Source organism: Arthrobotrys flagrans, assembly GCF_004000055.1.
Source record: "Arthrobotrys flagrans strain CBS H-5679 chromosome Unknown unitig_0, whole genome shotgun sequence".
Lineage (NCBI taxonomy): Eukaryota > Fungi > Ascomycota > Orbiliomycetes > Orbiliales > Orbiliaceae > Arthrobotrys > Arthrobotrys flagrans.
The window spans coordinates 6,916,330-7,147,868 of record NW_027137550.1 but is presented as its reverse complement, the minus strand read 5'-3'; the positions used below and the strand labels follow the sequence as shown (position 1 = coordinate 7,147,868).

General features: G+C 46.5%; 60 protein-coding genes and 1 further gene across 64 annotated transcripts; 25 read left to right on the top strand and 36 right to left on the bottom strand.

Annotated features, from left to right (window-relative positions):
* Positions 1-4,710: 4,710 nt before the first annotated feature.
* On the top strand, positions 4,711-5,328 carry DFL_005106 (uncharacterized protein; the record flags this gene model as incomplete). Its single annotated transcript, XM_067634316.1, has 1 exon — positions 4,711-5,328. The coding sequence occupies one exon, from the start codon at positions 4,711-4,713 to the stop codon at positions 5,326-5,328; it is 618 nt and encodes a 205-aa protein (XP_067492396.1).
* Positions 5,329-9,321: 3,993 nt separating this feature from the next.
* Positions 9,322-13,072, bottom strand: DFL_005105 (uncharacterized protein; the record flags this gene model as incomplete). The annotated part of the gene is made up of 8 exons (XM_067634315.1): positions 9,322-9,714; positions 9,794-9,971; positions 10,027-10,189; positions 10,248-10,434; positions 10,503-10,898; positions 10,977-12,166; positions 12,223-12,849; positions 12,904-13,072. 8 exons carry the CDS (start codon positions 13,070-13,072, stop codon positions 9,322-9,324), a joined length of 3,303 nt encoding a protein of 1,100 aa, XP_067492395.1.
* A 3,970-nt stretch (positions 13,073-17,042) lies between these two features.
* DFL_005104 (uncharacterized protein) lies at positions 17,043-20,143 on the top strand (the record flags this gene model as incomplete). Of its 2 annotated transcripts, XM_067634314.1 has the most annotated exons (4): positions 17,043-17,178; positions 17,360-17,393; positions 17,521-17,883; positions 19,582-20,143. In XM_067634314.1, the coding sequence occupies 4 exons, from the start codon at positions 17,043-17,045 to the stop codon at positions 20,141-20,143; spliced, it is 1,095 nt and encodes a 364-aa protein (XP_067492394.1). The 2 variants fall into 2 exon arrangements, with proteins under 2 accessions (XP_067492394.1, XP_067492393.1); XM_067634313.1 differs by lacking the exon at positions 17,360-17,393 and having other exon boundaries at positions 17,676-17,883.
* A 1,108-nt stretch (positions 20,144-21,251) lies between these two features.
* DFL_005103 (uncharacterized protein) lies at positions 21,252-23,651 on the bottom strand (the record flags this gene model as incomplete). Its single annotated transcript, XM_067634312.1, has 4 exons — positions 21,252-23,065; positions 23,134-23,220; positions 23,313-23,408; positions 23,579-23,651. The coding sequence occupies 4 exons, from the start codon at positions 23,649-23,651 to the stop codon at positions 21,252-21,254; spliced, it is 2,070 nt and encodes a 689-aa protein (XP_067492392.1).
* Positions 23,652-24,739: 1,088 nt separating this feature from the next.
* Positions 24,740-25,315, bottom strand: DFL_005102 (uncharacterized protein; the record flags this gene model as incomplete). The annotated part of the gene is made up of 4 exons (XM_067634311.1): positions 24,740-24,794; positions 24,916-25,002; positions 25,137-25,195; positions 25,280-25,315. The coding sequence occupies 4 exons, from the start codon at positions 25,313-25,315 to the stop codon at positions 24,740-24,742; spliced, it is 237 nt and encodes a 78-aa protein (XP_067492391.1).
* A 311-nt stretch (positions 25,316-25,626) lies between these two features.
* On the top strand, positions 25,627-29,215 carry DFL_005101 (uncharacterized protein; the record flags this gene model as incomplete). The annotated part of the gene is made up of 2 exons (XM_067634310.1): positions 25,627-27,082; positions 27,159-29,215. The coding sequence occupies 2 exons, from the start codon at positions 25,627-25,629 to the stop codon at positions 29,213-29,215; spliced, it is 3,513 nt and encodes a 1,170-aa protein (XP_067492390.1).
* A 727-nt stretch (positions 29,216-29,942) lies between these two features.
* DFL_005100 (uncharacterized protein) lies at positions 29,943-31,566 on the bottom strand (the record flags this gene model as incomplete). Its single annotated transcript, XM_067634309.1, has 6 exons — positions 29,943-30,117; positions 30,194-30,867; positions 30,929-31,023; positions 31,107-31,141; positions 31,319-31,386; positions 31,498-31,566. The coding sequence occupies 6 exons, from the start codon at positions 31,564-31,566 to the stop codon at positions 29,943-29,945; spliced, it is 1,116 nt and encodes a 371-aa protein (XP_067492389.1).
* Positions 31,567-32,686: 1,120 nt separating this feature from the next.
* On the top strand, positions 32,687-33,835 carry DFL_005099 (uncharacterized protein; the record flags this gene model as incomplete). Its single annotated transcript, XM_067634306.1, has 1 exon — positions 32,687-33,835. One exon carries the CDS (start codon positions 32,687-32,689, stop codon positions 33,833-33,835), a length of 1,149 nt encoding a protein of 382 aa, XP_067492388.1.
* A 1,288-nt stretch (positions 33,836-35,123) lies between these two features.
* Positions 35,124-36,650, bottom strand: DFL_005098 (uncharacterized protein; the record flags this gene model as incomplete). The annotated part of the gene is made up of 2 exons (XM_067634305.1): positions 35,124-35,129; positions 35,196-36,650. 2 exons carry the CDS (start codon positions 36,648-36,650, stop codon positions 35,124-35,126), a joined length of 1,461 nt encoding a protein of 486 aa, XP_067492387.1.
* A 9,611-nt stretch (positions 36,651-46,261) lies between these two features.
* Positions 46,262-48,399, bottom strand: DFL_005097 (uncharacterized protein; the record flags this gene model as incomplete). Its single annotated transcript, XM_067634304.1, has 4 exons — positions 46,262-46,353; positions 46,419-47,354; positions 47,405-47,738; positions 47,899-48,399. The coding sequence occupies 4 exons, from the start codon at positions 48,397-48,399 to the stop codon at positions 46,262-46,264; spliced, it is 1,863 nt and encodes a 620-aa protein (XP_067492386.1).
* Positions 48,400-52,644: 4,245 nt separating this feature from the next.
* DFL_005096 (uncharacterized protein) lies at positions 52,645-53,706 on the bottom strand (the record flags this gene model as incomplete). Its single annotated transcript, XM_067634303.1, has 3 exons — positions 52,645-53,462; positions 53,518-53,530; positions 53,701-53,706. The coding sequence occupies 3 exons, from the start codon at positions 53,704-53,706 to the stop codon at positions 52,645-52,647; spliced, it is 837 nt and encodes a 278-aa protein (XP_067492385.1).
* A 1,737-nt stretch (positions 53,707-55,443) lies between these two features.
* Positions 55,444-56,462, bottom strand: DFL_005095 (uncharacterized protein; the record flags this gene model as incomplete). 2 transcript variants are annotated; one of them, XM_067634301.1, is made up of 6 exons in its annotated part: positions 55,444-55,866; positions 55,951-56,016; positions 56,077-56,133; positions 56,205-56,246; positions 56,321-56,353; positions 56,409-56,462. In XM_067634301.1, 6 exons carry the CDS (start codon positions 56,460-56,462, stop codon positions 55,444-55,446), a joined length of 675 nt encoding a protein of 224 aa, XP_067492383.1. The 2 variants fall into 2 exon arrangements, with proteins under 2 accessions (XP_067492383.1, XP_067492384.1); XM_067634302.1 differs by lacking the exons at positions 55,444-55,866; positions 55,951-56,016 and having other exon boundaries at positions 56,053-56,133.
* Positions 56,463-58,296: 1,834 nt separating this feature from the next.
* Positions 58,297-59,560, top strand: DFL_005094 (uncharacterized protein; the record flags this gene model as incomplete). Its single annotated transcript, XM_067634300.1, has 3 exons — positions 58,297-58,311; positions 58,421-58,543; positions 58,631-59,560. 3 exons carry the CDS (start codon positions 58,297-58,299, stop codon positions 59,558-59,560), a joined length of 1,068 nt encoding a protein of 355 aa, XP_067492382.1.
* Positions 59,561-60,036: 476 nt separating this feature from the next.
* DFL_005093 (uncharacterized protein) lies at positions 60,037-61,518 on the top strand (the record flags this gene model as incomplete). Its single annotated transcript, XM_067634299.1, has 2 exons — positions 60,037-60,043; positions 60,749-61,518. The coding sequence occupies 2 exons, from the start codon at positions 60,037-60,039 to the stop codon at positions 61,516-61,518; spliced, it is 777 nt and encodes a 258-aa protein (XP_067492381.1).
* Positions 61,519-61,530: 12 nt separating this feature from the next.
* Positions 61,531-63,244, top strand: DFL_005092 (uncharacterized protein; the record flags this gene model as incomplete). The annotated part of the gene is made up of 4 exons (XM_067634298.1): positions 61,531-61,751; positions 61,827-62,549; positions 62,607-62,703; positions 62,771-63,244. The coding sequence occupies 4 exons, from the start codon at positions 61,531-61,533 to the stop codon at positions 63,242-63,244; spliced, it is 1,515 nt and encodes a 504-aa protein (XP_067492380.1).
* A 1,654-nt stretch (positions 63,245-64,898) lies between these two features.
* Positions 64,899-66,667, bottom strand: DFL_005091 (Glycoside hydrolase superfamily; the record flags this gene model as incomplete). Its single annotated transcript, XM_067634297.1, has 5 exons — positions 64,899-65,037; positions 65,095-65,692; positions 65,756-66,417; positions 66,517-66,569; positions 66,665-66,667. 5 exons carry the CDS (start codon positions 66,665-66,667, stop codon positions 64,899-64,901), a joined length of 1,455 nt encoding a protein of 484 aa, XP_067492379.1.
* A 5,793-nt stretch (positions 66,668-72,460) lies between these two features.
* Positions 72,461-74,416, top strand: DFL_005090 (uncharacterized protein; the record flags this gene model as incomplete). Its single annotated transcript, XM_067634296.1, has 5 exons — positions 72,461-72,563; positions 72,627-72,713; positions 72,774-72,930; positions 72,986-74,206; positions 74,278-74,416. 5 exons carry the CDS (start codon positions 72,461-72,463, stop codon positions 74,414-74,416), a joined length of 1,707 nt encoding a protein of 568 aa, XP_067492378.1.
* A 3,702-nt stretch (positions 74,417-78,118) lies between these two features.
* Positions 78,119-79,817, bottom strand: DFL_005089 (uncharacterized protein; the record flags this gene model as incomplete). Its single annotated transcript, XM_067634294.1, has 4 exons — positions 78,119-78,158; positions 78,267-79,075; positions 79,633-79,734; positions 79,800-79,817. 4 exons carry the CDS (start codon positions 79,815-79,817, stop codon positions 78,119-78,121), a joined length of 969 nt encoding a protein of 322 aa, XP_067492377.1.
* Positions 79,818-80,959: 1,142 nt separating this feature from the next.
* On the bottom strand, positions 80,960-81,685 carry DFL_005088 (uncharacterized protein; the record flags this gene model as incomplete). Its single annotated transcript, XM_067634293.1, has 3 exons — positions 80,960-81,402; positions 81,461-81,496; positions 81,574-81,685. 3 exons carry the CDS (start codon positions 81,683-81,685, stop codon positions 80,960-80,962), a joined length of 591 nt encoding a protein of 196 aa, XP_067492376.1.
* A 501-nt stretch (positions 81,686-82,186) lies between these two features.
* DFL_005087 (uncharacterized protein) lies at positions 82,187-84,390 on the bottom strand (the record flags this gene model as incomplete). The annotated part of the gene is made up of 3 exons (XM_067634292.1): positions 82,187-82,892; positions 82,952-83,986; positions 84,086-84,390. The coding sequence occupies 3 exons, from the start codon at positions 84,388-84,390 to the stop codon at positions 82,187-82,189; spliced, it is 2,046 nt and encodes a 681-aa protein (XP_067492375.1).
* A 1,098-nt stretch (positions 84,391-85,488) lies between these two features.
* Positions 85,489-86,634, bottom strand: DFL_005086 (uncharacterized protein; the record flags this gene model as incomplete). The annotated part of the gene is made up of 2 exons (XM_067634291.1): positions 85,489-86,476; positions 86,534-86,634. 2 exons carry the CDS (start codon positions 86,632-86,634, stop codon positions 85,489-85,491), a joined length of 1,089 nt encoding a protein of 362 aa, XP_067492374.1.
* Positions 86,635-88,250: 1,616 nt separating this feature from the next.
* On the top strand, positions 88,251-90,955 carry DFL_005085 (uncharacterized protein; the record flags this gene model as incomplete). Its single annotated transcript, XM_067634290.1, has 4 exons — positions 88,251-88,415; positions 88,558-89,281; positions 89,335-89,648; positions 89,708-90,955. The coding sequence occupies 4 exons, from the start codon at positions 88,251-88,253 to the stop codon at positions 90,953-90,955; spliced, it is 2,451 nt and encodes an 816-aa protein (XP_067492373.1).
* Positions 90,956-91,826: 871 nt separating this feature from the next.
* Positions 91,827-95,022, top strand: DFL_005084 (uncharacterized protein; the record flags this gene model as incomplete). The annotated part of the gene is made up of 2 exons (XM_067634289.1): positions 91,827-92,522; positions 92,587-95,022. The coding sequence occupies 2 exons, from the start codon at positions 91,827-91,829 to the stop codon at positions 95,020-95,022; spliced, it is 3,132 nt and encodes a 1,043-aa protein (XP_067492372.1).
* Positions 95,023-95,730: 708 nt separating this feature from the next.
* DFL_005083 (uncharacterized protein) lies at positions 95,731-97,898 on the bottom strand (the record flags this gene model as incomplete). The annotated part of the gene is made up of 4 exons (XM_067634288.1): positions 95,731-96,387; positions 96,457-97,108; positions 97,334-97,535; positions 97,640-97,898. 4 exons carry the CDS (start codon positions 97,896-97,898, stop codon positions 95,731-95,733), a joined length of 1,770 nt encoding a protein of 589 aa, XP_067492371.1.
* Positions 97,899-102,925: 5,027 nt separating this feature from the next.
* Positions 102,926-103,994, top strand: DFL_005082 (uncharacterized protein; the record flags this gene model as incomplete). The annotated part of the gene is made up of 2 exons (XM_067634287.1): positions 102,926-103,700; positions 103,762-103,994. The coding sequence occupies 2 exons, from the start codon at positions 102,926-102,928 to the stop codon at positions 103,992-103,994; spliced, it is 1,008 nt and encodes a 335-aa protein (XP_067492370.1).
* Positions 103,995-105,967: 1,973 nt separating this feature from the next.
* Positions 105,968-107,391, bottom strand: DFL_005081 (uncharacterized protein; the record flags this gene model as incomplete). Its single annotated transcript, XM_067634286.1, has 7 exons — positions 105,968-106,046; positions 106,102-106,186; positions 106,239-106,465; positions 106,538-106,580; positions 106,631-106,724; positions 106,787-107,077; positions 107,161-107,391. 7 exons carry the CDS (start codon positions 107,389-107,391, stop codon positions 105,968-105,970), a joined length of 1,050 nt encoding a protein of 349 aa, XP_067492369.1.
* Positions 107,392-109,093: 1,702 nt separating this feature from the next.
* On the bottom strand, positions 109,094-111,145 carry DFL_005080 (uncharacterized protein; the record flags this gene model as incomplete). Its single annotated transcript, XM_067634285.1, has 1 exon — positions 109,094-111,145. One exon carries the CDS (start codon positions 111,143-111,145, stop codon positions 109,094-109,096), a length of 2,052 nt encoding a protein of 683 aa, XP_067492368.1.
* A 2,593-nt stretch (positions 111,146-113,738) lies between these two features.
* Positions 113,739-117,915, bottom strand: DFL_005079 (uncharacterized protein; the record flags this gene model as incomplete). Its single annotated transcript, XM_067634283.1, has 7 exons — positions 113,739-115,459; positions 115,534-116,880; positions 116,935-117,022; positions 117,101-117,291; positions 117,358-117,385; positions 117,452-117,520; positions 117,595-117,915. The coding sequence occupies 7 exons, from the start codon at positions 117,913-117,915 to the stop codon at positions 113,739-113,741; spliced, it is 3,765 nt and encodes a 1,254-aa protein (XP_067492367.1).
* Positions 117,916-118,955: 1,040 nt separating this feature from the next.
* Positions 118,956-120,595, bottom strand: DFL_005078 (uncharacterized protein; the record flags this gene model as incomplete). Of its 2 annotated transcripts, XM_067634282.1 has the most annotated exons (3): positions 118,956-119,894; positions 119,952-120,013; positions 120,082-120,595. In XM_067634282.1, 3 exons carry the CDS (start codon positions 120,593-120,595, stop codon positions 118,956-118,958), a joined length of 1,515 nt encoding a protein of 504 aa, XP_067492366.1. The 2 variants fall into 2 exon arrangements, with proteins under 2 accessions (XP_067492366.1, XP_067492365.1); XM_067634281.1 differs by lacking the exons at positions 119,952-120,013; positions 120,082-120,595 and having other exon boundaries at positions 118,956-119,777.
* A 2,820-nt stretch (positions 120,596-123,415) lies between these two features.
* DFL_005077 (uncharacterized protein) lies at positions 123,416-125,440 on the top strand (the record flags this gene model as incomplete). The annotated part of the gene is made up of 1 exon (XM_067634280.1): positions 123,416-125,440. One exon carries the CDS (start codon positions 123,416-123,418, stop codon positions 125,438-125,440), a length of 2,025 nt encoding a protein of 674 aa, XP_067492364.1.
* Positions 125,441-130,160: 4,720 nt separating this feature from the next.
* Positions 130,161-132,725, bottom strand: DFL_005076 (uncharacterized protein; the record flags this gene model as incomplete). The annotated part of the gene is made up of 7 exons (XM_067634279.1): positions 130,161-131,294; positions 131,356-131,412; positions 131,475-131,605; positions 131,662-132,124; positions 132,186-132,479; positions 132,551-132,560; positions 132,625-132,725. The coding sequence occupies 7 exons, from the start codon at positions 132,723-132,725 to the stop codon at positions 130,161-130,163; spliced, it is 2,190 nt and encodes a 729-aa protein (XP_067492363.1).
* A 685-nt stretch (positions 132,726-133,410) lies between these two features.
* DFL_005075 (uncharacterized protein) lies at positions 133,411-134,032 on the top strand (the record flags this gene model as incomplete). The annotated part of the gene is made up of 2 exons (XM_067634278.1): positions 133,411-133,491; positions 133,577-134,032. The coding sequence occupies 2 exons, from the start codon at positions 133,411-133,413 to the stop codon at positions 134,030-134,032; spliced, it is 537 nt and encodes a 178-aa protein (XP_067492362.1).
* Positions 134,033-135,019: 987 nt separating this feature from the next.
* Positions 135,020-137,096, top strand: DFL_005074 (uncharacterized protein; the record flags this gene model as incomplete). The annotated part of the gene is made up of 11 exons (XM_067634277.1): positions 135,020-135,245; positions 135,348-135,530; positions 135,595-135,639; positions 135,701-135,719; positions 135,777-135,842; positions 135,912-136,091; positions 136,151-136,170; positions 136,235-136,273; positions 136,331-136,622; positions 136,692-136,866; positions 136,941-137,096. The coding sequence occupies 11 exons, from the start codon at positions 135,020-135,022 to the stop codon at positions 137,094-137,096; spliced, it is 1,401 nt and encodes a 466-aa protein (XP_067492361.1).
* A 193-nt stretch (positions 137,097-137,289) lies between these two features.
* On the bottom strand, positions 137,290-139,304 carry DFL_005073 (uncharacterized protein; the record flags this gene model as incomplete). Its single annotated transcript, XM_067634276.1, has 4 exons — positions 137,290-137,556; positions 137,629-138,357; positions 138,436-139,102; positions 139,273-139,304. 4 exons carry the CDS (start codon positions 139,302-139,304, stop codon positions 137,290-137,292), a joined length of 1,695 nt encoding a protein of 564 aa, XP_067492360.1.
* Positions 139,305-140,090: 786 nt separating this feature from the next.
* On the bottom strand, positions 140,091-143,671 carry DFL_005072 (uncharacterized protein; the record flags this gene model as incomplete). Its single annotated transcript, XM_067634275.1, has 5 exons — positions 140,091-141,791; positions 141,853-143,239; positions 143,297-143,411; positions 143,481-143,599; positions 143,661-143,671. 5 exons carry the CDS (start codon positions 143,669-143,671, stop codon positions 140,091-140,093), a joined length of 3,333 nt encoding a protein of 1,110 aa, XP_067492359.1.
* Positions 143,672-145,955: 2,284 nt separating this feature from the next.
* Positions 145,956-146,980, bottom strand: DFL_005071 (uncharacterized protein; the record flags this gene model as incomplete). The annotated part of the gene is made up of 6 exons (XM_067634274.1): positions 145,956-146,017; positions 146,104-146,130; positions 146,268-146,390; positions 146,467-146,686; positions 146,763-146,905; positions 146,959-146,980. 6 exons carry the CDS (start codon positions 146,978-146,980, stop codon positions 145,956-145,958), a joined length of 597 nt encoding a protein of 198 aa, XP_067492358.1.
* Positions 146,981-147,803: 823 nt separating this feature from the next.
* Positions 147,804-148,864, top strand: DFL_005070 (uncharacterized protein; the record flags this gene model as incomplete). The annotated part of the gene is made up of 3 exons (XM_067634273.1): positions 147,804-148,382; positions 148,466-148,626; positions 148,690-148,864. 3 exons carry the CDS (start codon positions 147,804-147,806, stop codon positions 148,862-148,864), a joined length of 915 nt encoding a protein of 304 aa, XP_067492357.1.
* A 578-nt stretch (positions 148,865-149,442) lies between these two features.
* DFL_005069 lies at positions 149,443-150,480 on the bottom strand.
* Positions 150,481-151,795: 1,315 nt separating this feature from the next.
* On the top strand, positions 151,796-154,452 carry DFL_005068 (uncharacterized protein; the record flags this gene model as incomplete). Its single annotated transcript, XM_067634271.1, has 5 exons — positions 151,796-152,796; positions 152,856-153,255; positions 153,312-153,818; positions 153,876-154,328; positions 154,384-154,452. 5 exons carry the CDS (start codon positions 151,796-151,798, stop codon positions 154,450-154,452), a joined length of 2,430 nt encoding a protein of 809 aa, XP_067492356.1.
* A 1,298-nt stretch (positions 154,453-155,750) lies between these two features.
* On the bottom strand, positions 155,751-157,104 carry DFL_005067 (uncharacterized protein; the record flags this gene model as incomplete). Its single annotated transcript, XM_067634270.1, has 3 exons — positions 155,751-155,993; positions 156,058-156,846; positions 156,916-157,104. 3 exons carry the CDS (start codon positions 157,102-157,104, stop codon positions 155,751-155,753), a joined length of 1,221 nt encoding a protein of 406 aa, XP_067492355.1.
* Positions 157,105-157,871: 767 nt separating this feature from the next.
* DFL_005066 (uncharacterized protein) lies at positions 157,872-161,475 on the bottom strand (the record flags this gene model as incomplete). Its single annotated transcript, XM_067634269.1, has 2 exons — positions 157,872-160,449; positions 160,526-161,475. 2 exons carry the CDS (start codon positions 161,473-161,475, stop codon positions 157,872-157,874), a joined length of 3,528 nt encoding a protein of 1,175 aa, XP_067492354.1.
* Positions 161,476-162,186: 711 nt separating this feature from the next.
* On the bottom strand, positions 162,187-163,034 carry DFL_005065 (uncharacterized protein; the record flags this gene model as incomplete). Its single annotated transcript, XM_067634268.1, has 3 exons — positions 162,187-162,531; positions 162,608-162,777; positions 162,869-163,034. 3 exons carry the CDS (start codon positions 163,032-163,034, stop codon positions 162,187-162,189), a joined length of 681 nt encoding a protein of 226 aa, XP_067492353.1.
* A 1,283-nt stretch (positions 163,035-164,317) lies between these two features.
* On the top strand, positions 164,318-165,217 carry DFL_005064 (uncharacterized protein; the record flags this gene model as incomplete). Its single annotated transcript, XM_067634267.1, has 1 exon — positions 164,318-165,217. One exon carries the CDS (start codon positions 164,318-164,320, stop codon positions 165,215-165,217), a length of 900 nt encoding a protein of 299 aa, XP_067492352.1.
* A 436-nt stretch (positions 165,218-165,653) lies between these two features.
* Positions 165,654-167,637, bottom strand: DFL_005063 (uncharacterized protein; the record flags this gene model as incomplete). The annotated part of the gene is made up of 5 exons (XM_067634266.1): positions 165,654-166,976; positions 167,047-167,128; positions 167,197-167,276; positions 167,369-167,400; positions 167,550-167,637. 5 exons carry the CDS (start codon positions 167,635-167,637, stop codon positions 165,654-165,656), a joined length of 1,605 nt encoding a protein of 534 aa, XP_067492351.1.
* A 1,053-nt stretch (positions 167,638-168,690) lies between these two features.
* DFL_005062 (uncharacterized protein) lies at positions 168,691-170,657 on the bottom strand (the record flags this gene model as incomplete). Its single annotated transcript, XM_067634265.1, has 3 exons — positions 168,691-169,239; positions 169,301-170,478; positions 170,552-170,657. The coding sequence occupies 3 exons, from the start codon at positions 170,655-170,657 to the stop codon at positions 168,691-168,693; spliced, it is 1,833 nt and encodes a 610-aa protein (XP_067492350.1).
* A 461-nt stretch (positions 170,658-171,118) lies between these two features.
* Positions 171,119-171,379, top strand: DFL_005061 (uncharacterized protein; the record flags this gene model as incomplete). Its single annotated transcript, XM_067634264.1, has 1 exon — positions 171,119-171,379. One exon carries the CDS (start codon positions 171,119-171,121, stop codon positions 171,377-171,379), a length of 261 nt encoding a protein of 86 aa, XP_067492349.1.
* Positions 171,380-171,430: 51 nt separating this feature from the next.
* On the bottom strand, positions 171,431-173,608 carry DFL_005060 (uncharacterized protein; the record flags this gene model as incomplete). Of its 2 annotated transcripts, XM_067634263.1 has the most annotated exons (2): positions 171,431-173,037; positions 173,125-173,608. In XM_067634263.1, 2 exons carry the CDS (start codon positions 173,606-173,608, stop codon positions 171,431-171,433), a joined length of 2,091 nt encoding a protein of 696 aa, XP_067492348.1. The 2 variants fall into 2 exon arrangements, with proteins under 2 accessions (XP_067492348.1, XP_067492347.1); XM_067634262.1 differs by lacking the exon at positions 173,125-173,608 and having other exon boundaries at positions 171,431-173,035.
* A 2,503-nt stretch (positions 173,609-176,111) lies between these two features.
* DFL_005059 (uncharacterized protein) lies at positions 176,112-176,592 on the top strand (the record flags this gene model as incomplete). Its single annotated transcript, XM_067634260.1, has 2 exons — positions 176,112-176,404; positions 176,466-176,592. The coding sequence occupies 2 exons, from the start codon at positions 176,112-176,114 to the stop codon at positions 176,590-176,592; spliced, it is 420 nt and encodes a 139-aa protein (XP_067492346.1).
* Positions 176,593-179,342: 2,750 nt separating this feature from the next.
* Positions 179,343-182,663, top strand: DFL_005058 (uncharacterized protein; the record flags this gene model as incomplete). The annotated part of the gene is made up of 8 exons (XM_067634259.1): positions 179,343-179,436; positions 179,752-179,800; positions 180,587-180,631; positions 180,682-180,745; positions 180,999-181,094; positions 181,163-181,239; positions 181,305-182,485; positions 182,557-182,663. The coding sequence occupies 8 exons, from the start codon at positions 179,343-179,345 to the stop codon at positions 182,661-182,663; spliced, it is 1,713 nt and encodes a 570-aa protein (XP_067492345.1).
* A 2,884-nt stretch (positions 182,664-185,547) lies between these two features.
* DFL_005057 (uncharacterized protein) lies at positions 185,548-186,637 on the top strand (the record flags this gene model as incomplete). The annotated part of the gene is made up of 4 exons (XM_067634258.1): positions 185,548-185,646; positions 185,712-185,784; positions 185,852-186,375; positions 186,434-186,637. 4 exons carry the CDS (start codon positions 185,548-185,550, stop codon positions 186,635-186,637), a joined length of 900 nt encoding a protein of 299 aa, XP_067492344.1.
* Positions 186,638-187,373: 736 nt separating this feature from the next.
* DFL_005056 (uncharacterized protein) lies at positions 187,374-188,789 on the bottom strand (the record flags this gene model as incomplete). The annotated part of the gene is made up of 1 exon (XM_067634257.1): positions 187,374-188,789. One exon carries the CDS (start codon positions 188,787-188,789, stop codon positions 187,374-187,376), a length of 1,416 nt encoding a protein of 471 aa, XP_067492343.1.
* Positions 188,790-189,808: 1,019 nt separating this feature from the next.
* DFL_005055 (uncharacterized protein) lies at positions 189,809-192,211 on the top strand (the record flags this gene model as incomplete). The annotated part of the gene is made up of 1 exon (XM_067634256.1): positions 189,809-192,211. One exon carries the CDS (start codon positions 189,809-189,811, stop codon positions 192,209-192,211), a length of 2,403 nt encoding a protein of 800 aa, XP_067492342.1.
* Positions 192,212-192,638: 427 nt separating this feature from the next.
* DFL_005054 (uncharacterized protein) lies at positions 192,639-194,042 on the bottom strand (the record flags this gene model as incomplete). The annotated part of the gene is made up of 1 exon (XM_067634255.1): positions 192,639-194,042. The coding sequence occupies one exon, from the start codon at positions 194,040-194,042 to the stop codon at positions 192,639-192,641; it is 1,404 nt and encodes a 467-aa protein (XP_067492341.1).
* Positions 194,043-194,581: 539 nt separating this feature from the next.
* On the top strand, positions 194,582-195,795 carry DFL_005053 (uncharacterized protein; the record flags this gene model as incomplete). The annotated part of the gene is made up of 2 exons (XM_067634254.1): positions 194,582-195,632; positions 195,704-195,795. 2 exons carry the CDS (start codon positions 194,582-194,584, stop codon positions 195,793-195,795), a joined length of 1,143 nt encoding a protein of 380 aa, XP_067492340.1.
* Positions 195,796-196,527: 732 nt separating this feature from the next.
* Positions 196,528-200,482, bottom strand: DFL_005052 (DNA-directed RNA polymerase II subunit RPB2; the record flags this gene model as incomplete). The annotated part of the gene is made up of 4 exons (XM_067634253.1): positions 196,528-196,690; positions 196,755-196,823; positions 196,882-198,041; positions 198,098-200,482. 4 exons carry the CDS (start codon positions 200,480-200,482, stop codon positions 196,528-196,530), a joined length of 3,777 nt encoding a protein of 1,258 aa, XP_067492339.1.
* A 1,105-nt stretch (positions 200,483-201,587) lies between these two features.
* On the bottom strand, positions 201,588-202,484 carry DFL_005051 (uncharacterized protein; the record flags this gene model as incomplete). The annotated part of the gene is made up of 7 exons (XM_067634252.1): positions 201,588-201,652; positions 201,749-201,818; positions 201,916-201,942; positions 202,061-202,095; positions 202,181-202,214; positions 202,309-202,331; positions 202,448-202,484. The coding sequence occupies 7 exons, from the start codon at positions 202,482-202,484 to the stop codon at positions 201,588-201,590; spliced, it is 291 nt and encodes a 96-aa protein (XP_067492338.1).
* A 601-nt stretch (positions 202,485-203,085) lies between these two features.
* DFL_005050 (uncharacterized protein) lies at positions 203,086-206,052 on the top strand (the record flags this gene model as incomplete). Its single annotated transcript, XM_067634251.1, has 4 exons — positions 203,086-203,117; positions 203,208-204,243; positions 204,512-205,250; positions 205,445-206,052. The coding sequence occupies 4 exons, from the start codon at positions 203,086-203,088 to the stop codon at positions 206,050-206,052; spliced, it is 2,415 nt and encodes an 804-aa protein (XP_067492337.1).
* A 757-nt stretch (positions 206,053-206,809) lies between these two features.
* On the bottom strand, positions 206,810-209,871 carry DFL_005049 (uncharacterized protein; the record flags this gene model as incomplete). The annotated part of the gene is made up of 6 exons (XM_067634249.1): positions 206,810-207,945; positions 207,996-208,257; positions 208,316-208,534; positions 208,588-208,791; positions 208,846-209,106; positions 209,164-209,871. The coding sequence occupies 6 exons, from the start codon at positions 209,869-209,871 to the stop codon at positions 206,810-206,812; spliced, it is 2,790 nt and encodes a 929-aa protein (XP_067492336.1).
* A 1,749-nt stretch (positions 209,872-211,620) lies between these two features.
* On the top strand, positions 211,621-214,711 carry DFL_005048 (uncharacterized protein; the record flags this gene model as incomplete). The annotated part of the gene is made up of 11 exons (XM_067634248.1): positions 211,621-211,797; positions 211,922-211,994; positions 212,070-212,410; positions 212,505-212,522; positions 213,098-213,194; positions 213,445-213,606; positions 213,950-214,114; positions 214,190-214,308; positions 214,366-214,456; positions 214,525-214,642; positions 214,702-214,711. 11 exons carry the CDS (start codon positions 211,621-211,623, stop codon positions 214,709-214,711), a joined length of 1,371 nt encoding a protein of 456 aa, XP_067492335.1.
* Positions 214,712-216,149: 1,438 nt separating this feature from the next.
* DFL_005047 (uncharacterized protein) lies at positions 216,150-217,968 on the bottom strand (the record flags this gene model as incomplete). The annotated part of the gene is made up of 4 exons (XM_067634247.1): positions 216,150-216,162; positions 216,250-216,468; positions 216,520-217,528; positions 217,731-217,968. 4 exons carry the CDS (start codon positions 217,966-217,968, stop codon positions 216,150-216,152), a joined length of 1,479 nt encoding a protein of 492 aa, XP_067492334.1.
* Positions 217,969-225,755: 7,787 nt separating this feature from the next.
* On the bottom strand, positions 225,756-229,416 carry DFL_005046 (uncharacterized protein; the record flags this gene model as incomplete). The annotated part of the gene is made up of 2 exons (XM_067634246.1): positions 225,756-229,134; positions 229,223-229,416. The coding sequence occupies 2 exons, from the start codon at positions 229,414-229,416 to the stop codon at positions 225,756-225,758; spliced, it is 3,573 nt and encodes a 1,190-aa protein (XP_067492333.1).
* Between the last annotated feature and the right edge of the window lie 2,123 nt (positions 229,417-231,539).

Genomic DNA, 231,539 nt, shown 5'->3' with positions numbered 1-231,539 from the left:
TTATCAGCCATAAATTGATGGATTAATTACATGTACATACAACAGACCAGACATCGATATTGTTGAATACTGTTAAACGAAGTATGGCATTGTTTCTGATTCCAACAAGCAAGAACTAGAACATTACCGGTTTCTGTCAAACTTGGTCGACCTGGCCAGCTCCTCTTCCTTTTCCTTCCCACCCTTTCTTGAGCTCGCCAGGAAATCGGACCGGTTGTTTCTTTCTCGCGCGCTTTTTGGCTCGTGCCGTGTTACCCTCTGGAAGTGCCCGGTGTTCCTCAGCACACAACTAGTTCTAGCCAAATCCATGCATAGTGCCAGACCCCGACCCAGACTGTCGGGAATGTTGCTTGTTAGCTCTTTGGGGGCTTGCAAAGGGAGGATCCTCCCGTCAGAAAAGGTCCCGGTGAGATCTTGCCAGTACAGACCCAATCGCGCGGGACCCAACCGGAGACAGAGGATCTTTTCACTTCGTACCTGGTGACTGTTCGTTGACGATGATGGCTGTTCTTCGCCCGAAATCTAACTTGCGGAGAGCCCTTAAAGGTATTAATATGATCTAGTCGGGACCTTAAATACCAACACGAAGCATATTAGCTGCTGTGGATCTTAGACGAAATCTGGCTGGTCACATGGTCATACGAAATGTGAACTGCCCATCCGATCCACGTTTCGTACGAAAAAAATCTCGCCAGCCAACTTTTCAGAGTACCAGTTTCAGGAACAGATACGTAATCATGAAAACTTGCGAGATGCAAGTATCTAGACCTCTCCGTCGATTTCTGTAGATTTAACCTTGGTAGCAATTGAAACATTTCAGGGCAATTGAAGCCATGGCAGGGCGAAGAACTCGTCGGTGATCACAGCTAAATCCAGCTAGTTAATATCGAGCTGTCCAATAGTACCCAAATGTCGGCCAATAGGTTGGGTTAGGCCGTATGGATGAACTTCACTAGTAGAGGTACAAACTTTAGGCAGCCATATTCACATCGGCCTTCTGTTGATCGGTCTGTGCTGAATCCAGCTGCTTGGGTACGCTTCTGTCGATTTCGAGACAGCTATTCCTCCACGCCAACTCTATAACTTATCCTGAAGAGGCTCGATCATTTATTGTGGAGATTAATTAGTCGATTCCTGTCTGGAGAACTTGTTCCGGCTAAACCTCAATGCCCATAGGATTGGGTTCAGTCCAAGAAAACCCATGCTAGTTGGTGCGATACGATGCGGTATTTTTCCTGCACTAGTCCGGGAGTATTCTGGGCTACCCTGGGGGTTCTTCCTGGGCCCAGCCACCAGTAAGAGAGTTCAACACTAATCCGGGCGCAGAATCTGCGCGTCGGTTCAATTGGTTACCGCCATGCTGGGTGGTCTGTCCCATCACAAAGGCACCCGAGCCGTGAGCATCTCGCCTAAACCAAAGCATTGGATTTGGAGCAAGATACCAATTGCGGAGATCTCGAGCGAGGAGTATTGGGTAGGTATCACCACAGCTGCAGTATTGTGGCAAAGATTATAATGGCGGCTCGAGTTCGACGAGTCCGGAGTGGCGGTTCAAAATATTATCCCAACCCACGTAATCGAAATCAGCCCCCCAATATCACTTTCTTGAAAACAATAAGAAATTCTAGTCAGGACATCTCGATAATTTCTCCTTTCAGGCTTACAAACATATAAACCTTTAAAGGGGGTATTATCAACTCAAGGTGTCAAATAACGGAATCCTAGATCTCTCTCACAGTCGAGGGAAGGGAATAGGGTCCGTCTCATAAGAGCATATATTCACAGAAGGCTCTGTAACCGTATTGCATCTGGTCAGTTTTCTGACATGTCATATTCAAACAACATGCTACAGACCATGATACTGACGACAGCATGACCCGACGCATCGACCGTCTCCACTTCTATGCATTTATTTCTGGCTCCAAGCCGGCTAAGCCGGCGTTTCGCATATGATATGATAAAAGCTAGGGGGTTTTTTTTTTCCCCTGATGCTAGGAGCCATCACTTCAGCCGTCGCATCACCACCAGTGAACCACAGGGCTGGTGTGCATCCCGTGCACGGGGTCTCCACATGGCTCCAACTAGTCGCTTTCTTTTTCCATGCTTCGAGCAATTAAAGTTTTTGGCCTAGACCACTTAGAATGTACCCGAACCTGATTCTTGGGTATGAAATGCTGCAGCTGACTTACAGCACCCCGGTTTCTAACTTTTTCCTTCTGGTTCTCCTGCCTCTTTTCGATGTCGAACGAGCTCTTGGGAAAAAAAAAAAAAAAAAAAAAAGGGCCGCTCGGTTCTTATCCACGTTCCCAGATTTCTGGCTTGCCTCGCATTGGGATAAGCCGACACCATTATCCGGACATTCCCCCAATTTTTTTCTGAAGTCTCGACAGAATCAAAATTGAAAAACAAAATAAATCGAAATACCACTTGACTTAGGAATTACCAGCAGCTTACTCCCATCTACGAAGGCAAAGCGGGATTCCAGGGCGAAAGACTTGGCCTCCGGCAGTCTTCCGCATCAATGGAAGTCCAAAATACCACCAATTAGGGAGCAAGGTGCAGATGAGGGGTATGTCAGCTCAATGCCCATCGAGCATGAAACGGTCAACCTCGCGTAGACGATGTTCTTTCCTGGCTGAGGGAATAAACTACCTGCAGATTATAGTTGCGTCTGATGTCAGTCAGATTTTCTCTAAGAGAAAGAGAAAAGAACGCCGTGAGAGCTGATTGTTCATCGACGACGCCTCATGTCCGAACGGGTTCTCATCAGCCTTCCCCGCCGACAAGGGCATCGTACCCTTGATAGGGTCGAGCAAAGTTCCCGTTTCATTCCAGTTGAACGGGTTTGGTAAAATCACGCCAGGCGCGGAGACGAAACTGAACTCTATTCCACCCTGATGTATTGGCGTCTCCACAGAAGAAAAAGACAGCGTCTCATCACCGGCTTCTAATCTCGTCCCTCCCCCTCGCCGTTCCAAGAATGCGAACGAGGTTGGAAATATTGTTTGTCAAAGGTGTGCGTGACTACCAGAGCACGCATTCCAAACATCCAGTAAAGGTTTCCAACGAACTGGTCAGGGAGACGAGATCTTGGGTAACCCTTGGAGAGAACCCGAGCTCATGGCCGTTGGGGCGGAATACGAGGCTGTTGGCATGTGCGTGCAAGCTGGTTTCAAAAGCGCTGCAATGCACCCTTCCTTAAATTACCACAACGCCGATCGAGGGAGCAACACAATTAGCTGTATAACAAGCCATCCCCACCAAGAGGTCTACTCGCATGATCCCAAAACCTTGGTTCCCTCGTGTGATTTCGGTCTAGTCGAGTCCGGTATTATTACGACTTGCGCCGTTAACTGGTGTCCGGCCTCAACAAACTTGCGGCATAGGCCATTCCTCGGATCAGAAGGCTTCAACTCGCACCGAATTCATGCATCTGCTGGCAGTCTGTCACATTTCGACTCCTCTGATGCCGGGGGTATCCAAAGTCTTGACAAGGGTACATGCCTGTAGTTTTAAAATGACAATCAAAAAATCCCTTCTGCGCGGCATTACTCACAATCGTATCGATGTTATGTCCGTCGTATGGGAGCTTTCGAATCAAGTCTGGGTGCGGATATTTTCCCTGGAGCCTGAATCTGCACCATACTTTATGCGTCCTTCCTCACCAAATACATCCGTCTCAGGATATGTCGGGATGCTCCACCTTTCTGCAAGTACTATACCACAAGCACTAAGTACTGACTTACTAATTATATTCGTTCTTTTCGTCATGGACTGGAGCGGATATTTACTTGTCACATACCGATCCTGGGGCATTTCTTGCGGTGTTAGGCCACGAGTAGTCCGTCGGGCGAACCGTAACCACGGGACCCGAAGATCTGGGTAGTGTGTCTGGAGAGGTATTTCTTCATGCACGATGCTTCACACTCAAGCCAAGCTTCGCCGGTTGGTTGATATCATCTTTCAACGATGTTACCGAAAATGATTATCTTGTCCTATAAAGACGACTACCCCGTCATCATTCGTTTGCTTTATCTGGGAATTCTAACCCCTTTGAAGACCTAGAAGGAAAGAGCCGGGTTTGAAAGTCTGCAAGCTGATGCAAGGTGAGGAGAGAACATCCATCTTGGAGCTTCCTTTTCGCTAATCAGAGCTGGGGATTGCAAATATAGTGGGCCATTTGACAATCCATGAAGGGATCAAAGCTCCACGATAATGTTATCATGTCAATAATATGCTACGTATCAATTGACCGGGGTTCTTCACGTCTACCTTGGGGGTCCATTTGCTAATAGAGATATTTCCATTCAGTCGGGACCAAGTCCCAGTTGTTTGGAAATGTGCAAGTTACCCAGCAGTTGCATTAACAGCGGATGTTGTGTAATTGTCAATTCTTCAAGGGCCCCTTTCTCGATGGCATCGATCTCGCAGGATCTCAGCAACTTGCCCAATAGTTATTTGGGGGGTAGGTATTCTTAATATAATAAAGCCATTGGACACCTCTCAAGGTAAGGTGGCAGCACCTTCCTCTAGCACGCATATCTGCATTCTATGATTTCTATTGTTCCTATTATTTGACTGAATGCATGCAATTTGACCCTCAAATTTGCGAAGCATTGATGTATTGATATATACATCCTGAATTTATTTTTATATTGTCAAAGCAGACCCATTGCATCTTCAAGGAATATCCCTTTTATAATAGTTATCATGTCATCCTCCCGGTCACCATCCTCGATCCATAGCTTTATTAACCAAGCTTTGGGTGTCTCTGGAACCACAACCTCAGACAATTCAATATCGAAGTCCCTTGATGCTAGGACAAACCCTTCTCCCCGATCACCGCAAACCACCTCTGCTGACTTCTCCGCTGTTGCCTCACCGAACGAAACCCGTTCCGGCTCCGTTCGCATATCGCAACATCCACTTGGAAACATTACCGAAGCCGCTTCAACCGAGACATCCGCCGGTATAGCTCCACAGCATCTGCAATTCAACACATTCTCACACCAGACTCCCTTGGATAATTCCCAACATCTCCACCAAGGCGGTGGTGAGAATTGGAGCGCCTTGCTTTTCTCGCACGCATTTTCCACGGCGGATACACCCGTCCGGGACGGTTACGAAGCTCTTGTTTCATCAATGCCCATTGCGTTATTCATTCCACCCCGGCATATCCCAGAACTATGGATTTTCCCAGCTCCACAATCGTCTGATCCTAATTCTAATTTGCGGACGGATCCATACACTCTGCAGCGTTATCTTGCAGAATCTTACACCGAAGATCCATATCCGTTCCGGTGCAGATTACAGCTCAGAGGGCCGTAGTTCTGTGAAATCTCGTCAAAAGAACAAATCTGAACGGTTTTTCCGAATCATATTTCTTTCATGCATGTGCTCTCATTATTATTTCCGTTCTTGTTCGAGGCTTCAAAGGCAGAGTGGCCGTGTTTTTAATTGCTTTATAACGTATTACCAACCCGTATTATGGCTTTACTATATATAGATGAGGGTTTCATTCCGACGGAGTCACGCGAGATTTCCAACGTCTTTTTTCTCGAACGATCGGTCAAAGTATTTTCCTTGACGAATCATGGGTTTAATCCGCTCCAAAAGATGCGGATGCATTAATCCGAGCCGATACGCAACAAGCAGATTCCCCACATTTATGAGGCATCTCTTGTTTTTTTTAAATTGCTTCGGACAGAGTTCACGGAGGTGGCCTGACTAAAATTTCCCTTTACACGTTGATTCGGCACATTTTTCTTGTTTAAGAGTTTCAGGCTAGTGGAGAAGCAAATTTTGTGCCGCACTTTTGAGCCATTGATGTCATGTCAGGTGTAGAACTTTCCTCCACGATCGATTACAAGGATTAGGGCTCGAAGCACGAGATAGGAAATGTGATAACTCGAAACAGGATACTTTATGTTATTGGGCAGAGACTACAGAAAAATCTTTTATATACATTGGACGTTCGAGTCAGCGCATATATCCTCCTTAGGATGTATATTTCTATAGTTTTTTCTATATTAAGGCTATTAGGCAAGTTAGTGATAGCAAACGTGATAATGCAACGTTGAAATTGCTCAGACCTCTAATGTTTTTTTCACACGCGGATAGGACCTGCCTATGATTTTGACTTTTTGTCTTCTGACCTAATTAACCACTGCTACCTGTTCCCCAACTTCTCCTGCAGGCCGTTCCGTAGCCGGGACCTCAACGGGATAGCCGGCGGCCGTTTCCTTCGACGTCAGTTGCCTAGAATCCACAGCTGTCTCCCTTAATACTGGGTCTTTAAAAAATTAAATAGATTTTTTTAAGCCTTTAACAAAATCTGTTAAATATTTTTACCCGTGAGCCGGTTCTTTGGGCGTGGGTTGTTCGATAGGTGTCTCCTCCACTGCGGGATAACCCGCCACCTGCGCCTCTGTAGCAGTAGTAGACTGTGCCGCTGCTGGCTGTTCTACCGACATAACTGGAATCTCTGGTGCCGTATGCATTCTTTCGGTTCTTGTCTCTAGCTCATCATCCACAGGAATATAGATAACCTTTTGGATTTCAGCCCCAGCGACTGGCAGGACACTCTCTGTCGACGACGACCCCCACCTCACCCGGCCTCATTCTTCTTCTCCAGGGCAGCACCTCTATCCCGACCCTTCACTGCTTCTAGAACCAGCACGGCCAAAAGAACTCCAAGGACATAGACTCCTAATAGGATCAAAAACCTGCCGCGCGTTCCAACACTGTAGCGTAGACCGCAGCCCCGATCTAGAAATGTGGATTCTTGAATTGATATTTACTGCCAGGCTGGACTGCATAGTAACCCAGTATGAAAGCTGAGAACAATCACATGTCAGATCATGCACATATGTTACTAATGCCACCATACCCCTATATTAAGAGGTAACTATTAACTTGCTATTACGGGTTTCAGACTTAAGTACTTACTCAAAATCATGAAGATTACTGTCCCTATCTGTATCGCAAAATGGAGACGAAACCATATCCATCTCCTTCCAGTTCTCGCGGTTTTGAAAAATCTAGCGATAATAATTGCGACGGGAGCGCAGAAGAGCCATGCTATAGCTACAAATGCGGAATGTATGAGAACCAGTTTCCGTCTTTGGGGACTAAGATGTATCTTGATCCCTGCATCGAGGCCTTTGTCATCGTCACGGATTACCTCACCAAAATCTGGTTCCGCAGATGCCAGTACTGTTGAAGCGAAAACAAGAATACTGGCTACGTAAGCCGTAGCCCTCATGCTCATACCGATTCTGGATCCCATTGTCAACTTCCTGACCTGGCCTCTGACGATCCCTCAAGTCTTTTGGGGAAATTGTGGGTTCTGGGGAAAACTTTAGAATCCATGGCGTAGAGTGATATCAGCCCACAGCATAGTATCAAAGTAAATGTTACACCTGAATACCATTTCTATACCCATGATCGCTCATATCACCTCTAATTCCATCACCTCGTGGTCCTGAACACAATCCCATCTCCCAAAATCCAACAAAGTCAAACCCCATTTACAACACAAAACTGCTCTTCTCGCGAAACTTAAAAGGGGAGAGAGTTCGAGGGTTTAAACGACAGCTATAAGTATTAATACCTCCCCGCAAGGTGGCGAGAATTGGCGAGAAAAAAAGAAGGTTAAGGGAGTTCCCGTTTTCGTGCAACCTGCAGAACGCCGAAGCCGCTCCATGGGCTTGAGGCACACCCAATTATTTTGCGTTGCCACTGAACCCAATATAATTTTTGAAAATTTCCGGTTTGTAGAGGCTTTACTGCAGGATTACTTCACAATTACTCTTTTGATAGATTTTGCGTAAAGTGGTCCATGCTGTCAGAATAATACAATCAAAGGACAAAAATACTTTATTGTGCATGTAAGTTATCAATTCGTTGGTCGAATACGAGGTACTTCGTGCAGCCTGGGGAAAATTCCTTTGTTCGATGGCAATTCCTTCGAAAAGCCCTGCCCGTTCGTGAGCTGTTTCGTCCTGCATCCGGGGTATTCCGGACAGTGTGCAGTGGCAACTTGCAGGTGATATACGTATGTCTTGCTCCCATGGGTTAAAAGAAAAGGTATCGAGTACAAAAACCAACGATGCATGAAGTCCATCCAGAAGCAGCCGAAACTACCGCTGCACGATGCACCAAGATTCCCCCCCCCATAATTTGCATATCTCGGGTCAGCATCTCTGGTCTTTTTTTTCCCTTTCGCAGTTTCTTGCAGAATGCGTGAACTGGATCTGCGGGATTAAACACTTAGTTGTCGAAGAAAAAAATTACCGGCGTCTTTTCTTTTTTGATTTTCTCCCCCACAGCCGAAATGGCTATTTTCTGTTGATGCGGGTGACGTCTCATCCTATTTGTGCTGACGTCCGTCATGTATGTACCTAGTACCTCATACTTCGAAACAGGATAATCGAGCCCTTTTTTCTCTTTGGTGACCACATTCCTTTCGGGGACATGCAGTGCAATGATCAGTGGACCCGGCCTCCTGGTTCGTGGGAAGGGTTCCCATAGGAGGGACCATCTTGAATGCATGCAGAGGGACGGAAGGGTTTTAGTCTAGGGGGATTTATGCAAAGGGACACAGGATGCACCGAAGAATACGAGAATTCTGCAAGAAATGAAGGGGTGCTTTAGCAAGTTATATGTACAAAAAAGTGGTTCAAAAAGAATTTTTTCTTTGACATAAGTGATGCCCCCAGGAACTTCGAACGAAACCGGAGATTGCATGAACCAATACATGCAAACTAGGGAGAAAGTCGAAAGGGAAATGCGAGAAACAGCGCATGCTTTGATGCGTACCAATTGGCTGGGATATACAAGTCGGTAAGAAGTACGGCACTATGCATGCAGCAGGTGTATTCCACTTTGTTAGCCTTTCTGGTTAAAGTTACCTAAACGAAGCCTAGTGCAAACACTCGTATCTTCAGAATCGAGAGACAAAAGGAAAAGGAATAATTCTGGGGCAGGAAGAATAATATCTACAGAAGAGAATGGAAGAAGACTAAAAAGAGGTACATACGATCGATGGGGTATAATGCAGATATGAAAGAGGACCAAACTCAACCTGTGTCTAAATAAAAGAGACTTGGCGGGTAAATGTGAAAGGTACAACCAAAAATGCGAGTCCGAAGGAACGATAAGAAGTATTTTATAAATATAAGAAGATGGGGGGACGTCAAGCCTTCAACTCGCCTACTGCGAGTGGCTGCATATAGCTGAGTGCTTGCCCCACACTTCTTCTGAGACATGCTAGCGAAATGCTTTGGTGAGCAAGAGCACGAAAGAGATCCGCGAGGTTGTCTAGTCTTCATGTAAAATTTCCTGAACGACCTTGAGAAATTTGTTGCAAATACCCCAAAGTTTCATGCGCTGAAGCAACGATTCGACAAGCCTGAGCACTTCTCTAGCCCCTTCAATCGAATGCAGGTCGCCGATGTGCTCAAGCCTTGCCTTTCCACCATGTTTAATCCAGTAGTTTATCAAATCATTGTTGGAAGAACATAAGCTATCCAATTTGACAGCATCATCTGGAGGAGCAGCAGAGTGCTCTTCAGTAACTGAGGAAAGGTAATGCGTGGTAGGAAAATATTTTGCGAAAGCGTGTAGGTACACTCCGGCGATGAAGACCCTAAGGCAATCGGAGCTGGTATGAAGATTGTACCGTCGGCCAGCTGCGAGAATTTGACCGGCATGCTAGAATATACCTCATGTCATTAGTTTCGGATGGACCAGGTACGCGGGATCCGGAAAGTGTGCAGGGTTCCCCACTTACCCAAGCGAGTTCTCGTGCATTGACCATGTCTGACGTGAAGATATTCTTTATTCGGTTGATCCGCTCCATCCTCTCCACAAATTTCCCGGTGGAGGAATGTTTGGCTAAGCTGATGGCCAAATCAACAACGTCTCTTGTGGCATAAAGATGTGCGTAGTGAATGACAATTGCGGTTATACTACTGGTCAGGTTAGCGTTGGGCTTCCGAAATGGGGAGGACGAGGGATACGGACCTCGAGTCGACGTATTTGGTATCATCATTTGGAGTCGAGTTCAAGAGGATCATAGATGCCTTTAGGAGGTCATCTTTGGCCGGCTTCAAACCCACTAAGAGGACGGGAAGCTGTACTATGCGTCCGAGAGGGCTTGTCTCTAGCTCCCTGATGTCCCAAATCACTGGAAAAGAAGTCAGACGAGAATGATACGATAGCCATGGGTTATCCAAGTTACTTACTGCGACTGATACCTTGCGCGCAGAGTCTTCGACCCCAAGCCGACAGGCTGAGCTGGTCTTGATGGCCGTTCAAGATATCCCGCAAAACAAAGTAAAACGGCATCCCACGTGGAGGGATTGATTTGTGCCTTGGATAGAGTGCCGCCCATGTTTGGCTATCAGAGGCTTCCCAGAGAACTTCTTCACACTGTGCAAAGACATGTTAGCACCAAGCAGGTATCGTTAAAAAAAGGTATAGTGGTGGCGTAAACTTACAGGCAGCGGTAAACAAAGGTCTGTCAGGGCAATGTTTCCTCTTCGATTTGTGAGAACACTAATTGCACAGTCGCATTCGAAGATACACCAAGCAAGTCGCTTTTTGAATTCTTCCTCTCTCCAGTCTAGCCAGTGTTGTTGGACCTTTTCTGGATCACCTATGTCCGTAGATGGAAGAAATGGGTCTTCAGTCGTCGGCTTGGGGCGAGGACGTGGCGACCTGCCGCCAGGTGTGGTGAAGAGGCCAAGGTTACGGCAAGCATTGATCATGTATGATCGAGTGGCATCGGCCATCTCGAACAGTCGTTTGTTCCCGGCTCCCAGAGCGTAGACACTTTGGAGACAAAATGCCATGAGGTAAAAAGCTGATTGCTTATAGTCCTCGTTGTACTCACCCTAATATAGTAGAGATTAATATTAGCACATCTAACAGAAGTGAAGTGAAAATGTATTTGAAGATCTAGCAATACATACCAACCAATTCAGAGCCTTATAGCAAAGGGCATTAAGATTATCTGCAAACTCAATAGCATGCTCCGACGTATGATACCTCGCACCAATGGTGGCAATTGTGATCAAAAGGAAATTTGGACATGAATCGGTCGTGAAGGTAGGAATGTGAAGCATTGGCAATACACCATGGAAGTGTTTGAGGTAGAGCTGGACAAACTCGTTCAACACCTCATTGCTGGGAAATTTCTCGTCCCTGAGATCTACGTTATTATGCGGCAGCCTCTCGTAAGGCGCCTTTAATATCGTGAGCATATCCTTTCTGACTTGATCCGAAACTATGGTTTCCTTAAGCGATTGTCGGTCTCTACCATGGTTGTGTTGGAGCCCAGACTGTCTATGGAATCCCTGTTGTGGAGCCTGTAGTAGCTCTCGGAGAGGTGGTAATATAATTCTGGGTTCTCGGTGACTCGATGTCTGCCAATCCCATGGTAACGAATCCTCAGCAAGGTATGGGGTTCCTGGGCTAACATGAGGGAGCCTGATCTCTTTTTGGTAGTGGGGCCCTTCTATACCACCAGGGCTCTGATCTTGTGGAGAATGCTGACTAGATGAAGCCCCCCAGCTTGAAGAAGGAAACGAAGTATTGAGGGAGGGGCTTTTAGAGAGCGTCAGGACAGAAGGGTTCAGGTAAGCATGTGGTGCCTTTTCAGGCCTGCCGAACGGAGATTCCTCAGGGATCGAGTGCAAGGAGAAGTCTTCCCGCAGAAAATCGAATTCAAATATACTGGGGTCGAAGAACCAATTCTCAGCCGGATCCTCCAATTTCTGGAATAATTGCAGGCTACTAAGTATCGCAGGTTCCCTTGGACCATATCGACTTGATGAACTACTTCCGAGACTCTTCTTCATGGAGTCAAAGTAACTAAATGAATCGTATGGCCGACCGCCCGGCAGCATTCCGTTAAGGGCATCCGCTGCCATGTACTCATCTTGCGACAAGCCTGGCCAGCCAGAGCTCTTTCGTGACTCTCTTTCAACATAACCTCTAGGTAGTTGGGCATGAGGGAAAGAAGTGAATGATGGTGATGATGAGAGAGAGGTGTTGCTACTGCTTCCACGACCAGAACCGAAATAATGGCCATAATTTACTGGCGGGGGCGGTCCACCAAACCCGGGAAGATTTGGATTATAATGAGGATACGTCGAGCCTGCTGTTCTTATAGTAAGCAAAGGAAGTTTCAAATGAAAAATCGGGGCTATTACTAACCATTCATGGGCTCTTGTTTCGAGAAGATGGTAGCAGCCGAGCCTAAAGAAGAAGACCTACCGCTAGAAGTTCCAATTCCAGAATCTATCGACTTCATACTTCGATGGTCCATTTGAAAAGCTGAAGGTTGGCCTTCGTCGATAGTCCTTCGTCGCTTCAGTGACGGTTCTCTGGTTTCGGCTTCTCCAATTTTGAGTGGCTGAGGGGCAGAATCCATCAAATCACTAGTCTCCATTGTCTCCATCAAGTCCATGGCATTCGTGTCATCGTCGTCGTCATCCACATCATCGTCATCTTCGTCGTTGATATCTGCCTCGGTAGGGTCATTTAGAGACTCCCTACGAATGACGATCAAGTCCGAGTCCGCATCGAAGACACATTCATGGCCTCTCCTGGCACATGCATCACACGGTGCCACAACTGTCCGACCTTTAGATGCACCACTCGAACACTTAATCTTAAACCCAGCACATCTTATACAACTCCTTCGTCTTGATTTCTTCACTTCAATCTTCTTTGTCTGGTGAACAGCCTTGATATGTCGACTCAAGACATCTTTTCGGGTAAATCCCTTTGTACACAGGGTACAAATATATGTCTTCGCCTCAGATGGTGGCAAATGGGTGGCTAGATGCCGGTCAAGATGCTCTGCCCTAGAAAACCCTCGTCCGCACGACTGACAGATATGAGACTGCTGTTTGATGGTCGGGGTCGGCGGGGCAGAATTAGACGTGCTATTGCTTGACAATGACCCTTTCCTCTCGGGCGATGGTATCACGGCTGGAGGATCTGAACTCTGCCGTGTCGGAGTCGCCGGCACAGCTGACAAGGGATCCTTTCGAGTAGGCATAATACCGAAGTTTGCGTTGACCGTGTGTTGGGCATGAGCGGACCTTTTTTATGACCAGCCTGCGTCTATCAGATTGTCGAATAATTCTGTCTTTGATGATGATGTTGGATATATCCCTCCAAGCGCAACCGAGTCCTTCGATGTGGAACTACTGTACAGCTGCCGTCTATAGAATTTGTATGGTCTCCTCCAAGAGAACTAGAGTCGCGTGTATTTAGAGAGGTGGGTCCCTGGACTAGCACTGGTGTTCTTGATGGATGTTATATCAAGCCGTCAAGTCAAGACGGGGCGATAGAACCCGCTAAACCAACTCGAAACGTCGTCCTTTGCCTTCCTTCCTGTCTGAAATATTAAATGTCTTTCCTTTGCCCAGTTCGTCTGTCCGATCTAGTTAATGTTGTGGATGCTTTCAACCAACGACTTGGGCGACAACCAACGACGTCAGCTTACATATAAAATCAAAGGATCGATTCTTGCAACTAACGTTCGAACTTGTCGAGTTAAAAACTCAGTCAGAGGTTCTATTGGAACGAGCGATCCATTCTGATTGTTCACCCAAGATCAAAGACAGGGAAAGGAAATATCAACAAAAGAAAGAAGGGAAACGCCTAACAGAAATAGGGAGGATCGAAGGCTAAGCAAAAATCCCAGTAGTCAAAGGTCGAAAAATGAGAGATCCAAAAAGAGGTATAAAGGAAGATCGTGAGAAGAGGCTTTTTGTCGCAGATAGGCTGTGTCTGGTCCTTTTTAATGGATCTGGCTTGCAGCAAGCAATATTATTACATAGCGCCAGCGCCAATTTCCAGTAACTAGACTTCTGTGGAGAGAGGCCCTCGAGGTTGCGCTACGCTTCAGGTTTTGCTTGTAAGTAACTAACGCACCGCTGCAGCACTATAATAATACTGACTTGACTACCAGTGCTTGTTCTAGGTAGTTTTGGTGCTTGCTTGCCTGCGTAGGTATGCAAGTCACTTGGCCCACGACGGAGTACCTGGTTCCTTGGATCAAAAGACTGACCGATGAACCAAGAAAAAAAACGAGGTGCTAGACTCCACTCCCTCTTTTGTCTAACTTATGCTCCACAATCTGGAGACCGGGGCAAGTTAATATGGAAGTGGAGTTACGGCTCTTTTCTTTTCTTTTCTTTTGTTTTCCCCTCAGAAAATGGCGCTCCTTCTGTGGCACGGATCGGCGAAATCTCGATGTGTTCGAGGGGCTCTTTAAATTCTGCCTATCGAAGATACCATTTAAGGTCCTAGAAGGAAAAATAAGAATAGAAAAAAATAAAAAATAAAATAAAAATAAAAAATAAACCAGGTACTAGTCCAAGCAGGCTGTCTTCCCTGAGGGTTCGTCGGAACAAAGTTGATAATAGGCCTATCGTTGTATACTTGTCCTGGCCTGTGCGCTTTGTAGACGTTTATTATTGTTATTCGTTTTTTTATCACCTCAGCGGAATGTTCTTTTAAATCTGCTCGTTGGTGGACCAGGAGCCCTAGCTGATATGATCCCAAGATGTGCAGGCCGGTGGATATATGTATGAATATCTTTACTGTTAGCGATGGGTTTGGATTTGTCAATCTCGCCGGGCCGGATCTGTTGGCCGCGATTCGAACCCCGAATGAAACGTCGACCAGATCCAGAGGTGGTTGTTGATGATGATAATGGTGAAGTTGCGCAACAGGAATTGTCTTGATGATGTGGTGATAGTTCAAACGACCGTTTTTTTTTTTACCCCTTCCCCATAAAACCGTTTCTTCTTTCCCGTCCGGCTGGCTGTGGCTAGGGCATTCAGCTGCTTCTGCTGCTCATTGATTCATGTGTATGCTAATTCTGGGTGATCGGGGTCCGCTGCATGTTAGATTCCATGCAGGTCAAGCATAACTAACTCGTAGCCTGGCGAGCTAACATGGAAAGGACGTATTCCGGCTTTCCTTGCTCTCGTCAAAATGGACGTTTCGTTTCCCATCCTCGAGTTCGGCTTCATCTTGGCGGTTGCGACCATTTAATCTCGATTCTTTAAGAGGCACCGGAACGCGAAAGCAATTGCGCCGCACGTGAACCTGGTAAGCTCCTGATGCAATGGATCTTTAATCTGACTTGTTAAAATAGCGTGCTCTCATCGTCGTCGTCATTTAAAATTTCGGTACACAATATTTAGAGTAAAAACCACTGGTTCACAGGCAATCAAGTGGATAGGCTCGTGCTTCTCTTGTGGAGCTCCACCAATGGTATGATGGGCCTATCGATATCGATGAGATATCATCAAGAAAAAGCGGCCTAAAATCGGGGTTTAATGTCAACATGCCTGTACTACGGCATGTTTGGTATATATGGATGCATCTGTTAATTTACAGCAGTGCACGGGGTATCACTGTCGCACACATATTCCGTACCTGCGCAGAGGCTTCGGAACTGCATGTCGACAGCTACGTTTTGGCTAGCCTGAGTGTTTGCCCGAATGGTTGATGAAGGCCAGCTGAATGATTAATGATTTTTAGATTAACAGGGACTCGCTTTTAAAATACGCATAGTCGGACCGGTCAACTGATATAGCCTATATTGGACGCTAGACGCGACCTGGCCATGGCGGGGTGGGGACAAGCCAAAACACTGTACAATCGTACCCATATTGCTGGCTACCAGAACCCTGGTACACCCTCGGAGGGTCCTTTTTGGCTGAACTGCTCAACCAAAGCTCGTTTCTCATATTGGTGCTGGTGCTATAGGCCAATATAGAACGACCGTTTGTAAAATGCTACTCGCAGCAATATACATACGTACGCAAGCTGTGTTTCACAGAAAGATTGTATTTCAATATACGATCCTGGGATCCTTCGAATTTCCCTTTTTTTTTCTCCAAGTTAGAGCGTTTCCATTCGGCAGGACCACTGCTTGTGAGGAATCGGAAAACGACGGTGGGAGAAAAACCAAGGAAAACTTACCGAACCGAGAAATGCGGAGGTAGCGAATGGGGTTATCCACATCTAGTGCGAAACCTACGGCCTTGGAGAGTGGTCTGATACAAATTTCCTTGAAGGTTGACCAGGTGCAGCCAACCGACTAGTCTAAACGGAGCCCAAGCATGCCAAAGTGGAGCTGAAGCTCTTTGCCCCCGAGGAGCCGAATTCCGCCCAGCGGTTCAAAAGAGAGGGAGGTCCGCAGAGACTTCGGATGAATAGAAGAATCGCATTAACAATTGACATCCTCACCGAACTCGAATCTCCAATACGAGGAGGCGTATTATTCGGACCCAACAATAACCATCGCTCGAGGTTAACTCATGAACAGGGTCTACTCTGGTTGTATGCTTCCCAGACGCCGCTGTCAGTACGGACATGGAATACATGATATATGGGATATTGACAGGTGCTGAATATAGCAATGCAGCAGCTTTGGGGGAACCTTATGCCTTAACTTAAGACTTGCCAGCGATTCGAGTATCGTCTGGAGTTAACGCCCGCTTCTCCGCCGAAAACACCCATCATGATTATGCAATACCCTAAGCTCTGAGGAAATCCAATCCAACTTACTACTTGCTACTCATGGCCACGGTACCGTCGACTGAGGATCAAGCAGCCGCCTGTCTGTTTGTTAGTTTTTTGTTAGTTGTATGGGTAAAACAGCTTCGGAGCACCACAGCATTGTTCCGAAGCCCCAAACCCCCAAATCCAACATCGAGCGTGGATTGGCAGGCTGTTTGCTTTTTCAACCCCACCCACCCCAAACCAAATTAACCCAACCTCACCTCTCCAAACGCTGCCAGTCCATCGACAGCGACACTGCACTGCCAGGCTGAGGTCATCCACCATACAATTTAACGTTACGAGGAACATTCCCGTGTTCGATATTATCGCTATAGTAGACGAACAATACGAGGGAGGCGGCGCAATCTCGTCATCCTGCGCCTGCGAGCTAGGTTTCGCTATTCTCGAATCAGTCAATACACCCAGAGCAGATATACCGGACCATGGCTACCACAGATGCAATCTCACTATCGCCTAAGATCAAAAGGCATAAACAATACACCCTCGTGATCCCTCTAGATCTTCAACGAGACCGCGTTCTGCTAGGCTATAAGCTCCGAGGCTTCGGGCAGGGAAAGTGTACGTTTCAGATCCCCGAACGTATTCAATATCAATCAATCGTCAAGTGCAATTCCAGCCCTTCCGACTTCCCCTAGGCTAGACCTTCTCAGATAATATCCTTAATATCCCTATATCCCTATATATCATACCCGATATATGTCTTGAACATGACGTTGATCTTATCACTAACCATCTATAGCGAACTTCGTTTCCCTTCCCTTACTCCTCGTTTTGTGATTCTGGGTCAATTATCTCCAATGGACAAAAGGAACAGCGTCAAATATTCTCCGACGGGACCCTTGGCCCATCTAATAGACTCATGCATACTTATTTTTATGCCATCACATGAGTGATCTGTAGTTCGACCCGTTTGGCAAAGACTTGGTGGAGCATTCCAAGGCCGGCAACATGCCGTCAGCCTCCGGGGCAAGCTATCTACGAAAACCACACAATCACTATAACGAGGAGAAAAGGAGAAGGGAAACGTCCGGTTTGCCTTTCTTCCTTGGATATAGACAATGGCTATGGCGGAAAAGTTGAGCCTAATGAAACCGTTATCGCTGCAGCGGTTCGTGAACTTCACGAAGAGTCAGGTCTTCTCGTCGAAGAACCCGCCATGATTCAACGTGGTGTACTCTTGCTGGAGACTGTGGCGGACGACATTTCACCAATACTTGAGATACATGTTTTTACAGTCGAAACATGGGAGGGGACTGAAATAGCGTACGTATTTCCCCTTGTATTTTCTCCCCATACGCACTACCATTCCTTTGCTTCTATCAGGAACGAGCTTTTTCTATTCCGTATACCCATCATCGTCATCTGATGCATCTGAGATTACTTCCTGTTATCTCGCTACTTATTGCAAGATAATACATGGGATGTTGCAGCTTGATGTATCCCTCTTCAGGATAATGATACCTTTTTTATCAAAAGCCCGGGTTAGCCTTGATAAAACATGACTAGTCTCAATTCCCGTCAATGTTAAATAGTTGTTTCACGCAAACCCTCCAACCTCCTCGAAGATCTAGCTTTCGGTATCAAAGATACCGGACTGGAACCAAGTGGGGACCGACATGTTCGCTGAGCCAAATTGTCTCGCTACCCGAGTTATAACCCTTGCAGGAGCAAGTCCGTGATGGCGGTTTTACGTCCATCTTTGCATCCATCCAGCGCCGTCGTCGGATGCAACGTGAATTTGAACCTAGCGCCTGAACGATAGTTGTGGATCTTGCTTCTCTTATCCTTTTTACCACATGGACAACGCAGTTATATTCAACCGTCCGTATCAGTTTCAAGGCGAACGCCTTCTTCGTACCCACCGCCATGTCGACTGCATGAGGACCCTGCTTGTCTAAATAAAATTTTAGACTATGGTAATTCTCATCCCGTGAACTATATCTAGCTCAATCTGACGCAGGAGAAGACGAAGAAGCTAGAAGCGAGAAGGAAGCATCATCGTCATACACACCCCTCTACATAGTCTTACAAGCTCAGCATTGACTATGCTCTTGGTCTGACGGAGTTTTCGGTATCTTCCATTACCCCCAGCCACCCCTCCACACCCCTCCACCACAGCGTCGGCTTTACTACCTTGATTGCTTTAAGCCTCAACCTCGTCGCTTGCTCTTTTTACCCTTCTTACCCGATGTGACACATGCTTCCCCGGCCTTCTCGTTTCAGCGTCGAATAGATTAAAAATGCCTCGTGGGAGCTCACATGACTGGTGATTCTTTCGAGGATAGTGTCTACGGATATACGCATATCCCTCGTATACACTTCACATTACTCCCATCCCCTGGCATATATACCCCTTCCACTGCTTATGCAGATTGCCTAATATCATCTACGATTCCACCATCGTCGTTATGGTCCGTGTCGTGGCTTGAGGCTAGAAGCGAAGATTTCGATGATGCCTGGAAAGCTTTCTTAAGTCCATCTGCTTCATTTGATTTTTTGACATTGAAGAGCTCCTTCCATTTTATGATCTACCTTGGGGATCGTATTTCCACCTAGATTCGTTATTTTCTTACCCAGCTTCGCCCTTCGCCGAAGTTCCTTCCATTCGGTATTTCTTTAGATGTGATATGATATGATATGATATGATATGATATGATACGATACGATACGCACATACACATACGCATCTTCTTCCCTGCTAATTTTTTATTTTTTTTTTTTTTTCCTTTCTTTTTCTCTTTTACAATGGCTTACATTTCAACACCTGGACACCATCTTCCCCGCCCCGTCTCCTCCCCTTGCAGTGACATACCTGCCTCGTCAAAAAAAAAAGGAAACGGGAGGAAAGAGGAAAGAGCTAACCTGGCCAGCTAAAAGCTCATCTATATCGTCCACCATTCTATATACCACATTGTACAAATTAAACAATTGATTACTAACTCCCCTTCTCTCACCCTCCAGAACTGAAGAAATGACCCCCCACTGGTTCTCACTTTCAAAATCGCTAGCTACCCCCACGCCATCAACTTCATCGTCCGGATCTATTCCTCCTTCGTTCCTATCTACTACTTCATCGTCGTCCGCGGCAACAGCAACAGCAGTAGGAGTAGCTAAAGATCCTTCAACCGACGGAGCACATGACCTCCCTTCCATCCCATATTTCCAAATGTGGGAGGAGTCACGAGTCTGGATGCCCCGGCTGTTACGACATGTTTCTTCAAACGAAAGAGAAGGGTCCTTAGTGGACGAAGAAGAAAGAGGCTTTCTATCGTCATTGTCATCGGAGGGTTCTGCTCCGACTGCTGCGGTTGCGACTGCAACTGCTGTGGAACCTCACGATGAGAATGGGAAGAAGGAGTATTTTATCCACCACGTGCAATTTGTCGGAGGAACGGATATGGATGCTATTCATGGCGGTGAGTATAGCGTTTGGCATGGGATGGGTCCTAGACGACTGGACTGGGTTGATGAACTACCTGTTGGAGAGTGGGAAGGGAAAAGGAGTTTTAAAACGTACCCTTAAGGCGGCGTTATAACCACGCATGGCTATGGATAGGTGAAAGATTTTCGGCCTTTCCCCTTCTCCCCTTCTCTTTTTTTCTGCACATCCACATACCGTTGGTAGGTATATGATGGTCATCGTAGCACTATAGAATTATTTAGATAGAAACCAGAATGAAATAAATTACAGTGAAACACTCCCTTTTGCGTTATACCCTAAACCCAACTCTATATCTCACATCTGGAATCGTAAATACAAAGTACTTATATAGGCTAGTTCGACATTTCATTATGGTTTTAGTCTTATGGCAAATGATTGCGGTAAGGCGGACACACGGGCGTAATCTGGCTGTAATCAAGTAATCAACCATACGGCTATCTAGAATTCCATCCGATTCAAATCCTAATATCGAATAACATAGCCATGTTGAACCAAGTAAATATGAGATAGGCCGCCTGGGATCCGAGGCTATGGATAGCCCACAAAATATACCACAAGCTTTGCAAGCTGCCCAGAAATATAGGGATCGTAGATATGGGCTTCCTGCATCTGGATATCGGCGGCCATACGAACAGTGAATTCGTGCATGAATCTACAAGTCAAGACATTCTATATACTTGGGTATTTCTACCAAAACGTCTATTCTATTCCAACCAGGACTATCTTATCACAATTAATCATCATCATCAAATATCTATCATCTCTTTCATTCTGTTTCCACTCCCCCGGTCTATTCACATAACGTCTCCCCTCGCAAACTATTTTCTATAGCAAGCTGCCGCCTCCCAAAAAAGAATACCGTTCAAACTTCCCCCTCCATTCCTAACAACTTATAAACCCCCCTCATAAAAACCATATCAATCTATCATGAAAAACTAATGCTTCAGTTTACCCCCACCGCCTCTGGTATATCATTCCTCCCCATGGTAAAAGAAAAAAAGAGATATATGGGTGTTTAAAAAAGGGGAAAGAACGCCAGCATATAAAAAATGCAACAACCAACGCTAAAGAGAGAGATAACTTGATGCATCGCCCAGCATCACCACCACCAACCCGTCGATTCAAAAAAAAGAGGTCATAAAAGCCTAGCCACACGAAGGGACATCATCATAAGGGAAAAGATCAGAGATCAACTAATCTCCATCCCCTCCCCATCATCACCTTCCCCTGTACCCTCCCCTCCAAACCCATACCCCCCTCCCGAGCTACCCCCAACCTCCAATTCCTCTCCTCCCAAGATCCTTCCTTCGACATCAATCTCCTCAAACAACTCCAACATCGCCTTCTTACTCAACTTCCTAAACCCGTCACTCCTCACCACCCTTCCCCAATGCATCATACAATACCTCGCCGCTTTACTCCTCAACAGATTCTCCCCAGCAACACCCGCACGTTCCCATATCCCCGCTGCAGTATCAACGTCCAACTCCTTATTAATCCGTCCGAGACATAACGCGCGTAAACGGGGGATATTGTAAATATTACTGATAACAAGCAACCCTCCTACGGTTGCTAGACTCGAGCAGAAAGGGGATGGCGCGATACTGTCCGTGTAGAGGTAATATAAGAATGCTTTGACGACGCTGTAGGGTTCTGGGATGTGAAGTCTTCCTGTGTGGAACTCGGCCATTTTGGCGGCGTAGAGACGTTGGAAATGAGACCAGCGGCTGAGGAGGATTAGTTTGTGGACGTGGATGGCTGGAGAGATTGAAGGGTCGGTTGGAGTGCTGGTGGAATTGAGGCTATTGGCTGAAGATGACGGGGATTGGTGGTTTACGAGGCCGACGGTGGTGATGCCGGTCATGGCCATACCACCTTGAGTTGATAGAGATGTTGAAGAGGGCGAGGAACCTCGTGGGTGAGGGACCATAGCCCAAAGTGCTTCTTCATCGTCACCACAGTAGTTGTCGTTTAAAGCCGTGACGATAAAGTCTCCTGTCGCGGCATCGTCGAACATCGTTGCTAGATCGAAACCCATCGTACCGGGTCCACCTATTTCTCCCTCCTTGCGCTCAGGCGTGACACCGTATCGGCGAAGGTCGATGGGGAGTATGTCGCTAAGATACTCTGGCTCTTGACCTTCTTCTTCGAGTGGGCATCCGATGAGGTATGCAGTTGTGGAGTCGTGGGAGACAGCGAGGTAGTGCCAACGGTAGTTGGTGTTCACAAATACATCTTCACCGTCGGCGAGATGCTTCCAGACCAGGCTGTCGAGGTCTAGAGCGGATAAAGACGTTTCGTGGTCTCGAATAGTATTCGCAGCCGTGACAAAGTCCAGGAGGGTGTCGTTGCAGAAGTGATGGAAGTGGTTTCCTGCGGCTTCTATGGGTACGTCTGTGCCTCTAACGAAGCGAACAGCATTGACAGAACCTGGAGCGAATGGGTTGGAGGTTTGACGCATAGGCGATGGGAAGCGGTTTTGAGAGTTGGATGGAGCGGTAAGATGATTCGGTAGGTGACGTTCTTTACGTCCGTGACGGTGGTCGGTGCCGAAGCTCGTTTGAGAGAGCTGAGGTGCCAGGCCGTTCGTTGACTTCCATGTCGGGTGTTCAGAGAAGTCCAGCCAACAGAGCTCGCCCGTACGGTCCATCTCTTGAGTCAGGCCTCCGAAGACGTATAGACGGTTCTTATATACCCAGCTAGTGTGGTCGAAACGGCCGACGAACCTCCAAGCTCGGCTCCAGGTCATAGTGTTAAGGTCGAGATATACCAAATCATCGAGGACATCGGAACCGTTCGTTCCGCCTATAACGTAAAGTTTATCATCGTGTAAGCAGACGGAATGGCGAGAACGGCCTCGAGGGGTTGGGCCTGATATCTGGGGTTGGGACCAGGTTGAGGTTGTGATGTCGAAGAGGTAGACGTCGGCGAGGTAGACTCTGTTCTCGTTCTCACCACCGAAGACGATTAACTTGTTATCGCGCCAGTAGGTAGTCGTATGCCCTATATCAAAAAAGCATGTCAGAGGGAGGAAATATGAGGATGAGAAGGGTCTGTAGAGGGGTATGTACCCATGCGTACGGAGGGGATCTCGCCATAGTTGTCGACCAAGGTCCACGTGAAGGTGGATAGATCGAGTCGCAGGACATGGTTATAGACTGCACTATCCCATTAGCTCTTGAACCGATATCAAACGAAAGTGAAGCTGAAGCTGGAGTGGAGATGGTAGAGATGATGAATATAAGAATACCTTCGTCTGTGAACTGGTCGAATCCACCGAATGCGATGATTGTGTTGTCGGGACATCCAGTGACTGAAGCATTGACCAAACAGGCCGGGCGTCCTCCTGGTCAGATATAAATATATCGATCTCGGGTCAGTGCCACCACATTAAAATATATAATTGGAAAGACAGGATCTAAAGATCGTCTAATATAATATAATGTACTTAGGCATATAGTATATTATATTATATTATAGTCAAGTATGTTGAGAGAGAAGAAAGGGCATACGTACCTTTTGTTCGGAAGGCCTTGGGCTTGTATGGTCCCAGCGGGAAGTCCCCTGGAGCTGCCTGGGCCCCAAACATCGCCATTACTTTTTTTTTTTATTCCTCCTTCTCCTTCAACGGTAGTGGAGTGGTGGCAGCAACAGTGGCGGTGAGAGTCACAGCGACAATAGCAGAGGTGGTGGTAGTGGATAGGCGGTCCCCCTCCAAGGCAGGCAGGCAGAGACACAGGTTTCGAGCTTGTCGCTTCTTCGGAGAGTTCAAGAGAGCAAGAAAGAGCGTGGTATAGCAGCTTTCAGAGTGATTGTTCTTGTTCGGACTTTGTCGGGGATTTCTCTTTCTGATCTTTCTGCTTTCTGTCTGGGAAGCTTGAATGGAAGAACGAGCTCGCTGATTGGCTGGTGGCGAGTGTTTTTCCCGTTTGGGCCTGTTTTTCTGGTTGAAAGCCAAGAGATCGGCGACTTACAATACTAGCTGCTGCTGGTCCTTGTCTCGTATTTGCCTGGTATACACGGGGGCTATATATTATATATTACAAGAAAGTTGAAGTTGAAGATGAGGTTGGGATGCATCGATGGTGGCGGGGGAAGAACGGAGGAAGGGAGAAAGAAGGATGTTGACGAAGAAAGAAACAAATCTAGAACAGAAAGAAAGAAAAAAATAGGTTCGCGTCTGGCCAATGAAGTGAGACTGAGACACCTTGATGCCTGAATAGTAGACCTGTAGCTGTATACAAGAGACACGATATTATATACATCACGCTACACTCAGGATACATGAATACCTAATAGTATATACACGCGCCCAGTATAGCTATATAGTAGGTACCAAGGTACTTCCCAAGTAGGTAGCCACAGGAGACGTTTCAAGTTATTGGTTTGAGGATTGGACGAGTAGCGAGAAAAAGTCGATTTCATTGTTAACGCCGTGTCTATAACAATTCAGAACTGATAGATGGATCGATGGAGAAAGTATGCTTGCTCCGAACGAATAACAGTAATATATAAAAAATAGTAGCCGTTAATGCCATGCAAATAGAGTATTGTTTGTTGTACAGCTGTATCCTTTTAATACCAGCAGGCCAATATGTCTCCTATCAACATTGAAGACGGATTCTTCGTAGAGGGTTCTTCGTGAAGTATATTATTCGTAGAGAGATTATCCGTAGGCTAGTTCTGACCGCTCCTAGCTTGGAATCGTAGAGCTCGCTCCGTTGGGTTATACCTATCACCATCATCTATTAGCCATTCAATCCTTCCCACCTAAGCCTTAACTGCCCTACTACCACTACCTCTGCTACTAGAGTAGGATAGAGTGGAGATGGGTATAGATAGGGTATTCTAACCTCAGCAGCTTCTCGATCAGGTCGACATGTGTCATGATCATTCTTCGGCAGCAGTATCGCTTGCACCCAAGCTGGTCCATAGCATCACTACAACCTCCTCACCACCCACTATTAGCCTTCCATCTTTATCCCCTCATTTCCCCCACAACCTCAGCACTCCTCGGGTAATATCGCATAGATGGATATACGTGTCCGGGTGGGTTATAGGGGTGGGGACGAACCCTTCGTTGACGCCCTCCTCGAGCAGGCGCATGTACGGTTCCCACAGGTCACCGACAACCTAGTTCATTCGCGAACACTCTTCGTCAGCCAAAAACCATCACTTCCGAACCACAAAAGCAGAAAAAGATGACAAAAGACATACCTTTCCACAGCTGAAGCAACGAACGGGAATAATCATCGTGGCTGTCGGGTTTGGTGTTGATTATGAAGATGATGTCGGGTTGAGGAGAGGTGCGATGAGGATTCGTATTGTTAAGGGCGTCGCAGAAAAAGCTGTTTTAAGCCGCCAAAGCTAAAAAAATAAAAAATAAAAAATAAAAAAATATTAGTTTTGGCGAGCAAACGAAGAAAAAAAAAGATTATCCAACAACCACTTCTTTTTAAAACATCTTCTTTTCAACATCATCGACGGTTCTCGACAACCTCGAATTACTACCATCTTATATACCGCCTTGCTACCCATCGCCCTATACCAGGGTCGCAGTAGCAATGGCTGATTCAGCAAGATCCCAAAAGCATGGCTCGAAGCCTGTACCGTCATCCAAATCCGACTCTCAGTCTAAATCCAAGAAGTCTTCCTCGAGCGCAAAGCCTGCCATCCGTGCCAAAGACGCTGAAACGCCGTCCCTTCCAAAATCTTCAAAGTCTAAATCGAAGAAGAACGACAGTACTGCTGAAAATGCAGACGTAGAATCCATAATTCCCACCAGGGATGCGAAGAACAAGAATACCGCTGTCGCAGCTCCTGCGACACCATCGAAGGAACGGAAGGACAAGCGATTCGTCGACTTGACACCTGATGCGAAGCAGGCTAAGCGTCGCGAAGAACGGCAGAGAAAGAAGAAGGCCTTGGAAAGCACCAATGCCGTCGCTCTCACCGTCTCAGAGCCTGTCGACGATGAAAATGCTGTCCTTCCTGCCATCGATAAGGAGACTACCACCATCACTGCTACCTCTCTATCAAACCCCTTAAAACCAACAGAGAAACCATCTCTCCGTCTCAAACGGGAAAAGAAGGAATCCCTGAAAGCTAGAGAATGGAAAGTCTCCCAGCCAATCGGTGGCCGCTACAGCACAAACAACCTCGTCTTCTCCCCAGACGAGAAATATATACTCCTAGCCCAAGGCCCATCCCTCAAGATATTCTCCACGAAAACTTCTCTCTTATACCGAACTCTCCAGCACCTTCGCCCTCCACCGACTCAATTCCCTTATGCGCCTGACGGGAACTACTCCTCAATCGCAAATTACACCCTCGACCCCGCCAACCCTTCCCAAGTCTACACAATCCTCTTCAACGGTGACCTCCTCCTCTGGGACTACACCGAAGGTACAATCGAAGGGTACTGGAAAACAGACCTCTACCAAGGTCAATACCTCGCCTGGTGTGGCCTTCGCGTCCTTCCGTCTACCCCGGACCCAAAGGAAACAACCCTGTGGACATACCATGAACACTCACTTCGTGACTTCTCGCGGAAAACAGCTCGTGAAATCAGAGCCTTAACTATCCCCACCCCCTCTGTAACAGAGGAACCAGTGGTGATACCTTCTCGTCTGATACTAAGCATCGATGAAGCTCGTCCCCGTCACCTTGTCATCCTCGACTCAAACACCTTTACCGTTGACTCGGGCGACTGCTTCTACATCGGAAACCGTCAACGTACCACTACCACAACTGAAGTTACACCAGACACCGCAACCAATGCTCCAGAATGGCGAATCAGAAAAATCTCCACCCCGGGGAAAATCCTGAGCATCGATGCCATCACCCGCCACAAGAAATCCGGAGCAGGTACGATCCAGGGTGATGTCGCAGTAGGCCATAACACCGGTCAAATTTTCGTCTACCACGATATCATCAACTCGGCTTCGTCTACTAAGGTCGTAAAGTCCAAACTACACTGGCATAGAACCGGCGTTGGTTGCATCAAATACTCCAGAGATGGTAAAACCACCAACGTTTTATATTCATACTACGTTATATCAAATTTCACATTTTGCTAATACTTTTGAAAAAACAGGCACTTACTTGATATCCGGGGGCCGTGAAACCGTCCTCGTTCTCTGGCAACTCTCCACCTCCTCCCGCCAAACCCTTCCAAACTTAGGCGCCGAAATCAAAAACATTATCCTCTCCCCAACCGGCTCAACCTACGCCCTAATCCTCGCCGACAACAGCATCCTCACCATTTCAACCACGGAACTCAAACCCACCGCCTCAATAAGCGGCATCCAATCCCGCGTCTTCCTTCGCGAGGAATACCGCAAAATCTACGATAAAGGTGGAAAAATCACAAAGAAGCAACGGAAAGTTGAAACAGATGTGACAGCTAGCTGGAGGATTCCGGTATTGAAACATCCATGGAATGATATGCAGATTTTGTTGGCGGCGCCGGCGAGTCAGAAGGGGGAAAGCTCGTATCCTTATTTGCAGACTTTTGATTTAGCCCAGGATAGAGGGGTTGCGCGACAAGCTATCACAAGGACGTTGGTGTCCATGAAGAATGTGAATCCGGAGGGTGGGAAGGTTAAAGAACCTAATGTACGATTCTTGGCTATCTCTGGGGATGGAGAGTGGTTGGCTAGCGTGGACGAGTGGGCGGCTCCCGCGAGAGACTTTGTGGATCCTGGAGCACCGCAGCCAGGGTTTACAGATCGAGTTGCTAAGGAGGTTGTTTTGAGGTTTTGGAGATGGAGTGGTGTTTCTTCTACCTCTTCTTCCTCGGCAGCAACAGGGAGCGCAAGTGGGAAGGGAAGCTGGGAGTTGGTCAGTATGATCGAAAGTCCGCATGGAGTGTTGGATAACGGAAGTGCGGGGGATGTAGCCGACCTCACCAGCTCGCCTAAAGGCGCCATGTTCGCCTCCGTTGGAGGAGACGGGACGGTCAAAATCTGGGGGAAGAGAACACGAACCCGAGCTAGTGTCAAAGTCGAGAAAGATGATATGGTAGTATGGAACTGCAGGAGGAACCTGGAGTTATTCAAAAGCTCACCAAATGTTATTCAAGACGGAAGAATAGCATACTCTGGCGATGGCAGCGTGGTTGCGGTGTCTTATGCTGACGCGGACGATGGAGTTGTTACTATCATCGATCCCGTGGAAGGGACTGTTAAACAAGAGATTGGAAGTTTACAAACGGGAAGAATATTCGCTGTTACTTTTGTCGGAAGGTATTTGGTCATTGGTGGGGCGGAGAGAGTGGTTATTTGGAATCTCGTCAGCGGGGTTGCGGAATGGAGCAGTGAATTGAAACCATTGGTCGGGAAGGGAGTCCAGCTACGAAGCGATAACTTTGTACCAAACATCCATTTGGCTGGGTGTGAGGCACAGGGTACCTTTGCTATCTCGGTGAATTATCCATTGTTTGGTGAAGGGGAGAAGAAAGGTCGGGGACTTGGGGATCTGACGAAGGCAGGAAATACGGCTAGTATGGTTAGTGTCTTTGAGGTTGAAGGGTTTGGAGTCGTGAGTAGGAAGAGGGCTGTTAATGGGGTGTTGGCCCTAGAGGCTGCGAGTAATGGGAAGGGTGGGCAAGGGTATTTCTGGTTGGATGGCGCAGCGAATGTGTACTTCTTGAGTAGTGGTGGGGTTGTTAGTGGAGGTGCCGGAGCTGGAGCCGGTGGAGCTGCCAATAACGGATATCTTGAGGATATTGACGGAGTTGGTGGGCTTGCCAATGCCTTCTTGGAGAAGGCAGTGATTGAAGAGGAAGATGTTGAAGGGGAAGAAGGTGGGGACGGGGATGAGAAAGTGGTCAGAAGCCACATGCTGGCCAAGTTATTCCCTGCGCCTGCATACGCTAGTGCCGCGGTTGGGGATGTCTTTGGACGGTTTATGGAGATCGTGGGGCAGAAGGCTTTGGATGTTCCGAAGTCTTCTGCTAATGCGCAAACAGCGGTGGGAGGGGAGGCGGAGGTTAGGTTGATTGAAGATAATGAGGAAGGAGACGATGGAAGTGATGACGAATTTGAAGATGCACATGATGGAGATGTGGATGTCTCCATGCAAGATGTTTCGAAAGATGTCTATGCTGATTTACCGGCTAGAGACTTTGATGTCATCATTGATGAGGTTTGAAATTAAAACCCATCTGGCAAGGTAACAAAGCTTAAGGCGGGGAAAGGTACAATCAGGGTACAGTTATATATCTCTACATATCTGACTTGTTCTTCTTCTTCGGGCGTTTTTTTGTCGAGTTTTTGATATACTGCTTAACCGCATCTCCAAAAGTCTTTTTGACGCAAAAGCTTGGTTAGCTAGATTAGAGTAGTGTAGGATAGATCTATCAGACGGGAGAGTGTACTATTATTACCTTTTAGTTTATATTCAACTGTTCTTCTGAAGCAACTTCGAAGACTTCAAACTACATATATTATGGTAGAATGATGTTCATGTCTGTGCAGTATATTAAAGATTATATTTTACTAGCCATATCTCATAAAATCATCATCAGCAATAAAAAGGGCATATATCGCTAACTTCAAGCACAAACAAAAAAGAAATCTATCGCTACTGGCTATATCTTCGTGCTTCCCCCGCAGAAAAATCCAACAAAAACACCCCTTCCTTTAGCAAAAACAGTGTTTCGAAGGCAAAAGAAGAAAGAGGAAAGAAAGAAAGAAAGAAAGAGAGAGAGAGAGAGAGAGAGAGAGAGAGAGAGAGAGAGAGAGAGAGAGAGAGAGAGAGAGAGAGAGAGAGAGAGAGAGAGAGAGAGAGAGAGAGAGAGAACTAGCTCGAGCGAGGCTGGATGAGCTTAGTTTCGTTGATTAGCTCCTGTTTATGCCCCGCAGCGCCGATATAATCATCATCCGCAGCAGCTCTTTTTATTATTCCTTCCGGGATCCATCCTAAACACCTCCTCCCAATCCCTCAACCCTCCTAACCGCCCACTAGCCACCCCGCCCTTCTTTTTCCTCATACTATTCCCTAGCAAACTCGTCGAGGGACCTGATATCGACCAGTCCCCACCGTCTCCATACCTAATCCCCACCCGAAATAATTAGCCTCTCGAGCCTCGAAAATATATTTTCTATAAAATAGATATATAAAACTTACGAAACCCCACTATTCGGATCATCGGGATCTACCTCCCCCAGCTCAATCCTCGTCAAAATCACCCTCGCCAATCTTTCGAACACTTCGTCCACATTCTCTCCATTCAACGCGGAAGTCTCCATCGCCACCGGAATCCCAACCGTAGCCGCCCATCTACTCGCCTCATCATACGTAACCTCCCGGGCTACATCCGTCTCCCCGGTGTTACTATGCACCGTACTCCTTTTGGAATTCGTAGAATGAAAATCCCGCCAGGGGTTACTGCCGGGATCATTCCCGTTGATAGTAATATCCGACGAAAACGAAGCAGATGAAGAATCTACATATGAAGATCTGGTAGAAGCCCCGGAAGTCGGTGTGTCGAATCCATTGGTGTTATTATTATTCCGTCGGTTTGTGATATTAGTGGGGAGGGGGGATGTTCCCGTCGTAAACCCGGATTGTGTCGGTGTACCAGGTGGGGAATTCGAGGGGGTGGAGAGGTCGGACTTGTTGCCTACTAGGAGGACTGTGAGATTTTCGGAAGCTAGGGCGCGAGCATCACTGAGGAAGGTGGGGAGGGAGGTGAAGGTGTGACGTCGGGTTATGTCGTAGATTAGGAGAGCGCCGGCGGCGCCACGGTAATAGCTTCGCGTTACGGAACGGAAACGTTCTTGGCCGGCGGTGTCCCAGAGCTAGAGGATTGCACATAGGTGGTTAGTGAGGGGTGTGCGCGGGGGGGTATGGAGGGGCTACCTGGAGCTTTATACGTTTCCGCCGACTGCCGGTTCCGACTTTTATAATCTTGGAGGAGAATTCAACGCCGATTGTTTGGGAGGAGAGGATTTTCCCTGTAAATAGCGACGAATTTTGTGAGTATATATTATCCTAGCGGTGTAATGTCGCAATGAGCGTGCGTTAAAGGAATACCAACATTCGCCTCGAACGAATCGATGTAACAAACATGATCTATAATTCCCGGCCGATTGGATTCGTTAGCTGGAACTTTCCTATCAAACAAAAAAACGTCATATCTGGCGCCTAGCTAGCCAACAGCGCTGAACCAGCATTATCATAATACCAACTGGAGATCTAAATTTGTTTGAGAGGAAAAGAGAGAAAAACAAATAAATAAAAATAACGTACTTTCCACACCCGCTGGGTCCGAGGAGTATAATCTTTGCTAGATAATCGTACATCGTGCCTAATTCTTGCTGTATCACCAAACCGTCAGCCGTCTTTAGCACCTGGGCGATATAACTACTGAAGCTACTCGGTATGGCGGCAGTTCTCGGGGTGAGGCTTTTGGGGAGGGTCGCACGTACTGGATCGTGCTCCGATAACGAATGTGATGATGATGTGGATGCGCCGGATGGCGCCCGTGCCCGTGGCATTGTGGTCGTGGTATTCGAGGGCGTGGTAATTAATGAGGGCCGGAGTTGTGAGTTTGTAGTCTCGAAATCTCTGGGGGAAGTTTGATACGTCGGTATTGGTATACGTTGGTATAGCTTTAGGTACTAGCTAAGTGTGTGCCTGTAGCAACCCCGCGCGATGAGATGTGAAGCGATGGGAAAATGCGATGCGGACGAGGGGAACGGCCTCTTGCGACAAATAAAATGAGGAATAAAAGATGATTCGATGAGATATGCTGAGAAGTGGAATTTCGTCTGATGTTTCTGACCAGTCCCTCAGAACTGTAACTCAGAAGTCACTGACACGCCTGGCCGGCATGCGCTGGCATTAATAAGGTTACTGGGAACGAAAAAACGACAACCGTCGGTGGATACTTGTCTTTTTCGCACGAAAAGAAAAAGGCTGCAGCAGGTTTTTCTTCTTCCAGTCCGAGACCCTTTTTTTGGAGGGAGGAAAATGCGCAGACGACCAGAAATGCCGCCCAGGACTTTTGTTTGTTAGCTATTATGTAGGTGGGAAGCTGTTTAAAGAGCGCGGGATGCAGCTGCCGAATGAGGGCTGTGGCCGGGATGAGCTCGAAGAAATGGTGCGATGCAAGGCAGAGCGAGGAATGGGGACCTGGGATTGGATTGGACCCACCGACAATCCATTCACCCATGGCCGACCATGCGCATGCACTTGTAGAGCTCTTTGTATAAAAAAAAGTATTGAAGCCGAAGAGGTATCGCGAGATATCTTTAATTACCTAAGTACTTATAAAAGGGTATATATATTAAATCAAGCCGTATAGGTATTTATATTTAGAAGGTTAGGTAGAAGAGATAATAGATGGTGAAGAACATGACCGTGGACAGACAACACAAGCCGAGTCAGACCGACGTTGGAATATGCTCTTCAATATCAACCGGGTCTCTGTGCAACCCAAAGCTATTATACAAAATATATAAATGGCCGTTGCTGTCTCACCATTCACCTACCAACCAACCAACCATCATCAATAACAAACCAAATAAACAACGTGGCATCGCAATCCCCCCAGCAGCCGTCTATCTCCTCCCCCCTTCTCCCTCTCTAAAGTACCTCCCTGACCAACCCGTTCGGATGGTACCTCCTACCTACGAAGTCCATCGCCAATCGCTCAAGCGACCTCGCGACGTCTACGAGGTTGCTATAGTATCACCATCGTCATCACCCCGTGCTAATCCGCCAATCGAGATCATCGATCTGACATCCGAGGACACTCGTCCTCCTCCTCTGTTTCCTGCGTTTAAACGCCAAAAACTGGCTTTTCCTGCTCCGCGCCCACCAATTCCTCCTTCTACCACTTCTTCTGCTCGTGATAGATTCTGGGGAAGAGACAGGGATCCTCCACTTCTTGAAAACTCCGAGGAAGAAAAAGTGGACATCGACCTGACCGGGATCGCAACCACCATCAGCAGTGGCAGCGACAGCACCTGGTCCCGATCTCCCTCCTCCTCTAGCGGCTCTGCTTGCTCCAGCATGTCAACTACTACCGCTTTCCTTCCACTACCTCAAGTCCTCCTACCCCCCAAGGGTCCCAAACCTCTGGGTACAAACTGGGAAGCCCTAGGGCCCATCGATGAATTCCCTGAAGATCCTCTTGCCGTCTCCTACGAACCACCATCTCCATGTACCTTCCCAGACGGTCCATCATCAGATATTATATCCGCGAACCCCGAAGTGGCATTTTTATTCCACATCAAATCCGTCGGTGCGGAGAGGTTCTTTGCAAAACCTGTTACATCGGCCGATTCGATGTATTTCCTTCCGTCGACTCTCACTACCAGTTTTTTTATATCTTTGAAAATGGATATGGCAGGATTGAGTAGATTGCAAAGGGATATGACGCTGGCGAGGAAGATCGGGTTCTTACCGTATAGAACCCATGCGATTGCTGTTAATGCGATCAAGAATTACTCGAGACTGAAGCGGCGATGTGATAATCCTGAGCAGATGGATGGAGTTGGCGATAAGAGAAAAAGAGACAAGGGTGTCGAGAAGGATGAGGACAAAGACGGGAACCCGCTGCATTTAGAACCAGATTGGTACCCCGGAGAAACCCACTTCAAACAAATGGCAGAGGAGTGGCTAGATTCCCACCCAAATATCAGAGGTGTCAAAGGTATTCCAGGTTTTGCAAATCCCGACAAATGGAACACCCGGAAATGCAAAGCTTTAAGAAAAATCAACTGGGAGAAATGGGAGGCCGATATATTAAAACTAAGATGAGGTAGAGTGCCCAATGACCTATCATGTCTTGTGCCTTGAGCCGGCTATTCTGTTCTGTTTTGTTCTTTTTTTAATTTTTTCTTCCTTTCTGCTTTGTCAGGTTAGCATTCTATTCAATCACATAGGAGGGGGGTTCGTCTATATGTAACCTCGATACTCGCCCGAAACGATATCAGCAAAACCTCTATCAACAATCATAACCAACCATAGAACTCGAAAAAAGAACAAAAATCATCATATCAACATGAACATCGAATGACAGGAGCACGATTCGATTCACACACACACACACACACACACACACACACACACTTTTTTTTTTCATGAACCAAACCCCCCTTGAGGAAAAAAGAACAAAAGTATATCGTTCGATTCGGGCTTTCCAAAAAATGTATAGAATACTCTGAACACTGAAGACAAAAAAATGCAAGTTAACCCCTCCCAAGGATAGAAGAAGAAGAAGAAAAAGATTTTGATTTTGAGAGTCCAGAAGTAGAAAATCTAACTGTTGTAAAAACAGCAAGTTGTAAGTATGCACAAGAAACCCCGCACTTCCAAATGTATATATAAAAACAAGAAATTTCCCTCCCAAAAAGTTTTTGATGCAAGTGAGAAAAAAAAGATGGACAAGAAAAAGAGATAGAATGATCAAAAAAAGGAAGCGCTGGCGGTCTCGAGCGCTAGTAAAGGGGGTGGCTGCAAAAGGGTGACCGAGGCATCTCGTCGATGTCGTTCAGAATCGATCCCGCGCAAATTTCAGATAAGAAATAGTAAGACAGATAACTCCAAGGATAAAACATCATCCGTGAGTCCAGACAGATGTCAAAAAAAAAAAAAAAGAGTCCAAAAAGCGTATTGATAACAGTCTGTTTGTGCAAATTGTGATATGATCGATCTCGGGGTTTATTCGACGAGATATAAAAAGAAAGAGAGAGAAAAAAAATATAACGCCGGGTTTCCCATAGCTATAGTAATATAGATGATGAACTTTCAAAAACACCTGCACCCAATGATAACGTATATTCCCTGTAATCCAGTAAAAATGATGAAAACAATGCTATAATAAAAGATAAAAAAGATAAAACCTTAGGCTTTGTGCAATCGATATTTGCGTTAATTCGTAGAGGTCATGGGGTTGGTCGTAAAGTTTCGGCCGTGCGTGAAAGAGTGATGAGGGATCGAAGCGAGAGTGCGGCGACGGTATAAGTGAATGTAGAGAAATCGAAATTGTAAGATCTCGAGGAGCGGTGATATAGGGGTGATGTTCGATATCGGATGGGTCCAGGATTTAAAGCTGGTAAGACGCACAATCGGTCATTGGCATACGCTCTTAAGTATTCTTTGTAAAGAGTCTGCGAACCTTTCGACCCATCCTCACGAATCCGATCTGAACCCACATGACAAACCCCTGCCACTGGTTCTTGAATCCTCGTGGAGAAGCACCTCCGCCAACATGACCTCTCTTTTCACTTCTAGATCTCCGTCCTTCCTCAGCCGCGCGCATGGGAATGTTTCGTAGACTTGTTGCCGCAGTCTTATTCGCTCCAGTGTATGGAATTCCAATTGTCTTTTCGTTTGTCGTTCCTAGATCTGGAGTCGAGTGTCTGGTTGCGAACCATCTCGATGATTTCCCTTGTGGGTTCGAGCCGACTGTTCCATCGTTCGACGGTCTCCTCGATTCTTCTTTGCTAATCGAGCGCCTCCGGCTCTCCTCCTTGCTGATGGATTTCCTGGCCTTCTTCTCCTCTCTCTCCTCCTTCTTTCTCTCCTGTTCTTCAAACTTTTCTCTAGCCTTCTTCATACTCTCTACATATTCCTCGCTTGAATTCCTGCCGCCAACAATCTTTCGTTTTCGGTCAATTGACTCTTTCCGTCTGTCGAAGGAGTCATTTCTCTTTCTCGCATCAAGCGAATCGACAGTCTGCGTCCTCCCCAGCGGTGTAACTGGTGATATTGGCGCACTCTCTGAGATCGGAATCCTCGGCGGCAGCGCCAATGGCAACCCCGTCGAGCTGGTGACAATCCTCAATTGTCCAATCTGCCCACCTCCAACAACCCTCTTCCTCCCAAATCTCTGCTCACTGTAATTGTCCTCATCGTCATCGTCGTCCCCGCTTTCCGAATCTCCACCTAAAGAGTTCGGATAGGACTGCGTCGGTGTCGGCGCATACCGTCTTCCAATGTAATTCGGTGAATTGGCGTTCGACCCTGCCGAGTTTCCCGAAATGGTACGTTTATGCTGTTGTCGATGTGTGGGTACGAAACTCGACAGATCAGTTGCTGAATTCCTACCCCCAATATACGGCGACGAAGACGAATAATAACCACCACCAGATCCACCGTCCGATTTTCCCAAATCCAATTTGCCACTGCCACCCCCCGAACTCGAAACTTTCTTAAGTAACGACAAAGGTTTTATAATTCCCTTTTTATGATGCGAAGGATCTAGCGGGAAGAATTCCTCTTGCGTAGGCGAAGGAACAGATATAGATGTTTCTTTCGATATCGACCGTTTGTGCAGTTTTCCATGTAAATGTTGGGTTTGCTCTTTTTCGTAAGAAGATCTAGGACGGGCTGGCCCGGTCGCACCAGGTCCGCCTGTGGTGGATGAAGAATATGACGAATAACTCGCCATCCCCGCGCCGCCTCCACCACTACTTATCGTCCGATATGACGATGAGTGTTTTTGAAGTGTTGATGTGCGGGGAACTATACTGTGGGAGGATGACGAGGCTGTTGACGTTGAGAATGTGGAGTGGTGACGGTATGTGGTATAAGGATGCGAAGGGGGCGAGTACTGGACGGCTGTAGCCATGTGGTAGGGGCCTTGTCATGTGTGAATACTATATGACTTCTAAAAGAGAGGGGGAAAAGGATGCAGGAAGGGATAACTATGAAAAGACTTTTGAAGCCTTAGATATTATCTTCCCCTTCGACCTTTTTGGTCTTCCCTTTTTTTTTTTTTTCCCTCTCTCTTCAACCTTGAAGTATGAAGTATTAGTATTATCTCCCCGTAGCCCGAAGGGAAGGATGGATGTCCTCTTTCAAGGCTAACGTTGTTTTCGGTGGGGCGAGGCTGGCTGGGCAACACAGGCGTTGGATGTTGAACCGCAGCAGCTGGCTGGGACTTGCGACTTTGGTCCCCAAAATAGCCCTGCGGTCCTTTTTGCCCCCCTTTTGGTTAAGAGACCTGGAATGGTATGTACCGAAGCACGGTTACTGTTACGTTCCCAACCCGCGATCACCGAAGCAGAGCGGTCTTATTTAGAGGTTGTCGGTTGGATGTAATGCAATGGTCGTAGTTGAAAAAAAGACCTAACCCTTTTAGCTGCATACGAATGCGATCAGTTACAGTCCCGCTGCTTTCTTCTTTTACACAGACATAGTATATGCATAAAACACTGCAAGATGTCGGCGACAGGGCGTTAAAGGGAACCTTGGTAAAGGGAAATGGGGAAAGTAAATCGTCGATGAAACGGACGGATAGGACGTTTTATCATCCCGTACGGAGTACGCCCTAAACGATCGAAATGAAACATGCGTACATTGTACGTTTATTCAACAATAGAATTAAACTGACCCCCCAAAAAAAGCCTGCAATACTGGCTGGCCTGGTATAGGGATGTACGTTTATTTTATGTTTGTGTCTGCAAACGTCGAAACGGGAAGGATGGAGCAGATGAGATGCGGGAAAGAACAAAACAAAAAAAGGATGCAGATGACGCCGGATATGTCATCTGATTAGACCAGGCAACCTGAGCAGGCGCTAGGGGACCCAGATAGACGGGCCTCGTCCTTTTTTTCGTCAGTGGAGATACACAATCATATGGGCTATGTGTGTTCTTTGCTCTTTTCCACTCTACTGATTGTGATAAAGGCGAAAGGCGGGATGGTCAAATCAGGTTGGGTTTCATAAAGGTGCCTTCCCCCCTCATTCCGAAGACAGAAAAGGGAACAGGCGAGACCAGATGATTTAAAAGCGGGGCGGTTTGAGGGTTAAAAGAGGGGGAAAAAACGACACTATGACGAATGTCGAATGGGTAAAACGAAACGAAGTGAAGTCAAGCGAGGGGTGGAAAAAGCCTCCAGAGGAATGCTAGGAATGAAGTTTTTTCTTCTCAAGAACAGACGAAGTGCAAGGGTTTTTGTACAGCATCGAAGAGTATGTCCTTTTGAAGAAGTAAATATTGACGGAAGCAGACTCTCCGTTCAATATTGTTGACATGTAGGAATGTTTGCATATAACTCAGGAACCAACTTTTTGGTGGATGCAGGAAACAATAATAGTAACAAGGTGTGATCTATTAAAGATTTGGGGTACTAACCTGATCTTTTGATTTGATTCGACGAGCTGACTCGATTTGCTGCTTTTGTGTAAAATCGCACAAATATGTTGATAGGTACCGAAGACACCGATCAAACGTCTAGCCAATGATAGCTTAGATCTCACCCCAGTTTAATGGTATTCCAAATCCGTGTTAGATCCGGGGACGTCGTCGAAGCTACGGGTAGCCGTCTACAGAGTACCTTTCGACTAGGATCTTGCTGGAAGAGGGAATATATGCTTAATAGCGGATATATTATTGAAACCCTCGCGATTCCCAAAACTGAATAACCGGATATCTGGGAATATTGCCAAAAGGGATTTTTAAATTTTTGGGGAGGGTGTAGTGGAAGCTCGAACCGATTGGGGTTTCCTTAAATAAATTTCTTGAAATATTTTACTTTTTGAAAACAAATTAGAAATTTCGTGTCGTTTTGCTGCTGTTGTTGGATTTACCGCTGACTTCCGGGCGGTTGTTATTGTCTGTCGGCCTCCTAAAAATCTTGGTTTTCGATGTTGGGAAAGATTGAAGTATAGCTGAGGCTCAGTAGGCGCCCGCGAACAAGAAAAAATAAACAGTTGGAACCCAGATCCTGCACGTTGAACCCTGATAGATTTGTCGTCTTTTATCGCTAATCGTAACGAGGTTCTATCGTTTTTACTGTTCAAGTAACCGCCGACTGAAGTGAAATAATAAACGTTGTCGAGTGATTTTGAAGTGACAATTCAAAATGCGGTCAAAGGGATGTTATTGAGTTTGAAAGAAAGAAAGCAAGAGAGAATAGGTATTAGATATCGGAGATGCCGTAGCCGTAGAAATGGAAGAAAATTGGCGCAAAAGGTGTGAGTGCGGGGTGGAACTAGGCTTCACAAATCGAACGGCGACCGATATGGTCCCACGCCTTTGGGGGCGTTATTTCAAGGCAGAAGTGAAAACAGGAAAACAAACAGCACCCGCTACACAAAAAAAAAAAAAAAACCAAATCCCACAAATATCGAGGATCTGGTAGATAATCGGATTCGGTTTAGAGAAGATACGGGCCTTGCGGGATTGTTTGGCCTTTTGTGTGCAGCTGTCCCGTCCGTAGCAAGAAAGTCGTCGTCAATTGTTGCGTCTTCCTTCAGACCAGCCCTGTCGTAACAGCCGAGCGAACACAAACCTTGGTGAGATATTATCGATGGCCCAGCAGCGGATTGTTTGTATTAAAAAGTCTGTATGTATGAAACACGCAAGCAGCAAGCAAACGGGAGGTTGCGCTTGGTGGGGATATATTCAAATTCAATGAAAAAGAGGAATTAATATAGAAGGGAAAACCAATTGAATCTGAATGATTATAAAAGAGTCCCGTGCAGCCTTCTCTATTTCTGATGTTTCGGTTTCTGCTTCCCCTGAATGCACAGCAAAAGGTTAGAGTTTGTCGGGATTTTCAGGAACCAAAAAATATCAAGATCAAAGAAGAGAAAAGAGACGTTCAAATCGGTAGGAAGTCCATGAACGGGAACGGGCGGAAGAAGGGTGAAGATGCAATGAAGAGAGCTCGAAAAATAGGGAGGAGCAGAAAGCCTTGAAAGAAGCTATAGAATCCAATCACTCTCTCAAGCTCTCAGATAGGAAAGAGTTCTGGCTTGGGGAAGCTCAAGAAGCTCTTTATGGGATTCGATCAACAAGAGCTTCCGAATTTCCATCCAAACCCTGCATAAGCTTAAGTGATCGAGTTTCTCTTCTGGAGCCGCTAAGAGGCCTACCGATCTCTCTTTTAGTCCCGTCGCACTGACATTTTTTAAATCCCACACCACCCAATTCACACACAAATATCTCTTTCACCCACATATCCGTAGCTAATGTGCAAGGCAGCTGCAGTCTGCATGCACGAAATAGATGTGAAGAGACAAACGCTAAGAAAGGGCTAGGAACGGTGGATCTGATCTGATACCTTGAGAACAGGCAGAGTAGATTTTCGTAAGAGTGGGGAGCTGTCTAAGACTACACAGCAGAGAGCTTCGATGCCCAGCCAGCCCGTTAGCACAACTTCTACCCAATCAGAGCTTTCCATCACCTTCATGTCTAGTATACCTGAGTGGAAAAATTCTTGTAGATGCATGAGTTGAGAGGTTCTCGGCCTCGAGCTGCCAGAATCGGCATCCCGGTCAGGGTTTTTCTTCTGCCAGCCAGCCAGCAGAGACGGTCCGACGCACATAGTGCAGACGTAAGATGTCTACTGCAGCTTCACATCGACTCAGAGAAAAAGACTCTCCGGATCCATGGAAAATCTTGCCACTATCACAAATCCATACGCATCGCCGTGCTGTTCATCTATAACCCCAACCTGGAGCCTGGATACGATTTCCAACATGATCTTAAGTTCAAACAGACCCCAGACGAGCAACTGGGGTATTATGCCTCATGGGACCAAAGTATTACTTCAATACGGAGGCAATAAGGAATCTTCGGACGAAAGCGCCCCCGTTCCGTCTAGTTAGAGCTAAACGTCTATAGACGAAGCCAAGCATATCTCCAGCTTTCCCCATTTTCGCAGCTGCCATTGCTCTCTTAGCGAATAGAAGCCTAAGCTCGATCCGAAGAGCTATCCACGATGCCGCATAAGTGGATCTCCACCAAAATGCATCCCTTGTTACCCCCGACTCGTTGACTTGTGCATTCGATGCATTCAGGGGAGCAAGGGAAATCTGACCTGCCATCTCTCCTATTGAAGCTCAAAGGCACAAGTTAGCCGACAGCTAGCATAGCTCCCTAGCTCTTAGTTCGGATAGGTTCAATAAATTCTCACTAACAGAGCCAATAGGAGCATCGCCTCAAAAGTTCTCCACAGCTATAGAAGAAAAATCACGCGATGAGATGAGGAACGAGGCCGAATTGACCAGAGGATGAACAGAGAAAAGAAAGCGAGAAGTGGACCCTCATGATCCCCGACTTGTACACGTAGAACCCCTTATTTTCGTGAACTTCAGATACAATTTTCGTTCGCATTCGCTCACCTCAAAAATCGGCCTCTAGCATCTTTCACACCAGCGATGCCTAGTCGCATCGTCAATCTTTTTCTGTGGCTATGTTTTAGAGACCGTGATCCGGCCCGCGGCATTGCTGAATTGGATTATCAGTCAGGCAAGTTCTACCGGGCCCTGCGTTAGGGTGCAAGTAAAAAGACAGAATATGCAGGGGTACGAAAAGCCCACCCAGGCCAGGAAAGGTTGTACCAACAATCGGGTTGAACAAGTCGCGATTGAGGTGCTGTTGACGACCGACTGGCTGCGCCTCTTTTTCTCGTCGAACGTTACCAACATCACAGCCTCTCGCGACAGACAAAGGATTATGAGTCGACGTCGTCTGTTACACATGTGGCAGGGATGTAACAGATTAAATGTGCATATGGTAATGAGCGATTGACTTCAATGATAATGATCGGCGACATGGACCCGAAGCTCGAATTCCAACACTCACGGTATAAGCTTATTCGCTTTTTGCGATCGCGAATCGATCTCTAACTTCATGTGAGACTCTCGCATATGCAGTTTATATTATGAGGCTTAAAGGCCGAAGTTTATAATAACAGTAATAGATTAACTGAGGGTTTGCAGGGAAGGCGAACAATTAATAGATTAGAGATTGGGCTGCGCAGCTACCTTATAGCCTCGAGTCGCAATTTGGCTTGCCCCATGTCGCGATCCATATGATAGCAAATTTATGGTCTGACGGGTTATAGCGCGATGAGAAACTTCAGCCCGAGGGCGCAGTAGAGACTTAGATAGGTGCTAAGTCTTAGTAGGTATACGGAGTATCATATCTACAGGTCGAAAATCTCAGCGAGTTCAACACATCAATATTATCGCCTCCCAGTATAACGTTAATTCGGATGACATGCAGTTCGCCCCCCAACTCTCGCTAATTGCGCCCAATATCTTGTAATGAAATTCCAAAAAATCTACAAGGAACTATAGCATCTTAAACCCGAGCTACTCGGGATAACATGCAAAAATGGAGAACGGAGGGTTCCAACGGGATTATGTCGGTAGACCCGTCGGCTTCGGGACCGGACTTGTAACCGATAGTATATGGAGTAGCATCAGTATCAGATCATCTCGCCGGACGCCGAGTACTGCATCGCAGTGTCAAGGATCTTTTCCTGCATGCAAATGCATTTCGATGTTTGTGGCAACGGATAGACAGGACAATCAAGCCTGGGTCCTGAATAGGAATCAAGAGACGAATCTAGCTCCGCGCAGATACAAACTAAATTTCGCTAAACGTTATAGTAGCATCTTAAGAACGTTCGAGGTCCGTACATATGCTTGCTTACATGTTATCTGTGATAGCATCCACCTACGTTCATATGCTAGCTGCGTGGTTTCTCTCGACCGTCGAGGCACCGTTTAGATATCTAGATGCCGTGGTATTCGAACGCTTTAAACGTTTGTGGCAATCTTTACGTAAGCATACTGGTGCCAGCTGGCTGACAGATGCAATTGACTTGAACAATGCTTCAACTACCTTGACTAAGGGTTTGAATCAACGAGATTATTGATCAGTAGATGTCGGCAGTTGCAATTGAGCAAGGCATGCCAGCAGCCTTTCGAGTTGAGTATTCGAGTTTGCCCGAGCCTTACTGGAGCTCGCAACTTCAAGTGGAGTTTTGTAAAATCGATGCATGCTAAGATGTCAAATGGTCTTAATGCTACAGCTAATTTAGCGAGGAGAATGCCGATTCGCATGAAGCCTGTCAAAAGCTTGTAGATATCGTCATTCAGAATATTATCCAAAATTTTGAGAAGATATTTGATTATTCATATCCATAAAAAAATTTGTCAGAAACATTCAAGTTCCGTCTAGTCCATATCTATGATTGGGGACGTGTTATAATCATCTCTGTCTAACGTAGCTACTTCTCATAACCTTGTACTTGTGCACATCAGTTAGTCTCGAGGCGGCTCCACCGACTAATACGAGGTCCCTTTTGTTACCATCGTCGATGAAGCTTGTGACAGCTTTATATGCTGCTATTAGCGCTTGTTTCCATTGTTTTGAATTGAGATTCGACATGGCGCTTCGGTCTTTAAGTAGCAGATTTGAAAGACGAGTGGATTGATATACTAGAATATATCCGAATCTTGAGTGAGGAATTAATTGAGAGTGATTTCGATGTTGGAGGACCAATAATTATTTCTGAGCTCGAAAGGTGTCGTATATCAAACTCAAGCTGCCTACATACTACATTGCTATCTATATATAACTAAATAGCTCGTATCTACGGTATCATGATCATCCGACGAATGGATCTTCGCCCCCGCGTGTCCAAGGCAGCTTGGATAGCAGGAGATCTGTCAAGAAAGTTAATCTTGGAGCTTTGTCATGCGTATATATAGTTGTCAAGAAACTTTATTCCATTGTACAAGCATCAAGAAACTCTAGCTTGTCATATGTACAATACTTCGGGGAACTTGGGAAGTCTTGATATAAATTGGTCAAAAATTTACTGAAGCCCCGGTACGCAATATTAATTGTTGAAAACTTTGCCTTGATGTACAGACTTTGGCCGATCAATTAACAATCTACGACAGGATCAATTATCTAATTTTGTGTATCTGTAGGTAGGCTAATATAGGACCAGTTCACAAATTTAGGTTCCTGAAGCCTATAATTAAAGTAATCTCATCGTGTTTGAAATTTTAATTTTTAATTATTATTTATTTCTTTGTTTATATGCTTTTTTTTTTTTTTTTTTCCTAAAAAAGAGAAAGCTGTGGAAACAAATTGAACGATTATCTCTGAGCATGATCTCGACTCTATGCCTGCCATTAAATAAGGAAAAGCTAGATATGTTCCCTAGCATACACAGCAAAGGACAATAACACCGTTACATGCATAAAGTTTTCATCCTTTGCTGAAGATGAACTCGCCGTTAGGGCCCCGCTCAACAATAGTACGAGGTTTTCGCTTGTAATCCCTTATGAGCTCTTCCATAACGTGACTCTGAGGCCCTAGGAGAGGAAGAATGATATCACGTTGGGTAGGTTTGTCAAAGTAAAGATATCGAATGAAGTTCTATAATTGGTATATGGGACGGCTGATTTTCGATTTGTAGTTCTTGCAACGATATGCCTCTTGATTGAGTAGAGCTTTACACAACGCTGGGATGGATGGTATGAAGACTTGCGCATCTCCAAAAGAGAACTTCGATACTGTTGAGCAGCCATGGGACCGGAGTTTCTCCGGGGAGAGCTCTTCGGTTTCAGGAGTCCGAGTGAATCTTTCGTCGAAGACGTGTGGATTGAGAACGGTAATTCCCTCCACTTGTGTTAGCTCGGCATCATCAATCTTGAGCATATAAACGCTTTCGCTCCATAGATTTACGGAATCTGGGTCCTAATTGTGGGAAGTTTTGCTAAGGAAGCGGCACGGAATTCTGTACATATTCATCTCTGAGACGGGCACCGGGATCTTGGTCGACCTTCTCGAATAATTCCGAGACTTGAATATCAGCTAAAATGGAACCAAATTGCGAATCTTTGATTAGGAGGTATATATCCGAGGGTGGGACGCGTACACCCATATATCGAACCGCGCTGACCTCTGTGAGGACAATTGGGTGATTGTGGTTCCGTAGGATCGCAACAAGGCGATCGAGAGAGTCGGTGTCATGGTCTGATCTTGGGGAATTGCGGTTCTCCATCTCGTGTCGATGGTTGCAATTGGGATTGGGTCGATGAGTTCAGGTTTAATACTATATATTTATATATTTATCGAGTCGTTGGGGATTGGATCAACCTCGAAATTTCCCTTTTGGACAGGGCAAGAGCCGGAACCCATATTGGAAGTGAGTCGTTTTGAGACTATGGAAATGACTATTTTGCACCAACACAATCTGGTTATGAGATTGGTACCGTGAAAATAGAAAGACTCTTCAAGTTCAACCCCATATTTATATTTAAACTATCATGATTAAAAGCGCATCAATGGCCGACTGCAAGGAGGGGTCACTGTCTACACTGAGAATTTTAAACTGGCATTTCACAAGAAATACTAGCTTTGAAGTTTTAGTGGAAAATAGAAATTTAATATAAGAAATAACATACCCTTTAGGAAAATAAGTATTTTGAGCCTGAGGTACTAAAATGTGTTGTTTTTTTTAAATGGGATTCTGTTTGCGAAAAAATAGAAGTGTGTTGTTTTAGCTATGTAAAATAGGCCTCATGGGGGAATAGCCTCAATCCTGCGTCGTACTACGAGACAAATCGAGCTACATCAACCACCACCTCGAGTTCTCAATCATTGTATTATTTCCTGGATTTGTGATGGAGTTATTAATTCCATTGCAAGACCAAGTACAGTCTCATCACCAGGAAGGTGTCTACTAACCCGCCTATCATTAGCCTGCACATCTATAAGTAATTCACTTCCTGCCTACCAGCTTGCCTACCTTCCTACCTAGGGGCCTACCTATCTCAACTACCAGCTGCCTGCCTGCCTGTGGACCTTCAGCCCGTAAGCCACCTGCAGGAAGGGTAGGGTAGGCCCATAGGTAGGCCCATAGGTAGGCCGGTAGATAGGAAGGCAGGCTGGTAGATAGAATTTCAAGAGACTGCCGTCCCAGGAAGCAAATGCTTTAGCGAGACTTCTAGGCGACTCAATCATGGGGTAGTTTCCATCCATCCCGCCGTCAGCTGGGACGCATTTTTTTTCCTGATGTGAAAATTTATACTTTTAGAAAAATATTATATACTTAAATATTTACATATATAAATATATACACGTAAGAAGTTCGTCCCGACTTGCAGTTGGGCATAAAATTGTGTAAATACCCAGGTAGATACCCTGTAGTTTAAATTATATCATTAACTATATGATCTTACGCAAATTTATGGGAGTGCATGTCCACGGGATATAACAAAAACAGACAACTTAAGAAAAGTGCATTGAGGCCACTATAAATCTATATGTGCAAACCAATAGAAAGAAATCGAAAGCTCTAAAAACCAGATTAAATGATTGAAATACGAAGAACTAGATTAGATGTTAATATTACTACCCGCCTTGTCGCTTCAGTGTTGTTTGTGTGACACCAAACTTTCTTAACTGCCGGATCACCTTAAGGCGATGCCGCAAGAGTTAGGGCCGCTTCCACATCAGCCCTTCGGAAAGCAGTTCCTAAGCCTGTACAAATACCTCGCAAAACCAGTTCTATTCGATATTTGTTAGTTATTTCGTTCTTTCTCGGCTACTTCACGGCGGATTATAGTGCTTACCTCGAAGCAAGATGTCGACTTTGACCTCCTTGCTGTAGGAAAGGTCTTGATATTGGCGCGTCGGCCCACTCCGATAACCACCCTCCATAGCCACGTCCTCACCTTGTGATGGGAGAATCACCGGTGGAAGGTTGTATGGTTGACCACTTTCAGATGGCCCGCCATGGTATGGGTCTTGCAGCTGCCATCTCGATTCGCTGCGGCTGACGAGAATTGGGGAGGTGGGAGATGCGGATGTCGTGGTTAATCGGATGCCTCGGAGCGCAAGGGCCGCTTCTACCTCATCTGGATCCAACAGGCCTTCATCCTCGAGTCTCACAACCAGAGGAATAATCTCATCAACCTTGTCACCGAGCCCACGGTTGGCGAGTGCAATCTTTAGAAGCTCTGGGGTTTTCGTGGCACGATCTTGCTCTCTCGGGCCAACGCGAATCTCCCGAATGTTTCCGTTGAAATTCCGTTCAACCCGATAATGCAACCCGGATCCTCCAAGATGGACAATCGGGAATTTGGCTAGCTGATACGGTTCTTTGTCTCTTCCACTGAGCAGGAGTCTCAGACTCTCGAGGGTCTCATCCTTTGATGCAAAAAGCAGACAATAGTTTGCTGGTAGATTCTCGTGGGTAACATCTGAGTTACCATTGACGAGGCGATAGTACCTCCATTCTAATGCGAGTCTACGCAAACGTTGAGCAAATGTTCGTTCTTCGTGAGGGGGTAATATCAAGCTTGTGTGTGGTGATGGCGATTGAACTCGGCTTGGAATACTGGCTCGGATTCTTGCAAGATTGAATGTGTCTCCTGGTGTATTTGGTGGGATATTTCCACTTCCCTGGCTCTCTCGACTACCGGTGGACCGCGAACGAGAAGGATCCCCCTTGCGGACCGTGCCAGCCGGTCCTGAGAAGAAGCTCTCTTCTGTCCCTCCCATGCCCTCTATCAGCATCGGACTGAGAATCTGGCTCCGTAGGTGTCTGGCAATTTACCTTCAGCGTCTGCCCCCCCTCTTGGTTTCCCGCCTTCCTTGGGGTTTTCTTCAGGATCATGGTCGCCACCATCCTCGCCTCCTCCTGCCGATGTTCCAATCTCTTTCGAGAGAGCCAGGATCTTTTCAGTTGTGGTGCGTAAGGTTTGGCCAAACTGTGGATGAGCTTCGACCAGCTTGTGTTCAATGGCAGAATCGTGGATCTCGAAGAAGTGGTTTAGCATGGTCTCGATAGTAGACTCCAGATCCTCAACTCTGGTTTTCAATGATGCAATAGTGGTTTCTTTTCGTTGACGGTAAGCCCGCTGCGCGAGTCGGATTTGAGTTCGTCGTCTCTATGGTAGTACAAAGAAATAAGGTTAGCTAACAGGCTTTTTAACGAACGGGTGCAGATTCAAGATGCAGGTGGCACGGCCATTGATAAGCTATGGCTAGCTTCTTTTTTTTCTAAAAGAAAAAAGGGGTGTGCAGCGGGGCGGGACGACGGTGCCTCACCTCAGCAGCAGTCTCATCCCGGTTGTCAAGTCGAGGGCGGCCGCGGTGCTTCTTCTCGATCTCCTCCTGGTTGAACTGGTCAATCTTTTCTTGGTCGACATCCATTGCTGCAAAGTCGCCTTCAAAGCCGCCTCTTCTTGAACCTGAAGATCTTTTTCTACCTCTTACTATGGCAGATGAAGGACCATGAGAACGAGAGAAGTTTCCGGAGTGAGGGTAGTTATCTAGATCTCCTTGGTGGTACACGTCGGTGATGTCTTGAGGGGCAACCCCATGTCCGAACTCCGCATCTTGCATACGGGCAAGATTGCTGAAGTACTCCGCAGATTGGTGTGCAGGCGATGCAGGCGCTGAGAGCCATGGCATATTAGATCGGTCAGACATGCCTACGCCCGTGCCTAGGTATTCGTACTGATGGCTGGGTGACGGGACGGAGTAAGCCTCAAACCCTGAATGGTAGTTGAAGAGTTGTGTGTCTGGGTGCGGTTCTGCGGTCAGCATGCCCAGATATGCATTATCGAGCAATTGTGGACCGGTCGTAGTTAAAGCACGAGTGGTCTCGGACGAAAAATTTACTGCGTGCACATGCTCTCCCCAACTTTGAACCAAGGGATCAACAGTGAAGTTATCATGTTCATTGATATTTGATTCACGCCTCCGCGACAGCTGACTGAATCTTGCATGATGGTGGTCCATGTCTGTCATGGAAGGCGTCGATGCACGCTGCCCACGACGAAAGCGGTCACCAGGTATCTCTGCCATATTTTCCTTTTGTTTTTTTCGCTTCCTTGCTTCGCTGTGGGTAGCTTAGAAGACTCGCCTGACACAGCAAAGTGATGCTCAACTAATTCGTTCGTTTGTGCCGTGGGTCAAGGCAGAATTCTAAGAAGCCTTATGTAAGACCAGTCAATAGGACTGAGTAACGATAGTAATCAAATAAAACTAAAAGGTATAGCGGCCGGAACGAAAGTGTGTGTTAACTTGTCGTTTATGTAAAATGATATGCGATATTAGGATAGAAACTAGTCTGTCTGTCCCTAACCCCACGATTGATTCGATAGTGTAATAATGCTTGATCAATATCTTGATTGCTTTGCTGGGTCCTGCTCGAGCGTACGTATGGATGATTGATATATGCCAATATATTATATTCTTGATTCGCATGAAAGGGAAGATGTTGAAGCGGTTTGGCCGAACATGGTAGAAATCTTATATGATTCTTGTTAAACTCGGACATGCCCTTCGACGGGTACGTATATGCGGTACATGCGGCGACCCTCTGGCCTCTAACTTGCCAATTCTACGCTATGCTATATTACAAAGGTTTACTGATACATAGCATGACGATCTTTTTTAGGGTCCTTTCCTTCAGAAAAAAAAAAAAAAAAAAAATCGAAACCCTGATAACCGGTCTTGCGCCGCCGCGCAGGAACGGTTTTCGAACGGACAGGGGCGTCCAAGCTGGTCTGGTAGTGGTTTTCGACCGCTTACCACAACGAACTTAATGCTAGGCGGGCGTTGACAAAGCCCTGTTATATGGATTATGATATCAAAAAATAAGCTGTCGAACAATAAGGGTGTGTCCTGCATGCACACTGCACACAAGATGCAACTTTGCTTCTTTTCCCCAGCAGCACCCTCGGTGATAACATCTGATCAAGAAGAGGAGGTCGTCAAGTACCTATCTGGCATAACGTCTTGCTTGCTGTACTGCCTGCTTGCCTGAACTCGAACTCCGGGTAGTACACCAAGTGTACCGATTTCTTATTCATTTTCTTACTTGAGCATGCATGCCCACAGACCCTTCGATCGGATTCCTGGCCAATCCACGGAAATGTCTGGCTTTCACCGGGCGAGAACACTTATTCCATAAGACATTTTAGTTTTTAATGGCATTGTATGAATGGCATTGACTTGAAATTGCAAATTCGTGATTAATTAATTCCCACTAGTTAGTAGGCAAAAGTGCCAATACTACCTAGTGAACATCTCTTAATTGTTTGGTTCGGAATACGAGATCCACTATCAAATCAAACCGGAAAACGCTCCTCATTGTCTTTAGCCAGGGTTACATACACTCACTGACCGACATCTCCAAGTCGCAATATGTTTACATGTGGGGCGGGGGCCTGGTGTAAGACGGAAGGGTGATTGCTAGTTCAACAACACCATCCCGAACAGCAATCCCGTCTCTCTTGTCATGTCGTAACGATATTCTCATGTCGCTTTGAGCTCCAGAGTTTTATTCGCGATACATATTGGAGAGTGCCACAATTTGGGTGATAATTTTAGAAGCAATGGGCTCGTTTGATGGGGGATGCGGAGCTTAGCTAGCTTAGCTTCAGAGAAGGGAGGGGCATGCAATTTAGGCCGGGCATTTCGGCTCTGCCCTGCCCAGCGGTCGTTACATCAGTTTTGTCCAACCAAACCCAGCCCGCCGTTTAATAATCCCTGTCTATCTCACCATTTTCAGATCCAGGGGAGCTGGTCAACTGGAATTGCGAACGAGAGTTCCCTCGAGAAGAGATCCGAACTGCAACCGAAGTCACGATATAGTTTTTGAAGTAGGTATATACTTTTACAATAGTATATTGACCACTTTAATGTCATTACCTGTGTCTTTAATTAACATGATTGGGTGCTGAGCCTTCTTGCGGGCTCGAGATGCATCGATAAGCCGCGTACACTGCTGCCTCTAGTAGTTGGAGGAAGGTGATTTTGATTTTGACATTCGAGCCGCTTCGTCCCATGGAGCTCTGTCGATAACTGGGCAACGGCCGGGACACTACGGACGGAATTTTGATATCTCCGTCGCCTCATTCATGTCCGAGTCGTGCTTCTAGAAACAATACCCCAGGGCCGCAGGCAGCCGTCGGCATTACTAAACTCCACAAATAATTCTATAAATTCCTGAAAGTCGGCTTCGGCACAAGCGAATGATGTCGCGATTAAAACCTGGAAATATTTATGTTCGCGCGTGGGCATAAGTACATAATTTCAAACTAGAAATCCTTTGGAGATAAGTATTAAACGGATTCCTCTAGATTACAACAGTTTCATCTCGATCATTCGAGGGACGCTAAAATTTCAGCATGTCAGCAAATGCCTAATCCTTAGTGTGCTTAGAATGTTGGTGTAATGCAACTAACTTTCCGGTTATCGAACTCTATCCCGCTTAGAAAGAGGATCGGGTCAAGCTAACGAGCTAGTCAGCTCTAGATCTGGCCTATGTTTTTATGGCTAGCTTCGAGCCGTCATTCAGACCCTGGCTACACTTGGCGATACCGGATCTCCAATATCGGAAACAGGGTTTAACGGGTTGGGGTTGCTGCGGCTTCGTACTGGCAGAAATTGAGGCTACTTTTCTCTACCTCGAGATGCTGACTTTTCCGAATTATAATTTCCTATAAAACTCCAGGCTACCAGTCCCAATATAGCTTGGCGACGCCTTCTTTGCTAATTTTTCCGTTGACATAAGATCCCGCATTCCAGAGCCCGACTCGACTCGAGCTAGTTCACTGGATAATTGGATACGAGCTTCGAATTATTGCTTCGCCAGCTTATCTGATGAACTAGTTGCCAGAAGAGAGTTCACCTCCTATTGGCGGATCCGAGATCAACGAGCATGGTGTTCAGCTGCAATAGATGGCGCATCGTCGACGAGAAGAGCCCGTCACGAGCCGTGTCTGGGGGAGTTCCCTTCGAGGAATGGTGGCATGCTCTTGCTTACTAGGCTTGGACGTCCATTATTGTATCAACGACGCAAACATGCAGAAACAAGCACTTCAGCTACTCGAACCTTAGTTGAAACTCAGTTACACAGCTTCGTCCGGTCCAGATAGATGGGAGGCCTTGTCAGATCTCGGTAGGACGTATGTAAGACCTCCTTAAAACAATGCACCGTCCACATGGCCCTCAAGCCCCTAGGACAATACATATATCAGTTTGACCATCGTCACTGGTCGCTTGTTCTTAGCTCTGCCTCCCCCACATAATTTCGATGTCGGCGGTGCTAACATAAGCTGGGTTCAAGCCTCAACACCAAAAGGGTTCGTTCTTTCGGGAACTAGCTTAACCGAAGGCTTGGACACCTGGATGCATAAGATTTATCCGTAGCATGTATACCTGTTCCGAAATTGGGAGCTGCAGAGGAGGAGCTTTGGAAAAAGTAGCTGCGAGATATTCTGCAGCAGCTCCATACTACCTGACCTAAGTAAGTACCCGGCATATGCAGAGCGACAACGCATACGAACATCGAAGAACTCCAGAACTCTCCAAACCACTGCAATGAGCTCCGGTCGATGCAATGCCGAGATTATACTTATCAATTGAGGTAGGTTTGCTTTGGATTTGATATGCCTAGAATGCACAATTGGTATTTCGACATACGCCAGCTTTTCTCGTATAAAATTATATTATCTATCTACCTGACCGCGTCCCTACATAGTCGATATATTCCCGCCAGAATATGTTGCTATCCGTCCTTCCTAAAATTCCCTCGTATTCGTCCCCACTTGCCCTGCAACGTCGACAGCGCAATCAATATAGGTATGTAGCTGCGCATTTACGGAACTCTCCCAAACGCTAGCTGGCATAAATGGCAAAATGCAAAATACAATCACATCTTCATGGTTTTGACATTGGTGATAATAATATTATGGGTCCAGAACCCCCAAACAAGGGTTTCAACACCGCCTCTATTCTGTTTCCTAACATATGCTCCATATACTATTCTGCAGACCCTTATCATTGACACGTGCTTGCCTTTCGCTTCCGTCCGCCTACCAGAGGTTTCAAACTATTACCAACGATTAGTGAGCTCTTCGAGATCCATGATTCGAGTTCAGGTGAGATGTCTCGAGGGCCGACCACAACCGATTCGTCTCCATCTTCCAAATTAAAGATATCATTTCCATCCTCCGACATATCCTGCGGGCCGGTCTCACACTCTGCAGTGTTTCCTTCAAGGCCTTCCAAAATTTCCGAACCAAAACTCGCCTCCAGATCTTGCAGATGGATTTCTGGAATACTATCGTCCGAAATATTCATGCCCCGAAAAACGTCGCTGATGTCAGATGTAATCTTCTGGAGCTCCCTCTTGATATCAATGGGATATGTTGAACGAAGGTAGTCCGGCCGACTAATCGATGGCTCCTGGGACCGTATAGATCCTTCGCCATCCGCCAAGTATCTCTCGAGAGTATAACTTGACATTTCGGTAGATATTGTTCCTCCAACTTCCTCGTCATCCTCTTCTCCTGTTGCCATTTCTGCGTCTTCTAAAGGATCGTTTCCAATATCACAGAATTCCTTTGTTATATGCTCTAAAAACTCCGACGGCGGTTTAAGAGGTGAAACGACTAATTCTTGATCTTCAGGCTCTCGAGGGGATATCCATATTCCAAACCATGGGGGTGGAGACGTCTCAGGCCTTGAAGCAATGTCGTTTGTTCGCATTGACGTTATTATATTGCCACTGTTCCGACTATGCAGTGTTTTCATGGACTCCTCTGATGTTATTTTGATCAAAGGGATCTGATACCCTGGGGCGAAAAGTTGATCATCTTCGAGAACATCAGATGAAGATAGCAATGGGTTCAAATTTAGACCAGTTCGTACCCTTTTGAGAGGCCTAGAGTGGGTCGGCGATATTGGATCACAAGGTTTAGATGTCTGGCTTTGGTTTGATCTGGCTACTTGCCAGGAAAAAGATTGTCTGCAAGATGCAGGATAAAGATAAGAATAAGGCCTGCCGACTGCCGACCATGGGTACCATGAGGCTGATGGAATAGCGATATCTACGCTCATTTTTCTTGGTATGAATAGCTAGGGTTGGGGGTGAAATGGTATGATGTTTCTTATGGTTCCTCGTCGTGTTGAGTTCCTAAAGTTATAATTTAGGAAGAGAGCACTCAGTCGCGAGACTATGATGAAGCTATATATATCACCAGATAATCTCCTGGTGGAGTACGGAGGGGTTGGCGTCCAATCTTTCAGACTCGCGTTTTCTGCGTTTGTGCAGATCTGTGCATTCGCGGAGGCAACACCCACAGCTACGAGCGTCTACCGAGTCAGAACACTAATTTGAATCCTCAGCCTTAAGCGCAAGCGTGCCTGATCAGGGTATTTCATCCCATGACAAAATTAGGCCTCGAGAATACCGACTAGTGATCAATGTAGCTCTAAAAATTCACCGCAATGCTGCAAACGCAGGCATACTATCTTCGAAGATATATCGGTGCAAAATCGTAGGATTTTCCAACTCACCTCAGTACGTGTATCTATCTACGCCTGAAGGCTGGGATTATGGCTTGGTCTGGCTACTCTAGCCGCTAAGTTAGGTGATTATGCATGTGTCTAAGGCCGCTTACTTTCCTAGCCTCAAAGTTTCTATCGCTACGTTAATTGCATTAATGTACATACTTCATAATATGAAACAAGGTTATAGGTTGGGTGTCGGGTTTCACAGATAACATATCCCAGACCATGCGTTGGCCCAAATTCCATCTTTTTGTGCGGGAGTATGATCAAATTCGAAATTATTGGCCAAAAATAGGTGATAATTTCCCTAATGCCACGGGCCTGCTAGATTCTCGGAAAGCATCGCGTAGGATACGTAATATGAGGCTGGCGTAGTATAGAGTATTGGGAAAGGATAGGTATGCTGATATGAACCATGCCATCTGGACGATATTGCGAAGCTGCGTTTTGATCTCATCTGACCACTTGGCTAGCATTATCTATTATACATCGCAAATACTGCAAATGCTGTCTGGCCTCAAAGAAGAATGACGTATATCCGGATATATCCTTCAAATTAGACTTGCAAAACAATTCATTCCCACACGTGCACGTATTCCTCTGGCGTAACCATTAAATTTCGTATATTTTATATTTGCTAGTCATTGTCTGTTCAAATACAGGTTAAGGTCGCAAGGCAGTTATTAAACTGTAATAATAGCTAGCTATAGCTATAGGAAGGGTCGATTGGGTCTTACATATTACATTTGACGCAAGGCTGCTTAAGATCTTGGATAGACCGTGTGTTATCTGAAGCAAGTCTAATGATCAACATGGCGATCACCCTAAACGGAGTCACAGAGCGCCGAGAATACTTCGTGTAATTGGAACACCATTTACAACGGGAACAACACGCAGGAGCGCTGTTGACCTTTCACATAGCCTGTATTCAGTATATCACCAAAAAAGACAGTTGGGAAAGCCTTGCTTGATTGTGATTACGATAAAGGAGGTAGTAGTACTGATTCGGATTTTAGAAGACAGGAAGTATGGTGTCCACCCTGAAGTATGCATAATTGAAGACAGATGCTCCCTAAGATTAGTCGTTGTGCAGTCTAGCTCGATTGACTTGGTGTAGCCTCGTTATCGTTGTAGATCTGCCCAGTGACGTATTCTAACCTGCATAACTGTTTCGGTAGCATGATGAGATGGAAATAGGATTTGAAAAAAAGACGAAAGTAAAAAATAAAAAATAAAAACAGTAAGGGTGTTGTAATAGTAGTGTGTGGTAGGTAGGCGTTGCATCTAGATTGGGATGCACTTGGGGATGTCACGTTCCTGAGTCAAGTAAACATACCAGCCCTCAGAAAGACCACTGTAAGTAGCCAAACCTTCGAACTGGCAGTTGAGTGCATCGGTGCATCCAGGCCAAGCACCACCACAGCGAGCCCAACCAAGAAGGTTCAAAAGGAATACGTTGACAACCAACGATGCGCGGTAGCCAACCTCTCCATTAGGAACACGGAAATCCGGTGGAGAGGTTCCACCTCGACAAAGCTTGATAGCGGCACCACCAGTGCAGGCACAGTTTTGACAACTCTGGTTTGGGTCAACGTGACAGTTGCCGGGGACCTTCTTCAAACGGTCAGCGACGTAGATGAAAGCGTTGAGCCAGTAGACAAGTGGGTTTGGACCAGTTCGCTTGGAGCAAGTGTAGGCCCATTCATCCTAGAAGGAAAAATGTTAGCCTTGGGAACTATTTATGCATTTCATCACTCTGTAGAAAGGGAATCATGGTTGGTATTCACTTACGCGTTTATCAAGGGTAGGGGCACCAGCATGTTCAATGAGACCATTGAGAATGATGTCACGTTGGTCCTAGATGTATTCATTAGCCTGTGAGATGCTAATCAATCAAGTGAGTGTGAGAGTACTTACAACTGGAGGCTCGATGAGGGTACCATTGCCATCAAATACGAGCCCAAAATCTTCGGCCTATAGAGATGAATAATTTAGTATCCATCCATTGAGGTTACCCCCACACGTAGCCGATCGAAGCGGCTTACAATTTGTTGCAATGATTTCGCTTCGAAATCAGCGGGGAGATTCTGTCATTGCAATGGATGATGTGAGTTTCCCGAAAGATCCAGACGCTAAATAGCTAGAGGGAGTAGTCACTTACGAGATCGCCATTGAGGGCGGGGAGAGGAAAGGCCTGTGGTTTCTTGTTAGCGATAGCGATTGTGTTAAGAAAAGTCGTGAACATTTACCTTCGTAACGAAGACGAAGAAAACAGTAGTGAGGATGATAGCGATACACTTCATCTTGAATTGATAGGGAATGGTTATTAGGTGATCGGAGGAGGTGCTGAAGGTTGATGGGTAGATTTTTTGTTGCTAAACGGTTTGGGAGTAAGTTTAGCAGTATGTGATTGAAGATGGTTGTGAGGGTGGGGAAGGAAGAAAAGAAAGCGGAGATGGAAGTCGGTGTAGATTAAATACTGAGAGATCTCAAGTATGTGGACTTCATAGATTGCACACGGCAATATCTCTACACTCGGCCATATGCACAAGGCTCTGACCAAAAAACTTCACCAGACGAGTAGATTCTAATCCTATGGTAGACCAATACTATGGCTAGATTATTCCTTCTTTCGGTATTAATATATCGCAACTTCAATATATGTTATGATGGTCCGCTAACATGCGATACTCTCGGATCTCCAGTAACACTTCCTAGCTCGATCGACAAATACGACACTCCTGCACCCGTACCCGACCTGTAGCTTTTGTCCTTCGGTGGACCAAACGCCAGAACAAGGCGCCTATTGCCGTTATGCGTGGGTATCTAGCTCCCGGGGACTGGCATGCCCCGTTATTTTTAATACATAAGGATTGGGGCAACGGAGGCTGGAAAATAGTTTTGAATTTTCGATATCGACGAGGCGTTACAACTTTGTATTTTACCCGAGATTCCAAAGACTACTCGAATGGTCGACACATGGTATCCCATTGACATAGGAAATAGACCCCAGCGAGGGGTACATCAATATCAGACACATAACGAGCGGGGGGGACATATATCTAAAATACTGCTATCTAAAAACCTAGGTACCTTCGAGTGGTTAATACTGTATCTACTTTTAGACTATAAGTTTTCTGGCTATATTGGCCTCGACAAGTTGAACATAAGGATTAATTTATTCTATATTCTCGGTTATATCAACAGAAGAAAGATTGATAGATCTGTGCTATCAGAATCGCAATTCCAGCTAGCGGCCGAAGAAAGGCAGGTATACTTTTTGTAAGTGGGCGGCCGGAGGTTGAAATGTGGGTACATGGTGGCACATATCTCTGGTTAGCTTAAGCATCTGGGACAAATTTTGCAATAACTAACATTTTGTTACATATAGAGCTTTAAGTGACCGTACTGAGCCTGTTATAAAGCTAGTCTGGCTCTGTACAAAGCCTGGTTCTTAAGAATTAATAACCTGCAGAGCCCCAACAGTTTTCTAGTCACTGCAGAGCAAAATCCAACAGAGTTTTGAGTTGTAGTCATGACGTCATGACGAAGTGGAACAGCAGATTCAGCACTCCCGACTTTAATGAAAGCTCTATCTTCTGGCAATATGATAACAGGCCTTCGTATCAAACAAAACCATCAGAATAAGCCAGAGCATAGCACGTGACCTGGTGCAAAAATAGAAGTAGATTTCCGTTTTGGGGCTAGTTTCGAGACCGGTTAAACTCCGGCTAAACTACCACGCGGACTTCTGGCTGTCGAGGGCTAGAACCGAAGTAGACGCATATTACCGATAACCTTCTCTACAAAATTATGGTTAACCAAACCATTGGTACCGAATGGTACCATGACCAGGTGGAGGAGTTCTCTAGCTGCTTCCACGACCGGAGAAGGCGCGAATATATTACCCGTTGAGTCTAAGATTCTTATCGTCCTTGTAGGAAATTGGCCGTGATTCGTGGATTTGGCTTCCACGGAAGGCGATCGCGGTTGAAAGTTTTTTGCAGATGAAATGGAAGGATAAATACTGCCTTTCCCCTCCTCGTTTTTCTTGAAATTTATTTTTGAGACCCATCCTGCATTCCCTTAATCCTCCTCTATACTACGTACGAAGTACAACAGACATTTGCTGCCAAAATGGGTGGACCACAGGTACGTAGACGTATAGACGGATGGAACCGGGTCTACCACTAGCCCCGCTATAACACATCAAAGGTTAATTGGGTAATAGATACACTAATAACTCCGCATTTTGCTTCAGAATCTCTCATTTGTCCTTGCGAAGCCGTTGGACGTTAAATTCGAGGACCGACCAATCCCAGACCTCAAAGACCCACGCGAGGTTCTCGTCCGAGTTCGCGTAACTGGAATTTGTGGTAGCGATGTATGATACAACGGCCCAGTTTTTTTAAGCCCCCCGAACTACTGCAACGGGAAAAATGTCTAACTAATAGTCGATTTGTACGGATAGGTTCATTACTGGCAACATGGTCGAATCGGAGATTTCATCCTCAAAGCTCCCATGGTTCTGGGTCACGAGTCTGCTGGAGAGATTGTCAAAGTGGGGTCCGCAGTGACAGACCTTCAGCCTGGTGACAGAGTCTGCATGGAACCCGGTGTACCATGCAGACATTGCCCCGAGTGCAAGTTTGGCAAATACAACCTGTGCCACGATATGCGCTTTGCTGCCACTCCTCCCTATGATGGCACCTTGGCGAAATACTATGTCCTTCCTCAGGATTTCTGCTATAAGCTGCCAGAAAACGTCAGCTTAGAAGAGGGCGCTTTGATGGAACCATTGAGTGTTGGTGTTCATGTCGTCAAGCAAGCCCAGGTCAAGCCTGGGAACAGCGTTGTCGTCTTCGGTGCCGGCCCGGTCGGTTTGCTCTGCTGTTCGGTTGCAAAGGCGTTCGGAGCAACCAAGGTTGTTGCCGTTGACATTGTCCCGAGCCGCCTTGAATTCGCAAAGAAGTATGCTGCTACTGGTACGTTTCAGCCGACAAGAGAAGGGACACCAATTTCCAACGCTGCCCGGATCATCAAAGAGAACGAGTTGGGCGTCGGGGCAGATGTAGTCATCGATGCCTCCGGTGCAGAGCCTTCGATCCAGACATCTATCCATGTCGCCCGGAATGGAGGAACTTTTGTCCAGGCTGGCATGGGCCGTCCCGACATCACGTTCCCGATAACGGCTCTCTGTGTCAAGGAGTTGACAGTCAAGGGTAGTTTTAGATACGGTGCCGGGGATTACAAGCTAGCTGTCGAGCTCCTGGCCCATGGGAGGTTGAGTGTGAAGGAATTGATCACCGGGGAAGTCAAATTCGAGGATGCCGAAAAGGCCTTCGAGGACGTTAAGAACGGCAAGGGCATCAAGACCCTGATCCGTGGGCCAGAGGACTAAAACCATTTCACATATAACAAATTCACCTGGTTTTTTTTGCTTTCAGCCTGTTCACAAAATATCTCTCAAACAACTTTTTTAAATTAATATTACTTCCCTAATTGAAGTTCAATTGGAATATCAAAAGTTTAGTTCCCCGGGAGCGGGCCGAAAAAAAAGCTGGGGTCTGCAGGTCACGATGCCCTTCTTGCTTATCAATTGGTTGAAAAAGTCTCGATCTTATTCCCTGCTATCTGCTCATCCAACGACTTCCAAGACCCATGCAGTTCCCTCTTCTGTCATGCTCTGTTCCAACGGAATCTGGCTGTGCATATGTTAATTTTGCAGCTGATGAGTTGTCACAGCGTCACCTTACCCAAGAAGGAATTTTTGCCTGCAATGCCCGCACTTTACGCACAAATAATCTGATGGCCTTCGAAACAGCAAGCGCACAACCAGAGTTGAACCACGTATGTAATAGCCACTTGCCCCAAACTATGGAAGGTGAGTTTTGGCGGTAGTGGATAAACAGGGAAAATTTGGGGACCTTGGTGTTTTGGAATGCTAGCATGCTCCGTTTTAATGCAAAGTCAGTGAAGAATTACTCTCCGCACTGTATTGCCAACTCACTCCAAAGGATACCTGCGGTTACCATTGCTCAGGGAAGCGATTTGCACCAATTATTCCTGAATGGCAAGTGATTTGAAGCTATTGGACCCATAACAGGGTCATTCGTTGGCCCACGTTTCGATTTCTAGCTTTTATCCTAGTGAGTTCCTCTGCGGCCTAAGCAAATGCGGTTACACTTGGAATTGTCTTCCGTAATACTGTTGGCTGGAGTCTTTTTCTTTTCTGTTAAGTAGTGGAGCCCATATCCTCTCCATCTCAGCCCAATATCCTTTTGAGTAAAATTAAGAACTGTACAAGTCATCTCTGATATCATTTATATATTCAGAGGGCATCTTTCGTCTTACACAAAATCGAATTCCTCTTCTCTTCTCGTGTTCTCTTAAATTCGACAACCAATTGTGGTTTTAATCAGCTGCCCAGTTTCATCTCAGGAATTCAAAATTTTCCATCCACTTGTCCGCAGACAGACAATTAGTGGCCTCCACAAATATACCACAAAATCAACACACCGTATCTACAGATATATTTCTGGAGCCTTCACAGCATTTTAAGCCGTGAGGGATTCCTTTGATTAAATAGTCAAAATTCAGTCGATAAAAGGTATCCAGACTGTCTCCGTCTCGCAAGAGACTTCCCACCACTCCCTCCAGGCCGTAGCATTCAGGCAACCGTTTAAACTCGAGACCGTATTTACTTATACCCAACCGAATATCAAGTTCTCCGTTAAACCGGAATTAAACGCTCCACCGTCACCCGAAGAAAACCCAACAGACGTTTTTTCGTTCACTGAGCCAGGATCCAGATTTGCTGTCCCTCCACCGGCTCCACCGGCCACTACAGAATCTTTCTCGGACCTTCGATACATAGACGATTTCCCTAGTGATTGGCAGGAAGAGCTCCCTACCGGCTACATTCAACGAGCAGGAAAGCTTGAACCCACACACGTCAAGGCTGCTCCCGACGCAACTAAAAAGTCAGTCAAGGCTATCGGTGGCTGGGAGGTCCTTACAAGTTTCGAACCGGAGACAGATATCCAAAGCTTCCTTGTTCCAGACGAAGAGGAGGAGCAAAGTGGAAAAGGAGATATTACTGCATTCGAAGTCAAAGACAATATTGCCACAAGAAAGGAGTGGAAGCCTATTACTAAATTCGAAGACGAGCTTGACATAAGCGAGTTTGTTCAGGAGGAACCGGATACACAAGAGCCTAGCGAGTCCAAACCCGAAGGAACCGAAGAAGCCAAACCGGCACCTAAGAAAGAAAGGCCTTTATTGACATATCCAAAGATTGAAGCTCTCCTTCCACCAAAGGACAGCCTCATCGTCTATACTCGCCAGGCCCTTGCCTAAATAAGATAAAAAATGGACCCAGTCACAGAACTACACCACCTCAGGTACACGGGGAAGACAGATGGGAGGAGGCATTTGGCCAAGTTCGAAAGACTAGTCGCTGAGGCCTACCCTGGTGCCAAAGATTCAGACAGGTGGCACTTGTTCATTAAGACAATTCAGCCGGATAACAAGCAACCAATTGCCATTGATAGCCCCGGAGGCTGGTTGATTGGTTTTAGCAAGACTGATGCGTAAGTCACAGAATCCCTCGTGCTTTATATATATCACACTCAAACCAAGCTCTAACATGGCATATATGTGATTAGATGGAAGTCTGGTCGTTTAACCTACCAACACCTAAAGGCTGCCTTCTTGGACAGATGGGCTGGCCGAGGTCGTCGGGATACCGACTCTCCGACCGAGAGGCGAATGATCGAAGGTCCCTCATCTCCTGAAAGTGAAGCTTCTTATCACAGTGGCCCCACGAAAACCACAATTGAAATCGATCATAGCAACAAACAAAAGAATCAAATTGTCGTTAGCTTCCCCGACCGAAAACGAAGAAAGTCGTTTGGCGGTGGCAACCTTTCGCGACCACGCCACCCAGGTGGATATCCCAATGACTCCATGGAATCGCCATACTCTTCGGATTATTACACCCGCTCCCCAAGCCCCAGTGATATCGACGGTCCTCCCCCTCCACCACCACAGCCTAAGCAATTGCAGCCTAAGGAAGTTGTTGTTGTTGTCAATGAAGAGAGGGCGCTCGCCAGAGTAGAACCCCCAACAGCACCAGCAGCCGCCGCGGCACCAGCTGCACCTCTCCGGTCTAGGCTATTGGAGGGTAGAGTTTGTGCTATAACTGGCGCTTCCAAGGGTATTGGAAGAGCAATTGCAATGGGCTTCGCACGAGAAGGTGCCCATATCGTTGCCCACTACTGGGGATCGTCAGCAGACTCTACAAACGACGAAATTGTCAGCCTTGCCGTTGATATTAGAGCGGCAGGGCAGGGCTGTACACTCATTTTTGGTGATATTAGTGACCCAAAGTAAGTAGCTTTAGCAGAACTCGTCTTTGAAGTACGCAAAACTAACATTCATTCTAGGACGAGCGAAATGATCGTTAAGAAGGCCGTTGATGCGTATGGTCGCCTTGATATCTTAGTTACTTGCGCTGGAATGGCCGGTTTAGACCCTATGGACGTAAGTGTTCTTGGTAGAATCCGTCGGTCAATTCGAAGCCCTATTAACATTTTCCCTTTCCTTTTAGATGACACCCGAAGACTTCTCACGTTTCTCAGCTGTTAACTACGAAGGGACATACCATCTCCTTCGTCTTGCGGCCAACCAAATGGCGTCCCAGAATGTTGATTTGAAACCTGAGGATCCTCGTCCTGACTACTCTGTCATCTGCGTTTCTTCTTCTAACCCCTCGGAAATCGGCAACCACAATACACCTGCGAAGGCTGGAATGGCTGCCCTCGCCCATTCTTCTGCTTTATCGCTAGGAAGCAGAGGAATCCGATGCAACACTATCCTCGCAGCAAACATTGAAAGATCACCGGAGCAACTAGAGGGTACTGCCGAAGAAAGAAGAAAGATTCTCGAGAGAATGATTCCTCTAAGGAGAGTAGGCAGACCTGAAGATATTGTTGGGCCAGCAGTGTTTTTGGCCAGTGCGATGTCACGGTACCTCACTGGAACAACGGTGACCGTGGACGGTGGATTTGCTGGTTCTTTCTGATTTATATATTGCAACTGATACACCACATTCTTTTTATATCTATACGGGGGTCTTTTACGTTTATCCTTTCAGTTCCGCATCGAGATTTACCTCACATAGCATTTTGCAGTTTTTCAGCGCTGGGTGGATAATTTATGCTCTGTTTCTTTCTTTCTTTTCATATTGCCTTTCTTTTGGGGTACTCATTCTTTCATATATTACCAGCATCTCGTTCAAGCATTCATCATGAAGTTATACGTTAGATTTGATATCGATATGCATTTACGCGGCTCTCACTCGAGCAACTAGCATCTGGGATACCTATCATGGATACACACCAAATACAAACCTTCTAATTCCCAAAATATCTTGTAAAAATGAAAATACAATATAAGAAAAGGAAATAAAAAACGGTAAAATTTCTTCAAGTACTAGCTGAGACAGGATACTAGATGGCTACTAGAGCCGGTACACAGTAATACTTGTTGGGTCCTCATGATACTTGCCAGCTGGTAATTAGGCGCTAAGGCGATAAATCCTAGTTGATGTCACTCCTAGGCCCGTTTAAACACCAGAAGTTCGGGTTTCGACGTTAAAATATTCTAACTCGATTAAGTGAGTAAGACATCTTGGCCTTGGTATCATAACTTTCAACGCTGCGGGGAGAATCACAAAACGGTAATATTGCCTTGATGCATATAGTTATAGAGTTGGTTGGATGTATATACTTAAATACGTATACACAATGTGGCTCTCAATTATTTGTAGGATATCCTTCACGAGAACAGGTATTTTCTTAGATCGTATGAAGTCTAAACTGAATGGATTATTGTTGGGATATCGATCTTATGTGTTATATACGGCATGCTCTCCCTATGGCACATGGTGGAGTTCAAGGCCGGCGGTCGATTGCCCTGCTTCTGGGTGGTTACATGTACTCATGGTATGGGTAACCTAGTGTGACTCTTGCTGAAGAGGATTTGAGAATCCGATATACTTGATAGTTGGCTCTCTAATACTCCCATACCTGGAGCTCAAAGTTTGTGTAACGACGCTAGTAAAATAAAACAGGTCCGGTAAGTCAATGTTGTAGGCTCTGAAGTTCTAACATAATTAGAGTCTGCTATCGACCTAACATTGTGGAGTGAACCAAGGTCTACTAAGCTATGTCTGTCTTAGCCATGGGCTGAGCCTAGAACCACTGAAGTTAACAGAGGAATTTCTTAGTCTGGTGTGATTCTTGAGAATTTCTAGTGCATTGCCATATAAAGCATCTATTGGTTACAAATTTTGACCCCTGGGATGGCCTATTAACATATACAACATACTTCCTACTTAGTCTGGTGATGGGGCTGTAGCTATCCATTTCATGACTAGACCAAATTAATTTTAAGCCAATTCCCCAGGTTAGCCACACTCCACGACCTTGCAGATAAACTAGTGCTATTATCGATGAAACCACAGTCACTTTCCAGCTATATGAGCGAACGGTATTGCATCATATCTCTTCAGTTGAATGCCAAAGGAAGTAGTTCTATTCCGCGAACTACTTATATCAATATTGCGGGATGCTAACTTAATTCGAAATATATACATCTATAAGTGATCATAACAATGGCATTAGAATGCCACAAGCAGATAAGTATCCGCAGCTTTAAAGATCAGCATTAAAATCTTAAGCAGTCTTGATCAATGATGTGAAAAGGTCGCCGATAACGCGAGCACTCTTCTTTGGGTGTCTCTTCTGACCGCCGTCATAGTCGACATAGGTGACACCGAAGCGGGTGACGTAGCCCTCAGCCCATTCGAAGTTACTAGTTAAATACTGTTAGTATATGATTAGGATCTGTAGCGGCGAGACTGAAACTTACTCCATCAAGGACCAGGCGGTGTAGATGCGGACATTGACGCCATCTTCAACAACGGCGTCCTTCATAGCGTTGATGTAACCTCGGAAGTATTCGCATCGGAAATCATCCTCGAGAATCTCTGGGAATGGAGGCTCGGCCTCGCCATCGCCCCTCTTAGCTTCGGAAGTACCGTTTTCGGTGACGTAGATCTTAGGGAAGTTGTATCGCTTGCTCAACCAAACGAGCAACTTTCGGAAACCAATTGGGCTGGGTCTCAACCAGACACTCTGGGTCTCTGGTCCAATGTTTTCTCCGGCTTTGCTGTAGAAACCGGTCTCGAGGTTTCCGAGGAAGTCAGCTGGCTCAGGTTCACCCTCCTTGTGCTTGATGTAGTTGGCGGTGTAGTGGTTCATTCCGTAGAAGTCGTTGGAGCCCTTGATGAGTTCAACTTCTTCTGGGGTGAATTCCGGGAGACGGTCTCCAAGTTGCTTCCTCATCGACTCAGGGTAGTGGCCGAAGTAGACTGGGTCAGCAAACCAGGAGATAGCGAACTCAATCTTGCGGTCGCAAGCCTCAACATCAGCCGGGTCTTCTGGGTCCCATGGCTCGGCCCAGTCACCTATGGTACCGAAAATCTTAGATTATATTGAATAATAGAAGGGTACAATTCTAAATATCTTACCGTTCAATGTGATACCGATCTCACCACCATTCTTGGGCTTGAACTCGTCACGGTAGACCTTGACGGCCTTACCGTGGGCAACGAGCAAGCTGTGGCCAACGATCCAGCACTCAGTAGAAGAGTCACCCTCTGGGGAGACGTCACGGTTGCTAGTCCTTCCAGGGGCGTGAAGGCCGACATTGTAACCGAGGACAGCGCTGCACCATGGCTCGTTGAAGGTGATCCAGTGCTTAACAGTTGGGAGCGCCTCGAACATGACTCTAGCGTATCTCTCAAAGTCCAAGCTGAATTCTTCCTTGTTGAGGAGACCGCCATACTTCTTGTCAAGGTTATCCGGAAGATCCCAATGGTAGAGGGTGACCATAGGGGCGATTCCGGCTTCCTGGAGTTTCTGGACGAACTTCTGGTAGTGGGCAATACCCGCTTCATTCACAGGGTCGTCTCGGCCACCAAGTGGGATGACACGGGGCCAGGAGATAGAGAAACGGTACACCTTGGCACCAAGGTTCTTTAGAAGGGTGATATCTTGATCGACATTGTTGTAAGAGTCGCAAGCGACATCTCCGGTCTTTCCGTCAGCGACCTTCCCTGGAGTCTTTGAGAAGGTATCCCAAATGGATGGACCACGGCCATCCTGATCGAAACCACCTTCGATCTGGTAGCTATAGTCAAAATATGTTAGAAAGAATTCATATATCGTTCAAGTTATATGATATGGGAACATAAGATGGGATGGGGTAAGGGGTGTGCGGGGTACATACGCGGCAGTCGCAAACCCCCAAAGGAAATCGGATGGCAAAGACATTCTGGACCTCTAGTATTTGGTAATATGTTAATATGGAGATGTGGTTTTCTCGTCGGACAAAGTTAATTGTTCACGAAGGCAATGATGAAAGGGAATATACGGACCATCTTGAACATCGAGCAGAACCTCCGAGCTTTAAATACGAGATTATTGCGTTCGGCCGCTTCGTCGCGTCGATTCCGAGAGATCGAGCCCTGGCGTTTCTCTAGTCGCTCGGATTTACTTGATGCGCCATATAGCCGTATATCCACTCTGCGACAAGGTCGTAGCTTGTAGACTGTATATCTCTACATCGCATTTTCTGAGTTTTGGAGCTCGCCAGCTGGACCAACCATGCCGTTTTAGTGCCGCCATCGAGCTATCTTTCCGTTATATTGATCCGGGAAGTCTGGGGTAGCAGGCAGGTTATATGGTTACTAGCTAAGACCACAAGCAAAACCCCACGTTTCCCACCAAAGCTTCCATAGTAGGGTGATGACGTGAAGTCTTTCGGAACATCTCTGGAATAACTTTCACAACACAAACCCTCGGAATAACCCTGGAAAAACTCATTGAGACTCGTATCATAATTGTTTCTTAGAAGGAGACGCTTGCGTTTCGTGATAATGGCCAATGCGTCAACTAGAACGAGCGTGTGCCATCGAGGTTCGAATTGAAGCTAAATTCAGTGGAGTTTTTGTCACGAGATTTTGGAAATATATGATATATGATAACACTCTCAGTGGTCAGTTACCGTGACCACAAGGATGATTCGTCTGACATTAATCATGCCGGGTTTGCCTTAAGCGTATATGGAAAGATCTCATACACAGTAGTTTTTTTATATAGCTGCAAGATGTCCGTTTTAGCGGGGTTGGAAACTCATCTACGGCTATTCGTCCCGTCTTCCGTTTCCGAGGCTGCTGCCAAACTTTTAACGCATCAGATGATGATGGGTAAATACAACATTGCATAAATAGAATTCATTTTCTCCGCACTAGCTTGGTTAAAGTATCGGCTTCTCGCCATAGTCTCGTCATTATCGATATGGAATGTATAAGCCTACGTAGGCGATGTTCTTTCCATACTGTCGCTACCAAAACTCAGATTTTGTCAATATACAACGCCCAGATCTTCTCAGCCGCTCGGCAATCTCCTGGGTCTATCCGGTTTCCGAATCTTTAGCAAACGCCCCGCATATCGAGTATGTGGCATGGTCATTTGATTGAAAACCCATATCAATGTTTTGTTCGAAATTATAATTTAACTGGTATATCCTGAATTCAGCTAAAGCTTGAGGTTGAAGTTCTTCCGAAGCCCTTATAGACATCATCCAATTCAATTTGCAACATTTTCAACTCGAGGATATGTGTTGCTAGCGAGCGACCAGCCTCGTCACCAGACTGTGGATCAATCTCTCAACATTTTAGAAGTCTGACAATCTCACCCAAGAGAGTTTTCTCTTGGTCCTTATTACAAAGTGGTCGTCAACAAGCCGGGTATACATTACCATCAAGATTTAATTGATGGTTAGATCCTTACTAACGCAGGGCTAACCAAACCTCAATCCCATGTTCAATCCGAACAATATTAAGAAAGTATATAGTTATACGTAGTATAAAATGTTAGTCTCGAAAGATGGAAGTCAAACCAAAGCTTTAGAAGCAGACAAGAATATGAACACCTATAGAATACTTCTCGTCACTCTCTAATGAGAAGTATCATTGTTGGTTCTTGCTATATAGATAACTGCAAACATTTCTATCTTCACGCAGTCTCGTAATGAGCTTCACACAGACACTTCCTGAGTACACTTGAAACGGGTTTCGGCGGTACTCAGTATTATTGCTAAACCGCCACAACCGTGATACCAGTCATCCCATTTGTGAAATCTTACATTACGATATCTCGAGTTTATCGGGTTATCCTAAGCACCCTCATAGTCTCCTGGTCAGCCGAGTGTGGGATGTGTTTCACTACACCACCTCAGTACGACGTGTTCAGTTAGAGTTATGCGCCGAACACTTATGGTCCACAAGTGAAGTATTCACTTGGAAACGAAATTGTCAAAGGCTACTGTGGTTGTGCAACTTATTATTATTACTATTACTTTCTCTCTATATATTCTCAACCACTAGATTTGAATCCCCAAGCCGAATACTCGGATATGCTACTAGCAATATCCTTTGAGAATTGTTTATCACAGAGATATTTTGTCTTTGGATCTTGGGATTGGCAGATTGATCAACATAGGTTTCCCCTGATAGAGGCCCAGCAGGGTCAAGGCTGTAAAACAGTTGCTATAAGACGAATAAGGCTCAGGTGGCTTTCTTACATAGTAGACATAGTAAACCAAAGCTGCGGGAACGCTAATAAACAGAAAAGTAGCCTATCGTCATCTCTGTAAGAAATACGAGACTTGTCATTTAAAGTAGCAATTTATCCATATTAAGCGAGAAAGGTAAACGGGACAGTGTCTAACATAAAATCGTTCGTGATAGGTCAGTTAAATGTGTGAACGGTCACAGTAAATTCTGCTAATGAATGCACGGCCTCAACAAATGTGCTAACGAGTTAGCTATGGACGTTTTAGTCTAAAATCCCGCGGGAAGGGGCACGGGAGATCGTTTGCTGATGCAGGTACGGTACCAAGTGTTCACAAATGTGATATGGTGACGCAGGGTCCCAGAAGTCTACGATTGCCGTAGAAGTTACCCATAGTAACAGTATGTTGCTCAGCCCCTATTCTAAAATCACTTACCCTCATTATACTTAAACCAGAGTTCGTACCTAAATTTACACCTCTGGAGTAGTTATTTGGGAATACGAATTTAGCCTACCAGGCTGATATGGTAACATGTAGTTGTGTCGAGACATAGCCATCTGGCTGTAATTTCGTGGATGGCGCTTTGAGGTCAATGCAATTGCTATTTAGCAACAAAAGCCATGAGGATCGACGACCGGCTTGGAAACGAGAACACCAAGAAATCGCTAATGATAAGTTGACGATTTTAGCCAGATAAGTCCTATTGCTATAAAATAACGTGTTTGCCATGCTCTCTGCAGGGTGAACCCTCAAGCCTCATGTCAACTAGATCACGGTATTCAGAAAAGCGTGTTATAATAGTGTGTTGAGCTATTTATTTGCTGCATTTGAATATTCCCTGCTACTTTTTTCTAAAAGCGTTAAGCCTCTCCGCGTTTCCCCGCATGACACTTTTGAGGCTAACTCGGGCGCCCGTATGAGACTCGCACAAGGCTCGAGTCTTTGCAGTACACAGTACAAACAGACCACCGGAATTCAGAAATGGGGTAGCATGAATGCGACTCAGTTCATGTGAGCTCAGCTAACTGTGGATCAAAAACGGAGACATTCTCGAACATTCAAACTATGTCAAAGCAGATATTAGCGACTATCGTTGACGAGGAAGCGCCGTGATTGGGTAATTTTAAAATTCGATACGTCTGACGAAAGTAATTTTATATCTCGAAAGCTTATTCCGTTGAAGGATCATATGACACTTTAAACCGAACACACAATAATTGGAAGCAAATTTCACCCGTAAGGGTGCACGGATATAAAATTTGCTGCAAGAGCGCCGCTTGGGCCGCCACATTCCCGTATTTTATATATCGACCACAAAAGAAAATTGATCTGCGTCATCCAGCTGTGTTTGAAGCTTTCAATTTGGGAGTTCTTGATGTACGCAGTCGCTGAAACGTTTACGGATCTGCTTTCTCATAGTTAAATCTTATCATTGCGCACTCCTGCAGAGAATCGATAAAGATGATGTAGCTTGGCGGGAACGGGAAACCTTCCAGATATCTGCAGATACCTCAGCGTCATGAACTTGTGTCTGAGAGTCTTCTGAATTACGAGGTTGGGAGTTCGTATTTTCTAATGGGTGAAACCTGCCGTGTTAGTGCAGTTTTATATGTGGATACGACAATTGCAAGTCGTCCTCAGCGCTCACACTCAGCCAGTGCACGCTGCGTTGCAACATCACCTTCTTTCCAAGTTTACTTCATAGCCAAAACCACGGAAAAACTATCCTCCTGCACCAAGGAATACGAGTCTTTCGGTCATGGCGCAGGTTGTCAGTGGGAATGCACTGCAGACGGCCAATAAAACGTCGTCGCCATTCTAGCGCAACCCATTCGGGATGACTGATATTGCCAAGATGGAGGTGCATTGTGTCGGAGCTGAATGGCCGCCCCGGCTAAAATCAAGACGGCTCACGAGAGCATCGGCTGCAGGTTCACTCCAATCAAAAGAACGCCACTGCTAAGAGAAATCAGGACAAAAAGAGATCCAGATTAATTTTGATTACCATGACCATTGTGCTGCTATGTCTCGGAAGTTTCGCGAAACCGTTGTGTGAGGTTTTGATGTGATTTTTAGTTTGTGAGGCGCTATATATATCATTGAAAATGTGCAGATATGTGTACTATACGAGTGTCATTTGGCCAAAACTTGTACTGGAAGTTTTAAATTTTGAGAAACGAAGTGGGGATGCCTTCGAACCGTCAGCCTTTTCACTCTATCGAATTTGTAAAAATCTGAAGTAGTGGCCGTTGAGTCGACGCTAGTTCTGCTAAACCATTCCAAGCGATATCGGTCACGTTTCTTCGATGTCAGCCAATAGAGACATAGAGCTCAATAGCTTGTCCTGCGGGATGTCGACTCTGAGCGCCGATAAAGTGGGCTGCTATGGTTTGTCTGCGGGAAGAACACCCGCATGCATACTGTGTAGATTCTAGAAGACCCGGCAAAATCTTTCCCCCACCATTGAGAGTGGCTTCCAAAGGCCACTCTCTAGCTTGTAAACTTCGACTTTGGGTCTTGCCCCTCCCTAGTAGTCCCAAGGCTTTTTCTGACAATTTGCCCCTCAGTCAAGTTGTGGACGCCTGCTCTAATGATGGTCATCCATGTCGATGCTTGCTGATGGGCTCGTATACCTTTGCCTCGCCCAGTTTAAAATCACGCTTTTTTCGGTTAAATAGACACATCTGACAAAGAGAAAGTTCAAGGTCGAGGATGGACAGGGTCTATCAGAATTCTTGGGTTTCTTCCACGCATTTCCCCATATTTTCTTTCCTGAACCTGGTGTGGGTCATACCCCGGCCCATCACATCGGGGCTCTCTGGCGGAGAAGCAAAGGAAAAAGGAAGACTTTTCTTCTTTTCGTTATCAAAGGCGACAATGATGCTGCCCTCTCAGGTTCTTCCGGTTGAATTCAAGAGACCCAGTCTCTGGCCACCTGCAACAAGCTTGTCGACGCACGCTATACCCTTTCCATATCCCTGCGCAAATCACCTACGCCTCATGGTCACACTGTCAGAGCGTTTCTCCACAGTCTCTTTTCTACACAGCGTTTTCTGGGGCCGCATATCCATAAGCAAGAACATGCTTTCTGGAGATGGGGACTCCGTTCAAGGGTGTGTGTTTTGTCTAATTCGCACACTAAAAGAAACAGGCTGGGGACCTGGTCAAGCGTAGACTCTTGTCTTGCGAATGTTCCAGTGCATGCAAAAATGCAAATCGTATAAGAAACTCGCCTTCTCCCCTGTACCGACATACTTTTTAAAAAAATTGGCGACCATCACTCTCTTTTCCATACCTATTTCAGGTACTTCCAGAAACGTGAACATACACCAATCCATTGGTGGGACAAGCGAGCAAGATACCGATAAACATCTATCGATATCTGGTATCCCGAGTTAAAGCTTTGAAATACTAAGCAGGCTAGCTTGGTGTAGTCATCGGCGGGGAAGCGCAGGTAACATACTTTATAGTGGAGGAGAAGCCGAATCCATCCGACCTTGAAATCGAACATATCAATATCTGAATGTCAAACTTCAATTCGAAACCAGCAAACGAATTTGATTTCGGTTTCGAGGATAGTAGACGACAATCAGCAATGGGTCGACAAGAAGAATCTCAAGTCTACTACCAGGAGCGGGAATCATGGGGGAGCAACAGCAATCAGGACCATAATTCTGATAGGTGGAGACGGACGTATGGTAAGTATCGAACACCCTACGGGTACCTTCCACTCGTATATACTGATCATAGAACCGAAGTAGTGTCGAACGAGACTACAACCGTGAATGAACAATTTGAATATGCACCCTCGCAACATGAAGGTCAAGTCACAACAGTAGCCAATATTGGTATGATCTTACGCCTGACCATTCCTTCTTTTGTATCATAAAAGCTAATAATAATTTTAGGCTTGGCCGATGCTTTACTGGCCACCAAACCTTCGCCATGGACTTCGTCTATGTTGAAGCTATACTCATTTCTGTTGGTGGCGTTCTTAAACTCATGCATCAACGGTTACGACGGATCTTTAATGAGTGGTATCAACGTTATGCCCTATTACCAAAAGTAAGATTATAATCTTCAAGTCTAATAATAACGACTCTGGCTAACCCCATCCTAGATACTTCGGCATGGAAAAGGAAGGCGTACAGACAGGCTTAGTCTTCTCCATCTATACCATTGGTAACATCGTTGGTTCCTTCTTCGCTGGACCATTCACAGATTGGTGGGGCCGAAGATGGGGAATGTTCATTGGTGCCTCCATCATCATTCTCGGTACTTGTGTCCAAGCTCCAGCCACTACAAAGGCCATGTTTATTGGTGGCAGATTCGTCCTTGGTTTTGGTGTCGCGATTACAGCCACTGCGGGTCCCTCATATGTGGCAGAGATGGCTCACCCAGCCTGGAGAGGTACACTTACGGGCCTTTACAATACCTTTTGGTTTGTCGGTGGTATCCCTGCCACTTGGACTTTGTATGGAACGAATAAGATCCAAAGCGACCTATCCTGGAGACTTCCCATCTGGCTTCAAGCGGTTGCCTCAGGCCTTGTAGTCCTTGGCGCCCTCTTCTGCCCGGAAACCCCTCGCTGGTTGATTTCTAACGACCGCCACGAAGAAGCCATCCAAGTCCTCACAAAGTACCACGGAAATGGTGACCGCAACTCTCCAATCGTTCTCCTTGAGTACCGAGAGATGATGGAAGAAATCTTTACCGAAGGTTCCGACAAGCGTTGGTGGGATTACTCGGAGTTGGTCAATACCAGGCCGGCGCTTTGGAGAATGTCTTGCGTTATCGGAATGGCCATGTTCTCGCAGCTCTCTGGTAACGGCCCGGTGTCATACTTCATGCCAATCCTGCTCGACAATCTGGGAATCGAGGATGTCAAGACACAACTTATGTACAACGCCGTTCTCAACGTTCTATCCTTCTTCGTGGCTACGATTGGTGCTCGCTTCACTGACGGTCTTGGTCGAAGACCTGTTCTTTTAATCGGAACGTCCCTTTTCGTTTTCATCTGGACTATGATCACCGTACTCACTGGTCTTTACGGTTCAGAAGGAGAACAGAACGAGGCAGGTGGTCGAGCAGCCATTGCTTTCATCTATCTCTTCGGTATCACATACTCATTCGCCTACACCCCACTTCAAGCATTGTATCCCGTCGAGTGTTTGTCATACGAAACTCGAGCAAAGGGTATGGGTATCTACAACTTGGCAGTCAACATTGCAGGTGTTATCAATACTTTCGTCATCCCGGTTGCTTTCAAAGAAATTGGGTGGAAGCTTTACTTCCTTTACGTTGCTTGGGATTTCTTTGAAGTTATTTGCATCTACTTTATGTAAGTTTTCCTTGCCTCACTTCTCAAGATCTCGTCAATGGAGAAAAGAAGACTAACCAGACATCGCATAGTTTCGTCGAAACCAAAGACCGCACTCTCGAAGAAATCAGCGAAATATTCGACGCTCCCTATCCAAAGCAAAAGTCTCTGCAAAAGCACATCATCGTCATCACCGACAGAGGTATCCTGGACAAGGGATACGATCAGTGATTTTGATTTTTATCCTGCCTTGCGTCCTTTCGTGTGCATAATTTTGCCTAAGCATTTCTCGTTCTTTGGTGGGAAAAGTCTTTACACCCCTCTTCGAACTTGCATCTATACATCGTTCGTTCTGTGCAGGACACCGACGACATTTACCTAATACAAACCGCTCGACCCTTACTACCAATAATACTAACATCGTTCTCGCTACATACCAGCAAAGCGTCGGATGCAATACTTTACGCTCGTTACGCTTTTCATAACCTCAATACCCATTCATGTACAAAGTTTAACCACTAACCCCTTCGATTCCCTTAATGGCGTCAAATCTGGATCTGGAACGAATTTCCCTAGCTTTTCCTTTTGGCGTTTATTATTATTCTTTTCTTGTTTGAAAATACCACTATCATGTCGTTTATTTGTTTATTTGAGTATCTTACTCGCAATTTTAGAGGACCATTTTTCTGGAATCAATTGCCTTCGAACAGACTATATCTACCATCCAACTAACTTGCTTTTCAAAAATTTCGAAGATGCATATTCACACTCGCTCCGAAGGTTCGTCTTTTTTCTTATTTCGTCTTGCTAGTGGAAGCCCCATGCATAGCAGACAGGAAATGTACATGTACTATAACCTACTTACCGATCAATACAAATATATCTGATACCTCCAAATTCTACGAATTCATAATATAAATTTAAATTGTAAAATTCATATATCCAGGTTATCTCCACAAATAGAACACTAGAATTGCAATCACAACCGGTTAAGGCTAAAATTAAAATCCTAATTACAATTAAAGCTTCTGGGAATTTTGAAGCGTAAAACTTATAGATCATCTAAAACCGAATATACGATCGAACCTTGGCTCACATCTTGACCTAAAGATCACAAATAACAAAACCAGTTTGTTCAACTTGCTAGCTCGAATAACCTACCCTCGGTAACGCACCCACCGAAGGCGAGATCTCAAATTCCCGGATGATTTGCGCCGTAACGCAGCAGACAACAGAAGGCCAGTGCGCCTTTACCCATTGGCCACAGGATCCAACCAACTACCTTTAGCAAATCACGACGGAAGGGACATAGATGCAGACCTTCACGCCATCTGACAGGCTCTCAAACAGTACTGACACACTTTACATGGACAAGGGCGGCGGATATGGCGAACCAACCCAGCTATCTCACAAAAAAAAAAAAACCGTAATCCCCAGAAGTGGACCCTAGGGATCACGACCCTGAAGGAACCCCTTCCCTTGACCATGATCTGACACATACGTAGTAACTAGGTATAACACCACGAGCTCTCTGAGCCTCACGAAACAAGATACTCTTTCTCATTATTTCGGCTCTTCGAGTTTTCCTAGTAGGTCGGCCAGCCATTTCCCTCTCAAATACATTGGCAATACTCACCCTCCTTCGCTATCCCACCTCGTTTACTAAAACAAGCTGGTTTACACGAAAAGGGACACGCATTCACGTTTAACAAAGTTTGGATTTTAACCTAACCTTGCTCACACATCATCAACCATGCGCATTCTAGTATGCATATTTCAACGAAAGGACCCCATGTCAGGTACTTAGTATCCACATTGTGAACTTGTACCTGACTAGGCCGGGGTAACCGTCGTCCTGCCACTTTACTTGTCAACGCATTTTTTGACGTTGTAGGGGTTTCCGGTTAAGTCCAATATAATCAGCTGGTCCAGCTTTTCGCGCGAACAAGTAAAAAGATCGTTTCAGAATCTGTATGTTTGGAGAGTTGGTATAAAATAATTGGAATATTTGTTCAAGTCTTGTGATTTCTTTAGTTTGCGATTCTGGTTAGTTTGCTATATCGTATGATTCGAGATCGATATTATGAGCATCATGAGATTCCGGTTGTATAAAAGTCTTTAAGAATTGTGTTGGCGGTCCAGGTCTGGCTCACGAGACAAAGAAGAATATACAAAATCCAATGAGATACTACTAACGGATTATAGTAAAACTGCGACCGCAAGGGCAGAGAAACTACTGCCACATGTCAAAAACATACTCTTTTTCTTTTTTTCTTTTTCTTTTCATTGGGCTCCAATCGATCAATTCATCCCATCGTCCTGAAGCCCCATGTCGACATACTTACATGGACATGCTCCCAAGCTAGCCCTGCTCAAAAGCAAGGCTCGACTTTACCCGATAACCACACTACGGGAAACCACATCCCGACCAACTTAGCTTGTAAGCTTGCTCCTCCACTACCCACACACACGCGTTCGTCCCGATGTCCCCAAATTGCACTCCCAAAATAAACCCACAGTTTCAATTCAAGGGGAAAGACGATTCTGATAGATTGGAAAGAAAAATGGACCAAAAGTTCTATTTTGCGCAGATTTACGTATGAACACACAGACGTCCGCCACAATATGGGAAATATGAGGCAGTGGCCACGGTCCGGCCGCCGATCGACGTAATAATTCACATATGTGTCTGTGGCATTTAAATCGGCGGATCCATCTAGGTGATGTTGGACGTTTGGATTTAGTGTGTATCGTAATATATCGAAAATTTATTTCTTTTCTTTTCATCCCAAAAATGCATTGACTGGTTCGCCTCTCGAATCGCGAATAGATTAACGAACTCGATGCTAGTTCAATGGGGTCAGCGGAGGTAGTTGGTCCGTGTTCAGAAAGGGCTTGGCTGGTCCCATACTGGCCTACTTTGTATAGTGCTGCTATTTCGAGGCCTGCTTGAACCCCCCAATCACTTTTTTCTTTCTTTTTTTTGATTTATTCCATAAAGTTGTACATTAATCGATAGTATCCAGGCTAGATTCAAACTAACGACCTCAAGGCGGAACAATCTGATATCGATTTGATCAACTAATCAATACGGACTAGTCGACTGCGACATATTCGCACACATTAATATTAATTACTCTGTCCACAGCCGCATTTAATATAATACGAAAGACCACCGCAATCACAAATATTAAGTTTGTATTTTTTGGTATCCTTCCTGAAGCCGAGGAGACCACGCTCCTCGGACCAAAAGCAACGGCCATATAACAGCCGATAACTACTTTCGTAAACGGTAAACTTCGCAGTATAAACATCTGATCCTGACACACCCATGAATGGAAAAAAAGCCACTGTCTTGGAACATAAAACACTGGCCTCTGGCAAAGAAGGATTGTGGTCCCGAAGTTGACCTAACAGGCCTCTAAAGTTAATCTCTGTGGAGGCACATCTATCATGATAGGCCTGACAGAAAAAAGGCGGCCATAAAATAGCCGGTTATAGTAGGTGCGAGATAATGAGCTAAGGGTCGAAAGGTGTGAGGAATAGGAAGAAAAACAGATGCATGGAGAGAACGGAAAAAAACACCTTGGAAAACAGATGATAGTGAGATGGTTTTGGTATTACACCCGGATTTTGTAACCTGAACGCCGTTAGCTTGCAAAAAGGATACTGAGGAAAGTAGTAATATTCTGGAAAGTCATGGGGAAGGAAAGAGGATTAGCATGATGTCCGGAAAGAAAGATATTATGTCAACTGATCAATGTCGCACTCCGGTGGGTGAAAAGACCAATAGACCGTAGGCAAAGTGGGGCTGGAAGCAAAAGGCAAGGTGAGGCTCATGCGGTTTGAATGTGGCTGTTATAGACGTTTCATTTCTTCTAGCCGGAAAAGCGAGATGAGGTCAAGCTAAGAACAAAGTGTGATCCTAGTGGATTACCACTCATATTCTCCAGTAGCTCTGCTGAAGACATATCTATGTGATTAAAAAACTCAGGTTAGCTATTTGTGCGACCCTTCACATGATATCTCGCTCCATGGAAAACGACTTCTAGGAATTGCAGGGAAGGGGCAATGAACATACTCTTTCCCATTTACAGTCAAGACGCCATGTCGGAGCCAACACTTCCATTTATTCTTGGTACGTTGGACCTTTTCGTACATGCACAGCATGATCTGGGAGATACCTTCACCATCGTCATCATCATCAACAGGTTCCTCATCCGTATCATCAAGGTCAGAGTTGATAGCATCTTCATCCATGTCAGGACCGTCAGTCTGGGGCAGCCTAGGCGCGACTGAAGCTCTTGATGGACCGGCAATAACATCAGGAATTGGCGACAAGGTGAAGTTCGCATCAGCAGTTTGAAGAGAGGTAGCTCCTTTCACCTTCTTCTTTTTCTTAAGAGGGCGGACTTGGAGGACATCTGTTTGGATGTTGAACTGCCTTAAAGCTTCCGCAATTGCATCCTCGTAAGTACGAATTTGTTCTCCCTCCAAGACAATTTGTCGAATCTGCCCATCAGCTTCTTGCCTAGTAGGTCCGTCATCAGGTCCGTCGGTTTGACCATTGAGATGGTGCTGCTGCTGAGGTGGTGTAGGCAACATAAGCCCAGGAAATGACGAACGTTGCTGGGAATTTCCTCCAAATTTCTGAGCAACCATCTCACGAGCACGCGCCGCAGCGAGACTTGGGTCGCTAAGAGCTTGACCTAGTGGGGCTGGAGGTGGTGGTGGTGGCAATTCGGCCTCTGGCTCGGGCTTTATGCGAGTACCATCAGAGGCGAGGTCACCGCCAGCGTCGACCTCTTGTTTGGCAGGTGGCTCAGGGACAGGCTCCGGGTCCCAAGGGAACGTAGCTACCCTGAATCCAGACAGCTTTTCTTGCCAGACCTATTTACGGGAAGCAATATCATTAGTCAGCTTGCTTCTAATCAAGGATACTCAGCAGAGGCTGATAGGTTCTGTTGGAGAAGCGAGTGTTGGGCTGTGTTGGGGTTGGTTTGAGCGAATAAGAGACGCGTCCAAAGCCCCATGAGATATAAAAGGCTGCTCAGCTGCTTGGGAACCTGGCATGATCTTGCCCCAGTCTGGCCCAAGGAAAAATATGACCTAGCTTAAAAGCCCGGATTCCGCACTAAAGGAGTCCTGGAGGGATTTTGCCCCAGCAGCACTTCTTTTTCCACCAGCACTGTTGTAGCGAAAGAACATTTTGGAGTAAAGGGATAGGAAGCTAGAAGGAAATCGCGACGCCCGAGCAGGATTTCAAAGCCCGATTCTCCATCGATGCGACAAAGTATAACCAGAAAGGCTCATAGCCTTTCGGTATCTCCATACCTGGGACGACTCCAACCTCTCCGTTGAGAGAGACTCGTTGAACCCAGGGCAAGCCAGCAGGGAATCTGGAAATCTCGGTCGGGGAAAACTAATAAAAGGAAATGCACTCATACCTTTTTCAACTCCTCCAGAACGGAGGGATCAATGCCGCTGTCTTGGACATCTGTGATAGAGCTGTCGATAACCTGCTGGATGACCTTCTCGTATACCTTACCCTGTTCCACGTCGGTTCGGTCAGCCACCACCCAAACAACAACGAATAAGCGTTATTGAAACTTACAACAGTGATGTTAGTCATTTTGACGGGTCAGGAAGACTTGCGCGATGGTTCTTAGAATGGGAGAATGGATTGGAAGGATGAAATAGGTGGGTTCCTGTCGCTTTGGGATGACAGCAGACAAAGAGTGAATGTGAATATGTGGGTTTCGGTGGTGAAGAAGAAGAGATGATGGCTTGCTTATATTCGATAGATTGATGGAAAGAGAAAGGAAGTAGCAACTTCACAGCAGCGACAATACTATGTAATATCTCTTAACAAGAAATTCTTCAAATTTGCTGACGAGCGCAGTTGCAACTTCCAGCTGTTTTCCGTTATGAAGCTAGGATGATAGCTTCTCTCTCTATCTCTCTGTCTCCCTCGGCTCTGGGTTATGTAATCCGTTCTTTTTAGTGAACGTCACAACAAAGTCAATTATGTATTTGGTTTGTTTTATTGCTAGCAATAAATTTCAATTGCTTCTCACGAAGCTTGGTCCTTTCAAGCGTAGACGATTTCTGGCCGGGAACTAGTGGTTTCCTTTGCTCAGCGCGGAGGCCGTCGGCGGCTTGCTTTGTATGGCGGGAGCGAAGAGAACGAGGCGAGGCGGCGATGGGTATTTATAGGTAGGAGAGTGATGGTGGAAGGATCAGGTCGCAAACAGCACGGCGGAGAGGGAGAAAGATCCCTAGTCACGTGCTGAGCCACTTCTGACTAAGCCACGCGCTCAAAAACACCACATCCACAACATAGGACCCAATCACAATCTTATAAAATGGAAGGAGCCAGACAGGATCTATGGAGAGCTCTATTGACATGCATTAGATACGACTATCTTACCCCTTTCCCGTAATTGGTAGAGTACTGCGTCGTGTAACATCAATCATAGCAGGCTATGTGGAGTAGAGTCAGCGCGGCTCAAACGGAAGCCAGGATCGTGAGCTCTCTGCTCATGCTCAGGTACTTCGTACCTAGTATACTTCGTATCGCGACGACGCTGCGTGCCTAAAATGTTCACCAAAAGAAGAGGTACACTTAACACCATATCAATCATATGTCTTACCAACCTCTTCTCCCACTTCCACTCCCTCATTTGCACCAACTTAACCCAAAGCTCCGCGTAACTAGCTAAACATACAAATATCATGCCCTGGTTTCGTGTCGCTAGCCAGCACGAAGTTCGCTCATGCCCCCATAGCTACTGTAAACCTCACGAAGTTCACGTTCGTAAAATCCCCATCCTCCAGGAGTATTATATCACACCACCCCCACTTATCCGCTAGTGTTCGTGGGATATTATCAAACTTCTCCTCCCCGTGGAGCCACGTAGTCTTATTAAGATAATCCTCAACATCAGTCGTCGTCACCACATTCCGAAACCTAACCATTGCGTACCACCAACTCCTCAGATACCACGACAAAACTTCATCAGCCCATAGCGCTTTCTTCGTCGGGTAGCTTTTCCGAGTCGCCATGCCCCTCAATGTAAAATTCTTCAAATAGTCTGTTATAAACGTGTTAAGCACGGTATATTCGTAAACCGATAGTAGCTCCGCCATTCTTTGCGACGTTAGTAGATATTGCCATAAATCTTCCTCGGGGCCATGGCGACGTAAATGCTTCTCAACTAATTTAAAATGTTAAACCCAGTATCCCCATGGCGTACGTTTACGTCGACCACCTACTGCAGCCTTCTATAGTTGATTTGGTGATTTGGTGCCCTGAACTCTTGTTAGTCTATATATTCAGTCTGTTTAGAGTATTTAAATAGATCTATGATCCGTCTTTTCCCACTCACGCGAGAGTTCGCTGAAGAAATCGTGAGTCGCAAGGATAGGCTGACTGTTACGCTCTGTAATGAGATGTTCGAGGTTTACTGGTGTACAGACGAGCATGTAGTTCATGGCCATCTTTGAGCGAGAATTTATTCCCATATCGCGGAAAGATATATTTATTGCTAGGGCTGGTGTACCATCTAATCAAACGTTTCTATGGAAAAGACACTTGTTGCCATGCATCGTTATTGAAAGGTTTCTGGGGAGGACAGTGCACTGCAATCGATGGTACTCGACTTGGTATCTGCACGATATATCGGTTCAGCAAACCGTGAATGTATCGACCACCGCGTGCAGCGAGCACAAAATACCAATAGGATACGAAATTACCTAGTAATTGTCAATGGGAAGACTTTCAGGTTCATGAGCTCATCGTCGATCTATGTTCTAATTTACATAGTCTCGAATAATACGTATCTTATCGTATCCGCTTCAAGAGCCTAGATTCTAAGTTACCTCGTAATATCCTCCCATCTAAATATAATGCAGAATCAAATGCGCCGAAACTATGCCTCCCTCTATCCGGTAGCAGCTAGTAGTATGGATCAAAAAACCGAAATCCGGAATATCAAAAACTCAAAGCCTCGCACCACCCTCCCTCGATTCCGCCCTAGCCTCTTCACTCTTCCTTTTTGTTTCCGCAACTATTTCCTCAACTTTCTTTAACCCTTCAACTTTTTTCAAACCCTCATCTCCCAGCTCCAAATCCACCAACTCCCACCCCTTAACCACCCCATCTCCAAAAATCTCCCCGTCTCGTCCCTCCTCCCCATACCCAGCAACATTCTTCCCACTCTCCCTCAAAAACTCCGTCAAAGCCCTAACATTCAAATCCAACACAGCCTCCGAATCGTCCACACCCAACAAGTATTTTGTACTCTTAGGGAACAATATCCCAAAGTCACTTTGTGACATATGTGCTGACTGGACCACGTAATAAAATCTCCTCTCTGGTTGTCCTGGAATCGATAGCTGTGATTTTCTGCTCTGTGTTCTTTTAAGGGATAGGGCTTCTGCATCTTCTTCCAGCTCCGATATAGCCGTTTTTGTTGATTCTCCTTCGTTTAGTTTATCTTCATCGCCCTGGCGGAAACCTGTGGGTAACTGAGGTGTGACGTCTAGACCGGAAGTCCTGCGTAGTTTATGAACCTGCGGTAGAACTTCGTCCTTCGTAGCTTCGATTTTCGCAGGAATGGCAATGGTAGGAGCTTGGCCTTCTTCCTCCCGAGCTTCTTTAAACCATTCACTTTCAAAGGCCCCGCCTTTACGGTTCATAACGTGTCTATGCCCAATATGTTAATTACGTCCTTGAGTAGACCAATCGGCAGCGTGAATACTTACCTGAATCCCCTCAAATTCTCCTTCCACTTGAAAAACTGCTGACTAAAGATACCAATCGTAGGCCCTGGGATAGGTAGTTTCCACATAACCCTCGTCCTATCTCCCAACAGCGGCAAACACCAAGTATCCAATAGAACCGTTCCAGGTGCCTTTGATGATTTCCCGATCGTTCCGTCTGGATGGAAATGTCGGAGTAAATATTCAGAAGGAACGTATAGCGGTTCCTTTAGATCGCCATTCTGTTTGAATAACGGAGCGTACCAACAACTCTTCACAAATTGGGTTGTCGTTGCGGCGCCAAATGAATGCCCAGTCCAAGTTATGCTTCCAGGAGAAGCAATATCTAATCTTCCCTCAAACATCTTTAGTAGACGTGAGATATCACTAGCTTTATTAGCACTAGTGAGATATAGATCTTCATCGATATTATCATCTCTCCATCCCTTTTCGAGCTCTTGGACAACAGCGCAGAGAGCCCCAAGTTCCCATAAGCGAGTTTCAAGTTGTTTATTCCTGGCCGCAGCTGTGAGCGGTGAAATTTCATGCGCTTGGGAGATGTAATCTATCCTTCGACGAGTGACACCCTTTCCTTTGGATGTATGGGTTTTATCCTTCTTATTTTTCTCGTCCTTACTCTCACTACTGCCATCCGTTTGCTTCTTTTCCTTTTCATCCTGTGGGCTGTTCAAGGCAGACCCTTCTTCACAATCCGATCCACTAGAACTCGGTGTTTGCGGTATGCCGTCGACCTCAATTTTGGGGTTTTCATTTTTGGTGTTTTTCTGAACTTCGGCCAGACCAGATTTCCTTTTCGGTTCTCGAATGAATGTGGCAGGTGCACTTCCATCTCTATGTTCAGGGCAGAATACGACGCAGCCGTGAGCAGCGAGGGAGGCTGTGATGTAAGAGTACGTATTTCTTGTACCACCCAATCCGTGGGAGAAGATTACGACAGGAAACTTTGAAGGGAATCCTAGAAGGCTGTGGTTCGAGTAGGCAGGGATTTTAATATAGTAGAGGTGACGGGGTATGTAGCTAAAAAGCATTTGTTAATGTCATTAAACAAAATGAAGACATATTCATCCATATTCATGAACAGAATACGTCAGAAATATTCAATAGAGACAAACTTACGAAAGAACATTTGCCAAAAACTCACTGGCACCCGCAAACCTAGCATACGCAGCTACATACTCCTTCCTTGGTGACGGGACCCAATTAGCGCCCTGGATACCGGAAGCTTCACCTTTCAATGCAGCTGGATAAAAGATTCGGAATTGAATTGTCGGAATGTCGGAGTGGCTTGGACATGGCGGAGATAGTCCTTCGTCGACGAACTGCGAAACAGGTATTTCGAGATCGATAGTGCCGACTTCGTAGGGACCTTTGTAAGAAGGGAAATAGGGAACTGGGCTGAGACGAGAGAGAAGAGAGGCCATTTTTGTTAATAATCAATGTTGTAAATTCAATAATATGTAGACAGACCGAGGTCTGAGGGAGGAGATCGATTGCTTGTGGAGAGAACGGTTTAAATTGGTTAATTAGTTGTGAGAGATGTATAATATCAAGTGAGATAATAAACTATGTCCACCCGCAGCCCGAATCCAAGCATTAATTTCCGCACTTAGGTCTGGAATTCCAGTAATCCGAAGTCAACACCGAAATCGAGGAAGCTCCTCAAAATACAACAGAGCACAGATCGATTAAATGAGCAATATCAGACCAAGTTCCATTCCAGAAAGCTTCAAGAGAATCTAGAAAGAAAAGAAGGACAAGGAGAGGAAAGAAATCCAGCCTCTTTAAATCCAGTCGGGAGCAAATTTATTTCTGCGCCAGCCAGAGCTCACAAGGCCAGTCCAAGAAAAAAAATTTAAAAATTTTGAACAAGAAGTATCCACATGGCACTGCCATCATACAAAATCTACGAATCCACAAACAGCATTCTTCCCGGATTCACGCATCCGCCAGCCAGATCTGGTAAGTGCGCATATGCGCCCAACTTTTTTCCAGCGATTCCACTGGATTCCACAAGTCGGAGCTTCAAAGTCTCCGACTCAGGGACATGTATCGTATGCATGATGATGACGGTATTTATCTGTAACCCACTTTACGTTATATTGTGAGCCAAAACGATGAGCCGAGGTTCATTTAATCAAGCTAGACTGCTAGGTATCAAAGCTTGAAATAGGCCCACTAGCTTGCATGGATGTGAACGATACGAATCGGAAACGTAATTCGCCCGCCATCCCCAGTTTTATAGCATATTCAGTCACACGAGCTTATCCCGCCCTTAGAGCCTGTAGTTTCCCGGGCCGACTTTGTGCGAGCATACACGGCTGCGAAGTTCTAGAGCCGTCCAAAATCTCCCATGTAGCTTCCTTACTCACGGGTTCATATGTTTCCGAAATAATAATAATTATAATAATAATAGTAATAATAATAACATACGCGTCACACAATCCTAGCATCCGATTGTCTAGACCTCTAGATATCAAGGGTTCTATAGATACCTAGGTAGGAAGCAAAATGCTTAAACCCTACAGGATAACGATATCGTCTCCTAATTCCCCATCTCCTCTCTCCCCGATTGAGGCTTCCACCTCCTTCTTTTCATTTTCCCAAACAGCCGTCAACCACACCGCGAGTCTGTCATAGAGCTCAAATGTAATCTTGCTGAGCTTAACATTCACCTTTGAATCCATTCTCTCCACGCTTTGATGCGTAAAACCATGCCTGACATCCTTAACCTCATCAAATACCATATTCTTCTTAACTTTCCCGAACTTTTCATAGAATCTCTTAGAATCAATGTTCAACATGTCGTATTCGCATCCTACCAAATAGATATTCTCCGGCAAGTCCTCGGCTTTGGCGAATAACGGACTTAAGCTTGGATTTTCTCGGTCGGTGCCCAGGGGAACGTAGCCAAAACTAAAGAAATCCCCCATCTTGCGGAGGACATCTGGTGGCGCATTTTTGGGACGAAGTGCGAGCTTCTCTTGAGTAGTCACGGTAAAATCAAGTACCGGATAGACTGGGACAATCGTTTGGATCTTGTTCTTAAGCTCTGGTTGGATTGACACCGCTGTTGAAAGGTTCCCACCAGCACTGAAGCCACCAATAGCGACTTTAGAAGGATCGTAGATATGGGATATCCGCTCATCTTTTAGTACCTCAACGACAAGTACTGTAAGGTCACGGACTTGAACCGGCCAGCGACTGTATGGTGTTTTACGGTATGCTAGAGCAATAACGATACAGGACGCGGCGTCGGAGATGTAGCGGTTGAATTCAGAGTCTAGGACTGGATGTCCAACATTGAACCCGCCACCGTGGATAGTAAAAAACAGAGGATATCGTTTCGAAGAGGAAGTCGGAATCGTAGAAGAAGATGTAGAAGTTGGATAAGACTTCGGAAGGTAGACTTCGACGGTGGACGGAACCCAGTAGGAGGGAAGCTTGTGTTGAGGGATGGTCAATGTGAAACTTGGAGGGTCTTTGTAATAACCGACGCGATAGAGACGACTAGAAACTATCAGGTTAGCTATTGATATCGCAGGGTGAAAAAAGGTGATGATGTACCGGACGAAGAGGTAGAAGCGGACGAAGTTGTTCATCCACAGGAGGCTGAGGAAGAATCGGACCCGCTTCAGCAGTGGCGGGGGTGGGAACACGGTCGGCATCTCGATCCGGTTCGAATTCTAATTAATCCCCGAAGAATTTTAGATTTGAGGACTCGGAATATCGATATTAGACGACAATGTAGAGTCGATGAGAGAGGTATGAAGCTTGAAGCTGTGATATCGATATGAAAAGGTGCCGGGGAATTCGGGCCCAGCGTCCCAGATCACAACGTGCTACATTGGGTCAGCTTATCGTGGGTTTGCTTTGAAAAAACGTCTGGGCCGAGGCATCGGTATTTGTTTGCATAACAGCGAAAACCGCTCAACCGGGAACATTATGAAGTATGAAGGATGAAGTTTCCGTAGATTTAGAATGCTCTGGTTATAAAATAGGTTTCTAGATGGTGTTTTTGAACAGGACTGCATGTAGACTGATGGTCGGCTATAAAATACCACAATGCCAACTCTTTTCATGAGACTACACTAAGCTTAAGCCTGAATACTGCTTGGGTACCAATCTAGGCTTTTTTTTTTGAGTAATGAAGTAAAGGCTACATTGGCAGACATGGTATAGGGGCAAGTGTCAACATTCAGGCCACTCTTTGTCCAGCGGGGCAATTCTGCTCGTCTTGAGATCTATAGATAGAATCTCAAAGGTCATAATATTCGTAAGTTCATTACTAGATCCCGTTCTAGAATCACAATCAAATGCCTGCCTGAATGATATGGGATCTATTGGATGAAATTTTAGTTTGCCCTTGAGACTAAGATATTGGTAGTCCAATAGGCTCGTTCTGGCAATATAAATAAATAAATTTTTATACGCCGTAACGCCCTAGCTGGAGCCTCAACGTCAACACTTGCGTCACTATTGGAGTTAGTTGATTCGAATTCCGAGACTTTTACCAACAGATGCTCTATTATAGGCCTTCAGATTTAGAATTTTTAACTACCTAGGTAAATAAGTTAGCACTCTAAGCTTTCATATTCAACTTTGTGGCCTCTAGCCGGGTTGCAGAAGTCCTCGTGTCGGAATTCTTGGAATTCGGTTTACGACGAATCGGGGCCGGGGGATAGCTTTGAAAGTGACCCACGAAAAATAGGCCCTCTAGATATCAGACATATCTAGCTTCTAAAAGTCAAATACCTTTGCCAAGCCTTACCAAGCCTGTTCTATCGAAATGACCCTAACATTGTTACCCACGTGATCTGGATCCTTTTGGGATGTAACTGGATCCTGACTAAGCTTTTAAACTCGTACGTCCGCCTTTCTCTGTTTCTTCAGCTGCGCCTTTGCATTCTAACTTGCATCCAAACATTATATTACAACGTGCAGTTGAACAAACAAAAAGTGCAAAATATCTCCCTTTACCTTTGATTGTGGACTTCGTGATTTTGGTCTAGTTCTTGATAATCTTCGCCGTGAACGGATTTTTTGACTCTATACTTTATTGGAATTCGTATTCGCAATATTGATATCTGAGTGCTGTGTCGTGCTGTACTCCCATCAACGTCACCTAAAGTCCTACGCCTAGATCAATCCACAATCACTCAATTCCAACCAAAACACTCCAACTTCTTCCCTTTTAACCTACATAAATCGCCTTCTTTGTCCACTCAATATCCTATATTCTTCTTCCCTTTCCGTCCTAACCCTCCACATCACCAGAGAAACCATGGGTAAAGGCAAGGAAATCGATACAGCCAGCGGCGGTGCCACTGGTACCTTCGAAGACCCCCACAAACTCACCTTCAGCATTAAAGACCTCCCTGCGAACTCCGTAGTTCTCTACCCTGACCAAGCGCAGATCTCTCGTGAGATTGAAAATGTCCAATTGAAAGTAAGTATTTCTTCCAACCTCTTCTAAGGTATTCCGTTTAACCTCCCTCCTTTTGTTGAAGTTCGTGAAATATGTTGGTATTTTCTGGAAACCAAAAATTAGAGAAGAGAAGCTGACATGTATAATCTGTGAAAAAAAACAGCCTGGTGTCAACGAGGTCACGATTAAGGATCTGACCGGATATTGTCAAGAACACTCGATCAAAGTCGAGGGTAAAGGTGATGCCATCATTACCGATATGGTCGTTGAGACAGCCTGGTTTTCTAGACCCCCTGGGCAAGGTCTCTTCGGCCAGCGTTTCCAGGCCCGTCTTCCAGATGACTCTTCAGAATCAGAAGATTCGGAATCCGAGTCCGAGTCTGACCTTGACCCGGAGGAAGACCCTGCCTTTGCTGAAATCCGACAGATCGATAAAGACATCAAGGAAATTCGTGCTGCTGGTCAAGATGCCGCTGAAGAGTTGAGGAATGCTGAAGTCCAACTTGGAGCATTGGAGAAATATGGTAACACGATTACAGCTGAAGTAGCTGCTCCGGAGACCATGACCCAGTTCTTAGACGCGTACCAAGAATCACGCAAGATCTTGTACAAGCAGCATAAAACTGCCCAAGCTACGCTTGAGAAGCTCGAGAAGGCTTTGATTGCTAAACAGAAGGAGAGAGCTAAGAAGTTGAAGGGGCCAACAGCTGCTAAACTTAAAGCTGGGAGGGATAAGGCCAAGGCTAACGCGAAGAAGAGTGAGGAGAAGCGAGAGAAAAGAGAACAGAAGGAGGCAGAGAAGCGTCTTCGCCCTGGGAATAGTTATCGCGTCAAGGTTATGGTCGAGACCAACTCAAAAACTGAAGCTAGCCTCACCCTCAAATACCGTAAGTACATACACCATTCTCCTCATGCGTCAATATATCGCTAACTGTCGCAGTCGTCTATAACGCTAAGTGGTACCCACGCTACGACTTGCGTCTCGACAGTATCTCCAACACTGGGCAACTTGTCTACCGTTCTCATTTCGAGAACAAGACATATGAGGCCTGGCGAGATGCAAAGATCACTTTCTCATCCTCCGCTCAGACATTCGGTGGTTTGAGAGAAGTCGTCCCTGTCATGACACCTTGGACACTGTCACTTCAGAAAGGATTCGCTCGCTTTTCTGCGGATTCTGATAACACTGCCGGACTATATTCTATCAAAGAGCAACAGGCCCTTGCTAAGAGAGGTGTTTTCTTTGGTAACAACGTAAGTGAAACATTGAATCATTCATTTCCGAATAAAACGGGTACTAACCCACCAACTAGAAGCAACAACAACAGCAATTGCAACAACAGGCAAATATTGTTCAGGCCCAGGCCCAAATTGTCCAACAGCAGCAAATGAATCAACAGCCGGCGGCAAAAGCAGGTGGCCTGTTTGGACAGCCGTTGAACAACAAGGGATTCGGCGCCTTCGGGCAAAATCAAGCCCCCACTGGCGGTGGGTTGTTCGGTGCTTCAAACAACAATAACATTCCAGCAGCATCCACTCTGGGCGACCTCCCTGCTCAAGGCACCACTAACCCTTTCGGTGGATTTGGTGCAGTTCAACAAGTAGCACCTGGCTTCGGGCAGGCTGCGGGTGGCTTTGGGCAACCAGCACAATCGAGCTTTAGCTTACCTCATGCAACTGGAAATTCATTGTTCGGTGGCGGCGGCGCAGCTCCTCCACCTCCACCTACGGATGCACCTCCAAGCGGACCAGTGAATGAAAAGCCTGAGGAAAATACAGATGATGGCGATGACGGCGCTTCCACTCTTGCACCATCCCGTACCTCGATGCTTATCGCTGAATCTAGCAGCTATGAGTCCTACGGAATGACCACCACATATGACATCTCTGGCCTCAAGACCATCAAATCCAGTCCTCTCGTTCGTCGCCAGGTCATCAGCACTATCGATCTGCCATCTGTCACTTTTACCTCTGTCGCAGTTGCCAAACTTCGTTCTGCCGCCTTCCTTAAGGCTCGCTTCAAGAACACTTCCAAGCACACCTTCCTCCGTGGTGTCGCAGGGCTCACTGTCGATGGCACCTTTTTGGGACAAACCACCATTCCACATTGTCCTCCTGACGATGTCATCAGTCTCTCGCTGGGTGTAGACACCGGAGTTCATGTCTCCTATGCCAAACCTACACTCGTTTCTTCATCCCAGGGGTTCATTTCTAAAGAGAACGTCACATTGTACAAACGCTCAATCTTCATCCACAATGCGAAGTCACAACAATTGACCCTCACGGTCCTCGATCAGATCCCAATCTCCGAAGATGAGCGCCTCAGGGTTAATGTTGTTAACCCCAAGGGTCTTCGTGATAGTGGAGACCCCGTTAGAACCGGCGCTCCCGGCAGTGCTAATCTGGATAGCAAATGGGGCACTGCCTCTGCTGTTATGAAAACTGCTGGGAATGGAGAGATCACGTATACTGTTAAGTTGGAGAAAGGAAGAAGCTGCAAGTTGCCATTGGAGTATGAGGTCAAGTTGCCTGCCGGTGAAAAGATCGTTGGGCTAACTTAGATCCGAATACACACTATCCAATTGCAATCCGTTACGACTTTTTCTCATCAATAATTCGAATTCTGTTTTTTTTTAAAAAATGCTAAGGGGTTTTTTTTATCTGGAGGAATCAAAAATGTATATTAGTTCTGCCAACCGCAAGCAATAAGAACCTTCAACCAATCTATTTCCCCGTAGAATCTCGTAGTCCCCTTGCATCTTCAGATTAACCTCTTACATCGAGGTATGATATCATAACGCTATGACATAGACAGTGTTGTTTTTGTGGTTGCCAAGCGGCGGCCAAAAGCGATGTTTATGTACGCATCTCCTATTCAGGCAATTCTGACCTCGTTCGCCCAATCGCCATTCGACAGCCTCGACTTTCGAATCCTCCGGCCAGTGGGCTTCTTCGGTCTTTTCCATTGGTTCGCGGTCATTGTAGTCATGGTCGCCTTCGCTTCATTTATCTGTTCATCGACATAAATTTCTCTCCACGCGGCGGGGAAGTCGCAAAAACTTCTTTTCTGGTCGCGAGCCCGGTTAATCGTTTCTATATCAGGGATCCATCGACGTTATATTCGCTGATTATATCATAACCATGGCATTTATACTGCTGCTATTCTTGTAGACATTCGACACGCTCTTCTTCATCTATAATTACTCTTTTTTAGTTTTTCTCTCGATCGCACATATATTTAATACCTCTTTCATAGAAAAACATAATCTCCAGCATACACTGCACTTCTCACTAATAATACTCCACCGCATATAAACAAATTCTTCTTTTATTGACTCCTCTGTCCGCTCAAAACCCACCCTCATCACTGCCCGGGGCCGGCCAGACAGCAGAGACACTCAGAGTCGCCCGCTAAAAAGAATAATGAATTAAATGTCTTCCGCGTACCGCCACGAATACCTCGAACCACCCCACGCCCGCCGTCCATTTTTCCACACAGACGTCGACTCCTCGTCGAACACCGCGCTCTCTACCACTGCTGTAGGCCTCTCACCCGAGGGTACAGTCTACAACGCTTCATCCGACCAGCTTCTCGGCCAGGGAGGAAATAGACTTCCACCTCCCCAACGGGCGGTTGAAATCCCACCTGGTGAGATCGATTTAGTCCCGCCGCTGAGGACGGGCGCGAATTCTGTTACGCCTCAAAGTGAACGTTCTATCGGTGGTGGCGTTACCGGGGGTGGTTTGGGGACCGTTGGATCAACGAATCAAGCAGCAGCGACAGGTGGTGAAGTTGGAGGTGAAAAAAGAGAATCAGAAGCGCTAGGACACGACGAGAAGGCTAGTTTATTTACAAGATTTACACGGCGCCGGAGGAATCTTGTGCTGGTAGCGATTTTAATCATGTTGCTTATTGGGCTGATATTGGGATTGGCCATTGGTTTGACGAAGGGTCAATCGAAGGGAGGAAATAATGAGATCGTAGTAAGGAGTCGGCCGTATTATCCGTCGCCGAGAGGAGGATGGGTGTCATCCTGGCAGGATGCCTACGAAGAGGCCGCGAAGTTGGTGAGGGATATGGAAGTCCCTGAGAAAGTCAATTTGACAACAGGAGTGGGGTGGAGCATGGTATGCTATTCTTTTAAGACGTGGCATTTGATCAACAGTCGCATACTGATAACTTCCGAAATAGGGTCCTTGTGTAGGTAACACCGGGTCGACAAAACGTATCGGCAGTCTTTGCCTCCAAGATGGGCCGGCCGGTATCCGTTTCGCAGACGACATCACCGCCTTCCCAGCCGGCGTCACTGTTGCAGCTACCTGGTCGAAATATCACATGTACGCCCGTGGCAAAGCACTCGGCGCCGAAGCCCGCGCAAAGGGCGTCAATGTGATATTAGGACCCTGCATAGGACCTCTCGGACGATTCCCCGTCGGCGGCAGAAACTGGGAAGGTTTTGGTTCCGATCCTTATCTACAAGGTATCGCAGCAGGTATTACGATCGATGCGATACAAAGCGAAGGCGTCATCGCGACCGCAAAACATTACATTGGAAACGAACAGGAGAGATTTCGACAAGTCCCCGAAGCACACGGACAGGGATGGCCGAATGTTACCGAAGCGCTCAGTTCAAATATCGGAGACAGGACGCTGCACGAGCTATACCTCTGGCCATTTGCAGAGGCGGTCCATGCAGGCGTCGGTGCGATCATGTGTTCTTACAACCAAGTTAATAATTCCTACGCCTGCCAAAACAGCTACTTGCTCAATGGCGTATTGAAGGACGAACTTGGGTTTCAAGGATTTGTAATGAGCGATTGGTTAGCACATCACAGTGGAGTCGCAAGCGCTTTGGCAGGTATGGACATGAGCATGCCTGGCGATGCCAAATCCTTTTTGGACGGTGAAACATACTGGGGCAGCTTCCTTACTGAGTCGGTGGTCAATAAAACGCTTCCGATTGAGCGACTAGACGACATGGCATTGAGAATTGTGGCGACATGGATTAAGATGGGCCAGCACAAAGATTTCCCCGAGGTCTCTTTCTCCAGCTGGACAAAGCTACGTGATGGATTTGTTTACCAAGGAACATTTTCGGGGCCTGTGGACGTCGTCAATGACTTTGTGGACGTCCGGCAGAACCACTCGGTTATCACACAAGAGATTGCAGCTGAAGGGATTGTTCTTTTGAAGAACTTCAACAACTCCGCGCTCCCGTTGAATGATGAGAAGCTTCCTAGGGCAATTATGATTTTTGGATCAGACGCTGGACCAAGCCCGAACGGACCGAATGGGTGTATCGATCGTGGGTGCAATCAAGGAACCCTAGGACAAGGCTGGGGTTCCGGATCGGTTGACTACGGCTACCAGATTACACCGCTTGAAGCCATTCAGGCACGCTTATTAGGCCGACGAGGGAAGAAGCCATTGGTTGAATACTCACTCGACGATCGAGACCTCGGCCGAGCCTCAAGACTTGCGGAGACCCCTGGGGCCAAGTGCTTTGTCTTCGTGTCCTCAGACTCTGGAGAAGCATACATTTCCTCAGAAGGGCACTTGGGCGACCGAAACGATCTCAACCTCTGGCACGGCGGCGACGATTTAATCAAAGCTGTCGCCGCAAAATGCAACGACACGGTCGTCGTAATCCACAGCGTCGGCGCCGTCGTCATGGAAGAGTGGATCGATAACCCAAATGTCACAGCAGTTTTAATGGCTCACCTCCCTGCCTCCGAATCCGGCTCATCACTCGTCAATGTCCTGTGGGGCGACGTCCCACCATCCGGTCATCTGCCTTACACCATCGGCAAATCCCTCGCAGACTATGGCCCCTATGGTGATATCCTCCGCGAACCAAACGGCCCTATTCCACAAGACAATTTCGCAGATGGACTCGACATCGACTACCGCTACTTCGACGCAAATGGTATCGAACCACGTTTTGAATTCGGCTTCGGACTCAGCTACACCGAATTCGAATACGGCAACCTCACAGTTCAAAAAGTTTACCAAGGAAATATATCATCAGAACTCCCTCCCCCGCCGGACAGAATCCCCGTTCCAAGAATGGATACCGAAGTCCCCACCCCTCAAGAAGTTACATTCCCAGAAGGGTTTAATCAACTACGAAACTATCATTACCCATGGTTAACCCGTAGCCAAGCCTCATCCGTCGAAGCCCTGTTAAGATCCGGGAACGAAACCGAATACCCATACCCAGAAGGATGGAACGCAGAACCACGTCCCAACCCACCACCGGGCGGCGGAGGCGAAGGCGGCCACCCAGCTCTCTACGATGTCCTATTCCACGTCGACATCGACGTCAAGAATATCGGGAAGAAGCCAGGGAAGACAGTACCCCAACTTTACGTTACATTCCCAGACGGAGTAGGGGTATACACACCCATTAGACAGCTCAGAGGGTTTGAGAAAGTAGGTGTTGGCCCAGGTGAGAGTCTGACGGTTGGGTTTGATATTAGAAGAAAGGATCTGAGTGTGTGGGATGAAGTTGGCGGGAAGGGATGGTATATACCTCCTGTCAAGGGAAGAGCTGTCGGAGAAGGGTATACTATTTGGGTGGGACAGAGTAGCAGAAGAGGAGGAATCGAGGGGAAGACAACGGAGTAAGCAATCGATTGTCGATGGGGGTTTCTTGTAGATACCTTTTTCTTGTTCTTTTCTTTCCGTGGATGGATTTCACAGCGTCCAGGCCCTCCTTTTCTTATAACGATTACTTGTGAAGAATACGCTCTATGTTTTTTTTTTTTCTTTGGTACTTTTAACTTTGGGTATACGGCTTTGTGGATATTGGCTAGTATTAGGGTATTTTCATGTAATGATTAATGGTATTAATAGTCAGGGAACTCAAGATTTACCACATATGCACACACTAAACCAAACCACCATGAACGAACAAGGCGATGGTTACTGAATTTACGCTGACTTGGTACAAATGGACGTTTTAATCAGAAATGATCGTTGCTAAAGAAGTTATGTATGTACATGTGCGCCGGCAGAGGGGGTAGAAGTCTGAGTAGTCGGTAAAAGGAACGCCAACGGCACCATAACGACTCGGAGTGTAACGAAATCACTCCCTCTCATAACGATACAAAAGAGCATCAAAAGAAAAACAGATATGAAGTCCTTAACGCCATGAAAACAGAAAAAAAGATCCCTTGCGGTAGAATGTAATCGGATGCAAGCTATGCAGGATGGGGTATCGTGGCATTCATAAAAAGCGTGATGGAAAGGATGACGATTTTCAGAAAGGAAAAAGGTTGTAAACGGTGTAGACAAACAGAAGGTAGTACTTCGGGTATGGAACGAAGCAGCAACTCAGCCGAGTTTTGGTCGCTTTTGACTGTCGCCGGGGCCTCGAGGTTCTGGTTCTTCCTCTGGACCAGAAGTACCTATAACAGAAGTCCCTGGGTTGCGAGCCGTCGTGTTTCCATGTCTAGTAATAGGAGGACGGAGGTTCTCGCCGTTGAGAAGGGTGAACCCACACGACAGGGCACGATCGTTCATAACGCCTTCGATTCTGACAACAGAATCGACGGTCAGATGGGTGCTGTCGATGAGTTGCATTATTCTTGGGTCGTAGTATCGGCTTAGAACCACAAGCGTATTGACAACGCCTTCCATCGTTTTGCCCTCGGCATTGGCGCAGGCAACCCATTTCCCATAATCGTTCCCTGCCTTTTCCAGATAAATTGGGATCTGGAAGGGGGCCGGTTCGACGGGACGAGGAGGACAGGTGGAGAGGAAATCACCCCAAAAGTAGAGGGTGATGAACTTTCCAGAATTCTCCTCTTCGCCTTCGGTGTGACTTACACAGAGAGCAAGCGAACGGACGACCATAAGGCCATAAGAGGCTGGGTCCCAGACAGAGAGGCCTGGTGGTGGTGGGTTCTTCTTTTGGATGCGAATGACATCCCCAAGCCAAACTTTCTCTGGGCCAAAGAAAACACCCTCTAGCTGATAGGTGAGCTTCCCCTGTTATTTCAAGTTTAGTATGATGATAACAATCAAACCAATTAACCAAGAAGAATGAGAGCTACTTACCGGTTGGGGCACTGGTGGAATGTTTTTGTGAGCCACTTGGAACACCGATTTGGTGGCGTTTGAGGCAGCTCTCAACGACACCCGGTCGATGACAATCCCGCGAAAATCATCTTGGACCGGGGTCTTGACCCATGGAAGGACATACCTTAAGTTATAGTCCTTGACGTAGTTATCGCTGCCACATTTCTGGATACGATAATGGGTACCCTCGGGCTCATCATCCGTAAAGGCTTTGGCATAGTCGTCAATGGTCATGGGTTTAGACGACCCCAAGACAAGAGCTGTCGAAGAACCAACGACGTAGCCAACGATCCACCTCCCTCCGGCACCGAAGGTGCCTTCGGGATCGGAGGGATCCGAAAGCTTGAGGAGCTCATCGAGCTCTGCAGACCCGGTAGGTTTTCGAGGGGGCTCGAAAACCCAAACCAATTCTCCTCGACGGAACCTCCAGGCCCCGTCATTGAGATCTTGGTTCCTCTCGGAGAGGGCGTATTGAGAGTTGGCCATGACGGCTATCAATCTCTTCTTCGACATAGTTTGTTCAGGACGCGATGTCGTCGATTGGGAGAATCGTCTGGTCTTCTTCATGCAGTGTTGGCAGGTGCACGCGTAGAGGATGTCGTGTGGGAGTTTGATGTTTTTTGGGAGACCACTGGGAAGACGAGATGGAGGTGTTAGTCATAAAAATGATTTTGTGTACAGATTATTATGTCGTGCATGGATACCGGGTGGGCTGGTTGGATCCATAAAACTGCCAGACACACCCGGTCTCCAACCGAGCGCTGAGCATGTGAGGCCGCCAGAGTGTATATAAAAACTAGAACACCAAAATGATGCTATATCCATACTAGTCTCGTACCCAGACGTCAATCCATACCTTAGAGAACCCTCGTTCTGACGGATAAGCCCAACCACATGCGGGAAGAACTCTCGTGGTGAACGATATCTAGACCCGGACTGGTGGCCGTAGAGATACGAATCCTGGCGTTCAATGACAAGATTTCCCTTGTCGTTAACCGTGCCCTTCTGAGATGTGAAGATAGCATATCCAGAGGGGAGATCTCGTAGCATCCAGTCCTCTGAAAATTAAACCTCAAGTTAATTAATTGACCCATTACAATCGATGCATCTCGAGTATCACTACTGGCATCGACGCGACGTCATATATATATTATGTGCATACCAGTTCCCTTGAACCCAAATTCCTCAGCAATTAAATCACCAAGCTTGGCTCGATAGACGTTGACAGCAGCCGTGTCATCTCGGATATACCATTCTATCTTTTCGCCAGGCTTGAGAGACTTCTGTGGATCTCGAATGTTTGTTGGGAAGCCATCAGAAAAGGTCTCCAGGGACGGTAGGTTGAGCGAAAGGACGCGACAAGTCTTCCCACCAACCAAGGCAATGGTTTCGTCGCCACCAAAAATTGGTGCTTGGTCCATTGTCGTTGCGAAAATTTTCGAGCTGTCGACGTAGGGGACTGACAGTGTGCGTAATCGCGTCGGATGCTGCGTAGTGCGTAATGCGTAATCGGACGTGGGATTCGATGTGTGTAACGTCGACGTCGACGGGGATGTCGATACAGTTGTTACACGAACCAAACCACCAAAACACGTGCACACGCACCAACACACCAACACAACCTTCCTAAGCCTCTATAGATAGAGGGTACAGGATTCGATTCAGAAGTTACGTAACGTCTACCAGAAGTATTTCGAAATACGGTATAACCAGGTGTGCCGACTTTATCCCTTACTGCCCCTTAATGATCATATCATGACTACCCTTTTCTCTTTTTTTTTTTTCATTGTGAACCCATATGTTGCTTCCATAGTACTATGTAAACTCAAAATTTAAACTACGTACTAATAATGAAGATAAGTTTCGAAACTGACTGCTGTGCAATACCATACCACAGGCTAAAAGTAATGAAACAAAGCATACAAGAAGAAAATAAGGTCCGGGGTGCTCAAATCAATAAATTTCCATACTTAACAAGTATCAAGGATATCTATCAACACCTGATAGTGAGGGCCCATCTGCCGAGAACCGATGTCGTATCCTGTGGGCAAGGACTCAAGTCTCAAGGACTAAGTGGACGGTTGGATCGCAACGTCATTATCCAAATCCCTTTTATGACCAAATAAATATAATTAAGACTCCCAAAAACTTCCCTATCTCCGTTTCTAATGCCCCTGTAGGAAATACTTCGACATGCTCTGTCGATACTATATCCTAACAATGCATTTTTGGGATACAACATGAAGATATCATATGTTAGGCATGCCATGATTGAATCCTACGATATAATATTTAAAACACCTTGTGGCTGCATATTGGCCATACATACCCTCGTGATAGCATGAGACCATACCAAAAGATTCCCAAAGATGAATTCTCATTAATCGTAGGATGTTTAATTAATCAGGTCGTATGATATTGAAACATGGTCTCGGAAATATTCCAGTCAGAGTATCCGCACAGACGTAAAATAGATAGATGGATAGTAAGAAGTGAGTCAAATTTCGTGAGCTCTTTGGCCTTAAATGTTGCTCATCGTCTGGGACTCGAGTACTCTCGAATTATGCCGGAAACAAATATACCCGGCTAGGCGGATTTCCTACCGCTCGATGAAGTTCTACATGGGGTCGGATGCTCTAGACTCGCATATTTCTACAAGATGGTGAAGAGTTTGCCGAATTATTGGTAACTAGTGACGTCTCAGTATCGATCTAATGGCCCAAGCGAAGTCAGGCGATAGATAAAAATTCTACTTCCAACCCAAACTTGGTTCCAAGGCCTTGTCGATAGGGGCTCTTACGCAGCGGATTGGCTAATCTTTGGTATTCCTAGCTTCGCCGAAGCAAAGTTTTGTCGTTTCAGCCGGTTATTGTTTCTATACTCCTACACATTGAACTCCTACATTGTTCGACTTGGGCGTCCGGGCGTGCATATACTCCTAATGAGACTCTTCGTTACGTGATACTCTATTCACTTGTAGGGCAAAGCCTCTGATCGAAAGCAAACCGAATATGATAGCATGTCAATCATGATATCGAACACAATCCGTCCAGAGATATACCAAAATAAATTATTTGGTCCTGACAAAGAATAGTCCCAGGACGTCCTGGAAAAGTGTTCCAGGCCAGGACTTCGTAAAGGCAAATATCATATATTTCGTAGAAGCTAGAAGGGAACAATAATGCATTCAAATATTCAGGTGAAGTTGCAATCTGTATGGCAATTCACACTCGATAAATATTAGCCTGAAAGAGTTCCGACCACAATCGCTGACATGGGAGCTTGTCTGGACCCGACAGTTTGGTATACAAATCGAATCGAGATGCCCCCGTTTATCCCGCCCTTGAGATATCCCACAGCACCAAGCCTGCGGATAGCGATGATAAAACACCAGTTAATATATCATAAACTCCGAGAAACCAAGCCACCTATCACATCACCTGCATATGCATAACCGATAGCGAAACGAGGGAACTTAGGCCACTTTGGGCCCTTTAATGAGATTGATCCTGCAATTCTTCATTAATGATTCCAGGCCCGTCTCTATGTCTAGCATCGTATAATCATATGCCGGACTACCACAGAAATGTAGGCACTCTGATAAAACCCAACAGTTCGAATATTTGCCCGAGCGCCCGCTAGCCAATCGTTCCAAACGTTCAGTGTGGCGTTTTGTCTACCATGTCTTAGACCTTCCCTCGCTTCGGTTACATAGCCTATCACCATAGCCATGACCATATGCAATATGTGATCATGCATTGTTCGTCTCCCAGGAATACAGAGAGCCATGTGCTAGCTCAGGCCATGGTGTCTACAGACTACGCCGATTGAGATTTAGTTGAGTCAGGATGAGTTTACCTCGGTTCATCATGTGCTATCCCCCCCAGTGTTACTTGGGATGGAATGGATGGTTTCGATCGATTACTTGATGTCTTTAGAGCATACGAATATGATATGACAAATCTTGGCAAAGGAATTTATTTACATAGTGTGCAAATTAGAGGCTCTGTCTCTCGGCCAATCAATCTTCGTATATTGGAGGAAGGCCTGGTGAGACAGTTATAGAAACACTCTTGACTAGCAGAAAAGTCGAAAAAAAAAAAAAAAAAGTTGGAAGAGTGTTAATATCGGCGAAACACTCTTGTTTGAAAAAAGTTGTGGGGGCAATTGGTACTTCGTTGGATTTTAGGCGTTGTGGGAGGTTGAGGATCTTCCTCTCCTTCCCGAGCACAGCGCTTATGAAGCTTCGAAGCTCAAACCCCCCCAATATTGCAATTTAAACGCACAGCTACACAGATAAAGCAAGAAGCTTCAAATCCGGACAGGCTAAAAGTTTCCTTCGCAATTGAGACGTTTCGGATATAATACTTCTACAAGACATCGACGAGATTGGTTCATTGGTTTCTGTGTCCTCGATGAACGAATGGGCGTGATTCCTTGGCAATTGCGTAGATGATGTTTCAGCAGAAACATTAGTTGCAACCATGACCGGAACATTGTTCGATCGCGTACAGATGTTGTGAATCGTGGTATCGGAGAAATTCATACAAGGCTGATGGCTTGCTAGCTTACCAAAGGCTTTAGCATTCCAGCTGGTTCTTTACCTGGGCAATTACGTAGTGGGTTGGTTTTTCCGAGGTTGATTGGGTTTTCTGACGACGCTAACTTTAAAGGTCTGGATTTGTATAACATTTTGCAAACTGAAAGCTGAAATGTAGTAAGAAGTATCTGTCTCTAACATCGATGTATCGACGAGCTCCCCCTACCAGTCTCTGTCACGAAAACGTCAAGAAATGAATATCGAATCCAACTAAAAGAGGAAGTGTAAGCTTTTCTTTGCGGGAACAGAAAGAGGGCTGATGAAAGGTTGTGAAAAGGTTTTTCGGATGCAGCTTCGCTGCATATGAAGAAAAGGCCGGTTCAAGCTTCTCATTGGCCCGCACCGCTGCGTATCTTCATTCCTTCTAGGATAGAGGGGTTCGATGAAGCTGCATGCCCCGGAAAAAGAAAAGGCTTGCGGACTTTCTAGCCAGGATGTAGATGTTTTTCTTATTCTTTCTTTATTCAATAAAGAACAACGACGACAAAGACGTGATGTCCAAGATGCTGGTTGTTTGATAAAAAGTAGCCCAGCCATCGACTTTTTAATCGCGCGTTCGTAACATGGATCCGTTTATTTTTGGCAGGAAGCGAATCCGTCGCCTGAGGACCAATGCATGGGCTTTGGATTCGCAGTCAAGGTCAACCGATTCGTTCCCAGACTTCCACCCCGAAAGGAACATCTGTCACAATTCAGGGACGGGGATTTTGAACGGCTAACAAGAAGGGACCAGATATTTCAAGGACAGGCTGTGAGTGGTCCGTGAGGGGCGTGAGGGTGGCCAAGGAGTAAGTGGCGGGACACAATTACATTGAGATCTATGTTCTATAGAGGTTCCATGAGGGGTACATGGAGCTGTGCCTGTGCATATTTGGCACATGGGAAGCCATTGCATCGAACATCTGGCGAATTGGCCGACAATTGGCTGTGTGGACACCACGACACCATCTCGTCTGCGACAAGGGCAGCTAATCCTGGAGAGCTAATGTAAGTATGTGTTGTCAGACCAGATTGTGGGGTTCTTTTCAGTTTCTTTCGTCTGGTCTTCTCTCTTCTCATCTCTTGAGATGATATTATGTGGTAATGTAATATTGTGATATTGCTTGATGAGCAGAGGTGGTTGAGGGGGTTAGAGCTGGGTCCAATGACATCCAGTGACCTCTTCCAACCCTGCTTCAGGATATCTATCTACAGCTAGATCCGGCGAAAGCTATTCACTGTTGGCTCCGGACCTGATTTTATTTGTTTTGATTCCTGTCCCGTTCTATAGCAATCACGTTACATGAACATGGAAGTACGAGGAACCATGCCCTCGGGCTTCGAACCCGTTTAGCAAAAGAGTAAAAGCAAAGTACCGAATGGCCCGCAGAGTAGTTAGTGACGGCGGGGGCTGGTGATGCATCTAGGTCATATCCGGTTGGCAAGCAGGAAGCACCTCAGACTCGCATGCATGCCTTCAAGCTCGAGTTCATTCATTCAGTCTTTCCCATTGCCCGTTTTGATACTGCGATGAGAAACACCAGGTTCTATTTCCGGACAAGCCGATCCCTACATCATGCTGCAGCATAATCTTTAAAAGCAGCGTGACATCTTTCTTCTTTCTCTTTTTCTACACCATGCGTTCGTTGCCATTTGAGCATTTTCAATACAATCTCCTAACAAAATTATTTTTCCTTGTTGCATAATTGCTCGTCAACACAAATTATATCAACTGACCGCCCTCGTTATCACTCCAGCACACCTCAGGTTTTCAATTCCTTAGTATCATACTCTCGTTCTATCAAATTGTATAACCAACAATATAATAAACATATACAGATATATTGTTGAAGAGAAAAGAAGAAGAAAATGTCTACAGCCACTGTTCTCAACCATCAAATCGGCCACCGGAAACAAAGTTCTGCTCAGGCGAATTCGATTTCGAATCTTCCCGTCGAGACTATTCTTGATATCCTGGCCAATGCCACTTCTTTTCACGCACTCCGGACTTTACTCCAGGTTTCGTCCCATAGCGGTAAAGCCATGCAGGTGTTCATGCTCAACAAGGACTATATCTACACTTCAATTGCCAAACGCCAATTCACCCCACTTGAGGATGCTCTTGCCGCAGCGTCTATGGCATCTTTAGCTGCCCCCACCAATGAACTGGACGAATTGGATGATCCAACGGCTCCGTTGACACTTTTATCTGACCGGGAAGGGAATAACAAATCTCTTCGTGTTCGAGACAAGGGTCCAGAAGGCCTAGAGGAACGAATCCAAAAGCTTCTTGTCAACGATATGGTTGCCGCAGAACTCGAAACACTCTTTGAACAACGTCTTCATGGATCTGGATACAAACTCTCAGCCACAGAAAGGGCTACATTCCGACAATCACTCTACCGAATTTGGGCCTTTACCGCTGGGGTTCCTCGTTTTGCTACTCGTTGTGTGTTTGATCCTGAAGAGGTCAAGCAACAATACTGGGAGGTTAGGTTCTTGTCGAGATATTCTGCTAGAGATGTCTGCGAGATCGGAAAGGTTTATTCTTTCCTTGTGGGATTGGTGATTGAAATCTGTCGACGGTGCCGCCACCAAGAATTCTTCGAACCTGGTAATGACAACGACGAAGAATACCTCTCTGGTTAGCTGAGCAATTTTTACACCCTTTCCCTCCGAGAATAGTGCTAACTATCTTCCCATAGATGTTATTGGATATCATATCTCTAAAGGCCCCGACGCAGTCTTGGAGTTCTTCAAGCTAGCCTCCTCTGAAGCAAATCCTGCCAAAGTATCCCGCAGACTAGCCTGGGGTGCCGTTGGCTACCAACGATTCCTCATTGGTGACCTCGAATACGTCTGGTACAACAAATATGGCGGCCTTAATTTCCGCCAAAAGAGCTTCCGTCAGAGCTCCAGGGACGCCATTTGTTCCTAAAAGTCCTAGGTACATACCCGGATACTCGTATCATCAACGTACACACTACTGTCGTCACCACCAGGGCGAAAATCCTCCCGGGCCCCCAGACCCTGTATATCCTTACGATTTGAAGGCTTTTTTTGCATACAACCCTACCTGTTTACGAATGTTTATTTTTTCGTTCATAGCGATTTAATTTTCGCTTTTTACCCTAGCGAGTTATGTCTTTTGTTCTATCGTTTCTGGTGCTTCAACATCCTTCCTTTCTCAGCCATCTATCTTGCGACATCTAGCGAGCGTGCAAATGATCCTTCCTGTTTGCTTTTCCAAAAGTTTATTACTCACGATTTTCCTTTAAAGATTTTCTGAATACCGCTTCATGTTGTGGAACCTGTCTACCTGCGGATATTTTAGAAGAACCCTCAAGGGAAACTAATGATTTAGAGACGGAAAACTCAAACCAATACCCTGAAAGAAAAATTTTCCCTTTGACTAGTCCTACTCCTGTGTTTAGCACCTCCAGGTTCGTTCTGCCAATTAGCAAATATCCCGAGCATTCTCTGAGCGAGTTCCTACATTTTTGTTTCTGTTCTCATTATGACGACCTCAAGTACGAGTTTCTTTCGTTTCCTTTCCCTATGATTTCGAATATCTGTAACTGCCCCTGTGCACTAACGACTCAAGCTTACCTACCTGTATTCTATACGAGCTTACGATGCAAATGTGTCTATGAAAACATGAAATATTCAGACCAGAACACTCTCTAGATTTTTCAACATCGTAACGGCGACATATATTTTTACAAATCGCAAACACGGGTGACCACGTGTATATATAACGGAGCACTATCCCCCCATCACTCGCAAATATTATACAACAAACATTCCGATATCAAAAAGTTTAGGAAAACCAAACTACAAAAAGCATCGAGCCTGAAATCACTAACACTGATAACCTCCCACTAACTAATCCAAGAAGAGAGAAAAACTTTCAAGCCATATGCCAAGGCATAGTACAATTCATCTGCGGTCACAGAGTAGTCAGACAGGAGCCCCAGGTCGTGCCGACCGTGACCTCCACCAACACTTCTTCGACTGAGGGTAACGGAAGCCCAACTATACCCCAAGGGCGGCGAGGGTGTTCTTGCGTAAATCAATGTCCTTGTGACTATGTTAGTTGGCAAAGTAATGCATACCATCCCTGTGGAAGGGATAAGCGCCAGAAGTATTACTCCGACTCAGACGAAGATTAGAATACTAGTTCTAATGTAGTCTCTTCTTCATTCATAATCATGAATACACATGATTCACTCAGATATAGTTAGGCAATTATTCGAGACTGACTCTGATGGAGTTAATTCGTATCGTTGAGGAATTCAAAAGTGTTGATTCGGTATATAATTGCAGTTATAATGGCTACCTAGGTCTTTAAGTATATAGGCCTCATGCGAATCAACATTGTATTCTGACATAAGGGGGTTGTCCGAGACTATATTGGATTATGTTCTGTGGCATCTATAGATCTAGTTATACCAATATTGGTTCCTCTATAATGCGTCGAGGTATATTGATCAGTACTGTGAATGGAAAACATCATATGATCATCCTAAATTATATAACCGGATCAAGAAGAAAATTTTGATTTAGACACATCCCTAGAACAAAAATCATAGTATTCCTAAATAGAAACCACAGACCCTTTGGTTAAATATTATATAGATATTAATATATATATTGCTCGAAAGTACAAGTAATCCAGGGTATTGTGGCACTCAAAAACAGCTTCCTGTAGCAAACCCCAAAAGTATAGACCTGATAGACATGGCTATAAAACAAATACAATATAGAAGAACATAAGGATATGGGAGAGGACTAGGAATCTTCTAACTATGCTCAAAAATAATAACCCTCCAATAGAGCCCAAGCCCAGACCGTACTTACACACAATACTCCATTTATTTTTCTTTTGGCACAGTGGGAACCTGCACAACATCAACCGGTCCTGGGCCCTCCGGTATCAATTTCGGTTTGGCAGATCATAAGCACCATCAAGCTCCACAAAGTGTCGACCCTGCGGTAATTTAGCCAGCGGCGTTGTAACATGCGGCGAATGTAATTCTGACAACCTTCTATCAAATCCGCCGGGAGGCGGTGGAAGTGGACCGTTGTCATATGCAGGGTCAAGGTACAAGCGGTTAATCCCACTATCTCCTTCGGCGTATGAAAAAGAAGGCGAATATAATGGCAGCGAGTACAATATTACCGGCTGAGGCACCAGCAGCTATAGCAGTCGTGTTCTTTTTAGAGCCTGAGCCGTCATTGTCATTGGAAATGTCGGATGTTGGAGCACCGGTTCCTGTGGGCACGGAAGTACCAGTCCCGGTAGCCCCAGGGCCTACAGTTGTACTAGTGGGAGCAACATAGCCATGAGTATAAGCTTGTGCAAATACTTCTGCAAGGGCAGGGTCGTCCCAGCTGTCCGGTTGTCGTCTATATAAATTACGTTAGATATTTCCCTATTGATTTGAAGAATCCTAGGAAGGAAGGAAGAATAGAGCTTACCTTTTGCCCACAGCAGTTCTGACAATCTGAGGTTTTTCGTAACCTTGTGCACTTGCATCGAAATAAGTCCAACCTAGGTTCGTGATGCCATACCAGGCGAACGGATAATCTGCGTTTTCTGTGCCAAAGCCATAGGTACTGACGACCATGAAATAACGGTCGTTTGGGCATGAACAAGAAACGTTGTCTGATATTTGTTTGTCAGTTAAAAATCGTTGCCAAACAGGGATTGAATGGAATATCACATACAGGCTCCATGAGTGGTTCGCCGGTAAATCCAAAATGATACTGAACCCATTGGAAAGTTGGTACTGTAAGGGCCCACGCATCGTCAAGTTTAAGTAGATCGTCAGAGACTGTCCGATGGCCACCGTGTAATATTATTTCATAGGAATCCGCAGCCTCCGTATACGAAGGAGAAACAGCACAGAAGAACTTTCGGTCGATAGGAAGGCCTTGGACGTCATCGGCTTGTGTTGCAATTTGGTAATACCATTTGGAGGAAAGAATATCATAGACCCAGATATTTTCCATTGGCATCTATTTTACCGGTGTCAAAACACATTCCGTTAGTAAAATGTTCTTATAAGGTCCTAATGTATTCGATATCAAAAAGAGCATACCGATCGTATCCTCCTGCTAGAATCCACCACTTCTCCGCCAATCGACACCAATACACCTTTCTTTCCAATCGGATACCACGACATTTGCGACTCAACTAACGCTGGCATATCACCCGTATCTTCCACAGATATTTCTCCATTGTTCATGTTCAACTTCGCAAGTTGCTTCAAATATTTTCCATACCCCCAAGTAGTACCTGAACCCATCAAGGGACTGTGCCGCTGCCCCATGGTGTGTTTAAATATCCTCCTTCTATTATGTCATTGGTCTTGGCCCTAATCATGAATTCGTCGAATTCCGCACCCTGAGTATTGTACTCGTATAACGGATCTTCTGGGTCGACGTCTTCACTGGTTCTTCCCCCAACTGTACAAATTGTGATCTGCTACCTCGGGGATCCGCCTATTTGTAATTGAATAATGCGCCTCCAGAGGAAGTACCTGCACTTGCAGGTTTTTCAATAGGTTTTAAACGGCCGCTGTCCTAGAGTTGGTCAAGTCTGTTGTTTGATGTGTTCCCCCTGTGATGATGGTTTGGCTGAGATCGAGACTATATAGATAGGGATCTATTTATACCAATTATTGATTGAAATTTGAAGCGTTTATGAACAGGAGAAAACATAAAACAGAAATTCACATCATAGTGTGACATACTTGGTCCGTAAGATCTGTCTATCGTAGAATTGGAAAAATTCGCAAGTCTAACGGGGAGAACTTCGCCGCCGCCTATCCACAGAGTTGTGTCTATTATACAGATGCTCGTCTGAGGGTTAATTTTGCTTTCCTACGATTCTCGCTTTCTGGTAGAAACATATCGATTATCGAAAATTTATAGGTACCAATGTATGTGGTCTGGTGGTTTCGAATGAACTTGAGTCCGAAATAGTCCTAGGGCCCAGCCATATTTATTCGCATGTCGAATGACGTCTGTTCAGGAATTCTGCAACAGTGAAACGAATTCGCTTCCCGAAAAAAACTTCAAGAAACGTCTGAACCTGTCCGCGTTCAATCGCGCTGGAGTTATTGATTACTGATCGTGCCGCAAGCCGATCGTGGGGCTCTGAGAAGCCAAGGTCGCGGTTACATTATGGGAATTAAGAAATAGGGCGGAATGTCCCTTAAATAACAGAGGACAACGAACATGGGATTTTCGCTCTGTTTTCCTAGTTTAGCAGGCCCAGATTCCTCACAGTGCGCCATCTGGTTAGAAATAGAGAGTCTGGGGACCTTGCAGCGGCAGTTGAAGAGGTGAGATTCGACAGACTTAGAGCCGACCAGAATTAGTCAAGTGCGGCCAAAGAGTACGGGACCCTGACATAATTCAGCTAGTCTAGATTAGATCTCAGCTCGCTGATATGTCGAGTGGATGTAAGAGATATCGGTATTCAAAACCGCAATGTATCGCTGAATGCCGCATTCGCGTTTGACCAACCATTCGCCATATCTAGCCAGCTGCAAATATGTTGCGCAGAACCTCAAATCTGACAGACACTTTACGTTCGTCGATGTCGAACGAGAAGCTACTTATCAGCCTCACAGCAATACTTATATAAACTATGACTAATTTACGGTGACAAATATGCAAATAGGTAAGAATATCTCATTTGAATAACGTATCATGCATGCTTAGTCCTAATTTCATCCTTTTGAACAAGTGTGGGCCAGCTCCAAACTTCTGACTATATACAATAATGGGTATCTGCAGGCATGACTTCTCCAACATTAAAGCTAGCCTCCCGACCCTTTCTTCAAACGTAAATTCCAGAATAATTCCAATGGTAACTCAAATCATATCATGAATGCGCCAGACCAATGCGAATACACCTTAACAAAAGTAAAAGAAGGGACTCCGTCACTCCATCCAATGGAACCAAAAAAAAAAAAAGGAAATGAAATGAAATGAAAAGAGGGGAAAGTTAGAGAAGAGTCGGTGCTAGCTCTCCGCATCTACCGGCCCCAGTTTCTGGTAATCGCACAAGCAATCTCCCATACCACGTTTCGTGGTCACACCATTAAGAGAAATCACATCTAGTGTTTCTTTATCCCTACAGACTATCTGCTTTCCGCCCCCAAACTTTTCCTCCGTGATATAGACATTTCCAGGCCACTCCCCACGATAGACATTCCTCGCGGAATCACCTTTTTTCCATCGAAATTCTGTGTTATTGACAAACATCTTTGCTGTCAACACGCTATTCGGAAACTCGCATGTGGTTTCTCGGCCGTCAATAATGACACTGCTTGTTCGTGTGTAGTTCAATGAGAACTGGTAGAATGAGGTGTTCGTATTTGGGAACCGCATTAGATATAAATGCTCTGATGGGAATACATAGGCGAACGGGTCCCCGCCGCTAGAAATAAAAAGCGGGCTTTCGTTGTCTATTTCCGTTTCATTGGTCGTGTTTCTTCTCGATATGAAGAAACTCCAAACCGCTTTACCTGTCGAAGGTGGAGTTTCGTAAGGAGCGCAGCGCCATAGATCGGTTTCTTGTCCATCTACTGTCGGTGCGCATCCTGTAGTTTCGTTCATAAGTGTCGTTGTATATGCCCAGGTACCAAGAAAGCCTCCAGGAGGTGGCATCTCCGTCGAATTTCTCGCGGCCCACCATCCGTTGCGGTATTTTCGTTGACCGATTTCCCTCCCAATCACGATTCCGACAATCGTACCAACTACGATTGCCAATCCTGCCAGCCCAATAATGATCCAGAAGCAGTATCCCTTCCGTCTTCTCCACCATGGCTTCGAAGGGTCCTTATCTGTCGGATCAAACAATCCTACTTTCTCGCTCCACGATTTTGTCTGTCCATCTGGCGTTAGAGTCGGTGTTAATGTTGGTGACAGTACGACCTCTCTTGTTGTAACATATCCTGGAGGCGAGTTTTCCGCTCCGTGCGGAGGAGGAGGCCCGTGAAAATAATGAGGCGCTCGTGGCTTAGGTTGTGTGTTCCGTAACATCTCGATAACATGAGGAGGAATTGGTAACGGAGGTACGCTGCCCTCTCCAGGAACCACTGTTTTCATATCCGCATTCGAAAAGCGCACCTGTCTTTGTATAGGACTTATTGGAGTAAACATCGCAAAACTAGATGCAGTTTGATTCGATTCCTGTCTTGTCCTTATAACTGGGGGAAGTTGAGAAGCCCTTGAGGCGGCTGAAGTTGAATTTATTGTCTGATCAGATTCCTGCCGTGTTCTAAGTTCGAGATTTAAGTCCTGGCCCTTCAAAGGAATCTTTGGAGGTGGAAATGGAGGAGGGGGTGCTAGGCTGTCTCGAAAGTTTTCAGTACCAACAAGCGGGGTGCCATACGGGTCTTTAGAACCAAGAGCCCCGATGCTTGATTGTGTGTGTATTGAATCGGATCGCTCAGTATGACCCTGTTGGCTATTATGGCTGCCGGCGGTTAATGTCCTCGATTTGCCTGTCTCATTGCCTTCGGTGAGGTCGTCGTGGTACCCAAGGTCCGGGATTGATTGATCAGATATTATGGACATTCTAGCATCATGCGGCATAGGTACTCCCAGCCCCGAAGGGTATGGGGAGGACCCTGGCGTTTCATAAACTTGGGGCACAGGGAGTCCATAAGTTGAGGGTGGGCCATATGTCGAAGATATGGAAGGTCCATAAACAGATGGTACAGAAGGCCCATAAGATTCTGTAGAAGGGACAGGTAGCCCTCCAGATGTTGGAAATGAAGTTGGTGGCGGTGGACTTTGCAAGCTTGGGTCTTGGCCTGGCAAATTGGCTCTGGTTGGACTTATAACTGTTGGATATTGTAGACCCACCCGAATTGAATCGTCGGCGATACCAGCAGTAAATAGCGAATTGGTCGGTGATAGATCGTGAGCATCATGGCGTGGATAGTATTCGTCGCCACTGACATTTTCTATATCGCTAACGAGCGATAGTCGGCCTCGGGTGTTCCTTGCCAGTTGATATCGGGGTGTCGAAGGCCCCTCGCCAGCGCTGATATCTTTACTCGCCATCCCGGTTGCAGCTTGGCTTAGCGTGTACTGCACAGCACAAAATCACGAGCGCAGGCGGAATATGGCCATCGATATGAACATTCAACCAGAATGAATGATGGAAAATAAGAAATCAAAAATCCGTGCCGCAAAAAAAACCTGGAGTGAAATAAAAAGGTCACATCGTGAATGTTGGTGGTGCAGAACAAGTGTCCTCTTAAGTATGTCGAAGCAGATACACCACAGACGTGCAAGCTTGCTCCCAACATTGGCTTGCTTCCAAACTACCTACTCCGCTCTACTGCACACGCCATTTTTTCACTCCGAAGGATTCGGAGGCAACACCTTGGGGACTTTGTGATAGGGGACTAGCTGAAGACCCATATTTTTCCCTTCTTGGACAGACGCAATTCCAGGTCGAGAAGGATGCATGCGAGCTGGAGCGGAGGCCGAGAGCTAGGGCCAAAGGTTCATGTTCAGGTTGCCATGCATGGCTTTCGCATCTTTCGTTAAGTGAAAATCATAAGCCGTTTTGTTGGCGGTTTGCCGCCCCGAAGGCTGTAAATTGTTTTCCAGGGTTGGATCACTTGAAGATTTTATCCTAGCACTCTCTTCATCGAGGCTGGTATTAAAGATCTTGCTTTTCTCAGCCTGGAGATTCCCAGAGCCCGCGGGATAGATTCTGGACCTAAGTTGCGATCTTGTCGGAAATTAATTTTAGACTTTAACTTGACAAGCGAGCGAAAGCTTTGATGGTATCTTTCTGGACCAATTCGAAACTCTGACCTGGGTTTAGATTCGTAACATGGATTTTAGCTGCGTTAGTTACACCGCGACAAAATGAATTAACTGTGCTTCAAAAGCCGAAAGAAAGGAAGAAGGAATCCTAAAACCTTGAGGCATACGTACCTTTCGGCCATAGATGGAGCCTCACAGGCGAGCTTGTACATGTCGAAACCAGATTCCTGTTAACTAATTCAATCGGGTCGAGGTGGTTCTTTGCGGCTAGGTTTACCTTTGATGTAATTCCTGCAGCACAACTTCAAAAAACACCACCATGGACTATGTCCCATCGTTTGCCCATGCGCATGTTTGCACGCGCAGGTAGGTCTTGACCTACATCTTACTTACACACCTGAAGCCGAGTATTGCTTTTGAAGCTGTTAGACCTGAGGGGAAAACTTGGTTAGCAGTGGCGTCGTCCGTTGGCTGCACGCTGTGGGGCGTTGTGATGAGGTTGGAAACCGGTTCCGAAATAGTTGTTCTTGTCGTCTACTTTGGGCATCGGATGCATGGCAAAAGAAATGCAAAGGTACCATCGACAACATTTTTTCCCGTTCAATTGGAGTGTCCTATCGCATGATACGATAACAAGATTGCTATTCCGCATTGCATCGAGGAGGGGGCCGATAAGAATGAATTGGAAGGTAATAGAGTGGGCCGTGGCTAGACCTTGATGCAATGCAGAAGCAAAGAGACCGAAGTAACCGCCCGAGATCACAGGTTAAGATAATGGAATCTGAATTCGCTAGAAAGCCAAGGCACTGAAATACATGTCTTGCTTTTTTCTTGGTGAGCAGGTTCCTGGGCGCCAACTATCAAAGTTATAAACTTACAATATGCATGTTTCTTCATGAATAAACGGAGAATAACCTCACTATTACGAATACTCTTCCAATTTTAACCGCAAGTAATATAAAGCGCACATATTGGAAATTAGAGTCAAATCAAAATGCGGCAGCTTCGATTCGCATCAGACGGATATTTTGAGCTCATTGTGGGTGGAAAGACGGCTAGGAATAAGCATTCCCACATTGTTAGTGCCGTCGGCGCTGCTCATTGCCGAAGCACAATTTCTTTGGCAGCTAAACTCGAAGTTTGGGTCGATTCCATTTTTCGAGGATGGCCTGCACGCCCTCTACGCCTGCATGATGGGGAGACATGTCGACATGTTTGTAATGCCAAAGCCCAAAAGCTTAAGGTCCCGTGGACTCACCTTAAACCTGCATTAGGATCTACAGACGAGTGTCTACAAGCAGAATACGACGCCGATTAGCGTGGAAGGCATTTAGATCTAGATCTGGTCTGGGGGATTGTGAAATTTAGGTTTGAGTGGAGCCATGGAGTACCAAGTACGGTAAGTAGGCAGTTAGTGGCTCTAGGCGAACCAGTTAATGCAGTTACATGCTGGTTGACTCTGGTCGTTAAAGCTTCAGCAACTCAAACATGTCTTGTCTTGCACATGATGATTCGATCGGATTGGAATTCGAGCGCTGCGGCGACGGGATATGGGAGCTAACGTGAAGGTTATAACCATAGTCTCAAATGAGACCTTATCCAAAGTTCATTGCAGTATATATCCAATTGGCCACAAAACAACCCGATTAAAACCCATAACCTCTATACAGTTAGGAAATTAGTAGTATGTTCATGCGGATGCTCGCTCCGTGAATAATAATTTAAAAAAATAAAAAATAAAATAAAATAAAATAAAGTAAAATCAAAAACAAAACTCATGACATAAGCCTCCAAGGTCATTATTCATGTCGTCACCAACTGCCGCACCGCTGTAGATTAAGCGCTGGGTGGCAGATGGCTTGAGCCGTGTTATCTCTTACTCCCGCTGTTCATATCCTCCAAAGACCCCACTTTCACGTCTTCTCTCTCTTCTTCGCCTCTCTCTGCTCCCGTCACCCTCCTCTCGCGATTCGTCACGAGACGGCCGATGATGTCGTCGTGACTTCTCTTTCTTTGGCGCATCGCCACTTTCCACTGCGTCTTCAAAGTTAACCTCCTTAACAGGTCGCTTCCTTTCCTTCTTTCGCGGGCTGGGTGTTGGAGTTTCGTCCCAATCTCGCTCTCGCCGGTGGCGTCGTCGATGTGCTTTCGCGTCACCCACGCCGCCAGTGTCAATACCCAACCCGCTGACGTCCTGTAGCTCAGGCATTGCAGACTCTCTCCTGTGAGGGGATCGTGAAGGTTTGCGGCCATCTGACCCTGAACCATCTGACGGCATGTCGAAGTGCAAAGGACTCGGACTAGATCTATGCTTTCGGTTTCTTGAACTCTTCTCGCCAGGGACTTTTAAGCCACCCTCTTCGCCTTCGGCTTGAACTCCGTTCTCCTCTGCGGGTGGGCCGTCTATAAAGTCGGTAGGATCGACTTGGACGGGAAGGGTCATAGAGCGCTGTCTTCTACGTTTCCTCTCATCATCATCGTGTGAGTGGTGTCTTCGCCTTTCGCTCTGCGTATGGTCAGCGCGATCACCTGTCCTCCGCCGTTCGACCGGTCGTGGGGTCTCCTCAACTGGCTCACGACCTAGGAGCTTGTCTCTCTTGGACATGATTCTACCAAGAAACCCGCCGCGGCTTGGCGGAGGTTCTTCAGTTCGTCTCTTCTCGGTAGGTTCTCTATCCGTATGCCGCCTTGTCCTATTTCTTCGCGCAAATTCTCCATTCGTGTCTGGAGGTTCCATACCGAGAACTTTGCTAGCCTTCGATTTTGGTTCTCGCAGCTCATGTTCCGGGTGACGTGGTTGAAAGTGCCCACTACCCTCCTCGGGTATAGGTGAAGGTTCACCCCCTTCTCTTCTACTCCTGTGGCCTTCGCGCTTTCGAGAACTCCTCCGCCTTGACGGTTTCCTATCTGACTCTCCCTCCGCTTCGGCCTCGATTGGGGTAGCTGGTTCTGGAGGGGCGGCAGGTGGAGCCTCCGGACTGTCTGGCGGGTCAATTGGGGCTGGTGCCTCTGGCGCAAGTGGTTCTGGTTCGGTTTCTACTACTGGTACGGGGGGGACCTCTTCATCCTTGGGAGGGGCGTCCTCATCTGACTTCGACCTCTCCCGCCTACGTGAGCTTCTATGTCGGGGAGGCGAAGCTTGTAGGTCATGATCTCCTTCATGCCGATGTCTATGCCTTCTATGCCTCTCTTCGTTAGGTGCTGCCCTTGAAGACCTTACCCTCTCTGCAGACCCATTGGCCTTATATCCTGAAGGGTCGGCAGGTGCGTTGCCGCCTCCAAAACCGAGGTAGTTGAATCCCGAAGAGAACATCGCGCTTAAACGAGATTTGGTGCCGTCTTTCTGTTTCTCCTCGGGTGGTGCGCGCTCTGCTTCATCACGATGCCGATGGTGGTGGTGTCGCTCTCGCTCTGCGAACTCGTTTTGGCTGTTCCGAGGGTCGCCACTTCGGTGCTTCCTTCTCGTCGAGTCCCTGCCGGCATAATCGTCGACCGGCGCTGGAGGGGTTGGCGCTGGGGGTGGTTCCCGATCAATACTGCGCTCGTCGTGATGTCGCCTTGACCGACGATTTTCTCGTTTTTCGGGGCTTCGGGAACCTGTGTATTACATATCATATTAGTATGTATGAACGCGCGATAATTTATTTTTGTGAAAACTTGGAGTTGTATACCTCTGTCCTCCCTTTCTCGAGGCGTTCTACTGTCCCGATCCCGTTTCCTTCGATGTGATCTCCCGCCGTCTTGTGAACCCAAGATGGGAGTTTGAACGTCAGCAGCAACCGCCGCCCCCGCCGCCGTAACTACTTGTGGTACAGGTTCTGCAGGCTCTGCAGGGGCCTCCTCTGGTGCCTTTTCTACTACAACCTCAGGAACCTTTCCCTCTTCCTCCACAACTGCCCCCTCTTCAGGCTTCTTCTCCGTAAAAATCGATCCTGTCGCATCTCCAGGCATGACTCCAACACCGGCTATAGGTTTTGACGATCCATGACCCGTATCGTGTCCATGGTGGTTTTTACTCTCTTTTATACCATCCATACTCAGACTGCCACGCAATTCGTCTTTCTCATCCTCACTCTTGAGCGTCCACCAATCACGCACAATGGCAAACATTGCAGATTGACCCCGGTGGTTGCGCTCGTCTCGGCAAACCGGGTGGTGGAAAACCCCTATAATGTAGTTGATCAAGGGTTCCATATCCATATCAGGCTCGTCCCATGCTCTCATAACCAATGGGACCACAAACTTAACAATCTCAACTGCTATTCTACCGGCCGGTTCACTTAGTACATTCGCTGCGTTATCTTTGCTAATAACCGTATGTACTGGGTCCGAGCAGTATGGATCTGAAAATACCTCTCCCTCTTTTTCCGAAGCTATTGCGATTAATTCGTTCGCTGACTCAGCTAGTTCTATCCTCGCTTGCTGAAGAACAGGGAGGATATAAGGAGCAATCAGAGTAAATGTAACGACACAAAGCGATTGTTGAATCTTCTCATACGTGGCAGCGTGACTCGGAACTTCTTCCATACCGTAGACAATCTCTCGGACTACTCGGTCGTGCATTTCTAGAAAAGGGTATATTTGGTCATAGAGGTCCTTTGCGTCCAGATCCACGGCTTCCCCATCGTCAGCTCGTGTTTGGACCTGTTTCTGCTTCTCTTTGCTTTGCTCTTCGAGGAGGTCGAGATTCGCAATCGATTGGTCGTTAAGAAGCCCTCTGGGAAGAGATTCGAACAAGTCTCGCAGAACCTTTATTTCGCCGCCGTGTGTACTATCGGTTTCAAGAGCGGATGTTATTTGCTGCTCTAGAAGTTGTAACTCCGAAGGGTTTAGATTCATCGGATCGCCGCCAACGACGCTTGAAAGGAAGTGAACTGTTCCGAAAGATCCAGTGACAAGTGGGAATACTTGCTCCCCCTTGACTTCTACTTCGGTCGCAGTTCCGACATGAGGAAACACCCCTCTCTCGCCCAGCTCTCGGATGCATAGTTCGATGTAGTTGGAGTGCGCAGGGAAATCTACCTCGGATTATCAGCAATAGTTGTCGCATCATGGAACAGAGGTAAACTAACCTTCAAGCGCATGTAAGGCAGCACCTAGATGTCGGAGTGCATCATCGAAGTCTTTGATATTCTTCTTCCGAGCATGCTGTCGTCCCAACTACATCGTAGGTATGTCTGTTAGCATATCACCCTCTACCTAGGCAAATATGCTGCATCTGTTGCTGCGACGCCGTACCTTTATGCACCTCCCCAATGCCTTTCTCACGTACCCCGCCGTAGTAGTAACACCGAGCCGTTCATTGGCGATATATCCTTTCATGCCTGTTCTGTCATCTGGGAATAGTTCGAGGTCCTCATCCACAACCCCTCGCAGCCTACTATCATACTTCTTTGCATCGATATTGTTCGCATAATGTTTCGGGTTATCTAAAGGGGTGTGATGTTAGGTGCATGGCGTCTATAGAAGCGGTAGAGGGCGGAGTGCGATTATACCGAGATGCTCCTCAGGCCGATAAACACTCTAAGTGAACCGAATTAGTATTCCGATGAGACTTTGCCATCTTGCAGATCAGGATATATGACATACCAATCTACTATCCGAAACCTCAAATTCTCCAGTCCCATAGCCAAATGTCATAAAAGCAAAAAGCGCCACCTAGGTCACCCCAATTAGCCCCACAAGATCCTCACGTCGATATGAATAACTCCATCATTATGTAATCCACATACCAGCGTCCTTAACACGTTCGGCCCAACGACTTTTAGAAAAGCAACATCCATAATCTGCGAATAATCCCGTAGCCAGTTGCCAAAATACACTCTTTTAACATCCATTCTCGTAAAGGCCGTCCCACCGGCCGTCCTGGCCAGCATAAGTCCCAGCAACGCATTCTCGATATCCCCATGTCGCCACTTGCAGTCATCGGAAGATGTCGTTCCAGCTCCAAAGGCGCTTGCGCCAGTCGTAAATACGAAGAAAAGGAATATCATCAAGAGGTAAGATACGCCGCCGTACGGCGACGGGAGCGTGCGTCCAAAGGTCGAAGCCATTCTTTCGAATCCTCCCACCAGGCAAGTGGCCAGTCGAAAGGAGGGAAGCGGTTGACGGGTCTTCGAGTTTTCGCTAAACTAATGACAAAAGAAATTCAAATCTCCAAATGAAACGGAAATACTACTAGAACGCTCAAAAACTGGAATGGAAGCTCGGTCGAATGAGGGGCGTCATTGCTGATGGAGAAGGAAAGAAGAAGAAGGGATGTCTCAGGCCGTCATGGCAGTCGACGGCAAAAGAGGAAGTGGAGCCGATTCAGAGAACCTGAAGATATTCGCAGTTCGAAGGGTCCACCCTTCGGTGAGATCGCAACTGACATGTATTTTCTCACAAAAGTAAAGCGCTGGTGTACCTCAAACACCGCAACTTAACAGGAGACAAGCAGCAAGTAGATGCCTTCTTCCCCCAAACAGGGTTACCGGCAGAGATGAGGCGAGGCTGGGCCTGCTAACTCGTCAGACTGTCTGGCGCAGACCAGAAATTGGCTGATTACGAATGCAAGGGCCTGCCAAAAGAAGGGGGTTGGTGATTGGCTGAAGCAAGACGACGCAACAGCAAACGATGGAAACTTTGTCAGCTGAACTATAAATATAATATCTCGAAGCCGCCGTCGCAGTAGGCGTTAAAGTTCGCGTTCTGGTGATGCATATGACATTTCTATGGTATATGTCGATAGAGGGGTATTTGTGAAGAGAAGAGGAGAAGAGGGGAGGGGAGGGTGAAGAGATGATGGAGAGATGGAGATAGGTGTTTTATATCTGAGGTTGCAGTGCAATGAATGTATACATCACAGTGCTAATGAAGTCCTGAGAAAGTTATGAAGTATGTACTGGCCATTGATTAGATCTAGCTATCTGATCGGATAAGCCTTGGCAGGCCTGATGTTCAGAATACATGGCGTCGTGATAGAACTGTGTTGGCTAGTGTAGATGCCAACGCAATATCTGCAACAAGGCCTCAGACTCGCAGCTCGTCATTCCATTTCCATCATGATATCACCATCATCACCATCACTAAGTACCTCCAAGATGCATACCACCTACAAATGGAATCCACCGGCCTGTAGAACTGAAAAGACGCCTTTGGGATCATACATCTTACGAATATCTCGAAGTCGCCGATAGTTTGCCTGGCCATAGCTCCGGAACGGGTCCTGGTCTGGCGCTGCAGCGTTGAGGTAGACGAAGTCGACATGCTTGTTCTCGGCCAAAGCAAACCTCTTCATTCGTTCGACCGAAGTCTTCACAGCTGCAGCGCGGGATGCAAATTCGGTTTGGTTGATCCAGGAATATGTTAACAGAACCAACATCAAGGGTCCCCCCCGTCCGTCCAAGCCCAATGCGTTTCCACCCGTCTTTTGACTCGCAGCAAGCATGCTAGCTGCGTACGGTTCGTATGCGAAGGTAAATGCTCCGGGCTGTAGACCACTACCCCTGTCTTCTCTGAACTTTCGTACCTCCTCTTGGAAAATTCCCGCAATCTTTCTGTTAACCACTGCAGACCGTTCGTATGTAAGAGACCTCCAAGTATGGCTGAAAACACCTAGAGGAAGACCTTCCCTGCCATTTGGAACGAGCTCCGAGTACGATTTTGTAGAAACTGTGTTTGCAATGATCCCAGGTATGTCTAAGAAAGGTCGGAAGACAGCTGGAAACCCAGTAGACGGTTTACCGTAATAGAGAACGACCTCAACAAACTGGCCAACCCCAAGATCGCCAGCGTCCATAACGTTGACGAAGAAAGAAGCCTTTGGATTGGATTCTAGGCGGCGATGAACAATGTCGACTTGTCCGAGTACCGATGGCAAGCTAGAGTACTGATAGGTAATTGTTCCCCCAGTGACCTTGGATAACGGATACATTTTCATATCAAAAGCTGTGACAATGCCAAACCGGTTACTCCCTCCCTTGAGAGCCCAGAAAAGGTCGGGGTTCGATGTAGTGTTTGCGTTTCGAATTTGACCATCAGCGGTCACAACCTAGTTTCCGACGATTGGTTAGCTTGGTTCTGTACGTCATAGATGAGGACCAATTACCTGGAAGTTAACAACAGTATCACAGGAAAAGCCATGCTCTGGACCTTGGAAGCTTATCCCACCTTTATCAGAGCAAATCAGCAACAATATCCTCAAAGTCAGCAACTACCATAGATTTTTTGGTTCTTACCTCCCAAGACCAGTCCTCCGACTCCGACAGTGCCTATTCTACCCCCGAGTATCACCTTTCTAACTTTATCGGTTTCGCGGTAAACTTCAGTCCAGGTATTCCCAGGTCCAATTCTAGCAGTTTTACCACGAACATCCAACGTTTTCAATTTACTAGTGACGAGTAAAACAGCGCCATTCTTGCCGTTGCTGCCAGGAACTGGAAGATGTCCACCACCGCGAACAGAGAAGCTACAGTTCGCCTCGTTGAATATACGAACCGCATATGCGACATGCTCCGCTGTTTCGGGCGAGAAAACACAAGCCGGCTGAACGACATTGGCCGCGCTGAAGTAATTGTGGGTCTCGTTGTTGTAAACGGGGGAGTTTGAGAAACTTACTACGCCCGTGGAAATTCCTTTCAAGGCTAAGCAACAAATGTCTGCTCGGGGAAAGCCTGGAGCGCCCGCGAGGCCTAAGCCGTTACCCAGGATAGACCCGGATGCGGCCAACCCATGTGTGAGAGCGGTTTGCATGGTGGGACTGATAGATAGAAAGCAATGGAGGAGTAAAGGGAACGAGGAAGATAGAGAGGACCGAGTTCAGAGTAAATAGGAAGAGGAGGAATGTCAGGAGAATAATGATGAGGAGAAAGAGGTTGATGATGAAGGTGACAGGAGAGCAAAGAGGTGTAGATCGCAAGAGGAAGGGAAAGATTTTGTGAAGAGAGAAAGAAGTGTAAAAAGAAATGGGGAGGTGCTTTAAACTCCAAAGGTCAGTCTCGTCACCATTCCGGCTCCCTAACTGAAAAAGATGGGGCATATCTTCCCACCATAGATTTCCGGTTCTCTGGGAAGGCCAAATGGGCCACCTCTCAACTATTAGGGCCAGCAGAGCCGAAAGACACGAGTGTGCATGTCTGTTTTATTCAAATTGCCTTCTTTAAGGCCGGCGTATTGATCGCTAACACGCTTGTCGGTATGTCCTAATTCCTTACGTCTATGCGGTGTGATGCATGGCTCGGATTACGTGCAACGGGGAATCACAAAAGGACTGTGTACCTCCTGCTGTGTCTAAAATTTTACACGACGCAAAATGAGCAGCCTCGAGTCCAGGCGTCTTGGGCCATGATTTACACAATCTTGTGAGATTGGTATTCCGATGTATCTCACAACAGTAGCTCTCAATACCAACTCCAATATCGAAATATCAAATTACAACAAAGTGTCTCACGAACCCAAGGCATGATATCGGCTACCCTGGATCCGAATAAGCCTCATTGAATGGTAGGAAATAGGGCCCTGTGAACATGGTACATAGTTAAGCCTCGCACGTCGCCTTTAATCCCACGTGGTGCAACTAGAGCAAAGGGTAATAGATTATCATGCCAGACTTCGAGCTCACTGCGTGCTCTATCTAGTTCTAACTATCCCAAGGCTTGTTACATTTTTATCTCGTTAAACCAAAACCTCTCCTAGGCGGCATTGAATTAAATTGAGAATAAGACAAGCTTTAGCGAAAGTACTTCTACCTCCTCAACTGTGTAGAGGAGTCTGGCGACGAGATAACTTTTACCAACCCTGCTTTCTAGAATTATAGAGCTATGAGGTTCGTTATACTGTGTAAAAGATCGAAATATATTAATAACCAAGGGTTAGCGACGTAATTTGCAATTACTCCTCTAACCAAACACTACGTTTGTACGCCCGCTAGTATGCCTGCATATCACAATTTGCTCTCTTCACGAATTCGGAAGCCATGGTGGTATTGATTTCTAGTACTAATTCTTGTAACCTATAAATAGTCTGATTATCGATTTTAAAATTAGCATACCCATGAGCCTTTTTGAAGTGTGCTGGTCTCCAGAATTCTAGAAACCAAATCGTAAATTTGACAGAACCGGGTAGCTGATCCTGAATGCTCGTCATATGAATACTCTTCTGCCCTGTTATTCCTTGGGTCCCTTGTTTGTAGCCTGGTATCTAACCACCAGATAGTAGCACCCGCATATGTACTCAATAGTGCTTTCGTAATACAGCTTGGACAAACTTTGTCATCCCAAGCCTGCAGCCATATTTACAACTAGATGTCCTTAGAATTTGAAATCCTCATCCGACATCTTGCTCATAACCAACCGAAGACCAACCAACAAGCTATAAAAATCTTCCGCGCTTTAGGATTCGTTACACGAGGGCATTGTGTACAAATTTGTTTCCTATTTAGGAATGATGCTCGATGTGGATCTGTCGTGTAACCATGAGGATGCCACAAATGTTGTAGTTTTGGCGGTGCAACACAGACGCTGAATACCCCTGCTGTGTGCCTAGCCTATAGCTATTAGCGCAGGACGCATGCAGCACACCCCTCTCAGTTCCCTTATCCTGAATAGATGGAAGCTATCAATCTCAAAGCTTGGGCCCCCTTAACTCGCTATATGATATCCCGCCCTAGTGTTTTGCTCTGAATCCGACTACAAATACTATGATATGCTTGTGCATTGTGAGTCTGTTGGCACTATGGAACGCAGCACGCATACGCTGAGTGTTATAACTGGGTCTAGGGAGTCTGCGGACCTGGCTTTAAATTAAATGCTTATCAGTGTAGCTATATTACATGATTCTATTATTAGGTGTATTTCTTTCAGCTGCTCCAAGTAAGGTAGTACTACCAGAGCTCACCGCATGTGCCGCATATCTGGAGTATGTTGGATTTAACAAAGCAAATTTTGGGACAAGCCACAACTACAGTCCAAGTTGAAAGCGAACAATGATGGACTAACTAGATCTCAAGCCGTCGGATTTCTTGATGAGTTTTTTACCGTCGATGCTTCATCAGATAAAGTGAAGTACTGGCTTGCCCATAGTTTCAATATATTTTATCTTTAGATGTACGAGACGTGCTACTCCATCGAGTGTAATGCTATCCTAATTTTCCACCGGAGAGCCGAATAGCGATGTTTCAGGGTTCTTCAATTATTCATTTATGAATCCAATGCGGATGATGGGACCTCTAGCGCGCTACCTTCACCCAAACAAAGAAACAGCATGTTTATTCTCTGGTTCGAAACATATTAAAGTTAAAACACTTCGAGACCAACCAATATTTTTAAAGTCAGACGAGTAGGTGTTTATGCGCATGTGCAAAGGTTCTGCTTGGAAAGGACTATGATATTATAATTTCACTACTGGTCAGACCATCTGCGCTCAGTTCGATCGTTCTAGAAATACAATCGATATCTATGCTCAGACCCATCCTAACTTCCCTAAGTTGAACTTCTATCGATACCGCAATTCTTTCTTATAGCTGGATAATCGGATACAAATTACAGTATATATATCCCGCCGCCTCGGTGCAGCATGCAGGGCTCAAGACGCCATCGAGATGGTTCCTTTGAGGGTAACCCCTCATTAAGCTATTTTGACATCTTTAACCTTCCAGAACACGAAGGCCGCCCACCCAAAGAAAATGTCAGAAAACTCTACCCTATACTTTACCGACACTTGCTGAAGGAGCTCGAAAGGGCGCATGCTGCAGAGGATGTGGGAAAGGTTGCAAAATTTACGCAAGAAATTGGATTTTTGGACGAAGCACGCGACTTCTTTATTCAGAAAGACCCAGGAGATGTCTTATTCAACCGATGGCTAGAGAGGAGAACAGCACAGGGTCGACGCCGATCCGGTTCTAGAAGGTCCCCTCATACTTCAGGCGGCCAAAGGCTGAGGCCTTCTCCAAGCATTGGGAAGCTTCGCGTTTCGGATGCTCTAACTTCGGATAGTGAAGTATTTCGAGGTGCGTCCAAAAGGAAGGGCAAGGCGAAGGTGAAGGCGAAGGTCAATTTCAAACTCCCTACAAACCTAGAAGTCTTCAACAGGAACGACGAGGTCTTGGATTCTCCTAGCGAACGAAGAGGAGTTAAAAAACCTGGTACACAATATCAGTACTCAATTCCAAGGGACCAATACACCGGAAAAATTGAAGCAAAGACCTGGAAGGAACTTGGAGAATCACCCCCTCCACAGGAAATCCAAGATGCATATGCCCGATACCCTCCACTTCCGTTGGATGAACTTAAGTTTGAACCTTTAGCAATAGACGAACCAGCTCTATCGCTGCCACCACGGCTGTTTGACGGTACCACGAACCATGGCCAACACACGGAAACAGAACTCGGAAATACAGAAGAACATCTATTTAATGAGTATACGGCTTCGCATCAGGACATACAAATGGGCAGGAATCTTAGACGTCGGCTTGATGCCTGGAGAGACCTCAGAGCACTAGGGGATTTGACAGGACAGCAAATACTGCAACAGATGAAGGAGGAAGAACACAACGCCAATCGTAGGATAGGCTTCGACGCCCAAGCTGAAGCTGTAAACAATGCCCCTCGAGTACCATGGCAGGAAACAGCGCGCCAACGAGCATTAGAGGCACAGGAAAGCTATAAAGAACAGCGACATGCACTATTCGAGGTCGGGAGTGAAGCTGAGGTAGCGAATCAGCTTCACAGGCTTGATTTCGAAACTCCCGGATGGATGAAGAGCGCTAGTACCGATCCTTCTTATTGGGCTCCTGGAATTATGAATCCAGAATACACGGAAGCGAAGCTTTTGGAAGCCGAAGCAAATTTTAACTGGGGAGGACTTAATGTTGACTGGCCCGCACCACCAACGGGTGAACAAATTGCTAGGAGCAACCGGCAACTTAAAGAAATAGAAGACCGTTACGAAGAGAAATTAAGAAACGGAGAGCCAGTAGAAGGGAAAGAAGAAGAAGAGACGAGGGAATTGACGAAAGAAGAACTACGAGCACGAGTCAAAGAAACAGAGCCAAGTACTTGGTGGAGAGGTTACCAGAGATTCTGGCTTTCGAAGCTTTTGTTTGGGGAACATGAAAGTTTAGTCGATGGACGAGAGATAGCAACAGCCCCAAAGAGATATCGGTTCAAACCGAGCGTCTACAGACTCAACGACAACCTAGAACTTAAGCATGTTTGCAGTCCAGGGGAATCGTACTTTGAGCATCTTTACTTCTCCAATGACACCTTTATTTGGCCGGAATCCCTCCCGAAGCCTCCGGGTAGGTCCGCGCGAGACCGATGGATAATGGAGTTACAAGAAACAGATGCCTTACGGTATCGTGATGGCCTCCCGCAACTTGACCCAATCCCAGGCGTCACGCCGACAGATCTACCGTACGACCCTGACCTCCTTAACCCGCCCTCGATTCCACCTCCTAGTGCTGAGACGGACTCGGTAGCATTAGTACCACCACAAACAAGGGGAAGGAATAAAAAGCCTAAATTTGAAGACTTTCTACGGGCCAGGCAGGAACAAGGGAAACAAGGAAAGCAGCCAAGTGGAAGTGGAAGTGGAAATTAAGGAGAGGAGGGGTAGGGGAAACAATGTGATAATGGACTCTGAACGTAACAAGAGCGTTCGCAAGGACTAGTTTTGACAAATTCATACTTGACAAGAAGTTTCGTTGTGGTGTGTTATTCTTCGTATACGGAGACCAGTACTTTGATGCCATAGTGTGCTAGTTTCGAAATATCGATAATATAAAAGATTCGGCGGACATGTGTCCGCGCGGGAAGCAGGTTAGGAAGCTAGCAGGTGTATAATATGACGAGTCCGGAAGAATAGCCCTTCGTTTTCATGGACATCTAGATTCATTTCAAATGACGCCAATCTTTCCAAATCGTGTACTAGAATGTGCATATGCAGTTCCTCAAATTGGGAAGATGCGGGTGGAATATGTCACCACAGTTGTGTCTTGAAAATTACCGGTCTAGTAGTTTGTGCTTCAATCGAGACCCATGATCATTAATTATCGACGGACTAATCTTCACCCTTGGGATACATGTGCTTACCCGTCGGCTCTATAACCGCGATATGGATTACCCCAGCTTTCTATATGTAATATCTGCTAGACGATATCAATACTATCCAATGGCTTCTGTTAAACACAAGTCGAATAGGATACAACCCTGTTACTTTAAGACAGCCAATGTTTTGCGTACCCCTCATTTCTTCGAAAAAGATTTATATGTGCTATCAAGTCGGCGTGGACCAATGAATCAATTGGTTTTTCTCAAAATAACTGTCTTGCCGGCCTAACACGCCTGCAAGCTATAACTAGGGAATCTACTCTCAGGGCGTCTAAATGTATTTTACGTTACACAAAAGTACCTTTCGGACAAATATCCCATATCTGGAAAAGCTAGAGCTTGGCTCGGACGAAAGTTTACCCTCAAGACGTGATTACTATTGGGCGGGCTAAGACTAAATTTGCTTTCTGGCACCTGTCGTACTTACCTGGTGTATCGGTCTAGCAACTTTTCCTTCCGGTAAAATACTTTTAGTACAGAAGGCCGTGTCACGCATGCCAGTCGTATGGGGAAAGTGGCTTTTGCGGTGACATAGAATCAATTCCCTAAGCAGTATTCAAATGCCACAAATCAACCTGAAATGTCATTATTATATCAATAGTTGAAGTTTGCTCGGCAGACAAGCTTAAAGTGCCAAGGTAGGATAGCTAGCCGAACTTAAGAACCTCCGCACGACTCGAAATTCGAAACCGTCCATACATGCCATTCCGGTTTCAACCTTCCATTGGGCAGGATATACTAATATCTAGCGATATAAGATTTGATATTCCGTATGCGTCGGTTAGCGTCGCTGAACCCTGTGAATAGCCAACATGTACAAGGATAAAAGGTCCGGCCGGCATGGCCTCGCGAGGTGAAGAGCATTTAGAATACATTAACAAGTTATGGTCGCAATTCAAGCTAACTACCTAGTTAATTCTGCCGGTAGACGGACGAAGGTGATGGCCGCCTTTAGGCCTAACTAGGTCAATAGAGCGAACGGGACCTACTCGCCGTTATTACACAATCCTAGCAGATCACGAGCTAATCTATGCGGTCTCGAAATTAATCGATACCATATCATACCATACTCGAATGCAAAACAGCGAAAGACTGGTTCCGTGAAAAAAATGAAAATTATGGGCCCTTGGGGAACCTTCTTTGTTTAAGACCCCCCAAAAATGCAACATCAAACACTTCTCACCTGAGTTTTGAAAGAAGTCAGAGCTAACCCACCAACATCTATCACCTTTCAACATCACCGTGACATTCTGCGGCATTTTACTTTCCAAAAATACCCCTTGCGATAATATCTACAAAGCTCTAGCGTCCTCGGAAAGTCCACTCGCATCTCAAATCGACACTAAAATATTTGCTTGAATTGCTTTTTGCAACGTTGCACAGGTCACCCAGATCGGATCTTCCCATCCTTCCTTTGGACTTGCCCCCCAGGCTATTCATAGTTTCAGCGATCAAGATACCCCCCTAATACCCAACATTGACCACAAAGTTGAGAGAAGAAAGAGAAAAAAATGAGACAATCCTCGCTAAATCTCACGGCGATTGGTGATCCAACCGTCTAGCTTCGAACCGTGCCCTTCGCTTATACCTCGCTGGCGAAGGGGGCTAGGTTATAGCCGAGGGGAGGGCCGATATAACCTAACTAGGCTTTGTATACTTGTACAATGTAGCTTTAATCTGTAGTAGGCTATGAAACCAAGTAAGGGAGATGCATGGCGTGCGCATAACACACTCGAGCTCATCGTAGAGATAAAGATATATAGCCACGGTACTGGTACCTAACAAAACCTTTCCCTTGTGATCTTTTGAATTTCTCGATTTTATCACCCCTCCACACAAATAGCAATTGCTCATGACCTCGGCCACTTCAAAGAGAGACCTCAGGAATTAGTTCTCTTGAGGCTCTAGACCCCCAATTATTAGTCACACCTATTCTTGCTAGAGGCAGGCTTTCATGGAAGCGAATGTCTTTAAGCCCGATAAGACGACTATATTTTTTATTTCCTTGAGTCGAGGCATACGGATGATCTTTATCCAATCTTGGGGTACTACGGTATCTACTTTCTCACTCGTTCTGTAGATCCATTTTATGGCCTTCTTTATCTTCTGGTTCCCTTCTAGCTCTATAGAGTTTCATAGTTTCTGCCTTGGAGACCTTGGACAACTAAAGGTATCTAAAACTTCGACCATATATGCGATATTCAATTAGCGTTTACGAAATGAATGTCCTGCAATATACTGTAAGTAATTGGTCCCATTGATAGTAGCATGCTTGCTCTAATAAACTTATTAATTATATCGCACTTGCAATAGATCTGCTACATTACCTTCTTCATCATTTCTTTCGCTGCGACTGCCACTCGCGCATACACTCGAAAGAAGATTAATCGTGGCATTCACGCCGAAGATGTGAGTTAAATCATGTTTATATACACTACGTTTCAATTCAAAGATCGATTAACAAACATCCCACTTTAGTGGCTTGCTATAGTAGCCTGTTCTATCCTTCTCATCCAAATGATTCTTTCCTGCCTCTTCACTCCACGGTACACACTTCTCGTTGACACCCCGCCAGCGCAACTATTGGCCAACTTTAGCACCGTTGCAGGTCTACACACATATCTTAAACGAACTCTCGAATACCAAATCGGTAGCCATGTTGGATTCTTAACCTCACTTTGGCTGGTCAAGTTCTCGTTCTTATTCTTCTATAAACGATTAGCTGAGGGGAGAGCATGGAGTAAACTCTGGATTTTCACCTTCGTATTTTGCGCATTGAGTTATATTGGGAATGTGGTTGGGTATTTTTTCGTTTGCATTCCCTTGAATAGTTACTTTGATAGTAAGATATTGCCCGTACCCTTGCATTTTGGTTATTCTGTGAATTTAATATTGATGTGGCGATACCAATAGCAACATGCGCGAGCCAAACCGGTCGAAGTAACGTCTCCCTCTACGGCGCTACTGCCACGGATATCATCAGCGATTTTTTAAGTAAGTTTCCTCGATTTTAATTTCTAATTCTTATACCAACACTCACGCCTTCTCTGCTATACAGTAATGGCTATTCCTCTCCGTCTAATCCGCCGTCTACACGTGTCAGATCTTCAAAAAATCGGCCTAGCCTGCCTCTTCTGTCTTGGTTTTGTTGTGGTAATCTTCTCCCTGGCCCGCACAATTCGAATCAATGCTGGTGGATCAGGTGCATATCCACAGTCTGATCCACGGTGGGTCGCACTATGGAGTATCGCAGAAGAAGCCACAGCGATCGTAGTTTGCTGTTTGCCCGCTATCAGAAAACTCTTTAACGTGCAGAAAGAAAGAAGGGCTGGAACTTCAGCAGCTGCCGGGTCGGGCAGTCATGGAACAAGGACGGGTGTGGAAACAATTTCAGGCGGTAGAAATATAGGGAAGAGATGGTCGTTGAGGAGATGGTCTTTAAAGTATGGATTAAAGTCTATGGAGTTGTCGGTGAATAGAACGAGAACCGATAGTATGGTCGAGTTGGAATCCGGGGTTTCAACTGTGCCTTCATCACCAGCTTGGCCATTATCACCTCGGAAGCCGGAAAGCTTGTTGACGAAAGCGCGAAGTGGGAGCTTTGACGGGCAAGGAAGGTTGGGGGTTATTCCCAGCCCGCCTGGTTCTTGGAGGGGACAGCCTTAGTCGTCTTTACCTGGCTGGTTTGGGGTTAACGTATTAGGATATGTGAACATGTAGCCAGGTGGAACTTGAGATCATGTCTAGACCTTAATCGCTTGTGCGATCCCGGTAGGAATGTAAGTAGCAAGGCTATGACTTCGATTCTTCTTTACCTAGTTTTAGTTAGCCAGGGATTTCAAGTAGATACCATCCTCTCGTCTTAAAACACAAAAGCCACTATGGATCCGGTGCAATCTATGGACCAATCGATGTTGCTGATTGATGGATTGGAATCATCTTCATAACCATCAAGTAAGATACACGATCCAAAATGCGCTTATCTCATGCCCTGATGTTGGGTAAATATACAATGAGGGTATTAAAGAAACGAAAAACTCAGCCATAGCCGCAGTGAGCATATACCCAAGCTGCAAGTTATCAAGGAGTCAGAAAGGGAAAACAACCCCCCCGAAAAGCCTTCTCCAAGATACGAAATAAAACGCCGCCAGGTTCAACTCCCAAAGTGCATGTATGTACACACAGACAAAAAATATATATATTCATTAGTACTATGCCAATAACCGACTCCAGTCCTCTGGCGTCATATTTTGTTCACTCATACTCATCAACTCTGCGAAGAAGGCCTCAGAGAACGGATCTACCAAGTGCCCGAACTCCAGCTCTGGATTATAGTTTTCTGGGTTGTAGAAGTCGTAATCCATAACCGAATTCATATTCTGTCCCACCGTTGACGGTTGGCAAGAGGAGAGATTGTGCGTAGTAGCTTTATATGTTGTATCGCCTAGATAGCTATAGCCATTCATCGAGTTCGGCGCAGATTGAGGGGGGGGCATTGTATTCAAATTTTCGGGAGAAGCGCTAAATCCGGTATTATCAAATGTAGTATCCATTTGCATGGTGGCATCTGTTGGGAATAGTGAACCCGTCAGATTTGAAGTAGAATTCGGAGATTTCTGAGTAGTTGGAGATGTTGGTTTTGGAGTAACAGTCGAAGGATCAAGGAACGCTTGGAGCTTCCTCATTGCTTCGCTGTTCTTCATATGTAAGCTGTTAATAGGTCCGTTCACATCATCCCGGTCGACACATCGTAAGCTAGCCTTGAGAGTATCGAATGCCTCCTTTGCTTCAAGTGCTCTGGCCGATTCTTTACCTTTGTGTGCCCTTGAGTAACTAGCGAGTGCTACAGCACAAGTCAAAAGAATCATGGAGATAGTCCCGCAAGTCAATTGCTTAAGGGCATCCTGGCCCTCGTAACATAAGCGGGTAACCGTTAGAGCAGATGCAAACACCTCCTCTTGCGCCTGTAAGCGAATAGTAGCATCTTGATGATGGAGGAAGCTCCTGAATAACATCATCTTCGCGCTTTGGAACTTGAGGGCGAGATACAAAGCTGGCGCATGCGCAACAGGGTCCGCAAGGTCTGCGGGAAGTTCTTTGGCGAGATTATTGAGTTCCTCGTTTAATTTGGAGCCAATGTGTTCTGGGGGAGGGCGGAAGGGATTTCTACTTGTCGCAGCGTAGAATGAAGGGAGATCCTTCTGAGCAGGTTTCTGAAGCTTTGATGTGATTTTGCCGGTTATTTCAGCTAACCTGATCTTTGCCTTCCAGAAATCAGGTTGCCACCGAGGAGGTTGTACGCTCTTCGGTTTGTAAGTGAAAGTAGGCCAGGGGGTATTGCAATCCTAGAGAATATCCGTTAGGAGAATTCCAACCAAAAGTCAATCCCATAGAGCCTTTACGTACTTTGTCCCTGATAGCCAGGGGGCGGCCAGTCGCCAAGGAATACCACCGATCATAACACTATTGGCAAAATTACATTAGCGTTAAGCCTACAGGGTCTGTGGTTATCAGCATAAACTTACATAAACTTCCCACCATATCATTCTCGCCCTATCTATCCCATTCTCATCAAGATTTTGAAAGATAGTAGAATTAGAAACATGGAGCCCTAGAGCTTGCGCAACTCGAGCAGCGGCACCCGAACAAAGATAACCTACAAACGATTGTTAGCCATTTGACAATAGCGTTCGACAGAGGTAATTCACTAACCTTCATCCAATCTTCCCGTTGTTGTCAAAAACGAAACTTCCATCAGGATCGTATCCAGAGTCTCAAGCGACAGCTGCGACCACAACAATCTTAAAGTTGGTTTGACAATAAGATATGCTGAAAAGGCCTTGAAGCTGTCCGGATACATTCCAGACAAAAGCGCCAAATATAATCCCAATGTCAAGGCCGTGGCTGGAACGGTCGGCGCCTCGCTACCCACTTGTGATGAGTAGATTTGATTGAAGGTCTCCATGAGTTCATCGAGGTATGTATAGCGCTTTCGCAAAAATGTCGCTCGAACAAATAATGCCAAATACTGAAGGGCATCTTCTTTAGGAAAGAATTTGACCGGGGGTAGCTCATCCTTTAGGAGGCTAGGCAGGTAGCTCATATGTTGTGGTTGCCACGTAATTTCCCAGACTCCAAATCCGCCGCCACTTGGTCTCGTTTTGGGTGGACAAGGCTGCATAATATTATTGTTTAGTAATATTTTCTTACTACCAAAGGGCCTAAGACTGGCGCACCTTGTCCCTGTTCTCAGACGAAATTGTCGAAGGTGTCGCAGGCTCACTCCGCGAGCTCGAGGAAACGGGTGTATCGGGACTCAAGGCTGGGGTAGTGCTAGATATCGACACCCCATTGCTTCCGTTGGTTGCTTGTTTCGTCAATAGTGTCTCGAGGTGTGCGATCCTGTCTTTAAGGGCCTGAAGGTCGGACGATTCCACCGTAGAACTTGAAGGATATGCGATATCATCCTCAGCAGAAGTACAGTCGACTCCATATCGGACGCAATTCTGGCAGGGTCGAGTTCTATCGCACTATTCATATGAAATGGTCAGAAGGGCGAACGGAGATATGATATACGAAGGATAGATCTATAGGAATTTACTTTAATTTTTCTTGAACCCCCACGGCGGTCAGCATAAATGCTAAATCTACAGAATATGGACTGCAAGGCCGTACCTTGAATGGCATGACATGCACGCAGGAACTTTGATGCGACTAGTCGTCGACTTCTTCTTCGTAATCCCACCAGACTGTGTCCGCTCGCGTTCAATCGCCATGATTCGCTCGACCGTGGAGAAAGACGGGATATGACTACTAGTATCGCTATTGACCGATGACTCCAGAAACAAAAAATAAATAAAATAAAATAAAAAAAAAAGCTAGCAATCGTAGGAAAAGGTGCAATTGTTCAGGAGCTAGGAGACAATAAATTATTCCAAGGAAAGGATTAATCGTTTTCCTCGCGACTGAGCAGCTGAATTACAGTCGGCTAAGCTATGCTGACATAATAATAATCAATTCAATGTCGAAATGGGGTTTGTAGGAGTCGGGGGCTTATTCTCTCCGCTGCGCTCCCAGTTCGAATCAGTTTTCCATCTTGGAAAAGAATCGATGCCCGGGATGACCGGGGATGTGGAGTTAACAGGATGTATTACTAATGCGAGCTGACGAACTAATACCAGTTGTTGAACCCAGATCCTGTGCCTCGGCTCACGGTCGTGCTGAGGACATCTGCAACACAAACGGTCATTAAAATCATTTCGAGGCGGACATCCACCCATCCTTTGGGTCTTGTAGTGTACCTACTGCTTGCGGATGTATACGATGCGCTTATGTACATCAGCTTGAGGTCATATATATATAAATCTGCCCTTTGAAATAGTCATTCTCATGATACCGTGTAGAACGCTGTCCGCGGCGTCCGCTGACCCCTCGTCTAAGCACCGCGTTGGGGAATATAAAATGGGCCGTCCCATTCTCCCGTTCTTGCAGCCGTTGAGCCCAACACAAAATATCCAACAAAACTCACTTGTTCCAAGGAAAGTAAGAGTTCAAAGCCGGCCCGCCTCAAAATTGCGAAACCCCAGCCACAGGTGTATAAATCCGTAGTTAATAGACCATATAATAGAGTATAATAGAAAGAAGCAGCTATAACCACATGGCTAGCCTCCTCAAGACCATCAGGCCACTTCGGCTACGACCCCGCATCTCGGCTCTCCCCACATCCCCCACACTACGGAGGCCGACTGCTCCGCTCTCTCTTATTCACATGCTCAAGCCGACGGTTCAAATCCCTCAGAGAGCATTCAGCACGCAGAAGCCGAGCCCCAGCCCGAATCCGAATCCGAATCCGAATCCGAATCCGAATCACGGCCAAGAAGTTAGTCATGAGATGCCAAAGATAAACTGGAAGGACCTTGGAGCTTCGCGAACGGTTAAAATCGTCGTCATCGTTGCGTTAAGCATAGTCGGTACGATGGAAACCATATTTTATATCAAGTTATTCATGAGGAGATTCTTCCCGGACGAGGAGAAATCCGTAGACGGGGGCGAGCCGGTCGTAGAGGACGTAAAGAGTACATGAGACGGATACTCTATAAACCCCCTACCTCCCTTTTGTTAATCTCACAGCTAGATAGATCCCCTCTTTTTCATTCTCACTTTCTTATTAGTTTGCGTATTACTAGGTTCTCCTCATCACTGTAGACTTGCTCTCAAAAAAATTCAATATAAATTTTTTGATGCATTTTAAAGTGGATCACCATAATTCTTCTGAAGATCCTATTGATCCTTTGTAAATTGCTAGCTAGCGTCGCCCCTTGCAATGCTAGAAAAGGCTAACCGAACGCCTCCGAACCAATGCACCATCATGTTAGGCCCACAACGGGATTATAAACCACCGAGATCTTCGTGCGGCGGAACGGATCAGTGAGAACGTGGTGTATTGTCGTTTCATGAATTCACGGGGATCCAGCAGTCTCGTAGGGATCTAGCACCCCAGATTGCACAGTTTGGTTACAAACTGCTACCTACATGGTTAGCACCCCAAGCTCCAAGCTGCACGCAGTCCACAGGAGCGACTTGCTTTAGGCTAAAATTGCTACCAGTTCACTCGATCCGCCAACCGGCAACCGCATAGCGCGTAACCACAGCTGCACATTAACATCCGACCATGAAAAACTAAACAAAAAGACACGGATAAATATTCTCCTTTTTTGCAAACTAAAATACCTTACTTAGCCAATGCATTACGGTTGGCTCGGAATATCTCCTTGCATGCATTCGGCAGGACTGGTACCGAGCGTCCCAAGATACCCACATTTCGAACATGGATAAGCTACAAATATCAAAAAGAAGCTCCAGTAATTTCTAGCAGAATACCCCACTAGAAGGGTAAGCTCGAGCCAATTGATCGAAACAAATATTTGTAAACTAGCCACGGGCTTCTAATATAAGCCTACCGTCTTTTTTGCTTTCAAGATTCTGAAGCTTCAGCTTTTTCATCCCGTTCCGCTGAAGCCACCCGTATACAACACGCAAAATCCAACAATCCTCTTCCACGGCTGCAACCATGCGTTCAACGCTGCTCTCCCCCCTCCTCGCCCTCCTCCTCTCAACCCCCTTCACAATCTCCCTCCGACTAGAATCGACAACCGAAGGCCGCCTCCCGGCCATGGGCTTCAATTCCTGGAACTGCTTCAACGAACACATCAACGAAGAAAAGTTTCTAACCGCAGCGCAACAACTCGTCGACTTAGGATTAAAAGACCTAGGCTATACGTATGTCAACATCGATGGTAAGACCCCTAAAATACATAATACATATTTCCAGTCATGCAATAGTTCTCAATAAGGAAAAGTAAGTTAATTTTTGTGATTTTATTGGCCCAAAACTATAGACGGATGGTCGGACAAAGAACTCTGGCGAGACCCGGAGACAAAACGGATTATTGTCGACACTAAGAAATTTCCAGACGGAATCTCGGGGTTGGCGGATAAAGTCCACGGATTGGGATTAAAATTGGGTATATACTCCGATAGGGGCACGAAAACATGTGCCAGTTACCCCGGAAGTATGGATTGTAAGTATTTGAAATTGTATCAACTGCGAATCGAAAATCTAGAATCGTTTCTAATATGATGAAGACGAAGAAATCGATGCAAAGACATTTGCAGATTGGGGGGTCGATTGTAAGTCCCAAGTTACCATTTGAATGGCGGATAATACATATCTAATGGTTTTCCCGCAAAGATTTAAAATACGACAATTGGTATGCCACCCGTGACTGATGCAAATCAATATCACAACCTCTAACCTCGCGAACAAGCTTCATCCCCGACGAAGAAGAAGACGAATACCCCTGGGCCCCAGAGTGGTGGAATACTAGCCATGAGTATATACACCACATCCACCTTTAAGATAACAACCAAAAAATCAATCCATACTAACATTCCCACAACAGCGGCAACAAAATCCACGCCCCAGAATCCTATGACTTCTCAACCTCCCGTTCCGCCCAACGCTACCGTACCATGCGTGACGCCCTTAAAAAGCAAGACAGAATAATACAATTCGGAATGTGCAATTGGGGCCACGCTCACGTTGAAAAGTGGGGGAATGAGACGGCGCAGAGTTGGAGGATGTGAGTAGACCGTCATCAAATATATAGATTGAAGGGCGTATGAGCTAATGAATAAACAGTTGGGGTGATATACTACCCCGTAAGTAATAGGTTAGGCCGAGGATGAGATCTGTTTCCCTAACCGATTACCCATAAAACCATAGAATGGACCGGCCACAAAGACCACATAGCCTGGGGCGTCAGTAAGTCACCCCCGACCGCAAACTACCCATTAACCACCCAAATTAACACCAACCCAGTGCCGATCTTAAACCACGCCCTCTTCCACCTCTCCCAAACCGACTTCTGGGGCCACGCAGACATGGATATGCTAGAAGTCGGCAACGGCCTCACACCCGCCGAGGACCGCTCCCATTTTGCTCTCTGGGCAATCCTAAAATCTCCATTATTAATCGGTACCCCACTCGACAAAATATCGCCGGAGACACTGGTAGTATTTAAAAATAAAGAGTTGATTGCGTTTAATCAGGATGAAAGTTTTGGGGGACCGGCTTGGCCGTATAAGTGGGGGGTCAATGCGGATTGGACTTGGTAAATTTCCAGAAGAATTACTGTTACATAACATACTCGGTGATATATGCTGACCCAACTAATACGTAGGAACCAAACCCATCCGGCAGAATACTACTCCGGAAACTCCACCGCAGGTCTACACGTCTTCATGCTCAACACTCTCGAAAAAACCGTTACAAAAACTGCGGTATTCGACGAAGTTCCCGGTTTAGACTCCACAAAGAAATACATCGTCCACGACATGTGGAGCGGTGAAGATATCGTAAGCCTCGTTTCCCCATGCAGGAGAGAGAAAGTGATATGGATGTCCCTGCTAAGCTATATTTATACGCATAGGGTATATATGAAAAGGAATTCTCAATCCCAGTAGAAAGCCACGATATCGCCGCACTACGGTTCAACGAGGTCTCCGAAGGCGCCGAGGAAGCGTTGAAGGTACAGGGTAAGGGCGAGAGAACACACCCTGCCGGAAGAGCAACCGACGAACTTTGAGCTACACAAGCCATGACTAACCGTATATAAAGGCTCGAGGGAAGAAAAACTCCAACGACCATTATAAGCAGTTTAAAAAAGTTTATACTTCTAGTGTCCGAAGTCTTCAAATACACAAGAGTATCGTAAGTTCCAACTGCAAAAAAAAAAAAAAGCCATCTCCTACCGGGTAGCAGATATACGCGTGAACCACTTAATCAACTTCCAAAAGCTCGTACTTCTCTCCCTTCTTCTCTAGCAAAGCCTCAACCCTCTCCATGACACCAAGAACCTTCTCTTCGTCCAACCTTTTACCAACAATCTGCACACCAACTGGCAATCCAGCCATCTTCTCCGCATCGTAGTGAACGTATGCCCCCCTGGCAATCTTGTTCAACTTCTTAATATTAAATGTAGCCGGCAACGCATCCTTAGCCGCATCGACCTTTGTAACCGGTAGAACACCAGCAGAGTAGTCCAGCTATCCCACCATTAGGCCATTAGCTAAAGACCACCCATCTGGAAGCTTAAAGATCAAAGAAAGCCCACTCACCAAATTAAACAAAAATGTATAACCGCAGCTCGAAACCGCAGTAGCCATCCCATCCTCCGGTACCGCCGGCGTAGCATTCGGCACCGTCAACAGCACATCAATCCCCAAGTCATTCAGCATCTTGTGCCACCTATACCTATAATCCTCCCGATGGCTAACAAGCTTCCACTGTTCCACCGTAGTCTGCTCCCTCCAATGTGTGTCCACAAGTCCGGCCCACAACTCATCACCTTGGATATACCTAACCCACCAGACATAAAATTTCTTAAACAACCAAGGCATCTTAAACCACGTCGACATATTCGCTACCCCGGCATCGTTGTATTCAAAGTAAGAAGTAAAGAAGGACTCGTAGGTCTTCCCTCCATCGTTGTTGAGCAGAATACTCGCCAACTTGAGTCCCTCGTACGGGCTAGGGACATCCTTAGGATCCAACTCAACGACTTCCTCGCCGGATTCTCGGAGCACATCCACAACGCTATCGAGCGCTCGTGCACAAGCAGGTGCCGGAGTCACAACACCATCGTCACGAAGAACGGCATACTTGAGCTTTCCAGATCGACCAGCTTCGAATTCCTCTTCGCGCCAGGGGATAGGATGCGTATGATGATCGTAATTCCAAGGCTTCATGGCCAAATAACTGCGCCAGAAGTAAATCAAATCCTCATTCGTACGGGCCATAGGAGAATATACCGCCAAGACGCCCTCTTGGCCTGCCATGCTTGTATTCTAAAACGCCCCGAGAGAACACCTCGTTAGCCTCTCAACCATGTCTAACAGTATAACCAACCGGGTAGTGATACTAACATTCATACTCTTCATGAATCTCCCCGTCGCCGCTCTGACCGTATAAACACCAGCCCAATGCGCCGGTACTCTCACACTCCCCGCGACATCAGTACCAATACCAATCCTACTCCCTCCATACGCCAAAAGCGCACTTTCGCCACCCGTACTACCACCAGGGCTATAAGCCTTATTATGCGGATTCGACGTCCGTCCAAAGACGTCATTCGTGCTCTCGAAACTTAGCAAAGTAATAGGAACATTAGTCTTAACATACGGCACACAACCCGCGTCCTTTAGTAATCGCGTAAGAGGAGAGTCTATCTTGGCCGGCTTATTAACCAATGAGGAGTAGCCGATGCAGTAGTCGAAACCCTTGATGCCGACCGTATCCTTGACGGAAATGGGGACTCCGGCGAGAGGACCGGTGAATTCTTTGCCTTCGACGTATTCTTCCATTTCTTTAATCATGACTTCGGTAAGACAGTTTGTAGCCTCGTGGGCTAGAATTGACTTCTTGCCATAGGCTCTGAGGACGTCGATGGGGGCCCATTCTTTACTACGGATGTTGGAGGCAAGCGTGCCGATTGGTGTGGAGAGGATGGAACGGTCTTGGGTGGTAAGAGGGGTGGAGTAGTAGGCCGGTAAGGAAGCAATCCGATTTGCACGGTCTTGCTGCTTGATTTTGCTATAATTGTTATCGGATGAGGGGTGTTAGCACAAGTGTGTTGGACTGTGTGGTATCTCGAAAGCTAGCAAGCCTCGCCCAGGTCCGCAGACATGGGTCCGGATAGCTAACGAGACCGTACAAGGGTCATGGGCAACCTGAGAGAACCAAAAGAGCCAGATGTGACGTACCAATTCTTTCGATGCTGGAGATACGAAAACATCTTGCAAACGATTCGATGGACCGGTGTCGTGTGCGCGAAACCTGTTCGATTGTCAATTGGAAGGAAGAAGCTCAAAGTTTGAGCTCAAGTTAAGTTTAGCGGCGAGGTGTTCGCTATTTAAAGGACCCCACACCCATGACACCCAGAAAGAGAGGAAGTGGGAGGATGCCGACGGCTATCGTCGACTGGCGCTTAGAACCGAATCCGAATCAAGTATCGTTAGGCCCCACATATTAAGTAAAACGTGGAGAACAACAGAGTCTAATTTAATATGTATTATCGGGTTCCTCCTGATTAGTTGGAGCTCGAGCGTGTATATATGTACAGTATACCTGGAAATCATGTATCGAGAAATAAAAAGAAATATGCCAGCATCCGGTAATCATGTATTCATACAGTTTCAGAAGCGGATTCGGAAAAAGAAAAGAAGGGAGGCTATTAAGAAGTAATAGAAAGCACAGGCAGCGCAATGCATGCTTTTGTGAAAACAGGCCAACTAGGAATCCTTGGAAAGACGTAGAGCGAATACAATGTGCTACCGACTGAAAAAAAAAAAAAAGAGACAGTAAAAAGGATCATCAAGTCGACGCCAAAATGCAAAAAGAACAGGCTTCGGTTCCGAAAGATAAAGACGGCAGTGGGAAAAAAAAAAAAAAAGGAAATATGTATGTCGAAAAGGATTCCCGTATTAAAACCAATGTAATCCAAAAAGGAAGTTATAAAACGTCGTATACGCGTCGCTTTCGGTCTCCCCTCGGCTCCTATCTTTGTTGGTTGCTATATTCTTCAAAACGTCCCTTTCCTCTCGTGCTCATCCACAACTTCTGCTCGGCTTTCTGTCCCGAACACCCTCTCATTCGTGCTCGTCATGCTCACTTTATACCGATTTACAGTCCCTAAACTTGCTGGCCGACTGCTGCTGGCATCGACATCGGCCGCGATCATAACAGGTGTTATAAGCATAGAACTACTAGTCGAGTAATTGCTATTCCCATCCTCTAGGTTCGCATTCTCGGATGCTTCTCCTCCCAAGGCCGACGGACCCATACTTGCCCTCGTGAACGGCAATCGGTGAGTAGAGGTTGTAGATCTATTTTCGTGTAGGGGTGGATCGTATAGTTGTGAATGGGCTCGTTCCGGTGTTTGTGGCAGAGAATGGTACATAGATGTAGGGACCAAATACGCGGATTTTCTCTTAGACGACTTCCTGGGCACTCGGGGCTTCACACTTTTTGCGCTCTTTCTGCTATTCACCCTCGACTGCACTGCAAATGAATCTCCCGTCTGAATTTCCGGCAACTGAGGTGGCAAAGGTGATAGCTGTGATGTGGGCCTTGGCGTTCCAACCCCATCGTCGTCTTCCGAGAAATCAGAGTCTGTGACATCTTCTTCACTAGAAGAGGTATCGTCAACCCCCCTAGACTGCATCCCACCATCTCTCGCCGGCTCTTGAGACATTGACTGCCGCGCTTTTCCAGCCGCAGTTCCAACTCCAACTTCCTCATCCCCATCATCACCCTCTATTGCCGACCTCATCGGCGGCGGCGCTCTTGCGGACCGCACCACTTGGAATCCCTTCTCCTTATTCTTCCCCTTCGTCCATCTCGAAAATTTATTCAGCCATCCGGTAGCGCTCGCTACCGTACTTGTCGGATCTGCCGGCCCAGTCCTCAACCTTCTCGATGGCTGTGCCGAAAGTGCAGGTCCTCTAACCCCATAATAAAAGTCCGACTCTCGCTGCGAGTAATCCTGCATCTTTCCTGATCCCATCGAATCCGTATGTTGCGGTGCGGGAACGGTCATAAGTGCTGGATTCGAGTAACCGAACCTAGTGTTTTCATCCATATCGCTCAATTGAATGTTCGAATATCCGTCAGGTGCCTCTCGCGCCGTATAGTCCGTAGGTCCGTTATACTTAAAGCTCGACGGGCCAGCAGCATCCCAATCCCCACCAGCACCCATAGAACCGGATGTACTATGATTCCGCGGTTTGTTCTTCCGAGGTTGTCGGTAGTAGGGCCCCTCATTCGGCCGTCCGTTGGAGTCTAAATTCGCAAGCGCATTTCCAAGTCCAGATTGCTGAGGCAGACGTGGGGAACTACCATTCACGCTCTGCATCGCCGATTGGGAATTGACGTTATCGAAGTAAGATTGGCCGCTGAGGTGCCGCGGTGTCGCTGGCCCAAAGCTTGTGCTTCCGCTGTTGGTATGGTGGTGACCTCTCCCCTGAGAAGATGTCTCTTGAATCGGACTTGCGTATTCCGTACTAGGGGTCTGCGCAAAAGCCGCTTGTTGGACCGGAACGTTAGCTTGGCCGAGCAGGACGGCAGAACTACCGGAGATCGACCCTCCATGGCGAGATCCTGTCATCAAGCTCGCTTTCCTCTCCTCGTTCACATTCGAACCACCACCCGGGTAACCTATCAGTTCGGGACTATGCCCACCGGGGCGATTCGACCGCCTCGCGAGCTGTCTTGAGCCGAAGACCTAACCCAAAACCATTAGCACCAGTCCGGACAACTGCAGCGACACTTATATATATGAATACCTTTGACAATCCACCTCTCTGGGCACCATCTCTCCCTTCTCCGGCCCCGGCGATTCTCGCCGCAACTTCTGCCAAAGTTTGCAGCGCATTCATGAAGAATCCGAAGACTAAAACCACCCCATGCAAGATCAAAATCACATAACCAATCCACCCCCTCACGGCATCGTCAACCTCAAGGCTCGGTACGAAAGCAACTTGGAACAGTACTGAGATAAGCCGGATGACGCTAAAGCAGCTGTGGTAGATGTTCATCGAAGTCTTCGACGAGTAAGGTCGGAAGGCGTTAAGGGTTAGTATCTGAACAATCTCGCAACTAGCGAGCAATGTCAACTGTGCGATCCCGGATGGTTGAAGGAATCCGAAAGATGCCCCTCGAACAAGGCTGATCCCCAAATAGACGATACAAAACAAGGTTGCCGCTTCATCGTAAGTATTGTAAAGCGGTCCGTAGAAGAGTAAAGTTGGAAGGTCGTCGTAGAGCGGAGACCTGGGTTTATAAGTACTGATCCTTCTCACGAGGAAAATAGCCGCCACAACCACCGCAGCAAACACAATCCCAGATACAATATCCACAGACAAAGGACTGCTTCCTGCTAAAATAAGCTGGTAGGCGCTGAGGGATAATATAGGCAGCAGGAGGTAGTTGTAGACCACCCTAACCAAAAGTCCTCCGAGAAAAGGAATATTCTTAGCTCGTAAGTCACCACTCTCGTGCAGCTTGATCCGCTTCATGACCCATCTGGCGACGGCAATGGCCACCACGATTAGGACAGTAGCTCCGATAATTCCGGAAAAGATGACCATAAACCCAGCCCATGCATCCGACGGATCACCCTGCCCGACAAGCTGTGTAAGCCGACCCAGGCCATGCTTGTGGTTCGTAAAATATATATTATCAACCGGATTCTGCGTCGCCTCCTGGCTCACCAACGAAAAATTGAACATCAAAATCGACCACGCTGCATTCGCCACCACAGGTTGATAGAATCCCGGGTAGTTTAGCGACAGTGCCCCGGTAAGAACCACAAACTGTAGGTACTGTAAACAATCCGCAAACCCAGGTGTAACCAGTCGCAGCATGTCCAAATCCCTACGATAATTGCTGCTCCATTGGAAGACGTCTTTTGTTCCATTCCAGGGGTTGAATATCGCGGCGACTATCGTGGCGATTCCGGTCATAACAACAATACCGAGAGGGATGAAGGTCAAGAGGTTGGAAATGGCACTGCCGAGCCTCGGAGTGATGGTCGCCTGGATGCACCCAATATCGATCCTTTCATTGTCGGCTGGAATAATACGATAAGTGTTTATGAGAGAGCTGAAGGCATATGAGCTGGAGAGGTTGCGGGTCGTAACGAAACCGGGAAGTTGTTGGAAATCGGAACCGCTATGATAAAGGATTTATTAGCATCGAATATTAAACGCTCGGCGACGGGAGGCCTACGCATCGGGTTTAGGAAAGACATCGCAGGTTGTTCCCTCGGCAAGTGATTTGCAGAAGGCGACATTGTCGACCAGAGGGGTATACGAGAGGACATTGATCTTTTGTCGTAGCGTCGCTGTATCCAACAGTTAGCGGCTTTGATAACGAAGATGGCGAAATGAAAAATGGACATTAATTAGCATACTCAGAGCATTCTGCCTCTCGTCAAAATTCCTAATAACCTGACCCGGCCCTGTATGGTTTCCGTGAACCTCAATCGTCAATGGATACCCATCTTCCTCGTCTCCAAACTTCGCATCAACGCTAAAGGGTCGAAAGTGTGTAGCGCCCGGGGGGAACTTCGTAGACAATCCTGGAAAGGAACCTGGACGGCATTTGAAATGCCCGCCAAACCAACAAATAACAGGAAATAGACTGTTATGAGCCCCATGGGTATAAAATTCGAGATGTCGATCCGCCGTCGCTTCATTTTAGATATGTGTATGTGGCAAAGGGTTGTCCGAGAGATTTAGGACGATTAATGGCCAACAAAGCTAGGTGAATGAATGGCGTTAGAAAAAAAAAGAAAAAGAAAAAAAAAAGTCGAAAATAATTTAAAGAAACAAGACGGGATCGATCAATCAAGCAGCGACAGCTATCATTTTGGAAGGGAGGTTATGAAGTTCGTCTCATTGCTCGATATCGATTCCGCCACTATCGATTGGGTATCGGGTGGGACAAAAGTCGAGATGGGTGTGTTTCGTTCTGGAAGAGTGTCGAACAAACAGGTTCCCAGGGTGGTCTGCGAACGACCGCCTCGTCTGACGTAGAAGTTAGGGTCCAAAAAAACCCCCCCCGATATATTCGGGACTCGGATGGTTATAGATGAAAGAATACGATGAACGGAGAGATTGGGAGGTTTGAAAGCAATCTATCGAAGAAAGCAACCGAGCGGGTTAGCGATAGGTTGTTGATGGCATTCGCTCGTGTTTCGACAGGACTGGCTGGGCATAGTCATTAATATTACTAGCGACGAGAGAGAGCTGGCGAAAGAAGCGCACGAAATTGGCAAGACAGAAATAAATGGCAGCGACAGAGAAAACCTCGAGAGACCAGGATGCCGGAGAGAGTGGGTATACGTATGGATGCGTATGAAGCGTATTATTAGAAATCAATCCCCTTTGCACATTGCTCGTCAGACTGCCAATCGGCAATTGGCAAAAGGATTGAAAGTGCAAATGGCAACGATTGAAAGTGCAACCGCTGTGCGGCTGGTATGTATGTAACCGTGCAGGAACACCCGTCGCTAAGCAATTCGCATCCTCTCTCTCTTTTCCTCTGTGTGTGTCTCTCAAGGTCGAACCCTCTCTCAACCAAGAGCGACCGAAAGAGGGAATTGTTCGATGGTGATGGCGGGCGTGGTGGGGGCCTCTTCACACCGCAGCCGAAACGTTCGAATTCGAAACCTGGCTGGTGGAATCGAAGACTTTTGGAGTCTACCCCGTACTGTATACGTATTCGAATGGGCCACGAGAAGCATCAAGATGCGATATATCCAGGGAAGCGATTGATGGCGATGTATGATGGTGGTGGTGTGATGATGCAGGTGGTGAATGATGATGATGGTGGATTTGCTTACCTTTCTGAACAACAATGACCAGGCCAAGATGCAGGCCAATTTGGGTAAGCGAGCCTGTTCAAGATCTTTTTTCCAGTGCTGCCGAGTCCCGATCCGATCGACAGTTTGAATCTGACGACAAAAAGTTACAGAATGAAGATGAAAAATTACAAACCCTCGTCTCCTGGAAAAATCAAAATTACAATTAACATCCTCATGGATTCTATAAGATAAAAAAAAAATGAAGACTTCAGAATAAAAAAGAAATAAAAAAATTAGAGGGAAAAAGGAGACGAACAAAAGCGTAGAGTCGGGGTTGCAATCGCGCGGTGTTTTTGCATGGCCTGCAGGAGGGCACTAAGGGAGCCCACCGCGAAAGTGGCTATGCCCGTCGCTATCAGGAACATATACCCCAGTTTCAAATTTCAGCCCGTTTTTCTCAAGACCTCTCCCCACCGTTCTTTCCAAAGAGCCGCGCGGATGCGGTCCCAAATCAATTCATCAATATAGGTAATTACTTGACCGTCGCTATCGCGACGACGCGATAGTTCTAGTATAATTGTTCGTTCAGAGAAAATTTGAAGAAATACCCAAACGGATTTGCAGGACGAGGGACGGTATTATCGTTACAGCTGGACAACTGGTCACAATACCCATGTCCACACGACAGAGACATGGAAGCTGCACGTTTCGCTTGTTATAAATAGAACCCTCACCAAGCAGAAGGAGGATGAGAAGGAAAGGGAAAAAAAATAAAAAATAAAATTCGAAATCGAACCACCGGCGTTATCACAGGACTCTCTGCATTCTAATATTTCTATTTCTTCCTCGATGGTATTCCTCTAAGGTTGGACAGATCTAGCCTGTCTGGGAGAGATTTCCAGTTCCGTTACACTGGGATTGGCAGATATTTGGATTGCAATCTTGATACTCGGCTCTTAGTTCTCTCGAAACATGTTTGTAAACATATCCGCAAGTGCATTCGGGGAGGTTGCATTTGGTCGGGTGAGCCACCCCGTCGACTAGCCGTAAGTCTATATATAAACTTATTTCCTGTTAACCTCACAGTTTTACACACCAAAGGTCTTCCGGTGTAAAAGACCGGGTATGTTCCCAGAAATATGCTTAGAGAAGAAGGGTTAGTTCCTTTGCATACGAAATGCATGTCTTGGTGCTTCCAGCTCTTCGTATTTATCTAGGTTCAACTTACAGGCCTTAATTCCGTTCCCTTCGAGTCCTAAGATTCATTATCCACCACCCCCAGTTTACAAGCAACCTTTTTGACCTGTTCGAAATCCCTATTCGAATCTAGCCAAACGGCTCCCAACAAAGCCTCTATAGCCGAAGCCGAAGTTACCCTGCCTATCTGCCCACCTTGTAGATGCAGATACGCCTGCTCTGGGGCTACAAGAATTTCGCTCGTTATCCCTAACCGATCCGCGCATTCTTGTAATCTTCGATTGGTTGCATGTTTTTTAAGCAGGAGATCTGCGATCTCTAAGGTCATGATGTTAGCGATGGTAAGAATTTATCAAAAGAACGTTAAACCCTGTATTCGCAGCTAGTATACTACCCCTGCTCTGTTGGGTCCGATACCACCGATCAAGCTGTACCAGTCCCAGAACTGCATTTCCCAGCAAAGCTAATCGTTTGTGACCATCTGCTTTGCCGGAGACGATTCGCGCGTGGCCTGTAGACTCGAGGGCCTCTACTGCTAGGGTATTGGACCTGAAGATATATCCGATGGCACTCTGGATTTTTTCCATGTTGACAATTTTTGCCATTTTTGTTGTCTTGAATCAGAAATAACCAATAGGACCAGCATGGTTAGTTATGGCGAACCAGATTGCATATTTCAGAGCTGCTCACCAGATTATTCGACGTGGGCTGTCCGTATCTATCCAGGGAGTTGACAGCTTGGTAAGTGTGGTTTCGAACGTTTCCAAAGCGGGGCCAGAGTTCATATACGCAAGAATTCAGGCACTCTTTGACAATCGTTGCAAGAAACAGGGCTGGTATATTTCGACATTTGAATTGTGGCATTGGCTGTACAGCAACAACTGACCCTTGGTCAACAGTGTCGACATGACCGTGTACCACATGGGTATCGATACGTATCCGAACCACAACCGCCAAAGCACTTCATAAGGTAACAAAGCCCGAAAAAAAGACAATTACGCCTCCGCCATCCTCTTTCGTTTTTTCTTTATACCTCCTATCCACAAATGCTATATCCTCTAGAATCCCAAATAAACCGAGCCTCCCAACTGATCACGTAGGGGCACCGGCAGGATGATGTTGAACTCGCTTGTAGTTCTCAGTTTTGTAAACGTCAATTGGAACTTCTCCGCGGATGCAGCCGCATGCCAGTTAAACTTAGGCCTCACCGCATCGAGAATGTCACACTAAATTTTGTTTCGTGAAAGTTTGTGTGTTAAAGTCGAGGTAAATTTTATAAACAGGTATGGAGAATATCTAATTCGCATACATGCTCGCTAGATTTCCCCGCATTCTTTCGCTAGATGTTATAAACAACTAGACTACTTCTTGCTCGTACCCGCATGTTCCAGCTACACCTAGGAATTCAGGATCCATAGTCGGCCGGTGATATCGATATCGCCATCCTATTTTGTGTTACATCTCATCGTAGGATTCTCATAATACTATAGGATTCTCATAAGACTAAAATATTATTCGAATGATCTTTGGGATCCGGCAATATGAAAATGCATATAAGAAGGCCAAACTTCATCCTTCTATCATCTTTCTTCTCAGCAGCGCCTCCGGCACACTCATCCTCACCGGTCCCTTGCTAACTGCATTCGTTCTTTTAAAATCGGATTCTCGAATCCCGTCGCTCTTTACTATCTTACATTCCTTACCCAGAGTATACCTACCGCTCGAACAAAAATGAAATTCACACTCCTTACCTCCGGCGTCATCGCCCTCACAACTTTTGTCCCCTTCATCTCCGCCCACGCCTTCATCTACTGGGCCGCCGGTGACGCCGACCCGGACGTCCACGGCTGGGCCCTCGGCTACCGTACCACCACCCCCACAAACGGAGGAGGTCAACTCCCCTTCCAAAGAGACGTAGCCGTCTTCTCCAACCCCGCCGTTCCCTGCAAAAAGGGTAAATGGCGTAAAACCTGCGAATCACGTGAATACCTCCCCACCGGGTGCGGTCTCAGTCTGTTCTACATCAACAGATACCACGAATCTTATAATCCGAATTCAGATAAACCGTACAAACATTCCGGAGGGAAGAAGAACGGTTGGTATTATATGACCAAATATGTATCAAAAAAACCGTTCATTCCTATTGCTGCCGAGGTGCAGAAGCTGGTGGACAAAAACGCACTCCCCCAGGTCAGCAAGGGTGGGTATTTGATTATGAAAATTCATCAGATCAATGAAGATGGTGCGGGACCTTATAAATGCTTCATCGACTTTGACGGTAAAGCAGATGGATGGAGCGCAGATTTGACGGTACGTTTATAAACTTCCGCCATCGTACTTTTCATAACTGCGTTAGCAGCCGCTAATCAAAAAATAAATAAATTTGAAAATAGGTTGAATGGCAAGTCAAATATACAGGCAAGCATTCGACCAACAAGGATGGGTCCCTCAAGGACCAACAACTTCGAGTTAAGCTCCCAGATAACATGAACTGCCGCGGATCATATGGCGGTAAACATAATATTTGCATCATCAGATGTCAAAATAGTGCCCCGTATGCATCATCGTCATATCCTTTACGCTTTTCTTCAGTTATATACTAACCTTGGTGTTTCAGAAACGGTCCCTTCGGCGGCTGTGTCCCTATCCAACAGGTTCAACCTCCAGCAAAGCCCCCACAAGAGCCTCCGCGCCAAGAGGCACCAGAGGCACCACCATACAAGAACGAAAAGGACGCCGATGACTACGACAGCGCTGACAACGTTCCGGAGAGCTTTGACTATAGCCATTAGAGCTCCTTTTAGTCATGTATGGTAATAACAGAAGTGTAAATCTTCTGAGAACAAGATGTGTTGACCTTGTTGTATTTTGTCAACTCTACAATCAAATACACTTCCGTTTGGATAAATTTACCACAACCTAAAATTTTTGTTAAATTTATAATTAATTGTTCGTCTCGTTTATGTTGAGTAACTAAAAATCTTAATTGAACAGATTCTTTAAGTTTATGGTTTTTATCTTTTACAATTCTCGAATAACTATCAATGAAGCTTTGAATTCGAAAGATTTACTCGGATCATGTGAAATTATTTTAAGACAAGATTCTTGCAAAAAAAAAAAAAAAAAAGAAACCTTCTTGTCGGGGTCCCATATAAATCGAAGCTCACGCAAATGCAACAAGGTCAACACTACTACTACCACTCTAACAGTATTGATTCCGATCACATCGATATCGTAGGAAGAACTCCAAACTTGACGAGGTATTCCTTTATCACGATGATATCTGCTTTCAAATAAGCAAAGTTTTGCCTTATTGATTCCTTCCGCTCTCGTCCTCATTATTTGTATAGCACTATCTAGTCGCTCCTAATTATATACATCCGGGACCCCTTTTGACCCGACGCTCGGATCTAGATCCCGATACCGTAAAACGGGATGTCGAATATAGACTGGCATTCATCTTTTCCCTTTCTTTATTGGCATCCTCTACGCCATCTCTCTTTTCACCACTAATAGCTTGACCATCACCATAGCTCCTCTTCCCCAAATCCCCTCCAATCCCAGGGAACCAATCCAATTGGTTTCTTCCAAGCCCCTCATCCGGCCCCTCGGCCCGATAAGGTTCCTTCGTTCCAGACACCAACCACCCCTCTCCGGAAAACGCAGCTCCACCATCTACGCTACCTCGATGTTCATGGACCATAGACCCGAGATCCACTGGATTCTTCTTTATGGGTTTATATTGACATCCTACCATTTCCGGTGGCATGTAATGTTCGCCTAGGATACCGAGGACGGATCCTGATGTCAATGAAGGTTCGTCCTTTTTGTATACGATTATTTCACATACGCATCCTATATAATTTCAATAATTTATTTATAATCCAAAGCGAAGAAATGAAGAGGAAAAGGGAAAAAACTAACCAAACAAATACATACAACTATTGGCCTTCTCCTGATCCTCACACCCCGTCGTCTCCGGCGACGTCCCCGGCGGCCTTAACAACGGATTCCCATCTTCATCTTTAAACACATCCAACCGCGAACACTCACACTGTTGGCAATGACTGGTGAATTCGTTGATGAAGTTTACAGCTTGGTTCCGCGATCCTGATTCCAAAACGTCATGGAGGACTCTATAGTCACCCGGACGGATCGGGCCGATGTTTTGGGGGTAGGATTGCTGGCGCCAGCGGGTGATGACGGAGTCGGGGGTGAGGCAACTGACGGCTGTACTTTCGGCCCACCAGCCGTTTGGAGGTGCGCGCTTTAGAAGGTTTCGCATGGCCTCGTCCAGGTTTGGTACGGTTAATTCCGGGGCGGCTTCGAGAGGAGGAGTTGATATTGGGGAACTGAGAGTTAGTTGGATAGTGGAGAGCTGGAAAAGAAAGAAGATATATCTTAGCATAGCGATATTGGCTACGTATACTATCCAATTAGGAAGGCAGCCGTGCAACTATGGGTCTCAAATGATATGGCTAGAAAGTCACACAATTGGAAATAGGTTTTTTAGGAATTCATCGACGGAAGGCACTCGCCAATGGGATTATTGGGGGTTGGATGCTTTATATTACCGAGTCGGTCCAATTCTTTGCCTCGGTGCTCATTCTAGTTCCGTAGACGTCTAGGTTGAGAACTAACAGTGCTAAGCGGGGCGGTATATTCCTCCAACTATCTTAAAAATGCGCATTGCGCAGCTAGCCAGTGACATTTCCGGTTCAGTTGTTTGAATCCAAGCCCCCGTATCTCGCTTTTCTTATTCGAGCGCGGGGGACCACCAACCGTGTGGCAAAGTAGTACGTACGGTTTCCTAATGGATTCACCGAAGGAAATAGATGATCTATCCCCTAGGAATCCTTTCTGCAATTTCTTAAGCATTTGAAGGATCTACGTTCGACCGTTAGGGTTTTGAAACTGCGGTGTTATATCTCAGTTATATTTTCATTCAGGAATCCAATACATGCTTTGCAAATTTGCGTACATGTATAAGCGGTGCCAACGTTTAATGCTGAAGAGAGTTGGTCTGGATCCTACTTCGTGCGAGATGATATCGTTTAGAATACCGAGGGTATTGAATTCGAGATAGGTTGTGTATAACCAACGTTGGAATTAGTAATACAAATGGCGACACATCGCACAGCATATGCCAGAATCTTCAGGAGGGCATCTCATTGGCCCGAGTTTCGGTTCCATTCAGACTAGCATCGAGCATCGAGTCGGTAGTATGATATCTTTTAGACCTTGAATGTCGAACGCCGCCCGAGTATTTGTGTTGTGTGTGGTATGATTCCTCCAGCCACCGCCATCCACATGTAGCCTTATCAGAAGTGAACTCGATGATGCTTAATAATCATAACATGATCATGATAAATACTTACTCCCTGAGTAGGAATTAATGTAAACATCAAAATGACAGCCGGGTCGAGTGTTTCAATTCGGGTTAGTTTGAATCCCTGTGGATTATTTGGTGTTTGTCCGCGTGAGCAGATTCAATTGTCTGTAATCGATAGCTGGGAAGGAACTCCCTGCAGCCGATACCCACAGCACTTGGTGCTGCCCGGCCAGACCAAAGATAGCATGGGTGTGGGCATGGCATGGCATGGTTGACCCTCTTTTTTAGATTCTCGTCTTCAGTGATCTTCTCCAATCAATCTTCAATCGATTTAGTCGTATCGGTAGTAATATTAATCGTAGAATATTAATGCGAAGGCCATCTGCCTGAGATGGCTACGACCGAGGCCCTAGCAGTTCAGCAGCAGCAGCTCCCACAGATCCAAGACCTCACCCTGGCGGGGCCCTCATCGGCCTCCTCACCTTCACCTTCTCCCTCCAAACCAACCACCATCACGACTTCCACAACCTCCACGGTCTTGCCCAAACCGGAAATATCTGCCCCTTCGAGCAGCGGGCCTGCAAATGGTCCGACCCCGCCGTCATCTCCGTCGCAGTGCGGTGCTTCCACTCAAGCTATCATGTCGTCGCCGCTGTTGAGTGGCTCTGCAGACCACCAGGCTGGTACGGCTGCTGCCACTCCTTCGAATTCCACTCCACCTCCGCCACCACTGCCAATCCACCAGCAACCTACTCCACCAAGTACCCTGCCCGAGGATGCTGCCTTCCCCCAGGCTGCCGGCGACGCTGTCATGGATGATTCATCGTCACCAATATCTCCGAACCCTGTCAGGGAACCTTACGTTGTAGAATCTGAACATCGGCCGTCTGGCGAGACATCCGTTTCCCCTGTCTCTCCAAGATCGGAAACCTCTTCATCGATATTAGACGACGGAGTCCCCACATTGGACGCGAACGAGGCTGCTTTCATGCTCGAAGCCGACCGGATGGATATCTCTAACCAGGAGACTCGGCAGACTGTCGACTCGACGGTCCCTACGCCGGTTCATCTACAACGGCGACCTTCACAGATCCCTCGCTTTCCCTCGAATTCCAGCAACCAGTCCATCCATTCGGACCTCCCTAACCTGCAAATCCCTCAGCATTCTCCACCGGTTCCTTTCCAACCTCACCAAACCGGTTCACGCTGCTCGTTCCCATATGCAACCACATTGCCTGCCGACCCTCGTCGAACATCGTCAAGGGACGTCCAACAATCACAACAGGCTCCTTTATCGCCCGAAGTCCCACCTTGGCAGCCGGACTCGCAAGTCACCAGCTGCCCTATCTGCAGAACAGGTTTCTCGTTCTTCTATAGGAAGCACCATTGCCGGTAATGAGCTTTCCGTAATCTCAATTTCTAAAGATTGTTACTAACTCCCTCGCTTCTAGTAAATGCGGCCGTGTCGTCTGCGCACCTTGCTCACCCCATCGAATCGTGATCCCAAGATCATACGTCGTCTACCCCCCACACTCCATAGAAGCAGAACTCGCCCAGACGTATATTGATGCCAACGGCAATCGAAGATACCCAGATGGCGAAGAAGGTGTCGAGGTCCGGATGTGTAATGAATGTCTGGCCGGTGAGAACTCTTCTGCCGAGAGAATGGGACTGAATAGAAGACAGTCGATTCAATCGCCCCCTGGTGGTGCGGGAAGGTTTTGGCAGGATGCTGGCCTATCGGCTGGTGGAAATGGGAACAACTATGTTTCGCCAGAGGGTGTGGGTTTTGGAGGAAGTCCTAGCACTCCTCGCCGTAGAACGGTCTCTAGTGCCAGTCCATTCATACAAGTAAGCCTTCACTCAAGTCGAATGAGAATACGAGAACCGCACTGACGATATCGTAGAGTCATGGAGCTGTTCCAACAGTCACAGGCGGCTTCCCTGGCGCCTTATATCACCACCAGGGCCTACAACAAGCACATTCGCTTGGTTCGAGAAGTCATCCCCACGGCTTCTTCCCGGGACAGCATCATCCACCATATCATTCACATCCGGTCCATCAGCCACCGCCCCTCCAGCATCCCACTCCTTCGTACCCCCACCAGGGACATCAAACATTCACATTCACACCCGCTCAATTCTACCCATCACCCCAACCCTCAACCCACCACCACCACCACCATCACCACCACCAGAGATCCATATCATCATCTCATGCGTACACCCAGTATTCGCCTGTCAACCAACCTATCAGAGGGCTCCTAGATACTTCGCAACAGCCCACGCCGGCTTTTAGCATGCCCGACCATAGACAGAACCTACCCATTGCCAGCCAGTTCATGTCAAGCAGCTCGAGAGAACAGCAGACGCATTCTGCACCACCCCAACCGCAGCCGAGGTTGAAAGAGACGGTATGCAAAACACTTCTTATTATGTAAATCCTCACGTCACTAACAGATATGAAACAGGATTACTGTCCAATATGCATGGCCGTCCTCCCGCCACCCAACCCTGTAACACAGGACGAAAGCGCTCGAGAGGCTCATATCCAACAATGCATTGAAAATGCAGTTGGGGGCCCCGACGTTTCCCGTCGAAGGTCAACTTCAGACACCCCATCTAACCCCGACAGCCTCGCAAATACCACAATGTCCTCGCAACCTGCTCAACCTCGCTCCACGCCGCCTTCCCAAGATCAAACCCAAACCCCTGGCCACGAACGAAGCAGAAGAAACACAGCCTCAAACCGTGCCGGCGGTAGCGGTAGGATGGTAGTTTATACGGCTACTGAGAAGGATACTTTTGCCATGGGGAATGATGCCGAGGCGGACGGACAGAAGGCTGAGTGTGTCATTTGCTTCGAGGAATTCGAAGCTGGCGATTCTATTGCACGGTTGGAGTGCTTTTGTCGCTATCATAAGGTATCATTAACCCGTCCGTTCTTTATTTCTGATCCATATACTAACAATGGTATAGAAATGCATCACGGACTGGTTTAACCGTCGAATGGACGGGCAGTGCCCAGTGCATGCCATGAATGAATAGTAGCTGGTACTATGTCTCCGAGGAATTTCCCAAGGGGTGGTGGTGGGTTTTCTCGAATACCCCACCTCCGCTTCCCGAATATTCAAGTTTTTTAAACCCGAGCCTTTCTCTCCCCTTCATCACAAGCACATGGAAACTAGCAAACAATCTTCTCTCTTTCTTCGCGTCTTGGAATTTGTCATAGTTTTATTAGCGGAGTCCCTTTTTCTCTTTGCCTTGTTACACACACACAATCACACGTGCACGTGCACACCCTATAACCTTTCCCCCTTTGTTCTCGATCTTTTTTAGCCTCGAACTCTAGGTCTCTTTTTTTTTGTTGCCTTTACAAGGTCGGGGGTTATTATGTATGCTGCTTATAGCGAATTCATGGAAACCGGAAACTTTCATCCTATACCTATACCTCGCTGTTTTCTTTCTTTTGTTTACTGGAGTCTAACTCTTTCTCGATATTCGGTTTTATCCTCAAGGTGTTTTTCCTTTACTATTATTATTGGTTCTTTGGTGTTTCCTTTCCATCAATCTTCGAAGGTTTTTTTTCTTTCTTCTTATTATTACCTAGATACTCTAGTTAGATGGCGACCTTTATATGTATTTGACTTTTAATTTTCGGGAAGATTTGAACAAGAATAAGATTAAGAGCGGTAATATACAATAGAGGATGTGCAAATAAGTATGCATGTACAAGCCATAATACTACCAGCCTAGAATACCCAAATGTATCATAACCTGTGAATCTTTCAGGTCGGCGGTCCTTTGAGGCTTGTTGGCTTTCATGAAGAGTTCGATGGTTAAATCGTCCCTTGCAGATTTAGTGGCATCTTTACTTCAAACCTGCTACAATATATAAGGCAGCGAGACGAGCCGTAAAGATTCCAGTGGGTTATTCTTGCCTTTTTTTTTAAATATATATATATTACAATCTAGAGGATATTACTCCGCAAGATTGATGATGTATATCTGAAATCTCACACCCAATGTAGGGGTTGATACTCACTGTTCACGGTTGTTACTGGATGAGTAAAAGATTGGGATGGATACAGTTATAAAAGGCTTATGAGCGCCTAGTGAAAGATATGGAACGAATGAAAGTATCCGGAATCCCCTTGATAGAAGAGGGATCTAGCATCTGCCCGGAACGGCCTCTAGAATCTCAGGAATGTTCAATTAACTTATACCAAGTCCTCCCGTACCGTATTAACACAAAGGCTCATGACTTTCCGGCATCCTATCGAGGTTCCATCGGTCACTTATGCTGACGATAACCCCACCCGGATGACGAAGGATATATTAAATACTTAATACTTCCCATTAAGCACAACCTGCTCACCCTTCGCCAACTTTTCAAACGCCTGCAAAAGATCATTCTTCAGATCCTCCCAGTTTTCAACACCAATGCTCAGCCGTAACAGGGTTGTAGGACAGCTTGGATCGCTCATGGCCCGCCATTCGATTAGTGATTCTACGCCACCCAATGATGTTGCGTGTGCGAATATCTCGAGATGGGATGGTAGCGTCTTTGCGAAAAGTTCAGATTTCATCTGTTAGAAGAAGTTAGCACCGCACCATAGATTGGCCTGGCGAAAAGGAAGGAGAAGGGTATACCTCGATTCCAAAAACCGGTCCAAACCCTCCCTTCATCTGCTTCCTAACCCACTCCTCCTTCTGCAAACTAGCATGCTTAACATTTGCCACCACCTTCTCAATAACACTCCCCTCCTTCCCAACCTCCTCGCTCAACCAACTCACCAACTTCGTCGCATTCTCACTCTGTCTCAAAACCCTCAACTCCAGCGTCCTAGCACTCCTGGTCCCCAACCAAGCCTCAAGATTTCCCATAACCCCTCCCAAATACAATCTCTCCTCCCATAACTTCCACCTAGTCTTAACATCCTTCGTAACCAACACACCCGCCAAAAGATCCGAATGTCCGCCAATATATTTCGACGCAGAGTGCATAACTATATCCGCACCGAACTCAAAGGGATCTTGTAACGGTGGCGGTGCAAATGTCGAGTCTACGATTAATATAGCACCACGGCTGTGCGCTCTATCCGCGTAGTACTTGATATCGAATGCAGTCCCCAACGGGTTCAGCGGTGTTTCGAGGTGAACTACATCACCCGGTTGAAGATCTTCGACGGGACAGTCGAGTGGGATTTGCTTCATCCCCGTCAACCGGCTGTGGATGTCTGCGACGCCATGACAGCCGTGGTAGAACAGGCTGCCGGAGAGTTGGCGAGGGTTTAGGTGGACCAATGCCGCGTGGAAGGCGGCGACACCGGAGGAGTAGACTAACGCGTAGCCGTTTAGGTAGGATGAAAGAACAGCCTCGAGACGTGCGGTGGAGGGTGAGGAGATACGGGAGTAGACATGGGAATCCAGATCTTCGAGCTAAGCCATTCAGACGATTTCGTTAGTTGGAGAATACAGCTATGAATGGAAGTTTCAAGACGAACATACAGGCAAATCTTTGACGGCAATTAGTTTCGAAGGGTCCCGAGGGTAGCGGAAAGTAGTAGAAACGTGAATCGGAGGCGCAACGTCGTTCACATCGTTCAGGAATTCGTCGGCGTGGACGAGGTTTGTGTCCGCGGTATACTTGGAGGGATTGCCGGTCACGGCGGACGGTTGAAGGATGAACTTGCTCATTTTACTTTACATATGGAAATTGGCAACGCACAAAATACCACAAGCTTCCAAGGATATAGTAGTCCAGTGCAGGAGGGACTTCAATTGATGATGGTGGATGAATCTCGAAATTAATCGATTTGAAGATACCTGCGTTCCTTTATATACCTCTCCGACGAAACCTTGTTCACCTATCAAAGTTAGAATCCCATTCGTTATACCGTCCTACTGATTGCGATATCAAATACTATCAAACATTTCGAACAAGCGGCAATTAGGTAATCGACCTTTTTTTTTAGTTTACCCTGATCCTTCATTATAAAATACAATGCTGTAAGGACTTAGTAAACTTTGAGTCTCCGCGCGAGAAACTCGCCTACTTGGAGCTCTCATTAGACGTACTCGATTGGATACCTAGCTCCGGCCTAGCCGGCGGGGACCTTTTTTTTTTTTTGTTCTCAAAGCAGGAAACTTTCGGGAAGAAATCGGTGCCCAATCCAGTGTGCCCGGTTAATATTACCCAATGGACTATGCCCGACAGTCGGGCCTAACTCTGCGCATTCGAATGACACCATATACAGGGTATGCTGCATGGTTGGGTAATGGTGCGGGGGACCAGAAGCAATCGGTAACATAGTGCTCTGTACTTAGTATACTAGTACCCCGGCTTCAAGCTTCATATCAGTATCCATACACGTCTATCCAAAATACTTACAAGGAATATTGTATCTACAAAGAATCTATGTACATATCATACACACCGCCTTATATATAATATCACTTTATAATTACTTCTGGTCCCACCTAACCCCCTCCCCGATCCTCTCAAAAAACTCCTTCTGAACGTCACCCATAGTCCTCACGAAATCCGAATACTCCAATGCCACAATCTGTGCATTGTTCGAATCGGTAGACCAATGCCATGGTGAAAGCTTCGCCTTCACAACGTCTCCATACTTCACCGCCCTCCCGATATTACCCGGCATGTAGACTCTAGCTCCGGAAATTCCCAATCCCTTGATTTCCCCGGAAGCAGGGTTTGGATGTTTTGCAACGCTGATGATCTCAACATCAACTTCTTTCGGTAATCTCGGGTCTTCAGACCCCCACAGCTGCTTGAGTAATCTGATACCCCAGAGTCTCACCGCTGCATTATCCGCGCTCTTAAATATCTGCTCCCTGTGCCTAATATCCTTGCAGAAATTCATCATCTCCTCCTCCGTAAACATAGGCTTCCTTAGCTCTTCTTTGTCGTCCCCTTTGTAATCTTCATGCTCCGCCAACAGCTGTCGCTGGATGATATGATGGCTCACAAAGTCTGCGAATCGTCGCAGAGGGCTGGTGACTTTGATATACCCATCCAACCCTAACGCCGTGTGTCTCTCCATGTGAGGTGTCATTTTTGACCCTCCAGCCGGGAAATAAAGCTTCCAGAAGTCAAGGGGTACAATCCCATCTTCGCCCTTTGCTTTCTTTAGAAGTTCAAACCACTTTTTCTCCTCTGCTTCGCTCGGCCATGTAAATGCATGCTGTCGGTACATCTGCATCATCCCTCTTTGATTACTCCACTCCGCCGCTGCCTCTCCAGCCACCGTCATAGCTTCTCGGACTGCACTCGCAGACGAAAACGTCTCCTTCGACCTCGATAATTCCGAAAATGTCAGCGTGATAGTAGGTTCGTAGACGTCCAAGACCGGTTTCTTGAGAAGGCCTGGGTGAATTGCGTTTCCATGTTCGTTATCGACTCTGACATCGATGTTGGCTTGCTTCGAAACCTCCATGCACCCTTTTCGTACCCGGCGTTGGAGTAATTCCCATCCTAGCTTGTGAAAGTTCTTCAAGATCTCCAGGTCCTTGTCGTTAACATCTGGTTCCGGCTCTTCTTTCTTCTCGGTTTGCGGCCTGTTCGATAAAACCACAGTCTCCGCGGCCTTCGCTCCGACCACCTTGTCAACATATGCATACGATACTCTCTTCACATTCCTCACGGTTGAGGCTCGAATCCGTGTATCCTTATGCTCTCCAGTCTCGCTATGAACCCGTATGCTAAACGTTATTGCCGGTCGGTTCGGTGCCAGCCCAAGTTTCTCAACCGAAAGCCTCAACGGAACCATCGAGTAATTTCTCGCCGGGCCGTAAAATGTCTGCATTCTCCTCGCCGCAATCTTTGAAATCCAATGGTCCATCGGAAGGAACGCTGTCGGATTGGCAACGTGGACGTGTAACCACACATCTTCCGAGCCTTCGATCTCCTCCAGCGAGACACCGTCATCGATATCTTTCGTTTCTGCGTCGTCGATGCAGTACACCGGCATTTCCCCCCAGTCATGTCGTATGCCCTCCATCATATCCTTCAGCCCTAATTTCTCCACCGAGCCCTCCTCTTTCTCAATGGTATCGTACAACTTCCCATCATTCTCGGCCTCCGCGCTAGCCCGGTGACCCGGTAATCCCAACTCCCGCTCTCTCAGTACCGAATCCTCCCAGGGCGAACAAACCCCCACCTCTCCTAGGAACTCAAACAGTCGCTGTTCATCCAGTAACCTTCCGTTGTCGTATCTATTCAACAACCCTAGGATGTGCGGATACAACGATTTTAGCGTCACACTCTGCCCACGCCTATACACCAACGCCTCCTCGAACGCTCTCAAAAGCTCCATCTCCTCGTCGGTCCACTCGACTCCAAGTTCCTCGTCCATCTCATCAACACCCTTCCCCTCCCTCCTCGTCTGCCTGCTAAAGTCAATGATCTTCCTCGCCTTCACCACAAACCCATGAACCATCTTCCCACCTTCCGAGTTTTTATCAGCAATACTCTCTCTAATTATCTTCTCGATTTTCTTCGCTCTTTCCACTCTTTCCAAACTCTTGATCTCCCACGTCGTCTCCTCCTCCCACCCTTCGTTCACCGAAAACAGGTCTCGTCGCGCGAGTAACGCTAGGTGTGCAGCGTATCTATCTTCGTTAGAGGGATCCGGCGCTCCAAGCATTTTCATCGCAACTTGGTCTGTGGTCACGGTTTTTATTTTTCCTTTCTCACTACCACTACTCACCAATTCGGCATGCAACTTATCCATCCTCGCATTGAAGGTTGGGTATCGAACATGCACTTTTGCCTTAAATTCACGTACGAGTTTCGTAATACTTTGTACGATGGTTGGTTCCAGTCTTCCTTTTGATCGGATGGATTCTAGAAGGGCGTCGACTTGTTCAACCGGAATGAAATCAGGAAGTGTGAACCGGGCCATGTCTACGGCAGACCGCAGGATAGAACCCTGTGGGGTGAGCAGGAAGGAATCACGGGAGTAGTTTCCTGTCTTGTTCTTGAGAAAGACGGCCAAGATGGGGACTGATGATTCTAGGTATCTATTTACCACCAACATATTAGTAGTGTAAAGAGAATGACGAATGTGTATATATATATTTGGAGGGGGTTACGAACCTGACTTCCACCAAACTACCCGGGGTTAATTCCACGGCTCTTGATGCGTAAGTCTCGGGGTCCAAATCATAAGCATCATCATACCCCGTTTCAGAACTTGCATTCGTAGTTGCGGCTTCATCTCCCGGTTCTACCTGCCATGATGCATTTTCCATGAGTTTTTCAAGGATCACATCAACATTTGTCCCTCTCTTGAAGGCAACTTCATGATCATTCTCTCTTCTACGCCATTCGTCGTGAAGCCTTTGGCGCATGGTTTCGTTTGAAACTTGATTTTCATAAACAAGTTTTTTAGGGTTAGGTTTGGGCCCGTCAGAAGTAAAGTGTTCTCGTGCGGGCTTGAGTTTATTTTTAGTGAAAGGAGATCCTTGGTTTTCGTATACAATCTGTCGAGGACCCCCAGACGGTGTCCTTCTCGGATTAGAATTCTCCGATTCATTCTGCCTTCTTGGTTGGTCCAACATATCGGCAGCACCGTCCACAGTTTCCGCAAATTCATCAAGCTTGGAATCGTAAAGCCGCGGATCTTTCGGAGGGGGTCGATTTTCATACAATCCCGGAATTTTATCAAACTTCCCAAACTCAACCTTCGTCCGTCTGATAACCTCCATATGAAATTTTGGAATTTGTACATCGTTGTCACGGTAGCAGTTGTATACACTAGGCATGTACCGCTGCTCGTCTTCGGTGATTGTCAAGGTGTCGCCGGGGTGTAATTTCTCAATCCTCTCGACGAGAGCCAAAACCGCTAGTTCATCTTGTTCTTGTTTGTATTTTCTCATTTTTTCATATTTGATCCTGGAAGCACTGCTGCGGCTCAGTGGAAGGGTAGTCGTAAGAGTTCGACGAGGGATGGCGGGGAGGATGAGACGGTTATGGCGGGGTAGTTGGCGGGGACGGTATGTCCTTAGGGTGGCGATGAAAGTACATCGCGGGCATTGGAGCGACATCAATGGCCGCTGATCGAGGGAGTGTCCCTAATTCGGTGTATCGGTTTTGATGTTTCTATGAAGAAATGATTGTATTATCGATATACGAGCTTCGAACAATGTAACGGCGACAGGATTGAATCGAAATATCGAAATGAGGTTGGTAGTGATGCTAAACTTCTATAGGAAGAGCATGTCTGTATTACGCAGGCCAGATGCTCTTTATATTAAATTCTAGATGCCGCTTTATGAATATTCTGTTGAGATGTGAGCTGTTGATGATGTCAAAATGGGATGTCTAGTCTGTGGTTGGTTTGAATTTTTTTTTTGGCAGTCGAAGTTTTGCGACCTCCCAAAAAAAAAAAAAGTTTTGGCGTCGGAGCTCGGAAGGAGCTTTGAATACCGATGCCCACTAACAAAGAGAAAAAGCACCATATGACTCCAGTATACTATATTCAATCGCAATGATAGAAATGTAATATTTAGAAGAGAGATTCAACTGTTTATTATATTTTTGGCCTTCTTTTTTTGCTTTATACCCATAGAACTAGATTGACTAGTTCTAGGGCGAGAGATATCTCTATAGCATCTAGAATGACAGGATGTATAGTATACCTAAGTACCGAAGTACATATTTACACAAGATTGCTCCAACATACGCGAGATATCCCCTTGTCTGCCCGGTAAATGCGTGTGATATATACGCATACGCACGTCCCGGCGTAGAGGTATCTAGACCTCCTCAGCGGCCTTCTGAGCATCACCAGGCGCAGTTCCATCTTCCATCAGCTCGCCACACTCAACGATCACAAACTTTCCATCCAAGATTTTTCCGTCTTGTCGCTTTCCTTTCTTAGCAATTCTAAGAACGACCTCCAAGCTGTCCGAATCGGCAACTTCTCCGAAGACAGTATGCTTGCCGTCGAGGTATCCGAGTGGGACGGTGGTGATGAAGAACTGGGAACCGTTGGTGTTCTTGCCGGCGTTGGCCATGGAGAGGAGACCGGGGCGGTAGTGCTTGTGGTGGAAGTTCTCATCGTCAAATCGGTCGCCGTAGATGGATCTTCCACCGGTACCCTATCAATTCGTAGTGTATCAGCCCACCAATTTCAAATGCCGTAATAATCGGGTCATTGTTTTTAAAAGAATATACATTGCCCTTGGTGAAATCACCACCCTGAATCATAAAGTTATCGATAATACGATGGAAGTGAGAATTCTTATATCCGAAGCCCTTCTCGCCAGTGCAGAGAGCCCTGAAGTTCTCAGAGGTCTTAGGAGTCTCGTCGTAGAGGTTGAACTTTATACGGCCCCACTTCTCGGCTGTCACGGATACCCAAGTCAGTATCTACCACTCCATTATCACCCAGTAGCATCCCCTTGGTACGAGGAGAGAAAGACGGCGACTACTCACGATCGTTAGCCGGTCTGGTAGGCTGCCATTCGACATCGAAATAAACCTTGGAGTGGACCATGCTGTTCGCTGAGACACTGAAGTAGCGCACAGTTCGGAGTGCAGATGGTTTTGTGGCGGTGGATAGTAAGGAGGAGATGGTGGATGTGGGGAAGCGGGGTGGCATTGTTGCAGTTAACTGACTGGTGGTCTAATCCTGCTTGCTTGCTATTTATGACGAGGTTGAACCTGAACTACAGCAGAGGGCGGGTGTCTGTGAGGTTGCTTTTTTTGTCAGCCCTGCACAATCAAATCAATTCATGAAAGAAAGGACGGGCTAACTAGAAGGGTACCTGCAGCGACTGGCAAATATATGTCGGGATGCGGCCTTCGGTATCAATTGTTAACAGTTAACGATCGAGAGTGTCTTCGGAGGACGGAGGTTGGAGGTTTTTCTCTCTTCAAGTTGGCCGCTTTAAAGAAGGGAAAAAAATTTGACGTTTAAACATTTTCGTCGAAGCGCTGTTTCGCGAAAATTCCACACGCCGACAGAACCCCTGTCGACTCGTACTATTACTCGATTAACCATGATCACGATCGGATTATACCATCCTCTACGGTTTAATGTATCCCAATTAATTAAATTTAGCATTTTATTGGCGGTTTGTTATACCTTTTTTTCTGGTGGTTGAGTGCAAACAAATCCGAACTGCGACGACCACCAGGAACAAAACTTCGGCTGCAATTGGCGGTGTCCGGAAAACCATCCGGCTTCAATATCCGGGGTAAACTTTAGGTACCGATAGCTTATATTAATTGAGAAGTCTAAAATATATTAATAACCATCTGAGACGAAGCTTCAATTTTACCCATTTTCCTAACCAGACCTGGTGAATTTATTAGTAAGTATAGTATAGCACTCCATCACTTAACTTATACCTATCTCTCATACGTAACATATGTACATAACGTTAACGTCCAACTCTAGGAAGGCTAGTGTATGCTTAGGTACCTAACAGCCATAACTAGGCTCCTACGTTAGTATACGCCAGAGTATTCCAAGCAAGGGTTACATGTTAAAAATGCAACAAACTACTTCGACCGGTGTGCGTCTAGCCTCGAGGCTATCCAAGTTCGCCACCAACATGTAGACGTATAAGCCTCATAAAACTAACATCGGTTGAAACATGAAGCAGACTTTGGGACCATGTTTCCCCTGAAACTAGTCTTCCCCTCTTACGTTTTGGGATGAATCGATGGCACAGTCTTCCGTTATAAGTCTATATATCATGCCCGTACCTCAGGGAAAAAAGACTCCCTTCATACCTTTCATACCCTTTCCAATTCATCGGCGGGTATAACCCTTCTATACGTACCAAGGCGATATGGATTCTCGGAATATATGATATTACACCTACATTCTGGCTTACAGTATCGCCCATTATTGACCTCTTTGATCAACCCTCGAAAATGCATATGTTAAATTTCATCAATTCTCTGATCCTCTTCCTCCCCTCCCTTGCACCCACAGCGGCTCTCCCGGCCAGCGGTCCCGACCCTCCGGTCCAATCCCGCCCTCCGAGCGGAACCGTCGACCACCTCAACGCCTACTGCCAAATGAGTCTCTGGCAGCACGGACCCGGCCAAGGCGCATCCTGGACCGGCTGGCCGCTCTCCTTCTCTAGCGACCCCAAAGCCGGCTTCAACGTCGACGCAAACCTCAACAATCAATGCGTGAACCTCTTCGAACTCAACCCTTCCGGCCTCGCCGGCGAATTATCATCCTACATAGTCACTGGATGGTGTGAATGCGAATTCTTCGCTCGGGTAGAATGTCTCGAAGGTCTGTTCACGGCTTATAACCGCCGTGACAATTCTCTTTGGGATAGGAAGGGTGTCGATAATAGGATTCAGAGTTATAGATGTTGGTATACTCAACATGAACAAGACTTTAATTGGTGCACTATTACTTGGCAGGGTGTGGAACCGAATAGTTTTAAAATGATAAATGGTCGCAAGCAAGTCGTTTGGGATAAAGGCCCCCGTTGGCAGGATGTTATAGATAGGGGGAGAATAGGAGTATGCAGGAGTATTCCTGATAGAGAGGCGGAGGAGTGGCAAGCCATATCATCGGTTGTCATAAACGGTTGTACTTGTAACTTTTATAGCGACGAGGGTTGCCAGGGTGATGGATTAGGGTCCTTTGGAAATGCTGGAAACACCATCGTCAAGGATTCCTTTAGTCCCCTGTTTTTTGAAAAGGGTATTCGGTCGTATATGTGTTTTTATCCCGTTGGGCTTTCGGAGACACCTAGGACTGATTATGATATAGCAGGACATCCTGGGATGCCACCCGAGGTGAATTTCTAAAGATGGGTTTTCTATCTAGTATTTCCACGTCAGCCGGGGCCGAGCCTATTGTTTACGAGGTATTGGTGGAAAGGGGTATCTCTTCGTCGGATCTAATATAGCATCTGTCAAATGCTGTACATAGTAGGAATTGTTGTTTTTGTTGCATATCTCTCTGGCCTTTGGCGGAATCGGTTATGAGATCTTGAACTGTCGTATGCCTCAAATTATAAACATAGAAAATTTAAACGTTAAAACTAAAAACTAAATATTCTTTTTATCGTAAGGGAAAAGGCCAGCGTACGCTCTGCTCGTACGGGCAGCATAAAGAAAGAAAAAAGAAAAGAAAAAAGTCATATAAAGAAAAGACGTCGCAGGTGATAACCACAAAACCAAAGGGTCAACATATAAATACATTGTGAAGCGAATAGAACGAAGGGCAGCAAATCCCTCGCTTCTAGCCTAGCAAATCAAAGGCGCTCGAGGAGCTGTTATTGCCTGCAGGCTTGTTGGTATTGTTGGTGGAAGTTCCTGTGGTTCCCCAGATCCCGGCAGAAGCCTTCTCCTTCTGCATAGCGGCCATGCTGGTCTGGGGAGCGGTAGGCGTAACAGGCTTCTTGATACCAGCGCCCAAGCTTGCGGTGTTCCAAATGTTTCCAAAGGCGTCACCACCAGCTTTCTTGGGTCCGCCGGCAGCAGAGTTTGGTGTTGTGGTGCCAGTATTGGTTCTTCCTAGACCGCTGCTTAACGTTGGGGACATGGGAGTGGAGCTAGTAGATGGGACTGATGTAAAGTAGTTGGGCTGGGCGGGCTGGTATCCAGCAGGTTGCAATGGTTGCATTGGTTTCGCGATTGAGCTGGACGTCTGTGAGCCGATCGATGGCGCTGGAGATGCTGTCTTGAATCCAACAAGGTCTTGCATGCCCTGGTTCTGAGAAGCGGAAACCGGTTTTGGAGATACAAACGTGGCAGTGCTCGTCGCTGGGAGAGAGGCCAGTGCAGGAATTGGCGTAATAGTTCGGTTGGCAGTATTCGAAGGAGGTGGAGAAATTGGCGCGGCGGAAATAAAGTCGTCGAATTCATCCTCATCATTACCCGTTTTGAAACCACCAAAATCGTCGTCCATGGCTGATTTCGACGCGCCGCCGGCTTTTGAGGTAGCTGCGGGTGCCGGTGCGTCTCCGAAGAGCAAGTCCACGGCAGGTTCCTTCTTTGGCGGAGCAGCTTTGGGAGGTTCCGGTCGCGAAGGTTTCTTGGGAGGTGGAGACGCAGGTGTAATTGCCCCTTCGTCGAATTCGTTGTATTCCTCGTATTGATTCCCTCGCCTTGAAGTATCCGCGTAGGAAGATGATGCACCTCCGCTGAAGCCACCACCATCGCCATAAACTCCGCCGGAATAACCGCCGTACTCCAAGTCTTCCGACCCGAATCCACCATATCGGTTTCCGCCTCCGCCACCGCTACCACCGCTAAATCCACCACCGCTCCCGCCGTAGCCGCTGCTCCCCACGCCCCCGAAGCTCCCCATACCACCCTCCATACCCTGGAACTTGCCTCTACTCGACTTCGACTTCTTCCGTTCGGCGCGAATCTTTTCGACATCGGCGAGTAGCTCAGCTAACTCCTTGGCTCGATTCCGTACGTTCAAACCTTGATCCTTGCCATTCTGGTCTATGAAGTGGAATTGTTTAAGCATCTTGACGGTCGATATGTGCTGTCGGGCATCGTCGACCACCCGTTCGGAGCCGTTTTTGACAAGGAATTCTAATAATTGGAGAGCCTATATTTAGATATCCGATTAGCTGACCATCCTCCCCGGTAGTTTCTAGCTTTTCTACAGCAATCTTTACCTTATAGATCTGTCTCCATTCTTCCGCTGCCTTTTCGGTGAATCGCTTGTAAATCATAGGCATGATCTCGTTCAACTGTTGGCTGTGCTGTCGTTAGCAAAAACTCGGAGCGTGGAATACGGTGTTATATCGGATGATCGACGGACGTACTAATTGAAGGTACCGGCGGCAATTTCATTCATAAGGGTAGATGAAGCTCCCCATGGTTCGTTGTTAGTGGCTTCTCGGACCTATTCCATCCAACGACGTATTTAGTCAGTATCCTCAATAGAAAAAAAAAAAAATACTCCTTATCAAACCGAGGTCTCGAGTATTGACATACCTTAGCCTCCATCTCGGTGAAGTTCATCACCACTAAAATCGTAAAAACAAGCCATCAGTCCCAAAATTTCTCCTAGCATACCCCGTCGAGTGTATCGTGAAATCCGAGCGGTGGGTGCGAAGGCAGGAAGTGGTGGGTGTGTGCGTGTGTATGTTTTGGCAATTGTGGCATATCCCCTTACCATTCTGGGCTTTGCGAACGGCGGCCTTGACATCGTAGAGTGTCAGATTGGTGACCTGGTTCTTCAGGTCGTCAAGCGTGAAATTCATAGTTGTCGAATTACAGCGACCTGAGCAGCTATCGGAGGGCGATTAATGTGGTGATTGTGATCGTGATAGCGGTAAAGGTGGTGATGTTGGTGGCTGGCGGTGGATCTGGACAGGTTGGTGAGAGCAGGAGGTCTGGCTGGTCCGGGCTCAGAACTGGAGCTTCTCAAAATGTCTCCCGATTTGGCCGCCGACAAACACACCCCCAACCCAACACATTCTTGTCCATCCTTATAGAGCTTATATAACTCGATACTGTGCAGTTTTCATCATGGCGGTTATAATACACCTGACCTCGGGGGTGGCCCGCAGATTGCAGAGGGGTGAGTATATAATATAAGGTATGTGAGGCATTGTGTATTCGCTGGGATAATTTACGTGAAGTTACAGCCAAAAGTACGATATCATGAGAATATACCGTTGGGCCCAGTCCTTGAACGAGCTCGACGACAAGGTCGCAAAAGCCGAGTCAGCGGGTGCCAATTAAATTGGATATCACGATTGTGGACGCATTGTTAAGAAGCAAGCATAGAACAAAGCTGTTTCTCCCAGATAATGTTCAGCCGATTAATATAAGATTATTCAGGCATTCTAGAGTTGACTAGGTACGGAAAACTCGAAATCGAAATCGAAATCGAAACCAAGACCATCCGAATATATTACACCATCGATATATCATCTATCTGATATAAGTACATCATCATGGCGTTCATTTTACCCGAAGCCCTTCTCCAGATCCCGGGACTGTTAGATTACGCAACTTTCGGCTCGTCAACGGATACTTCTGTCAAATTGCAACAGACATTAATTGGGAAGATGTATACTTTTTCTGAGCCTCGATCGAGAATATCATCCACCTACTTAGCTTGATTCGTATCGTTCTGCCTTTACACGCTATTCGGCTATCGTCTAGTTCGAACATATGCTTTGCAGTCTTTCCGGCCATAGAATTTAAAGGAAATATTATCAATTTGGAGTAACATAGACTCGGATAATTTACATAGGTAGGGCATACTTACTCAGGGCCCGTACGACTACTCAATCAAAACATATACTCTAAAGCCTGGCCTCAGCCTGGAGGCCATGTCCAAATACTAATCTACAATCCACCTCTGCCTTCTCCTTCCATCCAAACCGTCTCTGGAACACGGGCGGTGCACTTGTAGCCCCCACAACCTGGAACCCCTCACGTCCAATCCCTTCAAGAATCCAGCGTAGCGCCACTTCAATCGCAAGTGCATCACCATCTCTGTCAGCATCCACCACAAGGAATGCACCCATGACTACAAATGCAATTCCGAAGCTCAGATCTCTACATTTTGATAGAGCCTCCTCAGCTGATGCCTTTTCAGCGAACTGCTTGATATCGTTCCAAGTGGCCTTCAATACCGCTCTACCCTCTTTAAGTGAATTGTGACCTTGTCCGTCGAAGACGCGGCTCAACCAGCCACTTAAAGCAGCCAAACTATCTCCCTTGGTGAACGCACGGATAATGTCCACCGAAAGCACGTTTGTAGTCCCCTCCCAGATAGGCAGGACATTAGCGTCTCTATAAAGTCTGGCAATATTAAGCTCTTGCTCGTTCTCGAGGTACCCAACACCACCCTGTAGGCAAATATTAGTTCTTAGGCCTTCGATAATCAATTTGTAAACATGGCAGTCTTACCAAACATTCCATGCATTCCGCCAAAGAGGAAACGGTAGCCTTCGCCGTTACCATCTTCACCAACGGTGTCAATACTCTCAACATCAAGGCCACTTCCTTCCCATCCTTTGGCATCCATGCAGCTCTCTTCTCCGGCATTCCTTGCTCGTCAAACCCAAGCAACGCAACCGTAAAGTAAGTCAGTTGCATATTCGCCCTAAATTGCACTTCCATCTTCGCCAGTCCGCTCAGGTGGAGAGGATTCTTCCACAGTTCCTTGTTCTGCGTCTTTCTAACCTTCGCGAATGCTTTCACAATCGCCAGCCCTCGACGCCAGAAGCTCACCGAGGAAACGGCGTTGTGAACTCGAGTAATATTCAACATTGTCGAGATATATTTTACACCCTTCCCTTCTTCACCCACCAGGTAGCCCTTCATATCCTTTAGTTCGAGCTCAGCAGTGGGCAGGGCGCGGGTGCCGAGTTTGTCCTTAAGTCTAACGATCCGGACGCCGTTCCACGATCCATCTGCATGCTTAAGAGGAGCAAAGAAGCAAGATAGCCCGGCTGAAGTTGGAGTGCGAGCGAGAAGAATGCTCATTTGAGAATCGGTGGCGGATGAGAACCACTTATGGCCCGAGATAAGGTATGTTCCATCCGACTGCTGGAAAGCGGTAGTCTCACTGTTACGAACGTCAGAACCGCCAGCTCGCTCCGTCATCCATTGTCCGGATGTCCAGCATTTCGTCGGGTCACGAGTTGTAAGATTATTGTATGCATCCTGAAAGACAGATCGTTTGGTCGCAGGGAGCGCTGCATTGTTTAACTGGAGTTCAAGAACTCTAGCTGCCGCATCCGTCATAGCCAGAGGGCAGGTGTAGATAGCGCTAGAAGGGCAGTATATATAATACTTTGTGAACTGGACAATACGCTTATATGGTCCGTATTTGTCTTCGTAAGCTGTTTGGATGATACCCTCTCGGGCGGCCATTTTGCCTAGTTCCTTCCATCCTGCGGCGGTGTGCAGAACGCCCTTCGGTTTGCCAAAAGTGGCAAGTTCCTCTACATATGGCTTATTCTTCTCAGCGTCGTCAATCCAGCGGAAGACCTCTGGTTCTACGGTCTTCGCGCCGATATCTCTGAAAAGAGCGACTGGGGAGTCGGCTCCAGAAACCTGCGATAATTCAACGGGCAGATAGGCTAAAAAAATTTTATAGATTTAAAATTAGAATTTAATAGTTTTCAAATTAAAATTTTCAATAGATAAAATTACCTTGAATCAACCTTTGAAGATATAAATCCGCATCATACTGATTCCCCAAGCGAGGTTGCTCCTGGAAAAATCCTTCGGTCGCAGAGTTGGGTGTGAGACGAGACATCGTGGTTTAATTAATTCCTGTCAGATCCAATATCAAGATATCCGGGGTATCGTCACAGCGCCTCCAGCGTCAGGCCTCTCAAAGTGATGTCGAGAAAAGCCATCCATAGCGGAAAATCCGGGGTAGAAGTACAACTTGGGGATAACAAGCCGAGGCATTTCGGTGTTGGCCGTCCGCTGTTGTAGACGCGTGCTTGTGACGGAATGGGCAGCTGGGCCGTGGGGAATGAAACCAAGCGAGCTGCTTCTTCTCCGCTCTTTCTTTTGACGGCATGCACGACATCACGCCACAGAATTAGGAAGTAAGTTTTAAGCCCCAGAAAGCCTAGTATGAAGTCGGGGTATCTAATCCTCCGTACGCGGCAATGCCGCATTTTGGGTATTTCCTTCAAGCAGATTCAACATAATTCTTTCGAGACTTCCTGAATAAGGCTTATATTATACTCGAGAGGCAGTATCAAAATGGCCAACACGTTTACAGTCCTCTACTTCGCATCTGCGCATACATATACCGGCAAATCCGAAGATGCCGTTCCAGGTCCAATGACTGTTTCGAAGCTCTTCCCCTACCTTGAAGAAAAGTACCCGGGCTTTAGAAAAAAGGTCCTCAGTAGCTGTGCTCTGTCCGTCAACCTGGATTATGTGGATTTGGCCGAAGATGCGGAGAAGGAAATTCAAAATGGAGACGAAGTCGGAATCATTCCGCCTGTCAGCTCGGGGTAGAATGGAACTGACGATGTTTGCGGGAATGCCTCTTTATGACAATAATAAGGCTCATGTATGGCTACGATCGATTTCAACCCACGGCCATACACGATGGCTTGGTCTATAAGCACAATCTTCGGGAGCTTTCCGCCTTCGCCGTATCTTCTTTTGGACTTTTTCAGGTTTTGAAGATTCGCCTTTATTTTCATTCTGTTCAGACTCGGATTCATCTTCGACTTCTTTTTCGGCTTCCTTATCGACCTGGTTTTTCATATCAAGTTGCTCTCTCCTTTCTTCTTCGCGGTTTTGAACTGGAATATATTCACCGTCTTCGTCCCTTTTCTCCTTCCTGGCCTGTTTATTCAGGTGGGATGAAGCAGTTTGCAACTGCTCCCACTTTGGTTCTTTCGGCTTCGAAGGTTTGGACGGGGTTGCCTCTTCATTTTGCCATTCGTTCCTGCTAGAAGCTGGCTCGACATCCTTCTTATTACCGTTCTTAAGGATTGGTTTCGGCTCAAAAACGGGTTTCGGTTTGACGAGGTGGGATACCGATATCTCCTCCTTCGATTGGCCGTCGCCATTTCCTACTACCTCTTCATCTTTCATCTGCTGGAGATCCTGTTTCTCTATTCTGTTATTTTCGCGCACACCATGTTGTTTATACGTAGGATCTGAATTCATTCTCCTTCTTCTCCTCTTTATCGTCTTCCCTGGCAGCGCTGTCGGCACGTGGGGATGTGACGGGCTTTCGGTTTCCCATTCCTCTGGTTCTTCCCCCTCACCTGGCTGATACTCTCCGTCATCGTCCTTAAATTTTACCTTGATTTTCGGTTTAGGCTTCCGGGGAAGCGGGCAAGGTGTGTCGTCTAGAGGATCTCTTGGGCTTGGTGGGAACATCACGACCCTTGGCGAATGGTATGGATTTTCGGTGCGCGGCTTGGGCGTCGGCTTCGGTCTCGGTCTCACTGGTACTCGGACCGGTGGAGGAGTATACCTGGGCCCTGAATCGTACTCGGGCACCCGTATCTTCACCGGTTCCTTCCTCTGCGCCATAACTAGCGGCCGCTTCGGTAGCATCCTCGGTCTTCGGGGAGCCACTGGTTTCGGTGGCGGGGCGGTCGACCTAAACCTCAACTTCAGGTTATTCATATCAATTGTACGCGGCTCCGCATATCGAAATCTTCGATATTCTGGGTCGTAATATGGAACCCTGAAATACCCTTCCGAGAATTTCCCTAAGAGAGTTCCCGTTTTGCTTACAAACTGGGAGGCAGGAGGGGGCGGGCTATCGAGCTCTTCGGCTCGAACAAATTTGCGGACATGCTGGAGCCAAGGTGGCTTCCTACCGCACGAGAAAGGATTCTCAACTGCTTCTTTAGTCCTACGGGGTGTCGAGGACTCGGAAGGTCGATTTCCGTATCCATACATTCTATCCCGTTCGAGAATTTCATGAGAATCCTCGCGTATTTCGTCTTCTTCGCCCTCCTCAGGCGGCGGCCGCCACGGCTTCGCGACATACTCGTACCGCTGTAATCGAGGATTGTACTGCTTCACCCAACATGATCTTGTTTCCGGCTCCGAAGGATCCGGCCTAACCTCCCAACATGGCTTTGGAGGTGGTTCTTCCTTTACCGGTGATTTAACAGGAGGTGGTTCCGCGGGGGGTACCTCCATGCCTGCGCGTACAGCAACCCCGTTACAAATTGTTTCGCAAAATGATCGTGGGAATCTGCCGGGAAGCCTCCAGGTTATGGTGCACATACATGCTCCGCATTCGATCCATTCATTAGACACAGCGCAGTGTCCACAGTCGACATCACCGTATTCCTTCTTCAAGAAGTTTTTCCTCTCGATCTCCGCCTTCTCTTTTGATTCATTAGCTTCCAGCTTTTTCGATAGCTGTTGTCGCCGTCTTATCGACTTTGGAATAAAACGATCATACCATTTCTCTGGCGGTGTCGTTGACCCGTATCTCCAAATAGGAGTCTCTTCCTTTTCTATCGGCTCATCAGGCTCGTCATCCTTGGGTTGGGTTTCCTCGACACGCTCGATCTGTTCTGTGGAACCTAGAATTATTCGCTTTGCCGACTCCGGAATGATTAGACTGTACCAACTTGAGGGGGCCTCTGGCGGAGTCGTCGATCCATATCGCCATCCCGGTAATCTTGTGGTATCTTGGTCAGCTTGACCGTGAGGTGCTTGCCAGGTCGACGGTTCCACATGAAAATTATATGATGGTGCGAACATTTTAGTAGGGAAGCTTAAGGACCCTCCAAGGCTTATGATACTGAAGATTGCGTTATATTAGGCTCCTAGATAACGGCAAGGCGATAAGCAGGCGGGGTCAGCTGGTTATCTCAAAGATAGAGGAGCAATTAGATCATCATGATTGTTTGCAGCCTAACTAGCAGATCTGATATTTATTGTCCCGCTTCGTCGCTCTCGAACGGATTATTTGACAGCTCTACGACAAAATTGCAGTTAATCTCATACCAAATATTACCAGGAAGCCTTGTGCGAATTGTGGCGAACGAAAATAATCGTTCGATCGGGAAATTGGTTTACAAACATTAACCTTGCAAGCTTGTCAAGTCGGTGAAGCTGCAAGCTTCGGACGTAAAATTATGTTTTGACATCGTGTCCTTGATCTTGCGGATGTTTATTTAAAAATATGAAAGGTCACTTGACCACTCGCCTCAGCAGAGGTTCTCGATCTTTTTTGAATGATGTCTTTCCTACAGAAGTACTATAAGGAAAAGTTTCAGGAAATTACATAACTAGCTAGCTCATTTGGTCCCACCGCCTCCAGCCGCAATCAGAAATCATGAGCATGCAGATGGCGGCAGGGGAAACGTATACCACGCGCACGGCAAGCGGGTGACATTGGAGTACATGCTACATCGGAATTCCCACCGTCGGTGCGGTCGAAGTTTCTTGTTTTTCTGTCCTTTTGCTTTGTCTTTGCGAGCCTTTGCCGTCGACTCCGACGGCCGAAACATGGAGAGGTTGTCCGTCAAACATTGGATTGGACGCCGTCTCCACCTATTATGCATTCCAATGCTACTCTACTACGTACCCATCTACATGTTACGAAACTTCGAAACCAAAATTGCGAACTATCTCGACTCTACTGTCTAAATCCGTCTGTCGACACTGTAATATAAAGGAGAGGTCTACGAATTCGAAAGGGAACCAGCATGCGTCATGTCATCTAAACTGTGTCGATCGAATGCAGCCCCCCAGAACAGGCAGTCAGTTAACTTATAGCCCGTACCTGCATTCCTACCTAACCGTCTATGTCCAAGGTAAGTGCTATGTAGTTTAGCCTCAGGGGACGCTCGGTCTCGGAGGGAAGAGCCAGATTTCGCTAACCAGTCTCGTCACCAAGTCTTTGGTGTCGCTAATCCCAGTCCCCTCGCCTTTTAGTCCCACCATTCCAGGTTCCAACAATCATGCATTCGGAAAAACAGTTTATGGCTTAATGATGGCACCTATATGTAGCAACAGTCACAGTCTACTACCGTATCTAACTAATCTTCCATGGCAAAAGCCAGGGATTACCCATGAGGCCAGTGCACAAAAACAAGGAAAACAAGGCAGCGATGGTATGGGGCAATGACCATATACTCAATGAATCTAATACGCAAGATGCAAACAACTTGACAGGGTTCTAGACAAAAGCTCCGTTATCGAGCGACGAAGTTCAGCTACACTGGCGTGATGATTCCTCTCGGAGTATCTTGGCCATTCGGGCCTTTTCCAAACTTCCCCTTGCACCAAAACAAAACTCCACAGTTGTCGACGAGAGCGGGCCCATATGAGCTCATTGATCCATTGCATCGATTGGTCCTGCATAGACCCTGCAGCAGATTCTGCAGCGAATATTTGAAGATTACATACTCCTAGAGCGCAACCTGCAACCCAAAGTTAAAATGTTAAAAGAGGAAATGCTATTTTCATCGCAGTTTTAACTTCTCTGCGCGCCCGTGGAGATTACATTTTCCAAATTTCAAACCCACAGTAAAAAAAAAAAAAAAAAGACTATCCCGTGTAGAGGAACGACGACAGAAGGGGGAGAAAGAGGAAAAAAAAAAAAAGCTAACAATAGTGGACCCAATCGGTCCCAAATCCAGCGGCATAGCCCTCTTTCTCCCCGTTAACATTTCAAACTATACCCCAATCCTCCCTAGCCCCAGCGGCCGATCTTGCAATGAGGCGTTCGAGCCCGGGGCAGCAGACCGTCAAGTTGCGGACGCTTTATGCGCCCATGTCTTTGATGGTTTAATTATCGATTACTCCATACCACAATCGATTTTTAATAGTTTTACCACGAGGAAGCCCGGGGTGGGGTGAGAGAGCAAAAAAAAATTACAAAAGGAACGAGAAATAACGCCCTTCTTGAAATAATTTATCTTCTCGAGAGTAGTATGAATTTATTAAGAAAGGATCTTTAAGAAAAGACCCGTTGAAGAGATATCCAGTATCAAGGCCTTGACTGCGCTTTGTGCAACAACACTCGTTTTCGATATCACAACGTTCCCGTCCCACCGTTCATTACAATTCCATTTTCATTTCTTCCTTCTTCTTCTTTCTCTATAAATACTTGCTTGCTTAATAATAATTCTCTCGTTCTTGTTCATAAATATAAAAGGCTTCCATTGTTAGCTCTCCGGAAAATCTAAAAATGCAAATCTACCCAAACCCTTTCGGAAACTCTCCCCACTCCCTCAAAATCAAAAAGACGACCACAATGACAATGACGACCTCTTCTTCAAACTCGTCTACAAACCAACTTCCTCCTTCTCTCCCCAGGCTCAGTATCGAGTCACTTCATCTTGATTTGGAGCAAGCTGCCTCCCGTACCCGCGCAAACTCTATGCGTGCTCCACGGACGGCTACATCGACTACGTCGACAGAAGCACCGCCTGCTCTACCTCCACCGGCGTATATTAGTCATAACTTATACGAGAAGGGGAGTGGAGAATACATGCTTCCTCCGCATGCGCAGGTCCACGATGTTGAGAGTATTTATGAAGTCCGACAGTAAGTTGTATATCCATTGTAGTTAGTTTACATGATAAATAACTAACATAATGGTGTCTAGAGTCTCGATTCTTGACCGCTTCCAAGCAAGCCACCAGCTACGTATGCTATTCATTCTGCTGCTATCGTTTATAATCATCGGTGGCATTGCAGCGGGTGTTTTAGTATTATTGGTGAAGAAGGCTTGAATAAACCTACAAAGGATCGATTCGGCAGGTTTGGTTATTCAACCAGATCCACGTAATGACGAAATGATACATACGAAATTCATGGAGGATTTCCTTAATACTCTCTCACCTTCTCCCACCTCTTTGGAATCAGGATGTACTCGAGCTCGATCATCCCCACTCCACGAGAATCAAACAGGTGAATCAAGAGGAGAAGGGAACAAAAGTCTATCTATTTCCACGGTGATAAGACAAGATACTCTTTTCCCTTTCTGCTCCTGCCTTCCTGTCATCTTTTCTTTCTTTGCCTCGGGTTTCACGGGAAATTACGGCTCGCCATTCCGTACCACCACGCACACCAATAAGGATGTGGAAATGCCGTTAACCAGAGGGCTGATCTGTAGTTGAGGCAGCAGTGCGGGAACTCGGCAGATCCCTTAATTCCCTTTTGGGTTCGCTTCGAGGATGGTTACACAAGAGAAGAGTAATTAGACCGGAGGCGGGGTGGTACAAAGCGGATAATCAATGGGACGGCTTGGGGGAACAATACACAAGGAATACAAGCCATTTGGGTAATATACTAGCAGTTGATTGATTGATTGATTAATGGAAAAAACGGACCTACAATCTCTATTTCCTTTTGTTGAAGTATTTTCTTGCAAAACTGGGAGCATACGGGCGTTTTTGAATGGATTTGGAGTTAGTAGTCTTTCTTTCTTTCTTTCGTTTAATTTCACATCGATATCAGCAGGGTAATGCTGCTTATCTCCTATGTGATACTGTACATACCACCCAGTAAATTTACCTCACTGGCCGTGTTTTTCTTTGTTATTGTGAGTATTTTGCATTGGAAATGAGCAAGCGGTTTGGACAAAAAGTTATGGATTTTTACGGACATTTAGTATCGGCCTATAGGCATAATCATAATTATAATCTCACAGGATCCACAGCACGAGAATCTCCTAAGGATAATTACTTGATAGCATAGCCTAAGAGTTAACTACAGGCAGACAACTTGATTAATGATATTGATCGGAAAATATAGAGTGGAGGGTGGTCGAAAAGGTCTGCGATGGAGAGGTAAACACCCCTGTTCGCCTAGAAGCGTTCGAGAATTATTTGATCGTGGTAGTTAGTTTCAAGACAGGCTTGAGATTGTGCTTTCTCGAATTCCATAGATACCGATCGATGTTTCCGATGTGCAAATTACCGTAGATCACCCGGATACTTTTTAACAATTGATGCAATCTTTCATATTAGCATCATTTTTATTACAGACAATAAGACATAGGGTCCCTCTTTTTCTAATTTCTCTTCTACAAACTCTCGACAATTAATATTTAGCAGACAAACTACCTCCAACTCTTCTCTTAACTGCATAGTTTTCGTGATATTATTAATAACGTAATAACGTTCATGGACAAGTAGTAATTCTCGTGTGATCTCAAGCTCACTAGCACCCTTGTGTTGAGAACGTTGGAAACATTACAATCCAATCACGTGACATATGTTTCTGAGCCTCGGCTTAGCTTCGCAGCTCGTAGCCAGTAGGGATGGCAGTCTTTCGTGTCAAAGCTGTCGAAGATGATAGGATGAGGCGAAGTCCTCAGGATTTAACTTTTGGAGCAAAATTTCCACAGTACTATGTATATGCAGCAAAAGCCTTCAAGGGTTAACGTATAGAGCGGGAATATGATTTAATCACGCATTTGACCCTGGATGCCACGGACGGAGCCATACACAATACACAAGGGGTCAGTCACTTGATATCGGAATCCTAAGTCAATTCCTAGGCCGGGTCCTGGTTTAGCTGAGGTGAGTACGGGAAGCCAGGCCAGGTACAGCGTCTGTAGAAATGAGAAGAGAAAAAAAAAGGAACAAAAATTTGCGCAGTAAATATAGAAACTTTCGAAACCCCTCCCCTCCTTCGGAGTTATTAAAAAGTCGCGTCGAGAATTTTTTTTTTCTCGACGATAGATAGATATCTCAACAGATATTATGATGAGTCTGAAGGGGTGAGGGGGTGGCGGATAGAGAGAAAAAATTTTTAAAAAGAGACGAGAGGTATTTATCTTGTAGACCTTGCATAATACATAGATGCCATTAGAATATTTTTGCCCCCTGCCGTAGAAGAAATAATACATGAACAGGCCAATTTGGTGGAGCGGTCCGAACATGTGTATCGTCGAGGCTTGTTCGTCGGTATGCTTGGCGTCGTTGTTATACATACATGCTTCCTGCCATGCACTCTGACTAGCATATGTCCATGTATGGCTGTAAGTATTTCAAGTGCAGGTAGAGAGGGGGCGTGTGTATACGTATATATATATATATATATATATAGTAAAGACGCACTATAGAAGTGACTGTGATAGTTACTCGAACACGAATGCACAGAACTAACTAGACGTTTCCGCACATTGCAGCAGCAGCTACTTAAGCTAGTACTTACATCAATTGCAACTAGCTCTGTCAAGCGGGGCTTCCTGCAGCTCGAGAACTATTTTATCTTTCAATTAAAGAAGGTGAAAAAAATCGGAAATGATCGAGGATTTTTAAATCAGGTGTGCTACTTGGTTATAGCTTAGCTGTCTAATGTGTGTGATAAGAGGGGGAGCCAAGGGATTCGTTCGACTCCAGTGAGAGAGGTTTTAGCTGCGCCTAGCTGAGGTAAGCTAGCTCGGTTTCTAGAGTTGGTGATTCGGAACAATCAAGGGCAGGCAGAGGTGATGTGATGACATACCAGTTACTTATGTAGAATCGAATCCACAATGCTGTTGAGGAGAAAAGAACGCGTTCAAGACCCTCTCTTGCATGTTTTCGCCCCTCCCCTGCCATTGATGTGCTGGTTGGTGTCGCAGGCAGGTAGACTTTGAAGGTTCGGACTTGGGTTATAAAAAGAGGATTGAGCCCCCCCTTCGTAGTCTTTGAGGCCTTTCTTTCTCCGTCGCAAGTTCCAGTCCTGTTTCCCGTCATCTAGCTAGCCGTTAAGCTATAGGTTGAGCGAGAGAGGTTCCTCGAGATCTTTCTCATTTTTATCAAGAAACAAAAAGGCATTCCCGGTCAATTGCCTTCCTCTTTTTGTCCTCTTGAGATCCAGCCTTTCAGATCCTTCTAGATCCTTTTCTATCAGCAGAAATCTGTTCTCCTAGAGTTCTCAGTTTCTCCGTCTGTTGGCAGTTGACAATTGCGTAGCTGTTGGGAAGCCGCTCGGTCTCGTCCTATCCAGGTAAGGTTTGGCCCCACTTTGATTTCGTCCGAGCTAGCTTTAATTTACGAAGCTCGACACGATCCCTTTTCTTTTCCTCTCTTTCTTTTTGCCTTCTGAACTCCCCTTCCCTCGTCACTTTTTTGAATCGTCGGTCGGTGGCAATATGTAATCGCGTTACCTAGAAAGAGCAGATTTTCTCTTTTTTTTTTTTTTTCCCTGGCAGTCTTCCGTTGGAGGGGTATTATTATACTCGATGCAATGGAAGAACATCGGAAGGATGGTCGGCGTGTGGCTTGTAATACGTACATGTACATACAGTACAGTACAGTACATGACATGAGCAAGTCTTTATCGATAGCTGTTTGATTTGATGGACGGTGCAGCAGCTGTGCATTGCATGGCCATCCGCCATGACATAATTGGCTCTCCGAATTGCCATTGATATCCTCAAGCACGACTACCGCTACCACTACTGTCGGATATTATATTAATAGCATCGAAAGAGAAAAAAAAAAACTCTTTTCAGATTCGATTGAATGGGGAGATTGGTCTGATTACACACATACCGTTCATATATCCCTCAGTTGACAGTTAACTGCCTGTACGGTGGATGTTGATGTGAAGTGGCCCTGGTCAGGTTGGCCTATTTGTCTCTCTCCTACGTAATTGCCAGCCTCAAAAACCACCCGCATCGACCTTCTTCCTTCCTTTCTCTCTCTCCCCTTCTCTCTCGCAATTCACTTCACTTCACGCACTTCACCAGTTCTCTGAAATATACTAACCACGAGAATTACATTTTCACAGACAAGACCTCGTCGTTAATCTTACTGTACCGATTACTATTTACCGGTTCCACGTTTCAATTACTTCAAAATGTCGAAACTCTCTTTCGCCGGCAGCTCCTTCTTGAACCCTGAGGGCTTCCCGACGTCTAGAAGACATCCAAAGTCCCAGAGTGCTTTCGTGAGTTCCCAATTACCCACCTTTCCTCCTGCATGATAGAATACCGTACGATACGATCCAATACACTGCAATTGAAATACAATACAACGTACAATACAGTCTACTCTCGATGCCAGAGTCGCCTAGGCAGAGAAGACGGTCGTTGAAGGTCTGAACCTCGGCAGGATTGCTAGCTGCGGGTCTACGAAATTCATCAACAGATGTGTACAGAACCAATGAATAATTATACTGACAGTTCCGTCCTTGCTGATAGGCTTTCGACAATACATCGACATCGGTAGCCGCCAGCCAGATGCGAAATGCCTTGAACAGACTGGCTGACACCGTCAAGGACCCCCAGGCTAAGAAGGTACGGTCACCATGTTCCACACTATAAAGGGTCCACCGCAGCAACTGACACAATGGACGGAATTACAGAAGTTCGAGACGGAAATGGACAACTTCTTCGCCCTCTTCCGCCGATACCTCCAAGACAAAGCCAAGGGTGCTACGCTGTACGTTACCCCTCAATCACCCCGCTATCGGCTGTAACATGCATGTTGGCTAATCGAACGAACAGGGATTGGGACCTTATCGCCCCTCCAAACCCCAAGCAGGTCGTCGACTACAATACCCTCCCGGAGTCTAACAACACCGACCTTCTGAACAAACTCGCCGTCCTCAAGCTCAACGGTGGTCTCGGTACCTCTATGGGTTGTGTCGGCCCCAAGTCCGTCATTGAAGTCCGTGATGGCATGTCCTTCCTCGATCTTTCCGTCCGACAGATCGAATACCTCAACCACACCCACAAGGTCAATGTCCCATTCGTTCTCATGAACTCCTTCAACACCAACGATGATACCCAGAGCATCATCAAGAAGTACGAAGGCCACAACATTGATATCCTTACCTTCAACCAATCCCGCTTCCCACGTATCCACAAGGACTCTTCCCTACCCGTCCCCAAGGAGTTCGACTCCTCGATCGAGAACTGGTACCCACCCGGCCACGGTGACGTCTTCGAGTCTCTTAATAACTCCGGCATCCTGGACCAGCTCATCGATTCCGGCGTTGAATGGCTGTTCTTGAGCAACGTCGACAACTTGGGCGCCGTCGTTGACCTGAACATCCTCCAGCACTTGAACGATACCGGAGCCGAGTACATCATGGAACTTACAGACAAGACTAAGGCCGACGTTAAGGGTGGTACCATCATCGACTACGAGGGTACCGTCCGTCTGCTCGAAATCGCACAGGTTCCAAAGGAACACGAGCAGGACTTCAAGTCCATCAAGAAGTTCAAGTACTTCAACACCAACAACATCTGGTTGAGCCTTAAGGCCATCAAGCGCGTCGTCGAGAACAACGAGCTCGAGCTTGAGATCATCCCTAACCACAAGACCGTCTCGGTCGGAAAGGGTGAATCCGACCTGTCGGTCGTTCAGCTGGAAACTGCCGTCGGCGCTGCCATCAGACACTTCAAGGGTTCGCACGGTGTTAACGTCCCACGTCGCCGTTTCTTGCCCGTCAAGACTTGTTCCGATTTGATGCTCGTCAAGTCGGACTTGTACTCTCTCAAGCATGGTCAGTTGACAATCGACGCCTCGAGGTTCGGACCGGCACCGTTGATCAAACTCGGAACACACTTCAAGAAGGTCTCGGACTTCCAGAAGAGAATCCCGAGCATTCCCAGGATGCTGGAGCTAGACCACTTGACAATTATTGGAGCCGTCAACCTGGGTAGGAAGGTTACTTTGAAAGGTTCGTATTCACACTCGTTTTCCTTTATATATATATTTTAGGACGTATTTGCTAATGATTATCGTGTCTAGGAACTGTCATCATCGTGGCGAGCGAAGGTAGCACCATCGATATCCCACCAGGAAGTATCCTTGAAAACGTCGTCGTCCAAGGATCCCTTCGGTTGCTCGAGCACTAAAAGCGTAGCACACTTACTATCATTATTCTTTGATATGCTTTCCTTTTCCTTTTTATTATTCTTTGTAAAACTTGAATGTGAAGAAGCGACTTTTTGGGGTGGGATCATGTTTGTTTTTTGGCAGCAGAGCGGAGGGAAAAAAGAACGGACTCGCTGGCTTTAGTCTACTAAAAAAGAGTTTGTGTCGTGGTTTTTGTCGGTTAAGAGCTTGTGAGCAAGTGCGGTTGGTTCTTTCTATTGCTTTGGGGCTTGAAGGGTAGCTGCCAGAGCTTGCTTAATGGGAACTCCGAGCTAGCTGAGTTACCAAGCTGTCCAATTGGAAAATAAAATAACGATTTGTAATGAAGAAATGGAAACAGGGCATACGCGTTCGTTTATCAAAGTATCTACTCGTTCTATAGCCAACAGATAAGCAGAAGAAGATGGTGTTTTAGATGCGTTTCGAAATTTTCGAATGCTGTCATGGGCCTAGCTAGCGGTGAACTCCTCGTCTTCGACCTCTAGTGTCTACGGGTCGGTAGACGGGTTCGCTAGCTGGGCTTTAGGTACTTGGGGCTACTGCGGGTTCCAACGGTCGAGCAGAGCGGTCTAGCTTGTTTCATCCGATTTTGTGGTTCCAGCGAATTAGAATCGCTAAAACCGTGCACGTGACGCGTTGAACATTCTTTGTCGATGATTGCCTCGGAAAATTCATTCTTCTTAGGCTCATAGATCTAGAAAGAGAACTCATCAGAGTCTTCCTGTATGCATTCCTGTCTATGGATCTACAGGATGCAGAAGAAAAAATTCCCTGTCAAGAAGAGAGAGAGGAATACAGGGAGAAACAAAGACCGACGTGGTTCAGGGCGCTCCACCGTTCATGCACTCTATTTCTATCAACTTGTATCACGTTCCAATCACCAGGATGGTAGGAAGGCATCCTATTCGTCGCCTCTTAATCTCTGCCGGTTGAATTTACACAAAAGCCAGTGAAATCCCCAACCCCGGGAAACACGCCCGTCAGTGCTAGTGGTAAAAGTCATATTTGCATGTTGGCATCTCATTGATTTTTCTCTGTCGTCCCCAAGGATGCATCTGTCTCGCCAGGCGACATGCACAAATTAATATTACGCATGGTTCTATTTTTTGACCTCTACTCGCCCTGTTTAAATCTGGACCCTTTATTTTAGCAATAGACCGGGTGCATGGGACTGGGCCAAGGGAGGGTGCTTAAGCGAACATGCACGGCGGCTGTTGGTACAGCACGAGAGATTGATTCTGAACCCGTCGTTTGCATCGTAATGCGACTCGCGGGGCGAAGGCACCGACTACGGTCCCCAACCATACTGATTTTTTAAATTTTCGCGGGCGATCCGCATCGCATCGCATGGTTCTCGGGATTATTCATCATCTGCGCGCCGATTCCTTAGTCAACGGGTGGGGGCATAAACCGACTCGTCTTTGCTGCGCTGGCACGGCCGTCATGTCCAAAAGAACAGTATAGTCGCGAATTGGCTACCGTAACCCAATAACTCGTATACGCGTATCTTCAACAGAATATTTTGAAACGCTGCAAGTTTAAAGATCTGGAGAGTGCGAAGGAAACAGCCCCAAGATCTCGATCACGAACATATCGCACGACATATGCATCTTGGCGATTGTGCTCATGTTTTCTTATTTTTTCCCATGCACCGGGGCATGACTGACAGCAAGCCATGGGTGAGTTTTCCCATGGCCTATAGCCTGTGATGAACACATAGCTCCAGTTACCGATATTAAAAAGTGTTCTGGTTGGCGATATTAAGAAGAAAAGAGAGCTAAATATACCACACCCCACTCAGAGCTCTAATCCACTCGCTCACTGATCGCGATCGGAGCTCTAATTCCCAGTGATAAACGTTAAACGCGAGCAGAGGAGAGAAAAAAAGAAAGAAAGAAAGAAAAGCTTTGTTTTTGCCAGGCGGGTGATGAAGTTGGCGGGACTCGAGTTAATCATGGGTATACGCATTTTTACATTTTGCAGATGCTACGCATGAATTATTGCCACGAGGCGATAGATGGATACCATAGGATCCGGACTATATGAGTCTGTATGCACGCTTTCACGTATATAGAGGAGGGTGCACATCCGATCCATCGAGGTACTTTCCTTTCATTCTCAGAAGCATTCGTTTTATATGCCTTTCGTTGCATTTTCCTTTTGTTTCAATTCTACCTTTCTTTCGTTTTTTGAGGTTTTCGTGGGCGATACCAGCCAAGGGCTTCGGAGGCACAACACAGACGGTACTTCCCGCCGCGGCCTTTAAAGATTAGGATATCGGGCTTGAGGATCAGAGATACCTTGGGCTACTTTATTCGACACTGGATCCCCTTTCCCTAATTTTTTTCTTAATTTTTCTCTCTATATTTTTATATCAACTTCATTCGCTTCGATAATATCGCCAGTTGAACTGGAACCTCGGTGTGGTATTTCGCAACCAAAAATTGTGTTGTCGACGTCTCAAACTTCATCATCCTCACCGCGAGCTTAAGATAATTTGATTTAGCCAATCAAGAAGAAGAAAAGAGAGAAAAGAATCCTCAAGCTTATAGAAGCTTCAATAGTGCTCTATTGGAGGAATCTTTATCACCGAAGAAATAAAGTCGTAGAAAAAGGGCTGGGCCGAAGCAGGATTCCTATACCAGCACTATTCCTAACATTCTCTGCCTCATTCCTAGCCATCGGCCTCACTACTTTTTTTTTTTTTAATTTTTACATGTGTGGGTTGTTGAAGAACGTTCTGATATAAATCTACTCTCGATATCTTCCACTTCCACCTACCTTTCTTTCTTCATCACATTAGCTCCCATCAAGCATCCAAAGGCTTCTCCATTTCACCTACCGACTTGGCCTCGATCCGTGACAATGGACTCGTCCCTGAAGGTTTCGCGCCTTCTGGGGTTTCACTACCTCTTACTCATCCTTGCTATTCTTACTGGCGCCGGCGTCGATGGACACTCGTGGGTACGTTTGCAACCTCTCCTGCATCGGAGTCGAACATCAAACTGACTTGTCTACCTACCTCTCAGGTTGACGAACTTACTTGTGCAAGCGGTCCGTTCTTTACGAACAGTCCTGCAAAAGGATATATTCGCAATTACGGTATGTCTCAATCCCTTCCCCCCAATCTAATCTTCGGACACCATGCTAACTTTTTTATCTCCTAAAGTCGGCCGCCAATCTACCCAAATCGACGAACTTACGACATACCGTATCCTAGACCTGTCTTCGAACCAACCTGTCTGCCCTCCCGGCAGCACCTCTCCCGGCCAAAGCAGCGAATTCCCAAAGCTCAAAGCCACCCCGGGCGATCTCATCAAAGCATCGTACCTCGAAAACGGTCACATTTGGCAAACCCTCGCTGGCATCAACGGTCCGGATGCAAAACCCGGCACGATCTATTGGTATGGGACTCAGACCCCAAAATCGGACCGTGACATCGCCAGCGTTCTCGAATGGACCCTCGATGGAAAAGGTGGCGATGGCGAAGGGTTCCTGTTAGCGGATACACCTTTCGACGATCGTGTTTGCATCGAAACCGGTCATGAAGATGCAGAGGCGGGACGTGTCGCTGGGGCTTGTAGCAGTTACTTTCGACTTCCCGAGACCGCTGAGGTCGGTAAAGACTTTACCGTCTACTGGCTTTGGGATTACACCGAGCATTTCGGACCACCAAAGCCTGGCTTCATTGAGGTTTGTCATCTGCAATCCACCGCACCAAAATGGAGTCCCATACTGACTATTTCTGCAGTGGTACTCATCTTGCATGGACATCACCGTCGTCTCCAAGGCGGAAGCGCTCAAAGAAGCTAAGAACGCTCGTCGTGATACCCAACCCCTTCCCGCAGACTCCGCTCCGATGGAGGGTCTCAACCGCCACCTCCGTCGCCGCCAGCTCTACAACGAACGACAAAACCGAGCTGATGGGAAGAAATCATCGTGGTTCTCCTGGTGAAACCGTGATACGTTTCTTTTCCCCACGCACGCTTTATGAGTATTTCCTTTGTTTTTGCTTGATAACCACCATAGCATACCCCGGGGAAGACGAGTACATCCTGTAAAGATACCACAAGTGTATGGATGATGCATGCATGGGGGTCTCTGTTTTTTTGTTTCATCATTTGCATATCTTGCTTTTCCCCAAAGCTTTATACCCCTTTCCTTTTCCTCATTCTGTTTTTGACTACTCAACATTATTCCCTTTTAATCGGCCTTTTTAAAGCCTGTATCGTTAAATTCCGGGTTCCGGAACGAGTTTCCTTTTCTCACATCTGCATTTTCATCATGGCGTTTTGTTCCGAAAAAGTCGGTTTTCTGTTTTTATGGCATAGCGTTGTAGATGGGAATAACCCGTCGGTTTTACCTTACCTGTACAATCGGGAGCCCTGGGAGGGACCATCCTCGGTACTTGTCCGAGTACCCACTCATAATTTCGTACATCGGATTGACTTGATTTGCTTCGTACCTCTTAAATTTCCCCGTCATGTCTTTGAAAATATAAACAACAAAATGAGCTAGAATTCAATTCAAACGAAAGCAATGCCTAATGTCTCTACATCTTAACCCCTATCTATATAGTAGCCTTGTCGGCCGACCTTGTCTCCTACGCATGTCTAATACAAGCATGACCACCATCATCTGCTATCCCCGAATTTCTAGCATAGTACTCTAATAAAAACAAAAGGTATAGTTCAAACCGACGCCCCGAAAAAACCCTTAACTCTCCTCAAAACCTCCCTCCCCGCTGCCCTCTTTGTCTCCCCCGTCCTCCCCAATGCGTCTTTATTCTCATCCGCCCGTCTCAGCAAATACTTCACACACTGCTCCATGGTCCCCCAAGGGATATACTTGACAACGTTAACCCCTCCGTTCTCCTGCGAATTGATCACACTCATGGAAACTTCATCCGCCATGCCGGCTAACTGTGCGAATGTGATTTCCTTCCCTTCCAGTAACCTCCCGCCTTCTTCGTTTTTGAGATCGGATAGGGTATCCATTGCCTTCGTAACGCTGGTTTGGTTGTGCGATGCTACCACGATTCCGACGTTGATCCCTCCGTTCTTCGCGCCACGCGAGTTGTCGAACGTAAGGAGTCGGTTGATGGCCCCGTTGTAACTGTCATCGGTCCCTTCCTTCCCTTCCCAGAACGTACCCCTCGGGTCGGAATGCAGGTAAGCACCTCTGACGACCTTGGCCCCGAACCCGAACCCTTGGCTCTTCGCGGCCTCCAGGTGGGCCTTTAGGTTGCACGGAGAGATCTTTCGATACATTTGGTAGGTATTGTACACCGTTGGCATCCGATCCGGTGTATTATATTTCCGCATGAGGGATAAAGTGTACCCATCCATCGCATCCTGATACCTCGTTTGCTCGGCGTCGAACAGGAGTTTGACGTTTTTCCCGTTCGCCTGTGCCGCTTTACAGATATCGTCGAGAGCGGTCATGAATGGCGGAGACTGCGGCTCGTTCGTTTCCATCTTCAACACCGACGCCGGCCCCGCACCGGAATACTTCACCGAAACGAAGGAGTTGGGTTCCGCATATCCAATGGTTCGAACGGTAGCATCCCTCCAAGTTTCAATATCCGACTCCAAACCTTCTTGTGAAATATTCTCTTTTGAAAAATTGGCGGGGACTTCGACCTCCTTTGCGTACGCCAGGATTATTCCTCGAAATCCCCAGGATTTCAGACGGGTCAATGTGGATTGGATTTCCTTCGGCGTGTTTCCGGCGCAGAAGTGGTTGTAAAACGTATGTTTTAGGAAAAACCGTGTGATTGGGTTACCGGTTAGGAAGGTTGTGTAGGTGAGTAGCAGTTTTGTGAGGAGGTTTGATAGGAACGGAGAGGTGGAGACGGTGCAGATTAAGATCGTGCGGAGGAGGTAGGGGGTCGGAAGGGTCGAGAGTGGGGGGATTGGTGTTCGAGGTGTGGGGTTGGAGCGAGAAAGTGATGATGAAGATGAATTGGCGAAGGGGTCAGCGGTCGAAAGAGTCGAGCTCGGACGCCGTTGGGTGGATATGTTACGTGTGCATATCAGTGGTAAGATTGATCCGGAGGGGGTGAGGGGGAGGTTGCGGACGAGGGAGACGCCGGAGCGCCGGAGCATTGTTGTATTTTGTGCGTTGGGGTGGAGTGGTGACTCTGGGTGCTATAGAATGGGACAAATCTTCAAGTTTCAAATTCAAAAATAAAATGACAAGTATAAAGATGTTCTGTAGGTAGATTGAAAGTAAATGTAAATATGGCAACCAAAAATTCACAGCAAATTTTGTGTAGATTGTACCGCTTTCTGTCTCAAACTCTACGGTGTATACGAGGCAGGCAGGCCTGGGTAGAAATATTAATTCGGAGAGGAAATCGAGGCTATCAAATGAGCATTCCAGCGCCGGATGCAACCCGTCCTTTTAAATCACCTACATCTCTCCGATGGTACGTAATAGCTGATATCAGGGAGGGCGAAGAAGGCGCAGAGCACGGTACCATCGCGATGTCGCACAGACAAGATAGCAAGCTGTCCGGCCGATTAAGAGTTCCGCCGTCCTTGTCATTAGAAGTTGGGGGTGTATTCTGGCGTCATGGGTCACCTTCGATAAGCTTCGGTTCTTCAGCGAGAAGGCTGCTGTGTGCAGGCGAATAAGCAAGATAAGCTTAAAGCGGATGGACTGTCCCGCTTTGAAAGAAGAGCGGCCCAGAACCGGTGCGGAACTGCTAGGACTACCTGTGACCTCGAGTCTTGATAAGGCTTAGCATTATAGGAAGGGAACATCTCTTGAAGGAGCGCAGGGGAACGGGAGCATTTCCTTATCGTAATTGAAATCCCATTGGATGCTTATTTCCTGGAGGCCCCTAGTTTTATTAGTTTAAAAAAGGAATGGGAGCTCGAGCGATCAATCAGGTCGATAACGTAGTAATATGGTGGTATGGCTGTATCAAGACTCCGCGTGATGCATTGTTCCTGGTCCGCTGTTAGCCGTCCCCGCCGATTTTGGGGGTTCGGTGTTCCGCCACTGGCTGGCCGGACAGCGCAGCGAGAGGGATCCGTGGAATGTATTGTCGGACAAGCAGGTCCATCGGGTAGGTTGATGCCTAGATGTATGCATGGGCAGGGTGGATGTTGAAGCCATCATGATGCCTGATATCTGGCACCGAAAGCCCAACAGGGAACTTGGTGAGAGCGAAGTCATGTGTTGGGGCGTCGTTGCCGAAGCAACACGTTTTGCGGAGATCTTGAATCCACAACACAACCGACCTCAACCTCAACTTCAATCTCTAAACATCGACGACACTTCTTCAATACGTACCACATCATCACCAACCATGGCCACTACCGCCACCGCCCTCCCGATAACCCCCTCACGGGCCAATCGCTTCACAAGTGTCAAAGACATGCTCCTCACGGAAGACCTCGAAACATCATCACTCACAAAGAACGTTAACCCACCATCATCCACAAAACTAAAACGTCCAAACAAATCCGCCATCCTATCCCGTAAATCCACAAACTCTCCATCCCTTCTTTCGAAAAACGGCAAAATCCTCGGAAGGGCTACAAAGCCATCGTCTTCAGCTATCATTTCAAAACCTAAAACGATAGACTCGTTCGACGTCTTTGCGATTCCATCTTCGCAACCCGAGGAAGAAGAGAAGGAGGTGAAAGAAGACGGACTCCTTGGAACCCCTCCGAAGGAAACAAAGGAACCGTATATACCCGCGAAACGACTATGGACTCCTGTCAAGGAAAACACTCGACCGGAAGTCATCGACCTCTGTACTCCGGACGATGTGGCAAAAGCTACAGCGACGGGATCATCCGTCTCGCTGTTAAGTTCTTACCAACATAAAGACGTTCCTAGCACTACTAGACAACTCAATTCGACAAGTCGCAATGAACCTCTGAAGAAGGGAAGGTGCATCGGACTCGTAAACATTCCAGGTAGGAGCGCCTCTTTGACATCGGTAGAGGAACAACCGAAGGAGGAATCAATCTCGAAAGTTGCTGCAAAGGCTGCACCGAAGCCAAAGAAACCGAAGGAAAAGAAGGACGCAAGGACTATAACTGGACTAGCAGTGGCGCCGTACCGACCTGTCGATTCAGAGCCAACTGTCCCTCTGACTCTCCTTAAAACATCTGTAGAAAAACCAGCGGAAGAAGCGAAACCGAAGAAACCCCGCAAGAAAGGGGAAACCGCAGCGACAAAGGCACCGAAGCCGAAGAAGACTTCCAAAAAGTCAGCTGCCCCACCGCCTCTTCTATCCCCGAAGTCTGTGCGAAAACAGCTGGACACCCAAACATTTGTCTTCGGTACTTCGTCGCAATTACTCGGAACGGACCCACCCCAGGAAGGCTGGGCGCTAGAAACGACAGGCAGGAAGCTGAATACTTTACAAACACACGCAAAGATTCATGCGAATGCAATCTGGGATTTAGACACGTTCAGCGAGACTGAAAAGGAGATTGTTGAAAAACCCATAGTCCGGACCGAGTGTACAGTGGACACATCCGGGTGGGGGATCTCGGACTTGGATATAACGAAGGGGAAGGGCAAAACCGGGATGGGGATGTGGTCAATGGGATCGAGAGGTTTGTTGGGAGAGCTGCACTCGGTTGAAGTGATGGATCTTGTGGATGAAGATGATTTGGACGATATTCTGAGCCAGAGAGTGTCCTCACAACAGCCAAAAGCGGTGAGCTCAAAAGTGCAGAAGAAGGGTCCCAAACTACCAACCAAGGAAGACGTGAAGGAGAACACCGCACCCTTAATACCAAAGGATCTACCGACACTCCAGCTTCCGACACCTGGTTCGACCGACCCAGACCCCAAATCTTCAAAGCCAAAGCCAAAGCCCCCCCAAAAGGATGAAACTACCAAACCAACAACAGCGCTTTCTGACCGCCCCAACTTTGAAGGCTTCACAATGATTCAATTGCAAACTCAAATTAAACAATACGGCTACAAACCTGTCAAATCGAGGCAGACAATGATCGATATCCTGAACCGATGCTGGGACTCCGCAGAGATTATGATGGCGAACCCGCCTTCACCTGTGGTGCTTAAGCCCAAAACAACAGCGAAGGGGAAAGGGAAGAAAAAGGCAGCCGGTGATGAGGAGGTAGAGGTGGCTCCCAAGAAACGGGGTAGGAAACCAAAAGCTGCAACGGAACCCGAAGATGAGATGGACGCCCCGAACCCGAAGAGGAGAAAGTCTTCTACCGTCACGGTGAACAAACTTGATGCTCCGACAATGTTTAAACATATCGCGGCAGCTATCAAAAAACAACCGACTTCGCCAGATCTCCAGAATCCATCGTGGTGGCAGCGAATTCTTATGAACGAAACGATTGTGCTTGAGGAGTTTTCGGAGTGGTTGGTAGAGAGCGGACTACAAGTTGTAGGCGTACCTGAGAGTATTTGGGTCGACTGTGGGGTCTGCGATAATCCTACGGATGCCAATTCGATGGGGAAGAAAGTTGAAGTGGTAAAGATGTGGTGCGAAGCTAGGAGTGTCTCCTTCGTGGGGAAGGGTTAGTCTCAAGGCCAAACGCCGCGGGAGGAGTGGCAGGTGGCGATTTCTTGTTTTTAATGACCTTACATTTCTGATGTTTAGCATAGCGGTTTGGCGTTAACTTTGGATTTCGGGTATGGCACAATCAAAGAGGTGCATGCGCGATATAAGAACTTGAGCGTGGTAGTCCTAACAAGGGTATAGCAGGGAATTGCGACGATCAGATGGTATACTTTTAAACAAGTATACTGGAACATCGTCTATGAATAATCCAAAATGACAAGAAATACGAGAGATCAAAAGACTCCAGATTGAAACAACCAAAGAACACCACCCATACGCCCTGCAAAAGCAAAAGACAAAACACTGAAGAAGCTAGCGGACGATAGTATACAATGGTCTCGCGCGTAGTGGTACACGCAAGTCAGTCGGTAGTAACAGACACCGGACTTTACGAAAATAATTCACCCCCCTTCAACCCACTCTTTTCTGCCTTCTTCCTCTCGGACTCCAATTCTGCCTTCTCCTCCATTACTCTCTCTTCCACCTCCATACTGATCCCCCCGATATCCGGGGGGATCTCTTGCATCTGCACGCTAGGCGCTCCCTTCAAATACCGTAGTTGCTCTAAAACCTTCTGCCTCGCTAACTCCAGATGTTTCCTCGTATTCTTGTTCTCGTGCTTAGTAGTAGCAAGATCGGGATGCAGCGTATAATCCGGTTTCCACCAGTCCGCATACTGCGAAGCCGGTAGCTTATTATCGAGTTCAAGGTTTAGACATAGCCCGGTTTCATAAGCCCACAGACGGGATACATTCCGAGGAGTATATCCACCGCCGCCTAGTACCAACAAAGGTAAATTAAACGACTTTATAAAGTCTACGCAAGCGCCGTGGGCTTTGATGTTCAGGTTGAAACAGCCCAGACGGTCGCATCCTAGAGAGTCTGCGCCACACTGAAGGACGATGGCTGATGGACGGTAGGAGAGGAGGACGGCTTCGGAGATGGATTTGAAGAGGAGGATGTAGCTGTTATCGTCTATTCCGTCTTTAAGGGGTACGTTTAAGGCGTAGTGTTTTCCGTTCCCAGCGCCGATGTCATCGAAGCCTCCTGTTCCGGGGAAGAACTCCTTAGGATCGTACTTGTGGAAGGAGAGAGTCATGACTCGGTCTGTGGACCAGAATGCCTGTTCTACGCCGTCGCCGTGGTGGACGTCTATGTCGATGTATAGGACCCGAGGATGGTGACGAAGGAGTTGGAGGATAGCGAGGACGATATCGTTGATGTAGCAGAACCCCGAAGCCTCCGACTTCTTGGCGTGGTGGAGTCCGCCAGACCAGTTGATAGCGATGTCCGATTGATTATTGATGAGTTTTCGCGCACCGTCGAGACTGGAGCCAGCGTAGAGGGAGCCGAAATCGTACATTCCGTCGAAGATGGGACAGTCATCGCCAATGTTGTACTTTGTGATCATATCGCTGGAGAAGGTATCGGTGTTATGGGGAGTTACGCGACGAAGGAAGTCGAGGTAGTCGGTGCTGTGGAAGTCGGCGAGTTCTTCTTCGGAGGCTCGGCGGGGAACATAGACGTCCATGAGATGGTGCATGCCATACCCTAGGACCAGCTGGTTTGTGAGGGTTAGACGCCATGGTTTCATGGGATGGGTAGCGCCGAAGTGGTGTTCATCCGCGGCGGGGTTGTGGTGGTAGGAGACTCTGGTTCTGGCGCTGTCTTTGACGGTGAAGAGCTGGCGATAACCCAGAGTCCTTTCATCAACGGTCAAGGTCGGAGAACCGCTTGGCGGCGGCTCATCGCGAGGGTCGGAGGGGAAGGTATCGTAGGTCTTCACGACCATCGTGATGAATTAACGGATCTATCAGGTGGGAGGTTGGAGGATGTCTGGATGTCTGTCAAGCTGTTGGATGGAGTAGCTGCTACCGGGGCATATCGTCGAGGGCGAATAATTGCGACCTTCGAGTAACTACCTACATATCATCATCCTCATGATTAATAACCCATTACCAACAATTTCATGAAGTTATACATTCGACTTACCTTTGATGCCAAAGCAAGTTGGCGATGGCGATAGTATTGGATGAGAGACGGTGGTGATGGAGAATAGAAAGAAGACAGGCTGCTTAGCTAAACAGTTCTGAAGAAGGATTCGCTTGTTCAACTTTCGCCAAACCTCATCCCATCGCCACTTAACTTCAACCTCGAACGTCACCAACCATTAGCTATCAACATCACCAACCGCAGCGCCACCAGAGACCCGAGTAACCCATCATTCTCCTGTCGCAATCAAATCTACAGCTTTCTGGGATCACGACAATATAACATACTCGCCGGATCCAAAGCGAAGAAGGGACGAAGGAAGGGAAGAAAGAAAAGAGAATGGCAGCCTTCGGCCCAATCGAAGACGTCCAATCCGTCCTTGAACAATTCATCGAAAACGTCTCCAACCTCCCCGCCGAACTCACCCATCTCTACGAAGAACTCGCAAACAAAGATAAACGCGTCCATGCTCTAAAACAGTCAATCTCCCAAAAGGACGCTTCGATCCAACGTTTCATTCGTCAGAACGGTTCCCAAGTGCCCTACCCGAAGGAAGCAGCTTACAACAAAGCCATCGGCGAAGCTTTCAAGGAGATAAGCGTCATCCAGGAAGAGAAATGCAAACTGGCAAAAAGAGCGACCGAGTTGATTGAAAAACATGTAAAACGGTTGGATATGAAGATTAGGGATTTACAGAGGGAGGGTCTTATCAGCGAAGACTTCATAACCCCACAAATGCTATCCCAATACGCTCCGCCAAACCTCTCCGGACCATCATCATCCGGCCCTAACGGCAACAACATCAGTAACTCAAGTGGAAACAGCATAACCGTCAATCCTCACCCCGGCCGCCACCCACCATCCCATTCAGGTTCCTCCAGAGCAGGCGGGAACAGCTCAGCCGGCGGAGGAATGAGCACAGCATCCACACTGGAAGGCGTATCGAGAACTCTAGCAGCATCAGCCGAAGACCAGCTGCTCCACACCTTAAAGGGCATCCTCCCCTCGGGAGCTCCGGACCCCAAACGTAGACGTCTAAACACCGGCGGTCCAGCCCCCGTCGGTCCATCCCCATTAGCAAACGCCTCAAACGCGAACTCCGGCGTAAACACCCCAACCCGTGGACTTTCATCGCTATCCCAAGGTCAAACATCAGCCAGACGAAGCGGTCCACCACCCAAACCAGCCAGACGTCCAACAGCCAGCGCAGCTCCCAAAAAGCAAAAGAACGAAGACGACATGGATGAAGACCATAGCGATAGCGACAATGACGAAGAAGAAGAAGATACCGGCGAAGATCAGAAGCCGTACTGCGTCTGCCAGCAAGTCAGTTTTGGAAACATGGTCGCATGCGACAATAAGAGTTGTCCGTTTGAGTGGTTCCACTGGGGTACGTCAGATCTCTCCTACCTATCAAGTTATCTATCTGTCCTCAAAATACTGATGTGATGAATTACACAGGTTGCGTAGGCCTCACCAAAGAGCCGGCAGGCAGCTGGTTCTGCGACCACTGCACAAAACTAAGGAACCAAAAGGGCGTCAAGAAGGAATAGGATCCCGTCTATCAGGTTCCTCCCTAAGATACCTTCTTCGACAAAGTCTTGAAGGGAAAAAAAAACATACTCTCGGCTACCTTATTTTATTGATGCTTGTAATCTAATCAGAAGGAGGATTCCCTTTCCGATCCTTCCTCTTCGCTCCCAAAAAGCAATATTTTTGCATTGCATTGCATGGTGTTCGGTCTATTTTAGCGGGCATTGTCTTCAACCCCTCTTAACATTTGGGTGGGCGTATTGGGCTGGCGTTTTCTTAAACTTTTGTGCAGATACGAGAGAAGTCATCATTGTTGAGCTAGTGTAAATAAAATTAACCCTGAAATACGCTCGATAATAGAAATTCGAAAACCGCTTCGATTTTCATTCTAGATCTATCCTCGTAATATACATAAGCTTCGTTCTGTCTGCATTTTCCCTAATAACAATGCATATTGAAATCTTTTTTTTTTTCGCTTCTGTTGTCTTTTATTGCTTTCCTTTCTGTTTTTTGTGAATTCATGGAGTACAAAACATGGGGAATTGTGCCCCATTCGGAGAGTAAAAAGGAGTAGTATGGGTGTGAGTAAGGATGGGTTAGGAAGGGAAGGGAAGGGGATCAGCTTTACTTAAGCTGTCACCCGTCTCATATGCCTGGTCTCGTACCCAGACGTCATAACAAAGAATATCCCTTAGTGGAAACGAAAAATATTTGAGTAGTAGCAAAAAGGAGGTCTTTAGGATGTCCATCAATTATCTGATTGTGACACCAGACCTCTTGCTGTACATTCTCGCGGCAATGTTCATGGCCGTTAGCTCCTGGAACAGCAGCTTGGCAGCATACGGCAGATGGATCTGTGAAATCTTCGTCTTGTTGCGACATGGGCGACATTCGAAGAGGTTCTTCTTCAAGTTGCTATATTACCCGGTTCGTTAGATACTTCGTCCCCGATTTTATATAGAAAGGAAGGAGAACTTACGCAATCGGTGTCATAAGACCACAAATGTCGCAAACGTGGACTCTGAAAGCATCCGAAACCTCGAACAGACTGTGCCATCCCCATGTCAGCAAATTCTCAAGTGATAAGGGAAAGGGAAGGTACATACCGTTCCTTCAAGAACGCACTCGCGCCGTGGGAAATCATACAATCGCGCTCCATCTCTCCGAAACGCAATCCACCATCTCTAGCACGACCCTCCACAGGCTGTCTCGTCAAGATCTGAACCGGTCCTCTTGCTCTTGCGTGAATCTTATCGTCCACCATATGCCTCAATCGCTGGTAATACGTTGGCCCAAGGAAAACTTGACAAACCAATTTCTTCCCCGTATGACCGTTATACATGACCTCGAACCCTCGAGATTGGTACCCATGCTCCCGCAACAATCTCGACACATTCTCGACCGTAACTTCGGTAAACGGTGTCGCATCACCTTCAAACCCTCTCAGAGATGACACTTTACTTAATTGGCACTCGATTAAATGTGCAATTGTCATACGAGAAGGAATGGCGTGCGGGTTGATGATGAGATCCGGAACGATACCCTCGGCAGTAAACGGCATATCCTCATGTCGGTACGTAATACCAATTGTACCCTTCTGTCCGTGTCTGGAAGCGAACTTGTCACCGATCTGCGGAACTTTCGTGGTCCTCATACGGACCTTGACGAACCGCATGCCCTCGGCGTTCGTGGTAAGCATGACTTGGTCTACTATACCATTCTCAGTGCTACGAAGCGGTGTGGAAACGTCACGTTTAGTATGGTTCTTCGTTCGCTGTCCCAACTCTTCCGTATCCGCTGGGATAGGCGCAGTTTTTCCAATAATGATGTCCTCGCCCGAGACTCTAACTCCCGGAGCAACAAGGCCATCATCGTCGAGCTTGTCGTAAGTTCCGTGCTTCAGTCGGAGAGTGTTACTTCTCATCGGCTTTTCGAACTCTTCGATAGTTGTCATGCCGATTCGCTTTTCGGAGTCCATATACGCTCTGTAGAACAAACTTCGAAAGAGTCCGCGATCGATACTACTCTGGTTCATAATCACGGAGTCTTCTTGGTTATATCCACTGTAACACATAATACCCACGATAGCGTTCTGTCCGGCTGGAAGCTCTCTGAATTTCAGGAATTCCATAGATCGGGTAGTGGCGAGTGGCTTCTGGGGGTAGTAAAGAATGTTTGCCATAGTGTCCATTCTTTCGTTGAAGTTGGTCAAGAAGATACCCATAGCTTGCTTACCCATGGCTGATTGGTAGGTGTTACGAGGAGACTATTAAAAGTCAGAGAAACGCGGGCGGGTCTGATGGATTCATCGGGTGTACGTACCTGGTTGTGATCCGGGAAGGGAATAATGCTGGCACAGATACCCAAGATCATACTTGGATGAATTTCACAATGAGTCCACGTGTGGGCGTAAGGGTTGACTTTCGCCTTGACCCTCTTCGCCATATCTCCGCTGTCATCCACCGGGATCTCGTAGCCCGCTTGGACCTGACGGGAAATCTCAAGATCTTCAGGACTCATCGAAATCATAATTGTCTCCTCTTCCTCGGCATCCACGTATTCAACACAGCCGTCGTTCAAAAGCCCGTTCCAACCATATTTCTCCTCCCCGGGTGCAAGATCTTCGGCGGTCTGGAATTTTGCATTTTCGAGCTTCTCAATGTGGTATTTCTGCAGAACCAGCTCGCCCTTACGTAAACTCCCCGGATCATTGTCAATAACATAGAGCGGGCGGGTCACACGTCCGGCATCGCTGAAAATCTTGAACTCTCGATCACGGATATCGCGAATGACGCTGACCTCGTGACTTATGACGTTGGTTCGGCGCAAACTAAGGACTGTTCGGTAGAGAGATGCTGCATCACGGTGAACACCAACCCAAGAACCGTTGATGAAGACCTTGGTGACGTTGGGGGATCTGCCGGGTTCAAATGTTTCCAACGGTTCCAAATTCCTCTGTTCCATAAACGCCTGGATAGGCTCCGTAGGAGATCCGACAGTGATGTATGACATGAGAGACAAGTTTTTGACCAAACCACAGGCTTGACCTTCGGGTGTTTCGGCAGGACAGACCAACCCCCAGTGGGTATTGTGAAGTTGACGGGGCTTTGCTATCTTCCCGTCCCGTCCAATAGGTGTGTTCGTTCTGCGCAAATGGGACAGTGTCGAGGCAAAGGTATACCTGTTCAGCACCTGAGAGACACCGGCCTTTGCGGAAGCCGGTTTCTTCTGGTCACCCCAGTTACCTGTGGCCAACGAGTATTTCAGACCGTTTGTTATCGTGTTCGATTTTATCGCCAACGTAACGTTGAAATCTCGTCCGCTCTCGACGCACTTTTGCAAATACTTGAAGACATCCTTCACAAGCTTTTTGAAAAGCATGCGGAACAGGTTCGCAAGAAGCGGACCAGCAAGATCGAGGCGTTTCCTTCCAAAATGATCTCGATCGTCGGTTTCTCTTCTTTCCAAGGCGCACTGCAACATTTTGTGAACCATATAACCCAAGAAGAATGCCTTTCTGGTTTCGTGGCCTTCGGCCTGAGAAATGTGAGGTAAAAGTTCCTTCTGCATGATTTCCTTGGCATACTTGATACGCTTGTCGCGATTTATGCCTTGAGCGGATCCACGCTTGCCAATGAAATCAAGAGCCACTTCTCGGTCCTGAATGACGAAGGCTTCCTCGATACAAGGTTTCAACATCTCCAACATGGCGGTGTCGTTGCGATCGTAGCAGACTCGATTGAGGATATCCTCGTCGGAAACGACACCGAGGGCACGGAAGACCACGGCGATGGGAACATCGGTTTTGATGTATGGGAGCGTAGACCTTATGGTTCTACCAAACCCCGTCCTCCCCTCACCCTTGGCCATCAGCTTGATTGTTAAACTGCTGATCAAACGAGATCCCTTCTCTAAGGCACTTCGGATTTCGGCAATGTAGCTGATAGGTGATGGGGCCGCTTTTTTGAAGCACTGGACAATGTTGGCAGCGCTTCGCTCCTGGGCGATCAGGACCTTCTCGGAGCCGTTGATGACAAAGTAACCTCCCTGATCATAAGGACATTCATTAAGACCGTAAAGGCCATCCTCATTGAACTCCTTCAAAACGCAGTACTGCGATTTCAACATAATCGGGATCTTGCCGATGAACACCCTGGTATGATTCGAAGTATCGATGTCGTCGTCGTCGTCACCAACTTCCTCAGTTGTGTCACCGATGACCTGCCAGTGGAAATCCTGCTTCTCCTTCTTCTCGCCTTCCTCCGCATCGTCCATATCCTCATCCTCGTCTTCCTCCTTCTCAGCCATAGACTTCTCGCGTGCAACCATGACCTTCTGTGACATTTGAAGGTACAGCGGTGATGCATATGTCAAATTTCGTAACCGGGCCTCCTGGGGCTGCATGACTTGGGTAGATCCGTCTCCTTCGGTGAAGGTCGGCCGCGATAATAGGACGTTTCCAAATTTGATCTCGAAACGACGAAGAGCAATACCTTCATCGTTACTCGGGGTGTTATGGTCGAGAACGAGTTGGTTGTCCTCATCGATCAATTCCTGCATGGTCGTGCTGACGAATTCGTCGAAGGAATCGATCTGTTGCGAGACCAAACCTTTGGCATCGAAGAAGGACGAGATGACCGTCCAGCAGTCCTCGGCTGTGATGTTGGACTCCTCCTCATACTCGTATTCCTCTTCCATGTCGGACATCTTGGATGGTGTGCACCGAAGTCGGTCTTCGGACGGTGGTTATCGAGAGGTAATAGTGAAGCTGGAGCTTGGACGCGAGGGAGGCTAGGTGGCCACGCTGTCGCGTTTCAACGTGGACGAAGAAGTGGTTTACGGGTCGGAACCAATGGAAAAATATCGTGAATCGTAATCGTCCGAACTGAAGCAGTGGATGCAAGGGTCCCGAGGACGAATAGCGTGATGGTGGATGGAGGTTGATGGGGGGAGACGTTGTCGCTTGTGGCGAGTTCCAGCAGGTTGAGCAAAAGTGTGTGGTTCGGGCGACGGTGCTCAGCTAAGCGACCAATTTTGCGCCAGTCGAACGGAACAGAACAGAAACAGAGCAGGATTGGGCTACAGTTAGTTCCAAACTCAAGCACGGACGGATAGCTCTATAATTTGGACTCCCAGGTACCTAATGTAGGTGTATACTTAAGTGGATACCTAGGTCAATAGGTGGATGCATATATTATCAGTGGCAGGGGGCATTATAAAATAGGTATGGCGGGATTCTAAGATCTAGCCAGAACTCGGAGGGATCCTCATAAACCTGATATCATATTTTACATTTCAGCATTTTGAAAAAAAAAAAATTTACGTTCAGCCGCACTCGCGCTAAGAGCCATGTCCAGCTCTGATGGGGTCGAGATGGCATTGGCATACACAGCGGAGAAAAAGACAATAAGAATGATAGAGAGCTGGGAAGAACCGAAGACTTGAAATTCACAAAAGAAAAGAAAAAGACAGGGAACGACAACGTTAACGTCAACAGTTCAAAGAATATAAAAATCGTCAAATCTGGTCCACCGTCCAGAGAGAGGGAGGCGCCTCCCTCCTATCAGCTAGGATCCAAAAAGTAACCTGGAGTCCAAAGGCCCAGTTGATGACATTTCAAAGATTCAGAATATCCAAAGAATTTTTAATCCCAAAAGCATAGTATAACATATAACACCCATGCTCCCATTTTTCATCCGCTAGAATTGCTTGATGATGCCTATATGGTAAAAGAAAATAGGAAAGAATACACAAATGACAGGGTGAGGAATGCCGTTTGATTTTGTTTGTTATTTAATTTTTTTGGTCTTTTCTAAGCGGTTTTGAAGAGCAGTATCGCGACGTGTCCGAGGTAGAAGTAAATGAAGTGCTTGGTTTCTACAAGGGCACGGAGCATTAGTATGAGTCTTCGGGTCTCCAGAATTTGGCAATGAGGGATAGGAAAGATTAAAAAGGAACAAAAACGGTGCATACCATGGGTAACGAAGCTACCAAAATTCCTACCCACGATGCAATGCCAGGTCGACCCGAATCGGTTGTCAAACTATTCCCATGCAGAAAATCGCGTTAGTCACGTTTTTGTTCCAGTAGGATTCATAGCCGCGGCTGATATATGAGGTTATAAGGAATACACCACATACCTCCTTCTTGATATGCTGTGCGATGTCCTGCAGAAGATTAATTGGAGAGGTTGTTAGCCACTTCGGACCAGCCAAGCGCTTGTGCTCCGCGGACGAATGCCGCTGGAGCTTCGCCCTTTTACCCTTTTGCCCCTTTGGTTCATACCTTCTCTATGTTCCACTTCTCCATAGCTTCCTGTGCTATAAAACAAAAAAGGTCAGTTTCCGCCAACAAAAAAGGATGTTTATCCCGGAAAAAAATAAAAAATAACTTGCAACAACTCACCAACTTTAATGGCATCCTCTTGCATAGGCTCGGCCTGAAAGGAATGAATAACGGCACGGTTAGAGGTTGAGAAGCTCTATCGAAAGAGTAGGAGAGCAGTAGGTGGAGGGGAGAAAGCCTCGTCTCACCATGTCGGCCGACTTGATCACGGCTATAGAGCAGAGCAAAAACAAACAAACAGTCAGCACGTCCGTCCACACAACATCATGCACGCATGCACGTATCGAAACCATCATATATCCTCGGTTATGGGAGACCTAAACATACCCTTCATCTCAGAACTGGTGCTGTCGTTGTTGACCATTGCTTCGAAGCTACGTGTTGGGGGATCCGAAGAGACCTTGATTGATATGACTATGAGTATCGGAAGGCTTCGTCAGTCGGGTGCTATAGCTCTAAAAGATACGGTCGAGCGAAGCAGAAGGAAGTAAAGAGATATGAGAGAAGGGATGGCAGCTCGATGAAGCTTACCAGAGGCACAAACGATGGATGGTTTATATGGAGAGATGTGAGAACGAGATGGGTTCTTCGATGGGGAAAAGATAAGACTTAAGTAAAGAGAGAGCAGCAAGTGGTCAGGATGAAATTGGAGGGAGACAGTGTAACATGTGTCTGTCTGTGGTCTCAGGCCGGAGCAAGCATGGAACATTCTTGGGAGCGCGAAATTCCATGCTGTGCCAAGACTCAAGACGTGCCCAAGCCTCGGCGCCGTGTTTGCCCACCCTGGGCAGTCGCCCTGGGCACGTGAGGGGCTCCTCAGGGCTCTGGGGCACTCGACTTCCCTTCCCCGTTACTGTGTCCTGGCCCGGTAGCTGCCAAGACTCCACCTTAAAGTCTGTCGCAAAATTTTTTTCTCTCTTCTTAATCTTCGTCTTCTTTCTTCTCAAACCATTCCGCATGATAAAATGACAACCGAGGAATCCTCTCCTGCCGGCACGTATGGTATCTCTCCTCCTTCCCCCTCCCCTCCTTTCTTCGCCATTGCATTGTACTGTCGGTGACATCTGCTAACATGTTGAGTGCACAGCTGCCAGCCAGTGTCCTCCCGCATTTTCATCAGGAACCTCCCTCCCACAAACTTCACCACTGCCCTTCTGAAATCCCACTTTCAGTCTCTCCCCTCCACCACAATCACAGACTGCCGCTACCTCCCAGAGCGCAGAATAGCCTTCATTGGCTACAAGACCCCCGAACAGGCTAATGCCGCCGTCAAGTACTTTGACCGGTCTTACATCAAGACCTCAAGACTTTCCGTCGAACTAGCCAAGTCTACGAAGGATGGCAGTCTTTCTCGTCCGTGGAGTGCTAACACTCCGAGCTCCTCCGCTTACGCGAAGAAACATAGCTTAGACGAACCTGCTGCCAAGGCCAGAAGTCTCAAACGGAAACGTGATGAGGTTGTTGAAGCCAAGAAGTCTGAAGGCACCAAGGGAAATTCCTTTGATGAGAATGACCCGAAGTATAAAGAGTACATGCAATTGATGAAAGGCCGAGCGAATACCAAGATCTGGGAAAACGAGACCGCTATCATCAATGAGGAACAGCCCGTAATCGCTCGGCCTCCTGAGGATGAGAGCGAAGGGGAGTACGAGGACCTCTCCAGGACAAGGCTTGAAAAGAAGAAGTCCAAAAAGGACACTTCAGAGCCTGCGCCTGTGCATATAATCGAAGAGACAATGCCAGAGCCTACAGAACCCGCTGTCGAAGTAGAAGCCGGGGCGGACTCTGAGGTTCTTCCAGATGTAGCCGTTGACACCGGTCTATCTGATGCGGACTGGCTAAAAGCCATGACCAGCAACAAACTAGAAACAACAGAACCCCCAGCTGATGAGAAAGCCAATAAAGAGGGCTCCTCAGACGAATGGGGCGGTATAGATGACGACGCTGAAATGGAAGATGCTCCTGAAACCGAAGAGGCTGAAGTGGAGGCTCCGAAATCCGAAGCCGAGCTAGCCATTGAAAAGATTGAAGAAACAGGACGTCTCTTTGTCCGCAATCTGTCATACTCTATAACTGAATCTGAGCTTGAAGAACTATTCAGTCCATTTGGAGAACTTGAGGAGGTAAGATATTCCGCTTTTGCATTCGCATTCATACCCACATCACATGCCCGAACACCTTTCACACAACAGTCTCCGCGACTACCCTTTATATGATGACATCCTCCTTAGATAGGGACAACTGCGATGCATCAAAAAGATGTCATCGATGATGATCCCAATTCATAGATAGTAAACCAGTCTGATAAAGCACCTTCCCTCACTTCGCTTCATATACCATACCATACCGATCCTTCACTCCTTGAGACTCTTACTAACAATCATCCCAAAGGTTCACCTCCCCGTGGACTCAAAATCACACACTCCAAAAGGCTTCGCCTACATCCAATTCACCTCCCCATCTTCCGCCATATCTGCCTTTAAAACCTTAGACACCTCAATCTTCCAAGGTCGCTCCCTCCACATCCTCCCCGGAACCGCCAAACGCACTACTCAATTAGATTCCTTCGCCCTCTCCAAGCTGCCTCTGAAAAAGCAGCGGGAAATTCTCAAAAAACGCAACGCCTCAAAGGCAGACTTTGAATGGAACTCCCTGTACATGAACATCAATGCCGTAATGTCATCAATGGCAGACCGCCTCGGTGTCTCCAAAGCAGATATTCTAGATCCCACATCAACAGACGCAGCTGTAAAACAAGCACACGCGGAAACAAGGGTAATCCAAGAAACAAAACAATACTTTGAAAAACACGGCATAAACCTCGCTGCCTTTGCGAAGAAGAAACGTGGGGATAAAGTCGTATTGATCAAAAATTTTACATACGGAACAACTGTTGATGAATTACGCGCTCTATGCAATGAGTTTGGTGAGACGAAAAGAGTTTTGATGCCGCCGACGGGTACTATCGCCATCGTTGAATTCTTAGACGAACCGAGCGGTCGAGCTGCTTTTACCCGTCTATATGGCAGGAAATTCAAAGACTCGATGCTCAAGGTCGAAAAGGGACCTGAAGATCTCTTCACAACACCCATAGACCCATCAAAACAGACAGAAGTCGCACCCACCACGGGTAATATAGCTAGGCCTTCGATCAAGGATATAATCTCCACAGACGACACTGAAGCTGTACCCGGTGAAACCTTCTCCCTATTTATAAAGAATCTGAGTTTCGCAACTCCACAGGAGAAGCTTAAAGATTTATTCTCGCCACTCGAAGGCTTTTGGCGGCGAGGATAAAGATGAAACCAGATCCTAAAAATGTAGGGAAGCATTTGAGCATGGGCTACGGGTTTGTGGAGTTTAAATCCAAGGTAGCCGCAGACGCTGCAGCAGCGGCTATGAATGGCTACTTCTTGGACGGGCATAAGCTCGAAGTCAGAGGGTCACGTAAAGGTGACGATGCAGCCGCGGAACGCAAAAAGGCAGATCTTAGAAAAAATGCAGCCAGCACGAAGATCATCATCAAGAATCTTGCCTTTGAAGTTTCTGAAAAGCAGATTAGGAGTCTATTCGGTCAGTACGGAAAACTTAGGAGCGTTAGAGTGCCCAAGAAGTTCAATAGAACATCTAGAGGCTTTGGGTTTGCGCAGTTTGTGAGCGTACGAGAAGCGGAGAATGCGATGGAGGCGTTGAGGCATACGCATTTACACGGCCGTCCATTGGTGTTGGAGTGGGCTAAGGAGGAAGCGAAGGATGCAGAGGAGGAGATTCAGAGGCTTACGAAGAAGGTGGGCAGACAGGTTGAGAGCGTCAAGTTCGCCAAGTTGAGTGGCGCCGCTGGGAGGAAGAAGTTCGATATCGAAGAAATGGCTAGGGAGCAAGGTTCTCAAAGAAGAGGTGGTGGTGATGATGGCGATGATGGCGATGAGTAGGTTTAGATCAACACGAGATTTGATAGTAATTCTTAGGGTGAAGATGCTCGACATTTGAATCCATTTCTGTCCCACAACTTGAAACGCTCCGTAGTCTCATCCATCGTGCCTGTGCCTTTCGTTATCCTACAGGAGCCTCCCGTCAAATACACGCTAGCCAGTAGGCTCGATTCATAGACCCAAATCCAAATTTTGATTACATCATATGCATCTCTGCCGTATCTTACATTTCGTCCATGTGCATAATTCCCAACAGCATTGATTTCTTATCCACCAAACGCACATCAAAAAACAACCAGATACATACCATAAGTACCCAAAAGAAGAGAAGAAAAAAAAGAAAAAGAAAAACCCGCTGTTTTCATGAACATCCTGCAATCGATAAACCGTGCATGTCGTACAATGAAGAAAGTAGAAAGGCAAAGAAAGGTATTTTCACTGTTCCCAGACAAGAATGCCAATATATAACAATGGAAAAGAGCGCCCGCTTTTGTGAACTGGTTGAGAAAGAAGTAATATAGCATCAATCATCAAGAAGAAAGGCCCCAAAACACCGATGGTAAGCTAGAAGGAAGACAACAACGAAAGGAAACTAATAGGTATGCTTTTTCCCACAAAAAAGGGTAATCTGGTGTCCAACGAAAGAAAAGGGGAAAGGAAAAAAAAGAAAAAGAGGGGAATAGGAAAAATGGAGCTTCGCAAGGTGGAACCAAACAAGATATTATGATAGCTAGATCACGAGAGGAAGGTACGGACTTCAACTAGAAAAAAGCTTCCTCAGAGTCGTTTTGCCACGGAGAGATTTCTTAATACGGCCATGCATCGTTGATAACGAATGGCTAGAAATCCCAAAGTCGGCTCCAAAGGTCATCTTGTCGGAAAACGAAGAGGCGTGAGTAACAGGTGAAACCGGAGCGGTTGAGCCTGGCGTCGAGGGCTCCGTAGAGCTTGTTGAATGGGTACTATACTTCTCAGGTGAAAGAGGTTGTAGCAAACTTCGTCCACGATTTGGTGGCTTGGTCCGAAAAATCCAATTCTCCGTGTCGTCTTCCTCTCGAATCCGAGGGACCGTATTATGCGAACGGGATCGCCCAAAATACCGACCCAAGGCTTGCGGCCCTCCAAAGCGATCCGACTTGCTCCTCTTCGGTCTAAGGGTCCCCGAGCGCCTAGGAATGATAAGCCGAGATGGGCGGCCCTTCTGGCCCGAACCCTCAAAATTCGTAGGCGTATAGCTTCTTCTCCTAGATTGCCAAATTCTCGTGAGAGATAATCTCCTCATCAAACCCTTCTCCTCGATATAGGAGGTCGACATAGACCTTGCGGACAAAGTGTTTGGCCGCCGCGGAGGACCCTTATTGGAGATAGGTCCTGATAGCATATCGGTTGAGATAACATGTGAATATAGATTTTCGAGAGTATTCCGTTGCTCAGGCCAGAATCTAGAAACGGCCTCTTCCCTCTTATCTGTCAACAGTCTCTCCAGGTCTGTATTCTTTCGCAACTTTTTCTCCAGAGATTTGTTATAAACTGGTTGTACTAGAGGCTTTGTGGATTCTAGGTCTTCTTTATGCCCCAAAGAAAGCATCCCAAGTGGCTGGGATTTTGAACGCGGGGTGCCGACTTGACTTTTGGCCTGTGAGAATTGTCCCTTTGGATCTATAACTGACGGCTTATCATCGTTTTCTCTGGCGCGAATGTCACCTGGAAGATAACTGAGATGATTCGTTGAGGAGTTTCCATCTGTTGTAATTCTGTCAATGCAATTGGATAAACTAGACCGCCAGACCTCAGCGTCCTCAACTGTCTTTGCCGAGATGCGGATTCTGTACAAGCGATTGGCTTTCCTGAAGTTGATCTTCCAAGAGAATTTGGCGTCCGGTAGAGATCGGTCTATAAACAATTAGCTCCCATCCAAGCGCGTATCTCGCATCGAAACATACCTTGAATATCATCCGATTTTAGCGTGGCCAGTGGGACCATAAACAATGTCGAACAGACGGTTTTCTGTGTCGCAGGGTCAACGGTAGGCCGAGCAAGTAAAAGATGTGTCCTAAATAGTGAACCGATAGTATATCGAGCAGTCGGGCCGTTATTCGTAGAGTATGCAACTTGCAAAACACCGCACAATAGAACCTGCCCGAGGTGTCGGAGGATACTTTTGCGACGGTCGACTGTGATACGATTCGAAAGGCAATCGATTTCCTGCACACTATACTCAGTCAAAATATTTTAACGAAACCAAGCCGGGTTTTGAACATACCTTAGGTAGACTTATCATCTCACGCAAAAGCCATGTTTTTTCAAGTTGATCCCTAGCGCCAGATGTATTACATTGGACATTGTTAAGCTCGCCTCCTAAATCTTTGATTGCCTTGATGATTCTTTGAAGAGATTCATTGGCTTCGGGAGCGTCTATGGTCGGTGTGATCTCTAAAAGCCGGTTAAGAAGCAGTGGATATCGACAAATATGATGAATTGGCTATAAAGAATCAGTATAACAAATCCACCCGTCGACAGCCGCCAGATGCATACCTTTATAATGAGATCCGAAAGAGTCGCCGCCTTCTTGCCAGGATAATTCCCCTTGTTGCATTCTGCGGAAACCGCGTTGGCCAACATCTCGAATCCAGATTCCCAAGTTTTTGACCGGAACGGAGAAGAAGGATTGCTGTTTATGAGTTCCTGCAGTGTCTCAAAGTTTGCACCATACTCAACGTGCGCAAAGAAGGATCCCATCTACAAAATTTAATTAACACGGTTCAAACGGTTGGAAGGTTCAGGAACCCCTACCCTTGACTCGAAGACATCTGCCAAAGATTTAACGAGTGATGGATCCGCCAGATTATCATGAGATGACAATGGAACCTCAGAAGTGCTGCCATTGATAAGCATGGGCCTTGTTGGAAGTGCGATAGATGCCGGTAGCCTGGTGAACAACTCTGATAAAAAGTTTTCCTGATACTCTAGAAGATCTGTCATGTTATCGACGATTCTCCGCTTGATTCGTGCGTCAGCCGATGGCGCAACGGCATCTTTTAGGGAGGTGAAAGCCTTCGATTATATTTAGTACACGCGCTATGCATGTAAATGGATGTCCCCATTCCTTACCGAAATCATGGTCTTCAGATCCATTATGTACTCCTCCTCTGACAAAACAATTTCGGCCAAGATCTTCCACCTTTGCTGCGCTCTTTCTATCGTAGCAGTGTCCAGAGTATCATCTAGGGAATCTTCTGTCCTTAGATCTAGATCCAACTGGTCAACAGCACCCCGGCCTGAGAAGCCTGCAACGCTACCATAGAATGATAATGATATCCTAGATGCTGTAGCAGTACCGACTCTTTGTAAGAAATTCGTTGATCCGGTGAGTTTTGTGGCGCTCGTCATAGCGGAAGGTGCAATTGAAAGATTTCCATGAACCGAATTCCTAGCTGTCTGGCTTTTGTAGATGTCGTAGTGCATGTGCGGGAGCTTTGACTTCCTACGAAGACTCTTCATCCATCGGAGCATGACCCCATGTCCATCTCCTCCACGACCCGAGGAGCGGGACCTGAGAGTATTGAACTTGGGTGTTGGGAGACTGTTGAATTGTAGATCGCCACTATCCTCTGTAGAAAAGGATAGCCTCCGAATGGATTCTGATGCATCAAAGAAGTTGTCTTCATCCTTTGACACAAGAATTTGAGGGGCAAGCTGGTCTGCAACGATGCTGTCAACTAGTGTAATCGGTTCCATTGCTGTCATCATAGACTCGCAGTCGCTCTGGAGGACACAGTCCCCGGTGTCTAGAACCAGATGCTCTGACGATTCCCCCATGGTGGGTGATGACGATGACGATGATATATGTAGAACCATATGTATCTAGAATCCCCGCCCAAATAGCTACTCAAAAAAGGAATCTGCCGACTGAGCGGCTATGGTCGACGAAATTGAAACCCAAGACTAACGATATCGATTCAAGGCTGACATGAAAAAAAAAATATCGAGTGGGATGATAAATAAGTAGATACTATATAAGTTATTGGCGAAGCGGGTGTTTCATCAATTGGCGTAGGGATATAGACCCTTCTCGAGGGGGAAGATATGGGAGCGAGAGGAAGAGTAAGAGAAAAAGAGGAATGGGAATTTTTCGTCCCTATGCGTTCGTGGCCGTAATGTTTTGGAAACCCGAGTGTTTTTCTAGAACTGAATCTATGGTGTTTGAGCTGCAGCATGCATGTAAGTACGGTCAACCGTGCAGTAGCGCCCAGACGCTGGCTCGTAGCCACAACTGAGGTCGACCCTCCTCTGTTATAGATATTATATACTATAGAGTATATCAAAATATACTTTATACCACCTCCAGGTATCTCCTACACCCCTTGGATTTCCCTGTCAGCTGGGGTAAATATATAATAGATATATAGTTAGGTGAACATATGATGGGGCTGCCAATAACAATAATAACATAAGAGATTAAAAGCAATAAGATGGAGGAAGTAGGGAAGGGAGGAGGAGGGGGGTGTTACATACCCTGCAGCTTCCAGTACCCAGTACCCAGCACCCAGCATCCAGTGTATGCAACCAAACCGAACCCGTAGAGGCGATTAATGTTTACTGTTTATCACAATCCCAATGCGAACTGAGTGAAATGAAGATGGCGGCGAACGGAGGTGAGGATTCAAAAAGGTCAGCAATTAATTCAGCTAGTAAGAAGTATGATAAGTCCCAGGCTTGTCATTCTTATCGGGTCGACTGACTGCTTTTTGAAGAGCGACCAAGCAGGCATATTTTTTTTCTCTTCTGAACGCAGGAGTGAAAGAACGTGGCCGTCAACGTCAGTCAGCGTATGTAAAATAAGCATGTTACTTCTTAGTGTCTGTAACGCTTGCATTTGAGAAATCCGGAATCCCCCCAAATAGACGAACGGACCAGATACTAACTGCTCTGGGATCAATTGATTGAAGATGAATTGAAACTGCCCCCAACAATAATAGTACATTCATCGTCACTAAAACACGCGCTAGGGTGAGAGTATAAACAGAACATGCAATCGACAATGCAGTGTTCCACTAGGCTGCAAAGGTGGCTGTTAAACTGTTCGCAACACATTCCTACCACCAAATGACGTCGCCAATAGCAGAACCTGACCGAAATGGACTAGGGCTAACTGGCCTGCTATCGATTAAAATAAAATGCACACGCCACTGTCCATTGGCCCGAACATTTGCTTTCTCCCGTTCCGTACCATCTGTCTTAGGACAGTCGCAATGTAGCATAGTTTTATCGTTGAAGTCAAATGCCATGATATCGATAGTATCGAACTAGCGGAGATGTTGGAAAATGGGATGGTGTTTGTCGTTTTCGCGTTGCCGACGTTGGCAGACTTTCGTAAGCTTTCTCTCTCCAACCAAATCTCTCTCTCTCTCCAAATCCTCCCTCGCTTTCGATCTCTCTCCCCCTCATCAAACATCAACTTCTTGGTATACGATATCTGATAATTAAAAATCAAAAGAGAGCTATCCACTCAGCTTCATACTTCTAAGATACATAACATAGCATAACATAGCATTAGCATTACATATCATGGGCAGACCGATGGAGGCGAATATTCACAACCCTTCCGTTGGCGGCCAGGCTGCAAACACCTCCTCTGCTTCTGCTTCAAACGGTAGCTCGTCGCGAGATCGCATTCTGGCTCTCATGAAAAGAAAGGACGCTCTCGAGGCAGAAATAAGTTCTCTCAGCGCTGTTCTAGACACTGTACGGGGGGGTCCCTTCCTTCGCTTTCCATTTTCATCACAGAATAATTCTGCCAGGTCTCTGGAATGTTACAGCTAATTGATTTTTGCTTTCCCTTCTGGGATTTTTAATATACTTGTCCTAGCATGGAGTCAATATGCAAACGCCTTTGACAACATTTGATGGATATCCTAGAGATGACATCGATGTCGCACAAAGTTAGTCCCCGTCAGACCGGACCGTTGGCTTTCCAGGCGAGGAATGCTGACTGGATGTCTTCTGATATGTTAAAGTCCGAACCACGAGAGCGCGTATAATTCCGCTAGTTAACGACATGAAGGCCTTGATGGTAGAGATCGAGAAGGCTCTTCATGTCCACCATGTCGAACAAACTGGAACATCGACCAGCACGGACTCGTCTTCGACTTCAGCTCCTCCACCTGCAACGGTATCCCAAGCAGAGACCCCTGTGATCGAAGCAGTATTCGCAGTTGTGGACCAGGTTTCTCCATCATCACCGGCAGAGCAAGCTGGTGTTAAAGTGGGTGACAAGGTTAAGAGGTTTGGATCGGTGGGAGCTTTGAATCATGAAAAACTAGCAAAAGTTGCCACCGAGGTTCAACAGAATGAAAATGTGAGACCTTCATCCTTCCCCCGGCTGCATGCAGCTTGCAGGCTTGTTGGGAGCGTTTTTAAACTGACGACGACGACTCATACGTATTACTCAGCGAGCCATCTCAGTTCTAGTGTGCCGTGCGATTGGCGATGTAGAGCAGGATCTGGAGTTGCAGTTGACGCCTCGAAGGGATTGGGGCGGTCGAGGGATGCTGGGATGTCATTTGCTGCCATTATAATGGCATCCCTTCTCCTTTGCGGTCGCCTCATTTGGATGCAATGCACTGTTTTTTTCGTTTGGGCTGGCCTGGCATGAATACTTACTTAACGTAGCATTGATCCTGGCGTTAATTCATCTGCCTTCTTCTTCTTCTTCCTTGCGCTGCCTCTTTCCGTTTCTCTCTCTCTCTCTCTCTCTCTCTCTCTCTCTCTCTCTCTCTCTCTCTCTCTCTCTCTCTGCATGATTAAGTAATACTACTATGGCCTCCGGGACTATATAAAAGGATAACGGAGGCTCGGAGCTTTCAGATTAGGTAGACATATGTATAAGGATCGCGGTCATAAGTCATGATGAGAAAGAAATGACGCCGAGCGAGGGTCTTAGTCAGCAGCCCGTGGCCCGGAGTCGACTGCCTGGATCCTTCGCCGGGCGCTTTTATACGGGAAAATTCCCTCTTTATAATTCCGTTCTCTTCTTGAAATCCAGATCAAAACACTACCGCCATCTAACCATCCCCTTCAGTTTTATACATCTCCGTCATCATCACCAAACCCAAGTAAAATATATTTCTCTCATCGTGAATGTACGTTCTGCCCCTCTCGTCGCGTGTCTACTCCATCGTTCTTTCCCCGAGATGCTGCCCTGCGTCGGGGGCAAGGATGAGACCTCCCCGAGCTTCCCAAAGCGAACCTCCAAAATTTTTTAAACTTCTTCTCCAGCAAAATCAACAAACCAAAACCATCTCCCATCCTCTTCACCCCCTTCTCATCAGTTCACTCTTAGTTTCTTCCAGCCACAGTTCTAAACCTCCTCCTTTTTTTCAACTGCAACAGACACATCTTCAACTACAATGGCTACTACTGCCACACCCACCTTCAAGCTCGTCCTCGTCGGAGACGGTGGTACCGGAAAGACCACCTTCGTCAAGCGTCACTTGACTGGTGAATTCGAAAAGAAGTACATCGCCACCCTTGGTGTCGAAGTCCACCCTCTAGGCAAGTTTCTCCCCAGTCCATCTGGTATTATACCAGCCTTCACAAAAAAGCACGACCGTCTGCCGTCTGTCCGACCCTCTCACTACCGCTCGAGCACCCACTCGACCCGTGTCACGGTCGCCCGGATGTCTAGCTAGCAAGAGTCAGACTAGCCAAGCTCCTCTCGCGACGTCAGATTTTTTTTTTTTTTTCTCGTCTCTCGCTCGTTGGGGTGGTGCTCGCTGCTTTTTGGGTTGGCAAACCAACACATACACCACCATATTTTACCCCTCCAGTCGCTCTTCCGCCCTATGGTGCCCCACCGGCGTGACAAGGTCCCTCTAACCTCCGAAAACAACAACAGGCTTCAGCACAAACTTTGGACAAATCCAGTTCGATGTCTGGGATACTGCCGGTCAGGAGAAGTTCGGTGGTCTCCGTGATGGATACTATATCAACGGCCAGTGCGGTATCATTATGTTCGATGTCACCTCCAGAATCACCTACAAGAACGTCCCGAATTGGCACCGTACGTATTTTACACCTGTTAGCATCTCGATTTTAAAGGGAGGGAGAAAAAACTAAATCAACATATCTCATCCAGGTGACCTCGTCCGTGTCTGTGAGAACATCCCAATCGTACTCTGCGGTAACAAGGTCGACGTAAAGGAGAGAAAGGTCAAGGCGAAGACCATCACTTTCCATAGGAAGAAGAATCTTCAAGTATACCACATATCTCCGACTGAAGCTTGTGGCAGAATCTCTAACATGCCGGAATAGTATTACGATATCTCCGCGAAGTCCAACTACAACTTCGAGAAGCCATTCTTGTGGCTCGCAAGGAAGCTCTCCGGCGAAACCAACCTTGAGTGTACGATTCCCTCAAATCCACCTAAAATATATCTCACAGATTCACTAACACACTAACAAAATGAACAGTCGTCGCTGAAATCGCTCTTGCCGCACCAGAGGTCGTCATTGGCCAGGAACAACTTCTCGCAATGAACCAGGAGTTGAAGGAGGCCGAAGCCGCCCCTCTCCCAGACGAAGATGATACGTAAGACTCCCAAACATTTTCTCTAGTATAAATCCATATACGCTAACAAAAACACATAGCGACTTGTAAACATCTTCTGCCTCCCTCTTGCGAGATAGACGGTGCATCCTCAACCTTCTATCCGTCTTTTTTTCGCCTCCCTGTTTTCCTTGGCTCCCCTTTTTATTTGGGAAGATACTAGAAGAGCGAAAAGAAAGAGAAGGAATCAAAAGAACCAAACCTCCACAAATGTCAAACACTTGAAGAATATGGAATCTAGAGAACTACCCTGTGCTTCCTGTTTTTCCCTTTTATTTTGTTTTTTTTCTTCTTCTTCAAGCTGGGAAGGGAAACGATAAGGAGGCATAGAAAAATGACATGATATTTTACGATCGAAAGAGAAAAATGGGAAAGAGGAGGTTATTATCGCTTTCTCACGGTTCCTTTTTTCTTCTTCTTTATGTTGGACGTTCCCTACTTTTGATATTCGAATAGCTAGTAGACTCTGCTGGGTTCTTATACCTGGCCATCCAGGTGTTTTCATCTCCCACATCTTGTCAATTGTTTTTTCCTTTTCTGGGCTTTTAAGATTGAAAGGCAAGGTCGTCGGAGAAAGGAAGCGTGAAAAGAAAAGGGAAATCCTATTTTGATAACATGAACCTTTTCTTCTTCTCGTGTGGTTTTTCCTTTATTATTCCTTTTTACTATTGTGTTTTAGTCTAGACCAAGCTTATGATATCACGAAGGTTCCCGTTTCATATGATATTCGAGATGGCTGGATCTATAAATGTAGATGTGACCTTCGGAGCCTCGAATTGTGTTACCGTTCAAGTCGCTCGCACGCGCATATGTGCGTCATCGGAACGACATGAAAGTGCGCCATCTGCACGGCTTTCGTCCGTTTACTACAATGATTCCAATTCCGTAGACACAAAGCCCGATCGTTATTTACTGCAACAGATTTGCTTGTCCGTATCACCAGCGATTCTATGAATGGACACATTTGATATCAAAATTTAATGTTAATTTTTTTTTATATATAAATTTTTTCCTTAGTAAGATGTCGAAATGCCAGAATTTCAACTTAAAACCCTTCGAACTAGCAAAAGACGACCATGATGTTGAAGATGTAATGCCCCTACAAAAAACAGAGAAGAATTCCACAAACCGCTAGAGCATAGGACTAATAAGACAGATTTGTTGAAATTTGGTCCAGATAAAAAGCACATTCAATCGTATACAAGATATTAGAATTGAAAAAAAAAAATATATGTTGAAAGGGCATAATCGTAGATGATAGCCAAATTATGTTGAATGAAAAGAATTTGCATTTTATACAATGAAAGATGCATTACCGCGTAAAAATCAGAGATAAGGAAAAGAAAGAGAGACAAGGAGCTTTCGGGGTATCAAATCGTTATCGTATCAATCCTTGCTTCGCTCCCCCCAAAGCCCGAGAAAAACACGACCTAGAACACCAACTCGCAAAAGAAAGAGAGAAACAACCCTTCTTGCAAGAAAAAACAGCCTAGGAAAAGAACCTATAAAAGAACAAACGAACGAATAAAAAGTTAGATGCTTATCGTGTTTATGTGACGTTCAACATCCTGACGGGGTGAATCCCGTACCCCGGTGGTGGTGCCATGTTGGCGTTGTTCGACATCATGTGAGCAGGTAGCTGTCCTGCTTCTTCTGCAAAGCTTGGAAGTCGCATTCCCGCTGGAGGGGCGATGGACCGAGGAGTGAAGAACTCTTCGAAGGCGGGGAGTTCCTCTGCTTCGAATTGCGCCGAGAGATTGTATTCACCAGATGACGTTACCTGTAGTGGCAACTTGAGGTTGAATGAACTTTTCAACCGTGAGCTAATGTCTACTGATAGGCTGATATCGAGCTCGTACTGGCGGCCTACATGGCAGGACTGGAAGGTTGGTGGAAGAGCCTTGTTTTGCGGTTGAGAGACTGGGACGAGGATTTCGGCGTAGAAGTGGTTTGGAGACTCGGTTGAGAAGGAGCTGGTGCTGCCGCTGTCGGACATGTCAGAACCTCGGCGGGAACCGTAGGTAGAGTCGTTCTCTTCTGCAATACGGCCGCGACGCCATTTGATGCCGTTGAGGGCCCTGGAGGAAAGAGTGATTGTTTCTTGGTATTGGCCCATATATGGATCGATTAGGTGGGATTTCCGCTGCGGGATTATGTTGATTGACTTGGTGGAATAGAAGGTCCGATACTTGAGCTTCGTGGTAACGCTACCAAGCTTTGGAGGTTCGGTAGCGTCATCTGCGGGGATGAAGGTGAGGTTTAGAGTAGCGGTGGTGCTAGCTCGATGCTTAGAGTCGTAGGATTTGTTTTCCATCGGGCGAGGAGGGTCGGCTTGGACGATGAGACGACCAAGCTTGCCCTTGAAGAGACCCTTGCGGATTTCCTTCTCCTTCTTCAAGACGAATGTATTATCATCCATCGGTGGAGGAGCCTCGACGTAGTGTGGGGTAATGTGAAGGTATCGCTGGTCTTCAGCAATGACGGCTTGCTTGCCGTCCACCTCTCGTCGTCGAGTCACTCGGACCTTGATGCCGTATCGGATCTTTGCCATGTCGGGTGTGACATCATCGAGCTCGAGGCTACCGTCTTGGTTGATAGCCTTGCCTGTCCCTATGGTAGGAGGAAGCTGGAGATGGGCCTGACGGACGACATCGTTTTGAAGGATGTGACCGCAATGGCTGTCCAAAAGCTGATCAGGAACGACGAAGCTGAATGGAAATGTGTATTGCATGCCTTTGAGAGCAATCCGCGGAACGGGCAACATGGTTTCGTCAACCGGCTGGTTCATTTTGAGGAAAACCCGGCGGACCTCGCTCCTGGCGGTGCCCATGGTTGGGCCTGTATTTTCGGTCCATACTCGAACGACACCTTTAAGAAAAGTTCGACGGAGACGATTAGTTGCCAGACCCTTATTTTAATCGATCCAAGTTATGGGGACGTCTGCAGAAAATAAAAATGGAGAAGACTGGGAGTTTGACAGGGCAAAAGACTGCTGCCTAGCTGTAGCGAGGATTCGACGGGTAGACTAAAAACCCATCCAGGGTTTTAAAACGATAGACGAGAAACATACCTTCGAAACTGATGTAAATGTCATCGAATCGGACATCGTGCTGGGGTACGATTGTGACATCGCCTTCAATTTTATCGCGGGTAGTGAAAGAGGAGGGGACCTTTTGGCCCTCCCGTTCGCCCTTGAGGGTGATGGTGATGTGTGGTTTCTGGGTGAGGAGGCCTACCCGAACAGAGTTGAGGGTGTGCTGCGCCGTCGAAATAGACGAAGGGTAGCGGATGGAATTGTGGTCGCTCATGATGACTGATTTGATATTAAAAATAAAATAAAAAGAACGGTGAAGCTGATGAAAATGAGGAGGAAGAGGAGATGACTATGATATTATTATTATTAAGGAAGAGGAGACAGATGGATCGGATCGTCTTTTATGTAGACGTCAGCCGTAAGTAATGAGATATGCCCAAGAGCCTGCACCCAATACTAGTCCCAGGCCCAAGCTGGCTTGGCCAAACAGTCGATGCTTTATACAAAGGAAAGCTATCAAGATGGCGACGAAGAAGTGTCACACGCCGCAGTCCCAATATCTGGCTCCTTTGAGGTCTTGGGGGCTCCGGGATACGTCGATGCAGTGCAGTAACAAACCCTTGGTGCAGGGGGAACTGCTTTACTCCACCCTTTCTTCTCACAGGAGCTGCAGCGTTCAAGATCCAGGCTTGATAGTGGGACCCTCCACTTGATCCGTCCCAACGGAGGGGGAAAAAAGAGATGGGTCCGGTAACGTTAGGAGCTAGTAGCTAGTGGGCTCCCCCAGATGGGCTATTCGGTTGGTCAAACGGTGCGTTTGGTTGGATATCGGCACGGCAGGTTGTAGGTCCGGCGACGGTACTTTGTATGTATGTATGTATGTACGCTATGCTTCCGGGTCAATTCTCTCCCTCTCTCCTTGAAACTAGCTATTTTGATAATTGTGGTGCCGAATGTGCGTTATTTATTCGTATATGAATGCTGTCTTTTCAAAAGACTTTTTGTAGATGTTTCTTATGGTGGTTGCGTAGATAGATACAATGTCGCAGTTCGGGTAATCGAATATATACGTATACGAAGCTGCTGCATGCAATTGCTGAATATAATAGCCTGGATGGATTAAATGGATAAAAAAAAAATCCTGGGAATCGAAATGTCTTCTAGAAGGTAAGATGTATTAATCAAAAGAAGCAATCAATCAATTACTTGCTTTGATCTTGAGATCTTTGTGTGATGCTATGATGGGGCTTATTGGGACGTTCGGGATGTCCCCAGGCTTTTATACAAACCTGCGATTAAATTGCAATCCGACTCATGATTCACACTCATGTTGACAACCCGAGGACGTCGGATATCACATAATCAGTAGTGTTACTAATACACTATTCTACGGAGAAGTTCGTTAGCCCCCGCAGAGCTGTCGCAATGGAGGCTTAATCCCAATGGGGTTGCGCGGGGACAATGTGGTGAAGGATCTATGCAAGCATTAAAGGTGTGAAACTAAAAGGTAAAGAAGCAAATCCTCTTACCGTGTCCCAAATTCTCTAAAAAGCATCAAAGGCTAAGTTAGGGCCCGATACGGTGGACGGCAAAAAAAAAAAAAAGCATGGTGGTCATGTCATCCGGCTAAGGTTTTGTTTGTTCATGAAAACCCAAAGGAACAGCGTCGACAAAAAAGCTAACATCATGAAACTAACGAAGCTAATGCGAAGAGAGCTCTCGTCCTGATTACAAAGATTCGTCTTGACTCATCAAAGGGAAAGAGGGAAAGATGGATGTTCCCTCCTTGATTAATGTGGAGAACAGTTAATACTGCGTAGTAAGATCGATATCACAAGCTTTGACCTTGCTATGTATGCATGCTAACTCATGACACCACCACCAATCGTTTAGATCTATAACGTTAAAGGACAGAAGAGTGCCTCTTCTCAAAATCGTCGCCAGATATAATCAAACAATCGCAATTAACCATACTCTGTATTGAAAAGGCGCTTGATTTATCAGCATTCATGCAGAGCCGTGCTGGCTTGGCCTTTGGACAAGAGCGACAGGGAAGGGAATTCATATCCCTTTCTAGTAATCAGCCCTAGCACGTTAGTCCGTAGCCATTCGGTTCCCACGACGCCGCTGCTAATGCAGCTGGGAAGCTGGCCCAGTTTCTGAGGCCTTGTTGGTCAATTTGCTGTCGCATGTTCATTTTCTTGTTTAAAAAAAATTAGGGCGCATTTTGACATTTTAACCAAAAAAATTAGTGTCTTTTCGCATTCAAACCGGGATACTCATGACTCGAAATTCCTAAGCTTAGATTTCTCGATCGAATTTGCGACGACCCTCTTTTTGGCACTGTTGAATTTGGCATATTAACAACCAGCCGTGCTTACGAAAGCATACTGCCGAACGCAATCGTCCCTGCGGATTTCGAGTGAATATCATTAAAACCTGGCATCATAGAACGTGTTCCCACGGGATGAACCTTGGCCGGATTCGAACCGCAGATAACTGCCAGCGAATGACATAATATGATTGAGTTTCGCGAATAGAACGGCACTTGCATGTAGCTGTTTAGCTTAATCGAACATCTGATAGAGATGCCGTTAGGGGATCATTTGTACGTAATCGCATAGCCATTTGTAATCAGATCCGACAAACTGTAACAGCTTGTTATCTTTTGGTCTGTGATCGGGTCTCAAATGTGAATTTGTGTTGGCATGTCGTTCATTTGATTCCGCCTGCCATCTGATCCTTCGCCAATAATCCATCACCGGCTCCAATTCAGAAGCCCAAAGAATATAAAATACCAAAAATCAGAAATCAAAAAACTCGCTCCTGGCGCCCCGCATTACCGCGGTTCTACTAGTTTCCAGACCCATCTCATGCAATTCGAATCCACATCGACGGATTCCCTAGTTACCGGAACATACATTGGCGCCGTCGGCATGATTGCGGAGTGCGATTTTAACGTTCAAGAATTTTCACTGTTTAAACATCGCCTAGACATCGAAACGGGAACAAACCGCCAACGAAGACCCACTTGGCAGAAATTTTTCCATGATTCCGCTTCGATTTTTTTTTAAAGATTTGGTCGCATTAGCTCGGAAATCGTATATAAAAAGATTTCCGTGACTCAAGGGAGTAAAGATAGTTATTCAAAATTTCATGAAATTTTTCCCAGGAAGGAATTCCTATCTTTCTCGCACAAGTCCGAGTGAAATTCCGTCAAGCCTGTCCAGTGAATATCGTTGCCTGCAGACACATGGTCACCTCGATTGTGAACCCCGGCTTGGGCGGAAAGCACAAACCACCCCCGGTCCGATATCGCCATGCGCCCAGCTAGCTTTGGACCTTTCTACCACCACTTGCCTCTAAAGATCTAATCCTTCACGCAAAAAGACCCACTATCTCGGCTCTTAGGTATACTTCGTCTCAGAAATTCAAGCCACGACGGAGATGTTTGGTGGAGTGAGAATTTTATATTAACGAGAAGGCCATTTCCAAGGGGCGGCTGTATGCACGCCTTACCTCTTGTTAACACGCGGATGTGGGTATTCTCCATGCGGAATTTTTATTATATAAAAACCACGAATTTTGAGACCACTAGTTTTTCCGACGGGGAGCGCTGGCGTCAATGCATTTGCCTTTGCTCCCATGATCCAGCTATATTAATATTTATTTCCAGGGATTTTTCTTTCGCGCAAGAAATTTTAAGGAACTCGTACGATATTTAACCTAACTTTTGAAAGACACCAGGAAATTTTTTTTGGGCAACGGCAAGGAGACACGGGAATACGAGAGGAAAGGAGGCGATGATAACGAACAATTCATTTGACACATCCGGAGCCCGACAGTTTGGATTTACTATGATGCTCTCCCGAGCTTGATTCAGAATCTCGAAAACATGGAGTTCATGGATTGATAATTAAGTCACCAAAAGTCAACCTTTTTAATTACTCTATCTAGGCAATTTATCTTACTACCATCATATCATACGCATATATCCTTCCGTCAAATCCATTAGCCTTCTTTATTCTAAGAACACCACGGCATTTCCGTCGCACTCCTGAAATTCTTAAGCATCGATGGCCGGTGATGGAATTAAAACAACCAAACATTCATGCGATAGTTGTGGTAACAGGATAAAGATCTACCTCCGTTCCGCAAACTCTTCCAACCGCGCAATTGCGGCCTTAGTACCACATTCGAAATCCATGATATATTCCATGGCCCCTCTAATTAGTTAAGTTAGGCATGGTATCGACTCGTAGAGTTCGATATGGAGGCATCTAGACGGCCATAATCGTCAACATTAATTTGAGCTAGATACTCGTTATATTAATGTGTCGGCATAGAATATTTTGAACAAGGCTCGGGGGGGGGACGTTGCCAGATCCATCAAATATATCTTCGAGCGGTGTCTTAAGCTCTTTTAAAGCTTATTTTAACCGAAACTCGGTTTATCATTGCCCTTGATGTTCATCCGTGCCATTGGCAAACTTAGAAAATCGGAGGGGGAAGAGTGCATATAGATCACGAGGAGGGTGAGACGGGTCTGCCCGTCTGGCGACGAGAGAACTGGACATACATATGAAGTGTTTCTCCAATCTTCGATAGTGAGATCGTCGTATCAATTGAGGTTCATAATAGTTCTGTTGGCCGAGTAGAATATATAATAGGTCTTTAATAGGTAATATCCAGGAGAGTTTGGTGTCAATTTATATTAATTTATCTTCCGATTTAGTCGTGGATTAGACATAGCTTCTCTCCAAGCCCGCCCTTTGGAGAACAGCAAAATATAGTTATGAAATACTCAGGTAAACTGATATCGGTTGTTAACCTAGACCTCATGCTCTCGCCGGATACCCCAATACCAATCCCTTGTAATTTTAAACCCAGATATTAAAATACGATTAGGTATATTTATATAGTATGTAGTTATATAAGTGATGTGGTTATATTGACCAATTGATATCTTAAGTCTTTTCGGTGTAGTTTGAGCGTCAATTTGTTACCCAAGGACGAAATACATGATATAAAAGCCGAGTTGTCTTTCTTCTGCTTGGTACAAAGCTTAATAAATTCCGAGGTTTCCTTAACATTTAGATGGACTGTTACTAAGCCCCTCATCAACCCAGGTTTGCGCTAGTCCCTAGTACGGTACTAGGTATATAAGCCTGATAACTTTGCCTTATTGTGAAACCCCTTTTTCGATCCCTAGCAGAAAGTTCTTATGGAATGAGCTAGATGCTCCATGGAACATCGATGCATCCCAATCATTTTCTTGTCAGTTTCTAGATGTTTTTCGAGATTTCATCTCGTAAGCGTCTTTAAACCTGGTCTAAACATATTTGAGCGAAATGCTTAAATGTGTTCCAGGTAAATTATATATTGAAAATGGAATAGATGAAGGCCTAGTCTGGCAGCCACAAAAACCTTGTAGCAAGCGAAAACTAGTCTTAGATTTAATCGACTGCCCTGATATGGCTGGTATATGTGCGTGATTAATTATAATTCAACTTCGGAGCTCGACGTTCAACTTCGATTTGTTGGGAGAATATATTCTTTTCTATGATATATGTTTATGATATCGCAGGACTCGACGATGTTATAATATCGCGTCATGTTGAATTCGGCTATGCATTCAAGTAAATTGATGCATTTTTGAGGTGGGATTTTACTCGCCCCCTTGATATATTAATACAATATACTTAGGTAGTATTGTATGTAAAGATAATGATTGTGGTTTAATAATGTCTCGCCCCTTATCTCCCTGACCCGATTCGGAACTGATTAATCTCGTCCGTTTATAAGATTCAGGACCAAATAGTTTTGTAAAATATATTTGTACATAAAGTCCGGCCGAGCCGTTCTTGTAACAAAAACATACTTGATGTGAGTGGGTACCTCTTCTTGGTATCGAATATTATCTTGAGGGTCATGGGTAGCCGGTTTATATGAGATATAGCGAAGGCGAGACAAGTAACTGATCCCACGTTTCTCATCATTGCATGTTCGTGTTGCAGGCGTTGTACTTACGCCTAGTATTGTGTTTTCCGGGTGGAGTAGTGGTATATATGGTAAGTTAGATATGGTTATTAATATTTGAAGGAATAGAATCATAGCCAGAAGGCTGCTCCGAGGTTAACTAGATCGGGGTAGCGGTAATCCGTAGGTAGATAAGTAGTAGATAAATAAATAAATCCACACCAGATCTTGTGGGGCCAAAGGGGTGTTGTAATCTTTATAGCTGCAACTTCTTCAATATATATAATCATGGATTATGAAGGGCTCGTGTACGCGAGGAATATCCGCGTCTCTACATCCACGGGGCGCGCGAATTATGTGTTAGCGGCTGAAGGAGCGCCCTCCGTCATCGCACCGGAGGGCTGAACCTTACCCTATAAACGAATATATCCGAAAACCCGAAGAGACCGGAGGTATATTAATTGAGTAGTTGTCATTTGCAAGGACCTCTTTTAAGGGTCCCAACACGTCTTTTTGAACATTCGCTCTCGAGCTGAGTCGCCTTTCATGGCATCAGATCGGTAAACCCACGAACTGACTATTTATACATTTTTCGCTTGTGGGTGGGCGAATACTAATTAATATATGTATAATAGAATAAGTTCGGATCCTAGCAGGATAGGACACGATACGGCCGTTCATATCATATTGACCGTCGTAATTATGAAGAGGTATATAAATAGGTGTATGATCGTGGATCTCGACGTTATTAGCTTCGAGTAGTGTTATATATATACTTCTTGAAAGAGGAGTATTTGGGGTAGTTTCGTGTATCTAGACAGAAAGCCTGGATAAAAAGGTTGAGAATATCAAGTAGTATAGAAAGATACGTGAATCGGTAACCCATCAGACAACGGAGGAAGGTTGTCGTATTGCGCAAGTGACATCATTGATTTATCTGAGTATTAAATCGTGATGGTGGCGATAAATTGTAGTATAATGATGTCGGCCCAAGTTCATATATGTATATCATAAGTGGACCGCTGCCGTGAAGCCCAATAAGCAGAGTGAGGGATGGAGGATGAAGTGAAGAAGTGTTCAAGAGGGGAAGCCGGAGGTGTTTAAATAGACCCAACTTCAGAGGAGGGAAAGCATTATCACCGTCATTGCCGACTACCTGAAAAGGCTTAGATTTCATAGCTAACGTGCATTTACAATACGGTTTGAACCCTTTGATGCCAGGATGCTATCAAGAACGTGGAGTATCTCGTCTGAGCTCCGTGCAAAAAACGTGTTGTGTGGTGGAAATACAACATTACACAAAGCTCCTTGTGTAGGCTTGCCTGTGTAACATAGGAATGACAGGGTTCTGCTGACCTCGGATTCCTCCCCCCAGCCTGGGCCCTGTAACCAGGTCCAGAAGAATTCTCAATGGTAGGTTTATCTCAATCGAGATAATAATATTCCCTTGTTCCGGGCTAATGGGTTTTCTGTAACACTTCACAGAACGGAAATCGACACTAGGTTTTATCGATATATCGATATCGAGTCAAATGCTTCGTTGTAAGGTTACACGGGTCTATAGTTTCTAGTATATATATCGAAGATGATTCGCACCGCAGTAATAGCTCTTGTAGGGGGTATCCAAATTAATATTCTAAATTTCTTTAGTATCCATCACAAACCTGATGGGAAATAATCATCGGATATCATAAAAGACAGATAGTGCTATACTGCACTTTATAAACCCCTTCCACATAATACGCCAGAGAAATGACAGACTGGTTGGGACGAGCAAAAGAAGGAAGGAAGTGGGGTGGATACACTAAACGAATAATCATAATTACGCGTCGGGAATCTAAGAATCCCCAAATCCAAATAAGTCAAGGAAATGATATAATGCGATCGAAAGGATGAAACTCCTCTGACAAAAAATAACGCCGTTCAAAATGCTCTAGCGGTGAAAATAAATTAATAAAAGAAAGGCAAGGGAGAAGTTAGTAAGGAAGCAAGAGCGAATGAAAGTATCAAATAAACACTGTTCCATTTATGCCCATCAAATATTCTTGTGCATTCCGAGGAAACCCCGAACAAATATGACATCTAATCGTCGAGTAGGCTAATTACCTCAGGCATCTCCTTCTTGATCTTCGTTTTCGTAACCTCGGGGGGGTCATGAGGCCTCCACATCCCATCGGAGCGGATAATAACGCTCTTAGCGTTCAAATATTGCCCGTCTGCTTGGACCTCCTTCAACTTGGAAACGGTATCCTTCATGAACCCGTCGATAATGAGTGTAACAGGGGTACACTCGCAACTGCATATTGGGCACTTCCATGAGTCCGGCACCGAAAACCCGGATGGGAATTTAGTTCGGCTAGTGAGGTATCCCTTGAGATCGAAGCAGTCAAGATGCTGACAGTCTTTGCCTCGCACAGGGACATCAATGATTTGCTGAGACATAGGGCAGGTGACTGACACGGTCACGGTGTCCTCCTCGACGACAGATATGTCATCGTCATTTGCGATTGCGGCGGCAGACCTCTTCAGACGCCTGATGATGAGTTCTTTGGCCTCGCTGGAGGACAAGCTTTGGGTTTGCGTGATCAGTTGGAACAGTGTATTGTAGTCTGCCACCTCGACTTCTTCAACGGCGGCGTAATACGAAGTCCCGTCAGCCGTCGGATTATCCATCATCATGATTTGGATAATGTTCTCTCCGTGTTCAAGTCGGTCCGTGAGATCAGTGGTGCAATCTTTACCCCAATTTCTCTTCCGTCGAAAATGTAGCCTCCGCTTTTTTGCCAACTCCCTTTCCTGGGGTGTAGTGTTTGGAAAACCTGGGGCCGATTTGTCATCTAGCTCGGCAAAGATAGATACAGGCCAACAGGTCTCTTGACTCCTCCAAGCCGAAAAGTTTTCAGGCTTGGTGAGCTGTGTAAGGTCTCGTTTTGAAGCTACACAACGTAGGCGGTAGAGTTTGGACCAGTTTCGAACCGGGCGGATGTTGGGTGCAGTTCCCTCTACGCGGTTAACTCTAGGGTATGATTTGCTTAACGCGCTTTCGATCAGGAAAGAGAGTTGCTGCACCTTGGTAGAGACTTTGACCACTGGGGTAACGCATCTCCTAAAATAGGTAAAATATTCTGAAGTGTCCCCTTCAGGCTTCTGAAGGTCTGCAGGTATATATCTCCATTCTTGGATCAACTTCCAACCAGGGACTTTGCCGCCCCAGTCTGTTGTAAAAACTTGGAGCTGTGTGCGCTGCGCGGGTCCGGCATCACCACCGGAAGATGTCTTTCTTGGAGTCATACTTTGGGGGGTTCTCCGCATAGATTGAACATGTGGTTGTTGTGGCTGTCTGGGAGCTGATGTTACTTGGTTTTGTTGCGGTTGGGGTTGGGCGGATTTAGCATGTTGCATCAACATTTGTGACAATGATACACTAATAGTTCTTTGTAGAGACGGCGAAAGAATCCCTGCAGACGCAATTAAACTTTGCGATGGGCACGAGAGCTTGTTGGAGTCGCAATAGTTGTACAACGTGTCGAATATCGGCCGAATATCCTGGAGCAGTTTGAACGCTGCCACCATATCATCGTTGAATCCCTGAATCTTCGCTCTTGCCATGCCAAGGTCCATAGGGACTTGAACGAAAATATCCAAGGCCCGAGTCGAAAGACTCGAATTTGCAAACAAGAGCTGGGAAAGCAGCTCCAGACCAAGCTTGCTGCGGGGATCATTCCAAATGAAAGGATACCTGTTTTTCATCATCGGGTGGTCCGCGTGACAGAATAAGAGATGCAAGGCAACAAACAAATCATCACCCTGCTTGAGAGCGCCTTCAAGCAGGCTCGCTCTGAGGCTATCATTCGGTTTCCATGGTTCTGTACCCGGTCGTGCCATGAGAAAGTGAAGCTTTTCAACAAATGCGTAGCTCCACGGAGCTTTTGTGCGGCTATTTACAGAAGCTGAAACGGCTAGCGATTGCTGCTGGGTTTGTGGTCGGGTTTGTGGGGCCGGTGCCACAGAGCTTTGGGGTGGCAGGAATTGGGATGCAGCCTGTTGTGTTTGAGGTGCGGGATAGTTTGTGGCAACAGGGGGGAATTGAGGCCGAGACTGAGTATGGGGTGAAGGGCCTGCAGGCGTTGGGTTCTGTGCATAAAAATCCGCATCTTGAGAGGTTTGAGATGATGGGTTACGGAAATGGCCAATCGATGGCAATGATTGGGGTTGGTTGTGCGGCTGGGGTGGCGGAAGCATTGTGCTAGCTGGAACAGCTCCATGCTGTGACTGTGCAGCGTGTTGCCTTTCCGGTTGAGATATTGACACACGGTGGTGGATTGGTGAGCAGGGAGCCGACGAGACTGGGGATTGAGGGGGGTAGTTAGGCACTGAAGGAGTGCGCCGACGCAATATGTCAGAAACCAACTCGTGGGTTGATTGTACGGAACTTTGGTTAATCTGGCGTCGGATCGAGTCCAAAGCACGGCTGAGCTTCGAATATCGCATCACCAGAGTTTTCTCTGGAGCCGACAATTGCGAGTCTTTGATTTGCTGGCCCAACCTCTGAAGCTCACCTAGTAACAGATTATGATCTTCAATGGTAGGCTTCCGTAGGTCCACCTTGTGCATTTTGCAAGAGCCATCAGGAAAATATTTCGGCAAATCGATAGTGGTAAGTTCTGGCGTCTGCGGCGAGGCAACCGGAGACGGCATGGCCGAGCTTGGGTGCGCCGACCTGAACCCGAGGTTATCAACCCCGTTAAGAACTGTGGCACTGACCGGTGAGGTTGATGGTGGGGGTGTAATATTCTGCATGTAGGTGGTAGTGATGGCCGTCTGCAGCGTTGGTCGCATGCGAGGCGCCGGTGCTAGTCGCTCTACACTTGGTGCCGTCCTAACAATTCCTCCAGCTGGTGCTCTTGTCTCAATTGCAGGGCTTGCCCTCCTCTCAGTTGCGCTGATCGGAGAGTTTGTGAGAATTGATTGTCCAACTGTTATTGGAGCAGAGACCGGAGAAGGATGGGGGGGCGGGGTGGAATTGACTGTGACCAGTGGCCGCTGTACTAAATTGATAGACGGTGTGTTTTCTGGGGTAGAGCGTGCAGTCGTCGGCAGACTTATTATTGATATAGGATTTGAAGGCGGATTGATAAGAGGCTGCTGCTCGGCCTCCATAACCGAAGTCTGCGGCGTAGCATCATCAGGCTGAGTATCGGGAATAGTTATGACAACCGGGTCAGCTGTAGGTTGTTTCGGCGCAGGAGATGGCCGTGGGACGGGTGGCGACGCAGCAGCGTGGGGTACCTCTGCTTGGGGTTTTCGGTCCAAGCTTGGTATTTTTGAAGGCATAGTCTTGACTCTCTTTGGCGGAAAGACCCGCGGTGCGTATGAAGAGTTTCCTTCGGTCCCTTGTTGCATCCATGAGTGTCGTCTGCCTCCCATGAACATTGAAACAGTATTGTTAACATTTGCAAGGCTTAAAACGGTTCAGATTTGTATGTCAGCAACAAAACTCCAGTTAAAGAGCGTGCAGTTATGATTCATTGGTGAGGGTGGCTACATACTCGATATCCGCTCTTGAGCTCGAGATTGAACTCTTACGTTTTAAAGATGGAGAGGTAAGGGAAGGACGACTGGGGCCCGCTGATACAGATGTGTCAATTCGCACCCCTTGGCCGGTACTTGTAGATTCATCGTCTTTGCTTATACCATGAGGCGGCCGATCCGATTCAATTGTTGCCATAGATTCTTCAGGCATGAGGAGAGCCTTATTGCAGCGAGTAATCTGGCAAATGTAGTGATATAAAATTTCTCAATCTGGACGGTAGAATCTAGTTGTTCGTCTGCATTGAGGGAGCAGAAAAACAAGCTTTCTTCCAGAGGAAAATGGATCAAATTAATGCAGTGAGAGGGCTCCTACTGGGAGGAGGAATGGTCGCGAGTCTTTGATATATGGGAGACGGTATTTCCAGCTGCCCTCCATCAATTCGCAGAGATTATTCGCAGAGATAAAATTAATTAGGGCGCCCTTAAGCCCGACCTGGAGTTTGCCTGGAAGGAAATATATTAGCATCGGGGTTCCAAACGTCAAAGCCTCAAATATTATTAGAAGAACGTCGTCTCGATTGCCAACAAGGACTCCACCAGCGAAAGGAGAGCGTTCATTTAGCTGTCAAAACAACTTTTGGGCCTTCGGTTTTCTTCCCTTCGAGAAAAAAGGTTAAGTGGTGTTTTATAGGGCTTAGAGCACGCCGTTATAGTCCGGAGACGACAGGCTCTTCTCGCATGCACACCAGAGACAGCCAATTGCGAGATGGTAAAGCGTGCTGTGCATGATATTATGACGTGCACGTGTGGATAACACTAACTCGAGCTGGCAAGCAAAAAAAGCTATCACATATAAATAGTGTGGGAATACTTGCAAAGTACTTTATGTATGTACAGAGCCTTATGTATGGTGAAGGGAACGGATTTTTCTTGGTAGTATCCGAACACTGGCGACTGTGGAAAGCCACGAAAGCTTGCAGCTCAAAAGTAATGCTATAGGTATGAATCCGACGATATATATACCGAACAACGACGCTCCGAGAACAGGAAACAGAAGGACTTACAGTTTGGTGATCCGCCTTTGGCGGATTTTTTTATGAAGTCTCCGCCAGGTTTCGGGGTCGATAGCCTCTAGGAATATGAACCTAGTGGAGATGCAGGATCTCGTACCGAGATATATCTAGGATACTAACAAAATAAAGGCCGATGAGCGAAATGGAAATTAACAATTAAAGATCGGAATAAAATGCGATTTCATGAAACGCAAGAACGATTAAGAGAACATTGTGGGGTAAAGGGATCCATACGGAAAGCCCAATATAGAATAGACGGTTATTCCACCGGTTGAAGGAGGAGGCTAACGTCGCTGTGATGTTTGTCAATATAGTAGAGTTCTGATATAGAACTAATATAATATGATAAGTGAAGAAGCGGTATTGATGTTATCGAAATTGAAAAGGCCCAAGGATTATATGCACTAGTAGGCGTTGGGTTTTATAGACTCTTCAGTGCGCGCGCAAGAGAGAATTCAATTTTTGGGAGCCTCGTTCGACTTGCTTAAGCGAGTAAGAGCAGCTAAACGAATTATTATAGGGAGTCAAGTCAAGACTAACCAGAATGGTGACGACGGACAGCAACAACGACGGTGACGATGACGGTTTAATTCCTTAGTAAGAAGTAATAAGGAATAAGTAACGGGCAATTTGTATTGTCTCGGAAAAAAAAAAAAAAAAAGGACCCAGATGATATATATTGGTATCCGATACCTACTATTGTACTTAGCAGGTAAGTCAATAAGCCAGCTCGTCAGTAACGTATGGAACGTATGTAAGTATAAGTAGCTTTCCGTAATGACATGAATACAGTGGCGGTTGACAACTTTAAATATTTTCAGGTGTCTTTTTTTTTGTCTTTCTATTTTTCCTTTTTCCTTCGTCTGTTCACCACCTTTTGATACCTCGTACCTTTCTTCCACTTTTTCTTCGCTCTCTATTATGTAGTATCTAGCTCACCCACTAGCAAGTACATAAGTTGGTTTGAGATGAAATAAACAAAAAAAAAAAAAAACCTTTCCAATGTCCATTTTATTTACTACTCATCAAAGCAGTTAGCTGTTGTTCGTGCTTCAAAGCTAGTTGTTGGATGGGCATAAATCGAGTTGGGACAAGTCAAGCTGCACCAAAGTCGCCAACCTTCATATCCAACTAATGCTTCGATCCTTGTCCGCCAACATTTCGATCCGTCCACAGACGCTTCTTTGTCTATGTGCGTCTGTCACTCGACCAAAATCCGAGAAAACCAAATTTATTAATGGATCGGTACAGATCCCATCCA